Below are 248,988 nucleotides of genomic sequence, written 5' to 3'. Positions count from 1 at the left end.
GAAATTGGTGTGGACTCACTATAAAAATATCTGATTAATAATAAAATCAGTGAAGTTCATTTTAAAATGATACATTTAATTTATCCGACAAACCACTTTATTAAAAAGTACAGACCTGATCTTTCTGATTCCTGTGTATTGTGTAACACTGACACAGAAACAATTGTACATTTATTTTATGAATGTATTTATGTTAAATTCTTTTGGATAGATGTTGAATATGTGTTTGAATCTTTATGTGGGATTAAGATTAATCTGCAAAAAAGGGATGTTTTATTTTATTTTGAGAAAAAGAATATGGACAGAAATCATGTTTTGTTTTGTTTTTTTTTTATACTAAACCTTCTTATCTTATATGGAAAGTTTTATGTACATAAATGCAAATGGACTGAAAGGCTACCCAATATCCACCAGTTTAAGAATGAAATGAAACTGTATTTTGAAACCTCATTTTGAATTGAATGTATGTATGTACCCCTGATTCTGTTTATCTTTGTTTATTTCTGTCAATGTTCAAACTGAAGAATTGAAATAAAGTTTATTGAGAAAAAAAAAGGAGGAGCTTCTACCCTCAGGCCACAAGGTTACTGAATAATGATGCTGCCCCACAGACATCTATTATCATTATTACTGCACTGTTTTAAATATACAGACTAATGGAACTGATGATTGATCATTTAAATAAACTGAGTAAGATAAGATAATTCTTTATTCGTCCCACAGTGAGGGAACTTGCAGCAGCAAAGGGACGGAGAGCAAACAGGAAGCGTCAGTGGAAATAAATAAAATCCAAAATATAAATTCGTAAAGTAAGTAAACTGTACAAAACCAAAGAGCAGCATAACGAGCAAACAGAATAAAAACACAAAGCAATATAATACGGACACATCAAAAGGAGCAGGATGTAATAAAGAGACAGACTGAATGGCTGATTTTACATTATTGACCGATGGAAGTGAAGACACTGCACAGTTTATCAATACTGATATTACTCCTGTACTGTAAGCAGTAGAAAATAAAAGCAGAATATAATAATATAATGCTGATCACTGCATGTATGAGGTGTCCATATTTCACAGTTAGTAAATATATACAATAGATATGGCACATGAGTGAAGGCTGGTTGTCCATAGTGTTCATATGTGTGGTCTGCTGGGAGCAGTGTTGGTGGTACAGGCTGACGGCAGCAGGAAGGAAGGACATGTGGTATGTCAGCTGGTGAAGCAGCCTGTCACTGAAGGAGCTGCTCAGTGCTGTCACAGTGTCCTGCATGGGGTGGGACATGTTGTCCATAAGGGACAATAGCTTGGCTCCACCTCCAGCGGGTCGAGGGAGCGTCCCAGGACAGACCTGGCCTTCTTTATCTAGCTTCGCGTCACCAGGCTCTTCAAGCTAAGAGCCTGGTGACGCGAGTGTCTATTCACTCTGAATTTTGTCTGGATTCTGGTTCCGGTCTAGGGAGCGGATGCGGTATTCACCAAATTCTCCAAACTAAAAGTGTTCACCATAGTAAAACTTTAAATTCTGGCGCACCATCGATTTGGGGTGATGAGGAGTGTAAGAAATTCCATTAACTTAATGGCGTGGGGCTTTTCTTGTAAATTATATTCTTTAAATTAAAAGTTTCACCGCATTTTTATTAGCTTGGTGCTTTTATTTTTACGGAAAGGCACATCCATCAAATTCCGGATCCTGTCTCTCTCACCCTGGTTCAGTTTCCTTACCAAAACAGCCACTAACAGCCCCAGACTATTCTTTATCAGTCTGTTGTTAACGCAGCGTTTGTCTGTGACAGCTGTCTTTTCAGACTGTCATAAGAGCGCTACACTTTTCTACCAGTAGAGGGCGCTAGAGAGGTGCTGTGGATTTCTGACATGATGATGTGAAGGTGACTCTAAATTGTCCGTAGGTGTGAATGTGAGTGTGAATGGTTGTCTGTCTCTATGTGTCAGCCCTGTGATAGTCTGGCGACCTGTCCAGGGTGAACCCAATCACAGCTGGGATAGGCTCCGCCCCCCACAACCCTGAACAGGATAACCAGTTACAGATAACAAATGGATGATGTGAAGAGTTAAGACAAAGCTTCCCCCAAACCTTTTAACGTCAGTCAGTGACTGACAGGTGAACAATGTAATGACAAGAATCTGTTATTTAGAGAATTTCTGCAGAACATTTAACAAACACACACGCTGGAGTTTTGTGAATGAGTTCTTCCTCCCTTCTGTGCAGCCATTAGTTTCAGCTCATCACCATATGAATCAGCTTGTAGAGACACGAACCCTGCATTTAATCTGTCAGTCAACGAGTCTTCATTCACTCTCACACTCTCTGCATTGCCTCAAAGACTGAACCTCTGACAGTGAAGACAGACTGATGCATTATCGTCTCTGCTGCAGGTTCAAGTCTCTGCACGCATGTTGGGGTTTTTTGAAAAGAGACGGAGGATTTCCATCCAACCAGGAAGTTCCTCCTGCGTTCACACCTTTTATGGTCTTTGTGTTGTCACATGTTAATCAGTTTCACAGTGAGTGTGTGGTTTGTCAGACTGACACTCCTCCAGCTGCCTGAACAGGCCTGAACCAGCCGGAGAATGTGGACGATGTCTGTGCTGCCTGGCTGCAGGGCACAGGGCAGTGATCACAGGTAACCAGCAAGCTGAGGCAAACTGGTGCTGTGACTTCACTGCGCTCCAGTCCTACATGTCTGCATCCTGCAGCGGGACGGCAACTTTGAAAATAAGTAAAACTGCTGCGGTCAGATTTTAACTTTGGTAAGAAAAACAAAAACTGGCAGTAAGATTTTGTCATTTTCATTGTGAAGAATTCTAATTTTAGGTACTTTAAATACTTATACTTTGTTTTTTGTGGTGACATTTAAAACCCTGACAGTGCACCCAAGTCCCCAAATCTCCTCCCAGCTCTTAACATATCAGGATGTGGGCTTTGTGTATCCTCAGTGGTGAGAGACGCACTCAGATACTCAGGTAAAAGCAGAGATATCACACTTTACAAATATTTCAGTACAAATAAAAGTTCTGCCTCAAAAATTCAAAGTATTATCACAAAATGTTCTCAAACTATCAAAAGCACACATTTTAATATTAAGGATGCACTAACATGGAGGCAGCATTTTAAGTCTGTAGCAGCTCAAGATGAGGTCATCTGGAAGAATATCTGATAAATTCAACATATTTTTTTGTGTTAAATCTTTAGGCCAGGCATTTGTATCGCAAATTCAATACACCAGGGTGATTCAGTGTTTTACAGAGCAATAAAATATAAAACATAATAAAGAATACAGATTTACAGTAAAAGAGTGGAGTGGGATTTATACTTCTGCATCAAACTGACGCGGTCGCCGGACGCACACCTCCAGAGATGTAACTGCACGTCACAGTGACGCAGACCTCCTGTCTGTCTCTGTAAGCTGAAACCATTTCCCTCAGTGGAAACTTTGATTTACTTTAATTTCACAGATAAGAAACAATAAATTGTGAAGACAATAAAGCCTCCACACACTGTGTGTGATTTATCCTGGCTGAAATATGAGCAGAGCAAATCTCTGCTAGCTGCTAGGCTAATTTATACAATGTAAAATGCCATAGGCTTGTGCTAATAACGTTAGCATGTTGTATTTGTGGGGAAATGTGTCCAGATAAAGACAAGTGTTTGTCTGTGAATGCTGCGAGTTATAGTGAAGCTGATTTGTGTTTGACAGTCTCTATTAAGCCATGTTTAATGTGTGTTTAATGTGTGTTTTTACTGTGTGTTTAACATGTGTTTACTGTGTGTTTAATGTATTTAACGTGTGTTTACTGTAGGTGGGTTTCCATCCACCTATTTTTATTCACATTTTCAACAATTGTGAAAAAAAAAAAAAAAAACTTGAATGGAAACACCAGAAATTCGAAAAAAGGCCGAAATATCGCAATAAAGTTTTTACACTTGGAAGGAGGTGGAAAAGTCAGTGTATCGACATTAGGAAAATGCGAATAAACAATAACGTAGGCTACTGAATCCTACTTCTACTTCACACACACACCTGTGTGAACTTAGAGAGAGGTAATTGCTCCAGTGTCAGGTGAGTGTATTTCACAACTTACCTGAACAGACTGGATGTGTTGAATACCGCTGCATCATGTGCACTGCTTGGTGTACCAACACAGACAACACGGCATTATTACGCTACGCTGACAACGCTGATATAAGTGTGATGAGAGCTCTCGCAATAGCCAAGAAGTTCCAAAGGAATCTCTCCATCTTGTCGTAGTCATGGATGTGCCGGTAATCGTTTACATCAGTTGTGGACATGAGACACTCTCAATGACGTCATCTCACAGCGCCCTCTTCTTCTACGGGTGTTCTTTTGCATTTTTATTTTTCATGAGAAGGAGGAAGCCACCTTCTGCTCGACCTGTTGACTCCCAATACTCGCAAAACAATAATGAATGGAAACGTGCATAAATTCACATTTTCTTTTGCGCATTTTCACAAAATTCGCTTAAAATTTGCGATACATTTGGATGGAAACCCACCTTGTGTGTTTAACATGTGTTTAATGTATTTAACATGTGTTTAACATGTATTTTTTGCCTTTAATTGATAGGATAGTGAAGTGTGAAAGGGAGAGAGAGAGGGAGTGACATGCAGCAAAGGGCCACAGGCTGGAGTCGAACTCGGGCCACTGCGGCAACAGCTTTGTACATGGGGCGCCTGCTCTACCACTAAGCCACCGACGCCCCTTAAAAAATAGTGTTTAACGTATGTTTAACATGTGATTAATGTGTGTTTAACGTGTGTTTTGAATCAACTAAACTTCACAACACTTCAGAGAAACACCACCGCCCACTCATGTTTTGGAGGTGTAACTGCAGAGTCACCACACAAGTACAAACACTCATAACCATGTAGGCTAAGGCGTAGGCTCTGCATAGACGAACAACGAGAAAAGATGTAAAACGTAAAAGTAATTATTAAATTATTTACTTTTTAAAAAAAAAAAAAAAAAAAAAGAATCACCATTAAAAACAGCAAAAGTTCAGAACAGGAGGCTCAAAGATAAAAAGGTTTATTTAAAATGATTTGAATCGAGTTTAAAGATAAGGTTGCAGTCATTATAAAGAGCAGCAGGCAGCGTAAAACGGGAATGTGCTCAGGGCTGTCTAACAACATGTTTAGTTCTGACTCTTGGGACGGTGAGTAGGCCGGCGTCAGATGTCCTCAGGGTCCTGGAAGGTTCATATGTCACAAGCATGTCAGGGATAAATTTGGGCGCTGAGCCACAGAGTGATTTATACACAAGCAGCAGGACTTTGAAATCAGTTCTCTGAGTGACAGGAAACCAGTGTAAGGATTTTAGAACTGGGGTGACATGCAGCAAAGGGCTGCCGCGAGGACACAGCCTTTGTATATGGGGTACCTGCTCTACCAGGTGAGCTGGTGGGCGCCTCATCTTTCTTAGGGTTTGTCAGGATCCTAACAGCGGCAGTCTGAATAAGATGAAGTTGCCGAACTGTGGGGGAAAAAAAATCGATAGACTGGAGCATCACAATATTTTAGTGTGGCAATAATGAATCGTCACACAGACGGCAAATTTGCAACGGCAAATTTTTGTTATAAAAATGATCAATATTACAAATTAAACTTTAGTTGTTGTTTTGGGTTTTTTTTGAGTCCACTAGATACATTTTGCTGCTGCTGCAAAAATGTCTGAAGCGAGATAAACAGACCAAAAACTTAATCTCATTAGATAAGACAGATGTTGACAAAGTTTTCCTTTTGGGACAAAATTTGTAGTTGAAAAAAAGGTAATAAATGACATTTTGTTTCATCACAATACTCAGATTATTGCAACATATTTAAAATCGCAGTAATATTGTTCCGTGACTTAAGAACTGAGAAATCGTATCGTGGATCCTCACGTTATTCCCACCCCTCCCACTGCAGTAATTTAACCTACTGGAAATAAAGGTGTGGGTGATGCATCGTTTGTATCAACATATTTTATGAGTAAAATCAGAACCTAAGAAGAGCTCCTGTCCATGAACCCTTCAGGTAAAAGTCATGGAAATGTTTAAGTTGTCTGTAGGACTGAAGTACAGCCGGACGTCTCTGCAGCAGCAGGTGTGTCATGTGGTGGAGTTTCAGCTGCAGTTCAGTCCATATAAGGACAGCGACAGCAGCAGCAGCGGCAGCGACAGCAGCATGTGTTTGACAAAATACTCAAATACAAGTTCAACTCAGACTTTCAGTTCTCAAAGTGCAAAACAAGAATCTACAGCAAAACTCAGCTCAAATTCAAACATTGAAATATTCATGGCCTCCAGAGTTACTTTAGGTCACTTATGAGCAGCATTTTAATCTTATATACTTTTATATAACTAAAAGCACATTTTGACACGTTCAACGTCCGACAGAGCCTTATAACGTCTCTGCTTCCTGCGTCCTTCAGGTAAATGTTGAATGGAAGGTTAAACTCTCCTGATCTGCAAAGTTCAGCAGGTCCTCAGTGAATCGAACTTCCTGTGCAGCAGCAGGTGTGTCATTTGGTGGAATTTATGCTCAAGTTAAGTCCTTACAAGGACAAGATGGGGAGAAGCTTCAGTCTGATACGCAGGGGGCGTGGTCACACCTGGCGAGGACCACCCCTACAGATAACTGTAAAGTCGACTCAGGCAACACCCTGGAATCCTGCGCTATGTTTGGCTGAGCTGGAAGTCAAATAAGGAAAAAGATTTTGAGGTTCCTGTCTGCAGAATTCAGTGGAAGAGGAGTGTGCGTTCATGTCTGAGCAGGTTCAGGGTGTGGACACAATAACAGGAACGCCTCTGCAACATAAAGCTGCAGCTGACTTTGTTACATTATAAAGCACAGCTGGATGGTAATGGCCCCGTACTGCACTGTGAAAATATATCACCTCTCATACAACTAAACCAGACTGAGGAGATGAGTAGGTCATTATTGAGCAGGAAGATGAGGTCAAAGAAAAGAAGATGGGAGAACATATGACGGCCGGAGAGAGGGTGGAAGAAAAGACAAAACTAAAGGAGGGAAAATAGGTCAGCTCAGGGTTCCCACACATTTCACCACTCTTCAAAAACCCATAATAAAACATGTTTTGTGTTTTCTTTTTTAAACATATCAGATCCAAACTCTATTCTGAAATAACTTCAGTGAGCTGACAAACATGAAGGAGACAGAGCGCAGGGAGGAAATGAAGACACGTACATGATGATGAACAAAATGTATCTACGCATATTAGAGCTACAGAAAATAAATCTGCCGTTATGTTACATCACATGGAGGGTTATCCACCAAATATTACTGTAACAATTTCATTACACAGAATGAAATTCCAAGACTTTTCCAGAACTTTAAATGATTTTTACTAATTCAGTGACTCCTCCAGGCCTGGAAAATGTGCTTGTGAAATTCCAGGACTTCTCCAGGTTTGACTGTGGGAACCAGCTCGATAGAGAGGTTAAAATATAAGAAAGACATGACCAGCACACAGACAAAAAGCTGAAGGCAAGAAGGAGGGCGAAGAACGAAGGAGGCAACAGTTAGATCAGGGGCCCGATGAATCTATCAGGGGCCCGATGAATCTATCAGGGGCCCGATGACCCCCCAGTGATCAGTGTTGCACAGTAGTGTCACTACAAGCAGCGACATCACTAACTTAACTCCATTCTTCAGTAGCATGGTGGAGATCGTCAATACATGATCGTCCCACACTGAAAGATAAAATGTACCGTCTCTTACTGATTCAATGCTGGACACAGTTTGTCCCGTATTTCCGTGCACATCCTGCTCTACTGCAGAAACTATGTCTTCACATGCTTGGAAAGACACAAGAAACATAAAACTAAAAGAATTTCATGAGACATAGCAGAGACATATAAATCGCAACGGACAGTTTTTTCAAATACTTCTCAAATGTTTTAATAATATATTTCTGACATTTTATCAACATTTTGTAGCCATTTTCAAACCATTTTTTCATACAATTTCTAAATATTTTTCAGACATTTTCTTAACATTTTTTTCCTGGACAATTTCTAAATATTTTTCAGACATTTTCTTAACATTTTTTTCCTGGACAATTTATTAATATTTTTCAGACATTTTATTAACATTTTTTTCCTGGACAATTCATTAATATTTTTCAGACATTTTATTAACATTTTGTTTTATTAACATTTTTTCGGACAATTCATTAATATTTTTCTGACATTTTATCAACATTTTTTTTTAACATTTTAATAACATTTTTTTCTGACATTTTAATAATATATTTTGATCATTTTATCAATGTTTTTTGGACATTTCTTTTAACATTTTTTTCCTGAGAATTTATTAATATTTTTCTGAAATTTTAATAATAAAATTCTGACGTTATATCAACATTTTTACAGACATTTTTAAACATTTTTTCGAACATAACATTAACATTTTTTCGGACAATTTAATAATACATGTCTTTCATACATTTTTTTTTTTTTTTTTTTAAATTTCCAGACATTTTATGAATTTCATTAATCTGACGCTCTATGTTGAGCCTCACAGTTGGAGCAGTAATAAGCTGTGCAGCATCCTTGTGCACTCAGTATGTGAAGCTGTTGCATCGTAGGCGCTGTCATCGTACAGTCTGCAGACATCAAACCTGATGTCATACCCAAGATTATCAGATCTGTGTCTCACAGTGTAGCTGCACTAAACTTATAAGATTGCTAACATCTCAGTCTGTAGGAGCGGAGTATTATCACAGTGTGGTATTAGTGCCATTACTGTAAATAGACAGTAGACAGAAGTAGCTGTAGTAAAACTACAATATTAAAAATGTTCTAAAAAATCAAACAGAACAATGTGAGAATGTTTTTAGGGGTCATGAGAACAAAAGGTTCAGAGGATGAAGAAAAGGAGGATGATGAAGGACTGCACCGAGCAGTTAGCTGATGTCTGAGGGGAAGTGGATAAAGTAGAGGCTGCTCGTAAAAAGGTGACAATTAGGCAGCTGCTCTGAATTCCACAGTGACACAACAACAGTCTCATTTCTGCTGAAAACTACTGTTTACATCCAAGACTGGCGACTGAGGCCGAGTTTACCCCCGAGGACGAGAAATCTAAAATCTCGCTGAGTTCTTAAAAAGTTGTCAATCAAAAGACTAAAAGAATTTATTCCATTCATGTTCTCAGCTCTGCTCATCAAGCACTGGAGCTTCATCAGTGGACCTACACGTCAAAACATGATGCTCCAGTTATCTTCCTGTGTCCGTTTGGATGTTCAGGGATGGCGTGTCAATTTACGCTCGTTACTTGCATTTTGTCTTTCCAAATCACACTTGTGTTTTCACAGGAAGTGTGCAGTCTCTGCTCATTAGATTCATGCGGGCTCTATTCAAAACAAACAAACTTTCATTGCTGTTGTGTTTAGGTTTACTGAGGTTTGGCCAACAAAGGCACATGGTCAGGTTGAGAAGAAAAACATCATGGTTTGGCTCAACTTTGTTGTTGGACGCATCCACCACCCCTCCTGCCTGCTCTCCTTGGACTTCCACCCCCTCAACATTCATGGTTATCGCACCGCATTTTCCCCTGACGTCGCCAGGTGCACTTAAACATTACCTGTGACAGGCTGCATGCTGTGCTGTGATGACTTCTTAGGAGACCAGGTTGAATAAGGACAAGGTGAAGACCTGAACACAAGATATGTTCACAGAGCCATCACTCTCTGCTACACAGCCTCCTCCTGATGTAGACAGGTGTACACAGCCAGAGCTGAAGAACAATAGAGAAGAGTCAGGGTGAAGAAAACTGATTTTTTAAGAAGCCTTTTAAGTATGACTGTTAATAATAATAATAATAATAATAATAATAATAATAATACAAACAAAGAATTGTATAAATATCAGTAAACTCATCTTTAATCAACATCCACAGAAAATAACTTGTCATAAATTCATCAAAATCTCAGTCTCTCATTTCACACACACTTTCTGCAGTTATTCAGTTGAATTAAAATATATTTACAAAGCCTAATATCACAAGTCACAGTTTGCCTCAGAGGCTTTACAGCATACAACACCCCTCTGTCCTTTGGAGCCTCACAGTGTAGAAGGAAAAACTCCCCACTGTTTGGGTTAAGTGTGCACTTTGAGTTATTGTGTACTGTTGTTGCTGTGCATTAAACATAATATGAAATATCCAGAAAATGGCGCTTAGTCAGGGGTCTTCAGTTTACTCAGTGAGATAAAAGGAGTCTCTTAAGGTAAAAGGTCGGTCTAGACTAAGAACTCTAGACAGAACTTCCTTGATCTCACTCAGAAGGAAACTATGAAGGAAGAACAGGAAATGACGTCAGTGACTGTGTTTGAATTCCTTATTGGAACTGGACTTTGGCGCCACTCGTATTTATCTAAATGTGAGCGTTTGTTTTCCTCTTGGTCTCCAAACAGGTCACAGATCTGTCTGTCAGCTGCATGTAACTCAGCTCAGGTCCCTGTTTTCTCTGAGCTACGTCACGATATATAAACAGCTGCAGGATCTGGACTTCCTGAATCCTGAACGAGGACACTGACACAGACCGCACCTCTGATGTTACATCATCAGCTCCACCATCTATATTTCATTTCTGCACTATAGTTAATGTCATATCATATTTGCATTTTATCTCATCTTGACATGTCGTTTCTTTTTTATTTGTTCGGCCGAGGAGAGACAATGCAAAAATGGTTTGTTTATTTAAGACATCACAAAAGGGTGAGAGAGATAAAGAGTGAGAGTTTTCCTTTTAGAGTGCACAGATGTCTGAAACAAACACTGATCTCAGCCTGTGAATCTTTTTGTGGCTCTCTGACACAGTCACATTAGTGTGCAGGCGTCTCCTCTGAAACACACACACGACCAAACGCAAGATCCACCCCAGGCTTACCCCATGCACATATAGTATGTAAATTATTAGTAGTAAATTACTCCACTCAAAAGTATTTTGTTACAAATTACATTTGCTTTTTATCGGCCTTATCAAATACAAATTACTCAAATGTAACTGAAATACGTATTTTAAATACAAGTAATAGAAATACTGCCCATCCCTGCTGTTCCTGAGATATGACGTTAAAACATGATGATGTCACAGTCAAGCTGACCTGTTTTGTCATAATTAGTGTATGAATTCTTGAGTTATGGCCAAAAACATGCTTTGTAAGGTCACACTGACCTTTGACCTTCAACCACTACATTCTTCACAGTGTGTTCTTCAGTACAGGAGGGCGGTTGTGCCAAATTTACATTCCCATTAAAGAGTTCTTGAGCTATCACATTCACGAGAATGGGACGGATGGACAGACAACACATAAACATAATGTCTCCAGCTCTATCACCGGCACAGAGGCACAATAAAATCGTTTTAAAAAGTCCAGTTTTGGCCTCAGCTTTTTTAACAGATTTTTTAAAATGCACATTAAAAGAAAGGGTTTTTTTGCCCAATACGTTGGCCCTCGCTAAGCAGCCCTCAGATACAAGTTTTCATTCTTAAAAGAAATGAAATACTCAAAAATAAAATATTCTTGGTAAAAAACATACCAGCATGCTCAAAATGTTATTTAAATTTTCACACCAGGAAGAAACAGCAGCTGTCTTTCTAGTGTCACAAGAATTAGAAGAGAAAATCTGAAGAGAATAAAACCAGGTGAATCCTGCAGAGCGGTTAAAAGCTTCAGTCAGAATGGAAAAACAGAAGAAGCCTCGTGGCTTTGTGCTGGAAAATGATTATGATCACTATTGTTGGACTGACAGTCATCAGGTGGACACATGGATGGATTACTTAACAGGCCTACCAGGCACAGGCCCAGGGGCCCAAAGTTTCAGGGGCCACCCTGGCCCTCACTGGCAACATGCCACTCAAATAAACAAAGAAGTCCCTACCAGGAGGAGACTCAAAATGACCACAGACAGACCACAGAGAGATGCAAAGGAACTGCAAAGAGACACAAAAGTACTTCAATTGGGCACAAAATTAGCTCAAAGGGATTCAAACAATTATATATATATATATATATATATATATATATATATATATATTTATCAAGGATAGACCGATATATCAGGCCGATATTTGAGTTTTTTTTACTTGTATCAGCATTGGCCGATACACGCGTGGGTTCGCGGATTTATTTTTCCCTGGCACTTTTTTTCATTTGAAAGTATGTGGTTAAGTTGAACAAAGCTGTTGAATCCTACTGTGTACAGTAATTGTTGTTTTATTTATGCTTCAGCGTAAATATTTGTTTATTTTATAAAGACATTACTGGAAGATTTAAGAGCAATGAACTCTTTTTTTTATTTGAATGTATAGTAATAATAATAATAATAATAATATTCTACCTGTTCTACCTCAACTTTCCATCTTGTTTTAGTATTTTTTACTGTTCAATAAATGTTTCTTATTTTAAACTTGAGACCTGTAATATTTGTTATCATTGTGTCATTTTTTTGATGTAAATTGAGGGAGCAAAAGCAGTATCGGCCCCAAATATCGGCTCAAGAAAATCGGCAGTCCATAATCGGTCATCGGCTAAGGGTGACGGAAAAAAATCGGTATCGGCATCGGCCCTAAAAAAATCCATATCGGTCTATCCCTACATATATATATATATAAAAAGATACATACTAAGAGACACAGAACCACAAAATGATGCAAAACAACTACAGAGACACAAAATCACCTCCATATGACAAAAAAAGAAGAAATCGCTCAAAGATACTCAAACGATTACAAAAAGACCACAGACAGATGCAACCCAAGTGCAGGGAAACAAAATACCTCCATATGACTCAAACACCACAGAGACACATTCGCTCAAAGACTACAAAAATCACAAAAGACCATAAGAAATGTGAAGCAACTGCAAGAAACAACATAACTACAAAAACAGGGGAAAAAACAAGACAAAATCAACACAGAACAACCACACACAGAGTCTGTGTGTCTTGCTCCCACGTAGGAGAGGTGGTGGGGCCCTTTGTATTTCTGTGCCCGGGGCCCCGTTTCTCCTAACCCGCCAATGGGTGGACACAAAAACACAAAGACTCCTAATGAATCTTCATTTTGCTCTGTGACTGCTGGGTGTGTAGAGCTGAAATACAGTCACTTATTGACGGTTTAATATGAGTACAGACTGAGGAACGCTGACAAGATTTAAATTAGAGATTTAGAAGAAGATGTTACAGAGAGTGTCACAGGTTTTCAGCTGAAATTAAAAGGCTCTCTTTATTTGTGGAGGATTTGTCTAATTACAAGTGGCATATGTGACATGTTGGATCCATTCTGACACCATCTGTAACCTCCACCTTCTCAGAGTCAGTTTGACCCTGTGTGTGAACACAATCCTCCTCAGCATCCACACAGCAGAGCAGGAATCCTCAGCATGATTCAAACAGGTGATGCAACAGAATCAGACATGCAGACGGAGCTCTCTGCAGACCAGCAACTCTCTTTGTGCTTCAACATGTTCTGCCAGCAGCTGGTGTTTGTGTTTCATTTCAATGTGTGTAAAGTGTTTTGGTGTGTGAGCAGCTCGGCCTTCACCTGCACAGAGACGCTCTCAGTCTCTACTCACCCTCCTTCCGGTCCGACGGCCCAATCACAGAGCTGCTCCGGGACAATCCAACTGACCCTGAGGGCTTTTTCTTTTCTTTTGGAAACTTTTTATCCCGCGTGCTCCCACCACCGTGACAGATGCCTGCTCCAGCCAATCACGACACGAGCCGAGGGAACCTGAAAGATCCTGCTCACCTGGACCAATGAGAGCGCCAGCTGAAGGAAAGTTACCTTTTATGGACATCACGTCGAGTCCCGCGAGCGTGGATAAAGCCACTGCGGTTTAGCTCGCGCTGCCGCATCCACGAAGCACAGCTGGGGCAGAGACACATCCGCGAGACTTCCCTGATAGACGCACTCGACACTCACCTGCACAGGTAAGACCCGGCGCTCTGACGGGAAATATCTCAGCTCAGCGGTGCAGAGTTTGATTTATCCTGGAAAACTTTAAATCAGTTTTCAGCCCTTTGAAAGTGAGAGGAACAATCTGACGTCATGCACAGAACATGTGATATCATGTAAAGTTGTTTGTCTAAATATCGATTCGTGCAAAGATGAAACTTTCTGGCGTCACCCTCTTAAAGAGGTTACTGTAATCTGATTGGATCTCTGCAAGTATGAGGATGTTGGCTGTCAGTCATCATCTCCCACCAGCTGAACCTGCAGTTTAAAAGGCAAATTCTAATAAATTACAACCATGTCTCAAGGCAGGAACTGTGGAGACACTGGAGAATGAAATAAATCAGTAATGTTAACAGGAGACAGCAGCAGAGATCAGGGCTGATGAAGAAGACAAATATATAGAAGGAAACGATCTTAATGAAATTCTTTTAAGGATGCTTTTCTTTTGTTTAAATGCTGCAAATCCTTCCATAGTGCTGTTATTGAAGCCTTTTATGTTCTGCAAAGAGCTGCTAAAGACACTAATCAGACCTCCAGGGCTTGTTAATATTTTTAATTTGAGTTGTGTAACTGTTTCAGTGAATGAGCAGATGTGTCAGCTGTGTGTGAATGTCCTGAGGGAAGGGCTGCTCCTCTCTGCATCTCACACTTCCTGTCTCAGACACTCAAGAAAATAAAACCCCATGAATCATCATAACTTTATTATAAATTTTTCGCTCAGTAACAGACCGCAGTAAAATGTGTCTCATCTTACAGTAGGTCATTATAAAGAGTGCAGCTTAAGTGTAAAGACATGTTGCGTCATGAAGAGGCTGCAGAGTCTGCGGGGTTTGCTTAACAGGAGTGGTTTCTGTTCTGCCTCAACTTGTTCTGAAAATGTCCCTGAGGCAACGGCGCTAAAAAAGGTCACAAGTTAAACTCATCAGGTTGGACAATTTGCGCCACGCCCAAACAAACAACTGTCAATTTAGTGAGCGCTGCAGGAAGATGTGCAGACAGTTAGACTAGACTCTGTGCAGCCACAGAAACATGCAGAGTAAATATAGTATGTGCATCCACATATCAAAGTCTTTAAATCACTACTGAGGAGTTCCATACAACTCATCACGCTTGAAAGTGTTGCATATGGAAGCGAATCGTGACTAATATTTAAATTAAAATGTATTTGCAGAAATGCTTTTTCATTTTAAGAATGTGGCTGCATTGTTTGACTCAAAAATAAAATTAATCATCAATCATCCTATTTGCATTTTAATTTTCTTCTTCAAGACAGCTCATTCTTTTACTTAATTAAAATGAAAAAGAAAAAGTCATTTGAGATTTAATTTTCAAAATATGCCCCAGCAAATAGATTCCAAAATTCCAAAATTCCAAAATTCAAAATTCAAGAGCAGCTCCTGACGTCACTCTCCTGCGCCGCTCAGATTGCCAAATCATTTTCGAATTATGGTCACTATTTTGCAGGGCAGACCACGAAAATGAAATAGCAATGTCTTCTTTGTTTTCTTTTTGATTATGGCATAAAATGTGCAGTCTTGAAGAAGAAAATGCAAATGCAATAGGTTGATTGATGATTGATTTTATTCATGAGTGAAATAATGCAGCCACATTCTTAAAATGAAAAAGCATTTCTGTAAATGCATTTTAATTTTCAAATTTTACATTTCATACTGAATTTTGGTATCTATTTGCTGAGGCATATTTTGAAAATTAAATCTCAAATGACTTTTTCTTTTTCATTTTAATTAAGTAAAAGAATGAGCAGTCTTGAAGAAGAAAATTAAAATGCAAATAGGATGATTGATGATTAATTTTATTTATGAGTCAAATAATGCAGCCACATTCTTAAAATGAAAAAGCATTTCTGCAAATACATTTTAATTTAAATATTAGTCACGATTCGCTTCCATAGTTGCATCACTGACGTGCACTCCTGATTCTGTAACAGTGGAATGAGCTGTCAGGGAAAGATTACATAACCTCACTGCTTATTTCTGACTCATTTTCTCTTACTCTAAATAATACTGTTCCAAAGTTGTTGAGGAAAAATTCTTACATTCAGTTTTTAGGTTTTCACAGCCACCACAGGCGTCTGATCAAGGATGACAGAGACTCTTGTGATCTTTTCAAATGTTTATTTCTCTATAAATACTCATAGGAACGAAGTGTGGGAAATAATTTAAAGAGGTAATCAAGTTATAAGAGTAAAAACTAGTCTGCCACATCACAGTACCCTAAAGCCCAACAGAAGGCACGCAGTGACCACAGATGGCAGCCATTACACTTCATTAGTGATAGATGGGGACAGTCATCTATTGCAATACTCTTCTTCTGCACCATAGAATATCTTGACAAGCTATACTTGTGAATAACAAATATCAAGTAACATCTCTGTGTTTAAATGGACAGAGCAAAAGCCATATATTCTTAATGAGACCCGTCTGGTCTGAATAAGCACGGTGCACCATCAGCATCTGAACTTTATTCTTTATTCAGATTCCCATTAGCTGCCACTGAGGCAGCAACTACTCTTCCTGGGGTCCACACACACAACTAAACATAAAAAGATCTGTTTCATAGAACAGTAAGAAAACATTCAAGACCAGTAAATATCAATTACAAAACTAAACATAGCAAATTGCATTTAATCTTCTAGTTAAGTTTGGTTCACGTTGGGATTATTGTGTGTTTTTTAAGTAGCTCATTACAACTCTCCTTACTGGGGGCTTCAGTCTTCATATTTGCTCGATGCAGTACAGATCTGCATACCGCATCTGTTCTGGGTTTTTACTTAATTAAATAACCACTAGTGACCTGGTAGTTTGGAAATATTAAGAATATACATTCAGAGAAATTCACAGTGCGATCTACAGATGGTAGTATATCCTTACAGTTTATACATAAATGAATAAATGAACGATGACTCACTTTGAATCACGCTCACTCTGCACCATCCATCTCAAAAGAACCAAGGAGCCACATTAAGCATCCCTCATGTTTTATTTTTCGCACTAGCACTGTTTTTTCAAATGTTCCCAATGAAGAGAGGGGGCATTTGGCCGAACGCACCAGCCTAGAGATAAAGTGCCGCGCCCAGCATGTTTTTCAGAGCGCTTCAGCTTTTTTTTTTCTCAGCTGCTCCGAGTGCTTTTAGTTGAAATGTTGTCACTGCTGCTCCTTTAGCTACTGTCTATCCTGAGCTGTGCAAAACTATAACAAGCTGCAGTACACATTGTAAGCTTGTTGTTAACTGTGTAGTCAACTCTTTAATGTAGTATTACATTAGCTACGTAGCTAAAATATTGTTGTCATAGAAACAAAACCTAGGCGGAGTGCAGCATATAAAAGAAAAGGGAAAAAAAAGGCACCAGGACCTTTGATATTGGCTCCATCCATTAGCTCTGCAGTTCTCTCCAAGGCCAGCAGGTGGGGTGAAACCTGCTAACACCTGCCAACATCTGGCTTTTTAATGTTGGGAAAGGTTATAATTGGTATTCACACCTTGATTAAATCACTCTACAGTAGTCACAGGTATTTATTAGCTCTGGCTCTGATCAGCATTGATGGAAACACAACACCTGGGTGAACGCGCCAATTTTAGCCCCTTCAATGGTGAGATGCAATGACGGATCACCACCAAATATTGTCCATCACCGCCCAAGCAGCGCTCAAACATCAATCCAGATTAGTTCGCACTTCTCTTTAGCTTCCTTTACATCTCACCCTTCCACTGAAAGTATCTGACTCTGAATCAGAATCAAACCAAAAGGAGAGTTGGTGTATCGACCTTTCTCACTGGTGCAGCTGAGGCAGCGTAAGAGGATGGTTGACCAACTACCTCTGTGAGCTGCAGTATGTTCTCTCAGAGTTGCTGTTGCTTTTGTCTTGTTTGTGTTCAGTTAATGGGAGCCTTCATGCCATCCTGGCAGGGTGTCATCCTGGCAGGTCCCTCATGACTTGGCTGACAGTAACTTGTTGAGGGGTAGTATGTCTCACATGTTCTTATATCCAACTATGTTAGGTGGTTCAGGGGGAAAAGGTGTTCTGCCTTGTTGGTTGGCATATTTCCAACTGAATTCTTCCAGTTAAGATATGTGGCACTAAACCCAAAGAATCCATTCATCATGCAGGACATCTTGCTGCAAATCTGGTTCCAAAAACCATTAAATTGTTATTGCGGAAATTTCTTGAATTTGTTTCTGTTATTCACAGCCACACTTGTAATCCTTTCAGCTCTTTGTTTCTCCATAAATACACTCAGTGTGGTCAAGAATCACAACAATAAAATAAGTTGTATTTGAATAGGACCTTCAGCACAACTCTGCAGTTCACTTTATCTGCAGCCCAACAGAGAGCACTGTATGACCAAATAGTAGCTAAACTTTTGCATGATCTGCCAAATTGATGCTTTACTGAAATTACATGATTTTATTCAGTTTTCGGGGTGTTTAACCAAAAAGATGAATATTACAGAAACAGAGGATGCTAAAAATAAAAAGTGTGAATCTATATTGGGTTATGTAGGAAAAAATAAAGGCAAGTTTATTTATCAAAATGTTTCAGACATGGATGACGACGTCGCTGCCCTCGTTGTTGACAACGGCTCCGGCATGTGCAAAGCCGGTTTCGCCGGAGACGATGCCCCCCGTGCTGTCTTCCCCTCCATCGTCGGTCGCCCCAGACACCAGGTACCAACACCAGCATGAACATCACCTGTGTCACATGACTTATAAAATCTAGCCACCAGGTAAACAAAGGTGTAACAGGTGACTGTAAAGGTGTGACTGTGTGTGTGCAGGGTGTGATGGTGGGAATGGGACAGAAGGACAGCTACGTGGGAGACGAGGCCCAGAGCAAGAGAGGCATCCTGACCCTGAAGTACCCCATCGAGCACGGCATCGTCACCAACTGGGACGACATGGAGAAGGTCAAGATGTTTACATGGTGTACTAGAGTAGAAGTACAATCGAGTAAAAGCAGCTCAGTTGTGCACCTCAAAATTGTACCTTGCACCACAGAAAATATCCCAAAGTAAAAAGCTGCCACCAGCCAGACTTGGATTGTTCTTCATGTATTTGACTACCAGTTCTAAAGCTGCCGCCATTACTGTCAAACTAACGAGCTGTCCTGTCCTGCAGATCTGGCATCACACCTTCTACAACGAGCTCCGTGTTGCACCTGAGGAGCATCCAGTCCTGCTGACTGAGGCTCCACTCAACCCCAAGGCCAACAGGGAGAAGATGACACAGGTGTGTTCACGCTTTGTTCACAATCAGCTGAGACTCTCAACATATTCTGAAACTCATACTGGAGAACAAGCTACAGGGTTTTTGTTTGGTCTCCAGTTGTCCGGGCTTCCACAGTGACACCTGTTGTCTTTTCTCATTGGTCCAGATCATGTTCGAGACCTTCAACACTCCTGCCATGTATGTGGCCATCCAGGCCGTCCTGTCACTGTACGCCTCCGGTCGCACAGGTGGGAACTCAAACATGTCTGAAACATCTTGCAGCATTGAATTTGACAGTTCCTGCTGAAATGTTGGGGTATTCATTCAGTTGTCTGTTCTCCTAGTCTGTGCATCGTCTAGTGGCCATTAGAGGAACTGCAGTCGAACACCTTTCAGTGTTGAATCGTGACGTCTGCTGATCAGAATGACATCAGAAAAGTGTTTTCCTTTTGTAATCTGGTATTTTTTGTCTTCCAGGTATTGTGCTGGACTCTGGTGATGGTGTCAGCCACACTGTGCCCATCTATGAGGGTTACGCACTGCCTCACGCCATCCTCCGTCTGGATCTGGCTGGCAGAGATCTGACCGACTATCTGATGAAGATCCTCACTGAGAGAGCTACAGCTTCACCACCACTGGTACGATTTTTACTCCTAAACTGGTACAGGCCAGAATTATAACCTTGAATCTTGTTTTGTCCATTTTGTAACTCAAATATTTCCACTCTTGAACTCCAGCCGAGCGTGAGATTGTGCGTGACATCAAGGAGAAGCTGTGCTACGTGGCTCTGGACTTTGAGCAGGAGATGCAAACGGCAGCTTCCTCTTCCTCTCTGGAGAAGAGCTACGAGCTTCCTGACGGACAGGTCATCACCATCGGCAACGAGAGGTTCCGCTGCCCTGAGGCGCTCTTCCAGCCTTCATTCCTTGGTGGGTAATGAGTGTTAAAACCGGCTGTATCTATAGACAAACACTGGTGCTGTGGAAACTCCACCCTGTATCACAGTTTCAACGGGTTGAGTTCTTGGTCAGTCCATTGGATGATCTAGTTTTAATTTACTTTTCCTTATTGGAGCAAATTCAGTGAACAGTTTCTACATAGTCAACATCAAGATTCAGAGGGTCCCATCGAACACCAGCCAAATCTTTAATTTTAATCTTAAACATGTCGTTTCGACCCAAATATTTCAATTTTTTGACAAGTTGCTGTCAAGAATTGTTGGATTCTTCTCAGTAAGTGAACAATCCCTGCTGCCATCAGGGTGTCATCACAGCCGTTGCTGGTCTTGTATGAGTTACAAATCCACGCCCAAGTTAAACTGAACACTAAAACCATTGTTCTGTCTGTGTGTTCAGGTATGGAGTCCGCTGGCATCCATGAGACGACCTACAACAGCATCATGAAGTGCGACGTGGACATCCGTAAAGACCTGTACGCCAACACTGTGCTGTCTGGTGGCACCACCATGTACCCCGGCATCGCTGACCGCATGCAGAAGGAGATCACCTCCCTCGCCCCACCCACCATGAAAATCAAGGTAGTTATCTTTTTCATGCTCCACTGCTCCCCTAGTGGACAAACCTGGTCATTCGTTTTTTTAGAGAATCTGATTCATGTTCCACAGAGAAACATTTAGAAACATTCAGTTTCATGTCACATAATCAGCAAAACTTTTCAAAAATTTCTGTTTCAGACAGTAACTTGTACAAATGCTTGAAAGGGTACCCAGCAAGCAATAGTCGTGATTTAAACGTATTGGCTATATTTAGCCGATTTTAATTTTGAAATTGATTAAATGTAATTTTCGCCATTACAGATGGCGTGCGTTATGATATTTAATCATGTATGGAGAGTAAACAGTAATTAAAATATGTTTATCTCCATTTTTTGGACATGGTCTCTACATAGCCGTTTAATTGATGACGTCTACAATTTGGCTATGGTTAGACGTCTATTAAATTTTCACTGACAGCCCAAATTCAGCTGTGATTTAGCCAGGACATCAGGTCTTCATGTAGATGGCTATTAGATGTTTTTTAAACCAAAAAATGCTTGCTGGGTAACGTGTATGAATATGAATGCCTGAAAAAATAATCTGTATGAATGCTGCAAATAGTAACCTTTACAAATGCTTCAAACGGTAAACGGTTTGAATACTTAAAGGTAATCTGTACAAACAATGCAAATGCTAACCTAAACCAATGCTACAAATGCTAACGTGAACGAATGCTAAAAATAGTATCTCGTGGGAAAGCTGAAGATGACAAATTGTGATTCAAGGCTCTTGCTAACTTCAGCTACATAAATGTAAACTTGACACATTTATGAGCCTTTTGCTTCGGTTAGCAGAGGGCACAACTAATAGCAACATTCTTCTCCATTGCAAGCACGTTGCTGATAAAGACTCGTGTTTTATTTTGTTCATTGTCAGACTATTTTAGCCTTCAGACCTTTTGGGGTTGCTTTGCAGTGTAGGCAGTCGTTGCCAATGCTGAAGCAGCTTTTCTGCCATTGAATCAGGCTTTCTCTGAAGGGACGTGCAAGTAAATCTGCATTTCTAGAACAGCACCAACAGTCTTTTTAAAATGACGTGTGATTGGCGAGAATCTCTCATCACAGGCTAGATTTTTCTAAAGCCCAAAAACAGAGCCAAGATGAGGTGCAGGACTCTAGTTTTCTCTCAGTCACTTGAATTGCAATAGGCTCAAAGGTAATTATGGTATTTTTGTCCTATGATGCCAAAAACAAACTGCCTTCTCCAGCATTAAAGACTGTGTCCCAACTTCCATACCACATTCAGTCTAAGCAGGTTGAGTTTGTAGTGTGTCAGTGATAGACACAATGTACCATGTTCAAATATTTCCAATATCTTTCGATGAAACTGGTCACATCTTTATAAAACTCAACATTTAGAAATTGTTTTCAGGATTCAAAAATACTGAATGAGAGGCTTTTGCTGTTCATGTTGAGCATCACTGCTTCCTGTCTTACCTGTTTTTCTCCTCACCTCCAGATCATCGCTCCCCCAGAGAGGAAGTACTCCGTCTGGATCGGCGGCTCCATCCTGGCCTCCCTCTCCACCTTCCAGCAGATGTGGATCAGCAAGCAGGAGTATGACGAATCCGGCCCCTCCATCGTCCACCGCAAGTGCTTCTAGAAAGCTCCTCCTCCTCCTCCTCCTCCTCCTCCTCCTCGTCCTCCTCTGCCCCAGCTGGAAAGTTGACATGCTTTCAATGGTTCCATCCAACTAGAACAGTCTCTGGTTTATTTTGCATGAACGGACTAAAAGATGAACAACACGCAAGATGAATCGAGCGACTGTTTTAATTTAAATGTCTCAGCTCGGCAGATCCACAGCAACTCTCTGAACCTCCTCCAAACACACGTTCCTCTGACTCTGCTCACAGCTTTCTCTCCTTCTGGTGATTAACTACTGATGGTCAAAGAAAACAAACAGTATTATCACTGAACATCTTTTTCTACCTGTGTCTGTCTACCTCTTCAACAATCCAGTGCATCGATATTTGGCTTTTCTCCTCATCTGTTCTGTTGATTGGACTCTAAGAGTCGAGCTGTATCAATACTCCACAGGAGTGTTTACTTATCAATAAAGTGCCAACATTTGATGTTTACAGCGTCTCTCATGTCGTCATTTGCTGCTTGAGTTTCTAAATATATAAAATCTCTTTGAGGTGTTTTGTGTGTGAGTTTTAGAAAATGTTATTTCCTTATCTCTACAGCTGCTTTACATCAAAGCACATAATCACAGACAGTGGGAATGTTTTTAACATGCTGTGCAGAATGTAAAGACCTCCCAAAACTCTAGACCGGCAGTCATCAACTGGATTTGTTTAAGGGCCAATATGTTTCCAAGCAGACACTGTGGGGGCCGAACGTCTAAATTCTGTACTTATATGGCCACCTGATTGTTTTAAAATGTGGGAGAAAATTTGGAAAGATCTTTAGACCTTTCACTAAGCCCCGCCCCTTTGCGATAGTCTGACAAGCTGTTATAATCATTAAAAAGCAACAGCAGCATGTGTATACATTCAGTAGGCTATATCTTCAGTAGTTGTGTTAGCTGGTTAACCCTACACTTTTCAGGGTTTGAGTGTAGAGTTCCACAAACGGTCAGTACTAGGTCCTAAACTGTTTGTTCTGTATATAAATGACATCTAAATTATCAGGAATATTAATGTGTTTTATTTGCAGACAACACCATTGTTTTTTTTGTTTGTGGGAAAACTTGAAACAAAAAATTATAGTTAAATTTGAACAAAACCAAACTTACGTTGTTTGGTAATTATAAAATGAACACACAGTACAAGTTGTAATAGACAGTGTTAATACAGAGCGTAAATGCAAATTTATGGGTGTGATATTAGACCCCAAAATCTGTTGGAAACTCCATATAAAATATGTCCGAGCAAAGTTGGCAAGAAGCATTGCAGTTCTGGGAAAAAAAAGATACACTCTGGATCATAATGCATTGCACACACTCTATTGTTCACTTGTATTATTTTATTTGAATTACTGTGTGGAGGTAAGGCTGACACCTGCATTAGCACCCAACGATCATCATGCACGGGTACTACAAAAAAGAGCCATAAGGATAGTAAACAGTGTTGGCTATCAGGAACATACTAACAGTTTGTTTTTAAAGGGCCAGTGTGTAAAATATGGGGTGCCGTTTGTAAAGTGTCTCACGCTGAAAATAACATCAACATTTTGCCACATTTAGCTTCAAACAATGTTTAAAAAAGTGTTATGAATTTTTTAACGCCTTTTACCACATTTACAGCAATATTTGTTAACTTAGAAATATATTAAATAGTTAAATCTAAATATTAAATATGGCACCTAAATGTTAAATGTTAAATCTAAATATTAAATCTAAATGCTAAATATAAATATAAATATAAATGTTAAATCTAAATATTAAATCTAAATATAAATATAAATGTTAAATCTAAATGCTAAATATAAATATAAATATAAATATAAATGTTAAATCTAAATATTAAATCTAAATCTAAATGTTAAATCTAAATGTTCTGGGTGAAACTAAATATTTAGCTAATATGCAAATTCACACTGCCGGTCACCGGAAGTACCAAAATAAAAGCTCGAGATGGTCAGACTGTTTATAGAATCAAATAACGAATTAAAACCAATTTATCGGGGGAAATGGACACTTCAACATACATTAGCGTGATAATAACTACCTAAAATAACAAGAAACGTGTTTGGAGAAATTTTATTTGATGTGTACTTTGAGTTGTTAGTGTCCCTTCTGAGGGAATCATCTTGTTGTTTACAAATACTTCCGGGTAGAAAACCACCGAGTTTAGCTACATATTTGCATATCTCACATTTTTCACGTCACTATATCACTGTTTAGACTAATCTGGTGTTTTTAAAGTCTATAAACACAATGATTGAACAAACATTACTATCACGTTCTGAAATTAATAACATGGTTATCGTAGATTAGTGGGGCTAACTGTTAGCTGTTAGCCCCATTAGCGGTGTCTGTAATGACTCATTAACTCTAAACGGTCCGTGAAAAAAATATTTTTTCCAGTGGATGTCTTAGTTATTTGATTCTATAAACAGTCTGACCATCTCGAGCTTTTATTTTGGTACTTCCGGTGACCGGCAGTGTGAATTTGCATATTAGCTAAATATTTAGTTTCACCCAGAACATTTAGATTTAACATTTAACATTTAGATTTAGATTTAGCATTTAGCTTTAACATTTAGATTTAGATTTAATATTTAGATTTAACATTTAGATTTAGATTTAGCATTTAGATTAACATTTAGATTTAATATTTAGATTTAACATTTAACATTTAGATTTAGATTAAGCATTTAGATTAACATTTAGATTTAGATTATTTAGATTTAGATTTAGGTTTAATATTTAGATTTAACATTTAGATGCCACATTTAATATTTAGATTTAGATTTAATATTTAGATTTAACATTTAACATTTAGATGCCACATTTAATATTTAGATTTAACTATTTAATATATTTCTAAGTGAACAAATATTGCTGTAAATGTGGTAAAAGGTGATGTTAAAAAATTCACAATACTTTTTTAAACATTGTTTGAAGCTTAATGTGGCAAAATGTTGATGTTATTTTCAGCGTGAGACACTTTACAAATGGCACCCCATAGTAAAATGGGTTGAAAACAGTGACATCAGTGGTCAAATTCTAGATTGCAGGGCTCACTCGCTCACCCCTCCCGTCGGTAAGTTTTTCAGGAGTAGGTCTATCTAGCGACGAGGTGAATGTTTATTTAGAACTCTAAGCCATGTTACGATATTGTAATGAATCCCTCACGAGTAGGAGACCAGAGGAGCATTCGGGAAAAAGGTCCGTTTATTTGAGCACTCCAAAAACTCCGGTAACACTCCACTCCGTCCCAAACTCTGACTCTTCTGGCGTAACACACACACTTCATACACACATACTCGTTTACCATAACCGAGTGGGGACCCCCTCCCCTCTCTGCTCCACCAATCTCCAGCCCGCACACTGACTGACAGCGTAGCCTGTAAACAGAGCTCAGCTGTTTATTTAGCCTAGCAATATCTCCGGACTATAGTCGCTGCAATGGACGACTTTGAACGCGATTTTGAAGAGTTTCTTGTAGCGGACACAGACCCAGAGCCATACCTGTTTGAGCCGGAGCATACAGATGAGGAACTCCATGTGTTTGATGCTGAGCGGGCCAGAAGAGAGGCTGAATGCACAGAATGGGATTCGGTGCTACTGCTGCCATCGTTGGGGAGATATATCATCAGGAGGAAAAGCGCCGCAGAGAGTGCATCACAAGGAGTGAAGTTGCGTCTTCTTTTCTTCGCAGATGACGGTTTGGGTTCATTCTCTCCTGTTGCGTGGTAAGTGTGGTCCATTCGCAAACTTTATAACTAAAAAAACTTTTCACTACTCTCTGTCAACGAACTACTAACACTCTCTGCTGTTTCCTCCTCCTTCTTCCTTCCTTCCGCTGTCTTCGTTGGTTTATTTATACACGCGAAACGCGTTCTCTGGCTGGCTGGATTGTCCGCTCGGTCTGCCGTACATACATGGCGGCGCAAGATGGCGATCTCTCTAAAGCAAGGCCCTTGCTCTATATATATATATATAAAAGCATAATTATAAGACTACGAAAACCAAACAAATTTTATTTTATAGCGATTATACACTTGTATGAACATATTAATGGGTTTGTTCTATTGTACACCATGTGTACTTGTAAGTCTTTGGAAAAACCCTATTGTTGTCGTTTGTGTACTGTGCGTTGTGTGTCATTGAGCCCAAGATGAATTTCCTGTAAAGGACAATAAAGTTTATTTGATTTGATTTGATTTAGAATATTTAGATTCAGATTCAGACTGAGAATAAATCATGCCAAATATTACACACTGGCCCTTTAAGTTTAGACTCTACTTGCCAAATTCAAAAAGGCTGGCATCTTGACTTGGACTTTAACACCAATGACTTGTGACCTCACTTGGACTTCAGCCTTTTGACTCTCTCCGCTCTCTGCAGATCAACAAGTCTTTCAAACTTTTTAGTTTTTACTTCAATATTTTCTGCGAGTTCTCTCTTCAACCAGCAGGAAGTATTTGTATATAAACAATTATTCATTTGTTAGAAGTTGGAATTGTTTTGTTTGTGAGAAGCCCTTTCTTCACCTCCACAGAGACACTTAAAATCTCTACAGAGCTGCTCTGGTGGAATCCAAAAAGCCTGAGGGGTTTTTCTTCCCTCTTTCTTGCCTTCCTTGGAAACTGGTTTTTATCCGGTCTGCCCCACTGCACACCTGGACCAATGAGACTGCCACCTGAGAGAACAATTACCTTTTATGGACATCGTGAGGAGTCCCGCGAACGTTAATAAAACTAATGTGGGTTTGGCTCGTGGTGCTGCATTCACCGCACACAACTGGGGCAGAGACATTCTTGCAAGAACTCCTGACAGACACACCCAACACTCACCTGACCAGGTAAGAAGCAGCGTTTGAATGTGAAATATCTCAAAACTAAATGTTACAGTTACAGGAGTTTGAGTTATCCTGGAAATCTTTAAATCAGCAGATCAGTTTTCAGCCCTTTGAAATAAAGAGAAACAATCTGACCTTATGCACACAACATGTGATGTCCTGTAAAGTTATTTATTGTTGTTTTACGTAAATACTGAACTTTCTGTCAGAAACTACTCAATTTTTCTGGATTAAAACATTGACAGTATCAGCACACCAACAGGTGTAGCTCTCTCAAAGAGTTAACTGTAATCTGAATGAGATCAGCATGTCCGGGTTAAAAACTATCTGACAACATCTCTGCAAGTATGAGGATGTCGGCTCTCAATCATTGTTTCCCACCAGCTGAACCTGCAGTTTAAAAGGCAAATTCTAATAAAATACCATTTATTTCTCAAGTCAGAAACTTGATGGTGGTTTCTGATCTGCCTGAACTTGTTTTGAAATGTCCTGAGGCAATGCCACAAAAAACATCACGAGATTAGAACATCAGGTTAGACGACAAAGTGCCAGGCCTGACATACAACAGTCATTCCAGTCAGGGCTGCAGAAAGTTTGAGTGGTTTCTGTGTCGTCTCAGAGGGAAATTACATCAGGGGTAACCACACAAACATGCAGAGTGCTTCCACATATAATATATTAAAGTGTTCAAATCATTTCTGAGAAGTTGTACGACTCATCACACCTGAAGGTGTTGCATCACTAACGTGCACTCCTGATTTTGTAACAGTGGATGAGTTTAAAAGAGCCAATGAGCTGTCAGGGAAAGATTGCATAACCTCACCGCTTATTTCTGACTCATTTTCTCTCTTATTCTAAATAATACTTAAATCTTACTGTGCCAAAGTTCTCGAGGAAAAATTCTTAAATTCAGTTTTTAGGTATTCACAGCCACCACAGGCATCTGATCAAGGATGAAATGTTAATTTCTCCATTAATACTTTTAGGAACAGAGTGTGGTCCTTAATAAATAAAAGTTGAGTTGTCAAGATATTCTACAGTGCAGAAGAAGAGGATTGCAGTGGATGAATGTCCCCATCTGTCACTAATAAAGTGCTCGGGCTGCTATATGTGGTGATAGAGTGCCCTCTGTTGGGCTTTAGTGTACTGTGATGTTGCTGAGTAGTGCTGAACTTCCTGTTCTAATACAAGTTATATTTGTAAAGAACTGACGCTAAATTAAAGCTGCAAACAGCAATGATTGGACCCTCACACCTTCGCATACCTTGGGGATACTGGTTGGAAGCCAGCTGATGCACCTGTTCATTTCAGTGAATGTCGAGTCTGCACATAAGAGAGAGATGATAGTTTTGAGTGTGGGTGCTGGAATGGACCTATTGCACATTTTGTAGCACTTCATGTGTCCACTGTGTGGCGCTGGAGCACATATTTGTTATGTGTCATGTTGCAGATGTAGACCACACCATTTAAATGTCACGTAAATTGAATGATTATTGTCAGACAGGCTTACTTCCTGTTGCCAGAACGTGGCACAGTGACAAGGACACCTATTTAGCATGCTGATGTCAAATGTGAAATTTGAGGCATATTGGCTTTTGTACACTCAAATTACAACAACTTCCTGTTTCAGGGCAAATAATGTGTCGACATGGCAACGGGGTTGAATGAAAATACCCAAGCTTCACAAGAAGGACTCATCAAGGTCTTAAGGTTTATCTGACTATATTTAGGTGGATCTGTCATGTCATGTCATTTCCTGTTGCCAGTAGGTGGCGCTATAACAATCACTCCATTTCAGCATCTAGATGTCATGAGGCTGGGACTTTTATAGAGCATAGCAAATTTTAGGATTGGACAATGTATGCTCAAGTTACAACAACTTCCTGTTTTATGGTGAAATGTGCAAAATGGCCACCATGCCATGCCAGCGACATTGTTTGACTCACAATTTTCACTAGGAAACATCATCAAGGTCCTGAGGCTTTTCAAGACAAAATTTAAGGTGGATTTGGTCGACTTGTTAAGAGCAGCACATTGAAGTATCAAACGTCATTCCCTGTTGCCAGTTGATGGCGCTATAACTACTTATTAGAATGTAGATGTCTTTAGGCCAGGGCTCTTAACAAATATGTAATGTTTTAGGCAGCTTGGACGATATAGAGTGGAGTACAAACCGTTTCCTGTTTGATGGCAAGACATGGAAATTGGATCCGTTGCCATAGTTACACAGTTCAATGAAAACTCAACCTTAACTTGTTATGTCAAAGGTCTTCACATGGTACAGACAACATTTGATATCAAACGGATTAAATCTCTAGGAGGAGTTTGTTAAAGCACGAATCCCGTAGATGGCCAAAAAGGCAGAAAAATTGCACAGTAAATTTAAAATGGCTGACTTCCTGTTGGGTTTAGGGTAAAACTTTTTTTGTACGTCCGTACATGATACATGTTCGTAATTCAAATCCAAGGGTGGGGAAGGGTGTCATCCTGGCAGGGCCCTCATGACTTTGCTGACAGTAACATGCTGAGGGGTAGTATGTCTCACATGTTCTTATATCCAACTACATGATGCTGTTCAGGGGAAGAAGGTGTTCTACCTTGTTGGTTGGCATATTCACACTAAATTCTTCCAGTTAAGGTGGACAATATATGTGGCACTTCAGCCTAACAACCTCTTCATCATGCTCCATTGCAATGTAAGGACAGGTCCAGGACATCTTGGGCATGGAAGCTGTAAATCTGGCTCAAGAACCATTAAAGTGTTCCAGAGTTCTTGGGGAAATTCCTTAAATTTGTTTGTAAGATATTCACAACCACCACAGGGATCTGATCAAGGGGGAAGGAGACACTTGTAATCCTTTCAAATCTTTTTTTCTCCATAAAAACTCTTTCAGTGTGGTCAAGAATTAATACAAATAATAAAGTTGTATTTGAATAGGAACTCTGCAGTTCACTTGATCCTGAAGCCTGACAGAGGGCGCCGTACAACCAAATAGCAGCGATGAGACTTGAAAAGGGCACAAATGCTTAAACAATGCTTAAAGGTCTTTATTAAATTGGCATTAAGACCAACAATAAAATAACAGCAACATTTCGACTGGAAGGTCTTCACTAGGTTGTATGGAAGGAGAGAGTGTTCACTTACTTGTTTGAAAAGACCAATCTTAAATGTGTTTTCATTGTAGAAGTTATTGTGTCCTGCATTTATTGTCGCAATAGTAAACAAAGGAAATGCTCTTTTACACTACATGAACTACAGTCCCCCTCCTTCTTCCCTAATGCACCCTCTTCTCCAGCCGGCTTCTGAGTTGGTTACTGTTGCGCCACCTATGTACAAATCATAGTCAAACACAAACACAGACCTCTGCCCTTAGGTGCACTCTCGTTGTCAGTGTGTGCAGTTTTGACCTTTACAGTATATCATGGACTTGACCTATGGGGGATGATGCGTTCAACAATTAGGCTTCTCTTCCTGTTTATGTGGCCCGCTGCGTATTGGGGGCGGAGGTATATGGCACGGCAAGTTGGTCTATGCTGTTTTTTTCAGCAGGGATGTTTTGCAGAAATTGTGTGATCCTGCTGACAGACAGGCAGACAGACAGACAGACACAGAGGTGAAAGCATTTCCCTCCAGCCCTGCAGGAATGGCAGAAGTAAAAATGATGCTAATGCAACACTTTCCTCACGTTATGAGCCATTATTACATTATGAGCGCCGCCAGTAAGGCTCATAATGTAATAGGTTATTACATTATTACATTATGCACAAAGCTGTTATTACGTTATATGCTCATGATTTTATTACATTATGAACTTTTATTACATTTAAATTATTACATTATGAGTTGCTACAACGACTATCACAGAGGTTACTAAAAACAAAAAAGTGTTAATGTTTTTAAGGTGTTATGAGAAAAAAAATTAATGGCAAGTTTATTCATCTAAATGTTTCAGACATGGATGAAGACATCGCTGCCCTCGTTGTTGACAACGGCTCCGGCATGTGCAAAGCCGGTTTCGCCGGAGACGATGCCCCCCGTGCTGTCTTCCCCTCCATCGTTGGTCGCCCCAGACACCAGGTACCAACACCAGCATGAACATCATCTGTGTTACAGGATTTATGAACTCTAGCCACCAGGTAAACAAAGGTGTAACAGGTGACTGTAAAGGTGTGATTGTGTGTGTGCAGGGTGTGATGGTGGGAATGGGACAGAAGGACAGCTACGTGGGAGACGAGGCCCAGAGCAAGAGAGGCATCCTGACCCTGAAGTACCCCATCGAGCACGGCATCGTCACCAACTGGGACGACATGGAGAAGGTCAAGATGTTTACATGGTGTACTAGAGTAGAAGTACAATCGAGTAAAAGCAGCTCAGTTGTGCACCTCAAAATTGTACCTTGCACCACAGAAAATATCCCAAAGTAAAAAGCTGCCACCAGCCAGACTTGGATTGTTCTTCATGTATTTGACTACCAGTTCTAAAGCTGCCGCCATTACTGTCAAACTAACGAGCTGTCCTGTCCTGCAGATCTGGCATCACACCTTCTACAACGAGCTCCGTGTTGCACCTGAGGAGCATCCAGTCCTGCTGACTGAGGCTCCACTCAACCCCAAGGCCAACAGGGAGAAGATGACACAGGTGTGTTCACGCTTTGTTGACTCTCAACATATTCTGAAACTCGTACTGGAGAACAAGCTACAGGGTTTTTGTTTGGTCTCCAGTTGTCCGGGCTTCCACAGTGACACCTGTTGTCTTTTCTCATTGGTCCAGATCATGTTCGAGACCTTCAACACTCCTGCCATGTATGTGGCCATCCAGGCCGTCTTGTCACTGTATGCCTCCGGTCGTACCACAGGTGGGAACTCAAACATGTCTGAAACATCTTGCAGCATTGAATTTGAGAGTTCCTGCTGAAATGTTGGGGTATTCATTCAGTTGTCTGTTCTCCTAGTCTGTGCATCGTCTAGTGGCCATTAGAGGAACTGCAGTCGAACACCTTTCAGTGTTGAATCGTGACGTCTGCTGATCAGAATGACATCAGAAAAGTGTTTTTCCTTTTGTAATCTGGTATTTTTTGTCTTCCAGGTATTGTGCTGGACTCTGGTGATGGTGTCAGCCACACTGTGCCCATCTATGAGGGTTACGCTCTGCCTCACGCCATCCTCCGTCTGGATCTGGCTGGCAGAGATCTGACCGACTATCTGATGAAGATCCTCACTGAGAGAGGCTACAGCTTCACCACCACTGGTACGATTTTTACTCCTAAACTGGTACAGGCCAGAATTATAACCTTGAATCTTGTTTTGTCCATTTTGTAACTCAAATATTTCCACTCTTGAACTCCAGCCGAGCGTGAGATTGTGCGTGACATCAAGGAGAAGCTGTGCTACGTGGCTCTGGACTTTGAGCAGGAGATGCAAACGGCAGCTTCCTCTTCCTCTCTGGAGAAGAGCTACGAGCTTCCTGACGGACAGGTCATCACCATCGGCAACGAGAGGTTCCGCTGCCCTGAGGCGCTCTTCCAGCCTTCATTCCTTGGTGGGTAATGAGTGTTAAAACCGGCTGTATCTATAGACAAACACTGGTGCTGTGGAAACTCCACCCTGTATCACAGTTTCAACGGGTTGAGTTCTTGGTCAGTCCATTGGATGATCTAGTTTTAATTTACTTTTCCTTATTGGAGCAAATTCAGTGAACAGTTTCTGCATAGTCAACATCAAGATTCAGAGGGTCCCATCGAACACCAGCCAAATCTTTAATTTTAATCTTAAACATGTCGTTTCGACCCAAATATTTCAATTTTTTGACAAGTTGCTGTCAAGAATTGTTGGATTCTTCTCAGTAAGTGAACAATCTCTGCTGCCATCAGGGTGTCATCACAGCCGTTGCTGGTCTTGTATGAGTTTCAAATCCACGCCCAAGTTAAATTGAACACTAAAACCATTGTTCTGTCCGTGTGTTCAGGTATGGAGTCCGCTGGCATCCATGAGACGACCTTCAACAGCATCATGAAGTGCGACGTGGACATCCGTAAAGACCTGTACGCCAACACTGTGCTGTCTGGTGGCACCACCATGTACCCCGGCATCGCTGACCGCATGCAGAAGGAGATCACCTCCCTCGCCCCACCCACCATGAAAATCAAGGTAGTTATCTTTTTCATGCTCCACTGCTCCCCTAGTGGACAAACCTGGTCATTCGTTTTTTTTAGAGAATCTGATTCATGTTCCACACAGAAACTTTTAGAAACATTCAGTTTCATGTCACATAATCAGCAAAACTTTTCAAAAATTTCTGTTTCAGACAGTAACTTGTACAAATGCTTGAAAGGGTACCCAGCAAGCAATAGTCGTGATTTAAACGTATTGGCTATATTTAGCCGATTTAATTTTGAAATTGATTAAATGTAATTTTCGCCATTACAGATGGCGTGCGTTATGATATTTAATCATGTATGGAGAGTAAACAGTAATTAAAATATGTTTATCTCCATTTTTTGGACATGGTCTCTACATAGCCGTTTAATTGATGACGTCTACAATTTGGCTATGGTTAGACGTCTATTAAATTTTCACTGACAGCCCAAATTCAGCTGTGATTTAGCCAGGACATCAGGTCTTCATGTAGATGGCTATTAGATGTTTTTTAAACCAAAAAATGCTTGCTGGGTAACGTGTATGAATATGAATGCCTGAAAAAATAACCTGTATGAATGCTGCAAATAGTAACCTTTACAAATGCTTCAAACGGTAAACGGTTTGAATACTTAAAGGTAATCTGTACAAACGCTACAAATGCTAACCTAAACGATGCCATAAATGCTAATGTGAACGAATGCTAAAAATAGTATCTCATGGGAAAGCTGAAGATGACAAATTGTGATTCAAGGCTCTTGCTAAACTTCAGCTACATAAATGTAAACTTGACACATTTATGAGCCTTTTGCTTCGGTTAGCAGAGGGCACAACCAATAGCAACATTCTTCTCCATTGCAAGCACGTTGCTGATAAAGACTCGTGTTTTATTTTGTTCATTGTCAGACTATTTTAGCCTTCAGACCTTTTGGGGTTGCTTTGCAGTGTAGGCAGTCGTTGCCAATGCTGAAGCAGCTTTTCTGCCATTGAATCAGGCTTTCTCTGAAGGGACGTGCAAGTAAATCTGCATTTCTAGAACAGCACCAACAGTCTTTTTAAAATGACGTGTGATTGGAGAGAATCTCTCATCACAGGCTAGATTTTTCTAAAGCCCAAAAACAGAGCCAAGATGAGGTGCAGGACTCTAGTTTTCTCTCAGTCACTTGAATTGCAATAGGCTCAAAGGTAATTATGGTATTTTTGTCCTATGATGCCAAAAACAAACTGCCTTCTCCAGCATTAAAGACTGTGTCCCAACTTCCATACCACATTCAGTCTAAGCAGGTTGAGTTTGTAGTGTGTCAGTGATAGACACAATGTACCATGTTCAAATATGTCCAATATCTTTCAATGAAACTGGTCACATCTTTATAAAACTCAACATTTAGAAACTGTTTTCAGTATTCAAAAATACTGAATGAGAGGCTTTTGCTGTTCATGTTGAGCATCACTGCTTCCTGTCTTACCTGTTTTTCTCCTCACCTCCAGATCATCGCTCCCCCAGAGAGGAAGTACTCCGTCTGGATCGGCGGCTCCATCCTGGCCTCCCTCTCCACCTTCCAGCAGATGTGGATCAGCAAGCAGGAGTATGACGAATCCGGCCCCTCCATCGTCCACCGCAAGTGCTTCTAGAAAGCTCCTCATCCTTCTCTGCCCCAGCTGGAAAGTTGACATGCTTTCAATGGTTCCATCCAACTAGAACAGTCTCTGGTTTATTTTGCATGAACGGACTAAAAGATGAACAACACGCAAGATGAATCGAGCGACTGTTTTAATTTAAATGTCTCAGCTCGGCAGATCCACAGCAACTCTCTGAACCTCCTCCAAACACACATTCCTCTGACTCTGCTCACAGCTTTCTCTCCTTCTGGTGATTAACTACTGATGGTCAAAGAAAACAAACAGTATTATCACTGAACATCTTTTTCTACCTGTGTCTGTCTACCTCTTCAACAATCCAGTGCATCAATATTTGGCTTTTCTCCTCATCTGTTCTGTTGATTGGACTCTGTAAGAGTCGAGCTGTATCAATACTCCACAGGAGTGTTTACTTATCAATAAAGTGCCAACATTTGATGTTTACAGCGTCTCTCATGTCATTTGCTGCTTGAGTTTCTAAATATATAAAATCTCTTTGAGGTGTTTTGTGTGTGAGTTTTAGAAAATGTTATTTCCTTATCTCAACAGCTGCTTTACATCAAAGCACATAATCACAGACAGTGGGAATGTTTTTAACATGCTGTGCAGAATGTAAAGACCTCCCAAAACTCTAGACCGGCAGTCATCAACTGGATTTGTCTAAGGGCCAGTATTTTTCCAAGCAGACACTGTGGGGGCCGAACGTCTAAATTCTGTACTTATATGGCCACCTGATTGTTTTAAAATGTGGGAGAAAACTTGGAAAGATCTTTAGACCTTTCACTAAGCCCCGCCCCTTTGCGATAGTCTGACAAGCTGTTATAATCATTAAAAAGCAACAGCAGCATGTGTATACATTCAGTAGGCTATATCTTCAGTAGTTGTGTTAGCTGGTTAACCCTACACTTTTCAGGGTTTGAGTGTAGAGTTCCACAAACGGTCAGTACTAGGTCCTAAACTGTTTGTTCTGTATATAAATGACATCTAAATTATCAGGAATATTAACATGTGTTTTATTTGCAGACAACACCATTGTTTTTTTTGTTTGTGGGAAAACTTGAAACAAAAAATTATAGTTAAATTTGAACAAAACCAAACTTACGTTGTTTGGTAATTGTAAAATGAACACACAGTACAAGTTGTAATAGACAGTGTGAATACAGAGCGTAAATGCAAATTTATGGGTGTGATATTAGACCCCAAAATCTGTTGGAAACTCCATATAAAATATGTCCGAGCAAAGTTGGCAAGAAGCATTGCAGTTCTGGGAAAAACAAGATACACTCTGGATCATAATGCATTGCACACACTCTATTGTTCACTTGTATTATTTTATTTGAATTACTGTGTGGAGGTAAGGCTGACACCTGCATTAGCACCCAACGATCATCATGCACGGGTACTACAAAAAAGAGCCATAAGGATAGTAAACAGTGTTGGCTATCAGGAACATACTAACAGTTTGTTTTTAAAGGGCCAGTGTGTAAAATATGGGGTGCCGTTTGTAAAGTGGCTCACGCTGAAAATAACATCAACATTTTGCCACATTTAGCTTCAAACAATGTTTAAAAAAGTGTTATGAATTTTTTAACGTCACCTTTTACCACATTTACAGCAATATTTGTTAACTTAGAAATATATTAAATAGTTAAATCTAAATATTAAATCTAAATGCTAAATATAAATATAAATATAAATGTTAAATCTAAATGCTAAATATAAATCTAAATGTTAAATGTTAAATCTAAATGTTCTGGGTGAAACTAAATATTTAGCTAATATGCAAATTCACACTGCCGGTCACCGGAAGTACCAAAATAAAAGCTTGAGATGGTCAGACTGTGTTTATAGAATCAAATAACGAATTAAAACCAACTTATCGGGGGAAATGGACACTTCAACATACATTAGCGTGATAATAACTACCTAAAATAACAAGAAATGTGTTTGGAGAAATTTTATTTGATGTGTACTTTGAGTTGTTAGTGTCCCTTCGGAGGGAATCACCTTGTTGTTTACAAATACTTCCGGGTAGAAAACCACCGAGTTTAGCCACATATTTGCATATCTCACATTTTTCACGTCACTGTATCACCGTTTAGACTAATCTGGTGTTTGTGAAGTCTATAAACACTATGACTGAACAAACATTACTATCACGTTCTGAAATTAATAACATGGTTATCGTAGATTAGCGGGGCTAACTGTTAGCTGTTAGCCCCGTTAGCGGTGTCTGTAATGACTCATTAACTCTAAACGGTCCGTGAAAAAAATATTTTTTCCAGTGGATGTCTTAGTTACAACATGATTGAGCTAACTGGAGTAGTTTCATGTCGTATAAGACAACGGGAGGCTTTTAACAGATGACGCCCTGATAGCTTTGCTGCTGTTGCAGCCGCTGATGCTTTCTAGACATCGTGATTTCCCAAAACTGAATAAATACCACACATCGCAACACAAAACTGCTTTGCTAGCTCAATCATGTTGTAACTAAGACATCCGCTGGAAAAAAATATTTTTTTCACGGACCGTTTAAGAGTTAATGAGTCATTATAGACACTGCTAACGGTGCTAAGAGCTAACGGTTGTTAGCTTTCCTTAGGTTGTTAGTCCCTCCGAAGGGACACTAACAACTCAAACTACACGTCAAACAAAATTTCTCCAAACATGTTTCTTGTTATTTTAGGTAGTTATTATCACACTAATGTATGTTCAAGTGTCCATTTCCCCCGATAAGTTGGTTTTAATTCGTTATTTGATTCTATAAACAGTCTGACCATCTCAAGCTTTTATTTTGGTACTTCCGGTGACCGGCAGTGTGAATTTGCATATTAGCTAAATATTTAGTTTCACCCAGAACATTTAGATTTAACATTTAACATTTAGATTTAGATTTAGCATTTAGCTTTAACATTTAGATTTAGATTTAATATTTAGATTTAACATTTAGATTTAGATTTAGCATTTAGATTTAACATTTAGATTTAGATTTAGCATTTAGATTAACATTTAGATTTAGATTTAGGTTTAATATTTAGATTTAACATTTAGATTTAGATTTAATATTTAGATTTAACATTTAACATTTAGATGCCACATTTAATATTTAGATTTAACTATTTAATATATTTCTAAGTTAACAAATATTGCTGTAAATGTGGTAAAAGGTGATGTTAAAAAATTCACAATACTTTTTTAAACATTGTTTGAAGCTAAATGTGGCAAAATGTTGATGTTATTTTCAGCGTGAGACACTTTACAAATGGCACCCCATCGTAAAATGGGTTGAAAACAGTGACATCAGTGGTCAAATTCTAGATTGCAGGGCTCACTCGCTCACCCCTCCCGTCGGTAAGTTTTTCAGGAGTAGGTCTATCTAGCGACGAGGTGAATGTTTATTTAGAAATCTAAGCCATGTTACGATATTGTAATGAATCCCTCATGAGTAGGAGACCAGAGGAGCATTCGGGAAAAAGGTCCGTTTATTTTAGCACTGCAGAAACTCCGGTAACACTCCACTCCGTCCCAAACTCTGACTCTTCTGGCGTAACACACACACTTCATACACACATACTCGTTTACCATAACCGAGTGGGGACCCCCCTCCCCTCTCTGCTCCACCAATCTCCAGCCCGCACACTGACTGACAGCGTAGCCTGTAAACAGAGCTCAGCTGTTTATTTAGCCTAGCAATATCTCCGGACTATAGTAGCTGCAATGGACGACTTTGAACGCGATTTTGAAGAGTTTCTTGTAGCGGACACAGACCCAGAGCCATACCTGTTTGAGCCGGAGTACACAGATGAGGAACTCCATGTGTTGGATGCTGAGCGGGCGAGAAGAGAGGCTGAATGCACAGAATGGGATTCGGTGCTACTGCTGCCATCGTTGGGGAGATATATCATCAGGAGGAAAAGCGCTGCAGAGAGTGCATCACAAGGAGTGAAGTTGCGTCTTCTTTTCCTCGCAGATGACGGTTTGGGTTCATTCTCTCCTGTTGCATGGTAAGTGTGGTCCATTCGCAAACTTTATAACTAAAAAAACTTTTCACTACTCTAAGTCGACGAACTACTAACACTCTCTGCTGTTTCCTCCTCCTTCCTTCCTTCCGCTGTCTTCGTTGGTTTATTTATACATGCGAAACGCGTTCTCTGGCTGGCTGGATTGTCCGCTCGGTCTGCCGTACATACATGGCGGCGCAAGATGGCGATCTCTCTAAAGCAAGGCCCTTGCTCTATATATATATATATATACAGTACAGGCCAAAAGTTTGGACACACCTTCTCATTCAATGCGTTTTCTTTATTTTCATGACTATTTACATTGTAGATTCTCACTGAGGCCATCAAAACTATGAATGAACACATGTGGAGTTATGTACTTAACAAAAAATTAGGTGAAATAACTGAAAACATGTTTTATATTCTAGTTTCTTCAAAATAGCCACCCTTTGCTCTGATTACTGCTTTGCACACTCTTGGCATTCTCTCCATGAGCTTCAAGAGGTAGTCACCTGAAAAGGTTTCATCACAGGTGTGCCTTTTATCAGGTTAATTAGTGGAATTTCTGCTTTATCAATGGGGTTGGGACCATCAGTTGTGTTGTGCAGAAGTCAGGTTAATACACAGCCGACAGCCCTATTGGACAACTGTTAAAATTCATATTATGGCAAGAACCAATCAGCTAACTAAAGAAAAACCAGTGGCCATCATTACTGTAAGAAATGAAGGTCAGTCAGTCTGGAAAATTGCAAAAACTTTAAATGTGTCCCCAAGTGGAGTCGCAAAAACCATCAAGCGCTACAACGAAACTGGCACACATGAGGACCGACCCAGGAAAGGAAGACCAAGAGTCACCTCTGCTTCTGAGGATAAGTTCATCCGAGTCACCAGCCTCAGAAATCGCAAGTTAACAGCAGCTCAGATCAGAGACCAGATGAATGCCACACAGAGTTCTAGCAGCAGACCCATCTCTAGAACAACTGTTAAGAGGAGACTGCGCGAATCAGGCCTTCATGGTCAAATAGCTGCTAGGAAACCACTGCTAAGGAGAGGCAACAAGCAGAAGAGATTTGTTTGGGCCAAGAAACACAAGGAATGGACATTAGACCAGTGGAAATCTGTGCTTTGGTCTGATGAGTCCAAATTTGAGATCTTTGGTTCCAACCGCCGTGTCTTTGTGAGACGCAGAAAAGGTGAACGGATGGATTCCACATGCCTGGTTCCCACTGTGAAGCATGGAGGAGGAGGTGTGATGGTGTGGGGGTGTTTTGCTGGTGACACTGTACTGTATATATATATATATGTATATATATATATATATATATATATATATGTAAAAGCATAATTATAAGACTACGAAAACCAAACAAATTTTATTTTATAGCGATTATACACTTGTATGAACATATTAATGGGTTTGTTCTATTGTACACCATGTGTACTTGTAAGTCTTTGGAAAAACCCTATTGTTGTCGTTTGTGTACTGTGCGTTGTGTGTCATTGAGCCCAAGACGAATTTCCTGTAAAGGACAATAAAGTTTATTTGATTTGATTTGATTTAGAATATTTAGATTCAGATTCAGACTGAGAATAAATCATGCCAAATATTACACACTGGCCCTTTAAGTCACATGCATTGAAATTCATGGATCTGGTGAAATTTAAAAATGCACATAAAATGTCCAGAGCAAGAAATACCTTCTGGCAAAATACAAAAACTCTTCTGGGAAAGAAGTCAGGGTTGTAACTTGAGAGGAAAATTTAATCTGAAGCAGTGTTGTGCTCGCACAACCTTCACACTGTGCATCTATTTGTGGTGTGCATTTGTGGAAAGGACAGGAGGAAGAAATCAAATAAAGTAGAAATATGGGACAGTTTAAAAACATGTTCAAAACAAGAACTCTTGAGAATTACAGAATTAAGGAAGTGGAATGTAAAGCAGGCTAATGGTGATGTTGACTGAATGTGTATATATGAAAGAGTACGAACAGAGTACTTGAGTTATGAGGATGAACACTGGGGTGGAGAGTCAGTTTATGAGAGCAGGACTAGACACACAATTTGCTTCTTCCTGCTCCTTTTGGACATGACATGTACATTTACGCTGCTTATTGAAATTCTGTCATATATGTTCACTGTTATCATTATTTTCTCGTAGACATAGTATTTTATTTGAAGGATATTCACTTCAGTTCAGTTCAATTTAATGTTTCACCCAGATGAATCAAATTAGGTGTGCATGTATCATGTCTTGTGTAGCCATACCCTACACCCAACAAGAAGTCAGCAATTTTATATTCTAGGGCATTTTTTTCGCTGTTTAAAGGGTTGTACTTTAATGAACTTCTCTTAGAGATTTTACCTGATTTACTTCAAATTTTGTCTGTGCAATCTAAAGACCTTTGACATGATAAGCTGTAAAAAACCTGAGTTTTCACTGAATGGTGTGGCTGGGGCAAGGCATCAAATTTCCATGTTTGGCCATGAAACAGGAAGTGGTTTCTAACTCCAGTGTACAGTGTCAAATCTGCCACTGCGGCTATTTCACACATTTTGCCATAAACAGGAAGTTGTAACCTTAGCAGACATCATCCGATCTGCTTCAAACTTCTTATCCTTGATTCCCTCACTGATTGCCTCAGGACATCTCCATCCCAGAATTGAGTTATAGTCATGGCACCACCTACTGGCAACAGGAAATGACACGTTATACTTTGACACAGAGGTGTGGACTCGAGATACATGACTTAGACTCAAGTCACAAATCTGACAACTTTAGACTCTACTTGCCAAATTCAAAAAGGCTGGCATCTTGACTTGGACTTTAACACCAATGACTTGTGACCTCAATTGGACTTCAGCCTTTTGACTCTCTCCGCTCTCTGCAGACCAACAAGTCTTTCAAACTTTTTAGTTTTTACTTCAATATTTTCTGCGAGTTCTCTCTTCAACCAGCAGGAAGTATTTGTATATAAACAATTATTCATTTGTTAGAAGTTGGAATTGTTTTGTTTGTGAGAAGCCCTTTCTTCACCTCCACAGAGACGCTTAAAATCTCTACAGAGCTGCTCTGGTGGAATCCAAAAAGCCTGAGGGGTTTTTCTTCCCTCTTTCTTGCCTTCCTTGGAAACTGGTTTTTATCCGGTCTGCCCCACTGCACACCTGGACCAATGAGACTGCCACCTGAGAGAACAATTACCTTTTATGGACATCGTGAGGAGTCCCGCGAACGTTAATAAAACCAGTGTGGGTTTGGCTCGTGGTGCTGCATTCACCGCACACAACTGGGGCAGAGACATTCTTGCAAGAACTCCTGACAGACACACCCAACACTCACCTGACCAGGTAAGAAGCAGCGTTTGAATGTGAAATATCTCAAAACTAAATGTTACAGTTACAGGAGTTTGAGTTATCCTGGAAATCTTTAAATCAGCAGATCAGTTTTCAGCCCTTTGAAATGAAGAGAAACAATCTGACCTTATGCACACAACATGTGATGTCCTGTAAAGTTATTTATTGTTGTTTTACGTAAATACTGAACTTTCTGTCAGAAACTACTGAATTTTTCTGGATTAAAACATTGACAGTATCAGCACACCAACAGGTGTAGCTCTCTCAAAGAGTTAACTGTAATCTGAATGAGATCAGCATGTCCGGGTTAAAAACTATCTGACAACATCTCTGCAAGTATGAGGATGTCGGCTCTCAATCATTGTTTCCCACCAGCTGAACCTGCAGTTTAAAAGCCAAATTCTAATAAAATACCATTTATTTCTCAAGTCAGAAACTTGATGGTGGTTTCTGATCTGCCTGAACTTGTTTTGAAATGTCCTGAAGCAATGCCACAAAAAACATCACGAGATTAGAACATCAGGTTAGACGACAAAGTGCCAAGCCTGACATACAACAGTCATTCCAGTCAGGGCTGCAGAAAGTTCGAGTGGTTTCTGTGTCGTCTCAGAGGGAAATTACATCAGGGGTAACCACACAAACATGCAGAGTGCTTCCACATATAATATATTAAAGTGTTCAAATCATTTCTGAGAAGTTGTACGACTCATCACGCCTGAAGGTGTTGCATCACTAACGTGCACTCCTGATTTTGTAACAGTGGATGAGTTTAAAAGAGTCAATGAGCTGTCAGGGAAAGATTGCATAACCTCACCACTTATTTCTGACTCATTTTCTCTCTTATTCTAAATAATACTTAAATCTTACTGTGCCAAAGTTCTTGAGGAAAAATTCTTAAATTCAGTTTTTAGGTATTCACAGCCACCACAGGCATCTGATCAAGGATGAAATGTTAATTTCTCCATTAATACTTTTAGGAACAGAGTGTGGTCCTTAATAAATAAAAGTTGAGTTGTCAAGATATTCTACAGTGCAGAAGAAGAGGATTGCAGTGGATGAATGTCCCCATCTGTCACTAATAAAGTGCTCGGCTGCTATATGTGGTGATAGAGTGCCCTCTGTTGGGCTTTAGTGTACTGTGATGTTGCTGAGTAGTGCTGAACTTCCTGTTCTAATACAAGTTATATTTGTAAAGAACTGACGCTAAATTAAAGCTGCAAACAGCAATGATTGGACCTCACACCTTCGCATACCTTGGGGATACTGGTTGGAAGCCAGCTGATGCACCTGTTCATTTCAGTGAATGTCGAGTCTGCACATAAGAGAGATGATAGTTTTGAGTGTGGGTGCTGGAATGGACCTATTGCACATTTTGTAGCACTTCATGTGTCCACTGTGTGGCGCTGGAGCACATATTTGTTATGTGTCATGTTGCAGATGTAGACCGCACCATTTAAATGTCATGTAAATTGAATGATTATTGTCAGACAGGCTTACTTCCTGTTGCCAGAACGTGGCACAGTGACAAGGACACCTATTTAGCATGCTGATGTCGTCACGCCTGGAGTCTATCAAATGTGAAATTTGAGGCATATTGGCTTTTGTACACTCAAGTTACAACAACTTCCTGTATCAGGGCAAATAATGTGTCGACATGGCAACGGGGTTGAATGAAAATACCCAAGCTTCACAAGAAGGACTCATCAAGGTCTTAAGGTTTATCTGATTATATTTAGGTGGATCTGTCATGTCATGTCATTTCCTGTTGCCAGTAGGTGGCGCTATAACAATCACTCCATTTCAGCATCTAGATGTCATGAGGCTGGGACTTTTATAGAGCATAACAAATTTTAGGATTGGACAATGTATGCTCAAGTTACAACAACTTCCTGTTTTATGGCAAAATGTGCAAAATGGCTGCCATGCCAGAGCGACATTGTTTGACGAAAACTCACAATTTTCACTAGGAAACATCATCAAGGTCCTGAGGCTTTTCAAGACAAAATTTAAGGTGGATTTGGTCGACTTGTTAAGAGCAGCACATTGAAGTATCAAACGTCATTCCCTGTTGCCAGTTGATGGCGCTATAACTACTTATTAGAATGTAGATGTCTTTAGATCCGTTGCCATAGTTACACAGTTCAATGAAAACTCAACCTTAACTTTTTATGTCAAAGGTCTTCACATGGTACAGACAACATTTGATATCAAACAGATTAAATCTCTAGGAGGAGTTTGTTAAAGCACGAATCCCGTAGATGGCCAAAAAGGCAGAAAAATTGCACAGTAAATTTAAAATGGCTGACTTCCTGTTGGGTTTAGGGTAAAACTTTTTTTTGTACGTCCGTACATGATACATGTTCGTAATTCAAATCCAAGGGTGGGGAAGGGTGTCATCCTGGCAGGGCCCTCATGACTTTGCTGACAGTAACATGCTGAGGGGTAGTATGTCTCACATGTTCTTATATCCAACTACATGATGCTGTTCAGGGGAAGAAGGTGTTCTACCTTGTTGGTTGGCATATTCCACACTAAATTCTTCCAGTTAAGGTGGACAATATATGTGGCATTTCAGCCTAACAACCTCTTCATCATGCTCCATTGCAATGTAAGGACAGGTCCAGGACATCTTGGGCATGGAAGCTGTAAATCTGGCTCAAGAACCATTAAAGTGTTCCAGAGTTCTTGGGGAAATTCCTTAAATTTGATTGTAAGATATTCACAACCACCACAGGGATCTGATCAAGGGTGAAGGAGACACTTGTAATCCTTTCAAATCTTTCTTTCTCCATAAAAACTCTTTCAGTGTGGTCAAGAATTAATACAAATAATAAAGTTGTATTTGAATAGGAACTCTGCAGTTCACTTTATCCCGAAGCCCGACAGAGGGCGCCGTACAACCAAATAGCAGCGATGAGACTTGAAAAGGGCACAAATGCTTAAACAATGCTTAAAGGTCTTTATTAAATTGGCATTAAGACCAACAATAAAATAACAGCAACATTTCGACTGGAAGGTCTTCACTAGGTTGTATGGAAGGAGAGAGTGTTCACTTACTTGTTTGAAAAGACCAATCTTAAATGTGTTTTCATTGTAGAAGTTATTGTGTCCTGCATTTATTGTCGCAATAGTAAACAAAGGAAATGCTCTTTTACACTACATGAACTACAGTCCCCCTCCTTCTTCCCTAATGCACCCTCTTCTCCAGCCAGCTTCTGAGTTGGTTACTGTTGTGCCACCTATGTACAAATCATAGTCAAACACAAACACAGACCTCTGCCCTTAGGTGCACTCTCGTTGTCAGTGTGTGCAGTTTTGACCTTTACAGTATATCATGGACTTGACCAATGAGGGATGATGCGTTCAACAATTAGGCTTCTCTTCCTGTTTATGTGGCCTCCTGTGTACTGGGGGCGGAGGTATATGGCACGGCAAGTTGGCCATTACTCCACTATGTTTTGCAGAAATTGTGTGATCCTGCTGACAGACAGACAGACAGACAGACAGACAGAGAGGTGAAAGCATTTCCCTCCAGCCCTGCAGGAATGGCAGAAGTAAAAATGATGCTAATGCAACACTTTCCTCACGTTATGAGCCATTATTACATTATGAGCGCCGCCAGTCAGGCTCATAATGTAATAGGTTATTACATTATTACATTATGCACAAAGCTGTTATTACGTTATATGCTCATGATTTTATTACATTATGAACTTTTATTACATTTAAATTATTACATTATGAGTTGCTACAACGACTATCACAGAAACAGAGGTTACTAAAAACAAAAAAGTGTTAATGTTTTTAAGGTGTTATGAGAAAAAAAATTAATGGCAAGTTTATTCATCTAAATGTTTCAGACATGGATGACGAAATCGCTGCCCTCGTTGTTGACAATGGCTCCGGCATGTGCAAAGCCGGTTTCGCCGGAGACGATGCCCCCCGTGCTGTCTTCCCCTCCATCGTCGGTCGCCCCAGACACCAGGTACCAACACCAGCATGAACATCACCTGTGTCACATGACTTTTAAAATCTAGCCACCAGGTAAACAAAGGTGTAACAGGTGACTGTAAAGGTGTGACTGTGTGTGTGCAGGGTGTGATGGTGGGAATGGGACAGAAGGACAGCTACGTGGGAGACGAGGCCCAGAGCAAGAGAGGCATCCTGACCCTGAAGTACCCCATCGAGCACGGCATCGTCACCAACTGGGACGACATGGAGAAGGTCAAGATGTTTACATGGTGTACTAGAGTAGAAGTACAATCGAGTAAAAGCAGCTCAGTTGTGCACCTCAAAACTGTACCTTGCACCACAGAAAATATCCCAAAGTAAAAAGCTGCCACCAGCCAGACTTGAATTGACCCTTCGCGAAGCCTCTCCCTTAAACAGTCACTGTCCAATCCTACGTTAGCAACCGAGAGGTGCGTCAAGCTTTCAGCAGAAGCTAATATGCCGAAGCAGTGTGCATACAGTAGCTACCTGCAAGTCTGACACCTAATACCCAAAAAGTGTCGAAGGTGGTGTTGAATCTTTCCCCTTCCCCAAGCCCAAGACCCAAGGAGAGAGATGCCAGATATGGCTTAAACAGTGTGGAAGACCACACGAACAGCTGAATCCAGCAAAGATCAATAAAAACACCTACGTTTGTTCCAAGTTAAGATGCTAACTAACGTTAACGTTAGCTAACGCTAGCTTTGTGTGCTAGCTGCTCTCCCTCCGCTCTCCGCACCAAGGAGGGAACATAACTCAACATTAACTTAAATTTAAACCATATATTGACTTACCCTGCTGTACAAGAACATTCTTTGTGTCAAGACGTGGGGTGCCTGATGCTTGCATTGCGACTGGTGAGCTTTCCCCTCTATTTTAATGTTCTCGTGATTTATACTCCGCCAGCAGATGATATTGTGAATGTAGCTCTCACATGCACATTGAAGACCTTTCTGTCGTCTTCTCCCTGATATCTCCGAACAGTTTTTCAGAAAATTTGATGTCATTTTCTTTGGAATATCTCTCACTGATATCGCTGAAAACTCCATATTTCTTATCCTAGGAGCGAAAGCTTGACGGACGTGGCAACAGTAACTAAGGGGGGTGGGGCTTAGCGAAGGGTCAGTTGTTCTTCATGTATTTGACTACCAGTCCTAAAGCTACTGCCATTACTGTCAAACTAACGAGCTGTCCTGTCCTGCAGATCTGGCATCACACCTTCTACAACGAGCTCCGTGTTGCACCTGAGGAGCATCCAGTCCTGCTGACTGAGGCTCCACTCAACCCCAAGGCCAACAGGGAGAAGATGACACAGGTGTGTTCACGCTTTGTTCACAATCAGCTGAGACTCTCAACATATTCTGAAACTCATACTGGAGAACAAGCTACAGGGTTTTTGTTTGGTCTCCAGTTGTCCGGGCTTCCACAGTGACACCTGTTGTCTTTTCTCATTGGTCCAGATCATGTTCGAGACCTTCAACACTCCTGCCATGTATGTGGCCATCCAGGCCGTCCTGTCGCTGTACGCCTCCGGTCGTACCACAGGTGGGAACTCAAACATGTCTGAAACATCTTGCAGCATTGAATTTGAGAGTTCCTGCTGAAATGTTGGGGTATTCATTCAGTTGTCTGTTCTCCTAGTCTGTGCATCGTCTAGTGGCCATTAGAGGAACTGCAGTCGAACACCTTTCAGTGTTGAATCGTCTGCTGATCAGAATGACATCAGAAAAGTGTTTTTCCTTTTGTAATCTGGTATTTTTTGTCTTCCAGGTATTGTGATGGACTCTGGTGATGGTGTCAGCCACACTGTGCCCATCTATGAGGGTTACGCTCTGCCTCACGCCATCCTCCGTCTGGATCTGGCTGGCAGAGATCTGACCGACTATCTGATGAAGATCCTCACTGAGAGAGGCTACAGCTTCACCACCACTGGTACGATTTTTACTCCTAAACTGGTACAGGCCAGAATTATAATCTGGATCTTGTTTTGTCCATTTTGTAACTCAAATATTTCCACTCTTGAACTTCAGCCGAGCGTGAGATTGTGCGTGACATCAAGGAGAAGCTGTGCTACGTGGCTCTGGACTTTGAGCAGGAAATGGCTACGGCAGCTTCCTCTTCCTCTCTGGAGAAGAGCTATGAGCTTCCTGACGGACAGGTCATCACCATCGGCAATGAGAGGTTCCGCTGCCCTGAGGCGCTCTTCCAGCCTTCATTCCTTGGTGTGTAATGAGTGTTAACACTGACTGTATCTCTAGACAAACACTGGTGCTGTGGAAACTCCACCCTGTATCATTGTTTTGATGGGTATCTGAATGGGATAATATCAGAATGCATTCTGGTCATGCCTCCTCGCTCTGATGTTGCTTCCCAGAGTTCAATTTCAATTCAATTCAATTTTATTTATAAAGCCCAATATCACAAATCACAATTTGCCTCACAGGGCTTTACAGCATACGACATCCCTCTGTCCTTAAGACCCTCACAGCTGATCAGGAAAAACTCCCAAAAAAACCCTTAAACGGGGAAAAAACGGTAGAAACCTCAGGAAGAGCAACTGAGGAGGGATCCCTCTTCCAGGACGGACAGACGTGCAATAGATGTCGTACAGAACAGATCAGCATGACAAATTAACAGTAATCCGTATGACACAATGAGACAGAGAGAGAGAGAGAGAGAGAGAGAGAGAGAGAGAGAGAGAGAGAGAGAAGGACAGAAGGTGCCCGGTGTATTATAGGGGGGTCCTCCGGCAGACTAGGCCTGAGTCAGCCTAACTAGGGGCTGGTACAGGGCAAGCCTGAGCCAGCCCTAACTATAAGCTTTATCAAAGAGGAAAGTCTTAAGTCTAGTCTTAAATGTGGAGACGGTGTCTGCCTCCCGGACCGTAACAGGAAGATGATTCCACAGGAGAGGAGCCTGATAGCTGAAGGCTCTGGCTCCTGATCTACTTTTGGAGACTTTAGGGACCACGAGTAACCCTGCGTTCTCAGAGCGCAGTGTTCTGGTGGGATAATAAGGCACTATGAGCTCTCTAAGATATGACGGAGCTTGACCATTTAGAGCTTTATAAGTTGACAGTAGGATTTTAAATTCAATTCTGGATTTTACAGGGAGCCAGTGCAGAGAAGCTAAAACAGGAGAAATATGATCTCGTTTCTTAGTTCCTGTTAGTACACGTGCTGCTGCATTCTGCATTAGCTGGAGAGTTTTTAAGGACTTACTAGAGCTACCTGATAATAGTGAGTTACAGTAATCCAGCCTTGAGGTAACAAAAGCGTGGATCAATTTTTCTGCATCTTTTCGGGTCAGGATAGGCCTAATTTTCACAATATTACGCAGATGAAAAAATGCAGTCCGTGAGGTTTGTTTTAAATGAGAATTAAAAGACAAATCTTGATCAAACATTACTCCGAGGTTTCTTACGGTAGTGCTAGAGGCCAGAGCAATGGCATCTAGACAAAATATGTCATCAGATAAAGAGTCTCTGAGTTGTTTGGGGCCAAGAACAATAACTTCAGTTTTGTCTGAATTTAACATCAGGAAATTGGTGCTCATCCAAGTTTTTACGTCTTTAAGGCAGTTATGGAGTTTAGTTAATTGATTACTTTCTTCTGGCGTCATCGATAAATAAAACTGTGTATCATCTGCATAACAATGGAAATTTATAGAGTGATTTCTAATGATGTTACCTACAGGAAGCATATATAGAGTAAATAGGATTGGTCCGAGCACAGAACCTTGCGGAACTCCAAAACAAACTTTGGTACGTAAGGACGATTCATTATGAACGTGAACAAACTGAAAACGATCAGATAAATAAGATTTAAACCAGCTCAGTACAGAACCTTTTAGGCCAATTAAGTGGTCCAGTCTCTGCAGTTCTTTCTTTTCGTTTTGAAAAAAAGTTCTGCATGTAGACGACAACACTTTGATAACAATCGCTGTGCACACGGATCCACAAAAATGACCAAAAACGCTGCAATATAGATGCCAGGCCAGTAGTTGGCGGTGTGACGCTTATGCTTCCTTCTACAGAGCGGTGATGTACAAACAAACAAAATGGCAACCGAACGAACATTTTTCTGGACGGATGACGAGGTGGAGTTGCTACAGTAAATCTACACTTTGATGGGGAAGCGTTGATAAATTCATCAGGGTGAGCAGCACAAACAGAGCTCAGGAGTCCGCCACTGTTGTTGTGATGGTCGACTTTCTCGCACACGCCTAGTGACTGATACCGTAATGAGCATGTGCGAAAAGTGTCTGTTTTCAGAGGAACTGCATATTGCAAGTTTACATGACAACAGAGATGGTGCTGTTTCCAAAAAAATTGCACTCTGGAAACCGTTTTCAAAACGTTGCATTTTCAGGCACCCAAAACGCTGCTGTCGGGGTCCCATCGAACAGCAGCCAAATCTCTCTTGATTTGAATGTGAATCTTTTAAATGTTGTCTCGACCTGAAGACTCAAATTTTTGGATTAGTTGCTCTTTTAATGATTTTATCCAGAGTTTGTGAGTTCTTCCCAGTAAGTGAATGATCTCTGCTGCCATCAGGGTGTCATCACAGTTGTTTGTTGTTTCAGAGCTGTTTTTGGTCACTTAAACTATCATTCTGTCCATGTGTTCAGGTATGGAGTCCGTTGGCATCCATGAGACGACCTACAACAGCATCATGAAGTGTGACGTGGACATCCGAAAGGACCTGTACGCCAACACTGTGCTGTCTGGTGGCACCACCATGTACCCCGGCATCGCTGACCGCATGCAGAAGGAGATCACCGCCCTCGCCCCATCCACCATGAAAATCAAGGTAGTTATATTTTTCATGCAGGTTAATGAAGGATGACTTAAATCATGTCAGCAAAGGCTCCAGTAGAGAAAGAGTACAAGTCCTTCAGTCTGCTGCAGGTCTTAACTCAAGGTGCTGTATAACCCCCGACTTGGTCTTTGAAGGCTCTACTGCCCCCCAGTGGACAAACCTGATTATTAGTTTTCTAGAGGATCTGATTTATGTTCTGCAGAGAACCAACATTTAGAAACAATCAGTTTAATGTCACATTATCAGCTAAACTTTTCAGAACTCTCTCCTGTGTAATTATATTACTAGTATTAATTCTTTAACTTTTGCAGTTATTTGAAAGGTAACCTGGACGAATGCTGCAAAGGGTAACCCGTAGGAAAGCTGATAACGATGACAAACTGTGATTCGAGGCTCTATCTATGGTAGCTACATAAATGTGAACTTGACACAGCTATGAGCCTTTTGCTCCAGTTAGCAGAGGGCCTAACTATTCACAACTTTTCTCCATCTCAAGCACTTTGCCAATACTGACTTGTGTTTTATTTTGTTCATTGGCAGACTCTCTTCTAGACTCTTTTTGATTTTTTTTTTTTTTTCACTGCAGGATCCTCTGCCATTGAATCAGCCTTTCACTGAGATGATGTTCAAGGGCATTTGTAGAACAGCCAGCAGCAACACACTCTCTAAAATGACGTGTGCTTGGAGAGAATCTCTCATCACAGGCTAGATTTTATAAAGCCTAAAAACAGAGCCAAGATGAGATGCACAACTCTAGATTTCTCTCAGTCACTTGCAATACAATATGCTCATGTTATTATGGAGACTTTTGTCCTATGATGCCAAAAACGAACTGCCTTCCCCAGCATTAAAGGTTGTGTCCCAGTTTCCGTATTACATTCAATCTAAGCAAGTTGAGTTTGTAGTGTGTCAGTGATAGACACAATGTACTATGTTTAAACATGTCCAGTATTTTTAGATGAAACTGGTCACATCCTCATAAAACTCAACATTCAAAACAAAAATACTGAATGAGAGGCTTTTGCTGTTCATGTTGAGCATCACTGCTTCCTGTCTTACCTGTTTTTCTCCTCACCTCCAGATCATCGCTCCCCCAGAGAGGAAGTACTCCGTCTGGATCGGCGGCTCCATCCTGGCCTCCCTCTCCACCTTCCAGCAGATGTGGATCAGCAAGCAGGAGTATGACGAATCCGGCCCCTCCATTGTCCACCGCAAGTGCTTCTAGAAAGCTCCTCCTCCTCCTCCTCCTCCTCCTCTTCTGCCCCAGCTGATCCATCCAACTAGAACAGTCTCTGGTTTATTTTGCATGAACAGACTAAAAGATAAACACAACAAAAAAATGAATCGAGCGACTGTTTTAATTTAAATGTCTCAGCTCGGCAGATCCACAGCAACTCTCTGAACCTCCTCCAAACACACGTTCCTCTGACTCTGCTCACAGCTTTCTCTCCTTCTGGTGATTAACTACTGATGGTCAAAGAAAACAAACAGTATTATCACTGAACATCTTTTTCTACCTGTGTGTCCACCTCTTCAACAATCCAGTGCATCAATATTTGGCTTTTCTCCTCATCTGTTCTGTTGATTGGACTCTGTAAGAGTCGAGCTGTATCAATACTCCACAGGAGTGTTTACTTATCAATAAAGTGCCAACATTTGATGTTTACAGCGTCTCTCATGTCGTCATTTGCTGCTTGAGTTTCTAAATATATAAAATCTCTTTGAGGTGTTTTGTGTTTCAGAAAATGTTATTTCCTTATCTCTACAGCTGCTTTACATCAAAGCACATAATCACAGACAGTGACATGCTGTGCAGACTCTAGAGACCTCTGAGGTAAATTTGTGATTTGATTTTGGGCAGTATAAGTAAACAAAATGGCAACCAAAGACCAATCACCAGTTCCTCAAAACTCTAGACCAGCAGTCATCAACTAGATTTGTCCAGGGGCCAGAATTTTTCCAAGCAGACACCGTGGGGGCCGAACTAGGAGCAAATTTGGAAAGATATGTAATTGGCCAGGGGGTCTGGGGGTTCTCATACACCACCTGTTTTTGTCATCACTGATATATGACATGTTTTAGCAATGATGGTGTGCAAGATGGCCGCTGTAAAATTATTGCAATGATATCTATGGATGGATCTAAACATAAGTTTTTGGGGTTGTACATTACAACAAAACCTTTTAGTTTTCTTGTCAGAGAACAATTTAGTAGGTGGAGAAAAGCTTCGTTTAATAGAGTGGATGTCAATGCACAACCAGGGCACAATGGTGACATCACTGCTGTGGAGCTCAGCATGGGGCTCAGTGTCAGCTAGTTGTTGACTAATAGTGATAGTCTAAATTAACTTAGTGTCCCAAATGCTGTCCAACAGCCCCCTTCAATTAGCTATTAAAAATAGTTAGTAGATGTAGTTAGATAGCCGCACCTGAATTGACAGGGTGTGCCAGCACGGGAGAGCCGAGCCAAGGGTAAGCGGGGCTGTACATGACTCATACATGTACACTTATCCGGAAGGTGTACAGATCACACGGGACTTAAATGGCACTGGATGAATGATCGGGCTAGGTGTACGTTACCCGAACCTAGTTGTATCCCATACCTGAATGTGCGGTATTGCTTTGATTAAGGTGGTAAAAGGATAAACCCTCGGCCTTAATCAGAAATCAATCCTCAAAGAATGGCAAATGCAAATCCAGTGTTAGCCAAGAGGCAAACTGATTGGAGTAAATGTCTTTGTCAGAAAGACAAAAGAAATGAAGTCCCTGTATCACCTCCTATCCATCATGTTCCTCAACATGATTATTGTCACATATGTATACTATCAGATATTAATATATACTTTCAACATATTGTACCACAGTAGCCAGAACTATAATTTTAATATTTGAAATTATAACTTTGATTAATGTTGTTGTAAGCTATTAACATTATCGTCTGTCCTGCATCTCTTTCTGTCTCATTGTGTCATACGGATTACCGTTAATGTATCATGCTGATCTGTTCTGTACAACATCTATTGCACGTTTGTCCGTCCTGGAAGAGGGATCCCTCCTCAGTTGCTCTTCCTGAAGTTTCTACCATTTTGTGCCTTTGTTAAAGGGAGTTTTTCCTGATCAGCTGTGAGGGTCCTAAGGACAGAGGGAGAGGGATGTTGTATGCTGTAAAAGCCCTGTGAGGCAAATTGTGATTTGTGATCTTGGGCTTTTTAAATAAAATTGATTGATTGATTGATGTCGTCAGTAGTTTGGTTTTCAGAAGCCATCAAAGTTCTACTACCAAGTCATGGGTTCATTGCCAAAAATGACCTTATGTTCTCTTGACATTGCTTGTTTTATCGACATTTTGACTCTTACAAATAATTCACACTGTCTACATGAGCTGGAGGCCGACAACGAGAGTCCGAGGTCCCGAACAATGCTGCTTGCAGCTTTAATTTAGAAGTTGGAATTGTTTTGTTTGTGAGAAGCCCTTTCTTCACCTCCACAGAGACGCTTAAAATCTCTACAGAGCTGCTCTGGTGGAATCCAAAAAGCCTGAGGAGTTTTTCTTCCCTCTTTCTTGCCTTCCTTGGAAACTGTTTTTATCCGATTTGCCCCACTGCACACCTGGTCCAATGAGACTGCCACCTGAGAGAACAATTACCTTTTATGGACATCGTGAGGAGTCCCGCGAACGTTAATAAAACTAATGTGGGTTTGGCTCGTGGTGCTGCATTCACTGCACACAACTGGGGCAGAGACATTCTTGCAAGAACTCCTGACAGACACACCCAACACTCACCTGACCAGGTAAGAAGCAGCGTTTGAATGTGAAATATCTCAAAACTAAATGTTACAGTTACAGGAGTTTGAGTTATCCTGGAAATCTTTAAATCAGCAGATCAGTTTTCAGCCCTTTGAAATAAAGAGAAACAATCTGACCTTATGCACACAACATGTGATGTCCTGTAAAGTTATTTATTGTTGTTTTACGTAAATACTGAACTTTCTGTCAGAAACTACTGAATTTTTCTGGATTAAAACATTGACAGTATCAGCACACCAACAGGTGTAGCTCTCTCAAAGAGTTAACTGTAATCTGAATGAGATCAGCATGTCCGGGTTAAAAACTATCTGACAACATCTCTGCAAGTATGAGGATGTCGGCTCTCAATCATTGTTTCCCACCAGCTGAACCTGCAGTTTAAAAGGCAAATTCTAATAAAATACCATTTATTTCTCAAGTCAGAAACTTGAGAAACTGAGCGGCAGAGATCAGCACTGTCACCTCACAGTAGGGTCTCAGGTTCGAGCCTGCTGGGGTCCTTCTGTGCAGAGTTTGCATGTTCTCCCTGTGTCAGCGTGGGTTTCCTCCAGGTGCTCCAGCTTCCTCCCACAGTCCAAAGACATGCAGGTTAATTGGTGACTCTAAATTGTCCGTAGGTGTGAATGTGAGTGTGAATGGTTGTCTGTCTCTATGTGTCAGCCCTGTGATAGTCTGGCGACCTGTCCAGGGTGAACCCTGCCTCTCACCCAGTGACAGCTAGGATATGCTTCAGCTCCCTCGCGAGCCTGTTCCAGGATAAACAGTTATGGAAATGAATAAATGAAAGTCAAGAACTGTGGAGACACTGGAGAATGAAATAAATCAGTAATGTTAACAGGAGACAGCAGCAGAGATCTGGGATGAATAAGACAAATATGTACAAGGAAATTATTCTGCCCGTGGATGTTTTTCCTGTGAACTCACTTTGTTTTACGTACTTTTAGTAAAAATGATGAATGAAGTTTTTACTTTATGTTAAGAGCTGCTAAAAGACACTAATCAGACCTCTGGAGCTTGTTAGTGATTTTTAATTTTAGTTGTGTAACTGCTTCAGGGAATGAGAAAATAAAACCTTTAAAGAAATCTTATCACATTGTCGCTCAGTAACAGACAGGACTCTGCAGTTAAAATTAACTTAATTAATTACAAAAGGTACAGTTAAAGTATAAAGACATTTAAGACATGTTGCCTCATAAGCAGAAAGGCTACAGAGTCTGTTGAGTTTGCTAAACAGGAGTGGTTTCTGATCTGCCTGAACTTGTTTTGAAATGTCCTGAGGCAATGCCACAAAAAAACATCACGAGATTAGAACATCAGGTTAGACGACAAAGTGCCAGGCCTGACATACAACAGTCACTCCAGTCAGGGCTGCAGAAAGTTTGAGTGGTTTCTGTGTCGTCTCAGAGGGAAATTACATCAGGGGTAACCACACAAACATGCAGAGTGCTTCCACATATAATATATTAAAGTGTTCAAATCATTTCTGAGAAGTTGTACGACTCATCACACCTGAAGGTGTTGCATCACTAACGTGCACTCCTGATTTTGTAACAGTGGATGAGTTTAAAAGAGCCAATGAGCTGTCAGGGAAAGATTGCATAACCTCACCGCTTATTTCTGACTCATTTTCTCTCTTATTCTAAATAATACTTAAATCTTACTGTGCCAAAGTTCTCGAGGAAAAATTCCTAAATTCAGTTTTTAGGTATTCTGAGTGAGGTCCATAATTAAAATAAAAAGTAAAGTTGTCAAGATATTCTATGGTGCAGAAGAAGAGGATTGCAGTGGATGAATGTCCCCATCTGTCACTAATAAAGTGCTAGGGCTGCTATATGTGGTGATAGAGTGTAGCCTGAGTGTCAGACTGAAGCTCCCAGAACCTTCAGTCTGACATCGCCTCCATTGAAGGCGATTTAAAAGGGGGAGGGAATTTGATTTTTTCCCTAACCAATCAGTAGAGATCAGCGACTCACCCAGAATCTGACGTCATTAGTATCCATGCCTCGGGGGCGCCGAAAACAAGCGAGCATTGCCCGTTTAAAATGTCTCCGTCGTCCTGCACGCCCAGCTGCATCGCTGTTAAATCCAGTTTAGCAGCTTCCTTAATTTGGTCCTCCATTAACGTGAGTAGTGGCGAAATACCTCGATAGCATCATTAATGTGGTCTGTAGGATCTGCAGCGGTCGCCATTAGCGTGGCGCTGATGAGCTAATCGCTAGACCCGCCCCCACCCCCGGTGTTCATTGGTCCGTCCATCGTTTGGACGAGATAAATCGCAAATTCATTGCAGTATGCCAGACCAGAGATGCAAGCCTACTCAGTTGAGTGGGCGGGGTCTATGGTCTGGAACCAGGCTAGATAGAGTGCCCTCTGTTGGGCGTTAGTATACTGTGATGTTGCTGAGTAGTGCTGAACTTCCTGTTCTAATACCAGTTATACTTGTATGGAACTAACGCTAAATTAAAGCAGCGAGCATCAATGAATGGACCCTCATACCTTCGCATACCTTGGGGGTACTGGTTGGAAGCCAGCTGATGCGCCTGCTCGTTCCAGTGAAAGTCGAATCTGCACATAAGAGAGAAATGATAGTTCTGAGCGTGGGTGCTGGAATGGACCTATTGCACATTTTGTAGCACTTTCTGTGGCCACTATGTGGTGCTGGAGCACACCACAAACATCACAGAAACAAAGGCTAGTAAAACATCTTCTAACCGCTTCATCCTCTTGAGGGTCGCGGGGGGGCTGGAGCCTATCCCAGCTGACATCGGGCGAGAGGCAGGGTACACCCTGGACAGGTCGCCAGTCTATCGCAGGGCTGACACATAGAGACAGACAACCATTCACACTCACATTCACACCTACGGACAATTTAGAGTCACCAATTAACCTGCATGTCTTTGGACTGTGGGAGGAAGCTGGAGCACCTGGAGGAAACCCACGCTGACACAGGGAGAACATGCAAACTCCGCATAGAAGGGCTCCCACACCTGATATCGAATCGGCAACCCTGTTGCTGTGAGGCGAGAGTGCTAACCACCACACCACCGTGCCGCCCCGCTAGTAAAACATAAACGTATGAATCTATTTATGGTGTTATGTGTGAAGTTAACTGCATGTTTTTTCATCTAAATGTTTCAGACATGGATGATGAAATCGCTGCCCTCGTTGTTGACAACGGCTCTGGCATGTGCAAAGCCGGTTTTGCCGGAGACGATGCCCCCCGTGCTGTCTTCCCCTCCATCGTCGGTCGCCCCAGACACCAGGTACCAACACCAGCATGAACATCACCTGTGTCACATGACTTATAAAATCTAGCCACCAGGTAAACAAAGGTGTAACAGGTGACTGTAAAGGTGTGACTGTGTGTGTGCAGGGTGTGATGGTGGGAATGGGACAGAAGGACAGCTACGTGGGAGACGAGGCCCAGAGCAAGAGAGGCATCCTGACCCTGAAGTACCCCATCGAGCACGGCATCGTCACCAACTGGGACGACATGGAGAAGGTCAAGATGTTTACATGGTGTACTAGAGTAGAAGTACAATCGAGTAAAAGCAGCTCAGTTGTCAATGGCGGTTTTAGGCGGGGGCCAGCAGGGGCCAGTGCCCCCGTAACTCCGAGTCCGGCCCCCCCTGTGGCCCCCCCGCCGAGGAGTCGGAGGGGGAACGCGGAACTAAATCGTCTCAACAGGTTGCCGGTCGGACCACTTAAAGAGGCGCACCCAGTGAATCATGCAGAATACACCACACAAGAAGGAAAAGGGCCTGAGTTTTCTAGTGTTTAGTGTTTCCCATACATTGACTAATTTGCCCTGCCACAGTCTCCAAAAACTGGCCAGATATAAAATGCCTCCGGTAAATGAACGTTACTCTGTAGCGCACCGGCTGGAGCTCCTACTGGGAATTCTTCGGCTCCCCCCTCCCTCCCCCTCACCCTCCCCGGCCTCACCACAGACGTCGCTCTCCTAGCGCTAATGTGAGCCTGAGTTGATAGAGCAGACCGCATTTCTAAGCGGAATATTGAGGAATACTGACATCCACTTCGTGAGCATTCTTGAAAACACCCAGAAAACATCAGTAGAGAATTGTGTGGCTGTATTTAAGACAACTCTGAGCCTGCACGGCAACATACAGCACCATTGAGGTAAGCTCTGAAAACTTTTTCCTTTTCATTTGACTCATGCCTGTCACATCATGTTTATGCAGTGATGTGAAATACGATCCGGAGTTTTCATGGGTCTTTTATTTTGAAAATCAACTGGATACTCTCGTCTTTTCTGCGCCTGACTTCCTGTTTGACTCATTTGGTCTGTGCAAATTGACGCGCCATCAGAAATAGACCCGGTGCGTAATTTTAGCGGAGCGGAGCGCCGAGCCGCTTCTAGGCCGCGGCTGGTGGAGCAGCTTCTTGAATGGCTGCTATTAGCTCCAGCACCCGCGCCTCGGCCGGATCGCGCACGCCACGGATCCAGTGGGTTGCTATAAATGGGCCTGTCCCAGAGACATTCAACTACCTGAGGGCTTTTGAAATGCTCTGATTCAGGGTGCTGTACTTGCAAATCGAGAGGGGGGGAGGAAAGCAGTAACTTGTGCCTGTTTGTGTGTAATTTATTTGAATCTCACCTTTTGTTTTCCTTTCGTTTTGCGTTTTTTGTATTGTTTTGCGTATCTGGAACTGTACTTGTGAGTGTGAGAATTTTAAAAGAATATTTTGTCTGCACATGATTTTAAATATTAAAATAGCCCTCCAGAGGCAGATCAGTACGTCAGTCATTTTTCTTTTGATTACTGAAATGTTTAACCACTAATCCTTAGCCGTATTTTAAGTGTAACCCTTCACCATAACATACAACTAGTGTTTTTATCAGTAAAAATGGAACATTTTTCACACATAAAAAGCACAAAGATGTTGAAATCTAGGCATATTCTGCCATTATAACTTTGCTCTCAGAATTCACCAGATTGATGCCTTTAAATCAAATACAAAATTTTCTCCCGGGGGAGCATGCCCCCGGACCCCCTTACACATATATATATCTTATTGTTCAGACTTAGATATTTGACCGTACTTGTATGTGCCCCTGTATCAAAAGGACTGGCCCTAGCTTGGCCCCCCCATTGAAACTGGCCTAGAACCGCCACTGTCAGTTGTGCACCTCAAAACTGTACCTTGCACCACACGAAAATATCCCAAAGTAAAAAGCTGCCACCAGCCAGACTTGAATTGACCCTTCGCGAAGCCTCTCCCTTAAACAGTCACTGTCCAATCCTACGTTAGCAACTGAGAGGTCCGTCAAGCTTTCAGCAGAAGCTAATATGCCGAAGCAGTGTGCATACAGTAGCTACCTGCAAGTCTGACACCTAATACCCAAAAAGTGTCGAAGGTGGTGTTGAATTTTTCCCCTTCCCCAAGCCCAAGACCCAAGGAGAGAGATGCCAGATATGGCTTAAACAGTGTGGAAGACCACACGAACAGCTGAATCCAGCAAAGATCAATAAAAACACCTACGTTTGTTCCAAGTTAAGATGCTAACGTTAACTTTACCTAACCCTAGCATTGTGTGCTAGCTGCTCTCCCTCCGCTCTCCACACCAAGGAGGGAACATAACTCAACATTAACTTAAATTTAAACCGTATATTGACTTACCCTGCTGTACAAGAACATTCTTTGTGTCAAGACGTGGGGTGCCTGATGCTTGCATTGCGACTGGTGAGCTTTCCCCTCTATTTTAATGTTCTCGTGATTTATACTCCGCCAGCAGATGATATTGTGAATGTAGCTCTCACATGCACATTGAAGACCTTTCTGTCGTCTTCTCCCTGATATCTCCGAACAGTTTTTCCAGAAATTTGATGTTATTTTCTTTGGAATATCTCTCACTGATATCGCTGAAAACTCCATATTTCTTATCCTAGGAGCGAAAGCTTGACGGACGTGGCAACAGTAACTAAGGGGGGCGGGGCTTAGCGAAGGGTCAGTTGTTCTTCATGTATTTGACTACCAGTTCTAAAGCTGCCACCATTACTGTCAAACTAACGAGCTGTCCTGTCCTGCAGATCTGGCATCACACCTTCTACAACGAGCTCCGTGTTGCACCTGAGGAGCATCCAGTCCTGCTGACTGAGGCTCCACTCAACCCCAAGGCCAACAGGGAGAAGATGACACAGGTGTGTTCACGCTTTGTTCACAATCAGCTGAGACTCTCAACATATTCTGAAACTCATACTGGAGAACAAGCTACAGGGTTTTTGTTTGGTCTCCAGTTGTCTGGGCTTCCACAGTGACACCTGTTGTCTTTTCTCATTGGTCCAGATCATGTTCGAGACCTTCAACACTCCTGCCATGTATGTGGCCATCCAGGCCGTCCTGTCACTGTACGCCTCCGGTCGTACCACAGGTGGGAACTCAAACATGTCTGAAACATCTTGCAGCATTGAATTTGAGAGTTCCTGCTGAAATGTTGGGGTATTCATTCAGTTGTCTGTTCTCCTAGTCTGTGCATCGTCTAGTGGCCATTAGAGGAACTGCAGTCGAACACCTTTCAGTGTTGAATCGTGACATCTGCTGATCAGAATGACATCAGAAAAGTGTTTTTCCTTTTGTAATCTGGTATTTTTTGTCTTCCAGGTATTGTGATGGACTCTGGTGATGGTGTCAGCCACACTGTGCCCATCTATGAGGGTTACGCTCTGCCTCACGCCATCCTCCGTCTGGATCTGGCTGGCAGAGATCTGACCGACTATCTGATGAAGATCCTCACTGAGAGAGGCTACAGCTTCACCACCACTGGTACGATTTTTACTCCTAAACTGGTACAGGCCAGAATTATAATCTGGATCTTGTTTTGTCCATTTTGTAACTCAAATATTTCCACTCTTGAACTCCAGCCGAGCGTGAGATTGTGCGTGACATCAAGGAGAAGCTGTGCTACATGGCTCTGGACTTTGAGCAGGAAATGGCTACGGCAGCTTCCTCTTCCTCTCTGGAGAAGAGCTACGAGCTTCCTGACGGACAGGTCATCACCATCGGCAACGAGAGGTTCCGCTGCCCTGAGGCGCTCTTCCAGCCTTCATTCCTTGGTGGGTAATGAGTGTTAACACCGACTGTATCTCTAGACAAACACTGGTGCTGTAGAAACTCCACCCTGTATCATTGTTTTGACGGGTATCTAAAAGGGATAATATCAGAATGCATTCTGGTCATGCCTCCTCGCTCTGATGTTGCTTCCCAGAGTTCTTGATCAATCCATTGGATGATCTAGGCCATGTTTACACGAAAACGATCCACTGAAAACAGAATCATTTCTCATTTTCATTTTGAAAAAAATTCCACATTTAGACGGCAGCATTTTGATAACAATTGCTGTGCACATGGATCCACAAAAATGACCAAAAACGCTGCAGTATACATGCCAGGCCAGTAGTTGGCGGTGTGACGCTTATGCTTCCTTCTACAGAGCGGTGATGTACAAACAAACAAAATGGCAACTGCACGAACGTTTGTCTGGACAGACGATGAGGTGGAGTTGCTACAGTAAATCTACACTATGATGGCGAAGCGTTGATAAATTCATCAGAGTGAGCAGCACAGACAGAGCTCAGGAGTCCACCACTGTTGTTGTGATGGTCGACTTTCTCGTGCATGTCTAGTGACTGATACCGTAATGAGCATGTGTGAAACGTCTCTGTTTTCAGAGGAACTGCATATTGCAAGTTTCTATGACACCAGAGACTGTGCTGTTTCCAAAAAATTGCACTCTGGAACCTGTTTTCCAAACGTTGCGTTTTCAGGCACCCAAAACGCTGCTGTTGTGTAAACGATCGGTCAAAACGCAACTAAAGTTTACTGTTTTTAGTTAAAATCATTGTCGTATAAACGGGACCCTAGTTTTAATTTACTTTTCCTTACTGGAGCAAATTCAGTGAACTATTTGTGTACAGTCAACATCAAGATTCAAAAGGTCCCATCGAACAGCAGCCAAATCTCTCTTGATTTGAATGTGAATCTTTTAAATGTTGTCTCGGCCTGAAGACTCAAATTTTTGGATTAGTTGCTCTTTTGATGATTTTATCCAGAGTTTCTGAGTTCTTCCCAGTAAGTGAATGATCTCTGCTGCCATCAGGGTGTCATCACAGTTGTTTGTTGTTTCAGAGCCATTGTTGGTCTTGTATGAGCTAGAAATCAACATTAATGTTGAATTGAACACTAAAACTATTGTTCTGTCCGTGTCTACAGGTATGGAGTCTTGTGGCATCCAAGAGACGACCTTCAACAGCATCATGAAGTGCGACGTGGATATCCGAAAGGACCTGTACGCCAACACTGTGCTGTCTGGTGGCACCACCATGTACCCCGGCATCGCTGACCGCATGCAGAAGGAGATCACCGCCCTCGCCCCACCCACCATGAAAATCAAGGTAGTTATCTTTTTCATGCAGGTTAATGAAGGATGACTTAAATCATGTCAGCAATGGCTCCAGTAGAGAAAGAATACAAGTCCTTCAGTCTGCTGCAGGTCTTAATTCAAGGTGCTGTATCACCCCTGACTTGGTCTTTGAAGGCTCTACTGCCCCCCAGTGGACAAACCTGATTATTCATTTTCATGTTGAACATCACTGCTTCCTGTCTTACCTGTTTTTCTCCTCACTTCCAGATCATCGCTCCCCCAGAGAGGAAGTACTCCGTCTGGATCGGCGGCTCCATCCTGGCCTCCCTCTCCACCTTCCAGCAGATGTGGATCAGCAAGCAGGAGTATGACGAATCCGGCCCCTCCATTGTCCACCGCAAGTGCTTCTAGAAAGCTCCTCATCCTCCTCCTCCTCCTCCTCTGCCCCAGCTGGGAGGGTAAACATCCTTTCAGCTGTTCCATCCAGCTTCAACAGTCTCTTATCTCGCGTGAACAGACTAAAAGATGAGAAATCACAAAAAGCGACTGTTTTAATTTAAATGTCTCAGCTCGGCAGATCCATAGCAACTCTCTGAACCTCCTCCAAACACACGTTCCTCTGACTCTGCTCACAGCTTTCTCTCGTTTTGGTGATTAACTACTGATGGTCAAAGAAACAGTATTATCACTGAACATCTTTTTTTTTTTTACCTGTGTCTCTTCAACAATCCAGTGCATCAATATTTGGCTTTTCTCCTCATCTGTTCTGTTGATTGGACTCTGTAAGAGTCGAGCTGTATCAATACTCCACAGGAGTGTTTACTTATCAATAAAGAGCCAACATTTGATGTTTACAGCGTCTCTCATGTCGTCATTTTAATGCTTCACTCTTATACATATTAACAGGTATTAACAGGACAGGTATACCTTTTTTCTCCAAACATACCTTTGCTCATTGTGTCCAAAAAGTTCTGTTTTACCTTCATCAGTCCACAGGACTTGTTTCCAAAAAGCATCAAGTTTGTTTCACTGTTACTTTGCAAACTTCTGATGCTGAATTTTCTGGTGAGGACACAGGAAAGGTTTTCTTCTGATGACTCTTCCATGAAGCTCATATTTGTCCAGGTGTGTCTGCACAGTAGAACAGTGCACCACCAGAGTCTGAGAAATCTTCCTGCAGGTCTTCTGCAGTTCTCTCTGAAAGTTTTCTTGGTCTTCCAGACCTCAACTTCACAGTTCCTATTAACTGACATTTCTCAATGACATTACAAACTGAGGAAGCAGCTACCTGAAAACACATTGCTATCTTCTTCAAGTCTTCTTCTGCTTTGTGAGCATCAGTTATTTTAATTTTTCAGAGTGCTAGGCAGCTGTTTAGAGGAGCCCATGGCTGCTGCTTGTTGGGTTTCAGGAGTCAGAGTATTTATAAAGCTTTGAAATTTCACCTGGCCTTTCTTAACGATGACTGTGAACAAGCCAGAGCCCTAACAAGCTAATTAAGGTCTGAGAACCTGGTAAAAGTTGTCTGAGAGCTCAAATGTCTTGGGGTGCCCAAACTTTTGCTCCTTTCCTGTTTTTTATCCTCAAACTGTACAAAACAAAAATAATACACTGATCTGGTTAAAATGTTGAAAAGCATGTTTCATCTTTAACTTTGTGCCTTTTGGAGATCAGTTCATCTTCTACTTACTCAACTATTCACAGTCAACAAAATTTTGACCAAGGGTGCCCAAACTTTTGCATACCACTGTAGATAGAGCCAAAAGATGGCACTAGAGGGTGGAGTCAAAAGTTTCAAACAACACCAAATGAGGCAACAGTGTAGGAGGTCGTTATATTGAACCTGTAAAGGGGAACTAATCATGCACCACCAGAGGTCAGTCTCTACTGATAAAACAGGCAGCTGAGCTGAGAAAGATGGATAATAATACAGGACAAGCAAAAAATTTTTGAGTGTTGCCATGGATGGATTACTGAATGGGCCAACCAGGCCCAGTGGCCCAAATTGGCAGGGGCTTGTCCCTGACCTTCTCCTACAAATGTTACTCAAATAAACATGTACAGACCATGAAATGAGTCAAAATGACCACAGAAAGACCACAGAGAGATGCAAAGGAGGAGACACTAAATAACTATAAAAATAAGCAAAACCATTACAAAGAGACACAATACCATTAAAAAGACACATAACAATTAAAAAATACAGAGTATATACAACAAAGATATACAACATAACCAGAATGAGAAACAATATCACTACAAAGAGACACAAAACAATCACAAGTTTTTTAAGTTTAAATTTTGAAATTTTAATCTGACTCTTTCTCCTTGACTGCTGTAACACTGGAATTTCTCAATTGTGGGATCAGTAAAGGTGTATCTTATCTTATCTTATCTTATCTTAAAAGATGCACAACGACAACAAACGCAAAACCACCCCAAATTCTTTGTGTCTTGCTCCCATGGGGTGGTGGGGCCCTTTGCATGTCCATGCCCAGGGGCCCATTGTCTCATAATCTGCCAATGAATGTTGCCACATATAATTTTAATCTTGAGATGACTTCTTCAAACAACTTGAACAGTTTATTAGCCACATGATTTCATTCACACATCATCTCCGTTCAGCCCACTGATGTGTCGCTACGCGCTGTGGCAACAAGTGTCATCAGGTCCTCCAGCAAACTGCCGCTGATTTCCCATGAGAAGTAAAACCCATCAAGACTTGTGTAAGTATGGTTAATTGGATATTAGCCACAGAGCACTGAGGGTTAGACAATTCCATGCATGCTACAATAAGTTCTATAATCAGCAGCTCAGCTTTTACTTCTTTGAAATACAAATACAGTCAAATTCCTCCAGATACTGTAAACACCCGTTAAATGTGAGAAAGTTATGAAGGTATGCAAAACAGACACCTCCCATTGTGGTTTAATATGAGAGGAGAGGAGAGCTGCAGTGACTCCACTTCAACCTTAAACTGAGTTTTAGGGGTTTTCAGTTCAAATTAAAAGGCTCTCTTTATTTGTGGAGGATTTGTCTAATTACAAGTGGCATATGTGACATGTTGGATCCATTCTGACACCATCTGTAACCTCCACCTTCTCAGAGTCAGTTTGACCCTGTGTGTGAACACAATCCTCCTCAGCATCCACACAGCAGAGCAGGAATCCTCAGCATGATTCAAACAGGTGATGCAACAGAATCAGACATGCAGACGGAGCTCTCTGCAGACCAGCAACTCTCTTTGTGCTTCAACATGTTCTGCCAGCTCTCTCTTTAACCAGCAGGAAGTATCTATTTCAAGAACTTTAAATGTGGTTTGAAGTGTTTTGGTTTGTGAGCGGCATGGTTTGTGTCTTCACCTGCACAGAGATGCTTCAAATCTCTACTCACCTTTCCGGTCTGACAGGCCAATCACAGCTCTCTGGCTCAGGGGACATTTCTCAGTAAAAACCTTGAGGGTTTTTTCTGCTGTTGTTTGAAAATGGTTATTATGTCGCGTGCCCCCACCACAGTGACAGATGCCTGCTTCAGCCAATCACGACACAGGTTGGAAGAACCTGAAAGATCCCGCTCGCCTGGACCAATGAGAGCGCCAGCTGAAGGAAAGTTACCTTTTATGGACATCGCGTCGAGTCCCGCGAGCGTGGATAAAGTCACTGCGGTTTAGCTCGCGCTGCCGCATCCACGAAGCACAGCTGGGGCAGAGACACATCCGCGAGACTTCCCTGATAGACGCACTCGACACTCACCTGCACAGGTAAGACCCGGCGCTCTGACGGGATATATCTCAGATCTTGTGCAGCTCTATCAGAGCATTCATCGGTCAGACTCACCAACACTGAATAACTGCAGGTGTGTGACAGACAGGTGATGATGGGAACATCAGAACATCAGATCAGTTTTCAGCCCTTTGAAATGAAGAGAAACAGCCTGACTTCATGCACAGAACATATTCTGTCATTGTTTTACGCGAACTGTCTGAATCTTTTCTGGATTAAAACATTTAAAACGTCAGCACATACATTGATGCAGCTTCCTCAAAGAGTTCACTGTAATGTGAAAGAGATCAGCGTTTAAAAAAACAACTGTGTTGGCTGTCAGTCATCATCTCCCACCAGCTGAACCTGCAGTTTAAAAAGGCAAATTCTAATAAATTACAACCATGTCTCAAGGCAGGAACTGTGGAGACACTGGAGAATGAAATAAATCAGTGATGTTAACAGGAGACAGCAGCAGAGATCAGGGCTGATGAAGAAGACAAATATATAGAAGGAAACGATCTTAATGAAATTCTTTTAAGGATGCTTTTCTTTTGTTTAAATGCTGCAAATCCTTCCATAGTGCTGTTGTTGTTAAAGCTTTTTATGTTCTGTAAAGAGCTGCTAAAGACACAATCAGACCTCCTGGGCTTGTTAATATTTTTTTATTTTGAGTTGTGTAACTGTTTCAGGGAATGAGCAGATGTGTCAGCTGTGTGTGAATGTCCTGAGGGAAGGGCTGCTCCTCTCTGCATATCCAGTCCACAAAATAAACCTCCCTGAATTAGAATAACTGCATTAATTGACTGGGTGCTGTCGTAAAATGTGGCTGCAGTTTAAGTGTTGCGTCACAGAGAGGCTGCAGAGTCTGGTGTTTGCTCAACAGGAAGTTTCTGATCTCCCTCAACTTGTTTTCAAAGGTCCTGCAGCTATGGGGCTAAAAGGGTCAGAGAGTTAAGCTCATCAGGTTGGACGACTTGAAGCGCCACACCCGACATACATCTGTCATTCCACTGAGGGCTGCAGGAAATTTAGAATAGTTTCAGTTTAGTCTCCGAGGGAAATTCCATCAAGAAACCTGCAGAGTCCATCCACATTAAAGTGTTAAAGAAGTTGTGCAAGACTCATCACCTGAAGGTGTCCCATCACTAACATGCACTCCTGATTTTATACAGTGGATTAATTCTGAAAAAGTCAGTGAGCTGTCAGTAAAAGATTTAATAACCTCATTGCTTATTTCTGACACATTTTCTTGAGTTAAATTTTACACTTATTTACAGTTTCATAAATTATTATTTTAAATAACGCATAAATCTTTCACTTTATTCAGTGGGCAGTTTACAAAAATAACATTTCATTAACCAAGAGCCGATAAGATAAAGATTTGGAATGGTTAATTTCATATGATGGATTAAGGGTTTGGAGGAAAGGATGAAGGGGTGAGGATCAAGGGATGAAGGGGTGATAGGATGTGCGATGAAGGTTGAGGAATGACGGGTTGAGGGTCAGATGAAGGCTGAAAGGATGAGGGTCGATGGATGAAGGGTGGCTCTTTGGGTCGTGGATGTCAGCGATGACAGATGTGTCGGTCAAAGGCAGGAACGCAGGAGGGAACCGGAGAGTTGAGACTGAGTGGAGCAGGTGTCTCTTTGTAAACTCAGCTTCAGATAGAGATCCTCTGGTTCCTGTGTGTGGAAAGGAGGAGAGGAAAAGATGTAAGAGGCAAAAAGGGATTTGGCAGGTGGGCTGTGAGTGTTGGAGAAAAAGAATGGATCAGGTGCGCTCGAATACTTTTGGGCTGACATGGGATATGTCCGAGACGTGACCTTTGTTCCCAAATCCAGTTTTATAAAACTACATTTTATTAAATAAATTAGTTTTGAATCTGTGTTAAAACTGAATCATCACTGACCCTGAAATCTAAACTCTTGCATGATTTGCCAAATGGGAGCTTTAATGAAAACACTGGCAAACATGGTTTTATTGAGTTTTCAGTTGTTTAACCAGAACAGCAAACATCACAGAAACAAAAGATAATAAAAACAGAAGTGTGAATCTGTTTAAGGTGTTGGGAGAAAAATTAACGGCATGTTTATTTATCAAAATGTTTCAGACATGGATGACGACATCTCTGCCCTCGTTGTTGACAACGGCTCCGGCATGTGCAAAGCCGGTTTCGCCGGAGACGATGCCCCCCGTGCTGTCTTCCCCTCCATTGTCGGTCGCCCCCGACACCAGGTACCAACACCAGCATGAACATCACCTGTGTTACATGACTTATAAAATCTAGCCACCAGGTAAACAAGATGCAACAGGTGACTGTAAAGGTGTGACTGTGTGTGTGCAGGGTGTGATGGTGGGAATGGGACAGAAGGACAGCTACGTGGGAGACGAGGCCCAGAGCAAGAGAGGCATCCTGACCCTGAAGTACCCCATCGAGCACGGCATCGTCACCAACTGGGACGACATGGAGAAGGTCAAGATGTTTACATGGTGTACTAGAGTAGAAGTACAATCGAGTAAAAGCAGCTCAGTTGTGCACCTCAAAATTGTACCTTGCACCACAGAAAATATCCCAAAGTAAAAAGCTGCCACCAGCCAGACTTGGATTGTTCTTCATGTATTTGACTACCAGTTCTAAAGCTGCCGCCATTACTGTCAAACTAACGAGCTGTCCTGTCCTGCAGATCTGGCATCACACCTTCTACAACGAGCTCCGTGTTGCACCTGAGGAGCATCCAGTCCTGCTGACTGAGGCTCCACTCAACCCCAAGGCCAACAGGGAGAAGATGACACAGGTGTGTTCACGCTTTGTTGACTCTCAACATATTCTGAAACTCGTACTGGAGAACAAGCTACAGGGTTTTTGTTTGGTCTCCAGTTGTCTGGGCTTCCACAGTGACACCTGTTGTCTTTTCTCATTGGTCCAGATCATGTTCGAGACCTTCAACACTCCTGCCATGTATGTGGCCATCCAGGCCGTCCTGTCACTGTACGCCTCCGGTCGTACCACAGGTGGGAACTCAAACATGTCTGAAACATCTTGCAGCATTGAATTTGAGAGTTCCTGCTGAAATGTTGGGGTATTCATTCAGTTGTCTGTTCTCCTAGTCTGTGCATCGTCTAGTGGCCATTAGAGGAAGTGCAGTCGAACACATTTTGGTTAAAGTTTCTCTGCATTTGACCCATCCCCTGAGGGAGCGGTGAGCAGCAGCGCTGCCACGCTTGGGAATCATGTGGTGACACTAGAGGACACTCTACCACTAGGCCACTGAGCTTGTCAGTTATGGTGTTAAGCCATGACGCCTGCTGATCAGAATGACATCAGAAAAGTGTTTTTCCTTTTGTAATCTGGTATTTTTTGTCTTCCAGGTATTGTGATGGACTCTGGTGATGGTGTCAGCCACACTGTGCCCATCTATGAGGGTTACGCTCTGCCTCACGCCATCCTCCGTCTGGATCTGGCTGGCAGAGATCTGACCGACTATCTGATGAAGATCCTCACTGAGAGAGGCTACAGCTTCACCACCACTGGTACGATTTTTACTCCTAAACTGGTACAGGCCAGAATTATAATCTGGATCTTGTTTTGTCCATTTTGTAACTCAAATATTTCCACTCTTGAACTCCAGCCGAGCGTGAGATTGTGCGTGACATCAAGGAGAAGCTGTGCTACGTGGCTCTGGACTTTGAGCAGGAGATGCAAACGGCAGCTTCCTCTTCCTCTCTGGAGAAGAGCTACGAGCTTCCTGACGGACAGGTCATCACCATTGGCAACGAGAGGTTCCGCTGCCCTGAGGCGCTCCTTCAGCCTTCATTCCTTGGTGGGTAATGAGTGTTAACACCGACTGTATCTCGAGACAAACACTGGTGCTGTGGAAACTCCACCCTGTATCACAGTATCTAAATGGGATAATATCAGAATGCATTCTGGTCATGCCTCCTCGCTCTGATGTTGCGTTCTTGAGTTCTTGGTCAATCCACAGGGAAGTGTAAAGATGTTTTAGATTTTGTCCATAGTTTGAGTTCTACCAGTAAGTGAATGATCTCTGCTGCCATCAGGGTGTCATCACAGTTGTTTGTTGCTTCAGAGCCATTGTTGGTCTTGTATGAGCTAGAAATCAACATTAAAGTTAAATTGAACACTAAAACCATTGTTCTGTCTGTGTGTTCAGGTATGGAGTCTTGTGGCATCCATGAGACGACCTTCAACAGCATCATGAAGTGCGACGTGGACATCCGAAAGGACCTGTACGCCAACACTGTGCTGTCTGGTGGCACCACCATGTACCCCGGCATCGCTGACCGCATGCAGAAGGAGATCACCGCCCTAGCCCCACCCACCATGAAAATCAAGGTAGTTATCTTTTTCATGCAGGTTAATGAAGGATGACTTAAATCTACGGCTGTCCCCTGAAAGAGATTCGAGTCATCAGTTGGAGACCCTTCAAGTCAGAGGTCAAACAGTTTTTTTGCCAGTCTGCATGCTGTGCATTGTACTTTTGGGGATGTATCGGAACCCGGACTTTGCTGCAGTGTAAATGCTCTTAACTTTCATGATAATCTTTGGTACAGTCAGCTGGAGACGTGATGCACGTTTGATGACTGTTAAATAACAGTGATAAAATTGAAATGAATGAAATGTTTTTGCTGTTCATGTTGAGCATCACTGCTTCCTGTCTTACCTGTTTTTTCTCCTCACTTCTAGATCATCGCTCCCCCAGAGAGGAAGTACTCCGTCTGGATCGGCGGCTCCATCCTGGCCTCCCTCTCCACCTTCCAGCAGATGTGGATCAGCAAGCAGGAGTATGACGAATCCGGCCCCTCCATCGTCCACCGCAAGTGCTTCTAGAAAGCTCCTCATCCTCCTCTGCCCCAGCTGATCCATCCAACTAGAACGGTCTCTGGTTTATTTTGCATGAACAGACTAAAAGATGAAAACAACAAAAAAATGAATCGAGCGACTGTTTTAATTTAAATGTCTCAGCTCGGCAGATCCACAGCAACTCTCTGAACCTCCTCCAAACACACATTCCTCTGACTCTGCTCACAGCTTTCTCTCCTTCTGGTGATTAACTACTGATGGTCAAAGAAAACAAACAGTATTATCACTGAACATCTTTTTCTACCTCTGTAAGAGTTGAGCTGTATCAGTACTCCACAGGAGTGTTTACTTATCAATAAAGTGCCAACATTTGATGTTTACAGCGTCTCTCATGTCGTCATTTGCTGCTTGAGTTTCTAAATATATAAAATCTCTTTGAGGTGTTCTGTGTGTTTCAGAAAATGTTTTTTCCTTATCTCTACAGCTGCTTTACATCAAAGCACATAATCACAGACAGTGGAGATGATATAATATATTCTATAGACTTTAAAGACCTGAGGTAAACTTGTGATTTGATTTTGGGCAGTGTAAGTATACTTGGGTAGGTTGTGTCAATAAAATGTGTCAAAGGGGCAAAAAGGCATACGTTTTCAAAATGGCAACCAGAAAGCCGAACACCAGTTCCCAGTACTCTACACCTATACACAGAAAATTGAGGGTGTTTTCACACTTGGTCCTTTTCACCCCTCTAAACGATCTCAGAGCAGTGACTCAGCATTTTTTTGTACACGTGAACACGAGAACTCTGATCTCGCTGAAGTGAACACGAAGTGCTCCAGGTTCACTTTGCTCTTTGCTGTTGTATTAAGTCCTCCAGATCACATGCTGTTGCGCTGGGACGCTTTGAACAACAGACAAAACCACATCAGCCTGTAACGCTTGGATGTAGGATGAGGAGTAGTTTAGTTCACAGAAGATACTGCACGTCTCCAGCTGTGGAATGTAGAATACATCAAACGGCAACAGTCTTCAGCACAGAAACACTCAGTCTCAGTCTCTAAGGCTTAACTGATATTGTTCAGCAACTCAGACCTTCCTACTGTCCTCTTGACAGCATCCTACCTCGTCTTTTTAGGGACGTTTTCCATATCACTGGGCCCTGTATTATGGATCTGATAACTTTATCTTTGTTGACTGGCTGTGTTCCAGCTGCATTTAAACATGCTGTGGTCCATCCTCATCAAAAAACACAATCTTGACCCCACAGTCTTATCCAACTTTAGGCCCATCTCCAACTTCCTTTTCTGTCTACGGTCTTGGAGAAGGTGGTATATGAACAGCTGCAGTCTTTTATTGATCTAAATGGCATTTCTCAGAAGGTCCAGTCTGGTTTTAAGCTACGCCATAACACAGAAATGGTGCTTTTAAGAACTTTAAATGACCTTTTAACAGTTGACTCTGGTAACTCCGCGGTCCTGGTCCTTCTGGATCTGACAGCTGCTTTTTGATACAGTTGATCACAATATTCTCCTGTCACGCTTAAATACTTGTGTGGGCATTAGGGGTACTGTTCTGAAGTTGTCTCGATCCTACCTCTCAGATAGAGGCTTTTCTGTCCAGCTGGGCCAGTATTCTTTGGCCACTTCCCCCCTGAGCTGTGGGGTGCCTCAGGGTTCCGTTTTGGGTCCTCTCCTTTTTTTAATATACATCCTACCTTTGGGATCTGTTTTTAAAAAGCACAATGTCTCGTTTCATTGCTTTGCAGATGATGTACAAATCTATCTGCCGTTAAAAACAAACGATCAAGCCTCTGTCCAGGTTTTATTAGACTGCCTCAATGACATCCAGTCCTGGATGGAAGTAAACTTTCTCTCCTTGAACAAAAAAATAAATAAATAAATAAAATTATTTGGCCAACAAAACCTCTTGTATGGTTATGACAGTGCCATTGGGACCCTTAAGTCCCACTGTCATCCTTTTACAAGGAACCTTAGTTTTATTTTAGACAGTGATTTTCGATTTGACAAACAAATAAGCTCTATAGTCAAAACAAGCTTTTTCCAGTTGAGACTATTAGCAACAGTAAAGGCATATCTCCCCAGAAATGATTTTGAGAGTTATCCATACCTTTGTTACATCACGGTCAGACTATTGTAATTCTTCGTTTGTTGGTCTCGACCAGTCAGCACTGCGCCGTATACAGATACTCCAAAATGCAGCAGCCCGCCTGCTGACTGGAAAGAAAAAGCGTGATCACATTAGTCCTGTCCTTGCATCTTTGCACTGGCTGCCCGTTAATTTTAGGATCCATTTCAGAGTTTTATTAATTGTTTTTAAATGTTTAAATTGTTTGGTACCATCTTATTTATCAGAGCTTGTTCAGCCTCACACCACTACCAGGGCACTTAGGTCGTCAAACCAGTTGCTCCTGGAAGTATCTCGGTCCAGGCTCTCTACCCGTGGGGACCGAGCCTTCTCAGTGGTGGCCCCAAAACTGTGGAACAGCCTACCTTTCCAGGTTAGAGCTGCACAGTCTGTTGAGCACTTTAAAACTGCTGAAAACCCATCTTTTCTCCGTGGCGTTCAATCCATGATAGGCGAGTATTCTCAGCTCTTTCTTTCTTACTTTCTCTTTTATTCTAACTTTGTTCTAAATTGATTTCCTTTTACTGTTTTATTTATTACTATATTTGTTCTTGATTATTTATATTGTATCTCAGTAACTGTAAAGCACTTTGGTCAACTGAGGTTGTTTTTTAAATGTGCTTTATAAATAAACTTTGACTTGACTTGACTTTGACTTGACGCTGAGGTTTTACTGCGAGCGGGCGAGGGGCTTCATAACCACTCTGCAGGGACACGTCAAAGTAAAAAATAAACTACAAAATATATATAGGCCACAGTGTGAACAAAAAGAAGAGTCCCTTTTCTGTTGGTCCACTTTTTAGTCCACTTTAAGAGGACTGAGTTTGGTTTGCTTAAAAAGGACTATATGTGAAAACATCTTAAGAGTAACCTCCGGATACATGCCTCGAGGATGTTCAGAGCTAACCTTCCCTGCTGATGTAGCTGCTGCTCCACAGAAGTGTTGATCTTCTTTCGCACCAGTCGTCTCACCAGAGGCCACTATGGACACGTGCACCCCAGGAGCTTCTCGGTCATGACCTCAACAAGAGAATGAGCAAAGCGTTGGTAGGTGTCACACTTCATTTGTCAAAGCAAAGTCAAAATGGACACGCTGTCCTCCAAGGACACTACAGGCTACATCCTCCACTTCTCTATGAACAGTTGGCTGATTGTAATTTAGACACGATAGCTAAAGAAAATACTTGTGATTAACTCGTAAATAAATGGTAAATAAAATCATTGTGGTTTAATGGGGGATTTTTTTTGATAATAAAAATATTTTTGAATAACGTCTGCCTCATACTTTTTTTTTAAAGATTATTTTTTGTAGGCTTTTGCCCTTAATGGAGAGGGCAGTGTGTAAAATGGGGAGACAAAGTGACACGCAGGCTGGACTTGAGCCTGTGACCGCTGCAGCGAGGCATTACCTCTGTACATGGGGTGCCGGCACTATCCACTATGCTACCGACGCCCCTAATAAAGTGGACTTAACGTTGCTTAACGTTCAGACATATAAGATGAAGTTCTTTAATACTAAGGTTGAACAGCAGGGGGCAGAGCATTCACCTGAAACTTCATTAAACCATTCTAGGTTCTTGATCCATTCACTGAACAAAAATTTAATGGCAACACTTGTTATTGCTCCCATTTTTCACAGGTTTCCATAAAAGATCTAAGACTTTTTTTCATGCACTCAATAGAGATAGATCTGTTGATACATCTCTATTGAGTTATATCCAGGAGATTTAACAGCTTAAACTCTAAAAACAATAGTTGTTCACAAATGGCCTCATGTGACTCTAACGACTCCAACGACCACCATTGCAGCAGGAATTTCAACGTTGACACACCATTGGAGCACTAACGAACCAATGACATCATTGGCCTTGTGAAGACCTCCTCAGAGGTTAAATACCTGGGTTTTTCCACACCAGTTTGTCAGACTAGTTCCAGCCTAGTCAGACAAGCATGAACTGATGAAGTCTCTTGGATAAGCGGTGAAATGTCTTCTAAGACAAAACTAAGTCGATTCAATTGCCTTGAGATAACTATGACCTGGATAAATGAGAATATCCACAGGCACGCACGAAATGTTGTGCAGCTCAAGAATATCTTGGCGATACTTCTGTAACAGGAGGCACATAAATAAAATCTGGAATAATCAAGTAATATCTACAGAATAATACTGTTGTTAAATTTTCCAAATATTGATTATATGTTCTGAGGGATATGCAATCAATCATCTGTCCACTAAACTTGGCATCATCCATTGCTGGCTATATTTCAGCTACAATTAATACTATTAATGCAACTTTGTTGTTCTTGAAAATACGTCTTTATCTTCTGTGACTTCTTTTGGCTATAAATAATTTGATTTGTGTTATTAGAAGGTAATTAACAGTTTTTGTTACAATACTTTCACAATATTTTGTTATTTGTGCAGAAAATGTTCATTGAAAAAATGATACAGCTCAACAGGAGGAGGTGTAAACATATTTTTATAGTTTCACATGATATATATCATTTTTTGATTGGTCTATATTCTTTTAGTTTAAAAGTTAAACGCATGCTGTCCACCTGAGTGGACATGTGAAAAACACCTTGAAAATGCATGTTTAAAAAAAATTAACTTCATTTATTTTTCCATGCCTAAAGAGGAATAAAACACTTAAGGAAAACTTGACTAAGGTCGTAATAATTCATACATGAAAGAGTTTTAAAATCTTCCATAACATAGCTTCTTTAATAATCTTTAATTAACAGCAGGGGGCAGAGTATTAACTGGAAACTTAATGTTTTATGAGTTCAGGCACTGGATACAGGCCCTATAATAATATATATTTGATACTATATATATTTAATAATATATTCATAAAATAATAAATTAGTTGCTCATTTTGGGACAAGAGCCTACAAATTTCTTAAAAACTGTCTTTCAAGCCGTCGCCCTCAGCTAACTGGTCTGTCCACGTCTTTATCCTCCTCTTCATCATCACCATCACAATGTTTTGCATTTGTTTGAGTGAAACTCACCTTTTGTCACGTAAAGCTGCACAGTGTGAGCCCAGTATACAGAAACATCAGTGAGAACCTGCTGCCAGTCCAGACTGTCCACATTCTGCAGCTGCTTCAGAGACAATCAGACCGCAGCTAAATACTGAGATAAGGGAAAACATTTCATTTAGTTATTTTCACAGGACAACAGCTCTCTGAGTCTCTATTAGCCTCAAATATGTTCTGTTTGAAAATGAAGATTTATTTGATGTAGTCAAGATTTATAATTAATTGTACACATTAAACCTCAAACCTTTTTTTCTTAACTGTAAAGGTGTCAGATGTGATCTGTCGTTACAACATAGTGACACAAGTCAGTGTAAGTGATGGGAGGTCAGCAGCCTCGTAACTAATGAATAACACAGAAAAATAAAGTCAAACACACATTCATCACATTTTTTTTTTTTACTTCTTAGGGGGTCAAAGGTCAACATCTAGAACAGGAATAGTTCCATAAAGCATCATAGTCAGGCCCATGTGGAATCTGTACCCACAGACATTCGCCAGATTTCAGAAATATAGATGCTGCTTGTAAAACTTCAAATGTCATCACTGTCTCCTCGCCTCCTCGTGCATGTGTGGGACATTTGTGTATTCAGTTAGCATTAATTTAATTATTAACTAATTTCCATTTTAATGTCTGTGTCCCACAGTTTGTTGTGATTATTCATCATTAAATCAAATTTCTGATTCAAAGTTTCTACTAAAATCTACCAGATAGTTCTTAAAGTCTGCCTGACGTAATTTTAGGTTTTAATGTGTTGTGTGAGGTTATCATAAATGAATATTGTCTATCACATTACTAATAAAAAATACATAAATTCAGTAGATTTTCATTTGGTCTAATAACTGTCTGTTGAGTTATTCTAAGACACTGGAAGAAAGCAAAGGCCCCAGAACTGAAAGAATAGGTTAATGTTATGGTGGAAATGCCATCTGAAGAATGTATGCTCTGCAAAATAAATGGTGGTCAGGAGAAGGAAGTGTCTCCTTGGGACCAGTTATGGACTCAAATCAAAATGGAAGGTAAGTCAACATAATGATGAACTTGCTCTGTGACCCCGTGACCCCGTGACCCTGACGCATTCATTTAGTGAACTCTGTGCAGCCTCACTTTCCATCAGAAAGAACAGGACACAACCAAAGTGCTGCTTTGATCACTTTTTTTTTATTATCCGCTATATTTTATTCACATTAATGATAATTTCTGTTATGTTTGCATTAAATATTTTTCTTGTGCCGTACAAAACATTTAAGGACAAGTGTTATTTCAAGATACAGGCTAAAGGTAACAGTTTAAAAAAAAATCTTGCTGAAAATACCTTAAAATTGTGGTAAATTATGTTTTTAATTAACCCTTTAAGTGAGAATAAATCTTTACCTACACAGAATAGAAAGCTATGTTACAAAGCTGAGGTGAGCTTGCCCTACATGGTCTGATGTTTCGATATTTTACATACTGTGAACTGTGACTAACTTGGTAGCTCAGTAGCTAAAATTTGAATTACCACCCTGTATTAATTCTTTATTCTTCAGTCCAAGTGGACATTTGTGTCAAATTTAAAGAAATTCCTTGTAGGTGTTCACGAGATATCACATTCATGAGAATAAGACAAACAAGGCCACAGTGACTTTGACCTTTGATCACTGAAATCTAATCAGTTCACTGTTTAGTCCAAGTGAACGTTTGTGCCAAAGAAGAAATTGCCTTGAGTTGGTCTTGAGATATCATGTTCACGAAAATGAGATGGACGCAATGTCACAGCAACCTTTACCTTTGACCACCAAAATCTACTCAGTTCACTCTCCAGTCCAAGTGGACATTTGTGCCAAATTGGAGAAATTCTGGCACTGTGTTCTTGAGATATCATGTTCGGGAGAAGGAGACAGACAAGGTCACAGTGACCTTGACCTTTGACCTATGACCACCAAAATCTGATCAGTTCATGCAAAACACAGTTTGGCAGTGTTTTCTGACTCGTTTGAGCTCGTTCCAGTCTTTCTACTAAGCTCGGCTAAACACGCACAGACACACGCACCTTATAAAACAGGTCACAGATCTTCTGACTATTCTCACAGCAAATAAGTGGCTTTCTGGTCAAGTGTCAGTCACGACTCTGAGTCAGGACTGAAAGTGTCTGTTTAAACGGCAACAGTTATTTTTAGTTAGTATGTGTCCTAATTAATATCACTGTCACAGGAAACTGACTCTAGGAGCCGTGATATTTGTTTGTAGTGTGGTGGGTAGTTCCCATTTCTACACACTTCACCACTCTGTTTATTAGTTACTCTTTCTGTGTGTTCTCTTGTCTCTACGCTGTCAGTAGTGTGTGTGTGTGTGTGTGTGTGTGCCTAACTCAGAAATATATAACACACACAAAATAACAGTAACAGCAGCAGTCCAACTACAGAGTATGTCCATTTTCTTCTTTTACGGTGGTACTCATCTTGGAGCTTTCTGAAGCCTGTTTTCTCCTCCTCCAGGTTCTGTTTATCCTCCTGACGTATTCGTTCCCAGGTGTCCTTTCTTTCCTTATCCCAGGCATCTCGATCTCTCTTCATCTCTTTTCTAAACTGCTCCAGCTTCCTCTCGGCATTTTCCCTTTGCTCTCTTTCTGACTGAACAATTTTCTCAGAAGCTTCCAGTTTTCTTCTCCAATCCTGTCGCTGAGTTTCTTCTTGTTTTTTCCGTCTCCTTTCCTCTTCCTCCCGTTCTCTCTTCCTCTCCTCACGCTCCTTGTTGATGCTTTCGTCTTTGTCCTTCAGCTGTTTTGTTCTCAGGTCAATTTCTCGACGCTGTTCTTCGGTTTTCCTTTTCAGTGATTTCAAATCTTCCTCATGTTTTCTCTGGAGGTCTTTGTTTTTTCTCTTCATCTCTTCTTCCTTCTCTTTCAAAATCCTCTCCACTTGTGTTTGAATGGAGTCCTCTGTGTCCTCAAACATCTCAGTGTTGTAGCAGCCGCCATTTTCCTTCACAACGGTCTCGATGTTGGTCATCAGCTCTCTGACTTGTGTGCGGTTTGTGTCATCTTTGTTATTGAAGACCTGGTATCTTCCTCCACAGTCATTTAGGAGTTTTTTTACAAAGTCATCACAATGTTCAATGTAACTCTCAAATGATGTATCTTCCAGATCATCTCCTCTTGTGAAAATAACAATGATGAAATCTTCCGATTTCTTGCCGAAATATTTCTTGATCAGTTCCACAGAGTCTTTCTCCTCTTGTGTAAAGTTCCCAAGCTGCAGCACCAGTAGGAACACGTGAGGCCCAGGAGACAACATGCTGATGCATTTTTTAATCTCTTGTTGAAATTCAACATCAGTTGTATTGAACAAGCTGGGGGTGACAACCACAACAGCACGCCGTCCATCAATCTCTCCTGAAGCTTTCTGACAAGACTTGTTTGCTGGCTTCGGGGGGATTCTGGGTTTGAAATGCTTTTTGCCCAAAATAGTATTTGCTGTTGCACTCTTTCCACTGCCAGTCTTCCCAATCAGCACCATCCTGAGACACTCTCTGCTCTGAGTTTCATCATCACCTCCCATCGCACTTCTCTGTTTCACATCCTGCAGTTCAGCTTTAAGTCTTGAAACATTCTCCAGCTGAGCCTTGGTGAACGTGTCCTTTGTGAAGCATGTGGATCCTTCAGCCATCAACTTTTCCACAGCATCCAACAGCTCTGGGATCTGCTGCTGGTCCTTGATGTTGAGAACAACATATCTTCCTCCACAGCTCTGACAGAGCTCCTGGATGCCATTGTTTTTACTTATGAACTTCACGATGCCTGGGGCTGTAGGATCTGAGTACACAGTGAACAGGATCATGGTGAAGTCATTGACTCGAGAGCTGAATGTGTTCCTGATGGTCTCTAACTCTCCCTTGTCTTCATCAGTGAGGGGACGCACAGGTAGGACCAGGATGAAGGCATGGACGCCCTCAGGATCACAGAGGGAGATACACCTGAATGATTCCTGCATCACTGCCTCCTGAGGTTTTCCATACAAGGCAGGCAGCTCCACCAGGGAAACCCAACGTCCACACACCTCTCCCTGATGTTTAACACACTCTGATGAGCTGGAGACTGAATGAAGCTCTGTCTGACCTAAAATGGCCTTGGCTGCTGAAGTCTTCCCTGCTCCTCTCCTCCCACACAGGACCAGGTTTAAAGCTGCTCTGATGTGTTCAGACCTTGGTGTCATTATCAGACCTGCATCCTCGTCCTCAAACACATCACAGCTCACATGCTCTCCATTGTTCTCCTTTGCAGTTTGACCCAGTCGTGTTAACAGCTCTGGATGTTCAAGGTTCTTCTGCTTCAGGTATCTGTATCTACACATTCTGATCATGTCTTTTAAGGGCTGGTCTGGTTCATCTTTGAAACCTGAACTCTCCTCTCTGGGTGTTGATATCAGTATCAATGAATGATCAAATGATTGATCACTGAAGAGTTTCAGGACTCTGCAGAGTCTCAGTTTGTGTTCCTCAGTGAAGTCTTCAGGCTGTAGAACCAGCAGGAACACATGAGGTCCAGGATCAGAGAGTCTCACACAGTCTTCTACATGTTCTGACAGTTTGTCTTCAGAGATGTTGAGATGCAGCAGATCTGGAGTGTTGATCAGAACTATTTCTTTGTCCTTTATCTGTCCTCTTTCTGTCAGACAGCAGTCTGGTTCTTCCTCAGTGTTGAACTTAGTCTCTCCCAGTATGAAGTTCCCCACTGAACTCCTCTGAGACCAGCTGTTCCCCAGCAGAACAACCCTCAGCTCAGACACTGGAAAGAAAAACACTGAATTAGAAACCTGAGCTTGACTTGATTTAAGACCAATCTAACAGTACTGTGATGAAACAACTCAAACAGGTGGACCTGTAGAAAAGCTGTTAGTCATACCCAACTTGGACTCACCTTTGAGCTGTGTTGTAAAAAAAGTCTCTACCCTTAAATTTCAGGCCTATCTCCAAGCTGCCTGGTCCAGCAATAGCCAAAGTCTTGAAAGTGATTGCTAAGCAGCTTCCAACTGTATTTGACAGAAATACTTTGACAAATATCAGTCCTGCTTCTGTCTGTCCCACTCGTTAGAAGCAGCTCTCTTCAGAGTTTCAAGAGAGATCTTCATGCATGGTGACCCAGAAGAGCTTTCTGTTTTGGTACTGTTGCATTTCAGTGCAGCTTTTGACACCTTCATAGTATCCTAACTGACAGACTCAAGCAGTCGGTGGGTATCTCTGAGTCATTCCTGTAGTAATTACCTTTCTACCTCTCTGGTAGGATCCACTGTTGGCACTATGCCTCTTTATCTGAAACTCTGTTTTAAACGATTTTAAATAACTGCCTGAATTCTATTAAAAATCAATGGCAGATAATTTCCTGCAGCTCAGTGCTGACAAAACCAAAGAGTGCTGCAGAGATGATGTCTTGGAAGATAGCGTCGCCCTGGTTCCCTCCTCAAAAAGCCAATGGGACATTTCCATTGAATTTTGTATTATAAAATAAAGTCTGTGCTAAACAAACATTTATGATACTTACATGTTTTGTTCAGCAAGATAACCCACACAAATGAACGCCACGTTCATGATTTCTGATGACATAGAGTGTCTCAACTTGCATACTTCTGTTAGTACACTTCAGTGTAGTACACTATATACACTGCACAATTCTTGTGTGGGGCACTAATTTCAACAGGGGAGTGTTGTCTCAAATTATGCACTGCCATTTTGCACTTACTGGAAGTCACAGCCTGGGTGGAATTTATCATGGAAATCTTAATTCAACTGCTGTCGATAATGACAGGAGTCATTTGTATCTGAAAATGATTTAATTTTACAGCGTCAAAGTCTTGGTCATGATCCAGCTAGCTGAGGAATAAGTCACAAAACACCTAAACAGAGTCAGATCGGTTGAACTCACTGGAGGGGGGAAGAATCGGACAGCTGCTGCTGTGGCTCAGAGGCCTCTCCTTGTTTCCCTCTGTAAGAAAACAGAAAAATAACTTTTCAGAAAGCCAAACTTCAGTCAGCTTATCGTTTCAGAGTCCTTTATGGTGCTGACAGTAGAAAAATGACGGACACTGGCAATAAATATTGAGATTCAAATTATTTTCAATTTGAAGACAAAGTGTATTTTGTTTCTCAAATCAAAGTCATGACCTACAGTATACAACACATATTTTAACTTTATCCATCAGGACAGGAGTTGTTCCAAATGATCTTAAATCAGTCAAAGTTATAACGCTATTCAAATCTGGCGATGCTAGTGTATACACAAATTATCCAAAATATCCATTTTACCATTTTTTTCCAAAATTCTTGAGAAATTGGTTTATTCAAGAGTAAAAAAAAAAAACCACGTGGATGAGAATAACATATTATACTGTCACCAATATGGTTTTAGAAAAAAATGTCAACAGAAATGGCTATTACACAACTTGTGCATAATATTTTCACTGCTTTAGATAATAAAAAAAATTCCTCTTGGTATTTTTTTTGGACTTGTCAAAGGCTTTTGACACAGTCAATCACAATATACTTATTACAAAATTACACAAATATGGTTTTCAAGGTGTTGCTTTGAAATGGCTGCTTAATTATTTAAAGGACAGAGAACAGTACGTATCATTAAATGGGCATTCTTCATATAGAGCAAAGATACTTTGTGGTGTTCCCCAAGGCTCTATCCTTGGATCTCTCTTGTTCTTGATTTATATCAATGATTTGCATTTTTTTTTACCTCTTTTACTTGCCGATGACACATGTCTGGTTGCATCACACAAAAATGTTGATACTCTGTTTCGAGAAGCTAATGAGGAATTATCATCTATTTCAAATTGGTTTTGTATGAACAAACTCTCTTAATATAAATAAATCTAATTTTGTGCTCTTTTGTGCTAAAAACAAAAAATACCCAAAAGAAAATACCAAAATTATCTTAGACAACAAGGAAATAACTCAAGTTCCTCATATTAAGGAGTCATTGTTGATGAGAAGTTAACATGGAAACTCCATATAGAGCATGTATGTAAAAAGACTATGAAATCAATTGGTATCTTGAGCAGAGTTCGTTCACTGACCAATCATTCATTTCATTTAACCTTGTACGACAGTCTAATCTTTCCTTATATTATGTATTGTAATTCTGTTTGGGGCGCTACATGCTCTACCTATCTTAATAAGATTCTATTAGTCCAAAAAAAAATTCTGAGAATGATTGGTCTTGTTAATAGATGTTACCCTTCAGCTTCTTTATTAAGAAGATACAAACTTTTATCTATCTATGATGTGAACAAATACCAGATTTGTGTATTTATATATAAATTCATACATTTAACTCACGACTTACCAAGTGTTTTTCAATTTTTTTTCATTTTTTCATCTGATATTCACTCATACTCCACCAGATAGTCCAAAGACATTAATCGCCCTTTTTGTCGGACTTCCCTTGCTCAAAGCAAAATGAACCCCAACATGAAGCACACACATGTGGGTGGTCCAGCAGTGTAAAGTAACTAAGTACATTTACTTATATATATCACTCAAGTCTTAAGTACAATTTCTAAGGTCACTTATACTTGAGTATTTAAATATGATGCTACTTTTTCTACTCACGAGGGAAATATTGTACGTTCTGCTGCTGACAGCAGGAGTTACTTACAGATTAAGATTTTACCAATAAAACAGGATTGATCACGCTTTCCAACAGCATTTAAAGTCGTTAAAATGTACCTGCACCAACTGTAACAAAAAAAATGCTGCTTATGTGACAAAACATCAGGATTAATATTGCAATGATATGATACCTATAATAATACTTTGAAGTACTTTTAGTTTAATACGTTAACTACATTTTGCTGCTAATACTTTTGTACTTTACTCGCCACAGAGAAGTATTGCTACTTTTACTTAAAGTAGATATATGAATATTTCTTCCACTACTGGGGTGATCTGAATAAGTAAAGTGACAAACAGGCCATTTGAACCGGTTCAGACTGGAACTATCTGTATATACAGTTAAGATAGATTCATTATACTGTATACTGTATGTATACTGTACCATTTACATAGATTTGGTCTTACAGCCGAGAAATGAGGAGAAACATTATGTCTGCTCAGAGGGAGACTGGGACACTGCAGCAGGATCCAGTGTCTTTCAGGTAAACAAAACACACAGCACCTCTGAACAAATGAGTTAATGCATATTTCTGCTTTAAATCTTTTAACTTACCAAATGCTGTGGCAGCTGCCATGCTGTCTCTGTGCTGGAAACACCAGAAGAAGCTCAGCTGCAGCCCAACAGTCGGTTTTAAACCCCTTCAACATAAAAGAACAACATGGTTTAAAAAAAAAGACAGAGTTCAGGAAACCCTCAAAACCTGAAGCTGCTTCTCTTCTTGTGCTCGTCTCAGTGAGCACCATGTTACTGTATGACAAGGATGACTGAAGTCTGAAGTTGTTTGAACTTTAAGGCCCAGTACCAGTGTTTGCTGCACAGTCCTGGACACAAATATGTGGCAGACCCGTATTCTGAATTTCTATCTGAATTCTCAGAGTTTTTATCCAGTTTAGTTCTTAAATCAGATAAAGTTATTATTGTAGGCGATTTTAACATTCATGTCGACGTTGATAATGACTCCCTGGCTACCACGTTTATCTCATTATTAGACTCCATTGGCTTCAGTCAGGGTGTACATGAACCTACTCATTGTTTTAACCATACCCTCGATCTAGTTCTGACGTATGGAATTGAAACTGATAACCTAAAAGTCTTTCCACAGAATCCCTCGCTATCGGATCATTATCTGATTACTTTTGATTTCTTTTTACTCAATTACACGCCACTCAGCAACAGTTACTATACTAGATGTTTATCAGATAGTGCTGTCGCAACATTTAAGGAAAAGATTACTTCGTCGTTAAATTCAATACCAATACCTTCAGTAACAGAGGTTTCCCGTGCCGACTTTAACCTCTCCCGAATTGATCATTTTGTTGATAGCACCGTAGGCTCGCTACGAACAACGCTCGACTCTGTAGCTCCTCTTAAAAAGAAGTTAAAAGCAAAGAAAGTTTGCTCCTTGGTATAACTGTCAAACCCGTAAGTTAAAACAAATATCGCGAAAATTTGAAAGGAATTGGCGACAACCAAACTGGAAGAATCTCGTTTAATCTGGACAGACAGTCTCAAAACTTATAAGGGGGCCTCCGCAATGCCAGAGCAAACTATTACTCAGCTCTAATAGAAGACAATAAGAACAACCCCAGGTTTCTTTTCAGCACTGTAGCCAGGCTGACTGAGAGTCAAAGCTCTATTGAGCCTTGTATTCCCTTAGCCCTTAGCAGTAATGATTTTATGAGCTTTTTTAATGACAAAATTCTAACTATTAGAGGCAAAATTCATGACCTCCTGCCCTCAGATAGTACCTATCTAACCTCAAACACAGCTGTAAAACCTAATATATATTTAGATTGCTTCTCCCCAATTTCTCTTCAAGAATTGACCGCATTGATTTCTTCATCCAAATCATCAACGTGTCTCTTAGACCCCATCCCAACTAGGCTACTTAAGGAGGTCTTTCCTTTAGTTAACACTCATATATTAGATATGATCAATATATCCTTATTAACAGGCTATGTACCACAGTCTTTTAAGATAGCTGTAATTAAACCTCTGCTAAAAAAGCCCACCCTGGATCCAGAGGTGTTAGCCAACTATAGACCAATATCTAATCTTCCCTTTATGTCAAAGATCCTTGAGAAAGTAGTCGCAGACCAGCTGTGTGATTTTCTCCAGGATAATAATTTATTTGAGGAATTTCAGTCAGGATTTAGAGTGCATCATAGCACTGAGACAGCTCTAGTTAAAATTACAAATGACCTTCTGATTGCTTCAGACAAAGGACTCATCTCTGTACTTGTTTTATTAGATCTTAGTGCGGCGTTTGACACAATTGACCATCAAATTCTACTGCAGAGACTGGATCACTTAATTGGCTTAAAAGGTTCTGCACTGAGCTGGTTTAAATCTTATTTATCTGATCGTTTTCAATTTGTTGACGTTTACAATGAACCATCCTTACGTACTAAAGTTTGTTTTGGAGTTCCGCAAGGTTCTGTGCTCGGACCAATCCTGTTTACTCTATATATGCTTCCTTTAGGTAACATCATTAGAAATCACTCTATAAATTTCCATTGTTATGCGGATGATACTCAGTTGTATTTATCAATGAAGCCAGAAGAAAGTACTCAATTAACTAAACTCCATAATTGCCTTAAAGACATAAAAACTTGGATGAGCACCAATTTCCTGATGTTAAATTCAGACAAAACTGAAGTTATTGTTCTTGGCCCCAAACAACTCAGAGACTCTTTATCTGATGACATAGTTTCTCTAGATGGCATTGCTCTGGCCCCTGCCACTACCGTAAGAAACCTCGGAGTAATATTTGATCAAGATTTGTCTTTTAATTCTCATTTAAAGCAAACCTCACGGACTGCATTTTTTCATCTGCGTAATATTGTGAAAATTAGGCCTATCCTGACCCGAAAAGATGCAGAAAAATTGGTCCACGCTTTTGTTACCTCAAGGCTGGATTACTGTAACTCTCTGTTATCAGGTAGCTCTAGTAAGTCCTTAAAAACTCTCCAGCTAATTCAGAATGCAGCAGCACGTGTACTAACAGGAACTAAGAAACGCGATCATATCTCTCCTGTTTTAGCTTCTCTGCACTGGCTCCCTGTAAAATCCAGAATTGAATTTAAAATCCTACTGTTAACTTATAAAGCTCTAAATGGTCAAGCTCCGTCATATCTTAGAGAGCTCATAGTGCCATATTATCCCACCAGAACACTGTGCTCTGAGAACGCAGGGTTACTCGTGGTCCCTAAAGTCTCCAAAAGTAGATCAGGAGCCAGAGCCTTCAGCTATCAGGCTCCTCTCCTGTGGAATCATCTTCCTGTTACGGTCCGGGAGGCAGACACCGTCTCCACATTTAAGACTAGACTTAAGACTTTCCTCTTTGATAAAGCTTATAGTTAGGGCTGGCTCAGGCTTGCCCTGTACCAGCCCCTAGTTAGGCTGACTTAGGCCTAGTCTGCCGGAGGACCCCCCTATAATACACCGGATACCTTCTCTCCTTCTCTCTCTCTCTCTCTCTCTCTCTCTCTCGTATTCTATTACTGCATCTTGCTAACTCGGCCATTCTGGATGTCACTAACTCGGCTTCTTCTCCGGAGCCTTTGTGCTCCACTGTCTCTCAGATTAACTCATATCACAGCGGTGCCTGGACAGCGTGACGTGTGTGGTTGTGCTGCTGCCGTGGTCCTGCCAGATGCCTCCTGCTGCTGCTGCTGCCATCATTAGTCATTAGTCATACTTCTACTGTTATTATACACATATGACTATTGTCACACATGTATACTGCCAGATATTAATACATACTTTCAACATATTGTACCGCAGTAACCAGAACTATAACTATAATATTATTACTTCCATTAATGTTGTTGTAAGATACTGTCATTACCTGCATCTCTCTCTCTCTCTCTCTCTCTCTCTCTGTCTCTCTGTGTCATGTGGATTACTGTTAATTTATTATGCTGATCTGTTCTGTACGACATCTATTGCACGTCTGTCCGTCCTGGAAGAGGGATCCCTCCTCAGTTGCTCTTCCTGAGGTTTCTACCGTTTTTTTCCCCGTTAAAGGGTTTTTTGGGGAGTTTTTCCTGATCAGCTGTGAGGGTCTTAAGGACAGAGGGATGTCGTATGCTGTAAAGCCCTGTGAGGCAAATTGTGATTTGTGATATTGGGCTTTATAAATAAAATTGATTGATTGATTGATTGAGACTTTAAATGTTATCAGGCTGCAACATGAACTGAGACTTGACTTCCTCAAAGCACAGCTGTATTCCATGTCAATGTGTTTGTCCCAGCATTTGTGTATTTACATATTTGTGGTATGCAGCGTAGAGCCTGTCTGTGAGGTATTTATCACATGTACATTATTTCTCTGATGTGTTTAAGGCTTTTGAAAATGTGCATGTCAGCTATCATTCATTCGTTCCTTCATTTTAAAGCAGCAGTTTTACAACTGTTTCTCACTCTGACAAACATCCAGCAGCTGAAACACCAAAAATGAAACCTTCACAGACTTCAGCAGCAGTTTAATCCAGTCACGCCGGGCTAAGACGACAAAATACTGACACGTTAAATAAAACAAGCCTAAATGATAACGTATTACGATCTAGTCTCTAAGCTGTCGTCGTTAACCTGGCGAGGAGGCGTTCTGGGGTTTTCAGAGTATCATAAAGCATAAGAGAGGTGACCCCCCTCAGGACTGCACCTTCAGCTCGTCTCTAAACAACAGGGAGGGACATCAGACAATCCTCAACTTGTGCTAATTTTATCGGCATCCTGATTAATATTTTGTTGCAAGTCAAAAGACAGGACAAGGCACCATGTTGGGGGGACAGTTTAGACAATACAGTTATTATTCAGGACAAACTTAAGGATCTGGATGCTGAACATCAGCCACCACTGTGGCTCTTACGAGTCCTGTCATGTCTGAATAAAGCCATCACAAATATTAACAAAACAGACACCTGCGTCTGTGTGACCAAAGCCATAACTCTGACAGATACAGGCAGCAGTGCGACCTTTTCCTGCAAGAGATCAAGACACACATGCACATTAGGGATGCACGATGATATTGGCATGCCAGCTGTAAAATGAACTAGAAGAATCAGCAAACATGCTTTTTCTTATATTGCACAATGAATGAATCTTACATACACTGAAAAGTCTCCATCTGCTGGTGGGCCGTCATGATAAGAGTATGCATGATGTTAACTCCACTACAGAAGAGACTTGATGATCAATATCGTGCATCTCTAATGCATATCAATAAAATCATTTGAAATTATTTAATTATTGGCTCTGAAACACTAAAAGCACACACAAACACACACGCTGCTTGTTAATTCCACGTTCATTTGGGTTTTTTAAAAATTCTATACGAACATGATTGAGAACATTTAAACCAGATGGTCTTCTTCAAGTGAAGGAGTGTGTGTGAGCACACTTGTATAATACACAGACAGATCTCTGATGACACGTCACTCAGTTCAAGCGTATATGCACAGTCCCTGAGTGCTGCAGCAGTCAGATGATTCCCAGAGGACTTATTTATCAGTAACACTGGTAATGTCAGAGGGCTGTCATTGGCTGATTGCAATGTTGGTCCTGGAACCATCCAGCATGTTGATCCAGGACCATGGGTGTTTGTCAGAGTCGAGGAAGGATCCTCAAACAGCCGAATTTCAAGGAAACTATGTCACAGACTTGCCGAATGACTGTTCCAATGTCAAGGATCCTTCTGAGTTTCACGAAGGACTGAGTCCTTCTTTCAGAGAAATTCCAAGGATGCATGATCAGCAGGTATAAAATCCCCACAATGCTTTGCACACGATTTGCTGGAAGTGAAGGCGGGGCCTCTTCAATTAAAACTGCGCCAGTGCCGCTCGGCAGGAATTAGATAAATACGTCTTTTATTTGGATTAATGTCTCCACAAGTTTTAATCATACAAGCGAAAAAAAAATACTGACAGGAACCTTTCTAATGTGTTCACTGCCGAATAACGAGGTTTTTAAAATAACTTCATGTGATAAAACATAAAAGTTTTTACATTAATCATTCACAGCAGAGATGGAGTGCTAAGTGGAAGTTCCTCGGAAGGACTCATCCTACCAAGGAAGGATCCTTGACTCTGAGAAACACTGCGTCCTACTCAGCAAAATCACGTCACGTGGGCAGGAAGAAAACTCTACAGGAAGTCACTGAAACTTGCTGAAGACGTGAGAGCTCTTACACTGTTTTCATTACTTGATATTTTTAAGTTAATCTGAGATGGCCCTGTTTTTGTGTTTGTTTGAATTCAATAAAGATCGTTAAAGTATTACTGAGAGCAGCAGCCATGAGTAGGCCTAACAGATCCTCGTAGACGTCGTCAGTATGGTTTTATTTCCTCCTCCTCCTCTCTGCAGATGAACAGATGGCTTTACAGTAAAAACTGACGGATCTTTCATTTTAACAGATCTATAAACTCATAGCGTGACAAGAGCTACGTGCACACACACACACACACACACACACACACACACACACACACGTCATTTATTTCCGGTGTTTAACAGTTTTATCACGCTGATCCCAAACAGCTGCTGCCAGGCTGCACATTACTGTCAAACTAACACAGGTTTAATGTGACGGATATTTATTCAGTGTTTTTATCATGTTGTTGCCGCGGTGTCTTCCAGGCTGTGAGCGGCCCACTCATCACCTGAGCCCACCTGACAACCCTCAGCGATCACTGTCACCTCTCTACACACTCCTGCTACTAGAACAACACGAGTCTCCATCCATCAGCATCATTCAGAGTTAATTTATGTGTGTGTGTTTAGTTTGATAGAGTTTACTCACCCGCTGATTATTTCTGCGCCATCACTGCCCAACGATGAAAGTGAAAGTAAAATAAAACTATCTCTCACAACTTAGAAAAGTTTAACATCATAGTCAGATGTGTTTCTGTATATTCACAACTTCTCCAAAATATTTATAATTACTTTATAATCGTTGACGTGCTTTAAAAAGGAACAAGAAGAAAAACACTTCTCTCTCAGAAAACAAACCACATCTTGACTTTTTACATTTTTTCCCAACGTTTACTGACACAGACTCGTTTACACAGAGTTCACTTGTGTCAGTGTTAGCGCTCCACCTGCTGGAGACAACAGGACAACACAGCAAAGATTCAACGTGTTAAATAAACCAGTTGTTAACCTGCAACATGTGTCATGTGTTGGACTGTGTCAGTGTTACTGGTTGAGATCAGTGATATTTTGGAGGCTGTGGTTTGTTGTGATGTTTTATTTATTTGTATATTTCTGCTTTAAAGGAAAGTTTACGCTAATATAATCGTCAGAACTCCACAATGGCTGATCCAGACTTCAGAGGCTTCTTATGTGAGTTGAATTATTTTGCATGTAATGATGGGTCTCTGAGTGTTGTGGATAAACTTCTCCTGTTTAAAGTCTTCCTGTTGTTCACAAATGTTCATGTAAAAAGCTGGTTAGAAACCTGGTTAAATGTTGGCCAAGAGAGTGCAGGCAGTCCCCAGCATTATTATAGGATGGTACATTTTCTTTTACTTTTCTGTTTTTTCCTCAAGCTCTCAATTTCTCTCTCCATTTCTTCTTTCTTCTCTCTCTCCTGATTCAGTTCAGAAGTCTGTGCATTTATTTTTTTGTTCAGCTCTTCAATTTCTTGCTCTTGTTGTCTTTGAAGTTCCTCCTTCTCTTTCTGAAACAGTTTTTCTATCAGTTCCTTTTCCATGTAGCAGCAGCCTTTATTTTTTCTCACCATGGTCTCAATCTTTGTCAGCAGCTCTCTGACTTGTGCTCTGTTTGTCTGATCTTTATTACTGAAGACATGGTATCTCCCTCCACACTCTTTAATCAGGTTTTTGACAGAGTCATCACAGTCGTCTTCTATGTAACTTTCAATTGACTGATTGTTCAGATCGTCTCCTCTGGTGAACAGAACCATGATGAAATCTTCTGAATTTTCACCAAAAATCTTCTGGATGGTATTCACAGAGTCTTTTTCCTCAGGTGTGAAGCGACGACCGATCTGCAGCACCAGTAAGATGGCATGAGGTCCAGGAGTCAACATGGTGATGCACTCCAAAAGCTCCTCCTGAATTTCAGCTTCATTACGCTTCTGTTTTTCTTCAGTTTTGGACATTTCATTGGTGTCAAACAAGCCAAGAGTGTCGACCACAACGACAGGCCGTCCATCAACCTTTCCTGTTGCTTTCTTGCATGTCTTGGTCACAGACTTCTGACTGGCTTTAGATTCAAAGACCTCTCTGCCTAAGATGGTGTTTCCACTGGAACTCTTCCCGCTGCCAGTCTTCCCAACCAGCACCATCCTGAGAGGCTCTCTGCTCTGACTTTCTCCACCTGTTTCTTTCCTCACATGCTCTCTATTTTCCTCCTTTGCAGTTTGACCCAGTCGTGTTAACAGCTCTGGACGTTCAAGGTTCTTCTGCTTCAGGTATCTGTATCTACACATTCTGATCATGTCTTTTAAGGGCTGGTCTGGTTCATCTTTGAAACCTGAACTCTCCTCTCTGGGTGTTGATATCAGTATCAATGAATGATCAAATGATTGATCACTGAAGAGTTTCAGGACTCTGCAGAGTCTCAGTTTGTGTTCCTCAGTGAAGTCTTCAGGCTGTAGAACCAGCAGGAACACCTGAGGTCCAGGATCAGAGAGTCTCACACACTTTTCTACATGTTCTGACAGTTTGTCTTCAGAGATGTTGAGATGCAGCAGATCTGGAGTGTTGATCAGAACTATTTCTTTGTCCTTTATCTGTCCTCTTTCTCTCAGACAGCAGTCTGGTTCTTCCTCAGTGTTGAACACAGTCTCTTCCAGTATGAAGTTCCCCACTGAACTCCTCTGAGACCAGCTGTTCCCCAGCAGAACAACCCTCAGCTCACACACTGTGAAAGGAAACAATGATATTTGATTTTATTTATTGTGAACATGTCAAAAAGACATGAACATGCAATCAAGTTACAGCTAATGCAAACAGAAGATTGTACTGCTGTTGCTTTCCATTAAAAGTGTTCAACTGGTGAGCCACAGGATGCCTTTTATTGTGGAGGTGCCACAGAGAAAAAGTCAATTTGAGCTGCTGGAGGAAGAGCTGCAGACAACAGGCTGCACACCTCCAACTCCTCTGCAACATAACAAGAGAAGTTGGAGGTAATTATGTTTCAGTGGAGTTGGAAATCATTATAACCACTTCCAGCTACTCTTACTTTGTCCTGCAATTGTCAGGAAAAATGGGACGATCATGTGAAGCATAAAACCAGACGGTGGTTGCTCATAACATGATGGAAAAAGGCAGATTTTTGAGTGACATCTTTATCTATCTGCTTTCTGCTGTATTTCTACTGTACAAAGTAGCTCCTCAACCACTGTTAGGTGTCCCCAGATTTCTAGCACTCGTATTGCACTGCATTTGCTGTTACCATGGTAACCACGGGTCTCCCGAAATCTTAAGCATTACAACTTTAATTTAGATGTTTCATCATTTTGTCAAATCCCACAGTTTGTGCTATGAGTCACTGTAAATTTAGATGAGGTGAAAACACAGATCAGTCCTGACTCAGTTCAGTTGAACTCACTGTGAGGTGGCAGATATCCCAAGCTTTCGCTGCGCCTCAGAGGTTGAACATCATCCGTCACTGTGAAGATAGATACAGATATGCTCATCTATTCAGTCATGCATACATTATGTGACTGACAGTCATCAGGTGACACAAAGACTCCTAATCATCATGTTGTCATTGCTCCATGTGTAGAAATAACTCCTCTCCAAGGTGACGATATATCAGGGCTGTCTTTCACCCTGTCATGTTGCTCTGTAGTGGCAATCAATTAGTACAGATTAAAAACATCAACGACACTGATGGTTCAGTAATTCTTAAAGTATATTAATATGAATATGATTTAGGAGTTTGATTTATAGATGAAATGATGAATTAATAATCACATACTGTCGTAAAAAACATCAACAACATCAAAACACATAAATAAACATTACATTGGATCAAATATTGAACCTTTAAACAAATGTATCTGTAATAAAGACTATGAAATAACCTCAGTTCTTTGGAACCCTCAGACAAACAGTGAGTACTCACTTGTGTCAGTGTTTCTGTGCTGTGTCCTCTGATCTGTGAAGAGTTCTGCTGAAGTCAAAGAGCTCTGTGTCACCACATATTTTGTAACAGGTCAAAATCACAGTCATCATGTGAAAAAATAATAAACACACCGGAATACAGTTTTAGTTCAGATAGGTTTGGGTTACAGCTCTCCAACAGTTTTTGGTAAAACAACCACAATAAATATTTAAATTAACAAAGGGCAAAAATCTTAATAATGTGGGCCTGATATTAACAAGATTAAATTTGGCAACTTGGGTAGGACCATAAATTTACTGTGTAGGAATTGTAGTAGGATGTATAGATCCTTTTCATTATAAAGTTCTGCTTTAAAACATGTTGCAGGTCAACAATATGCAAAGTGTGTGTGCATGTACGAGCATGCTTGTGTTCTCTGATATAATAATAATAATAATAATAATAATAATATACAAACCCTGTTATGTGGAAAAACAGACATTTGTTCCTTTAAAATGTGATGTTACACCTGGTTAACATGTCATTTAAAGTTTGGCCACTAAAATAATAACTGGCTCCTTTACAGTAAAAGTATATATTGACAATAGCTAATCTAACTGTGTACTGTGTGGGCTTCATTTTAATATGACATTGTTTCTGCTTTCTGCTTCAGTGTGTCTCAGTCTCACCGTAGAAACAGGAACTCTGGGTTAGTGAGAAACATGTTGCTGCAGCCATTTCGGAGGAAGTTGCGCCGTGCAATTTGCAAACTATCACACGCTGGGTGTTTCACAGGCTGAGTCAAATCATTTTAGGTTCAGTATAATAAATCTAACAAATGTTAGAGCCACAGAACTAAGATATAACAGTAGGCATTATTCGACTCACTTCAGATTCATGTGGAAGATCAAAGTAATCGAGAACATTGTTTACAAAATGGAAAATCATGCACACAACCCCCCCATATTAGCTCTCAGAAAATTTCTCTCACTGAGCTGTGGTTTAACATCTAACTGCTCAAACATGAAATGGAAACATACAGTTGCTGCACATGTTGATGATATCAGTTTAATTGTCACATCAGACTGAAATACTTGCATGTAAAAAGGACATAATCTGAGCTCACTTAAAATTAAGGTGAAAACAACAAGCTGTAAATCTGATCTGAACAGACTCAACTGACAATGAGCACTGATCCATCAACATTCAGTTATTGGTGCCAGTTAATCTCCTGGATGATAATCTGTTGTCATGATGTTAACACGTTACAGAGAAACTACATTTTGTTATATCATCATTGTCAGACAGAGGAATACGTTTCAAGAGTTTCCACATATATATTTTAAAAAGGCCAAATATGAGTTTTTACATAAACTGGTCAACTGTAAAACAAGCTGTCGTGATTCAAGTGTTGTGTGCAAACAATATTTGTATGTAGTTTTAAATCTATGGAGATAGATTTGTTTCATAATTATGTGTGTGAACAGATCGACAATCTGTGTGTAAATGTGTAATCTGTAAATACAACATTTACACAATAAATACACATTTCGCAAATACAAAAAAAGATTTGTAAACTCACAAAAATATTTTGCAAGTATAAAACGGATCTGCAAATACACAAACACATTCCACAAATAAAAAATGTACCCTGCTTTCGTCCCCCCAGCCCACAATATGAATGTTTATGAATGTTTACTGCCATGGGCCGTTTCAGTAGCTAATGTTAGCTTAGCGCAATCTACATATTAACAATGAACAATAAAACTACAATACGACATTTCAAAACAAAAAGAGCTACCAACACCAACAGCTGTTCTATCAAAGACCTTAACCAGGGTGTTGCCACTTGTCATATCTCACAACAGTTAACGTAACCTTACTGAAACGATGTAACCTAACTAAACACGGTGCGGTCCGCACAGACATTACAACTACATTAGTAAGAGTACACTAATAATAAGATGTGAAGTGCTTTGTGACTTTGATCCTACTTGAAAGAATGAACGAAAAATATAAAGGATGAGTTGGCTGATAACTGCCAACTGAAGAAGCAGCCACTGTGCCTTTCATACTCACACAGACATGTATACAAAAGTGTGTGCCAGATACATAGAACAAATAAACACACACTAATACTCACTGTATGACATTAACATAAAACAATGAATGCACGTTTCTTATCGCTGATTATTATTAAAAAAACAACAAAAAACAGCTCATAGAAAGACTGCATGCTCTTACTTTGACATGCAGACATGACGCAATCAGCTGGGTGATCACTTGCTATCCGAAGATGGCCGAGTGATACGAGTGCATTTTCATTCGGACCAGTGGAAAATTTGTCTCAAAACTCTGTGTATGCAAAAAGCAAATCCAAACGCGTAGAACTGAGATCCATAAATGTTTTATCGATTCACAAATAAAAACTGAGTTCACAAATGCCTGTTTGAAAGTTGTAAATGTCAGAAAGATATTCACAAATGCTTTTCATTTATTTGCAAATTAATTTAATGTATTCACAGATATTTTTTGTATTTGTGGAATGTATTTTATATTTACAGATTACACATTTACACACAAATTGTTGATCTGTTCACACACATAATTATGAAACGTGTGCAGATCAAGAAATATTTGTAGATCATCCTCTGTGCATTTACAGGTATTAATGAGACAAATCTAACTCCATAGTAGAGGGTCATAGGAGGATGCCAATGAAGCAATATTACATCAATTGGCCAAAGGGGGGCGCTATAGCAACCGACTGAAATGTCAAACTTTGAATGGGCATATCTCATGCCCCGTATGTGGTAGAGACATGAAACTTTGCACAGAGATGCCTCTCCTCATGAGGAACACATTTGCCTCAAGAACCCATAACTTCCACTTATATAGATTTTCCACCATTTTGATTTTTTTGAAAAACACTTCAAATGGATCTCTTCCTAGGAAGTTTGAGCGATCTGCATGAAACTGGGTGAACATAATCTAGGGAGCAATATCTAAAGTTCCCTCTTGGCAAAAGTTGGAAAACTTCCTAAAACTGAGCTTCTATAAGGCAATGAATATTGCGGAGGGCGTGGCTCATCACATAAAGGTGTATAACATCACCACGCAACTTTGTAGGCATATGACCACACATAATCTGAGGGGACCCCTCCATTATTGCCCCCATCAAAATGAGAAACAAACAAACAAAATGGGGGCGCTAGAGAGCTCATTTCTTATCTAGGCCTAACCGCCATATGGATTTTTACTAAACTTGGTAGATATGTAGGACAGGACGCCTCAAGGTGACTGGAGAAATTTAACTCTAATTGGCAACTGGGTGGCGCTATAACAACAGAAAAATGCTTCAAAATGGCTAAAATGTGACCGATCGCTGTGGCTCCCCCTGTGGACCAATGTTGTTCTATCATTACATAAAAATCTTATAATAATTTCTGCTTTTATGGTCCTGACAGTGTATGTCAGTTTAACATGTGATTGGCTCAGTCAGTCAGGTTACTGAGACACAACCTGTCAGAGCTGCTCATCAGATCTGAACAGAAAACACATCTAATAATCAATAATCACTTTACAGATGAGAATTTTCAGCTTCAAACAGTTATATTACCTAAACATCTTTGTTTCTATACAGAACACCAATAATACATAAATCCACTTTTTATATTTTGATTCAGTTGAGTTTACTCACCAGTTGAAGCTGTAACTGCGTCACCGTCTGAGACGATGAGTGAAAGTAACGGTTCACAAAAGAAGAAAGAGGAGGAGGGGGAGTGTCTCATCACATCCACATCACATCCACTTCATAAGTTCAGATGTTTTAAATGATGGAGGGGAAACATAAATAAGACTTAAATTCTTCACAGGAGAAATCAGAGAGATATAAGTGCATAAGAAAAAGCTATTTAGATTCAGTCGGCTGTGTAAAGACTTTTCACAAATGTTTTGTGAAACTCACAAGTCAGCACATTCTTAATAGACTCAAGTTATGCTTTTTAAAAAATCTCTAATGTCAGTTAGGGTTTCTGTTTTGCTACTTACTACTTCGGTTAAGCTGCAAAAAAGTGGTGGAATATTTAGACTGTGTGCAAGTTTTTACTTTATCAAACAAAACAATCCTGACATGCACTATTCACTAATATTCTCAGGTAATGATACATCTCTTTTATCTTTTATTTATAATTATTGTCATTCAAATACTTTGTCATGTTTTTCTTACCCTGTATGTCTCTGCTGTGACGTGAATTTCCACTCAGAGATCAATAAGATCTGATTAAATATATTCACTTACAGGTAAAAGTCCTGCCTTTCACTTGTAGACGTACAGTACAGGCCAAAAGTTTGGACACACCTTCTCATTCAATGCGTTTTCTTTATTTTCATGACTATTTACATTGTAGATTCTCACTGAAGGCATCAAAACTATGAATGAACACATGTGGAGTTATGTACTTAACAAAAAAAGGTGAAATAACTGAAAACATGTTTTATATTCTAGTTTCTTCAAAATAGCCACCCTTTGCTCTGATTACTGCTTTGCACACTCTTGGCATTCTCTCCATGAGCTTCAAGAGGTAGTCACCTGAAATGGTTTTCCAACAGTCTTGAAGGAGTTCCCAGAGGTGTTTAGCACTTGTTGGCCCCTTTGCCTTCACTCTGCGGTCCAGCTCACCCCAAACCATCTCCATTGGGTTCAGGTCCGGTGACTGTGGAGGCCAGGTCATCTGCCGCAGCACTCCATCACTCTCCTTCTTGGTCAAATAGCCCTTACACAGCCTGGAGGTGTGTTTGGGGTCATTGTCCTGTTGAAAAATAAATGATCGTCCAACTAAACGCAAACCGGATGGGATGGCATGTCGCTGCAGGATGCTGTGGTAGCCATGCTGGTTCAGTGTCTTCAATTTTGAATAAATCCCCAACAGTGTCACCAGCAAAACACCCCCACACCATCACACCTCCTCCTCCATGCTTCACAGTGGGAACCAGGCATGTGGAATCCATCCGTTCACCTTTTCTGCGTCTCACAAAGACACGGTTGGAACCAAAGATCTCAAATTTGGACTCATCAGACCAAAGCACAGATTTCCACTGGTCTAATGTCCATTCCTTGTGTTTCTTGGCCCAAACAAATCTCTTCTGCTTGTTGCCTCTCCTTAGCAGTGGTTTCCTAGCAGCTATTTGACCATGAAGGCCTGATTCGCAGTCTCCTCTTAACAGTTGTTCTAGAGATGGGTCTGCTGCTAGAACTCTGTGTGGCATTCATCTGGTCTCTGATCTGAGCTGCTGTTAACTTGCGATTTCTGAGGCTGGTGACTCGGATGAACTTATCCTCAGAAGCAGAGGTGACTCTTGGTCTTCCTTTCCTGGGTCGGTCCTCATTTGTGCCAGTTTCGTTGTAGTGCTTGATGGTTTTTACGACTCCACTTGGGGACACATTTAAAGTTTTTGCAATTTTCCGGACTGACTGACCTTCATTTCTTAAAGTAATGATGGCCACTGGTTTTTCTTTAGTTAGCTGATTGGTTCTTGCCATAATATGAATTTTAACAGTTGTCCAATAGGGCTGTCGGCTGTGTATTAACCTGACTTCTGCACAACACAACTGATGGTCCCAACCCCATTGATAAAGCAAGAAATTCCACTAATTAACCCTGATAAGGCACACCTGTGAAGTGGAAACCATTTCAGGTGACTACCTCTTGAAGCTCATGGAGAGAATGCCAAGAGTGTGCAAAGCAGTAATCAGAGCAAAGGGTGGCTATTTTGAAGAAACTAGAATATAAAACATGTTTTCAGTTATTTCACCTTTTTTTCTTAAGTACATAACTCCACATGTGTTCATTCATAGTTTTGATGCCTTCAGTGAGAATCTACAATGTAAATAGTCATGAAAATAAAGAAAACGCATTGAATGAGAAGGTGTGTCCAAACTTTTGGCCTGTACTGTACATCAGTATTATCAGCTAGACATACTCAAAGTATTAAAAGTACAAGTACTCAGAAAACAGAAAATGAGTTGACAACACATGGTGAAGCCATGAAACAGACATCAGTAGTTGATGTTAGAGCTCCATCTGCTGGACAGCAACGGTACAAATGCAACGAGATGCAGAGAATGTCACTGCAGCATTTTGATCATGTGGGGATTTTTGGACACTGTAAAAGGTGTTGGTGCAGCTCCGTGGCCTTTTTGTGGCTGTGTTTCGTCATGATGTGAATAACTACTGAAGATAACTAACAGCTCTTTGTGCTGATGATAACTTACAGCTCTTTGTGCTGATGATAACTTACAGCTCTTTGTGCTGATGATAACTTACAGCTCATTGTACTGATGATAACTTACAGCTCATTGTACTGATGATAACTGACAGCTCTTTGTGCTGATGATAACTTACAGCTCTTTGTGCTGATGATAACTTACAGCTTTGTGCTGATGATAACTGACAGCTCTTTGTGCTGATGATAACTTACAGCTCTTTGTGCTGATGATAACTGACAGCTCTTTGTGCTGATGATAACTTACAGCTCTTTGTGCTGATGATAACTGACAGCTCTTTGTGCTGATGATAACTGACAGCTCTTTGTGCTGATGATAACTTACAGCTCTTTGTGCTGATGATAACTTAGAGCTTTTTGCTGATGCAGGTTTTCTGTATTTCCTGTATTTGTGACACAGGCTAACTGCACCAGCAAACACAACATTAACACTGGATGAGAATATTTTTGACAGTTTGCTCAGTAACAATAATCCCATGTTGTACTTTATTACAAGTATAGTTACTGGAGTAGTATTGAACACAGTAAAACATGCATATCTTGAATTACGATCGAATGAAAAACAGTCAAACTATCACTTTTTCATTTACAACTCAGCAGTTTAAATGTAACTATAACACAAATTCCTACTGTAATTATTTGTTTTTACTGGGCCTTTAACAACACAAACCTAAACTGGAATTACCACCCTCTACTTGTATGACTCCACCCACCAGTCCAGTGTCTCTGACAGTCTCCATTCATGTCAGTGAAAACATGGATGCTTCACACACAGAAGATCTATACAATCAGCACAGTTTCAAGATTAGAGTCACCAATTCAGTATCTGACCAAATGTCTCCCCTTCTGTTCCTGAGATATGACGTTAAAACATGATGATGTCACAGTCAAGCTGACCTTTGACCTTCTGGATATAAAAGGTCATCACATTCTTATTTTATCCTGTTAGACATTTGAGTAAAGTATTTTCATAATTAGTATAGTATGAATTCTTGAGTTATGGCCTAAAACATATTTTGTTAGCTCACACTGACCTTCATCCTTCAACCACTGAAATCCAATCAGTTCATCAATGAGTCCAACATTTGTGCCAAGTTTGATGAAATTCCCCTGTGGCCTTCTTGAGATATTGTGTTCACAAGCATGTGATGTACAGAAACCCTGAAAACATAATAACTGCGGACACAGCTATCACCAGTGTGGAGGCATCAAAACAAACACTGACCCTGACCCTCTCCAAACTTCACAAAGTTATTTATTACAGGGCAGCTGTATTAAATTCCCTTTAAAGGTTTCTGCTTCATTCAGTTCAAAAATTCAGCAACCCTGATTTTGATAATTGCAGTTGTTAGCAGAGGAATAACCATACTTTTTTAGATGTGCACATTTTACTTTGAAAAAACATTCTAAAATAGTTTATATGTGATTGTATATGTTTATGTCTTATATAAGTTTTCAGCTTAAGATATTCAACAACTGTAAAAATGCAACAGTGCAGCAATGATGACTTATGTCTGTCTCACCCTTCTGTCATTAGAGTGATCACACAAACAATGAAAACTTTTTCAGTCTCATATTATGATGCAGTTCATTTCATTTCCACTGGGTGTCCACATTGTGCAGGCTCACAAAGCCTACATATACAAACATATCTTATGTCTTCGTTTATCTTCGTTTACGAAGACACTGTTGGTCAAGAAAACATTTTGTTGTGGAACTTTTTGTCTCCAGTGACTATAAATCACAAACCATACGTTATACGTAAGAATCAGAATCTCACACTAATATATGAAACAAATGAATATTCTTGTCACTTTATTTTTAATTTAGTTTGTTTAGTTTGAAAATGATAAATTTCCAAGTTAAAACACCAAAAACATGTAAAATCATTTCACTGATTGACAAAAACAAATTTAAAAAAACACCCATATACAACAAAAAAACTAAATATACAAAATACCAACAAACATCTCTAAAAAGAAAAATTAAATGTGTGTGGAAATTATTTATTACTGTTAACACAGTAAGCTGTTAAAATAAATTGTAAACTTAACCCTTTTATGTTTGTATTTAAAAAAAAATCCACATTCAACAAAAAAACCCAAAAACAAATAAAAAACAAACTAAATATACAAAATACTAACAAACAGTCCAAAAAAAAAAAAATTAACATGCGTGTGGAAATAATCTATTACAGTAAACCCAGTACTGGCAAAGGTAACCCCAAAACCCAAGAGACACTACACTAAAGGCCAAAACACCCTGTCAATAAATGCCCCACATCCAAATACGCACATTCTTTTTAATGTACAACCCCACACTGGCGGTGCAAGATGCACGTCGGCGCTCCTGGACGCGCCATCCTGCCGTGCTTTATGCCACAGTCCTATTTCCAGCCTTGCTGCCCCCAGAATTAAATGCATTTTCCCCCACTCGCTCCCTGCTTGTACTTACAAGCTCACTTAGCAGCTCGACTTCTCTCTTTACCATGGATGTATAAATAGAACTCTGTAGCTGTTGCTGTGTCTCGTGTGTGACAAAGATTGGATGAGGAGAGACTCATTGCTGAGGTCAAGAAATGTCCCGAGCTAAACGACCCACAATCCCAACATTATAAAGACAATGGCAAAAAAGACATTGCCTGGTGAGTCATAGCTCAAATCAAGTTTAACTAGAGGCCACACATGATTTTAAGCTACATGCAGAGGTGGAGGAAGCATACATCTTTCAGTAAAAGTAGTAATAACTTTGAGGGAGCTGCAGTGAGATGCAGTCAGTGCATGCTCAGGCCAGCAATTGGTGTGCATCACATGAAGCGCCACACTGTGGCGGCGCCGGTGTGTTTTCAGCTTAAGATATTCAACAACTGTAAAAACGCAACAGTGCAGCAATGATGACTTCAGTCTGTCTCACCTGTCATGAGAGTGATCACACAAACAATGAAAACTTTTTCAGTCTCATATTGTGATGCAGTTCATTTCATTTCCACTGGGTGTCCACATTGTGCAGGCTCACAAAGGGGCAACTAATCATATCTTTTAAAAGAATGTGTCACCCCTCCTCACTAAGGTAAAAGTTTCCATTTCTTTGAATGCAAACAGCTGATACATATCTTTTATCTCAGCAAAGCTCTGTTCCTGGTTTGGCAACTGCAAACTGTACAGATGAAAGTAAATTTAAGAGTGATGGAGAGTTCACAGAGCTGCAAAAACAACAGAACAAATGAGCAGCCAGACTTTGGGAATGAAGACTGGATTTTAACTGTATACACTGTGTGCATGTTAACCATTAGAGGCTTTATCTACCAAGCATTTTTAGTGTTTTCAGCATAGCGCAGTAATTCTTGCAGTGGGAGCACCACATATTTACACTTTAACAAATGGCAGCAGCATGACGAGGTGCTGAGGGTCTTTTCTGCGCTGTGCATTGCACTTTTGGCATTCTTTTTCTGGTCAACGAGAGTTTAGACACAGACCAGCATGTCTGGCTACTCTCTGTACGTGCTTCAGCCTTCCCTTCATTCTTTACAGCAAGGGCCACAGCAGGTACTCTACTTTGTGCTTTAACTTTCCCAGATATTCCATATCATGACAGCCAGATGCAACCATAGCATCTCAGCTGAATAAATGCTGCACATCTGAAGCACTCTATCGCTCCCACCTTCAGAAAAGCGAATGCCATTTTCAGCTGGGGAAAAAAAGTGTTTTGTTGGGTAAACAGCTTTACAGTTTGGTAAAAAAGGTAAAACACTACCTCTTCACTGAACTTGTGATAGATGGCAACAACATCTGTATCCATGGTAACTGTATATATACTGTATACATCAAAGATGATGACAAGTCTCTGACTGCAGGACCCAGGTTGGCATTAGTGTGACATTGAAATAATTACGATTGTTCATGCGATGCTGCAGGACTGTTGCTCCTGTGGGGTCAAAAGTTTCTCTTTCAGCTCATTCATCTCTTTTTTGTGTTTTTTCTGCAGTTCATCCAGCTCTTCCTCCTGATCGTCTTTGTCCGGGCTCTTAACTTGCTTCAGCGCCTCCATTTCTTGTTCATGATTCTTCTGCAGTTCCTCTATTTTTTCTTTCTCATTTCTTTCGTTTTCTTCCAGAAGTTTCTGTTTGAATTCATCCAATTTTTGCTCATGTTCTTTCTTTAATTTGTTCAGCTGTTCCTTCTGGTTTTGTTGCTGTTGCGTCAGAAATTCCATTTTCAGATCAATAATTTGTTGCGCATGTTCGATGGACAGTGTCTCCCGTCTTACGCGCTTATCGTCTTTGGTTTGGGTTGAAACTTCCTTGTCCAGGGCTTTCATTTCTTGATTCTGTTTTTTCCTCAGTTTCTCCATTTGTTCCCTCTCTTTTCTTTTGTTTTGGGCTAAAAGATCTTTTTTAAGGTTCTCCTCCTCTTTTTTGTGTGCTTCCTGCATTGCCCTTATTTTCCTCCTGTTTTCTTTCTTCTGGGACAAAAGTATCAGTATCAAGTCGGCCATTTCTTGTTTGTGTTTGTCCTGTAGTTTATCCATGGCTTGTTTCAGACTTTCTTCTTTGTGGGTTGAGAGATCGTTCAACCTGTCGTATTCCTCTTTTTTCTTTTGCATGTCTCTCTCCTGCTGTTCCTTTAGATGCTCGACATAATTCATGTGGTCTTTGATCATAGCTGCAAAGTCCCTTTCTTTACTCTCTCTGAATTCATTGAACTCTTCAGCTTTATTTCTGGCCTCCTCCTCGTACTTATTCTTCATTTCCTCCAGTTTTGTCTTATAGTCTTCCTCCAACTCTTTCAGCTTCTTCTCCTCCTGCTCCTGTCTGAGTCGGTCCTCTTCATTTCTTTTCTCTTCATACTTTTCTCTCTCCTGATCATACTGATCTTGAAGTTTTTTCAGTTTCGTTTGCTCTTCCTGTCGTCTCTGTTCATTTTCTTGATTTCGTTTGTCCCACCATTCTTTTTGTTTCTTCTCCTCATGTTCTCTTTCTCTTTTCATCACCTCTCTGCTCTCCTCCAGCTTTCTGTCAGTAGTTTCCTTGGATTCTGACTCTGATCTTATTTGTTGCTCCAAAGCTTCAACTTTTTGTTCCCACTCTTGTTGTTGTAATTCTTCCTGTTGTTTCCTCTTCCTGTCTTCTTCTTCTCTCATTTCCTGTTCTTTCTTTCTCTCCTCACGTTCTTTGTTGATGTTTTTCTCCATTTCTTTGAGTTGTTTTCCTCTCAGTTTTCTCTCTTTCTCAATGTCTGCTCTCTGTTCTTCCATTCTTCTTTTCATTGCTTCCATTTCTTCCTTATGTTTTCTTTGAAGTTTCTCCCTCTCTATCCTCATCTCTTCTTCCTTCTCCTTTAGAATTTTCTCCACTTCTTTCTTTATAGCTGCCTCGGCCTCTTTAAAGATCTCATTAGTGTAGCAGCCACCTCCATTTGTCTTCACCATGGTGTCAATCCTCGTTATCAGGTCACTGACTTGCATGCGGTTGCCGTCATCATAGTTATCAAACACATGGTATCTTCCCCCACAGTCAGTAATCATATTCTTAAATGACTGATCACATTTTTTTTCAATGTACTGCTCAATGGTCCGCTTCTCACGCTTCAGTTTATCTCCTCCAGTTAAAAGAATGAAGGTGAACTTCTTAGCATTCTTCCCAAAGACTTCCCTGATGAGTTTTAATGTCTCCTTCTCCTCTGGTGTTAATCTGCCGATTTGTAACACCAACAGGAAGACATGTGGTCCTGGAGCCAGAAGACTGATGCATTTCACCATCTCCTCAGTGACTTCCTCATGAGTTAAACTATTGTCAAACAGACCAGGAGTGTCGACCACAGCAACAGGACGACCGTCCACCTCACCCACTGCTTTCTGACAACGTTTGGTGACTGATGTTTGGCTTGCTTCGGCTTCAAACTCATCTCTTCCTAGGATGGTGTTTCCTGAAGAACTCTTTCCGCTGCCAGTCTTCCCTATCAGCACAATCCTGAGACACTCTGGGCTCTGCTGCTCATCATCACCTGTGACATAAGAAGACCTGGAGTTACCTTAAATGGTGACAGTTTTAATATCCAGTGGATAGATGAGGACACAGAAAAAACGTCATGATTTATTATTGTTCTGATGAAAATATTTAAATCTATATGGTACTTACAGCTGGCCATGCTTTTTGTTTTCAGGTCCTTCAGTTCAGCCTGTAGCGTGCTGATGTGTTTGTCTTGTTTTATGATCTTTTGTATCTGGACATATGCATATGTTTCTCTAGTGTAGCTGCATGCTTCATCTTGATTGGGTCTCAGTTTCATTTCTTCCACAGCATCCAACAGCTCTGGGATCTGCTGCTGGTCCTTGATGTTGACAACAACATATCTTCCTCCACAGCTCTGACAGAGCTCCTGGATGTCTCCGTTTTGCTTTAGAAAGTTAACAAAAGCTGACGCTGTAGGATCTGACTCCACAGTGAACAGGATCAAGGTGAAGTCACTGACTCGAGAGCTGAATGTGTTCCTGATGGTCTCTAACTCTCCCTTGTCTTCATCAGTGAGGGGACGCACAGGTAGGACCAGGATGAAGGCATGGACGCCCTCAGGATCACAGAGGGAGATACACCTGAATGATTCCTCCATCACTGCCTCCTGAGGTTTTCCATACAAGGCAGGCAGCTCCACCAGGGAAACCCAACGTCCACACACCTCTCCCTGATGTTTAACACACTCTGATGAGCTGGAGACTGAATGAAGCTCTGTGTGACCTAAAATGGCCTTGGCTGCTGAAGTCTTCCCTGCTCCTCTCCTCCCACACAGGACCAGGTTTAAAGCTGCTCTGATGGGTTCAGACTTTGGTCTGATGGGTTCAGACTTTGGTCTGATGGGCTCTTCAGTGAAGGTGAGGAAGGCTTCTTTGTTTTCACGCACAATGTTCTCAATCTTCTCCATTAACAGCTGGCGGTCACTTTTAACCATGTTGTAGTGTCTCCCTCCACAGTCTTCAAGGAGCTGACTGACAGCAGAGCTTGCCTTACTCTCCTCGTGTGTCATGATGACCATCGAGTGTTTGAAGACATCTTGACCAAACAAACTCAGGATGAACTTCAGTGTTTTTCTTTTCTTCTCAGTGAACTCAGACAACTTCACTAACAGCAGCAGAACATTTGGTCCAGGATGACAAAGACTGACACAGCTTCTCATCTCTTCTCTAAAGGCTTCCACAGACAGACTGAACATGTTTGGAGTTTTCACGACTTTCAAAGGCTGTCCTCTCCACTCTCCATGGGCGACCTCACATTGCTTGTTTGGGGTTATTTTATGTTGGATTTGTTTGCTTCCAACGATGAAGTTGCAAAGTGTCTTCTTTTTGACCTCCCTTCCAAACATCACAATCCTTAGTTCCTTTGCTATGAAATAACAACGCAAAAAAAAGAGTTAGTTAGACTATAGTGAGCACATTGGTATCCCTCATTAATTAATCACATTTGCAATCTGAGCTTAATTTAACAAAAAGGGATGCAAACACTAATCAGTAATTGCTTATTTTTTTTGTCAAAATCTGTGTGCCTTCCACATTTCAATATATGGCCCTCTACCGCACAAATTCCAACATAACATGCCTGAGGGTTGTTACAGTTTGCACATTAAGGGTCCTTTCAGTCGAAGACACTGACTCACCAAAATGGTTGTTTTCTTGTGAAGCAACATTCTGTAGTTTCTACTAAATCTGACGGATACAACAGATATCAACATCATCATCAGTCAGTATGTTTACAAGCACAGTGAAGCTGAGCTACACTCCCAGCTGGACGAGGACATCTAACTGGCCTACTGTCCTTGTCCCAGTATCCAAGCACGGGAGGGGAATCCATTTATTGAGCCAAGTATGCGCGACTCCTCTACGATAGGTGGAGATATGCCCCCTTTCAGCTTGTTAGTGTTGGACCTTTTTCCTGTTGATCTATTACGTCACAGACCAAACAATGGACAAACAAGTTAGCTACGGTTAGCTAGCAGCTAACTGCTACCATGGTGGACAACTTTACAGCTCTGTACATTTGGTCCATCCAAAAAGTCACGGCTCTGGATGTAGATTTCTCCATGTTGTTACCGGCTTCTTCTTCTCTTACACATTTAATGCTATTGGACTTCCGGGTCAAAGCCCGGGGCGGAAACTGTGGAGCATGCTCAGAGCGCCTCGGCCAGTTTGGTCTGATGGACTGTATACATGCAGGAGGAATTCAAATCCCAATCACATTATCTGAGTGTGTTAGTGCAACTTAAAAATTCACTTCAGTACGATTTCAGTTAGACGAACATTTTTACATGTGTTTTAAGAGTCCAGTTTTAGTCGGACTGATACAATAAATCCATTTTCCCTAATGTCATGTAAACATACTGACTGTTACTTATTGCTCCTGTATGTATCTGAATAATAAAATTTGATTTACTTACACTGGTGGGACAAGGTTGTTTTTCTGGGAACTGTAAAAGACACAGTAATATCAAGTACAGCAGTGTTATTGTACAGTCATTTGTGGTAATGATAAGATTCTCATTATCTGAATTACTGTCCTGCACTTACCAAAAGCTTTTGTAGGATCCAATTTAGAACAGACGTCTTCTGGTTTTTTAAGGCTTTCTTGATCACAAGGTAAACTTTGTGTTACATTCTCAGACACATCACAGCTCACATGCTCTCCATAGTTCTCCTTTGCAGTTTGACCCAATCGTGTTAACAGCTCTGGACGTTCAAGGTTCTTCTGCTTCAGGTATCTGTATCTACACATTCTGATCATGTCTTTTAAGGGCTGGTCTGGTTCATCTTTGAAACCTGAACTCTCCTCTCTGGGTGTTGATATCAGTATCAATGAATGATCAAATGATTGATCACTGAAGAGTTTCAGGACTCTGCAGAGTCTCAGTTTGTGTTCCTCAGTGAAGTCTTCAGGCTGTAGAACCAGCAGGAACACATGAGGTCCAGGATCAGAGAGTCTCACACAGTCTTCTACATGTTCTGACAGTTTGTCTTCAGAGATGTTGAGATGCAGCAGATCTGGAGTGTTGATCAGAACTATTTCTTTGTCCTTTATCTGTCCTCTTTCTGTCAGACAGCAGTCTGGTTCTTCCTCAGTGTTGAACTTAGTCTCTCCCAGTATGATGTTCCCCACTGAACTCCTCTGAGACCAGCTGTTCCCCAGCAGAACAACCCTCAGCTCAGACACTGGAAAGTAAATTTGATCAATCATTTAATCAGAATTATTGCATTAATAATAGAGAAACTTAAGTAGCCTCTTTAAAGGATCACCCATTAAACACTGTAAATTGAAACCTAATAAAACACAAGAATCATTCTGACTGGTTGGTGGTAGCATGTGATAGTAGTTGGCGGTTAAGGATGTTGGAACACTGTGCTACCAAGTTTGACTCACAGTCAGGTGGCAGAAATTCATAGCTCCTGCTGTGCTTCAGTGGCTGATGTTCATCTTTGACTGTAAGAACACAGAAACGTACACATTAATAAGCATGCTTGGGTTACAAACAAGGGGCTCATTTAAATATGCAATTATTCAGAGTTTCTGCATTAAGATACACTCAAAACATTTCATTTACAATGACATCTGAATGTGTAAATTAGCGTAACGAGACAAAAGCAAAGTGGAAGGCAAGTCCTTCTCCTCACAGAGTTCAAGCAGCCTCCCACTGCCACTATGTGGGCCTGGCTCTGTCCAGAGACAAAACATCCTCCTATCAGCTCCTCTTAAGTTCATGCCTGCAGTGAATTTACCTCCTTCTTCACTGACAAAATCCAGAATATTAGACAAGCAGTCAGTGCCTCCATATCAGGTACAGGATATGTGTTGTCCCTGTGTCCACTTAAGACCAATTCAAGTGACATGACACAATTTTACCCGATCAATTTCAAAAACCTGGAGAACATTATACAACATCTGAAATCTTCCTCCTGCTGCCTTGATATTCTGCCAACAGGCTTTTTTCAAATGGTTTCTAACTGCATGGCCTCAGATCTTCTACAGATTATGAACACATCTCTTCTCTCAGGTGTCTTCCCCCACGCCCTGAAATCTGCCGTCATCAAACCACTCTTAAAAAAACCCAGTCTAGACATCTCAGTAATGAACAATTATAGGCCCATATCAAACCTCCCATTTTGGAGTAACATCATTCAAAAAGCTGCTTTTCAACAGCCAAACAACTTCTTGACTCTAAACAACTGTTTTGACGTCTTCCAGTCAGGATTTCGACCACACCACAGCACTGAGACTGCTCTTGTTAAGGTCTTTAATGACATCTGCTGAAACACAGACAGTGGCAGAATTTCAGTTTTAGTGTTACTGGATCTTAGTGCAGCATTCGACACAGTTGACCACACTATATTACTAGACCGACTGAAAAACTGGGTGGGACTTTCTGGAACTGTACTAAACTGGTTTGAATCCTACTTAGGACAGAGACTACTTTGTGTCTATAGGTAATTACACATCTGAGTGGATGAAAATGACGGAGTTCCTCAAGGCTCCATTCTGGGGCCTCTTCTGTTCAACATCTACATGCTCCCACTGGCTCAAATTATGGAAAACAAGAAGATGTCTTACCATAATTATGCAGACGACACACACATTTACATAACCATATCACCAGGGGACTATGGTCCAATACAAGCATTGCGTAAATGCATCTAACAAATCAATGATTGGATGTGCCAGAATGTTCTTCAACTGAACAAAGATAAAACTGAAGTAACTGTTTTTGGAGCCAGAGAAGAACGATTAAAAGTCAGTACTCAGCTTCAGTCTGTAATGTTAAAAAGCACAAACCAAGCCAGAAATCTTGGTGTAGTCAACGCCACATTAAGACAGTTACAAAATCAGCCTACTGTCACCTGAAGAACATATCAAGGGTTAAAGGACTGATGTCTCAGCAGGATTTGGAAAAACTTGCATGCATTTATCTTTACTAGACTCGACTACTGTAACGATGTCTTCACAGGTCTCCCTTAAAAATCCATCAGACAGCTGCAGTTGATTCAGAACGCTGCTGCTCGACTCCTCATAAGACCAAGAAAGTGAATCATATCACTGCAGTTCTCAGATCTTTACACTGGCTTCCTGTCTGTCAAAGAATTTACTTTAAAATACTGTTGTTGGTTTATAAAGCACTGAATGGTTTAGAGCCAAAATATATTTCTGAGCTGCTGCTACATTATGAACCATCCAGACCTCTCAGGTCGTCTGGGACAGGTCTGCTTTCTGTTCCCAGAGTCAAAACCAAACATGGAGAAGCAGCATTCAGTTTTTATGCTCCACATATCTGGAACAAACTCCCAGAAAACTGCAGATCTGCTGCTGCAACTCTCAGTTCTTTTAAAGAGGCAACAGATAGGATTCGTTTTTTTTTTTTAGCTTGGCGCCACCTAGCATCAGTGGTGTTGCGTCACACTGTCGCAACGACTAAATTGAGCGTGGGGATCAGCGATAATCAATAAAATGTAGGTTGTAAAGCCACCAGTATACCTCTATGTATATGTAGAATGAGAAGGTGTGTGGACACTCTACTAAATAAATGAGTAAAGAGACCGAGCAACAATTATCAGATTTATCTGAAGAAAAAACAAATAGTAATGCAAATAATTATAGCAGAATGCACAGTACCAGTACAAACAGCTCACAGTAAATGATACCAATATGTACAGTACCAGTACAAACAGCTCACAGTAAATGACACCAATATGTACAGTACCAGTACAAACAGCTCACAGTAAATGACACCAATATGTACAGTACCAGTACAAACAGCTCACAGTAAATGATACCAATATGTACAGTATCAGTACAAACAACAGTAGACACAGTGGAATTATACCAATATGCACATGTAAACAGTCCCCATTCTAGAATAAACGCTACCGTATGGAAACCATGCGGCCGGTTGGAGCTCAAATTGAATGGGAAACAAATTCCAGTGTTCACTTAGCTGGGTGTAACTTAGCTGGGCGATGTCCGTGGATAGCTGCCTCCGTGAGAAGAGAACAGAAGGAAGGGAGGGGGGTATCACTGTCCGAGGGCTGCCGTAGAATGGCAACCAGGATGTCAGCCGACCAACACTCGCTACCCGCTCCCTGGTTGAGGCGATATGTGATGCTGGCCAGCTAGGAATGAACTAGCAGCCAGTACAGTCCAGTCCTCTCTGGTCTAGCTAACATTTAGCCGTGTTACTTACTGATCCATTAGAAAGAAAGCTAGCTGGACATGGGTTTTGAAGCCTCTTTGGTCACGGAGCTCCCTCCATCTCTTGAACGCCTGCCTGAGGTTTACTCTTGTTTTTCCTCTTCTTTTATCACTCTCCTTTTTGCTCTTCTTTGCCTCCTCACACAGAGGAGCTCCTTTTCTTTTGCTAGGCCGTTTTTCACTTGTCTCCAAACTTTGTCCGTCTGCCATTGTGCTCGTGACTCAACTATCTCATGCCCAACTCCTCATAAGGACCAGCTCCAGTCCCTGATTGGCTGACCGACCAGTTTCACAATACATGACGTGTTTCCTGCCGTAAAGCAAATTTTTTCCGCAAAATTTTGGCACCGGTGGCAGAAGCTTAATGCAAAGATTGCAAAGCCACTAAGTAACCTATGTAAACGCTGATAGTCTGATTTTACTGTGGTCACTACCCTAGGCAACAACTGACAGGTAAAGGTAGCACGCACATCCCAAAAACTTAATGCTGGGTGCTGGACCAAAAGGTAAGTTATGAAATAAAAGATAAAGTCCACACACCAGAAGCTGCTGCTTGAAAATTTATTTAGACATAACGTTTCGGGCCTTTATCAGACATGAAGGGCAGGAGCCCAAAATGTTACGTCTAATTAAATTTTCAAGGAGCAACTTCTGGTGTGCGGACTTTATCTTTTATTTCACTACCCTGTGTAACCCACATTATTTTCATAATGATATATTTAAGAAAAGATGCTGTCTGTTGCCTCTTTAAATCAGAGCTCAAGACTTTTATGTTTGCCGCTGCCTATTAATAAACCAAACTTGAGGCTTCTGATTATTATCTCACACTGCACTGTAACTCATTCTGTTTTAGCTTTTTTCTTTCTAACTAAACTCTTTTTAATTAATTGTACTATTTTATTTCCAATGTAACTCTTTCTGATTGTATTTAATGTCTTTCTATGTTGCCTTTATTGCTTTTCCTTGATGTATGTTTTATGTGAAGCACTTTGAATTGCCTCGTTGCTGAAATGTGCTATACAAATAAACTTGCCTTGCCTTACTATTTTCATGAGAAATAAAATGTTGAACACTTAAGTTTGACTCACAGAGAGGACGCTCAGAGTCAGGGCTGCTGCATGTCGGGGGATCCAAATCATTCTCATCATCTACAAAAATACAAAACAGTAACTTTATCATTGTAAGACACACTTCATTCAAAGTCAACAGGAACAGCTCTACCAGGTGAACTACTTGGGGCCCCTTTGCTCATTGTCTTTGTGTTGCCACACACCTCACGATCCTGCAACACACTCTCACTGCGACCTTGTCACATATTGACGTTTTGGTCATGGACTTTCCACGTCCACATACCACATGCAAGGTTCCCTGGGTGTGTTGGCTGTTCACGTTCTGCGACTCTGTGTCAAGTTCTTTTCTTTCAAAATACGCTTCTGTTTTCACAGGAAATGTAACTTTTACATACAGTCTTTTTCAAAATAAAAGCACAATGCAATTTCATTTTTTTTTCCCTTCAACAACAAAAACACATGGTTGGGTTTACGAAAAAAGAACAGAGTTTGGCTTTAGAATCTTAAGGGACACAAACATTGCTCTCTCAGGTGAAAGTCGGTGGTTGTTGGACCCATCCACCACCTCTACCGCCTGCCCCACAGACTTTTGCTGCCTTCACTTTCATTCTTGTCCCATTGTGATTCCCCATGACGCTGCTGGGCACCATTAAACTAGAACGGCGACCGGCTGCGTATCATTCAACATTAAAGGACGCCTTTTTATTGGTTTCTGGTGCTGCAAGTCACCACCCAAGAGTCGGATTTTGACGACTTCGGAGTGAGATCGTGTTCGATCCTGCGCTCCAGACGCCTGTCGTTTTTGCCAGAGTGCGAACCCTTTGAGTTGAAAAAACTTAAACTCAGAGCAGAAAAGTGCCCCATGCCATCTTTGCTTTTTTTCCCCTTGTCCAATAAGATGATTTAAGAGGCGGTCCTTCTGTGGTGGTCACGACAACAAAAGGTAAACAGTGGAGGAGAAACTGGTGGTAGCGGTTGCTGGATACCGCAGTTAGCACCATCTCAACAGAAAACTCAATTAGAAAATAGTCACCTCCAGCTTTCTGTGTGATCAAGCCAAAGATCATCCTAATGGCATGAGCTCAACATTCAGTTTCACTCATTCAGTCTGGACTCAGTGCCGCCCAAATTTTTTTTCCAGAAATTAAAATCCAGTTGGGGCCAATCAGGGATCTGTACTGCAGTTAACAACAAAAACAGCCAGTCAGGGACTGCGCTGTAGTTGATGACGTAAAATGCAGGCCGTTGCTTGCAGACCAGTAATGGCGGCTCCCATAGCAACAGGCACTAACTCTAATGTTAGTAAAGACAGCAATAAGTGAAGTTACTGCAGGAATAGAGTCAATGACAACAATTAAGAGTTTCTCAGAGGAAAAGACGTTGTCACTGTTCTTCTGACAAATCTGTGTTTCTGTCAAAGGAGTCTGGTGACTGTGGACGGAGGGAGCAGCAAAACATAGTCTCATAAAAATATGATCACTTAAAGCAAACTTACATCATTTTAAGTATAGGCTATATTTAGCATATTTTCACAGCTTCACCCTGCCATCAGACGGCCCTCTACGATGGGAGACTGACACCACAATGTTATGCTCTCTTCAAAGTCACCAGATTTTGCTCTCTTGTCCGTCTTTCCAAACTGGGAGTGTAAGATTGATAACAACCAATTCTCAATAAAGGCTCAGTCACAGAGGGCGCTCAGTGATGTCCTCCGTGCCGCTCGCCCTGCACCTGCCCCAGGCCTAGTCTGTGCCTGCACAGTGCTGCTGAGCATCCCTTTGCGCAGCAGCACTGTGCAGGCACAGCATGCAGGGGAATGAAATATATTTGAATACATTTCTTGCTTTTTTCCAACACATCCTCACTGTGACCTCGTCACATGTCCACGTTTGGTCATGGACTTTCACGTCCACATATGACGTCCAAGGTACCCTGGGTGTGTTGGTTGTTGACGTTCTGGGACGCCGTGTCAACTTCAGCCTGTTACATGCATTGTCTGTTTTCAAAATACACTTCTGTTTTCACAGGAAATGTACAGTTTGCACACAGTCTCTTTCAAAATAAAAGCACTACGTCGGTACAACACCACCAACTGATGTTTTTTTTCTTCAACAACAAACATCCCCAAGAATCTTACAGGACGCGAACACCGCTCTCTCGGGTGAAAGTCTGTGTTTGTTTAGCCCTCTTAACTTTCATACTTGTCCTGTTAACCCCGTTTCCCCCTGAGGTCGCTGGGCGCCATTAAACCATGACGGCAATCGCCCGCCAATCGTGCCGTTATTACAGGGCGTTTTTTTTGTTGGTTTCTGACACCAAAAGTCACTGCCCAACTGCCAGATTTTGACGACTTCAGAGTGAGACCGGGCTCAAACAGAATGTCAAGCTAATGTCATCTGGATGGTCTTACCAGGCTAACTGATCGGTGCTTTCATTCAAGAATGACTGTCAGTTTAACAATAGGCAGCCTTCTTATGAAAAAATAAGATGCAGTACTAATTATAATAGTTATAACATAATAATAATAATAATAATAATAACATTGTTTATTAATAATAATATACACATAGTTTTAATTCATAACCTGCTGGAGAAGGTACTGTTTTAATTGAATTTTTGTTCTCCTATTCAGCGCTGGGAAATGAGGCCGTCCAATCAGACGAGCTCCTCTCAGGAGTCACAGTCCTGATTTACGCTGAGGACAAAGTTCTTTTTTATGAGGGTAATATGTGAACAGTGAGAAAAGACAGTGTGTTACTGAGCTAATAAAGTCTGACTGGACTCACCTGATGCTGCAGTCGCCATGCTGTACTCCAGTGAAAACATCAGAGGCTAATTCACCTGGAGGGAAGAATAGAAAACAAATGTAGGTTCTCTTCCGTCCTTTTCATGCACACACACAGAAAACCACAATAAACTAATGAATGTGTGTTAAGTTAAAGTCACTGAGCAATCCAGGCACATGTACAGACAGACCTCAGGTGGTGCTCACACACCTGCCCTTTTGCCCTCTATATAAGTGCCTGTTTTGCAAGACGTGTTTTTCTATTTCTTTTAATTATTTTGTATTTCAGTTTTTAAATTTGGCCCATGGCATCAGTTCTTAGTTAAAAGTGTGTTGTGCCGACAACTGCATTTGAGTCGAGCCCCTGCCCCTCCCTCTTCAACTTCCCTGGTGTCAGCTGCATGCAAATCGAGCGCCCTGCAGAGCAGCATCACGTCACCATTACCTGCCAACATGGACAGCCAGATAACGATACTGAGCCTCAGCTTTGTTTGTCTCTGCTGTGCAACATTAAACCACTATTAAACCATCTCAACACAGCCAGTCTAATTTAGGCAACAACCCACCATTAACAACCAGGAACACAGTCTGGTATAAAACCACACTGTCTCCCTCCAACTCTCTGTCAGATTCAGGTTCACCAGCTGCCCAGTGTGAGCTGACACAGACGCTGGATTGCTTTCCCACTTCTGTGTGTCTTTTTAGAGCAAAACTTAACTTGAAATAAAGTTTGCGTCTCCCACATCTCCTCTCTGATAATTAATTGAAACAAAAATGACATGCAGTTTGGGGCTGTGCTGCATAAAGAGCACAGACAAGGAAGAGGAGGAGTGTGCAGCTGCACGTCTGTTCTCTGGGATTCTTAAACAATATTTAAAGTTTATTTATAAGATAATTATACTGTGCACAGTTTTGTATGTGTGCAAAATAAAAAAGATGGAGGAAGCGATGCCCTATTCACTGGGACAATCAGAGAATACTTACATGTGTCAGTGTTGCTTCACTGAGGGTCTCTGCTGACGTCACAAGGCTCTGTGTCTCCGTCTGTCCTGTAACATGTCAACATCACTGTCAGCATCAGATCAGAGTAAAAACACAAGGTGACAACTGTAAAGTCTGACACATGATTTAAAATATGTTCTCAGGTGAAGCAGCTCGCAGGTTGGACTTTGACACTGTGACTAACATGTGGGCCGCTCCTAAAAAAAATCTCAGCAAGGCAGTTTCCTCTTCCTTTATCTGGTACACTTTGCCCAACGACCCTTGACCCTAAGGACATGTGACTCCACAGGTAGGGTCCACAGGTAGGGTCCTTTGGTCTAACACCTCTGCCAGGAGTCAATGACGTAAAAAGAACACACTACCTTGATAAACACTGCAGACACATGCACCAACATGACACTGACGTACAGAGAGTCCGTCAGCCAGTGAACCAGTCCCTACATGCCCACAGTGTTCTTCTTGAGAAACCTGAAAGTATCGACCCTTTCCTAAATGTCCGTGAATGTAGCATGAAGGAGTTTTAATTTCTCTTGTTCCTCTTTCTGCAGAGACACCGGTCAAACATGGCGGAATCCCCTCTGATATTAATCTGCCAGAGATAAAACGCTGAAAGCTTGATCCTGAGCTGCACATACACATTTAGAGAAAATGTTTTTTAGAGTTTCATCTGTGAAACGACTTCCTCTGAATCCTCAGCTCCGCTGAAACACAAACTGTCGCAGTTTCCTTGCAGACACTTTGACAGGATCTCTGAGCGGATGTTTGTCTTGACAGACCCGAGTTCAGACAGACCTCACTTACCTCCTTTATTTATTCCTTCACTGTTACTCATCTGGTTTGAACTCTTTCCTCGCCAGCTGAAGGCCACATGCTGCGCCATCAGTGCAGGACAAAAGCGAAAGTTCCAAGTCAGAAAGGCGGGACTCCTCGTCATCAGGTGACGGAAAAAACAACAACAACAAAACCTGTGATCAAATCAGTGAAGAAGAACTACAGCCTGTGTTTATGGTTAAACTTTATAAAGGAAACATCTGGAAATGATCATTTACTTCTCAAACGATTTGATTCCTCTGATGTGCATTTGGACATGTTTGTTTCATGTCATATTTCCTGTGTGAACTTGGGTTTTAAATCAAGAGATATGATTCATATTGTCCCAGTGATGTTGCATACATGATCTTCCTGTCATCCAAAATGAACAGAGTGTGTGCAGAAAAGCAGATTGCTATAAAAGCTGCAGAGCTGTTGCTTTTTCACTCTTTATTCATAAAACCTTCATTTTATATCAGTCAAGTCCAAATGCTGGTTAGGCTGTTTATTCCAGCTGCTCTGGTTCAGCCTGTCAAGTGTCACACATCTTCCTTCAGTGTGTGATGTTACAGCGCCACCTGCTGGACGCACACACAGGTCATGTCAGGATGTGGGGAAACTATTTAAGAAGCACTCGGACCTCCACCTGTTTCTGACACATTTGAAAGAGTATTAAAACACTGGGAGGAGGTTGGTGAGTGTGTGTGTTGAGAGATTATATGAAGCACGTTTAATACAGATATTTGACTGATCTGATCACAGCAACAACACGTGTCTGCCCACTTCATGTGTCTCCTTCTCTGTGTTATCATATGCTCTGTAGAGTGACCTTGGGTGTTTTGGAAGGAGGCACGTTTTAAATAAAATGTATTATTATTATTAGATACATGTTGCTCTTACCTTCATGAGCATCAGTGTACCCTTGGTGACCAGAAAATTAGGAACCCAGCAGGCTGAAATGTGCTGCGGTCCTGTACAGGCCTGTTACAGAGCCTGCAGAGGAGATGCATCTTTGTGGTCGTGCTGTGCTCTTTGTATTAGACAGGGTTTTTATCAAACTGTGTGGTGGACAGGTGGAACTAATGTCTGCGTCTCCTCTTCTCTGCTCACTGAGAGTTTTACAGTCTCCACTTCCTGACTGACCCCAGAGCTCTCACATCTCTCCATGAAAACATCAAATATCACCTCTCTCACCTCGAGGTCTCTGCAGGAGCTTTCTACCATGTCATATGACTTCTTCAGCAGCACAGTTGCCCAGTTGTCATCAGTAGATTTCCATTTTTTTCCTGATCACTTTAAAGGGCCAGTGTGTAATATTTGGCATGGTTTATTGTCAATCTGAATCTGAATCTGAATCTTCTACTCATTAATATGTTTATACAAGTGTATAATCGCTATAATCGCATTTCGTGTGTATAAATGAACCAACGAAGACAGCAGAAGGAAGGAAGAAGGAGGAGGAAACAGCAGAGAGTGTTAGTAGTTCGTCGATAGAGAGTAGTGAAAAGTTTTTTTAGTTATAAAGTTTGCAAATGGACCACACTTACCACGCAACAGGAGAGAATGAACCCAAACCGTCATCTGCGAGGAAAAGAAGACACAACTTCACTCCTTGTGATGCACTCTCTGCGGCGCTTTTCCTCCTGATGATATATCTCCCCAACGATGGCAGCAGTAGCACCGAATCCCATTCTGTGCATTCAGCCTCTCTTCTCGCCCCCTCAGCATCCAACACATGGAGTTCCTCATCTGTATGCTCCGGCTCAAACAGGTTTGGCTCTGGGTCTGTGTCCGCTACAAGAAACTCTTCAAAATCGCGTTCAAAGTTGTCCATTGCAGCTACTATAGTCCGGAGATATTGCTAGGCTAAATAAACAGCTGAGCTCTGTTTACAGGCTACGCTGTCAGTCAGTGTGCGGGCTGGAGATTGGTGGAGCAGAGAGGGGAGGGGAGTCCCCACTCGGTTATGGTAAACGAGTATGTGTGTATGAAGTGTGTGTGTTACGTTAGAAGAGTCAAAGTTTGGGACGGAGTCTTTTACCCCCTGGAGTGTTACCAGAGTTTTTGGAGTGCTCAAATAAACGGGCCTTTTTCCCGAACGCTCCTCTGGTCTCCTGCTCGTGAGGAATTCATTACAATATCGTAACATGGTTTAGATTTCTAAATAAATATTCACCTCGTCGCTAGATAGACCTACTCCTGAAAAACTCGTGCGCAAGGCTTTTTGTCTCTACGAGGCCACCGTCATTTACCCGACGGGAGGGGTGAGTGAATGAGCCCAGCAATCTAGAATTTGACCACTGATGTCACTGTTTTCAACCCATTTTACACACTGGCCCTTTAAGGACGCTGATTAAAAGCTGGGATTAAATCTTAAGCTTGGAAACAGCACTTTACAAAACAATCTCACCTCAGGGTCCATGACATCTGGAAAACTGCTCCTAACCACTGGTTCAGATATGTGGATGGCACCTGGATCAAAATCAAAACTGAGGAAGTGGAAACCTTCACAGAACACATTAATGCAGTGGACCCCAACATCCAGTTCACATGGGACGATGCCAGAGCAGACAGTCTACCCTTCTTAGACTGTGCAGTACACATTGAAGAGGACAGAAACCTGAACATCGGGGTGTACAGAAAACCTACACACAGACCAATTCCTGCTGTTTGACTCTCACCACCCACTGGAGCACAAGCTGGGAGTCACCAGGACCCTGAATCACCGGGCTGAAAACGTGCCCACCAGGACAGAGGGGAAGGTGAAGGAACAGAAACACATCAGCGACCCCAACTGGGCCAAAACCTCAGACAGACCCAGAGCAGACAGAGAGGGAGAGACACAAGAACCAGACAACACTGTCATTCCTCATGTCGCAGGAGTGTCTGAGAAACTCAGGAGGATCTTCAACAAACACCACATCCCTGTAACACTTCACACCCAGTAACACACTGAGACAGAAGCAGAGTCATGTAGTGTGAGCAGTTCAGTGCAGCCAGGAGAGCACAGATTTATACACTGGGGAAACAGAGCAACCACTCCACACGCTCATGGCACAACACAGGAGAGCCAGCTCCTCAGGTCAAGACTCAGCTGTCCACTCACACCTACAGGAGAAGGGACACACTTTGAGGACAGCAATGTGCACATCTTGGCCAGAGAAGAAAGATGGGTTGAAAGAGGTGTGAAAGAAGCCATCTACGTCAAACTGGACCGAACATCTTTAAACAGAGGAGGTGGCCTACGACACCACTTATCCCTCACCTACAGTGCTTGTCTTGGGATCCCTCCCCAGACGATTTCACACCTGGTCCCATCTGACCCTAACAACATACATGAAGGCATGATGGGTCAATGACTCACATGTGACCTCAACAACTCTGCAGGGGTTCACACCCACACAGAGTTTAAAGCCTGCAAGTCCAAACCAGTCATTAAGAACTGAAGAAGCTTCTTGGATGAAAGGTGAAACGTCTTCAAGAAACACAAGCAAGTCCAGTTGCCTGCGATACAGCACTTATGATTACCATGATCTGGACGACTGAGAATCTCCACCGACATCTGGAAAACTCTGCTGAGGAAGATCAGTGATAGAAACTCTGGTTGCACCAGTTGTTTCTGTCTCAAACAGGGATTTCAGGCAACTAAAGTGAAAACAAGGAGAGAAAGGAAGAAGAGTCAAACAAATCCAAGAGGGGCACGACAGGTGAGCAGGTCAGGAACAGGCAGCAGGTCAGAATACAGGGATTGTTAACAAGAGAGCAGGAAGAGAAGAAATCAGGTTCAGATGGCTGGAGAGAAGAGGCAGAGAGAGACTCTGACTCTGTCTGGCAGGGAAGAAATGTACAAGGGTTGGTTATGATCTGCAGGGCTGATGAGGGGAAGTGGAAACAGGTGGGCAGGTGGGAGTCAGGTGACTGGGACAGGTGGGAAAGTGTGAGGACACCTGGTGGACAGGTAGAGAATGAGATGAAGGGTCCTGGGGACGCAGAGATGCAGCTGCAGGGAGGGACACAGAGGCAGGAAGTTCAAACTTCATCCACACTGACATCACAGATTTACACGCCACTACATTAAAACAGGCTGCACATCACAAACTAGTTCCTACACACACACGAGTTGTGACTGTTGACACACACTGTCCGCCAGGTGGAGCTGTTACACTGTTAGGTCACTGAATCAGCTAACTGACAGAGCTAACGTTAGCATGGGGTCTTTAGACACAATATCTGACCTGACTCTTCCAGCGTGCTCTCATAACTATGGAACTTTAAATGACATGAAACAGAAACACACATTATAGCTCAGATTATAAAGCATGAGCCTGATAATAAAGGCTACATGAACACATGTCGTCTATTAGCTTGGTTACAGATGATAGGAGCATCATGTAGCTACACATATAATGTGTTTCATGTGTTTTAGACACAGAGCTTAACAACAGTCCACACTGAACTACACAGACACACTTTATTCATCTTTTATAATGAGAGAAAGAAAAAGATCAAATACAGAACATGTGATTACAGATTGGTCTGAATTATGATCTAAATGAATGAAATCAGTAAAGCATCCACTCATATTTGGCATGTAGCAAAGCACAGGAACATCAAAGCTTCATCAACGTCATGTTCTCATGTTCATTTGTTTATAATGACACAGATAAGTTGTGACAATACTCAACATATTTAAGGTTCAATAGTAAAAACGTATAAAATATGATTCTTATTTTAACAAACTTGACAGAAAACACAGTGAAACACCACAAGTTTTAAACATGTTATTGTACAGAGTCAGAGAGTTACTGAGGTTTTAAAGCTTGCTTTGTCACTGGACAGACATTTTGTTCATTTAAAGAGTTCAACTCAAAGATACAGAAGAATCTAGACCTGTGATATATCAGCAGGGATAATCTGACTGCATTTCATCTGATCACTGATGTATCTGTATTGATCTCTTTGCAAGAAGGAACATTTATTGATGTCAATAATTTGGCAGCACCTCTGATGATTTTTCTATCTCCTTTTTCTAAAGGCCTGTTTTTTAGGGAATGTTTGTTTGGGGCTTTTTGATGTCATGTTTTTGAAGGTAACAGTCAGCCAAAGCAGTTCATAGATTAACCCTGCAACTCTCAGCACATCACTCAGGTCAAACAACTCTTGAACCAACCTGGATTATCAGACAGCGAGTTGCTAACCAAAGACAAGTTGATCATGTCTAACGTCAGAGCATCCACAGGCGGCTATATTGAACCTGTTTTTCATTGAGTATCATCATCGTACACTTCACTCGTGAACGCTGTAATCAGTAACACCTCATCTAAGATCCGCTGTGTCATCAGTGCACCTCCACGTCAACGTGTTCACAGCCTGGGACAAAAGCTGCGCAACAACTCTGTCTCTTACAAAGTCTTGTATTCTGCACCAGGCTTTAGTTTCACCAGTCAGAAAACTGAGCTGTCAGTACTGTTGCTATAGTTACCTGCACTTTAAAGCCACAGTTCACTGAATATCTCCTCCCCTCTGTGCTGATGTGAGGATGGGTGAAGATCTCCAGTTCACAAAACACTCCTGGAGTTTCAGCAGAAAACAGCGTTGCAGCCAAATCCAGTGTAACTGAAGTGAACAGTGACCAGTTTTAAATGTAAAAAAGAAGAACACACACAATCCAAGTGTCAGCAGGCTGCAACGTTCAAAGTTCAACCCCAAAAGATGCCACTGACACCATGTGTTGAGCCTAAATGTCAACTGTAGCCTCTCAGACCGGAGCCGCGTGCATGTTCGTGAGCACACGCCTGAAGCACGAACACAAGCGACATCACAACATGAGATCTGGCGATACCTGCACACCTGTGTTTCCATGCTACCTGGAAGCCACTCACACAACAGAGAGAGATCTGCGTGGTTTTCAGTAAGCAACACGTGTCAGATCTAAGATAACATTTCAGATGACAAGAAGCCGTTTTAGCTTCTGTTATTGGCACAAATATTTAAACTGATGGTTCCAGTATGTTCTTTGTCTGGATGCTTGATCCAAGAGCAGCGTGTAAGAACGGTACATTTCCACAGACTACCGCTACATGAGCCATACAGACCATGGCTGTGGCTAACGGCTCTTTGTCTGGATCTCTACTCCTCTGTTGAATCACTCAGATCAGCCCTGGTGTGTAGTGAACATTTTTCACCAGAGGATTATTGTCGTCCTCGTGTTTGTGTACGTGCTTCAGGCGTGTGCTCACCAACAGTTGACATTTAGGCAAAAAACATGGTGTAAATGGCGTCTTTTGGGATCAAATTTGAATGTCGCAGCTTTCGGACACTTGGATTACACCACACAAGACATTTTGTTTTGTTTTTTTACATTTAAAACTGGTCACCGTTCACTTCAGTTACACTGGATTTGGCTGCAACGCTGTTTTCTGCTGAAACTCCAGGAGTGTTTTGTGAACTGGAGATCTTCACCCATCCTCACATCAGCACAGAGGGGAGGAGATATTGAGTGAACTGTCATTTCTGAGAGAACTATCCCTTTAATATTGTCTCCAGTGAGGACGCATTTAAGTCCCGCCCCCACCAGTGGAGTATGACGCTGCTGAGACACCTGGCAGCCACTGAAAACCATTTTCTGTTGCCATGACAAATAATCACAGTGACGTCTCTGCTTCTTTAAAGTTCCAGATATTGAAACCAAATAACAGCAGAATAAAATCATCTGAACCTGCTCTGCTGTCACATTTACATGAGACAAGTCCTCATAAAATGTGACACCATGATGTGTCCTCTTGTATCAGAAGTGTCTGTATCAGGTCACTCATCTCTCTGTCATGTGTTTTCTGCAGATCCTTCTTCTTCTCCTCATTTCTCACCTGTTTCATTTCTTGTTCCTGTTTTCTCAGTAAGCGAGTGATTATTCCCACATTTTCTCTCCTTCTGGTCACACATTTGACTAAGTCAGAAATGTCTTCCTGCTTTTTCTTCAGTTGTTCTTCAGTGTGAGCTGAAAGAGCCTTTAAGAGGTCATACTGCTGCTCTTTGTCTTTCAGTTGTTCTTCATTGCTGTCTGAAAGAGCCTTTAAGAGGTCATACTGCTGCTCTTTGTCTTTCAGTTGTTCTTCATTTCTGTCTGAAGCAGGCCTTTAAGAGGTCATACTGCTGCTCTTTGTCTTTCAGTTGTCTCTCATGCTCCTGCTTTAGAGCTGCACATTCCTTCTTGTATTTCTCTTTGAATTCATTGAACTCTTCAGCTTTCTCTCTGGCCTCCTCTTCATGTCTCTTCATCAGATTCTCCATTTTCTTCTTATAGTTCTCCTCCATGTCTTTTCTCTCTTTTTCCTCTTGTTCTCTTCTGAGTTGCTCCTCTTCTTTTCTCTTCTTTTCATATCTCTCTCTCTCCTGATCATATTCTTCTTGAAGCTTTTTCAGTCTTGTTTGCTCTGCTTGTCGTCTTTGTTCATCTTCTTCATATCGTTTCTCCCACCATTCTTTTTGTTTTCTCTCCCAGTTCTCTCGTTCTTTCCTCATCTCTTCTCTGCTCTCCTCCAGCCTTCTGTCAGTAGTTTCCTTTAATTCTAACTCTAACTTTAATTTTTGCTCCAAAGCTTCAAATTTTTGTTTCCACTCCTGTCGTTGAATTTTCTCCCGACGTTTTCTCTTCCTGTCTTCTTCTTCTCTCATTTCCTGTTCTTTCTTTCTCTCCTCACGTTCCTTGTTGATCCTCTCCTCCTTTTCTTGAAGTAGTTTTTCTCTCAGTTTTCTCTCTTTCTCAGTCTCTTCTCTCTGTTCTTCCATTCTTCTTTTCATCTCTTGCATTTCTTCCTCATGTTTTCTTCTCAGCTCCTCCCTCTCTCTCTCCATCTCTTCTTCCTTCTCCTTCAGGATCCTCTCCATCTCTTTCTTTATAGCTGTCTCGGCCTCTTGCAGCATCTCATTAGTGTAGCAGCTGCCTCCATTTGTCTTCACCATGGTGTCAATCTTGGTCATCAGCTCACTGACTTGTGTGTGGTTGTGTTCATCATGGTTATTGAACACATGGTATCTTCCTCCACAGTCAGCAATCAGCTTCTTAAAGGAGTCATCACATGTTTCTTCAATGTATTCTTCAATCGTGATCTCATCATGTTCCAGTTCATCTCCTCTGGTGAAAAGAATGAAGGTGAACTGTTCAGCATTCTTCCCAAAGCCTTCCTTGATGAGTTTTAATGTCTCCTTCTCCTCTGGTGTTAATCTGCCGATTTGTAACACCAACAGGAAGACATGTGGTCCTGGAGCCAGAAGACTGATGCATTTCACCATCTCCTCATGAACCTCTTCATGGGACAAAGTTGTGTCAAACAGACCAGGAGTGTCGACCACAGCAACAGGACGACCGTCCACCTCACCCACTGCTTTCTGACAGTGTTTGGTGACTGATGTTTGGCTTGATTTGGCTTTAAACTCCTTCCTTCCTAGGATGGTGTTTCCTGAAGAACTCTTCCCGCTGCCAGTCTTCCCTAGCAGCACAATCCTGAGACACTCTGGGCTCTGCTCCTCATCATCACCTGTGACATAAGAAGACCTGGAGTTACTTTAGAGACATTTTCAAGTATTTTCTTTTATTTTTCTAATGTCAAATGTTAAAATGTTAAAAATATTTCTGATGAATCTTGAACACAGGGCAGAAACCTCATATCTTCATATGTATTCTTACATAAATCAGTGCTATTGGTCCCCCTTTACGTCTGTCTGGGTTTTACAAATATTTAACCAGTAAAAATAATTAAAAGAGGTTGCAGGTAATCATAATAACTCCATTGGATCCTCAAACTGTTGACAGAAACTCATACCTCCACCTATGGATATAGAAACATAGATGCTTTAATGACCGCTGGATCGTATGTCAGTGGTGCCACCATATGGCAGAGCGCAAGACTTGCTTGTAAGTAAATGCAAGTATTGAGAGAACTGCGTCTTCAGTTAAGTAAAATCACTGCTGGACGATCAGTACATAAGTGTGTTTGGCCAACATGAACTGAATTATTTATGGTGTGAATAATTCATTGTCAAATGAAACTGTAAAAACACCTGGATGTGTCTTATTCTCTGAGGTTAATTATTGTGGACACCTCCCTATATATTATAATTTAATGTGGAGGTAAACAACTTTTCAACCAGCTAGCCTGCTAGCTAGCCAACATTGTCTGCTTATCATCAACTCCTTGATCAGAACTGAATTTAGTTACTTTCACCTCTGCTCATTTTAGAAGGAACACCACAAGAAAACGTGTTTTTTGTTTTTATTAGATTAGTTCCCATCTGCATGATTGATTGATTTACCCTGGGAAAATAAAGGCACACTAGCACTAGCGTGCTAGCTACATTAGCTGTTGCTGATCACTGCCAGCCAGAAACAGATCTCTATCCATGGTATGAAGAGGGAGGTTTTCTACTTTGGAGAAGAGAGAAAATGGCAGAATTACAGTGAATGTGAGGCATTTATTGTATTAGCACAAGTTTGCTGTTTGTGTCCTGAGATTTGTTTGGAAATCTAAAACAACTCTAATCATTTTGCTTGTAAGGAGTCTGTGAGTTTGTAATGGGTCTGGTGAGTCAGGCTTCACCTCTGGGGCACTGACTATTAAATTATGATTGTCTTTTTATCACTAAAAGTTCAATCAAACAGTTCACATCTGTCTATTACTAATTATTGTGTTGTTTTATTTTGTGGAGCCATTTTAATGAAAGAGCTCGCCTCCTCATGTGCTAATGTTCCACCAAAATAATGTATTTTTTTTAACCACCGAAAAATTAACTGTTATTTGGCAGGCAATCAAAAATGTCTACATTTCATGCCAAAGTTTGGCATCAGTTAGTTGAGGTAATTGAGAAAATTGGCAACATTTGCTGCTGTCACTGTTAGCAGCAGATACTAAGACTTGACACTGTAGTGATGGAGGAGGAAACACACAAAGTGGTGGCTAATTCGTGTACGCTTTACTGTAGGAATGATGGTTAAGAATGAAAACATTCTTTTTCTATTAAATTACTTACAAGTGACTGTGCTCTTTGTCTTCAGTTCATTCAGCTCATCTTGCAATGTGGTGATGTGTTTCTGTTGTTGGAGGATTGTTTCCATCTTGCCATGTGCAAAGATGCCTGTTGTATAACAGTGTGGTTTATCCTCGTAGGCTCTCATCTTTTCCACAGCATCCAACAGCTCTGGGATCTGCTGCTGGTCCTTGATGTTGAGAACAACATATCTTCCTCCACAGCTCTGACAGAGCTCCTGGATGTCTCTGTTCTCCTTTAGAAAGTTAACAACAGGTGGAGCTGTAGGATCTGACTCCACAGTGAACAGGATCAAGGTGAAGTCATTGACTCGAGAGCTGAATGTGTTCCTGATGGTCTCTAACTCTCCCTTGTCTTCATCAGTGAGGGGACCCACAGGTAGGACCAGGATGAAGGCATGGACGCCCTCAGGATCACAGAGGGAGATACACCTGAATGATTCCTCCATCACTGCCTCCTGAGGTTTTCCATACAAGGCAGGCAGCTCCACCAGGGAAACCCAACGTCCACACACCTCTCCCTGATGTTTAACACACTCTGATGAGCTGGAGACTGAATGAAGCTCTGTCTGACCTAAAATGGCCTTGGCTGCTGAAGTCTTCCCTGCTCCTCTCCTCCCACACAGGACCAGGTTTAAAGCTGCTCTGATGGGTTCAGACTTTGATGCATCCTCAGACACATCACAGCTCACATGCTCTCCATTGTTCTCCTTTGCAGTTTGACCCAGTCGTGTTAACAGCTCTGGACATTCAAGGTTCTTCTGCTTCAGGTATCTGTATCTACACATTCTGATCATGTCTTTTAAGGGCTGGTCTGGTTCATCTTTGAAACCTGAGCTCTCCTCTCTGGGTGTTGATAACAGTATGAATGAATGATCAAATGATTGATCACTGAAGAGTTTCAGGACTCTGCAGAGTCTCAGTTTGTGTTCCTCAGTGAAGTCTTCAGGCTGTAGAACCAGCAGGAACACATGAGGTCCAGGATCAGAGAGTCTCACACACTTTTCTACATGTTCTGACAGTTTGTCTTCAGAGATGTTGAGATGCAGCACATCTGGAGTGTTGATCAGAACTATTTCTTTGTCCTTTATCTGTTTTCTGACTGTCAGGAAGTCTGGTTCTTCCTCAGTGTTGAACTTAGTCTCTCCCAGTATGACGTTCCCCACTGAACTCCTCTGAGACCAGCTGTTCCCCAGCAGAACAACCCTCAGCTCAGACACTGTGGAAACAGAACAAAAACACTGAATTACAAAAATCTACTCAGTATTGACTTTGTAAAAAACAAATACCATTGGGTTTATAACTGATGAGGAAGTCACAGATTTTTAAGATAGTCTTCAGTGAATGCAACATTTCCAAGTAGAGATAGTGATTGATTCTTTTTTACAGCAGCACTGCTGCTAAAACCATCCAGGGGAAACACTGGACACTGTTGGCTGTTGTCCTGACACTTGACAAATTCACCAGTTAGTTTGCAAATATTCAAACAAAATGTGTTTAAAACCACCACATATAAACACTGTAATTAGATATTAACATACAGAAGAATAATTTTGAGTCAGTTCAGTTTAACTCACTGGTCGGTGGCAGCAATCCATAGCTGCTGCTCCGCTTCAGTGGTTGCAGATCATCTGTTTCTGTAAAAACACACAACAATGATTCACTCACATGTGAATTCATTCACAACCTCAATGAACGAGACACTGCTGCTGTTGATTTATGTTGGTTCTTGTTAATGCTGTCCTGAATACCATCTTTAAAATCTTTGGCCAGGTGTGTGTGTGTGTGTGTGTGTGTGTGTTGGTTTCTCCGGATTGTGAGGACTTTTTATCGGTTTACATACCAGCATTATCAGGACACCACAGTATTATGAGGACAGTTCCAGTGTCCCCATAATTCAAACACTGTAGCAGCACTCAGGAGGCTGCCATTTAGCTGCTCCCGCTTTTTCTTGAAGTGTCCCCATAAGTCCATAAATCTGACATTTTTTGTGTGTGTGTGTCTCGCCAATTACGCGCCAAATCAATGCCAGCTTTACACAAAATCCCGCCACTCACACACAAAATGAGCGCAGTTCATTGGCTGAAAACCCCTGGTCAGTGATTGGCTGCAGCCGATGTCAATCAGGCAGATCTGATCTGTGATTGGCTGCAGCCGATGTCAATCAGCAGATGTCCGCTCAGTACCGGAAATCTATGGCTGACGGTGAAACAGGCTTCATAAACAGGCATTTTGGACCGAAACCAACAAATGAGCAGGTAAGACTAACACTGTTTGATATTTTACTTTAAAAAATAGTGGTGCAATGTATCACGCACGCGACGGCAAAGCAAAATGAGCTGCAAAGAGCCAAGAAGAACGCCTTTTATTATTAGCGTTAGCTGCCAGCGTTAGCTCATAGATAACGTAACACATAGATATATAAGCGTAACGGACTACTAATGTGGCTATCGGCTAATTGATAACAGTTAAGCGGCTAACGTGAGCGTGCGTCACCGACTCGCCGGCCAGGTCCACGTTTATTATAATAGTGGGCCCCAACGAGCATAGTGCGTCGAATTCACACCTGTTCTTCTCTATTGATTTTCTCCGTGACCCTTCATTATAGTGAGAAGCCACGCATATCACGTGAAACAGCAGAACTGTAGCTTTCCGACAAGACGAAGCACTGGTCAGTAGTGCAATGTTTTCACAGCGAAAAAATTGATAAAGTTACACTAAAATTATGTATAATAGAGCTTTCATACAGCTCTGCACACACATTACTCTTGGATGGATTACTCGCGAACGCAGGGTCGCACAGAAATGCCACGCATATCACATGAAAGCGCAGGAGCAGAGCTTTCCGATGATACCACACACATCATTGTGCTGTCATCCCATCACGCTATAAATCCAGATCAAGTGTCTACAAAATAAAAACCTGACGAATTTCTTTACAATCCATTATACAGATCTTGTTATCAGTCACTTCATACAGTGAGGAATATCGTATCTTACCATGTCTTAGGCTTGCGTGTGTTTCTCCCTGTCTATCCACATTTGTAGTCCGGCTTTCAAGATGCAAATATCTCCATATTGTCCAGCTGACACTCCATCAAACTTTGTATGACAAGACCAGCCACTTCACCTTTGCGCAGCCAGACAACTGTAGCCTAATTATGCATGCTGACAGGGCCGTAGTCACCATATACATTGAGGGGGACATGTGTGTCCCCAATGCCCAAAATGCCCCCCCAATATATAACTGAAACTGAGAAACAATGGCAAACTTCGTTTACTGGAAACAAAGTGGCAAATATTATCTCGGAGGACATCATTGCACTTGGTTGACTACTTTTCTATGATCTTAGATATAAATATTGCATGTTTCTTTCAGATAAAACAAATTTTCACTTGTGAATGAGTCAATGGAATTTCTTGCAATAATGAAAAAATACTGGCAATCATGTCCGCCTGGCACAAACCACATGTTTTGGACAGCTGTGAAGTGACAGAATGTCCCACCATCATGGTTCTTATAATGCCAGATTCCAGAGAGTCTCCCCTCTTCATATATGGCAGAATATGTCAACTTCCAACTTGCTATGGTGAGATACATGTAAAAATGTAAGAATTTAGTAACACAGATTTTTTTTTCATTGATATAAAAATTAATATAAAATACAGGCACATAGAAGGACATGAAATGATGGCAAATCTGGTTAGCCCACATTGTCCTGAAAAAAACAAGATATAGCATTTGTATGTAGCCTTTATAATGACTGTGATATGAGCTTAAAAGTAAAGGCAGTAAAAATACCCCAAAAACCCCTAGGGCCCATAGGGTTAATATCATTTAATATTTCAAAAGAACGCTTTATTATTAGCGTTAGCTACTAGCCGTTAGCTCATCGATAACGTAACAGATAGATATATAAACGTAACGGACTACAAATGTGGCTATCGGCTAATTGATAATAGTTAAATGCCTAACGTAGACGTGCGTCACCGACTCGCCAGCCAGGTAAACGCGTTTATTCTAACAGTTTAATACCGTTTAATACTTCAGGAGCTTTGTCTTGTCAACAACGGCAGCACCACTCGCCATGTCTGGGTGGAGATATTTTGCATTTAAGGCAGATGAAAGTGGAGTTATGTAAGATTATGTGTAAAAATAAATACACAGTAAACCTTGATATGATCCAAACTGAGTTTTGTGATCCCTTGCACCCCTGTTGAATATTGACACAGAATATCTGATGTGATTTGGCATGAAATATAGCTTAACTTAACAGTTTCAGTGTTCAAAGGACAGCCATGTGACATGACATTTATTAAAGCTTGTAATGTCTGGGCATTATTACAGCAAAGATGACTGAGAGAGGAGGAGAAAGACTCCTGATAAGGATGCTGTAGAGCACATTATTGCGGAGAAGACAAACCCTTCCTAGAAGGAAGATTTATTAACACATTTAAAGGTAAGTTTTTCATCCAGTATACCATTGTTTGTTTCTATTAGTGTAGTCACCTTACAGTTGTAGTTAAAGATACTCTGTTATGTATTTGTTAATGAAAGTGTTAAATAGCTCTATATTCTGACAGTGATCACAGTGAGCCCATTTACATGCACACTAATAAACTGATCATTATCTGATTTCTGGAGTTAACTGAATACTCAAGTCGTGTAAACAGCATAATGCAGTATGTTTTATCAGATAACAGGCATTATCAGATTATGAAAAATCAGACACTCTTTGATTTTTGCCCAATAATCCATTTATTCAGTGCATGTATACCGTTTAACCCTCATCCTACCGACATATTTTATATACATGGACTACCGACTGGGGTCCCTGGGGACCCCAAGAATAAACTACTTTAAGAAACAACTATCATAGCAAATTGTTAACTTGTTTCTTCTCAAAACTTTACTAGTGATGTAGTACATGTCATCTGAGGGGGAAAAAACAAAGATTATTATTATTATTTTAGGAAAGTTAGTTAATTTGCATTTGGTTTCTTTAAACCATTAATGTCCACAATGGAATTTTATAATTTCCTTTACAGCACATAAAGTACTAACTAAACTGAGTACAAGTCCATTGAAATTTTTCAAATTGGTCAAAGAATGAGGCTACAGTGCAAGTTTTTAACACTGTGCAGAGCTTATAGACATATTATATTGTATTCCTGTGGGCTAAAATGAGTGACTAGTGACTAAATACAGTATGATACAGAAATGTCTGTATCTCAAAATCTACATTAGTTATATCAAATGCTTGGTACCAATGGATTCAGAACAACTACATTTTCAACAACATTTGCTTTGATCCTGGCTAAATCTGATATTTAGCATGTTAAATGAATGTCAAACTTATTTTAGTGTTTTTTTTTCATCAAGTCAGCTTTGTCTACCAATTAAGGCATGGTAAATATGTGAAATCAAAAATTTTGATTTTGTCATGTGTAGCCACATGTCTTGACAGTTTCCACAGCAAATTTTGTTTTCACCTTTAACAGAAAACATTCTGTAGGGCCTTTTCTTAACATACTAAATATAATTAAATATAGTCATAGTTGTTAACAGGTTAAAAAAGACAGATTCTGTGTCTGAGTCTAAATTAGGACTCATGGCAACCATGAACTCAGTAAATAGTTCCATCTATTAGAAGTACATTGGCAGAATTACAGTACAGGCCAAAAGTTTGGACACACCTTCTCATTCAATGCGTTTTCTTTATTTTCATGACTATTTACATTGTAGATTCTCACTGAAGGCATCAAAACTATGAATGAACACATGTGGAGTTATGTACTTAACAAAAACAGGTGAAATAACTGAAAACATGTTTTATATTCTAGTTTCTTCAAAATAGCCACCCTTTGCTCTGATTACTGCTTTGCACACTCTTGGCATTCTCTCCATGAGCTTCATGAGGTAGTCACCTGAAATGGTTTTCCAACAGTCTTGAAGGAGTTCCCAGAGGTGTTTAGCACTTGTTGGCCCCTTTGCCTTCACTCTGCGGTCCAGCTCACCCCAAACCATCTCGATTGGGTTCAGGTCCGGTGACTGTGGAGGCCAGGTCATCTGCCGCAGCACTCCATCACTCTCCTTCTTGGTCAAATAGCCCTTACACAGCCTGGAGGTGTGTTTGGGGTCATTGTCCTGTTGAAAAATAAATGATCGTCAACTAAACGCAAACCGGATGGGATGGCATGTCGCTGCAGGATGCTGTGGTAGCCATGCTGGTTCAGTGTGCCTTCAATTTTGAATAAATCCCCAACAGTGTCACCAGCAAAACACCCCCACACCATCACACCTCCTCCTCCATGCTTCACACTGGGAACCAGGCATGTGGAATCCATCCGTTCACCTTTTCTGCGTCTCACAAAGACACGGCGGTTGGAACCAAAGATCTCAAATTTGGACTCATCAGACCAAGGCACAGATTTCCACTGGTCTAATGTCCATTCCTTGTGTTTCTTGGCCCAAACAAATCTCTTCTGCTTGTTGCCTCTCCTTAGCAGTGGTTTCCTAGCAGCTATTTGACCATGAGGGCCTGATTGCAGTCTCCTCTTAACAGTTGTTCTAGAGATGGGTCTGCTGCTAGAACTCTGTGTGGCATTTATCTGGTCTCTGATCTGAGCTGCTGTTAACTTGTGATTTCTGAGGCTGGTGACTCGGATGAACTTATCCTCAGAAGCAGAGGTGACTCTTGGTCTTCCTTTCCTGGGTCGGTCCTCATGTGTGCCAGTTTCGTTGTAGCGCTTGATGGTTTTGCGACTCCACTTGGGGACACATTTAAAGTTTTTGCAATTTTCCGGACTGACTGACCTTCATTTCTTAAAGTAATGATGGCCACTCGTTTTTCTTTAGTTAGCTGATTGGTTCTTGCCATAATATGAATTTTAACAGTTGTCCAATAGGGCTGTCGGCTGTGTATTAACCTGACTTCTGCACAACACAACTGATGGTCCCAACCCCATTGATAAAGCAAGAAATTCCACTAATTAACCTGATAAGGCACACCTGTGAAGTGGAAACCATTTCAGGTGACTACCTCTTGAAGCTCATGGAGAGAATGCCAAGAGTGTGCAAAGCAGTAATCAGAGCAAAGGGTGGCTATTTTGAAGAAACTAGAATATAAAACATGTTTTCAGTTATTTCACCTTTTTTGTTAAGTACATAACTCCACATGTGTTCATTCATAGTTTTGATGCCTTCAGTGAGAATCTACAATGTAAATAGTCATGAAAATAAAGAAAACGCATTGAATGAGAAGGTGTGTCCAAACTTTTGGCCTGTACTGTACGTGCTTTTGACTGGGGTCCCCTGGGACCCCAATACCCCAGTATTTTTAAAAATCACTAATCACAACAGAAACAGTAAACAATCATGACATCATTAGGAACAAGTTGACTGACAAAGTGAGATATGACAAAAAGTATACCTCTGGGGAGGGTTAATCTGGTTTCTCTTGTTTTATAAATCTGTGCATAAGCAAAATGCAAAAGCGTATGTAGATAAAACGCGAGAAGAACGCGAGCAGAAGCAATTAGTTGAAATTTTTCTATGCGATATGCAGTGTCATCGTATCATTAAAGAATAGACAACTAAGTGTTTTGCTAGTTAAGATAGTTTTAGTGATTAAAAATAGATCAACAATATATTTGCAAGGATAAAGTACCAGGCAGACGTCGTTTCGATGGTTACCATGCGTAGAGAGCCTAGCGGAGCTGTCATGAACAGCACAGTGAGTCCCCACACTGATACTGTAAGTTATACGCGGAAGGTAGCATCTACGTTCATGCAACTATGCCCGGCACAAGCAGAATGTTTCTCCCCATCCCCTTGCCTCTTTTTTGCACATGCTCTGAAATGAACAACACACACAGACCATCATCTGCTTGTGGAAAGAAATCCACTATTGACTAAATCATGTAAACGTTTTTTTCTGTTAACACCATACAGAAGTACATGCAAACGTGTTGAATCAGATTATTAACATTACTAGAATATTCACAGATATCAGATTATTGTGTGCATGTAAATGGGCTCACTGATAGTGTTTGGTCTGTGACACAGATCCCTCAGTCACACTGCTTTGCAGTAAACAGAGTTTTAGATTCTCCTTCTCCCCTACTGCGTCTATCTAATCAGGTGAGAAAAAGAGTAGTGCTGCACGATTTGATAAAAATGTGCGATTGCGATTATGGTGGACAATATCGCGATTGCGATTACAATATAATTACAATAAAATGTAATGAATAAATGGTATCATGAGTCTTTTTGCTTGATTCAGTGTTTCCTTCCTACATTATATTAGGGGGGCACTGACCTGACCTGACATACAGTACAGGCCAAAAGTTTGGACACACCTTCTCATTCAATGCGTTTTCTTTATTTTCATGACTATTTACATTGTAGATTCTCACTGAAGGCATCAAAACTATGAATGAACACATGTGGAGTTATGTACTTAACAACAAAAGGTGAAATAACTGAAAACATGTTTTATATTCTAGTTTCTTCAAAATAGCCACCCTTTGCTCTGATTACTGCTTTGCACACTCTTGGCATTCTCTCCATGAGCTTCAAGAGGTAGTCACCTGAAATGGTTTTCCAACAGTCTTGAAGGAGTTCCCAGAGGTGTTTAGCACTTGTTGGCCCCTTTGCCTTCACTCTGCAGTCCAGCTCACCCCAAACCATCTCGATTGGGTTCAGGTCCGGTGACTGTGGAGGCCAGGTCATCTGCCGCAGCACTCCATCACTCTCCTTCTTGGTCAAATAGCCCTTACACAGCCTGGAGGTGTGTTTGGGGTCATTGTCCTGTTGAAAAATAAATGATCGTCCAACTAAACGCAAACCGGATGGGATGGCATGTCGCTGCAGGATGCTGTGGTAGCCATGCTGGTTCAGTGTGCCTTCAATTTTGAATAAATCCCCAACAGTGTCACCAGCAAAACACCCCCACACCATCACACCTCCTCCTCCATGCTTCACACTGGGAACCAGGCATGTGGAATCCATCCGTTCACCTTTTCTGCGTCTCACAAAGACACGGCAGTTGGAACCAAAGACCTCAAATTTGGACTCATCAGACCAAAGCACAGATTTCCACTGGTCTAATGTCCATTCCTTGTGTTTCTTGGCCCAAACAAATCTCTTCTGCTTGTTGCCTCTCCTTAGCAGTGGTTTCCTAGCAGCTGTTTGACCATGAAGGCCTGATTCGCGCAGTGTCCTCTTAACAGTTGTTCTAGAGATGGGTCTGCTGCTAGAACTCTGTGTGGCATTCATCTGGTCTCTGATCTGAGCTGCTGTTAACTTGTGATTTCTGAGGCTGGTGACTCGGATGAACTTATCCTCAGAAGCAGAGGTGACTCTTGGTCTTCCTTTCCTGGGTCGGTCCTCACGTGTGCCAGTTTCGTTGTAGCGCTTGATGGTTTTTGCGACTCCACTTGGGGACACATTTAAAGTTTTTGCAATTTTCCGGACTGACTGACCTTCATTTCTTAAAGTAATGATGGCCACTCGTTTTTCTTTAGTTAGCTGATTGGTTCTTGCCATAATATGAATTTTAACAGTTGTCCAATAGGGCTGTCGGCTGTGTATTAACCTGACTTCTGCACAACACAACTGATGGTCCCAACCCCATTGATAAAGCAAGAAATTCCACTAATTAACCTGATAAGGCACACCTGTGAAGTGGAAACCATTTCAGGTGACTACCTCTTGAAGCTCATGGAGAGAATGCCAAGAGTGTGCAAAGCAGTAATCAGAGCAAAGGGTGGCTATTTTGAAGAAACTAGAATATAAAACATGTTTTCAGTTATTTCACCTTTTTTGTTAAGTACATAACTCCACATGTGTTCATTCATAGTTTTGATGCCTTCAGTGAGAATCTACAATGTAAATAGTCATGAAAATAAAGAAAATGCATTGAATGAGAAGGTGTGTCCAAACTTTTGGCCTGTACTGTAGTTATTGTTATGGACAGACAGTGTGTCAATGACCATCAACAGACTGAGCACAGTCAAACATGCTGCTCACACAGCAGCGCAGCACGGCACTGTACACACAGTGGAGCGAGCCTGTGTTGCGTTCAGGCGTTGTCACGTAAATGACAAATTCCAGCACGCCATAGCACAACACAGCAGCATGTCAAGTGGGCCGAACCCGATCAAAATTGCTCAATATTTCATTTGTTATGAAGTCCATGATTTCCCTGTGACACTTACAGATGTTTGCTTAACTGTGCTTGGATGTTGTTTTATGAGGCTCTGGCAGCTTTCAGTTGTCTCTTTGTCTTTAACGTTACACGGCTCGGCTTTCTCTCGCATGCTTTTTCCTCCTTTTCCCTGTGCTGTCTCGAGTGTTGATATAGATTGGTCATGTTGCGCGGGCGTGGCGATTTTAACTTTTAAACTTTTACACAGCATGTCTTTCGATGCACGGCGACGTTGGACAGAAAGACGTGCTGTGTAAAAATTTAAAAGTTAAAGTCGCCACGTCCCGTCTCGAGTGCTGATATAGATTGGTCGTGTTGCCGCGGGATGTGGCGATTTTAACTTTTAAACTTTTACACAGCATGTCTTTCAGGTACGGCGACGTTGGACAGAAAGACGTGCTGTGTAAAAATTTAAAAGTTAAAGTCGCCACGTCCTGTCTCGAGTGGCGACTTTAACTTTTACACTTACACAGCATGTCTGTTCAACGTCGCCATACCTGAATCCAAAGTTTCGCCATGTAACAGACATTTTTTTTGCCACCAACTCAGGCTGTTCATGGTCGAGCTCATGCTCTTTTTCAGCGTCTGTGTTGGTCACTGCTGCACGCCGGCTGCACGCGCCAGGATAGCTTGTGGGCGTGATGTCAATAAACTCCACACACTACAGGAGAGGCAGTCACGTTCACAGGCACACGTTAACATTTATTTAGCCTACATTAAATTGCAAATCGCAGCCTTTTATGCGGTTATGTAATCGCACAGCCTGACATCGCGATTGCGATTAGATCAATCGTGCAGCACTATAAGAGAGCGGGCAAAATTATAGAAAGTTATCCCAAACCATCAAACCACTTACAGCTGCTTTAACTAATCCTTTAAATCATCTTCAAGTTAAAAAGTGTCATGTTACTATTAATTAACACATTAACATGCAAGTGTAGAGTTTATTATAGATAGGATTCAATGTTGATTGTGCAAATAAAAAAATGTTCACCAGATGTACTGCTTGTAATATACAGTATCTCACATAAGTGAGTACACCTCTCTCATTTTGAAAATGTTTCATCATATCTTGTCATGGGACAACACTATAGAAATGACACTGTGATATAACTTAAAGTAGTCAGTGTACAGCTTGTATAGTAGTATAGATTTACCTTCCTCTGAAAATTATGTAAAACACAGCCATCAACATCTAAACAGCTGGCAACATAAGTGAGTACACCCCACAGTGAACATGTCCAAATTGTGCCTAAAGTGTCAATATTTTGTGTGCCAACCATTATTATCTAGCACTGCCTTAACCCTTTTGGGCATGGGACAGCTGTCTTGGTGCTCTTCACCAAGGTGCCACACATGCTGAAAGAGCACCAAGACAACTGTCCCTTGCCTACAGTCAAGTATAGTGGTGGCAGCATCATGGTTTGGGGCTGCATGAGTGCTGCCGGCTCTAGGGAGCTGGGTTCATTTAGGAAACATGAAGTCCAAGCAGAGCATGATCGTCCCTCTTCAGAAACTGAGCTGCAATGCAGTTTTCCAACATGATAATGACCCAAAACACACCTAGTAGATGACAACTGCCTTGCTGAGGAAGCTGAAGGTGAAGGTGATGGACTGGTGATGGACAAGTATGTATCCAGCCCTAAACTCACCTGTGCACCTGTGGGCCATCCTCAAGCTGAAGGTGGGGTAGCGCAAAGTGTCTTCACATCCATCTGCTCCATGATGTCATCATGGAGGAGTGGGATAGGATTCCTGAAGCAACCTGTGAGCTCTGGTGAACTCCATGCCCAAAAGGGTTAAGGCAGTGCTAGATAATAATGGTTGGCACACAAAATATTGACACTTTAGGCACAATTTGGACATGTTCACTGTGGGGTGTACTCACTTACGTTGCCAGCTGTTTAGATGTTGATGGCTGTGTTCTGAGTAATTTTCAGAGGAAGGTAAATCTATGCTACTATACAAGCTGTCACTGACTACTTTAAGTTATATCAAAGTGTCATTTCTATAGTGTTGTTCCATGAAAAGATATAATGAAACATTTGCAAAAATGGGAGGTGTACTCACTTATGTGAGATACTGTATGTGGGCACCCCATCCAGATAAAACCCACATTTATTTAATAATGTAAACCAATTTGCTACCTACATGCCATATACCCATACATTGTCTTCCTTTACCTCTTAAAATAAGATTTGCTTTCATTGTATGGCTTATATGAACTGATTGTAATTGTAAGTCTTTTTCATTTTTTCATTTTATTCTGGATTGTAGTCATTAACATTTTGTTTTATTACTTATATTATTGATGGCTAAATGAAGCCTAATGAAGCATGTTCTTTATTTTCTGAGCCCACTAGTTGGCACTCATTGCTTAAAGAAAGAGGCTCAAAGAATGGCAATTCAGTGTGCTTTCAACCTTTTGATGAAAAAAGCGCCATCTAGTGGGCTCAGAAAATGCTTCACGAGGCTTCATTTGGCCATCACTAATTTTTATTAACAGCACTTACTAACTCTGTTTTTTTTTAAGGCGCTTATAAATTGTTGTTGTCGGTCTTCCTCTCTGTCTTAATGTCTCTTTGAAAAGAAGCCATAAATGAGGTTGGTGGTCTTAGAAGTAGCAGCTTATGTTAATGTTTTCTTTCTTTCTTTTCTTCAGGGAGAGGTGTGTTTACACAGGAATACATCGAACCAAAAGTTTTGTGGTGGAGTACAGGGGAGTTTTGTCCCTGAGTGTAGGAGCAGATGACAAAAGCAAATATATATTCGATTTCATGTGGAATGGGAAGCGCTACTGGTAAGTTTGCTGCTTGTTCATTTACTCATATGTATTTTTTTTTTTTCAAAGTGTTACTCCTCTTATTTGAAGTTGTAGTTTTATTTGTGGGTACATTTAAAAACAAATGCTGGACCAAAGTGCTTTACAGAGAGATTGAAATTGTAGGACTATTTGATTGATGGGTTGGCATCTGGTTGTCAGTGTTTCCCCTAAAAAAAAAAAAAAAAAAAAAAAATTGGCACAGGCCAGCGTGACCCGTTGGTTTTCAAATTTACGGCCACATGTTTGAAATTACGGTCAAATATTATCTGAATTTATTGAGCCTAAAAATAATTGATATGCAATTGATAGGCATGTCAGTATATAATCTTTTTTATTGAAAAGTCAGTAATTTCAAATAAAATGAGTCCTGTCAATTAACTCAGTGCACTTGAATAAATAAATAAATATTGCAGAAGCCTGCACTCTTCTAACATGAACATAAAGAAACTGAAGGCCTATACATACAGATAAAACAATTTGCAAACAAATAAACACATCTAGACTGGCTCATACCATTTAAATACACAGCATGCTGCCAATTTGAAATCAAATCATGTCCGTTAGCTATATGCGATTGAAATATAATGGAAAAAAAACTCTTTGAAAACAAACAGGGAAAATCCCTTAATCTATTTCTGGCTCATGACAATTTACTTTTTACGCATTTTTGCAGCAGTTTAGTCTGCAGCTGCTGATTTAAAAGAAAATGTGCGAGTGTCTCTTCACAACTTGCAATATGCATTTAATGCAATCTTTGCAACAACTTATATAATCTTTGATTATATAGAGAGATTATTTTGTTGTAACTGAATTTTCTATCCATACAGAGGAGGCATACTTTATATCAGAATCCTGCACGGGTCCAATTTTCAAGATCCGCCCCGCCCCGACCCGGGGACGTACAAAACCGCACCCGAACCGCAAACCCGCGCATCAGGCCAATTAGTACTGCAACCCGGTCCAACCCGTTGAAACACGACCCGCAGCCCAACCCGTAACCCGGATTTAAAGTAATCATTTTGGGTCATATTGACTGAATATTGAACAGCATATCGCCACAGTTAAGGTGCCAGTAAGTAAACAACGACCTGAATGAAGCAGCTCTCACAATAAAAACATGACTTCAGCTCCATCATCAACCCTCTGTGTTCTTCTCCCATACGAGTGTAAAAGCACTTGTTTGTTACGTTTAACGCTTTTAAACTTTTAATCTATGTAAAGGAACTTTACATGTGTAATAATAGACTTACTTTCTGTCCAGAGCAACGTTCAGCGATTCGAGCCGTCACGTGTTTTTAGAATCCATCAAGGAGAGAAGTAATGTAAAGTGATAGTTGTACGTTTTATCCACTTACTTCTCAAATACCTAAATAATTATTTACTGTTTTGGAAGCGGCGCTTGTTAGACGGTGGCAGCCATGTGTCGTCCAATCACAAATTGTGTTATTAGATGGTGAAACGCGTGTAAACAGCTGAACCAATGACCGTTGCGAAATAGCGGAAGCGATCCTCAGAGAGTAAATAATGACCGAGATATCTGTAGCAGACTAACTAACAAGATTAGTTTTTAGCTCAATTATTATTTTTTATATTAATTTTGATGTGTTTATCTAAAACCGCGATCCGACCTGCATATTATTTGTTCCACCCAGATCCGAACCCGGGAAAACATTTTTTAAAAAAAACATGCGCAAATCAGCGGGTACCTGACCCAGTGCAGGACTCTGCTTTATATATAGTTAAAGTTATAAGGCATCTTTGAGTATCATTTAAGTATGTCGAGGCGGAGCCGAAAAATAGTGTTCCATTTCTAAAATAAAAAATGTGAACACAAATCTGTGTTAAATGTTTGTCAGGTACAAATGCTCTTGTAATGGGGTCCTGTGGGCAGAAGGTCCTAGGATCACCCCCCGACCACCCTCACCCACCCCCCCACCCCCCCGCGCCAAAGCAAAAAAAAAACTAGGGGAAACACTGACAAATGAGAGGGTGTTAAATCATATGATGAAGTAACCAACTGTTTTGGAAGAGAAAATGACAAGACTGCAGCTGTCTAACAAAAAAAGGGCTTTTGTTGCACAATATGCTAGTGAGAAAAGTGTAATAGTATACGTATGTGTTTTTAAAAAGTTTGTGTTTTACATGAAAGCCAAGGCTGGGCTGAAGGTCTTTTTTCTCTCATGACAATTTAAGAATTTAACCCCAAGCAAAGTTTAAAGTTTTTTTTTTTCTGGTCTATTTGTCTCACAGCATAGATGCTTCAAAAGAGGATGGAACACTGGGACGACTAGTGAATGATGATCACATACAGCCCAACTGTAAAGTCAAAAGAATAATGGTCCAAGGAAAGCCACACTTGTGTCTTTTTGCTGTCAAGGAAATCTTTCCAGGCGAGGAGATCACATATAACTATGGCGATTCCTCTTGGCCATGGCGCTCAATGGTGAGATAAGGGTCTCATGTTCTGTTAATGACAGTGTTAACTATAATTTATTTTATACAACAGTTATTTTTGAGTAATTTGATTGGTCAAGAGTGGGGCTGGGCGGTACCTTTTGAGGTGAATATGAACATAATTATCGCCTGTCTTTCTTTCTTAAAGACCACTAAGTGATAGTGCTGCCAGTCAAGTGATTAAACAGTACATTTCCTCTTTACAATTTCAGGCACCCGGTGAAGAACAATCTCACCCGAAGTTGAGAGGAAGTGAGCCAGGCTCAGAAAAGGCAAGTTGTAGTTTGTGCCATCATAGTTAGTTTGCTTTATGTGTCACCTTCAATACAGTAGAATTGGTTTTGGTCTTTAGAATTTTATAGTACAAGTTCATTATTCCGGTCTTCCTTCTTCCCTGCTGACTATTAACTGACATTTCTGCCATACTCATGGCCAGTGTTGTAACACAGTGTTTGCAGAATGAAAATGAATTATTTTAGCTTAAAATAAACTCACATTTGTGCCTGTCATTGACTCAGTCACAGGAGGTGTGCAGCGGTCGTGATTTGATGACAGAGGTCAGGGCAGCTCCGTCAACATTAAAGGATGACATTGTAAGTTGACAGTATTCTTGTAATATCATGATTTTACTTCTAGACATAATACTGTTTTGTTTGATCTTATGACTGTGCTCAGAAGTCTTCACACTTTTGAATGTTGTACACTACATGTACCTGCCACAGCACAGGACTGTCAGGACAAAGTGTCCTGTAAGGACAGTAGGAATTGGGTGTGTGTGTGTGTGGTTATGTCAGAATGTACTTAAGAGGACATTTTCCTAATCAGGCATTCATGTATTGGGTTTGTGGTGGGGGTGTGTATCAGGCCTTCATGCATTTCTTTATATAATGGGTGTCAGAAGTTGGTGATGTATGTTCAGGGTTTCCATGGTCATATTAAACCTGAAAAAGTTGAAGAACATCAAATGATATTCTAGACCAGGAAAGTCCTGAAGGTATTGAGGTCTTATGTCAGGGTTCCCACGGTCATGGAAAACCTGGAAAAGTCCTGGAATTTTGTTGTCTGCAGTGTAATTAATTAGGCTATCTTACTGTAATCATTGGCACATGAGCTCCCTATTTCCTGAAACTTCCTCCAGGACCGCTTAAATCTTCTCCAGGTCATGGAAATTATATTATGGGTCCTTGAAAAGTCATGGAAAGGTTTTGAAATTGTGTCTGTGAAAATGTGTGGGAACCCTGTTATTTGAAAGTAATGGAATTTTTGTTGTGTATAATGACATTGTTACAGTAATCTTTCATCTTTTGAGGTGAATATGAACATAATTATCGCCTGTCTTTCTTTCTTAAAGACCACTAAGTGATAGTGCTGCCAGTCAAGTGATTAAACAGTACATTTCCTCTTTACAATTTCAGGCACCCGGTGAAGAACAATCTCACCCGAAGTTGAGAGGAAGTGAGCCAGGCTCAGAAAAGGCAAGTTGTAGTTTGTGCCATCATAGTTAGTTTGCTTTATGTGTCACCTTCAATACAGTAGAATTGGTTTTGGTCTTTAGAATTTTATAGTACAAGCTCATTATTCCGGTCTTCCTTCTTCCCTGCTGACTATTAACTGACATTTCTGCCATACTCATGGCCAGTGTTGTAACACAGTGTTTGCAGAATGAAAATGAATTATTTTAGCTTAAAATAAACTCACATTTGTGCCTGTCATTGACTCAGTCACAGGAGGTGTGCAGCGGTCGTGATTTGATGACAGAGGTCAGGGCAGCTCCGTCAACATTAAAGGATGACATTGTAAGTTGACAGTATTCTTGTAATATCATGATTTTACTTCTAGACATAATACTGTTTTGTTTGATCTTATGACTGTGCTCAGAAGTCTTCACACTTTTGAATGTTGTACACTACATGTACCTGCCACAGCACAGGACTGTCAGGACAAAGTGTCCTGTAAGGACAGTAGGAATTGGGTGTGTGTGTGTGGTTATGTCAGAATGTACTTAAGAGGACATTTTCCTAATCAGGCGTTCATGTATTGGGTTTGTGGTGGGGGTGTGTATTAGGCCTTCATGCATTTCTTTATATAATGGGTGTCAGAAGTTGGTGATGTATGTTCAGGGTTTCCATGGTCATATTAAACCTGAAAAACCTGAAGAATATCAAATGATATTCTAGACCAGGAAAGTCCTGAAGGTATTGAGGTCTTATGTCAGGGTTCCCACGGTCATGGAAAACCTGGAAAAGTCCTGGAATTTTGTTGTCTGCAGTGTAATTAATTAGGCTATCTTACTGTAATCATTGGCACACGAGCTCCCTATTTCCTGAAACTTCCTCCAGGACCTCTAAAATCTTCTCCAGGTCATGGAAATTATATTATGGGTCCTTGAAAAGTCATGGAAAGGTTTTGAAATTGTGTCTGTGAAAATGTGTGGGAACCCTGTTATTTGAAAGTAATGGAATTTTTGTTGTGTATAATGACATTGTTACAGTAATCTTTCATCTTTTGAGGTGAATATGAACATAATTATCGCCTGTCTTTCTTTCTTAAAGACCACTAAGTGATAGTGCTGCCAGTCAAGTGATTAAACAGTACATTTCCTCTTTACAATTTCAGGCACCCGGTGAAGAACAATCTCACCCGAAGTTGAGAGAAAGTGAGCCAGGCTCAGAAAAGGCAAGTTGTAGTTTGTGCCATCATAGTTAGTTTGCTTTATGTGTCACCTTCAATACAGTAGAATTGGTTTTGGTCTTTAGAATTTTATAGTACAAGTTCATTATTCCGGTCTTCCTTCTTCCCTGCTGACTATTAACTGACATTTCTGCCATACTCATGGCCAGTGTTGTAACACAGTGTTTGCAGAATGAAAATGAATTATTTTAGCTTAAAATAAACTCACATTTGTGCCTGTCATTGACTCAGTCACAGGAGGTGTGCAGCGGTCGTGATTTGATGACAGAGGTCAGGGCAGCTCCGTCAACATTAAAGGATGATATTGTAAGTTGACAGTATTCTTGTAATATCATGATTTTACTTCTAGACATAATACTGTTTTGTTTGATCTTATGACTGTGCTCAGAAGTCTTCACACTTTTGAATGTTGTACACTACATGTACCTGCCACAGCACAGGACTGTCAGGACAAAGTGTCCTGTAAGGACAGTAGGAATTGGGTGTGTGTGTGTGGTTATGTCAGAATGTACTTAAGAGGACATTTTCCTAATCAGGCATTCATGTATTGGGTTTGTGGTGGGGTGTGTATCAGGCCTTCATGCATTTCTTTATATAATGGGTGTCAAAAGTTGGTGATGTATGTTCAGGGTTTCCATGGTCATATTAAACCTGAAAAAGTTGAAGAACATCAAATGATATTCTAGACCAGGAAAGTCCTGAAGGTATTGAGGTCTTATGTCAGGGTTCCCACGGTCATGGAAAACCTGGAAAAGTCCTGGAATTTTGTTGTCTGCAGTGTAATTAATTAGGCTATCTTACTGTAATCATAGGCACACTAGCTCCCTATTTCCTTAAACTTCCTCCAGGACCTCTTAAATCTTCTCCAGGTCATGGAAATTATATTATGGGTCCTTGAAAAGTCATGGAAAGTTTTGAAATTGTGTCTGTGAAAATGTGTGGGAACCCTGTTATTTGAAAGTTATTGGAATTTTGTTGTGTATAATGACATTGTTACAGTAATCTTTCATCTTTTGAGGTGAATATGAACATAATTATCGCCTGTCTTTCTTTCTTAAAGACCACTAAGTGATAGTGCTGCCAGTCAAGTGATTAAACAGTACATTTCCTCTTTACAATTTCAGGCACCCGGTGAAGAACAATCTCACCCGAAGTTGAGAGGAAGTGAGCCAGGCTCAGAAAAGGCAAGTTGTAGTTTGTGCCATCATAGTTAGTTTGCTTTATGTGTCACCTTCAATACAGTAGAATTGGTTTTGGTCTTTAGAATTTTATAGTACAAGCTCATTATTCGGTCTTCCTTCTTCCTGCTGACTATTAACTGACATTTCTGCCATACTCATGGCCAGTGTTGTAACACAGTGTTTGCAGAATGAAAATGAATTATTTTAGCTTAAAATAAACTCACATTTGTGCCTGTCATTGACTCAGTCACAGGAGGTGTGCAGCGTCGTGATTTGATGACAGAGGTCAGGGCAGCTCCGTCAACATTAAAGGATGACATTGTAAGTTGACAGTATTCTTGTAATATCATGATTTTACTTCTAGACATAATACTGTTTTGTTTGATCTTATGACTGTGCTCAGAAGTCTTCACACTTTTGAATGTTGTACACTACATGTACCTGCCACAGCACAGGACTGTCAGGACAAAGTGTCCTGTAAGGACAGTAGGAATTGGGTGTGTGTGTGTGGTTATGTCAGAATGTACTTAAGAGGACATTTTCCTAATCAGGCGTTCATGTATTGGGTTTGTGGTGGGGGTGTGTATTAGGCCTTCATGCATTTCTTTATATAATGGGTGTCAGAAGTTGGTGATGTACAGTACAGGCCAAAAGTTTGGACACACCTTCTCATTCAATGCGTTTTCTTTATTTTCATGACTATTTACATTGTAGATTCTCACTGAAGGCATCAAAACTATGAATGAACACATGTGGAGTTATGTACTTAACAAAAAAAGGTGAAATAACTGAAAACATGTTTTATATTCTACTTTCTTCAAAATAGCCACCCTTTGCTCTGATTACTGCTTTGCACACTCTTGGCATTCTCTCCATGAGCTTCAAGAGGTAGTCACCTGAAATGGTTTCCACTTCACAGGTGTGCCTTATCAGGCTAATTAGTGGAATTTCTGCTTTATCAATGGGTTGGGACCATCAGTTGTGTTGTGCAGAAGTCAGGTTAATACACAGCCGACAGCCCTATTGGACAACTGTTAAAATTCATATTATGGCAAGAACCAATCAGCTAACTAAAGAAAACGAGTGGCCATCATTACTTTAAGAAATGAAGGTCAGTCAGTCCGAAAAGTGCAAAAACTTAAAATGTGTCCCCAAGTGGAGTCGCAAAAACCATCAAGCGCTACAACGAAACTGGCACACATGAGGACCGACCCAGGAAAGGAAGACCAAGAGTCACCTCTGCTTCTGAGGATAAGTTCATCCGAGTCACCAGCCTCAGAAATGGCAAGTTAACAGCAGCTCAGATCAGAGACCAGATGAATGCCACACAGAGTTCTAGCAGCAGACCCATCTCTAGAACAACTGTTAAGAGGAGACTGCGCGAATCAGGCCTTCATGGTCAAATAGCTGCTAGGAAACCACTGCTAAGGAGAGGCAACAAGCAGAAGAGATTTGTTTGGGCCAAGAAACACAAGGAATGGACATTAGACCAGTGGAAATCTGTGCTTTGGTCTGATGAGTCCAAATTTGAGATCTTTGGTTCCAACCGCCGTGTCTTTGTGAGACGAAAAGGTGAACGGATGGATTCCACATGCCTGGTTCCCTGTGTGAAGCATGGAGGAGGAGGTGTGATGGTGTGGGGTGTTTTGCTGGTGACACTGTTGGGGATTTATTCAAAATTGAAGGCACACTGAACCAGCATGGCTACCACAGCATCCTGCAGCGACATGCCATCCCATCCGGTTTGGCGCTTAGTTGGACGATCATTTATTTTTCAACAGGACACGACCCCAAACACACCTCCAGGCTGTGTAAGGGCTATTTGACCAAGAAGGAGAGTGATGGAGTGCTGCGCAGATGACCTGGCCTCCACAGTCACCGGACCTGAACCCAATCGAGATGGTTTGGGGTGAGCTGGACCGCAGAATGAAGGCAAAGGGCCAACAAGTGCTAAACACCTCTGGGAACTCCTTCAAGACTGTTGGAAAACCATTTCAGGTGACTACCTCTTGAAGCTCATGGAGAGAATGCCAAGAGTGTGCAAAGCAGTAATCAGAGCAAAGGGTGGCTATTTTGAAGAAACTAGAATATAAAACATGTTTTCAGTTATTTCACCTTTTTTGTTAAGTACATAACTCCACATGTGTTCATTCATAGTTTTGATGCCTTCAGTGAGAATCTACAATGTAAATAGTCATGAAAATAAAGAAAACGCATTGAATGAGAAGGTGTGTCCAAACTTTTGGCCCGTACTGTATGTTCAGGGTTTCCATGGTCATATTAAACCTGAAAAAGTTGAAGAATATCAAATGATATTCTACAGTCCCTGACAAAAGTCTTGTCGCTTATCCAAGTTGTAGGAACAACAAATAATCACTTGACTTGTAGTTGATCAATTGGAATCAGAAATAGCTTATATGAAAGGCAAAGGCCTCTAGATTATGCTTATTATACCAAAATAAAGTTGTGTGCCATTCACTGAGTTCTATCATTTAATTAGGACAGAAAGGTCAGATCTTGCTTGGACAAAAGTCTTGTCGCATACAAAAATAATGTACTGTAGAAATGATACTTTCTGTTGAATACACAAACATGCTCCAATAACATCAGAACATAAAGTCATGGTGCCTTGGGAAAAAGAATTAATATCGTGTATGACTCCATGAGCTTGGAGGACTGCATCCATACGTCCAATGGCTCAAATAACTTATTGATGAAGTCATCTGGAATGGCAAAGAAAGCAGTCTTGCAGGACTCCCAGAGTTCATCAAGATTCTTTGGTTTCATCTTCCAAGCCTCCTCCTTCATCTTACCCCAGACATGCTCAATAATGTTCATGTCTGGTGATTTGGCTGGACAATCCTGGAGCACCTTGACCTTCTTCACTTTCAGGAACTTTGATGTGGAGGCTGAAGTATGAGAAGGAGCACCATCCTGCTGAAGAATTTGCCCTCTCTTGTGGTTTGGAATGCAATGGGCAGCGAGAACCTCTTGATACTTCAGGCTGTTGATGTTGCCATCCACTCTGCAGATCTCTTGCACACCCCATACTGGATGTAACCTAAACCATGATTTTTCCTCCACCAAACTTGACTGCTTTCTGGGTGAATCTTGGGTCCATGCAGGTTCCAACAGGTCTTCTGCAGTATTTGTGGCAATTGGGATGCAGTTCAATGGATGATTCATCAGAAAAATCAACCTTCTGCCACTTTTCCACTGTCCATCCTTTCTGCAAGCTGTGGGCCTTGGCAAATGCAACACGATTCTTTTGTTGTCTTCTGTTTAATGCTGGTTTGTGAGCAGTAATTCGGCCATGGAGACCATTGCGTGAGAGAATTCGACAAACTGTTCTGGTAGATACAGGGGTTTCTGGTGACCAGTTCTGATGTAGCTCTGCTGCAGTTGAAAAAGGGCTGGCCCTGGACTGCCGAAGCAACAAACGGTCCTCTCTAACAGTTGTCTAACGGGGTCTGCCTGACCTGGGCTTGTCATGAACGTCACCAGTTTCTTCAAATCTTTTTTTATCCTCTCCACTTGACGTTTGGATACACTGAAGATGTCTGCCACCTCAGCAGCAGACTTGGTCTTCAGGCTCTTGATGATCAGCACTTTGGTCTGTGGTTGAATCTTTGGCATGTTGTCAGCGGTCAGGTTGCACTTCACATGAAGGTCTGGTGTGCTGGGGTTCTTTTAGACACACCAGGGAATGTGTTAATTACAGTATTTGTCACAGGTGGAGCTCTAATCTGTGATTGGTTGAATCGTTTAAAGACACGACAAGACTTTTGTCCAAGCAAAATCTGACCTTTCTGTCCTAATTAAATGATAAAACTCAATGAATGACACTCAACTTTATTTTGGTATAATAAGCATAATCTAAAGGTCTTTGCCTTTCATATAAGCTATTTCTGAACCCAATTGATCAACTACAAGTCAGGTTATTATTTGTTGTTCCTACAACTAGGATAAGCGACAAGACTTTTGTCAGGGACTGTAGACCAGGAAAGTCCTGAAAGTATTGAGGTCTTATGTCAGGGTTCCCACGGTCATGGAAAACCTGGAAAAGTCATGGAATTTTGTTGTTGAGAGAAAGTGAGCCAGGCTCAGAAAAGGCAAGTTGTAGTTTGTGCCATCATAGTTAGTTTGCTTTATGTGTCACCTTCAATACAGTAGAATTGGTCTTGGTCTTTAGAATTTTATAGTACAAATTCATTATTCCGGTCTTCCTTCTTCCCTGCTGACTATTAACTGACATTTCTGCCATACTCATGGCCAGTGTTGTAACACAGTGTTTGCAGAATGAAAATGAATTATTTTAGCTTAAAATAAACTCACATTTGTGCCTGTCATTGACTCAGTCACAGGAGGTGTGCAGCGTCGTGATTTGATGACAGAGGTCAGGGCAGCTCCGTCAACATTAAAGGATGACATTGTAAGTTGACAGTATTCTTGTAATATCATGATTTTACTTCTAGACATAATACTGTTTTGTTTGATCTTATGACTGTGCTCAGAAGTCTTCACACTTTTGAATGTTGTACACTACATGTACCTGCCACAGCACAGGACTGTCAGGACAAAGTGTCCTGTAAGGACAGTAGGAATTGGGTGTGTGTGTGTGGTTATGTCAGAATGTACTTAAGAGGACATTTTCCTAATCAGGCATTCATGTATTGGGTTTGTGGTGGGGTGTGTATCAGGCCTTCATGCATTTCTTTATATAATGGGTGTCAAAAGTTGGTGATGTATGTTCAGGGTTTCCATGGTCATATTAAACCTGAAAAAGTTGAAGAACATCAAATGATATTCTAGACCAGGAAAGTCCTGAAGGTATTGAGGTCTTATGTCAGGGTTCCCACGGTCATGGAAAACCTGGAAAAGTCCTGGAATTTTGTTGTCTGCAGTGTAATTAATTAGGCTATCTTACTGTAATCATTGGCACACGAGCTCCCTATTTCCTGAAACTTCCTCCAGGACCTCTTAAATCTTCTCCAGGTCATGGAAATTATATTATGGGTCCTTGAAAAGTCATGGAAAGTTTTGAAATTGTGTCTGTGAAAATGTGTGGGAACCCTGTTATTTGAAAGTAATGGAATTTTTGTTGTGTATAATGACATTGTTACAGTAATCTTTCATCTTTTGAGGTGAATATGAACATAATTATCGCCTGTCTTTCTTTCTTAAAGACCACTAAGTGATAGTGCTGCCAGTCAAGTGATTAAACAGTACATTTCCTCTTTACAATTTCAGGCACCGGTGAAGAACAATCTCACCCGAGTTGAGAGGAAGTGAGCCAGGCTCAGAAAAGGCAAGTTGTAGTTTGTGCCATCATAGTTAGTTTGCTTTATGTGTCACCTTCAATACAGTAGAATTGGTTTTGGTCTTTAGAATTTTATAGTACAAGCTCATTATTCCGGTCTTCCTTCTTCCCTGCTGACTATTAACTGACATTTCTGCCATACCCATGGCCAGTGTTGTAACACAGTGTTTGCAGAATGAAAATGAATTATTTTAGCTTAAAATAAACTCACATTTGTGCCTGTCATTGACTCAGTCACAGGAGGTGTGCAGCGGTCGTGATTTGATGACAGAGGTCAGGGCAGCTCCGTCAACATTAAAGGATGACATTGTAAGTTGACAGTATTCTTGTAATATCATGATTTTACTTCTAGACATAATACTGTTTTGTTTGATCTTATGACTGTGCGAAGTCTTCACACTTTTGAATGTTGTACACTACATGTACCTGCCACAGCACAGGACTGTCAGGACAAAGTGTCCTGTAAGGACAGTAGGAATTGGGTGTGTGTGTGTGGTTATGTCAGAATGTACTTAAGAGGACATTTTCCTAATCAGGCATTCATGGATTGGGTTTGTGGTGGGGTGTGTATCAGGCCTTCATGCATTTCTTTATATAATGGGTGTCAAAAGTTGGTGATGTATGTTCAGGAGTTTCCATGGTCATATTAAACCTGAAAAAGTTGAAGAACATCAAATGATATTCTAGACCAGGAAAGTCCTGAAGGTATTGAGGTCTTATGTCAGGGTTCCCACGGTCATGGAAAACCTGGAAAAGTCCTGGAATTTTGTTGTCTGCAGTGTAATTAATTAGGCTATCTTACTGTAATCATTGGCACACGAGCTCCCTATTTCCTGAAACTTCCTCCAGGACCTCTTAAATCTTCTCCAGGTCATGGAAATTATATTATGGGTCCTTGAAAAGTCATGGAAAGTTTTGAAATTGTGTCTGTGAAAATGTGTGGGAACCCTGTTATTTGAAAGTAATGGAATTTTTGTTGTGTATAATGACATTGTTACAGTAATCTTTCATCTTTTGAGGTGAATATGAACATAATTATCGCCTGTCTTTCTTTCTTAAAGACCACTAAGTGATAGTGCTGCCAGTCAAGTGATTAAACAGTACATTTCCTCTTTACAATTTCAGGCACCCGGTGAAGAACAATCTCACCCGAAGTTGAGAGAAAGTGAGCCAGGCTCAGAAAAGGCAAGTTGTAGTTTGTGCCATCATAGTTAGTTTGCTTTATGTGTCACCTTCAATACAGTAGAATTGGTTTTGGTCTTTAGAATTTTATAGTACAAGTTCATTATTCCGGTCTTCCTTCTTCCCTGCTGACTATTAACTGACATTTCTGCCATACTCATGGCCAGTGTTGTAACACAGTGTTTGCAGAATGAAAATGAATTATTTTAGCTTAAAATAAACTCACATTTGTGCCTGTCATTGACTCAGTCACAGGAGGTGTGCAGCGGTCGTGATTTGATGACAGAGGTCAGGGCAGCTCCGTCAACATTAAAGGATGACATTGTAAGTTGACAGTATTCTTGTAATATCATGATTTTACTTCTAGACATAATACTGTTTTGTTTGATCTTATGACTGTGCTCAGAAGTCTTCACACTTTTGAATGTTGTACACTACATGTACCTGCCACAGCACAGGACTGTCAGGACAAAGTGTCCTGTAAGGACAGTAGGAATTGGGTGTGTGTGTGTGGTTATGTCAGAATGTACTTAAGAGGACATTTTAATCAGGCGTTCATGGTTTGTAGTGGGGTGTGTATTAGGCCTTCATGCATTTCTTTATATAATGGGTGTCAGAAGTTGGTACTGCTCAGAAGTCTTCAGAAGTGTTTTTACCCTATGTTAAGGGTTTCCAACACTGATCATTACTGATATATACCTTATTGGTTCCTCAGTGCCACCATAGTGTTACCTGCTCACTTGTCAGCTGTTTGGACCATTGTGAAGATTGCACAGGACCTGTCTCCAGTCTAAAATGGCTTGGTCTCACATGCAAATGTTCGTATTCATGTCACTCAAACAGTTTTTGTTGTTGTTGTCTTTAGTGTAGCGCTGCACGATATGAGGAGAATCTGCAATGTACTGTAACACTGTTCAGTATTGCGATGACAATAAGGTTGTATATAAGCTCTACAGTTCCTATGTCGTTTCTCTTTTAATAGGTATACTGCTAGACCCCAAAAATCGAATAGTCCATGCCCACTGAATAATGAAATAAATGATTTCAAACGTGTTTTATTAAACTCCAACTCCATTTGACATGAATTCTCCTGTAAATCAGCATCATATCAGTTTGACCTGTCGCCTCAGCTACACAGGCTAAATAAACAGTGCTTGACTATAAGGTTCATATTTTATACAAGACAACAGCTTTCATTAAAGATCAGTCAGATACAGTCAGGGCTTCACATCTGATGTTATTTTAAGAATCCTCACATCCCACTGACCACAAGTCTTTGTGTTGCTAAATACTTCAATAATTAAACCGTCCAATATTAATATACAGTAGACTCTGTATAGTTTATGATGAATATATTCAGTCTCTGAAAACTAAACTTCACCATCAGTCACACAACATGTTTCTGTTCACAGAATAAACCTTCAGATCAGACAAATACAATCTTAATCTCTAAAATTCATCAAAAATTAAAAGTTTATCTAAAACGTCATCTTGTTGAGTTGACATCTGAACCAGTCAGCTGTTAGATCAGGTGAGAGCCAGGCGGTGCAGTCGGTGGAGAGCAACTGCAGCGCCTGGCTCTAAAAACTGCGGCGCCGAGGACTTTTGTAATACATCAGAGCAAGTCGGGATGAAGTTGGACACAAAACTAACCGGCATGCATTGTGCGCCGATCGCGGTGATCGAATCTGCACAGGCCTGGCTCATCTCGAATGAACCTAGTGTTTGGGTGCACACCTAGCTAAAAGCAAAGGTACTGTGGTGTCTGAACACCATGACAAAACACCAATCATACAAATCAAATGAGGGAGTTGGATTTATTCATTTATTTCATTTGTGTTGATTGTGTCGTTGGTCTTAAATTTCATTTCAAGTGGCATTAAAAAAGTCTTAAAAAGTCTTAAATTTAACTTGCCTTAAGCTCTAGGAACCCTGTAAAGTATCTTAGCCCTTAAGAGAGCTCCTAAAGTGAAACAGTGTTAGGAGGAGGAGGAGGAGGCTTCAGAGTTTCACAGAGGAGAAAATGGCAGAAATACAAAGAGGAAGGAGAAATATCCTCCAAATGTCCTCAGCATTATCGACTTGCGACAGTGCACGTCCATAAAACGTCTCTCCTGAATCCAAAATAATTCCAAGTAGCAAAAGTACTGTGCTTGTTCACAACAACTTCTTCATATTTTCCTTGCTCCTCTCTCCTTCCTACTTGTTCACCTCCAGCAAATGACACATGACCTGACAGGGTAGCTGAGGCTTCATCTAATTAGCCAAACGGTGTCTAGGGCTTCCCAAATGCTCACATGCTGAGTGTAAATGCATGGCACGAGTATTAACACTGATTTTTCATTCATCGCGGTTCAGGCGGGCTGTAGGATGCGTTTATCTTGCATGTTCATATCATGATGATGAAAATGCGATTTATCGTGCAGCCCTACTTTAGTGCAGTTTTTATGTTAAATTAAAACAAAAGCATTAGCACAACTTGCTAACTTTTCATTTCAATGTGCTTTTAGTGTGTTCAAGATCCTGGCACAAATCCTGCTTTTTCAAGAAGAATCAGTCGCTGGTATGTTCATTTTCCTTGGTTCCATTTTAAATTTGATTTTAAAGTGTTCTTGGTGTCGGATTGTGACTTACACAGTAGTAGATTTTGGGGTTAATATAAGCTCTTTTTTCTGCATAGGATGTTATACCCGATGAGATTGTTTCTGACTCTGCAAGTAGTGATGGCTGTTCCTCTGGTGATCTCTACATAGCTGACACTGCACCAAGGTCTGATGGATCCAACTCTGATGAAGATGTTGTAACTGACACTGAACTATTTAGTGATAGTGAGGATCTAAACTACCACATCGCAAGAGTGGACCAGTTGACTCACTTTCTTCCCAGGAAAGGACAAAGACAGTCCTGCAACCTATATCCTGCATGGAACAGGAGGACAAGGATGCTTCCAACTCTGGCAGAGTTGGCATTGATGATGACTTCATACCTGATAGTGAACCCTGTTCTGATGTTGATGATCCTACTACAAGTAATACCCAGACTCTTCCAAGAAGTACAACAGAGTCTTTTTCTACTGAGACTGCAGCAGCACCACAAGTCTCTTCTTGCACATCAAAAAATTACTGCTATGTTTGCAAAACACCTCAGTCTAAAATATCTTCACCTTAAAAAGCATGAGAAAGTAGAGCCTGATATTGCAGAAGCATTCTCATTCCCTAAGAACTCAAAAGAGAGAAAGAGTTTACTTGAGAAGTTGAGGAACAAAGGTAATTATGAACATAATCAAGAAGAAATGCGTAAAAAAGATGGACAATTGAAACTGAAAAGAAGACCAGGACCATCAAAATCTCGGTGAATGCCAAAACGCATGTGCACTGTGCATATTGTAAAGGCCTGTTTATCCGTAAAGAGCTGTGGCGCCACTCGCATAGATGCCACAAAGATGGTCTCAGAAACTGAAGCTATTTCTAAGACCAAAGCCTTAGTTCTGGCAGATATTGCAGAGTCAACATACAGCCAAGCAGTGTCCCCTGGAGTGTGGAAGATCCTTGGAAAGATGAGGGACGATGAGGTAGCATCTGTAGTCCGTAATGACTTCCTCATATTGCAACTGGGCCAGTCTCTCTACAACAAGCATGGGAATGATCCAACAAAATTTGAGTACATCAGAACAAAGGCTCGGGAAATGGGCAGACTGTTGTTAACCTTAAGGAAAAAATATTCTATATTTAGCTTGAAGATGCTGTAAAACCAAACAATTTTACAAAATCGTTGGAGCTGTCAGAGAAGTTGCTGGATATGATGAAGAGAAGCACTCCTATTGTACACCCAGTCTTGCCCTGAAATTGGGACACTCGCTGAAGAAGATTGGTGACATTATTCTCTGCAGGGCCATCGCAGCAGAGAATGAAAATTTGATTAAAGCAGCGGAACGATTTACACAACTCTGCACAAAAGAATGGGCAGGACAAGTCTCCCACACTGCACTGGCTACTTTGAGCAAGTCAAAGTACAATAAACCATCCACCATACCATTCACAGAGGATGTGCAGCTTTTGCACAAGCACCTGGAGGAAAAATCGGCTGCCGCCATTGCAGACCTGAAAGAGCATGAGTCTCCACAGGCGTATGCAGAAGTTGCTAGGGTGACACTTGCTCAGATCATCCTCTTTAACAGACGTCGTGCAGGAGAAGTCTCAAAATGTCACTTGAGTCATTCAAGAAAAGAGACCAGACTGAGCTCCATAGTGATGTAGCTGCTAGCCTGTCACCGCTTGGAACAAAAGTTAGCCCAGCACTTCAGCAGGGTAGAAATTATCGGCAAAAGAGATAGGAAAGTTGCTGTTTTGTTAAACCCTGAGGCTGTCAGTGCAACAACACTTCTTGTAGAGAAAAGAGATGCATGTAATGTGCATAAGGATAATCCCTTCCTATTTGGACGACCACAGTGCCCCTCCATGAGCTACTACAGGGGACAGGACTGCATAAGAAAGTTTGCAAGTATGTGTGGTGCAAAGAATCCTGATAATCTGAGGTCTACATATCTTCGCAAGCACATTGCAACAGTGTCCCAAATACTCAACCTCAAGAACAATGAGCTGGACCAACTGGCCAACTTTTTGGGCCACGATATACGAGTCCACAGAGACTTTTATCGTCTGCCGGAGGCAACTATAGAAATGGCAAAAATCACAAAGCTTCTACTTGCAATGGAGAAAGGAACTCTTGCAAAATTCCAGGGAAAGTCTCTTGACGAGATTGAGCTTGAAGGTATGTGGTGGTAACAACACTCTTAATGGCTCTTCTCAAAAGAATAATATTTTACTACAGGATCAATTACAAAACAAAGTAGTGAGACTAAAGAAATACAACGGTATTTTGGACATTTTTTAAATTGGGAAGATGTAAATTCAGACTTTTAGAATATAAAAGTAAATATGCCTCAATGTTTTGGTACATGATACAGAAACATGTCAGGTGTACAAACTTGCAGCAACAATTATTTTTATTTTTGCATCAATCATTTCTTTAGACTAATTGGACCCAGAGCTGGGTGATGGTGATGGTGATGGTGATGACGATGGCGATGGCGATGGTGACAACGATGACTACGATGGTGGTGTTGGTGACGATGCCGGTGGTGATGGCGGTGGTGATGACGATGGCGGTGGAGGCAGTGAAGGCAGTGGAGGCAGTGAAGGCAGTAGAGATGACGGAGATGGAGTTGATGGGTCCGGACTAAGTGGTATGTACTGAATATCTTCCAGTATACATTCATGGTATATTTTGGAGTAAGGACCATATTCAGATTCCCTTATGTTGCTTTAATACTACCACAAAGTCAGCAAGGTACACAGTCAATAAATCAACAATGATAAGAGTCAAGTCACGTGGCATGGTTTCCGCATTTAAGCTATCAGTGTATGAATGTGGTGTGAATGGGTGAATGATAGACCAGTATTGTAAAGTGCTTTGAGTAGTTGATAAGACTAGAAAAGGGCTATATAAGTACAGTCCATTTACCATTGATCACTTAACTTCAATTGATGCTGAAGGCCTTTTTTGTATTCTTTCACCAGAAAATCAAGAAATGAAGACGCCTGAAGAGGTCACCAGCTCCTCTGGTAATGTGTGGAAAGCCTTATGGAACCGGGCACGCCACGTCAGCGACGCGACACGTCTGCAGCACGAGTCCCGTAGCAGCTCGCCCCCCTGTTAATCAATTACAGTGGCTCCACCGGCAACGGGAGCAGCGCGACAACCCCCGTCTGTTGCGCGACAACTCTCTATTTTACGCGGTTCTTCTATTTTTGTCGCGCTAGCTGCCCTACGCGACCCTCCAGCAGATAAAAACTACATGAAATAGTGTGCTAAACGAGCACAATGTGTTTTTAAATGAATAAACCATCATCAGAGGTGATATGTGATGATTTTTTTTTTCATGCATTTACTCATGTTTATCCGTGACATTGTGTAAATGTCCGTATGACATTTGAAAGCGAGTAGATGACAAACAGTAGCCTACAGTAAACTTGTAGATAACTCAAATATATGTAATTACTTAGGTGGGAAATGCTTTAACATTTCATGCAGCCTCTCGGCTCGGCAAACGGTAAACAACCCCGTTGGCTTCTACGCGCCGCCTGTGACGGTCAGTGGAGCCCAAATGAATACGCCGCGACGCTACGCTGACGGACGCTTACGCTTGCAGCCGGTGGAGCCCGCCGTTACATTGCCCTTTGCTATATTGCAGGCAGCGTTACTGTGCTGTATGTATTCTAAAAGGGGGGAGAAATCAGATTTAAGTTTTGCTTTTAAACTACCTTTAGCTCTCATAATGGGTGTAAATTATATAAAATGCTGTCAGGGGCCTGTACTACAAAGGGACTTTAATATACTTAGAATATGTTCAGTGTTATTTGTTAAATTTGCCTCTAATGTTCACTGTTCATATGGATCCAGATTGTAGTATTATAGTATAAGTTATTAATTGGATATATCATTACTTGTTACTTTGCAGTTAGAATGGAATCAAACTTAAGGAACATAAATATGTTGCTTGTAATGGATGTTAAAAAAGTTCAGATTGAAGAAGTTTACAATTTTAATTTTTTCCTTAGAGAAAAGAAAAAGAATGGAATCTATCCAGGATGTGGCCAAGAGTTACAAAGGTACAGTTTTTATTTGTTTAAAGTTGTAGTAATGATTCAGGGGTATTCTAGAAATCGGGTTTAGTGAACAGTCTTGAATTTGTTAACCTTATGATGAGGTAAACTGCATTTTCAGGACCATAGAGGGTGACGACTTAAGCTTTGGATCACTTACTATGTTTGGTGTCTTTCAGACCACATTAGCAACTTTTTTCTTCAAATAAGCGGCTTACAACATATCAAGTTACTTTTTGGACAGACCTTGCTTCGTCTCCTTGAAGGCAGCCTCTGGTATTTCTCAGTGAATGAGAGCTGATGTGGCCCTCTAACTGTTTGGTGAGACAGACCCAGACAGATACGTGAACATAATGACCAAACTCTGATTCGTTTTACTCTAAATTAATTACCTTTACTATCTAAGTTTGATTTTATGCTATCAACATAGACAGTTAATAATAGTGAATTTATTCCAGTGCATGATCATTCCTCCAATTCCAGTACATGATCATCTCTATTTTGTAACAGATTTAACCACCTCACCTAGCTATGAGGCGGTGATTGGATTACATGCATTTCTATATTCTTCTTTTTTTTTTTTTTTTTTTTAAATATTTGTTGGTTAGGTGGCCTTTATTACAGTGGAGAAAAATAGGAAATGCAGGGAAGAGAGTAGGGGAATGACATGAAGTAAATGGTCCGTCTGGTCAGGAATTAAATCGGGACCTGCTCTTCAGAGCGCTAGCACCCATGTGGTACGCGACTTAACCACTGACTACCGGTCACCCCGCATTTCTGTATTCTAAAAGCTGTCACAGTTGACCATCAGCTGTGCCTGTTGACAATGCTGTAACTTTTCCCTTCAAACATTCCACAACAGCTAAGTCCAATCATGAATGCTTACTCTTGACAGAGTCATGTCATGTCCTCATAAAGTCAGTCCATATCAAAGTTAACACCAAAGCACTACTACCAAATCTTGATTGGATAGAAGTTTTTTTTTTTTTTTTTAATCTGGATGGGGGTGGGATTCATATTGAGTGCATGCATAGTGACGTGCAATTTCATCTAGTCCTTCAAAATTGTAGAGTTGTCTCTCTTCACATCTTCATATAATTTTAGGGATCAAGTTCAAGTTACAGATTATGTTCAATAAATAGCATTGTTTCGTTTGGAAAATAAACTTCTCCACAAATGGTTTGTACTAGCTATTCTAACAAAATCATGTATTGGTTCTCCAGGGCAAAAGAAACTGTGTACAACCCAGAGTGTGGTAACCAGCTCCAAAGGTAGGACTCCATCCATCCTTGCAGCTACATTTGGGGACCAAAATTTCCCCAGCAGTACACTGCACACTGACTGATAAAACAACAACAACAAAAAAACGAATACTCGACTAAAGAAATCTCAGTCGACTACGGGATCTCCAACTATTGATTCGAATATTCGACTATCAGGGGACAACCCTAAACATTTGTAACCTACATTTCAGTGGCTCCGAAGTTATTTCAAGAAAATATAAATTAAATTGTAACAGTTATTGTCTTCCTATCTTAACATATACAATTTTCTTTTGATTGACAGAGGTCAAATCGTCAAGAAGATGTGTGAAAAGGCCATGGAGCAAGGTTGAAGTCAGTGCTGTTATGAAACACTTCAAAATACATATCGCTAAAGGACACCTTGCATCAAAGTTGGAGTGTGAGCAGTGCAAGCGCGCTGAGCACCCTGTTTTGACAGACAGAACTATTCAAAACATTCGCGATTTTGTGAGGAACAGGGGTGTTATGTTCAAACGAAATGGGGGTGAAATAGCCTGAGGTTGTGGGTGGGTTTTTCCCCGCACTTTATTCTTGTGCAATGGACCTCCTGTCCCACTCAATTTTTGTTTACATCGTCAATGTTTTACAGTTTGCTCAGGGCAGTAATTGTTGCTTTAAGTTGCTCTGCACTTTATGTTAATATTACTTGGCACTTAAATTTGTTTTGTTAACAATGTCAGTTAAACATTTGTACAAGTTGTAAAAACTGTCTAAAACTAACACTGTTAGAGTGGGTAGTGAGGGGAAATAAAGAAAGACATTACCTTTTCAAGTTCAATGTGTTTTCAGTATGTTCAAAATTTGGTTATCGTAGAAACTTGTATATCGGCCATAACAGCAATGTTAATATTGGTTATCGGTGTCGGCCAGAATTTTCATATCGGTGTATATTAAGGCAGCCTTATACCTATTCTTTGTTCTACACTTTATTTTACTTGGCACTGTAATTTGTATGTTTTACTTGGCCCTTCAAAGGGGTAGTTCAAATTTTATGATGTTGGGTTTTGTGAGACCCTTATAACAGAAATATTTATTTAAAAAAAGCTGCTGAGTGTTACATTTTATTTGAGAAATGCCCATTTTATTCAATAAAATAAATTCCACTGATGAGGCAAAACATTGAGCACCATTGTGTAGGGTGCGGGTGCTTACACCAGTGTAGTTCTTTACAGTCATTCTTGGTGTAGATGTCCCTTACAGGTTTAAAAAGATGTGAATTATGCCCATTAATACCAGTGTGTCTCATAACTGATTCAAGGATAATTTATCATCATTCTAGGACATGAGGGTGAGGGTACATGAAAAGAACGAAATTTAGTAGTCAAGGTCCCAAAAAAGCAGCAGACAATATAAAAATTAGATCAAAGTTGAACAGTAAAGATTAAGCAGAGGAAGACAATTGATTGAAAGTGCATTCGGTGCCAATAAATATTGTGATATATAAAATATGATGATGCACATCCTTCCTCCTGAGGAGGAGGTTGAACAGTCCATGGGTGGGATGAGAGGGTCCATCAGAATGCTGGCAGCTATGTTCCTACATCTGCTGATGTAAATGTCTGTCGCTGATGGGAGGCAGTTGATGGTGATCCTCTGTGCTGATATCACTACCTGCTGCAGAGCCTTTCTTTCTACAGCAGAGCAGTTTCCATACCACACAGTGGTGCATGATGTCAGGATGTTCTCCACTGCATATCTGTGAGAAAGTTGTCCAGCCTCTCTACTGATAGTCATGACTCACTTTGTGCTAGCTGTGGCTTATGACAGAAATTCAGTCAGGAATATTTTTTTTGCAGTGTCACTCATACACCTGGCCCAACATTATTGCCAGCATTGTGTTTAATAGTCAGATTCAATTATCCATATAAAATGCTCAATTGATTTAACCTTTCAAAATGCAGGTAGTTTACCTTTCTCAAAACTCTTGCAGTGAGGTACTTTTTCAGTGATGGATTGCCATATAACACTTGTGTGTGTAATTTAAACCAGTGTTGTCCTCATAATCAAGGGTTTTGCTCTGATTGTGTATGTGTGTGTGTGTGGGTAATGTACAGTTAAACCAGTGTTGTCCTCATAATCCAGGGTTTTGCTCTGATTGTGTATGTGTGTGTGTGGGTAATGTACAGTTAAACCAGTGTTGTCCTCATAATCCAGGTTTTTTTCTGATTGTGTGTGTGTGTGTGTGTGTGTGTCATGTACAGTTAAACCAGTGTTGTCCTCATAATTCAGGGTTTTGCTCTGATTGTGTATGTGTGCGTGGGTCATGTACAGTTAAACCAGTGTTGTCCTCATAATCCAGCGTTTTGCTCTGATTGTGTATGTGTGTGTGGTCATGGACAGTTTAACCAGTGTTGTCCTCATAATCAAGGGTTTTGCTCTGATTGTGTGTGTGTGTGGGGGGGTCATGTACAGTTAAACCAGTGTTGTCCTCATAATCAAGGGTTTTGCTCTGATTGTGTGTGGGTGTGTGTGGGTCATGTACAGTTAAACCAGTGTTGTCCTCATAATCAAGGGTTTTGCTCTGATTGTGTGTGTGTGTGTGTGGGTCATGTACAGTTAAACCAGTGTTGTCCTCATAATCCAGGGTTTTGCTCTGATTGTGTGTGTGTGGATAATGTACAGTTAAACCAGTGTTGTCCTCATAATCAAGGGTTTTGCTCTGATTGTGTGTGTGTGTGGGTAATGTCCCAACAAACAAGTGTGGGGTCAGGAAACGCCTTCTCCCGCCCCGTCCTCATAGTCCGTAAAATGTCAGGTTTTCATATCTTCAGATTCTTTGACAATAATTTAATTCTAAGTAGACAGAAACATTTCTAAATTTTTTTGGACCATTTTAATCTTTCTTGCATCTCTCTGGGACAAAGGGAAAGGTGGGTCCCCATAAACCATGACTGAGCTGGTATGGGAAAAGTGTCCTCATAATCCGCCCATACCTGTATGTGTGTGTGTGTGTGTGTGTGTGTGTGTGTGTGTGTGTGTGGTGGGGGGGGGGGGCTGCTGAACATAAATTCATGCTCATAATAACAGGCTCAGAATCTGGGACCACTCCTGACAAAGCGCCGTTAAATCACAAGTGCAGAAACAGAACACCAGAGTCACTTTCTACATTAGCTGCGCTGGTTGCCTCAGTTTTTCATTTACGTGGGTGCACCCAGAATTTTCATCATGCCTTTTGCCACCTCAACAATATATCTTAAATGTTACCTTTATTGGTTCCCATACACATTGGTAATTTCTAAGCACGTTATGGAAATGATTGTACAGCTATGGATTTTTTTGCACAAAGCAGTGGTGCTACAGATGTTTAAAGTTTTGTAGCACAAGCCACAGAAGTGTAGTACAAATATTAAAGTATCAAGTAGTCTCTTGTAGCTTGATACTATGAGATTAACTGGACTGCAGACTGGAGTCTCACTGACAAACTCACAGCTGACTCATATGAACAGGTCGAGCGTGTTCATTTTAAACTGGTAAAAAGGTTTCTGCCATGTTCTTCTGGAGCAGACTCAACAACAGCGTGGCACATCTCTGAGGAACATCTGAATATTTAATCCCAGAATGCAGACACCTCAGGGCATGACTAAAAACTGATTATACAAGGTGTCAGCTTGAGTCTAATACAGAAAGTGTAAAACTGCTAGTGTCTTCTTGTTAGCCTGGACCAAGGAACACAACACTTTATTCTGATGTTAACTCAACACTGCTGAGTTTGGAAAGATGACACATACAGCAAAATAAAAAATGTACAATCTTTTGCACAATGTCAGGTTTAGTCAACGAGGCCTTGATTCATATTTGCACACAAAGTGCCCATTTAAAGAGGGTGATGGGAACTTTAGTTACAGATGTTTGATGAAATGATGTTTTTGCCTTGGAACATACAGTAAGACACATTTCAGAACAATGTTCTGATAATACAATGAAGCCATATCCCAGTCAACACTGGATACTGGTTATACTGGATTTTGCTGAATTTGGCACCCTCCTGAAAATGACTTATGTTGTGTAACCCATCACAGTGAACAGTAAGTCCACAGGAATGCTACTGTAGGTACAACAGTTATAATAATACATCCACAACAACATTTATCAGAAGAAGTGGACATGACGCTGTAGAAACCCAGTGACTGTTCATGCAGGAAGAAGGAAGAGGATGCTGTTGTGACGCAGATGATGAGAGCAGACAGTGTGTTATCCAGAATAATAAAGTGTGGCTGAACTCACCAGGTGCTGCAGTCGCCATGATGTCAGGCAGTCAGTCAGAGACTGATTCAACTGGAAACCAACAGCAGGATTGTAGAACCTAAAGAGAGAATATAAAATGTTCAAGTGACCTGTCTAACCTCGTCTGCTGCTTCCTCGTGTTACACACCATGAAAATAATAATATTTTACAGGACTGGTCAAGCCCCGTCCAGGAGTCTCTCATCTGGACACTTCCCATAGAACAGCTGATCCTCAGTGCAGGTGGTAAAGTTACCAGACACACACTTAACAAAAACAACCACTGAGCTCACACTGAATATTTCACAGGTAACATTGTGACACATTTAACTGTAAAGCAGGGAGACTGTCTGTCTGTCTGTCTGTCTGTCTGTCAATTGAATATCTTGAGAACTGTTCATCCAACCTTCTTCACGCTTGACGGCTGTACAGCTGGGGTCCAAAGAATCAAGCCTCCACAGACTGTGAGTGGAGTGTGACGTGTCTCCTGTGTGTATTTCACAGTGTTTCTGACAGAGAGTAGATCTTTGGTAGTGATGGGATACTTGATTCCTTTTACTGACTCTAATTTGTATGAGTCACTCACTAAAGTGAATCGTTTTTTCAAGTCACTTGAGTCAGTCACCCAGAGTGAGCACACTGCTCAGGTAAGGGAGGGGCTCACCGAGCAGGGAGAGAGCGTGAGTGAGCTTGGTGCTGCCGGTGAGCTGGGAATTGGAGCCACTGAGTGAATCGTTCATGTTCTGTAGCCTCAGCCTGAGATACAGCTCAGCTCAGGGCAGGGAGGAGACGGAGAGTTGAGTTGAAATAAGGACCAGAGCTGCATCTTCTCCCTCAGGGCTAATACAGCCATTAGCTTAATATATTTACACAACTGCAGTTAGAATAAAGTTGTGTGGCATGTTGCCTGGGGCCTGTATCACGAAGCAGGATTAATGTCTCAGCGAGGTAACTTCAGGGTTAACCCTGGGTTTTCGGTCTCACAAAGCCGGTTCAGTTCTTATCGGGGTAGATCACCATGGTAACTTACTCTGAACGGCTATCCTGCTCCGGAGCAGGGTAAGTTCAGGGTTGAATCTGATCCTATAAAAAGCACCACCCACTGGCCAATCAGCTGTTGATGGCTGACAGAAATGCAGCCCAGTCATGATGAGAAGTTTAATTCATTTGATTGATTTTGATTTGAAAGTTTATTTTGAACATTACAAAAGAAAAGAAAGCAACAACAACAGACAATGAAAAGATTGTTCAAAAAGGAGTGGAAAGAAGTGGAACTTTCATCCCAGCCCTTCATAAGAAAGAAACTGATCATTAGCGGACACTTAATAGCACCATTAATTAGTGCCAACATTTTGTTTTGTTGGAGGAAATGATCCTGTTAAAGATAATGGGCCTAACTGACAGCTTTGCTGCTGGAAATGTGGAAAGTAGCCTATCATGTCTACACTTCATGGTGTTTGAGGATTTTCCTTTTTGTGTTTTAAAGAGGGACACTAGGTATATTTCTGCACAGCTGTTAATTTCTAACACAGCTCAATATCAGGATGATTTTATTCAGACTATCAGTTTGGTGTTGATATGATTTAACTGTGGCGTCAGCTTTAAGCTTTATTGTAGCATATATAACGTTATGACAAAGAAGACCAGTTTATCAGGCGCAATGATGTTAGACGATAATTGTAATACACGCAATTCATCTGCGCAGCATTGATTTCATGGGATTCAAGGGTGTGATCAGTGTCAGATGTACAGGTACAGGTACTGTAGCTACTTGAACCAGTGATGAGTCATTTAACCTACACATCATTTTATTTGCTGCCTTGTGTTGTCTTGATTTTTCCCTCTCTCCTCCTCTATTTCTTCTTTCCTCACCTGTTTCTTTTTCTTCTCTATTTTGTGATTTCATTGATGTTTTGACAGGAGAATTTCTTTGATAAGCTTTTAGTGGCTTCTGACCTCTCCAGCACTTTTCTTTTTTTAATCTTTTAAATTTTATAGCCTACTGTCTGTTTTTAACATAATGTGCAAATAATAATGTTTCCTCCTCCTGCAGCTGCCACGGTGTTGGCCTTTTCTCTAATGTTGCTTTTCTCCTCCTCATATTTTAGTAGAATTAATCTCTGATCCTCACGTGAGAAATACTTTTTCCCTCACATACGGCGCTCTGTGAGGACGCTCAGTGACGCTCAGTGACGCTGCGCTTCTCTCATGATTGTGATTGGTCCGCTGCGTGCGCGTTCACGGCTCTTGATAAAGCAACACTGGGTTCAGTTACCGAATTGATATCCAGCGTCGTGATACCGATTATCCTGATTGCCATTGTTAGGGTTAGTCAACCTCGGATAGGTCTGGGTAACCCAGGAAAGGTTGATCTCGCTTCGTGATACAGGCCCCTGGTCTCCTCTTTCCTCAGGCTATGATGGTACATGTTGCAGAATGCAAGAGCTTGTAGACTTGATGTGAAATCTTGCAGAACAAAAACGTAACAGGAGAGAGCTTGCAGAAGATAAACGTGCACGTATATAAAATACCCATACATGTGTGTTCTGAATGTGAAGTCACAGAACAAACATATTCACAGGTGTGTAGACTGACAGTTTGATTTCATTTGGTTGCTCTTGATACGTCCTCACATAAAGCAGCTCATTTTGCTCTGCTCTGTTTTTAAAGAACAGATGTTATGACACTAATCAGTGGAAAACCTGAGGAGTATCATATTTACACACATTTACATATCATATTTTCAGCCATTACATTTACTGTGTGTGTGAGCAGGGTTGTCTGTGAAAACATTTTTATAACACATGTTTAAAGATGTGAAGAAAGAATTCATGTCCGTTAATGAAACTGGAATGAGTTCTGAGTCCCGCTCCTGCAGAGGCACGAGTCATCTGGAACGGCGGATATCCTCTGCTGTTAATCTGCAGAAATTTAACGGTTTAAACGTTGAAAAGTTGAATACAAACAATTTGAGATTTTCAGTTTAATTCCGGTCTGAAACGACGTCCCCTGACTCCTCAGTTCCAACAAACAAACAAACAAACAAACAAACAAACCAACAACACAAACAAACAAACCAACAACACAAACAAACAAACAAACCAACAACACAAACAAACAAACAAACAACACAAACAACACAAACTGTCGCAGTTTCCTTGCAGAAACTTTGACAGGATCTCTGAGCGGATGTTTGTCTTGACAGACCCGAGTTCAGACAGACCTCACTTACCTCCTTTATTTATTCCTTCACTGTTACTCATCTGGTTTGAACTCTTTCCTCGCCAGCTGAAGGCCACATGCTGCGCCATCAGTGCAGGACAAAAGCGAAAGTTCCAAGTCAGAAAGGCGGGACTCCTCGTCATCAGGTGATGTAAAAAAACGAATTTTGATCAAATCAGTGAAGAAGAACTACAGCCTGTGTTTATGGTTAAATAAAATAATTTTGACTTTATAAAGGAAACATATGATTATGATTCATATTGTCCCAGTGATGTTGCATACATGATCTTCCTGTCATCCAAAATGAACAGAGTGTGTGCAGAAAAGCAGATTGCTATAAAAGCTGCAGAGCTGTTGCTTTTTCACTCTTTATTCATAAGACCTTCATTTTATATCAGTCAAGTCCAAATGCTGGTTAGGCTGTTTATTCCAGCTGCTCTGGTTCAGCCTGTCAAGTGTCACGCATCTTCCTTCAGCTGTAGATGTGTGTTTGTCCCATCATAAATGATTTAGAGATCAACTTGCACAGGTATCGATACTGAAAGTGCTGTCCTTTGATCTTGTAGGCCCAAATACACAGGCACCGCTGCAGGCAGGCAGCCTCTCACCTCACAGCAGCAGCAGCCCGGACCTGGACGCGCCCGAGGAAAATTTAATCAAGACGTGACACTCGTAAGCTCTGACGTCATCAGCTCTTATCGTTACTTTTTTAAAGTTTGGGTTTCATGTATCAGCATTCTGCAGCCTCTCTGCTGCTCTCTGCATGTCAGGGCTTACAACAGCACACACACACAAACACACACACACGCCCAGGAATTGTATATATATATATTATATATTATATATATATATATATATATATATATATATATATAATATATATATATATACATATATATGCCTGTAGTTTTGGTAATTTTGGTATTTCTTTTTCTCTCTTTTTCTCGAATAATAGAGTACCAGCCTTAGTATCAGTATTGAGTTTGATATTTTAGTATCGTGACAGCACTAGCATTTAGAGGCCATCACTCACTGTCACATGAATATATGAACCTGTGTATTATCTTAAGAGCTTAGTACTGAATGCACAATAACAAGGTACGTTCATGGTACTAGGCCCAGTTTAATATAAAACACAATTTAATATACAGTATATATAGTAGGGGGTCCCTGCTCCATCTCTCCATCAGTTCAGGGGTCCTTGGCCTGAAAAACATTGAAGACCTCTGCTTTAGAGGCATGATGAGAACCCCGATAGCAAACAAGAGCACAATGAACTGAAAAATAACACCGTTATAGAAAACTACTTGAACTACTAAATGCAGGGAACTAAAGGGGGTGCTGTACTAAGACATAAGAGTTTTATTTTCATTTAAAATGTTTATTTTGCATTCTTTGTTATCTATTAACAGAATGAATTTTACTGTTCACTTTACACATTTTGCTTTATTGCACAATCTTTATTGTTTCTATGCAAAATTTCTCAATTAATTTGATGGCCTGAACTGTACCTGTAATTAACTGAACCTTTAATTACAGTAAAAGTAGCTTTAAAAAGGTGTCTGTGAAATTTCTGTCTATGACAACTTTGTATTTAAAAAGCCTCTAGGCTGTAGTTTTATACATATTTTGAACTTCATATTGCTTTGAGGTGTAGGGCAGATGTTCATTAATTCAAGCTTTATTTTAACTCGAAATTACACTGGAGGACACCCCTTATTTCCAGTATCGTCAAGTAATATTAGGGCACTGTTCAAGCAGGACAGATTACAGGAGCATCATGCAGCTACACATATAATGTGTTTCATGTGTTTTAGACACAGAGCTTAACAACAGTCCACACTGAACTACACAGACACACTTTATTCATCTTTTATAATGAGAGAAAGAAAAAGATCAAATACAGAACATGTGATTACAGATTGGTCTGAATTATGATCTAAATGAATGAAATCAGTAAAGCATCCACTCATATTTGGCATGTAGCAAAGCACAGGAACATCAAAGCTTCATCAACGTCATGTTCTCATGTTCATTTGTTTATAATGACACAGATAAGTTGTGACAATACTCAACATATTTAAGGTTCAATAGTAAAAACATATAAAATATGATTCTTATTTTAACAAACTTGACAGAAAACACAGTGAAACACCACAAGTTTTAAACATGTTATTGTACAGAGTCAGAGAGTTACTGAGGTTTTAAAGCTTGCTTTGTCACTGGACAGACATTTTGTTCATTTAAAGAGTTCAACTCAAAGATACAGAAGAATCTAGACCTGGGATATATCAGCAGGGATAATCTGACTGCATTTCATCTGATCACTGATGTATCTGTATTGATCTCTTTGCAAGAAGGAACATTTATTGATGTCAATAATTTGGCAGCACCTCTGATGATTTTTGTATCTCCTTTTTCTAAAGGCCTGTTTTTTAGGGAATGTTTGTTTGGGGCTTTTGATGTCATGTTTTTGAAGGTAACAGTCAGCCAAAGCAGTTCATAGATTAACCCTGCAACTCTCAGCACATCACTCAGGTCAAACAACTCTTGAACCGACCTGGATTATCAGACAGCGAGTTGCTAACCAAAGACAAGTTGATCATGTCTAACATCAGAGCATCCACAGGCGGCTATATTGAACCTGTTTTTCATTGAGTATCATCATCGTACACTTCACTCGTGAACGCTGTAATCAGTAACACCTCATCTAAGATCTGCTGTGTCATCAGTGCGCCTCCACGTCAACGTGTTCACAGCCTGGGACAAAAGCTGCGCAACAACTCTGTCTCTTACAAAGTCTTGTATTCTGCACCAGGCTTTAGTTTCACCAGTCAGAAAACTGAGCTGTCAGTACTGTTGCTATAGTTACCTGCACTTCAAAGCCACAGTTCACTGAATATCTCCTCCCCTCTGTGCTGATGTGAGGATGGGTGAAGATCTCCAGTTCACAAAACGCTCCTTGAGTTTCAGCAGAAAACAGCGTTGCAGCCAAATCCAGTGTAACTGAAGTGAACAGTGACCAGTTTTAAATGTAAAAAAGAAGAACACACACAATCCAAGTGTCAGCAGGCTGCAACGTTCAAAGTTCAACCCCAAAAGATGCCACTGACACCATGTTTTGAGCCTAAATGTCAACTGTAGCCTCTCAGACCGGAGCCGCATGCATGTTTGTGAGCACACGCCTAAAGCACGAACACAAGCGACGTTGCGACATGAGATCTGGCGATACCTGCACACCTGTGTTTCCATGCTACCTGGAAGCCACTCACACAACAGAGAGAGATCTGCGTAGTTTTCAGTAAGCAACACGTGTCAGATCTAAGATAACATTTCAGATGACAAGAAGCCGTTTTAGCTTCTGTTATTGGCACAAATATTTAAACTGATGGTTCCAGTATGTTCTTTGTCTGGATGCTTGATCCAAGAGCAGCGTGTAAGAACGGTACATTTCCACAGACTACGCTACATGAGCCATACAGACCATGGCTGTGGCTAACGGCTCTTTGTCTGGATCTCTACTCCTCTGTTGAATCACTCAGATCAGCCCTGGTGTGTAGTGAACATTTTTCACCAGAGGATTATTGTCGTCCTCGTGTTTGTGTACGTGCTTCAGGCGTGTGCTCACCAACAGTTGACATTTAGGCAAAAAACATGGTGTAAATGGCGTCTTTTGGGATCAAATTTGAATGTCGCAGCTTTCGGACACTTGGATTACACCACACGAGACATTTTGTTTTGTTTTTTTACATTTTAAAACTGGTCACCGTTCACTTCAGTTACACTGGATTTGGCTGCAACGCTGTTTTCTGCTGAAACTCCAGGAGTGTTTTGTGAACTGGAGATCTTCACCCATCCTCACATCAGCACAGAGGGGAGATATTGAGTGAACTGTCATTTCTGAGAGAACTATCCCTTTAATATTGTCTCCAGTGAGGACGCATTTAAGTCCCGCCCCCACCAGTGGAGTATGATGCTGCTGAGACACCTGGCAGCCACTGAAAACCATTTTCTGTTGCCATGACAAATAATCACAGTGACGTCTCTGCTTCTTTAAAGTTCCAGATATTGAAACCAAATAACAGCAGAATAAAATCATCTGAACCTGCTCTGCTGTCACATTTACATGAGACAAGTCCTCATGAAATGTGACACCTTGATGTGTCCTCTTGTGTCAGAAGTGTCTGTATCAGGTCACTCATCTCTCTGTCATGTGTTTTCTGCAGATCCTTCTTCTCCTCCTCATTTCTCACCTGTTTCATTTCTTGTTCCTGTTTTCTCATTAAGCGAGTGATTTTTCGCACATTTTCTCTCCTTCTGGTCACACATTTGACTAAGTCAGAAATGTCTTCCTGTTTTTTCTTCAGTTGTTCTTCATTGCTGTCTGAACAAGCCTTTAAGAGGTCATACTGCTGCTCTTTGTCTTTCAGTTGTTCTTCATTGCTGTCTGAACGAGCCTTTAAGAGGTCATACTGCTGCTCTTTGTCTTTCAGTTGTTTCTCATGCTCCTGCTTTAGAGCTGCACATTCCTTCTTGTATTTCTCTTTGAATTCACTGAACTCTTCATCTTTCTCTCTGGCCTCCTCTTCATGTCTCTTCATCAGATTCTCCATTTTCTTCTTATAGTTCTCCTCCATGTCTTTTCTCTCTTTCTCCTCTTGTTCTCTTCTGAGTCGCTCCTCTTCTTTTCTCTTCTTTTCATATCTCTCTCTCTCCTGATCATATTCTTCTTGAAGCTTTTTCAGTCTTGTTTGTTCCTCCTGTCGTCTCTGTTCATCTTCTTCATATCGTTTCTCCCACCATTCTTTTTGTTTTCTCTCCCAGTTCTCTCTTTCTTTCCTCATCTTTTCTCTGCTCTCCTCCAGCTTTCTGTCAATAGTTTCCTTTGATTCTGACTCAAACTTAAATTTTTGCTCCAAAGCTTCAACTTTTTGTTCCCACTCCTGTCGTTCAATTTCTTCCTGTCGTTTTCTCTTCCTGTCTTCTTCTTCTCTCATTTCCTGTTCTTTCTTTCTCTCCTCACGTTCCTTGTTGATCCTCTCCTCCTTTTCTTGAAGCAGTTTTTCTCTCAGTTTTCTCTCTTTTTCAATTTCTGCTCTCCGTTGTTCTTCAGTTTCTTTTCTCTCTTTTTCCTCTTGTTCTCCTCTGAGTCGCTCCTCTTCTTTTCTCTTCTTTTCATATCTCTCTCTCTCCTGATCATATTCTTCTTGAAGCTTTTTCAGTCTTGTTTGTTCCTCCCTTTGTCTCTGTTCATCTTCTTCATATCGTTTCTCCCACCACTCTTTTTGTTTTCTCTCCCAGTTCTCTCGTTCTTTTCTTATCTCTTCTCTGCTCTCCTCCAGTTTTCTGACAATAGTTTCCTTTAATTCTAACTCTAACTTTAATTTTTGCTCCAAAGCTTCAAATTTTTGTTCCATCTCCTGACGTTCAATTTCTTCCTCTTGTTTTCTCTTCCTGTCTTCTTCTTCTCTCATTTCCTGTTCTTTCTTTCTCTTCTCACGTTCCTTGTTGATCTCCTCCTCCTTTTCTTTGAGTTGTTTTTCTCTCAGTTTTCTCTCCTTTTCAATTTTTGCACTTTGTTCGTCCTCAACTTCTTTTTTCTCTTTTTCCTCTTGTTCTCTTCTGAGTCGCTCCTCTTCTTTTCTCTTCTTTTCATATCTCTCTCTCTCCTGATCATATTCTTCTTGAAGCTTTTTCAGTCTTGTCTGTTCCTCCTGTCGTCTCTGTTCATCTTCTTCATATCGTTTCTCCCACCATTCTTTTTGTTTTCTCTCCCAGTTCTCTCGTTCTTTCCTCATCTCTTCTCTGCTCTCCTCCAGCCTTCTGTCAGTAGTTTCCTTTAATTCTAACTCTAACTTTAATTTTTGCTCCAAAGCTTCAAATTTTTGTTTCCACTCCTGTCGTTGAATTTTCTCCCGACGTTTTCTCTTCCTGTCTTCTTCTTCTCTCATTTCCTGTTCTTTCTTTCTCTCCTCACATTCCTTGTTGATCCTCTCCTCCTTTTCTTGAAGTAGTTTTTCTCTCAGTTTTCTCTCTTTCTCAGTCTCTTCTCTCTGTTCTTCCATTCTTCTTTTCATCTCTTGCATTTCTTCCTCATGTTTTCTTCTCAGCTCCTCCCTCTCTCTCTCCATCTCTTCTTCCTTCTCCTTCAGGATCCTCTCCATCTCTTTCTTTATAGCTGTCTCGGCCTCTTGCAGCATCTCATTAGTGGCAGCTGCCTCCATTTGTCTTCACCATGGTGTCAATCTTGGTCATCAGCTCACTGACTTGTGTGTGGTTGTGTTTATCATAGTTATTGAACACATGGTATCTTCCTCCACAGTCAGCAATCAGCTTCTTAAAGGAGTCATCACATTTTTCTTCAATGTATTCTTCAATCGTGATCTCATCCTGTTTCAGTTTATCTCCTCTGGTGAAAAGAATGATGGTGAACTGTTCAGCATTCTTCCCAAAGCCTTCCTTGATGAGTTTTAATGTCTCCTTCTCCTCTGGTGTTAATCTGCCGATTTGTAACACCAACAGGAAGACATGTGGTCCTGGAGCCAGAAGACTGATGCATTTCACCATCTCCTCATTAACCTCTTCATGGGACAAAGTTGTGTCAAACAGACCAGGAGTGTCGACCACAGCAACAGGACGACCGTTCACCTCACCCACTGCTTTCTGACAGTGTTTGGTGACTGATGTTTGGCTTGATTTGGCTTTAAACTTCTTCCTTCCTAGGATGGTGTTTCCTGAAGAACTCTTCCGCTGCCATTCTTCCCTAGCAGCACAATCCTGAGACACTCTGGGCTCTGCTCCTCATCATCACCTGTGACATAAGAAGACCTGGAGTTACTTTAGAGACATTTTCAAGTATTTTCTTTTATTTTTCTAATGTCAAATGTTAAAATGTTAAAAATATTTCTGATGAATCTTGAACACAGGGCAGAAACCTCATATCTTCATATGTATTCTTACATAAATCAGTGCTATTGGTCCCCCTTTACATCTGTCTGGGTTTTACAAATATTTAACCAGTAAAAATAATTAAAAGAGGTTGCAGGTAATCATAATAACTCCATTGGATCCTCAAACTGTTGACAGAAACTCATACCTCCACCTATGGATATAGAAACATAGATGCTTTAATGACCGCTGGATCGTATGTCAGTGGTGCCACCATATGGCAGAGCGCAAGACTTGCTTGTAAGTAAATGCAAGTATTGAGAGAACTGCGTCTTCAGTTAAGTAAAATCACTGCTGGACGATCAGTACATAAGTGTGTTTGGCCAACATGAACTGAATTATTTATGGTGTGAATAATTCATTGTCAAATGAAACTGTAAAAACACCTGGATGTGTCTTATTCTCTGAGGTTAATTATTGTGGTCACCTCCCTATATATTATAATTTAATGTGGAGGTAAACAACTTTTCAACCAGCTAGCCTGCTAGCTAGCCAACATTGTCTGCTTATCATCAACTCCTTGATCAGAACTGAATTTAGTTACTTTCACCTCTGCTCATTTTAGAAGGAACACCACAAGAAAACGTGTTTTTTGTTTTTATTAGATTAGTTCCCATCTGCATGATTGATTGATTTACCCTGGGAAAATAAAGGCACACTAGCACTAGCGTGCTAGCTACATTAGCTGTTGCTGATCACTGCCAGCCAGAAACAGATCTCTATCCATGGTATGAAGAGGAGGTTTTCTACTTTGGAGAAGAGAGAAAATGGCAGAATTACAGTGAATGTGAGGCATTTATTGTATTAGCACAAGTTTGCTGTTTGTGTCCTGAGATTTGTTTGGAAATCTAAAACAACTCTAATCATTTTGCTTGTAAGGAGTCTGTGAGTTTGTAATGGGTCTGGTGAGTCAGGCTTCACCTCTGGGGCACTGACTATTAAATTATGATTGTCTTTTTATCACTAAAAGTTCAATCAAACAGTTCACATCTGTCTATTACTAATTATTGTGTTGTTTTATTTTGTGGAGCCATTTTAATGAAAGAGCTCGCCTCCTCATGTGCTAATGTTCCACCAAAATAATGTATTTTTTTTAACCACCGAAAAATTAACTGTTATTTGGCAGGCAATCAAAAATGTCTACATTTCATGCCAAAGTTTGGCATCAGTTAGTTGAGGTAATTGAGAAAATTGGCAACATTTGCTGCTGTCACTGTTAGCAGCAGATACTAAGACTTGACACTGTAGTGATGGAGGAGGAAACACACAAAGCGGTGGCTAATTCGTGTACGCTTTACTGTAGGAATGATGGTTAAGAATGAAAACATTCTTTTTCTATTAAATTACTTACAAGTGACTGTGCTCTTTGTCTTCAGTTCATTCAGCTCATCTTGCAATGTGGTGATGTGTTTCTGTTGTTGGAGGATTGTTTCCATCTTGCCATGTGCAAAGATGCCTGTTGTATAACAGTGTGGTTTATCCTCGTAGGCTCTCATCTTTCCCACAGCATCCAACAGCTCTGGGATCTGCTGCTGGTCCTTGATGTTGAGAACAACATATCTTCCTCCACAGCTCTGACAGAGCTCCTGGATGGCATTATTTTTACTTAGAAAGTTGACAACATCTGGAGCTGTAGGATCTGACTCCACAGTGAACAGGATCAAGGTGAAGTCATTGACTCGAGAGCTGAATGTGTTCCTGATGGTCTCTAACTCTCCCTTGTCTTCATCAGTGAGGGGACCCACAGGTAGGACCAGGATGAAGGCATGGACGCCTCAGGATCACAGAGGAGATACACCTGAATGATTCCTCCATCACTGCCTCCTGAGGTTTTCCATACAAGGCAGGCAGCTCCACCAGAAACCCAACGTCCACACACCTCTCCTGATGTTTAACACACTCTGATGAGCTGGAGACTGAATGAAGCTCTGTCTGACCTAAAATGGCCTTGGCTGCTGAAGTCTTCCCTGCTCCTCTCCTCCCACACAGGACCAGGTTTAAAGCTGCTCTGATGGGTTCAGACTTTGATGCATCCTCAAACACATCACGGCTCACATGCTCTCCACTGTTCTCCTTTGCAGTTTGACCCAATCGTGTTAACAGCTCTGGAAGTTCAAGGTTCTTCTGCTTCAGGTATCTGTATCTACACATTCTGATCATGTCTTTTAAGGGCTGGTCTGGTTCATCTTTGAAACCTGAACTCTCCTCTCTGGGTGTTGATATCAGTATGAATGAATGATCAAATGATTGATCACTGAAGAGTTTCAGGACTCTGCAGAGTCTCAGTTTGTGTTCCTCAGTGAAGTCTTCAGGCTGTAGAACCAGCAGGAACACATGAGGTCCAGGATCAGAGAGTCTCACACACTTTTCTACATGTTCTGACAGTTTGTCTTCAGAGATGTTGAGATGCAGCAGATCTGGAGTGTTGATCAGAACTATTTCTTTGTCTTTGATCTGTCCTCTTTCTGTCAGACAGCAGCCTGGTTCTTCCTCAGGGTTGAACTTAGTCTCTCCCAGTATGATGTTCCCCACTGAACTCCTCTGAGACCAGCTGTTCCCCAGCAGAACAACCCTCAGCTCACACACTGTGAAAGAAAAACAAAAACACTGAATTAGAAAAATCTATTCAGTGTTTAATTTGTAAAAAACAAATACCATTGGGTTTATAACCAATGAGAAAGTCCCAGATTTAAGATGGACTTCAGTGAATGCAACATTTCCAAGTAGAGATAGTGATCTAATCTTTTTTACATGATTAATTCAGCAGCACTGCTGCTAAAACCATCCAGGGGAAACACTGGACACTGTTGGCTGTTGTCCTGACACTTGACAAATTCACCAGTTAGTTTGCAAATATTCAAACAAAATGTGTTTAAAACCACCACATACAAACACTGTAATTAGATATTAACATACAGAAGAATAATTCTGAGTCAGTTCAGTTTAACTCACTGGATGGTGGCAGCCATTCATAGCTGCTGCTCCACTTCAGTGGTTGCAGATCATCTGTTTCTGTAAAAACACACAACAATGATTCACTCACATGTGAATTCATTCACAACCTCAATGAAAGAGACACTGCTGCTGTTGATTTATGTTGGTTCTTATTAATGCTGTCCTGAATACCATCTTTAAAATCTTTGGCCAGGTGTGTGTGTGTGTGTGTGTGTGTGTGTGGTGGGGGGGGGGCTGCTGAATATAAATTCATGCTCATAATAACAGGCTCAGAATCTGGGACCACTCCTGACAAAGCGCTGTTAAATCACAAGTGCAGAAACAGAACACCAGAGTCACTTTCTACATTAGCTGCGCTGGTTTCCTCAGTTTTTCATTTACGTGGGTGCACCCAGAATTTTCATCATGCCTTTTGCCACCTCAACAATATATCTTAAATGTTACCTTTATTGGTTCCCATACACATTGGTAATTTCTAAGCACGTTATGGAAATGATTGTACAGGGCTGGACGGTGACCTTTTTTGCACAAAGCAGTGGTGCTACAGATGTTTAAAGTTTTGTAGCACAAGCCACAGAAGTGTAGTACAAATATTAAAGTATCAAGTAAGTCTGTTGTAGCTTGAGACTATGAGATTAACTGGACTGCAGACTGGAGTCTCACTGACAAACTCACAGCTGACTCATATGAACAGGTCGAGCATGTTTATTTTAAACTGGTAAAAAGGTTTCTGCCATGTTCTTCTGGAGCAGACTCAACAACAGCGTGGCACATCTCTGAGGAACATCTGAATATTTAATCCCAGAATGCAGACACCTCAGGGCATGACTAAAAACTGATTATACAAGGTGTCAGCTTGAGTCTAATACAGAAAGTGTAAAACTGCTAGTGTCTTCTTGTTAGCCTGGACCAAGGAACACAACACTTTATTCTGATGTTAACTCAACACTGCTGAGTTTGGAAAGATGACACATACAGCAAAATAAAAAATATACAATCTTTTGCACAATGTCAGGTTTAGTCAACGAGGCCTTGATTCATATTTGCACACAAAGTGCCCATTTAAAGAGGGTGATGGGAACTTTAGTTACAGATGTTTGATGAAATGATGTTTTTGCCTTGGAACATACAGTAAGACACATTTCAGAACAATGTTCTGATAATACAATGAAGCCATATCCCAGTCAACACTGGATACTGGTTATACTGGATTTTGCTGAATTTGGCACCCTCCTGAAAATGACTTATGTTGTGTAACCCATCACAGTGAACAGTAAGTCCACAGGAATGCTACTGTAGGTACAACAGTTATAATAATACATCCACAACAACATTTATCAGCAGAAGTGGACATGACGCTGTAGAAACCCAGTGACTGTTCATGCAGGAAGAAGGAAGAGGATGCTGTTGTGACGCAGATGACGAGAGCAGACAGTGTGTTATCCAGAATAATAAAGTGTGACTGAACTCACCAGGTGCTGCAGTCGCCATGATGTCAGGCAGTCAGTCAGAGACTGATTCAACTGGAAACCAACAGCAGGATTGTAGAACCTAAAGAGAGAATATAAAATGTTCAAGTGTCTGGGTGACCTGTCTAACCTCGTCTGCTGCTTCCTCGTGTTACACACCATGAAAATAATAATATTTTACAGGACTGGTCAAGCCCCGTCCAGGAGTCTCTCATCTGGACACTTCCCATAGAACAGCTGATCCTCAGTGCAGGTGGTAAAGTTACCAGACACACACTTAACAAAAACAACCACTGAGCTCACACTGAATATTTCACAGGTAACATTGTGACACATTTAACTGTAGAGCAGGGAGACTGTCTGTCTGTCTGTCTGTCTGTCTGTCTGTCAATTGAATATCTTGAGAACTGTTCATCCAACCTTCTTCACGCTTGACGGCTGTACAGCTGGGGTCCAAAGAATCAAGCCTCCACAGACTGTGAGTGGAGTGTGACGTGTCTCCTGTGTGTATTTCACAGTGTTTCTGACAGAGAGTAGATCTTTGGTAGTGATGGGATACTTGATTCCTTTTACTGACTCTAATTTGTATGAGTCACTCACTAAAGTGAATCGTTTTTTCAAGTCACTTGAGTCAGTCACCCAGAGTGAGCACACTGCTCAGGTAAGGGAGGGGCTCACCAAGCAGGGAGAGTGAATGATTCACTGAGTGAATCGTTCATGTTCTGTAGCCTCAGCCTGAGATACAGCTCAGCTCAGGGCAGGGAGGAGACGGAGAGTTGAGTTGAAATAAGGACCAGAGCTGCATCTTCTCCCTCAGGGCTAATACAGCCATTAGCTTAATATATTTACACAACTGCAGTTAGAATAAAGTTGTGTGGCATGTTGCCTGGGTCCTGGATCACGAAGCAGGATTAATGTCTTAGCGAGGTAACTTCAGGGTTAACCCTGGGTTTTCGGTCTCACGAAGCCGGTTCAGTTCTTATCGGGGTAGATCACCATGGTAACTTACTCTGAACGGCTATCCTGCTCCGGAGCAGGGTAAGTTCAGGGTTGAATCTGATCCTATAAAAAGCACCACCCACTGGCCAATCAGCTGTTGATGGCTGACAGAAATGCAGCCCAGTCATGACGGGAAGTTTAATTCATTTGATCGATTTTGATTTGAAAGTTTATTTTGAACATTACAAAAGAAAAGAAAGCAACAACAACAGACAATGAAAAGATTGTTCAAAAAGGAGTGGAAAGAAGTGGAACTTTCATCCCAGCCCTTCATAAGAAAGAAACTGATCATCAGCGGACACTTAATAGCACCATTAAGGAAATGATCCCTGTTAAAGATAATGGGCCTAACTGACAGCTTTGCTGCTGGAAATGTGGAAAGTAGCCTATCATGTCTACACTTCATGGTGTTTGAGGGATTTTCCTTTTTGTGTTTTAAAGAGGGACACTAGGTATATTTCTGCACAGCTGTTAATTTCTAACACAGCTCAATATCAGGATGATTTTATTCAGACTATCAGTTTGGTGTTGATATGATTTAACTGTGGCGTCAGCTTTAAGCTTTATTGTAGCATATATAACGTTATGACAAAGAAGACCAATTTATCAGACGCAATGATGTTAGACGATAATTGTAATACACGCAGTTCATCTGCGCAGCATTGATTTCATGGGATTCAAGGGTGTGATCAGTGTCAGATGTACAGGTACAGGTACTGTAGCTACTTGAACCAGTGATGAGTCATTTAACCTACACATCATTTTATTTGCTGCCTTGTGTTGTCTTGATTTTTCCCTCTCTCCTCCTCTATTTCTTCTTTCCTCACCCGTTTCTTTTTCTTCTCTATTTTGTGATTTCATTGATGTTTTGACAGGGGAATTTCTTTGATAAGCTTTTAGTGGCTTCTAACCTCTCTGGCACTTTTCTTTTTTTAATCTTTTAAATTTTATAGCCTACTGTCTGTTTTTAACATAATGTGCAAATAATAATGTTTCCTCCTCCTGCAGCTGCCACGGTGTTGGCCTTTTCTCTAATGTTGCTTTTCTCCTCCTCATATTTTAGTAGAATTAATCTCTGATCCTCACGTGAGAAATACTTTTTCCCTCACATACGGCGCTCTGTGAGGACGCTCAGTGACGCTCAGTGACGCTGCGCTTCTCTCATGATTGTGATTGGTCCGCTGCGTGCGCGTTCACGGCTCTTGATAAAGCAACACTGGGTTCAGTTACCGAATTGATATCCAGCGTCGTGATACCGATTATCCTGATTGCCATTGTTAGGGTTAGTCAACCTCGGATAGGTCTGGGTAACCCAGGAAAGGTTGATCTCGCTTCGTGATACAGGCCCCTGGTCTCCTCTTTCCTCAGGCTATGATGGTACATGTTGCAGAATGCAAGAGCTTGTAGACTTGATGTGAAATCTTGCAGAACAAAAATCTGAACACGTACGTTTAAATATTCTCATAAAATAATCCCACATGAGCTGAATTTAAAGTCACAGAAAACAAAACGTAACAGGAGAGAGCTTGCAGAAGATAAACGTGCACGTATATAAAATACCCATACATGTGTGTTCTGAATGTGAAGTCACAGAACAAACATATTCACAGGTGTGTAGACTGACAGTTTGATTTCATTTGGTTGCTCTTGATACGTCCTCACATAAAGCAGCTCATTTTGCTCTGCTCTGTTTTTAAAGAACAGATGTTATGACACTAATCAGTGGAAAACCTGAGGAGTATCATATTTACACACATTTACATATCATATTTTCAGCCATTACATTTACTGTGTGTGTGCGGGCGAGCAGGGTTGTCTGTAAAAACATTTTTATAACACATGTTTAAAGATGTGAAGAAAGAATTCATGTCCGTTAATGAAACTGGAATGAGTTCTAAGTCCCGCTCCTGCAGAGGCACGAGTCATCTGGAACGGCGGATATCCTCTGCTGTTAATCTGCAGAAATTTAACGGTTTAAACGTTGAAAAGTTGAATACAAACAATTTGAGATTTTCAGTTTAATTCCGGTCTGAAACGACGTCCTCTGACTCCTCAGTTCCAACAAACAAACTTACAAACAAACAAACAAACCAACAACACAAACAAACAAACAAACAAACAAACCAACAACACAAACAAACAAACCAACAACACAAACCGTCGCAGTTTCCTTGCAGAAACTTTGTCAGGATCTCTGAGCGGATGTTTGTCTTGACAGACCCGAGTTCAGACAGACCTCACTTACCTCCTTTATTTATTCCTTCACTGTTACTCATCTGGTTTGAACTCTTTCCTCGCCAGCTGAAGGCCACATGCTGCGCCATCAGTGCAGGACAAAAGCGAAAGTTCCAAGTCAGAAAGGCGGACTCCTCGTCATCAGGTGATGTAAAAAAACGAATTTTGATCAAATCAGTGAAGAAGAACTACAGCCTGTGTTTATGGTTAAATAAAATAATTTTGACTTTATAAAGGAAACATATGATTATGATTCATATTGTCCCAGTGATGTTGCATACATGATCTTCCTGTCATCCAAAATGAACAGAGTGTGTGCAGAAAAGCAGATTGCTATAAAAGCTGCAGAGCTGTTGCTTTTTCACTCTTTATTCATAAAACCTTCATTTTATATCAGTCAAGTCCAAATGCTGGTTAGGCTGTTTATTCCAGCTGCTCTGGTTCAGCCTGTCAAGTGTCACCCATCTTCCTTCAGCTGTAGATGTGTGTTTGTCCCATCACAAATGATTTAGAGATCAACTTGCACAGGTATCGATACTGAAAGTGCTGTCCTTTGATCTTGTAGGCCCAAATACACAGGCACCGCTGCAGGCAGGCAGCCTCTCACCTCACAGCAGCAGCAGCCCGGACCTGGACGCGCCCGAGGAAAATTTAATCAAGACGTGACACTCGTAAGCTCTGACGTCATCAGCTCTTATCGTTACTTTTTTAAAGTTTGGGTTTCATGTATCAGCATTCTGCAGCCTCTCTGCTGCTCTCTGCATGTCAGGGCTTACAACAGCACACACACAAACACACACACACACGCCCAGGAATTGTAATTGAATGGCCCTGACCTAACCTGACCTTGTGTTGTTGCTCTTATTTTTGTGATGTTCTGACTTAGAAATACCAAAATACCAAAATTACCAAAACTACAGGCATATATATATATATATATATATATATATATATATATATATATATATATATATATATATACATACATATATATATACATACATATATATGCCTGTAGTTTTGGTAATTTTGGTATTTCTTTTTCTCTCTTTTTCTCGAATAATAGAGTACCAGCCTTAGTATCAGTATCGAGTTTGATATTTTAGTATCGTGACAGCACTAGCATTTAGAGGCCATCACTCACTGTCACATGAATATATGAACCTGTGTATTATCTTAAGAGCTTAGTACTGAATGCACAATAACAAGGTACGTTCATGGTACTAGGCCCAGTTTAATATAAAACACAATTTAATATACAGTATATATAGTAGGGGGTCCCTGCTCCATCTCTCCATCAGTTCAGGGGTCCTTGGCCTGAAAAACATTGAAGACCTCTGCTTTAGAGGGCATGATGAGAACCCCGATAGCAAACAAGAGCACAATGAACTGAAAAATAACACCGTTATAGAAAACTACTTGAACTACTAAATGCAGGGAACTAAAGGGGGTGCTGTACTAAGACATAAGAGTTTTATTTTCATTTAAAATGTTTATTTTTGCATTCTTTGTTATCTATTAACAGAATAAATTTTACTGTTCACTTTACACATTTTGCTTTATTGCACAATCTTTATTGTTTCTATGCAAAATTTCTCAATTAATTTGATGGCCTGAACTGTACCTGTAATTAACTGAACCTTTAATTACAGTAAAAGTAGCTTTAAAAAGGTGTCTGTGAAATTTCTGTCTATGACAACTTTGTATTTAAAAAGCCTCTAGGCTGTAGTTTTATACATATTTTGAACTTCATATTGCTTTGAGGTGTAGGGCAGATGTTCATTAATTCAAGCTTTATTTTAACTCGAAATTACACTGGAGGACACCCCTTATTTCCAGTATCGTCAAGTAATATTAGGGCACTGTTCAAGCAGGACAGATTACAGGAGCATCATGCAGCTACACATATAATGTGTTTCATGTGTTTTAGACACAGAGCTTAACAACAGTCCACACTGAACTACACAGACACACTTTATTCATCTTTTATAATGAGAGAAAGAAAAAGATCAAATACAGAACATGTGATTACAGATTGGTCTGAATTATGATCTAAATGAATGAAATCAGTAAAGCATCCACTCATATTTGGCATGTAGCAAAGCACAGGAACATCAAAGCTTCATCAACGTCATGTTCTCATGTTCATTTGTTTATAATGACACAGATAAGTTGTGACAATACTCAACATATTTAAGGTTCAATAGTAAAAACGTATAAAATATGATTCTTAATTTAACAAACTTGACAGAAAACACAGTGAAACACCACAAGTTTTAAACATGTTATTGTACAGAGTCAGAGAGTTACTGAGGTTTTAAAGCTTGCTTTGTCACTGGACAGACATTTTGTTCATTTAAAGAGTTCAACTCAAAGATACAGAAGAATCTAGACCTGGGATATATCAGCAGGGATAATCTGACTGCATTTCATCTGATCACTGATGTATCTGTATTGATCTCTTTGCAAGAAGGAACATTTATTGATGTCAATAATTTGGCAGCACCTCTGATGATTTTTGTATCTCCTTTTTCTAAAGGCCTGTTTTTTAGGGAATGTTTGTTTGGGGCTTTTTGATGTCATGTTTTTGAAGGTAACAGTCAGCCAAAGCAGTTCATAGATTAACCCTGCAACTCTCAGCACATCACTCAGGTCAAACAACTCTTGAACCGACCTGGATTATCAGACAGCGAGTTGCTAACCAAAGACAAGTTGATCATGTCTAACATCAGAGCATCCACAGGCGGCTATATTGAACCTGTTTTTCATTGAGTATCATCATCGTACACTTCACTCGTGAACGCTGTAATCAGTAACACCTCATCTAAGATCCGCTGTGTCATCAGTGCACCTCCACGTCAACGTGTTCACAGCCTGGGACAAAAGCTGCACAACAACTCTGTCTCTTACAAAGTCTTGTATTCTGCACCAGGCTTTAGTTTCACCAGTCAGAAAACTGAGCTGTCAGTACTGTTGCTATAGTTACCTGCACTTTAAAGCCACAGTTCACTGAATATCTCCTCCCCTCTGTGCTGATGTGAGGATGGGTGAAGATCTCCAGTTCACAAAACGCTCCTTGAGTTTCAGCAGAAAACAGCGTTGCAGCCAAATCCAGTGTAACTGAAGTGAACAGTGACCAGTTTTAAATGTAAAAAAGAAGAACACACACAATCCAAGTGTCAGCAGGCTGCAACGTTCAAAGTTCAACCCCAAAAGATGCCACTGACACCATGTTTTGAGCCTAAATGTCAACTGTAGCCTCTCAGACCGGAGCCGCATGCATGTTTGTGAGCACACGCCTGAAGCACGAACACAAGCGACGTTGCGACATGAGATCTGGCGATACCTGCACACCTGTGTTTCCATGCTACCTGGAAGCCACTCACACAACAGAGAGAGATCTGCGTGGTTTTCAGTAAGCAACACGTGTCAGATCTAAGATAACATTTCAGATGACAAGAAGCCGTTTTAGCTTCTGTTATTGGCACAAATATTTAAACTGATGGTTCCAGTATGTTCTTTGTCTGGATGCTTCATCCAAGAGCAGTGTAAGAACGGTACATTTCCACAGACTACCGCTACATGAGCCATACAGACCATGGCTGTGGCTAACGGCTCTTTGTCTGGATCTCTACTCCTCTGTTGAATCACTCAGATCAGCCCTGGTGTGTAGTGAACATTTTTCACCAGAGGATTATTGTCGTCCTCGTGTTTGTGTACACGCTTCAGGCGTGTGCTCACCAACAGTTGACATTTAGGCAAAAAACATGGTGTAAATGGCGTCTTTCAAGTCAAATTTGAATGTCGCAGCTTTCGGACACTTGGATTACACCACACAAGACATTTTGTTTTGTTTTTTTACATTTTAAAACTGGTCACCGTTCACTTCAGTTACACTGGATTTGGCTGCAACGCTGTTTTCTGCTGAAACTCCAGGAGTGTTTTGTGAACTGGAGATCTTCACCCATCCTCACATCAGCACAGAGGGGAGGAGATATTGAGTGAACTGTCATTTCTGAGAGAACTATCCCTTTAATATTGTCTCCAGTGAGGACGCATTTAAGTCCCGCCCCCACCAGTGGAGTATGATGCTGCTGAGACACCTGGCAGCCACTGAAAACCATTTTCTGTTGCCATGACAAATAATCACAGTGACGTCTCTGCTTCTTTAAAGTTCCAGATATTGAAACCAAATAACAGCAGAATAAAATCATCTGAACCTGCTCTGCTGTCACATTTACATGAGACAAGTCCTCATAAAATGTGACACCATGATGTGTCCTCTTGTGTCAGAAGTGTCTGTATCAGGTCACTCATCTCTCTGTCATGTGTTTTCTGCAGATCCTTCTTCTCCTCCTCATTTCTCACCTGTGTCATTTCTTGTTCCTGTTTTTTCAGTAACTCAGTGATTATTCTCTCATTTTCTCTCCTTCTGGTCACACATTTGACTAAGTCAGAAATGTCTTCCTGCTTTTTCTTCAGTTGTTCTTCATTGCTGTCTGAACGAGCCTTTAAGAGGTCATACTGCTGCTCTTTGTCTTTCAGTTGTCTCTCATGCTCCTGCTTTAGAGCTGCACATTCCTTCTTGTATTTCTCTTTCAATTCATTGAACTCTTCAGCTTTCTCTCTGGCCTCCTCTTCATGTCTCTTCATCAGATTCTCCATTTTCTTCTTATAGTTCTCCTCCATGTCTTCCTCTTGTTCTCTTCTGAGTCGCTCCTCTTCTTTTCTCTTCTTTTCATATCTCTCTCTCTCCTGATCGTATTCCTCTCGAAGCCTTCTAAGTCTTCTTTGTTCCTCCTGTCGTCTCTGTTCATCTTCTTGATCTCGTTTCACCCACCATTCTTTTTGTTTTCTCTCCCAGTTCTCTCGTTCTTTCCTCATCACCTCTCTGCTCTCCTCCAGCTTTCTGACAATAGTTTCCTTTGATTCTGACTCTGATCTTTTTTTTTGCTCCAAAGCTTCAAATTTTTGTTCCCACTCCTGTCGTTGAATTTCCTCCCGTCGTTTTCTCTTCCTGTCTTCTTCTTCTCTCATTTCCTGTTCTTTCTTTCTCTCCTCACGTTCCTTGTTGATCCTCTCCTCCTTTTCCTGAAGTAGTTTTTCTCTCAGTTTTCTCTCTTTTTCAATTTCTGCTCTCCGTTGTTCTTCGATTTCCTGTCTCTCTTTTTCCTCTTGTTCTCTTCTGAGTCGCTCCTCTTCTTTTCTCTTCTTTTCATATCTCTCTCTCTCCTGATCATATTCTTCTTCAAGCTTTTTCAGTCTTGTTTGTTCTTCCTGTCGTCTCTGTTCATCTTCTTCATATCGTTTCACCCACCATTCTTTTTGTTTTCTCTCCCAGTTCTCTCGTTCTTTCCTCATCTCTTCTCTGCTCTCCTCCAGCTTTCTGTCAATAGTTTCCTTTGATTCTAACTCTAACTTTATTTTTTGCTCCAAAGCTTCAACTTTTTGTTCCCACTCCTGTCGTTGAATTTCTTCCTGTCGTTTTCTCTTCCTGTCTTCTTCTTCTCTCATTTCCTGTTCTTTCTTTCTCTCCTCACGTTCCTTGTTGATCCTCTCCTCCTTTTCTTGAAGTAGTTTTTCTATCAGTTTTCTCTCTTTTTCAATTTCTGCTCTCCGTTGTTCTTCGATTTCCTGTCTCTCTTTTTCCTCTTGTTCTCTTCTGAGTCGCTCCTCTTCTTTTCTCTTCTTTTCATATCTCTCTCTCTCCTGATCATATTCTTCTTCAAGCTTTTTCAGTCTTGTTTGTTCTTCCTGTCGTCTCTGTTCATCTTCTTCATATCGTTTCTCCCACCATTCTTTTCGTTTTCTGTCCCAGTTCTCTCTTTCTTTTGTCATCTCTTCTCTGCTCTCCTCCAGCTTTCTGTCAGTGATTTCCTTTAACTTTTCCACTGATCTTATTTGTTGTTCCAAAGCTTCAACTTTTTGTTCCCACTCTTGTTGTTGATTTTCTTCCTTGTGTTTTCTCTTCCTGTCTTCTTCTTCTCTCATTTCCTGTTCTTTCTTTCTCTCCTCAAGTTCCTTGTTGATCCTCTCCTCCTTTTCTTTGAGTTGTTTTTCTCTCAGTTTTCTCTCTTTTTCAGTTTCTGCTCTCTGTTCTTCTATTCTTCTTTTCATCTCTTGCATTTCTTCCTCATATTTTCTTCTCAGCTCCTCCTTCTCCATCTCTTCTTCCTTCTCCTTCAGGATCCTCTCCATCTCTTTCTTTATAGCTGCCTCGGCCTCTTGCAGCATCTCATTAGTGTAGCAGCTCCCTCCATTTGTCTTCACCATGGTGTCAATCTTGGTCATCAGCTCACTGACGTGTTTGTGGTTGTGTTTATCATAGTTATTGAACACATGGTATCTTCCTCCACAGTCAGCAATCAGCTTCCTAAAGGAGTCATCACATTCTTTTCCAATGTATTCCTCAATAGATATCTCATCATGTTCCAGTTTATCTCCTCCAGTTAAAAGAATGATGGTGAACTGTTCAGCATTCTTCCCAAAGCCTTCCTTGATGAGTTTTAATGTCTCCTTCTCCTCTGGTGTTAATCTGTCAATTTGTAACACCAACAGGAAGACATGTGGTCCTGGAGCCAGAAGACTGATGCATTTCACCATCTCCTCATGAACCTCTTCATGGGACAAAGTTGTGTCAAACAGACCAGGAGTGTCGACCACAGCAACAGGACGACCGTCCACCTCACCCACTGCTTTCTGACAGTGTTTGGTGACTGATGTTTGGCTTGATTCAGCTTCAAACTCATCTCTTCCTAGGATGGTGTTTCCTGAAGAACTCTTTCCACTGCCAGTCTTCCCTAGCAGCACAATCCTGAGACACTCTGGGCTCTGCTCCTCATCATCACCTGTAACATCAGAAGACCTGGAGTTACTTTAGAGACATTTTCAAGTATTTTCTTTTATTTTTCTAATGTCAAATGTTAAAATGATAAAAATATTTTTGATGAATCTTGAACACAGGGCAGAAACCTCGTATCTTCATCTGTATTCTTACATATATCAGTGCTATTGGTCCCCCTTTACGTCTGTCTGGGTTTTACAAATATTCATATAATAATACCATATATATTCCCATCTGCATGATTGATTGATTTACCCTGGGAAAATAAAGGCTAACTAGCACTAGCGTGCTAGCTACATTAGCTGTTGCTGATCACTGCCAGCCAGAAACAGATATCTATCCATGGTAAGGAGAGGGAGGTTTTCTACTTTGGAGAAGAGAGAAAATGGCAGAATTACAGTGAATGTGAGGCATTTATTGTATTCGCACTAGGGATGCACCGATCCGATATTAGGATCAGATATCAGCTGCGATATCAACATTATAGCTGGATCAGGTATCTGTAAAAGCAGCCAAGACCGATCATTCCCCTTTAAATCTTTGCAACACTGGCTATGTCATACGGCACGTGTGCAATATGTCATGAGAGTTGTGTGCCGTTGGCCGCGAGAGTTTTGTGCCGCATGCTGTGAGAGTTTTGTGCCGCATGCTGTGAGAGTTGTGTGCCGCATGCTGTGAGAGTTGTGTGCCGCATGCTGTGAGAGTTGTGTGCTGCATGCTGTGAGAGTTGTGTGCTACATGCTGTGAGAGTTGTGTGCCGCATGCAGTAGTGGATCCTGATAAGGGCTAAGTGGGCAATTGCTCGGGGCGGCACACACTGTTACACACTATCCTTAACAATAACTATATCAGGTAACAAACTGCGTTGGAGTCGGGTTGGGTTCTGTCAGGAAAATGTGTCCCAAGCCATGCACTAGTGTGCTCACCTGTAAGTGTGTTAATACACACACTACATTTGTTTTCTGTGTGCGAGTCCTTTTCCATTTTTTGACTTTCACCTGTAAGTGTGCACACGTGTCTGTGTGTGTGTGTGTGTGTACGTGCGCTTGTGTGTGCGTACACATTGATGCGGAACCGCCGTGTGAGATGCAGAGAGCAGAGGAGATTTGTAAATGGCGACCATGTAGAGACAGATGACATGCTGTGGTGTAAATAAGTTAAATAACATAAGGCTGTTTAGTTTGTTTAATAAAAGGACAAGGTGTAGACCTGTTCTATAGGAAAGGTAACTTTAAATGACTTCTGTTGTGATCTGGCGCTATATAGAAAATAAAATTAAATAAAATTAACTTGACCTTCAAGAGGGGGCGGGGGTGCTGTTGAGGGGGGCGGGGTGCCCCCCTAATATAATGGTTGGGGAAATGTTGCTTGTGATTCTCAGTTCACACAGTTTTAGTGAGGTGTCGCCCAGGGCCCCATTTAAGCTAGAACCGTTATTGGCCACATGCCGCGAGAGTTGATTAGAGAGTGGCAAACACAAGCAACAATGAGCGAACAAAAGGGTCTGCTATATGGAGGTATTTCAGCCGTAGCATGCCAGCTAGCTCGACGGCAGTTTGCAATGTCTTGTGTTCATGTGTAAACCCCCCTCTGGCAGTGTAATAGACTGCAGACTGAATCAAAAGAAGAGGAGCTGCACATCAGAGGACTGTGTTGCTCTGTGCTGGCTTAAAGAAGAAACACAAAGATGGACAGTGGGATAGATGAGTTTTTGGCTCAGAATGCATGCATCGTTTGATGCAACTTGTCCTATTTTGTTATAACTGTTATATTCTCTTTTTATAGAAAAAAATCAAACTGCAAAAATCAAATAGAATCTATCTTTAATAGATAAACCTCAGAAATAAGTCACTAAACCAACTGGCACACACAGGAAGGAAGATTTCCTCTCCATCTCTGCCTTTCTAGTGTACTACTATTTGTTTTAATATTTGGTTACTGTGTGTATGTTGTTTCTATGTTTGCCCAATTGAGTTTCAGCTGCAACATTTGTATTTCTTTCTAAGAAGATTGTATTTACCTGAATCTAAATGCTGATGTATAAGCTATTGCTGCTTTTGCACAACTGTTTACTTTTGTAACAAATGGTTCATTGCATTAAGTTGTTTAATCTTGTTGTATTTTGTCTCACGAAAGAAAGGTGGAGTCACACCTGATGCCTTTAGTGTGTTCGTCTTGTTAAGGTTTATAGATTCTTAAATCAACAATGATATGAGATTGGTATCGGGTATCGACCGATACGTAAGGCATCAGCATCGGAACTGAAAAAGTCGGATCGTCGCATCCCTAATTAGCACCCCCTCCAAAAGGCACAAGATTGCTGTATGTTGTAAGATTGTAATGTTGAGATGGGATGTGTTTAAATTACTTACAAGTGACTGTGCTCTTTGTCTTCAGTTCATTCAGCTCATCTTGCAATGTGGTGATGTGTTTCTGTTGTTGGAGGATTGTATCCATCTTGCCATGTGCAAAGATGCCTGTTGTATAACAGTGTGGTTTATCCTCGTAGGCTCTCATCTTTTCCAGATGCTGAGAACAACATATCTTCCTCCACAGCTCTGACAGAGCTCCTGGATGTCTCTGTTCTCCTTTATAAAGTTAACAACAGCTGGAGCTGTAGGATCTGACTCCACAGTGAACAGGATCAAGGTGAAGTCATTGACTCGAGAGCTGAATGTGTTCCTGATGGTCTCTAACTCTCCCTTGTCTTCATCAGTGAGGGGACCCACAGGTAGGACCAGGATGAAGGCATGGACGCCCTCAGGATCACAGAGGGAGATACACCTGAATGATTCCTCCAGCACTGCCTCCTGAGGTTTTCCATACAAGGCAGGCAGCTCCACCAGGGAAACCCAACGTCCACACACCTCTCCCTGATGTTTAACACACTCTGATGAGCTGGAGACTGAATGAAGCTCTGTATGACCTAAAATGGCCTTGGCTGCTGAAGTCTTCCCTGCTCCTCTCCTCCCACACAGGACCAGGTTTAAAGCTGCTCTGATGTGTTCAGACTTTGGTCTGATGGGCTCTTCAGTGAAGGTGAGGAAGGCTTCTTTGTTTTCACTCACAATGTTCTCAATCTTCTTCATTAACAGTCTGTGGTCATCTTCCAACATGTTGTAGTGTCTCCCTCCACAGTCTTTAAGGAGCTGACTGAGAGGAAGGCTTGCTTTACTCCCCTCATGTGTGCTGATGACCATCGAGTGTTTGAAGGCATCTTGATCAAACAGACTCAGGATGAACTTCAGTGTTTGTCTGTTCTCCTCAGTGAACTCAGAAGGTTTCACTAACAGCAGCAGAACATTTGGTCCAGGATGACAAAGACTGAAGCACCTCCTCATCTCTTCTTTCACTGCTTCCTCAGATAGACTGAAGATGTCTGGAGTTTTCACTGCTGTTAGAAAGTTTCCTCTCCACTCTCCACAGGCGGCCACACACAGTTTGTCATGTTTTGGAGAATGAAAACTTTGATTGTTTAGGATGGAGTTACCAAGCATTGCCATTTTTTCCTTACTTTTCCCCACCAGTAAAATCCTGGGTGCAGACACTGCAATAAGACAGAGAGAGGAGAGGACAAATAGAGAGGGAATTAAGACAGTTTAGAGTTGGTGGCAACAGAGGAGTGGACCCAAATTTAGATATTAGGAAAAAGTTTGATGTAAAATTGTCTGGACTTCTTTTTTAGCCCCCTGGCATAGACTTTTCCTGGAAGACGATGTCTCATAATTGAAGGTTTGCAATCAATAATTAAACTTGCAGTCCCCTTTCTTAAGATGAGAACCACCACTGTAGTATGCCTGTACACATGCACTGCCTGCACCCTAAACATGACACTGTGGGTGTGTGAATTAAGACAATCCAACATCGTCCACTCCTGGCACCTTGCCACTGTGGAACTTTTTAACTACTCCAGTTAATGTCACTTCTGAAATCACATAAGCCACAGTCCCTGTAGCCTCCTGATAAATATCTCCTGCCTCAGGAGCTTCCTGAGTTCACTGAACCTGAGAGCCCTCCATTTTTAACTTGACTGCCCTCATTGCTGGCATCTCCCAGCAGGTTCCTTGGTTGCTATCTAGACACGCACAAATGGCCTTCAGGCAACAAGTACTTTGTCAGCACAAGTACAGCACTGAAGATGGTCCACTCTGGTTCCATGTCCCCAGCGTGCATAAATCTACCTCACTACCTGATCAAACTTAACACCAAGTGATGATCAGTTGAAAGCTCAGCTGCTCTGTGTTTGACAAAGTCAATCATAGGGCTTTTGGCTGAAGGTCTTCTTGTATCAGATACAGCTGAACACTGAACCGCCATATGATTTAGAATAGTGTTCATTACCAACAGTCAATAAGTAGTACAAAGTTCAATAGCAAAGCATCATTGAAGCTCTAATCGGGAAGGCCGTTCCCCTCATTCACCCCTCTGGGTTTTTTCAGCCATTACCCACCTGGGGCATTAACGTTCCTGAGCAGAAATACAAAGTCGCCTCGGGGGGTACCCTGTCTAGGACTCATACCAGCAGTGGTTGAATTGAGGGGGGATGTCATCCCCTTTGTTAGAAAATTGCCCAAAAGCATCCCCCTTATTAATCTAGCATCTGTGTGCAGGCACGGATGTAACTAGAGGGGAGGACACAGGTGACATGTCCCACGCACTTCCCGTATCTGTGCCCTCTGTCCCCCGCACTTTTTACAGCTGTTATCACCATTCAATTCATTTTTAACATGTGGTAACGCATTTTTCTGAGCCGTCTTTACACGCACCATGAGTAGGCAGCACCAGGCAGCATGCACACGCTGTCATGTTGTGATCAGAATCAATCGCACACAGACAGAAGTGTGCTGCTGTGTGTTAACTATGTTCATTAAACCAGCCAGCAAGAAGCAAAAAACCTTGCACAGTTTGTTCCGAACAAACCGTGTAAGTTGAGTAATGCTTTTTCATGTAGATAATGTTAGTTAAATGATGACTAATTACTAGAAGCCAATAAGTTAAGCTAGTTATCAAGGATACTAATGTTATTGTTACTTATGTTAAATACCTTGCTAGCTAGTTTCATGCTAGGAATAAACCCACTCCTCCTTAACAAGAACTTGTGCTCACTATTGCTTTGCACATATTTTTTTAATCTTTATTGCCACAATAGAAAGAGCAGGGTCAGGGAAGAGACAGTGGACCAGAGGCCAGCAAGGATGATCATGCAGGGTCTTCACAGGTGAGGAGAGATTATAACTGGCTGACAGAAATTATCTAGAGCATAAAAGTGACTGTGCGATTAATTTCCACAGCTATGTCACCACTACGATTCTTAATTCTATTTCTAAATTTTGCTTTGCACATTTATTATCTATATTATTGCAATAGATAGACAAGGGACAGGGAGAAACCAGGCAGGTATCAGGACAGGGACCTGACAGCAGCACCAATTATCAGCCCAAGGCTTCACAGGTAAGGAGAAATTATAACTGGCTAAGGAAATGTCTACAGGATAAGAGTGACTCTAAGATTAATTTTCACAGCTATTTCAGAACTACTTTTATTTATACTCTAAAATGTTTTTTTTGTCTGTATTGCAATAGCAATACTACTGCATTATTTGTGTTTTTAAAGGCAGCAGGTATAGGTCATGCCATTTTTCTTTTCTTGATTAATTTGCACATCTGTGCTGTCATGTTTGATGATGTGTGCACGCAAAAAAAATCAAAGCTACATTGCATCCCCCTTGTTAAAAATTAACAATTCGACCACAGCATACCAGAGACTCTAATTTACACATGTGAGGGCTTATGATTATCACTCCACCTCTGCAACACCTCTCATCCTGGGCAACTGTGGAAAGGCAGGAGAATAGGGACGAGGAGGCTGTTTCCCCCGTTTTGGAGAGCCAAGCCCATTTCTGTTGTTCATGCTAGCTAGCCTGAAGGATCAGAGCATTTTTGGAACAAATCAACATCTCAAGACCGCCATTGCAAACAAAATCTTCTCCATCAATGATTAAATACACTTCACTTAGTGTGTTCAATACTTTTCCCCTGTATTATTCAACTTTATTGCACTTCTTATGGACTGAAATGTCACTTTTAGTATTTATAGTTTAATTGGGTTGATACCAACATCTAAATGTGTGTAAATGAAAGAAATGTTGATGCGTTGAATACTTATTTCCACCACTGTCATTATGAATATTAGATTTCATTTTTGCCAATAGATCTAAATCCTACTCCCTTTAAAAAATAACTAATTCATTGTTAACAAGTAACCAGCCTACAGTATGGAGGAATTTACTGATAAACAGCTGCTAGTTCAGCCCCGGGTCTGTTGTCACAGTAGCTGCAGGGTTCATACACCCTTTCACTTTAGACAAAATCCTAATTCTAGACACTTAAGTAAACTTCAGCAATCCAGCTAAGAAGTCAAAATGCAATTAACAGAACCTCGAGTTACCAGGAGTCTTATTTCTATTTTGAATGAGACTGGCTGCAGCCCCCCACCTAATTAAGCTGTGCTGCGATTAGTGACTGTAATGTGATTATTTACTTGTGAATTGTAAAACTGTACACCAGGGGTTCTCAACCTTTTGTAACTTAAGGCCCACTCCTGATTGTTAAGAAATATCCGAGGACCACCTTCCCACATAGATGATGAAAAGAAAAAAAAAAAACACTACATGACCGAAAGGGAGAAAAATAAATGTGGCTGTAAATATGTGTAATGCCACTGTCACTTTTTTTTATTTTTTACACTGGTAGCTTGTGTTTTCTCCTGGCGATGAAGTGTGTGATGTAGGTCTAGATTTAATCCCTGCTATAAGATGAAACCATAAATATTAACTACAGCATATCAACTTCCTATTAGATCTGTATAAATAAATAATAAATATTAACTAAGGTACTCACAGTTGGTGAAATCCTTTGTTGCTGAATACAGGGTGCTTGACATATATATTATTACTTGTATTATGTATATTACTATATAAGATATTTTTGCCCCATAAAGAAGACAACACCATCAGCTGAAAAAACCCTTAACTTAATATGCAAACTTGATCATGGATCAGTTGTATTCATAAAATGATAAAAGTTACTCCTGCACTCTGTGGTACCTTGAGCAGGATCCAAGTTGAAATGATCTCCTTCCCCTTGTTCCGAGCTCTGATGACCACCAGGTAATTCAGATGCTGCATCTTTGAAAACATCACAGCTCACATGCTCTCCATTGTTCTCCTTTACCATTTCGTCCAGGAGTGTTAGCAACTGCTGACGTCCAAGGTTTTGGTGCCACAACAAACTGGATCTACATTTTTTGATCATGTCGCCTAACAGTGGATTTTGCAAATATTTTTCCATGAAACCTGAACTCTCCTCTCTGGGTGTTGATATCAGTATCAATGAATGATCAAATGATTGATCACTGAAGAGTTTCAGGACTCTGCAGAGTCTCAGTTTGTGTTCCTCAGTGAAGTCTTCAGGCTGTAGACCCAGCAGGAACACATGAGGTCCAGGATCAGAGAGTCTCACACAGTCTTCTACATGTTCTGACAGTTTGTCTTCAGAGATGTTGAGATGCAGAAGATCTGGAGTGTTGATCAGAACTATTTCTTTGTCCTTTATCTGTCCTCTTTCTGTCAGACAGCAGTCTGGTTCTTCCTCAGTGTTGAACTTAGTCTCTCCCAGTATGATGTTCCCCACTGAACTCCTCTGAGACCAGCTGTTCCCCAGCAGAACAACCCTCAGCTCAGACACTGGAAAGAAAAACACTGTATTAGAAAAACCCTCTTGGTGTAGACATCTACCAACATGAATTACAATAAAATTGGGTTTACAACCAGTGAGGAAGTCACAAACTTTTCTTAGGAGGACTTCATCATCTTGAAAACAATCACAAATGAACTTGCAAATATTACAATAAAATTAAATGTGAGTATGTACTCACCAACTACAAACGATGTCATTTTAGATATACTATACATTCTGACTCAGTTTAACTCACTATCAGGTGGCAGCCATTCATAGCTGCTGCTCCTTCAATGGTTTCAGATCTTCTGTCACTGTAAGGATGCAGAAAACTGATTTAAGAGGGCACTTGCTGTTGGCGTTTGTGTATTCATATGTTATGTGACTGTGTTGTCACTTGCTCAAGTTAAAACTATATAAATAAAGCTTCTGCCTTTGATCCAGACAAAAACAGTCTCCAGACAAAACTCAGATCAGGACTGAAGAACAACATGGTGCATCTCTGAGAAACATTTGAGTATTTTCTTCCAGAATTCAGACACCTTAATGCATGATTACACTAGGTAGGAGATTCAATCAAGTATTTAATCAGAAACAGCTTTAATGGTCAAGTATGTGTGCACATGAATGGGATCTGACTCCATTTGTTTTGTTGCTCTCATTGTACATATGCAGAAACAGACAAAGCTAAACACGCTAAACAAATGTTTGAGTTCTACATACAGGTAAAGCTATCTATCTATCTATCTATCTATCTATGACATTGAAATCACTACTGAAACCTCTACTGGAAACCAAAAAAAATATCACGGGATGCATACGACCATTTAATACCCACAGCTAACGCCACCCCCCAGATATATATGGAACACCAAAAATACACAAGAAAGACACCACTGCGCCCCATTGTTGACAGCATCGGATCAGTCATATACAACCTCTCAAAAGCTCTGGTTGAAATAACCAAACCCTCCTCGGTACAACAGAACACCATTGCAAGAACTCAAACAACTGGCACAAGAACTCAACAATATAACAGTAGAAAAAGACAAAATCCTCATTTCACACGACGTTGTGTCACTATTCACAAAAACCCCGTTAACGTCACTCCACACATTGTACAAGAACGCCTCAAGGAAGATAGGACCCTCAAAAAACGCACAAATCCAACAGTTGAAGACATCTACGCACTTTTACACTTCGTTGCAAAATCCACCTATTTTCAGTTCAAAGGCAGAATTTACAGACAGAAAGAAGGCTTTGCAATGGGAGATCCACTATCCGCAATAATGAGCAGTTTTTTCATGGAGGACCTGGAAACCAAAGCCATCCATACAGCACCCACACACTGTAAACCCACACTCTGGAAAAGATACGTTGATGACATCCTGGAACAAATAAAAGCTCACAGATCATCTGAACACCATGGACAACACCGGCAACATACACTTCACACATGAAGAGGAAATAAACCAGACCGTATCATTTCTGGACATGAACATTCACCACAGAGAAGACGGCAGCATTAAAATCACAGTTTACTTGTGATTTGCTGCTGTTGTGCACACCCTCCATCTATCATTCATTTGCTAGTCTTTGCAGATTCATCAGCCTGTCAGTCTCAGTGGGGATTTCTCTTGCTGCTGCTGCTCAGGGCAGACACCATGTAGAGTCTAAGCACCAAAGTTAAATCATCACATTTGTTGTAACCTGTATTAAACAACTGTCTTTACTTCATTTACCTCTGTCTCTCCTGGTTAAACATGAATTTGCCACGATATTTACAAGCCAATCACATATTGTCTTCAAACTTTAAATCTAAGTCTCCTCTCCGCTACTGTCAGTTGTCATTTCAAGCGAAACATACAACCCTCCTCAACCCAGTTCATCTCCAGTTCTCATCATTCCAGCACACAGGGTTCCTTCCCTCAGAAGTCCTGCTTCACATCACATCCATCCAGATTTTCAGGCTTTTCCCTGCAACCCATCCTCCACCACTACTTGTGTCTAAACTCCATCTAAGGGACACTCCTGTCTACTCACTGAATCTCTACCCCCTAAAATTTTGATGACATGGCAATGGAGTCACCAAAGACTCATATTTCCACCATCTGTGCACGAGGTCAATATTTGATTTCAAATTTAGATTAAGCCTCTCCCGATTAAAATAAAGTGTGACTGAACTCACCTGTTTCTGAAGTTGCCATAATGTCTCTGATGTCACTCTGCTGGAAACATCAGAGACTGACTCAACTGGAAACCAACTGCTGGGTTTAGAAACCTAAAAAGAAGAACATTAAATGTTTAGCTTTCTTGTTTGTTAAATTGTCTTATTTGATCTGCTGTTGGCCCGTGTAAACATCCCAACACACACACACACACACACACACACACACACACACACACACACACACACACACACACACAAAGCTTCACAAAAATAATCATAATACTGATGATTAGAAATTTGCCAAGACAACCTCAACAATCTATCTCGCACTAATTCAGGCATATTTTAAAGGATCAGTACGACACCGTTTAGGACTCTCTTATTCAGATGACTCTGATACAAAAGTTAAGGGAGGAAGTTGTACACTTTTCTTTCACCCGTTAAAATGACAAACGTCGTCAACAGCATGTTATGAACTTGAGGGAAACCCAGGTGCAGGATACAGGATGGGGATGCTGAAAAGGCTTATTGTCACAAGAAATGAGAATGATCATGATCTGGGGTCCGGGGCCTGTGGAATGGAGTGGAGGAGGCTGAGATGAAGATGGTGTGGTGTGCAGGTGCAACTAGACAGTAGGAGAGGGATGATCCTGAACACGGGAAAAACACATAAGGAATAAAGTTAGGAAGAATGTCTTAGTTGAGGTTATCTACCACTCAGCTGAACAACGATCTGGCAGAGAGTTGTTAAAGAGCTGGAGGACAACTATTGCATGGTAATGAGAAGATGGCAAGTAAGTGAATATGGTGAGCAGAGGCAGGAACCAGGGAAACCAGGAAGGGAGACCACGCCCACGCAACAACACACAGATTAAAAAAAAAAACAAAAAAAAAACCTTCCAACACTAGAATTAAGATAAAAATATTCACACAAAACACTAATGGTCAGTGATAAGTAGTGTTTAACTTTTGATTGAACACTAAATTATAACCTTCAGCGCACACTGCAGCACAATCAAACCGATGCGCAACTCAGAGCATCAGAAGTGTCTCTGACACCAGACTCAGAGCGGACCGGTGGAACTGGAAAATGCACATTAGGCCTACTAGTTACTACTTACGTTTTTCAAGTGATTTCCCAAATTTGTTGTTGAGTAGTGATATGCCAATTGCTTTTGGCAAATCTGGCGCTCTGCTTTCTGGGAGTTGTCGGGGCATATTTTAAAGTGAAACCACACATCTGATGACTTCCTGGACATGTCTGCAGCTCTGAGTGCGCTCGTTGTCAGTATCGGACTAGTGGAGGTTAGTGTTGTGTTTAAAGGTATAATATGTAGTTTTTCCACATAAAAATGTCTAAAAACAACTAAACCAATATTATATATTTTGTTTAGTTGTGTACTTTGATTATCAGAAATGTTTCCCACAATTTTTCAAACCCAGATAAATATGAAATATTAATAAAAGTTACGGACCGTGTCATTAGGTCGCATGTCAATGTAACTCGTAACTCCAGTTACCATAGCCATTAAATGAAGGAGAAAAAGAAGAAGCAGACTGGATGAGACGTCAGAGAATGAATGTTACTGTTGCTAGGCTAAGCTAACTCGTCATGGATCATGATTATGCATTGACGGTTGCTGCACCTTCTGACACCGAAGCTGTCGGTAAACAAGCCGGTAAAGCGAAACGTATGGGTCAACCAAGCGATCCCAGAAGAATTTGGGATAAGAAGAGAGCTAAATCAAGGATAAATATTGGTGTGGCCTTTCCGAGATGGAGAGAGCTTCGTGAAAATCTAGGACTACAATTCGAGGCCGACCTCGCGTGTGTTCTACTAGACAGGTAAGCAAACATCTGGCTGATGTTATTGAAATATTAATCGTTTCCACCAGTGTATTGCAAGCACTGCTGCCCGCCGGGGCACCAGCGCTCTGGCCAGCAGCCTCCACTGCGGAGCGGAGGCTGGCTAACCACAACATCTAACGATAGGTTTCTATAATGCTGAGCTGATGCCGGTAAATAAACTGCATTTATAAAAGAGGGAGAGGAATAGCTAAACATAAGACGCACTGAGCAAGAGAGAGCAGCAGAGAGGGAGAAGCCATCGCTAACTGTAAAGCTAAGTAACTAGCATTTTGCTCAAATAACTAGCAGACTGCTAACCGCTCAGCTAAAGTAAGTAGCTTGCTCTGCCAAAAAAACCTGCCACTGTCGGTTTCGGTTTCACGGAGTGAGGAATGTCAGATCTGTATCTGTTATATGACTACAACTCCCATGATCCCACGCTACTTTGTGACGTCATCCAACTCCGTCTTCTGTTCCTGTTTTGGTTTGAGACCCCTAGCAACAGAAAATTATATATTACACGTTTAAGCCCCCCCCCCCCCCCAAAAAAAACAGAAAAAAGCACCAAAGCTTCAATTTTTTTTTTTCACAATCGAATCGCGTGCCATCAAATGAGGCTTCGATTTTTTTGGGTCAGCCCTAACTACTATAAGCATTGCTGTCCCCCATGTTGTTGTCTATTTGCACATACTATATTCACTTTGCACTAAATATGTTCACTTTTTATCCACTGCTCATCATTACTACTACTATTATTATTATTATTATTATTTATTGCTGTTTCTTGTATTTTTTTGTACTTTTTTTGCATGCCTAGTTTTTTTTAAATCTTTAAATACTTTAATGTGACTCTTTCCACTTGACTGCTGTAACACTGGAATTTCTCAATCGAGGGATCAATAAAGGTGTATCTCATCTTATTTTATATACACACACACACACACGTACATACAGCTGCTGCCGTCATCACAAATGGACGTCGCTTCACATCACACTTCAGAGGAAAATTTGTTTAATTTTCTTTAGTTCAGGGGCTGCAGCCCAATTTGACCTCAAGTGCTCTGGACCAGTAAAATCACTACATAATACCCTATATATAAACACCTTTAGAAGATTATTCTGAAAATGTTCATCCATTTACAAAATAAATGATGATCAGCCTGCGATATCCTCCGAAAGATACATTCAACAGTATGTCTCAGTTTTTTCACATTCAGTCAGTCCACTACTCACTTTCATTACATGTGATTTTTTCCATAACTTCCCACTAGCTGTTGAAGATGCAGGTTATGTCACTCCTGCCTTGCAAACTATCTACAGTCTGAAGTTTTGTCAGTGCCTCAGGGGCACGGTTCCTCTTATATTGTCTTATAGGATTAAAGTCTGATACTGATTATTTTGTACTGAAGCTGCTGGTTGACAATATTTAGCTCAATGTCCAATATATTTAAATCTGACCACAGGAAATATTGATTGTTATTTCAGAGAGCTGTATTCTGGTCAACAGGCAGCATTTTACATGAAGTATGTTCTCACTGTTGAAATCCCTCCTGACACCTCTTAGCCTTTACATGTGCATCAACATCTAGTGGGCCGGATTGGACCCTTTGGCGGCCCGTTCTGGCCCTCGGGCCGCATGTTTGACAGCCCTCCGCTACAGGCATGTTTCCTTGTTTCTTCTCTCCCCCGTGTCTTACAGAGGCGAAGAAGAGACGCGATTGCGACATCAGTTATTAGGATGAACCCCAGGCCTGCACGAACACGTCAGATCACTGACTCCTCCTCTCTTAGATCTGAAATGGCGTCTCAGCAATTCACTTGCGCCTTATGTTGACACAAGCATCTGTCGCAGTCGTCTCATTTCAGATAATTCAAGAGTTTATACACCGGCTGAAAACATTCAGTTCAGACCGAGACACAGAAAATCAGTTCTAACTCGGTGACGTGTCTGCTCACAACCGACGTACAAAAACGTTATAGAGGAAAGTGTTCATGCTGTAAACCTACACTGCTCTGTTATAAACTCCACACCAACACTATCGACTTACTTTAATTACTCTGATAGTTTTCTTTATCCAGTTATAGTCGAGTTCACTCACCTGCAGCAATTCCTGCCCATACAGTCTATGTTCCTGCCGCGACACAAGCAGCTCTGAAAGCGAAAGTAAAAAACGGTCACGTGGGAGGATGAAAAAACCCAAAAAACAGTTTCCCAGCAGCCACAAAATATTTATTACAAACTGGTATAATGCCATTTATAACTTTACACATGTATTTCTGATATTTAGTATTAACTGTTAATTAGAATACATGTCTTTAAATATGTAGTTTTATATTTATAAATTGTATGTCGCAACAAGATGCTCAACATCGGTGTAAATATTTAATCGCACATATTGTCGTTGATGTAATTCAGAACAGGCCTGATGACGATTACAATATAAATATTCTGTGGTAAACTGTGGTGTGGCTGGAATATTAAACATCATCATGCAATATTAAGTTTACTGTAAACCACCTTTAAGCTGTTCAGTGTTCACATGTCAAAGCCATTCATAAAAGTAAATGAATGAGAGTTAAATAAATACACCAGAAGAAGAAACGTCATGTCAGTAGTTAGTGTTAGAGCGCCACCTGCTGGACAAACCAGTGAGGACACACAGAGGATCTGTCTTCTATCGAACCATTCATGAGCTGATGGTGACTGTGGTTATACAGGGGGTGGACACAATAACAGGAACACTGTCACTCTAATGCAGATGATGACAGTGTGCAACATGTTGGAGCTTCATGAGACTCATCATGTTATTATTTTGTGACGCTGTCAGAGGTGTTGATTCAGCTCAGTGCTCTTTTTGGAGGCTGGAGTTTGTTGTTGTGTTCAGAGTCTTTCAGTCAATGTTGCTGAGGACCTGCTGTGATCTTTGCTGACAGGTTTCCTGTGTTTGGACCAACATGTGGACTCATGTTTAGTCTGTTCCTCTCACATCCTCTCACTGTGTCTCACACTGATGCAGAAGCTCTTCAGACAGCAGCTCTCTGACACTGTGCTGCTTTCCTACAGCAGCACTAACTTCATCCTCCACAAAGACCAGAAGGTTGAATCAACACGTCTCACAAACTGTTTCAACACAGACCAAACATTATAACCTTCATGATGGATGGTTTATTGCATAGGCTGCATTGGTTTTAGTGTACCTAATAAACTGGAAACTAAATGTATATTGTGCATGTGTAGAAAGTTTAGCAAATGTTTAAACTGGAAATGATTTCTCAGGTGTTTTCACTGTGAGTTTAGCTCTTCACTGAGCAGCAAAGTGTTTCATTGGGTAACTTATTAATTATCGTGATGTTTGAACCTCCAATCACGACGCAGTTTGTTGACACATAACAGACAGACTGTGGAGACCAACGTCGTGCTCTGCTCTGTATATTTCCAGTTTATCTGTGTCCATATTGTGTCCTGAGCTGTGACAGAGATCAGCCTGCTGACTCTGAGGCTTCAGCAGTGAAGACTCAATATGAAAAACAAATTTACTGTCTCTGTAACACTGTGGCGTGATGACAGCCTTCATGACAGATATGTGAGTATTAAAATAATAAGCAGTGACAGATGTGACAAGTAGGGAGACCACACAAAAGTCAGGTGTGCTGTGGTGTTGGAGGTGCAAACCAAAAGCAGTGATGCCAGGTGGGTGTCTGCTGCAGGAAGGGAGAACAGGTGAACACATGAGGCAGCTTTTATCGCCTGGAAGGCCCAGGTGAGCTCAATCAAGGCAACGGCCCTCCCATATCAGCCAACTGCAGACAGCGGGAGGGGCGTCACACAGACTTCACCATGCTGTGCTGTGTTACAAGCAAAATAAGTTCAACCATGTCGTCATTCAGCCATGATATTCATTTCATTTATAGGCAGATGATCTCCAGCTACATTTCACCTTTAAATCTACTGAGTCTTTTAGGTTACCTCGGCTCCTTGACTGCCTTAATGCTGTTAGAGTCTGGACAGCAGAAAACTCTCTACAGCTCAGGGCTGATACGACGAAGGTTCTGGTTGTTGCTCCAGAAAGGTTGCCCCCCCCGATTATGCAGAGTGCTGGGCCTCTGTCCTCTGCTGCTCACTCACACCTGCATAATTTAGTGGTCATATTTGATCAATCTTCGTCATCTGACACCCACCAAATCTTGTTTTTTTTCCATTTGAACAATTAGTAGTAAACTGAGATCTGTTGTTTCAGCTGCTGAGTCTGAAATGATTAGACATGCCTTTACCTCATCTCACACTGACTACTGTCGTGCACTTTTCCCATCACCCTGTGTGTCTGTCCAGAATGTTGCTGCAAGACTTCTTACAAGGTCAAACAGATGATGTCATATTAACCCTGTGCTAAAATCTCTTCACTGGCTCCCTGTCACATTGAGGATCCAGCTCAAAATTCTCAGTCTTACCCACAGAGCGTTACACAGTCAGGATCCTGCTCATGTGGCTGAACTACTTCACCTGTATTCTTCAGCTCGCTCTGTTTGATCAGATGTACTAAATGATCTGTCTGTCCCTTGCACTCACCTTAAGACACGAGGTGATCGAGCTTTGAGCCCATAGCACCTACATCTTTGAACACTCTACCTGCTCCCTCACAGTCTGCTGAGTTTCTGGTTTCTTTTAAAAGCTGGTTAAAGACGCACCTGTTTAGACAGACATTTGGGGAACCTGTGTGCACCAGCTCTGTGTTTTCTTTATTTTTTGTGTATTCTTGTTGTGTATCGCACTTTTTTTCCACTATGTATTGTGCAAACAATTTTGCACAGTATATAAAGCAATCACTTTATCATCTATGTTTTATTCTTGTATGTTGTATATTGCCTTTGTAAAGCACCTTGTGACCTCTGTCTGTGAAATACATTTGACTTACTTAGCCTGGCTAAAGGCGACAGGAGCATCAGGCTGCACACGTAGCTTCAGATGTTATGAGTTAAAGGTGTTTTATAGACATATGGCATTAAAGACCGTCCACACTGAACTACAGGGAAACACTTTATTCATCTTTTATAATGATAAACAGACAAAATCAAAGATTAAACACAGAACCTGATTAATGATTGACCTGAATTATGACTTTAATTGATATCATCAGATATAAAGCATCCATTCTGATTTGACATGTAGTGAAACAATGGAACTTCTGCACGTTTCATTTCACTTCCATCTTAAACATGTTCCTACATGTCAGAGCCACTTAAGCACATACTTATATTTGGTAAAGACGTCTGTGTTGATATGACATATTATACAGGTTATGGTGATATTCAAGATCACACAACAGCTTCTGTTTATGTTTAACAGTGTATAGTAGTAGTAAAAAGGAGATTAAGTCGTCAAGGTGACATGAAGTTTGTGTAGGTTTGGATTGTAATACGTTTTTGACTGTGTTATGGTTATATAATACACCTCACGGTGCAGCCTGGACACATCATCAGTGAAGGACCTGGCATCATTGGGTGTTTCGGGTCTTATCTTCAGACACCCTCTTCCTTGTGTCCAGGTAGCTAACTGTGCCATTCGTCACCCCTCTTACTCCAGAGCCACCGGAAGCCTTCTCAGCGGCTTCCTGGATGTTTTACTCTAGTTAGTGAATTATTTAGCATTAAAAGCCTGATTTATCATTAAATAGACAAGACTTCAACATTTAGTCACTGTGTCTCTTAGCGCCCTCGTGCAGATGTTGAGTACATGAAATAAAAACAAAACAAAGGTACTGATACGTAATCAAGGAAGCAAACCTTCATTGTTTGGTTATTTTCATATGTTGAGTCCTTTATAACCACGTTAAACCAAAGTCCACGGACGAAAGGAGAAACTAGGCCGTGGTCATGAACCAAGTATTGGACACATTCAAATGTTGACCCGATGATGGCGCTAGATGAAACGTCAGAGGAACACTAAAGTTATTAGGATTCATCCTGGAGGGACACGATGATGATGATGATGATGATGATGATGATGATGAATCCATCCAGTAGAAATATTTAACTAAAAAACAGAAAATGTCAACCTGCTGATGGTGCTGAAGGAAAAGTCAGAGGATCATTAAAGTCAGTAGGATTCATCTTCTGGGGATCGTGAATGTCATGGATGATTTTTTGGCAAGCCACCCAATCGTTGTTAAAATCTTTCAGTCTGGACCGTGGTGGTGGACAGACTGACACTGCCATCCATAGAGCCAAGTCTTGAGCATGGCTACAAATTAAAATCTGTTACGAGGTGCGGCACCAAGCTGGTCTGTCCAGGTCTTTCAGAAGTTCCTGTATCAAGTCACTTATTTGTTTTTCATGGGCTCTCAGCAGATCTTCCTCTTCCTTTAGACTCCTCGCACTCTTCATTTCTTGTTCCTGTTTTTTCAGCAAGTCACTGACTTTTTTCATATTTTGTCTTTTCTTGGTGACACACTTCACTAAGTCATTTATCTCTCTTAGTTTTTTCTTCAGTTGTTCTTCACTCTGAGCTGAAAGTGCCTTTAGGATGTCATACTGTTCATCTTTGGCTTTCATTTGTTCCTCACGCTCTTTCAACTCCTTCGTGCATTGCTCTCTGAATTTATTCATTTCCTCCGCTTTCTTTCTGGCCATTTCTTCAGATGTCTCCTTCATATCCATCAGGGATCTCTCATAGTCTTCCTTCAATTTATTTCGCTCTTTTTCCTCCTGCTCTCTTCTGATTCGATCCTCTTCTTTTCTTTCGTTTTCAAATTTTTCCTTTAGCTTTTCAATCATGTTGTGGTCTTCCTCTTGCCTCTGCTTATTTTCCTCTTCTCTTTTCTTCCACCACTCTTTTCGTTCTTTTTCCGCAGCATCTTCTTTTGCTTTCATCTCCTCCATTTTCTGCCTCAGCTTTCTGTCAATCAATTCCTTTGACTCAGATTCTTGTTTTTCTATTTTCATCTGCAAAGCTTTAAGTTGTTTTTCCCAATCTTCTCGCAGTAATTCTTCGTGTCTTTTCATCACCCGCTCTTCTTTTTCTCTTCTTTCTTGTTCCTTCTTTCTTCTGTCAAGCTCCTTACTGATGTATTCCTCAAGTTGTTTTTCTCTCTTTTTTCTCTCAAGTTCAATCTCTTCTCTCTGTTTTTTCATTCTTCTTTTAATTTCCTGCATTTCCTCTTCATATTTTCTTCTCAGCTCCTCCCTCTCCTTCTTCATCTCTTCTTCCTTGTCCTTCAGGATCCTCTGCACTTCTTTCTTTATAGCTGCCTCGGCCTCTTGCAGCATCTCATTAGTGTAGCAGCTCCCTCCATTTGTCTTCACCATGGTGTCAATCTTGGTTATCAGCTCACTGACGTGTTTGTGGTTGTGTTTATCATAGTTATTGAACACATGGTATCTTCCTCCACAGTCAGCAATCAGCTTCTTAAAGGAGTCATCACATCTTTCTTCAATGTATTCCTCAATCGTCATCTCCTCATGTTTCAGTTTATCTCCTCCAGTTAAAAGAATGATGGTGAACTGTTCAGCATTCTTCCCAAAGCCTTCCCTGATGAGTTTTAATGTCTCCTTCTCCTCTGGTGTTAATCTGCCGATATGTAACACCAACAGGAAGACATGTGGTCCTGGAGCCAGAAGACTGATGCATTTCACCATCTCCTCATTAACCTCTTCATGGGACAAAGTTGTGTCAAACAGACCAGGAGTGTCGACCACAGCAACAGGACGACCGTCCACCTCACCCACTGCTTTCTGACAACGTTTGGTGACTGATTTTCCACTTAATTCAGCTTTAAACTTCTTCCTTCCTAGGATGGTGTTTCCTGAAGAACTCTTTCCACAGCCAGTCTTCCCTATCAGCACAATCCTGAGACACTCTGGGCTCTGCTTCTCTTCATCACCTGTGAAATAAGAACTGAAGTTACTAATCTTAACAGTGTCACACCACAGAAAGTGCCTAAAGGGATACGCCAACATTTGTTTTGTTTGCAACTGTTGGCTTTTTTTTGTTGACCTACTTACAAGCACGTCCGCGGTGGTTTGCGCATGCGCAAAAACTGCAGTTTAGTTTTGTATGTATTTCTTTAGAAAATTACATAAAGTGCTAATCTTAGTCTAAAAATAGATAACCTAACATAACGCGGTAAAAAAACGAGTCACAACAAGCACACAGGACTGTTTAGAGTTGCTGAAGAGTTTATCTGATGACTGTGGCAGAGGCAGGCTAGTGCTTCCCGTTGACTCCCAGCATTTGAGCTAAGCTAATTAGCGGTGGCGAGCTCTGCCTGCCTCTCCCTTGTTACTGCACGTACAGTCGAAAGAATGGTATCTATCTGCTTGTCATGGACTCGGGAGTGAGGCAAGACATGCAAACAAAACAATTGCTGGCGTATCCCTTTAAGAAATGGTTTGTGGTTATGTCTTTGGGAATTTACACAAAGCCTTGGAACTAAACCAGCTACTAGTACATCATATACAGAGTTGCATCAGTTGCTGATGCCTTAGAAAGGATTTGGATCTTACTTAATCCCCAGTGAGCTCAAGCCTGTGGTCCAAAATCCTAGAGCTTTGTTTGTCTGTTAGAGCTCGATTGGGCCCGACCCATCAGATTGGGACTGGGCCAGACTGCGCCAAAATCCGGGTTGGGGAGATGACCATGATAGAGTTAAGCAGTTGAAACTGGTTAAAAATATGCTCCTGACCATGTTACGGTGAGCGAATGTGAGTTCAGCCTGTGCAGACACCTGGATTGTTTTATAAAGATTCTAACAGTATCTGCCCCGTCAGATGCACAGACAACTGAAAATAATAACTGCTGAAATGATTCCTGTGCAGACACACCATAAGCAAATAAGCAGGACAAATATTTTTTTATTGATGCCAGAGAGCAGAGTCTAATCCAGAAACAGCATAAATGAAGGCATGCAGAAAATGGTCTGATCTTTGAGATGTTTCTGTGATGTAGGAGACAGGACTGAACTGTTTATTTGACATGTTGGTTTAAACTGAGGCTGCAGTAAAAAATGACAACAAGATTCCTGCAATGGTGACTCACTGAAAAGGACAATGAACCAAGACTGTTACAGATTTGGGTAACTGCATTTTTTTAATCTATCATCAGTAGTTCTGTCTCATCAGCATTTGGCTGAAGGAATTTGAAGACAATTTAATGCTTTAGGTTATCAATATTCTGATGATTGTTTGCAGGATCACAGCTCAGATAGATCTGTGCATCATCTGCATAAAAGTGGAAGATCGAATAGCACACATGGAAAGCAGAAACAGACTGAGCACTGAGCCTTGAGGCACTCCACAGGACATACCTTTCGCAACTGACCTGGGATCATTAATACCAATCAAGAAAAGCTGCCTTCACCCCAGAAATACTTCAGCTGAGAGTTATCAGTCACTGTCCATCACAGTCTCAACAAAAGGAGATTCTCACTTCTCCACAGCATGCTAACTTTCTTGTGTTGATGTCCGACCCCTCTCATTTATTCTGCTTTCTGCCTCAGACAGGCTCATATTAGATAAGACCCACCTTCTTGACACTGAATCTTGGCAACCAATCAATAGATCAAATGAAACAGTAAATAAGGAGAAAGCCATCAGAGTACTTACAAGTGATGTTGCTCTTTTTCAGCATTTGAAGTTCATCTTGTTGCATGTTGATACATTTCTCCTGTTGAATGATCTTCTCTATTTGGGCATGCGCAAATGTCTCTGTTGTGTAGCTGCATGGTTTGTCCACAATGTCCAACATCTCAGCGATATGCTGCTTGTTCTTCATGTTGACAACATATCTTCCACAGCTCTGACAGAGCTCCTGGATCTCTCTGTTCTGTCTTACATAATCAATATCTGGAGCTGTAGGATCTGACTCCACAGTGAACAGGATCAAGGTGAAGTCATTGACTCGAGAGCTGAATGTGTTCCTGATGGTCTCTAACTCTTTCTTGTCTTCATCAGTGAGGAGACGCACAGGTAGGACCAGGATGAAGGCATGGACGCCCTCAGGATCACAGAGGGAGATACACCTGAATGATTCCTCCATCACTGCCTCCTGAGGTTTTCCATACAAGGCAGGCAGCTCCACCAGGGAAACCCAACGTCCACACACCTCTCCCTGATGTTTAACACACTCTGATGAGCTGGAGACTGAATGAAGCTCTGTGTGACCTAAAATGGCCTTGGCTGCTGAAGTCTTCCCTGCTCCTCTCCTCCCACACAGGACCAGGTTTAAAGCTGCTCTGATGGGCTCTTCAGTGAAGGTGAGGAAGGCTTCTTTGTTGTCATGCACAATGTTCTCAATCTTCTCCATTAACTGTCTGCGGTCATTTTTAACCATGTTGTAGTGTTGTCCTCCACAATCTTTACAGAGCTTCCAGATAGAGAAATTTGTTTCTTCCCCCTCATGTGTGCTGATGACCATGGAGTATTTAAAGGCATCTTGATCAAACAGACTCAGGATGAACTTCAGTGTTTTTCTGTTCCTCTCAGTGAAATCTGAAGGTTCCAATAACAGCAGCAGAACATTTGGTCCAGGATGACAAAGAGTCACACAGTTCTTCAGCTCTTCTCTGAATGCTTCTACAGACAGACTAAAGATGTCTGGCGTTTTCACCACTGTTAGAGAATTTCCTCTCCACTCTCTACAGATGGCCACACAGTCTTTGACTGGGTTACATTTCTGGGAATCAAAGTCTTGGTTACCGAGGATAAAGTTGCCGAGTGTTGTCTTTGGATCATCACTTTTCCCAAACAGCACAATCCTGAGATTTTGAGATGCTGTAATACAACATGGACATTCAGTGGTTGTCAAAGTATTGGAAATAAACTCAGTTTCAAAGTGCAAGGACTTTAACTATACAACAATAGGACGTATGACTAAACAACTTAAAAACAGCAGTTGTTTACAACTATCTAATGAGCATCCACCTGCTGGGGGGAAATATTTAATCATCATCCCCCAATATCTCATGTAAACATATCTGTGGGAAGCGATGAGGCTGGAGTTTAGATGCTGACTGTCTAGTTGTCTGACTGAACTGTTTAATTCCAGCTTGCTATCATTAATCTTGCGACAGAATTTGTAAAATGATGATATTATAATTACATCATCACATTGTTTTGCTGAAATCCTGTCCAGCTCTATGAGAATTCTTGCTACTGTTTGCTCAAGACTAGTTTATTATGGTATTATTATGGTTATCAGGTTGATAGATTTTGTTTAACATTTGCTAAACATTAACCCCATTCTGAGTGATTGAGGACCTCAAACACATATTGAGAATGTTTACATGCAGCGTGTATGGATGAAACAGTCTTTACTTTGGTTCCTTGTGCTGCAACACATTCTTACTCTGATCTTGTCACATATTGACATTTGGTCAAGTACTTTTCAGGTTGAGATGCAATATGCAAGGGTGTGTTGGTTGTTGATATTCTGGAATGCCGTGTCAACTTTAGCCTGTTACACAAACTTTATGTCTTCTGCCCTCATAGGAAATGTACAGTCTCATTCAAATTAAACGTACTACACCTGTACGACACTGCGAACTGATGTATTTTTTCTTCAACAACAAATGCATGTGGTTACTTTTTGCCAACACATGCACATGGCTGGGTTTAGGAAAAAAGAACAGAGATTGGCTTTACAGTCATACATGAAGCAAACACCTGCCTCCCAGTTGAAAATTGATGGTTTTGTACCTATCCGCCACCACTCCCACACTACTCAGACTTCCACTATCTTAACTTTCGTTGTGGTCTCGCCACGTTTCTCCATGAAGCTGAGTGCTGTTCAACAATAACGGTGACAGACCAGGGGTCCGTTTCAGAAAGGAGGTTCAACAAACTCTGAGCCTAACCCTGAACTCTGAGTTGAGTAACTCTGAGATGGGAAACTCTGTGTTACGGGTTTCAGAACAGGTGATTTCAATCCGTTCAATCAACACAGAGTTTGTTCACTCTGAGTTAGCGTGTACCACGACTTTAAAAAGCCGTCATCAATGGAGCCCCGATACCACGATTGACCATGGCAACAAGCTACAAGAAAAGGTCTGCATTTTTTACTACTCTGGGGTTGGATATTTTCATGCGCTCATTCAGTGAATTTGAAGCTGTTTTCAGGGAGAAGAGTAACACGGCTGCAGCAGCGAAGGATCGGGAGTCGGTGTGGGAGAAAATTACTGCTCGAGTCAAGGCATATGTTTAAATTTGTTTTATACATTTATGCAATCACAATAATATTAGGCTACAGATGCAAACAGGTGGAATGGTGTTAAAGCTAAAATTTAGTTCACTTAGATGCAATCCCACCGGCAAAAAAAGAACGTGAAAGCAGCTCAAGATGAAATATAAAGACATCTTTCAAACAGGTAAGACTTCAGCATAATAATCGGGGTACCGACCCAGGCCACTTGGCCTCCACATTAGTGATGGGCTGCATCACATATGATCTTGACAGTGCAGAGAATGACAGATGTTAGTTGTTGGTCTACATTTCTCATTTCTAATCAAATCAAATGTCTTTACACTTATGACACATCACCTAAAAAGTAACTTGTTTTTAGACAATTTTCACTTCTTTCAAGCTTCTTTCAATTGAAATAAGTAGAAATAACAAACTTGCTCCACTGACAGATTTTTCTAATTATTTTTGAAAATGGTGAAAATGGTCTAAAAACAAGTTACTTTTAGGTGTGATTTGTTTTGACTAGAAATAAGACACATATTCTTGGTATGATTTTGAGTTTTTGCAGTGTGATGCAGTCTGACATTTTGAGACAATCAATCTACCTGCACATTAATGCTGTGACTGGACTTCATATTCACATTGTCTCCTTCATTTTGTGAGGGAGCAATGATGGGAATATGGGTTCCATCAGTGCATCCTATCACACCGGGAAATCCTAAAAGAAATTAAAATGACTAATCCCAGTCTGAGGATGTCATTAACTGAATATGTCATATAATCATAAATTTTAACTTATTTCTACATCATTCACCTGCAATCCTGTGGAACTCCTCCTTGATGACCCTCACGGGTTTATGTCCAGGGAACACAACAAAAGAGTTTAATAGATGTTTCAGAGCTAGGGACACTTTTCTCACGGCTCTGCAGACAGTGGCCTTACTGATATATTCTGCATCTCCGATTTTATACAGAAAACTCCCATTTGCAAAAAAACAAAGAGCAACACAAAGAATCAGGGTAGATGAAAGTGCACGTCCATGGTTGGTGACGTTGGTTATGTCACGACGGATGAGGTTATGGATATAAATGATGGACTGTGATGTGAAACGGTACCGTTCAAAAAGAAAATGTTCTGGAAATGATAATACGTCAGTTCTGGGCCTGTGAATAATCTCCCGACGAATGCGTAACTCCCTCCTCAGTAACACTGCCTCTTCGTCCACAGGGTCCTCCAAGAACAAACATGCCATGGTCGAAAAAAGTAGATTTAGAACTAGAACACACTTTAGGAACCGACTTTACCTTAAGGATAGATGATCAAACTCACTGAAACCCACGCGACACTAAACGAATGAATGAATGAATGAATGAATCATGCTGCGTGTGTGGCGTAAGAGGAAGGAGACAGCTAGAAACTCGAGGTTCATTGAAGAAAATCTGCTCCCGACCAGGTTAGGTTCACAGAGTCAGTTGCCATAGTAACTAACGCCGAGCTTCAGTTACCTCTCTCTCTGAAACGGGCTGGAGTTACTCCGCTTTCTCTGGTTTAAGTTACCACCCTTTCTGAAATGGAAAACCAAGAGTTTCCCTCATTTCAGGGTTAACAGACTCAGAGTTTTCACTAAACCTGCTTTGTGAAACAGACCCCAGGTGTCATGTCGATGTGAAAGGACAGCTTTTTTATTGGTGTCTGACACCGGAAGTCACTGCCCAAGTGCTGGATTTCAATGACTTTGGAGTGACTGACTGACTGACTGACTGGGTTGTTATGTTCCAAGTTAGTGGAGCTGTCACATTTGAAGGACCCATGTAAGCACAGTTTTCATGGGAACACAGCTGTTGAGGCTTTTGTCTCACAGAACTGTCTGTGGTGTAATCTAAAGTAGAACAGGCTGATATCTCAGCCTCTATCATTCCGATGTCGGTTGCAGCATCCTGGAACGTCAAAAGCACATGCAGAGGGATGCCTCGAGTGTAATATGTAGATGAGAACTTGTTGACATTTGAGCTTTAATGCCCATCTGGAGATGTTTGGCAGCTGGAGCATGACCAGAGCCAGATCTGCTCATAAAAGTAAGTAGCATGCAGTAATTTGTGTAAATACTTGCAACATACAAATAAAAGTGGCCAACAGCTGTTTCTCAGGTAAAATATATGCACGAGTTAATGTGAACCAAAATAATAAACAAATAATCTTGTGTGTACTTTGTGCAGTGAAAGATAACAGTGTTTTATCCAGACTAATAAATCTGACTAGACTCACCGCGTGACGCCATGATGTCACTCTGCTGGAGAACTTTAACTTCAGAACCTAAAAAAAGAAAAAATAGCTTCACTTACTGAGAATTTCACGTTAAACAGGCTCAGTTGTCATTTATCTGGTCACATGTGCAGGTAAACCCAAATTTCTTCACATCTTTTCTCTGAAAAACACAACAAAACAATCACGCACACATATGTGATGTAATATTTTAGCTGAGTGTGCTGTTGCTCTTCTTAATGGTATTTCTGAGCTCCCTCAGTTCATACACAAACTAGAAAAGTGTCAAGGGTGTGGTTTGAACCCAATTGCGGTACCAAAGGCAGACAGGACAGTCTGTAACGACCTTTAATGAACCACTTCCGACACATAGAACAAACAGGCAAGTGAGACAGTGAGCGAGATCATCTCCTAGGCTTGAGTTTTCCAGGGCACAGGTTTAGTCCAGAAGCTTCAGTGAGCCACACTGTAGCAGAGAGCAGGGGAGTCTCTGGTATCCGCTGGAGATCAACAGTGTGCAGCAGTACCGTGAGGGAGCAGACAGGAGGTGATGTCAGACGAGCAGAGGATCTGATACCAGGTGTACACACGAGGAAAACCAACACACCTGTGAGGAGTCAACTGTAGGTTGGTTGGAACCGGCGAGGAGTCGAGGAACCAGGGGACGCCGCAACGCGCACACAATGGCAGAATGTGCAGCCACATGGAGAGTTAATCCACAGCACAGGTAATCACAGGCAGCAGAACAGGTAAACTCACAATATAGAACTGACCCGCAGTCTCTCCACACAGCCACAGGGTGAACAGGTGAAAAAAAAAACAGAAACGTGGAAGCAGAGCTCTTGGTTGGGGTCAGAAGGCTGAGTGGCTTACCAGGAAGCAGATGAAATGGGAGAGTCAGAGCCATGCATACGACAAAAAAAAAAGATGTTGGCCATGAGAGTCTGTGAAGCAGGAGTCTTTATGTTAGCAGGAAGTAATGAGCCACAGGTGAGCAGAGTTGGCTTGATGAGGTGGATGTGGTGGAACATCAGGAGCGGCAGATGTGTGGACAGGTGAAAGACTGGCAGGTAGGTGTGGTGCAGAGGCGGGGTGAGAAATTCACTGGGTTAACTAAGACAATGGCCTTACATATTGACATTTTGGTCATGGACTTTCGACATCCACATACAATGTGCAAGGTACCCTGGGTGTGTTGGTTGTTGACGTTCTGGGACGCCGTCTCAAGCTCTCTTCTTTCAAAATACACTTCTGTTTTCACAGAAAATTTAACGTTTAGATACAGTCTCTTTCAAAATAAAAGCACTATGTCGGTACAACACTGAAAATTGACATTTTTTTACTTCAACATCAAAGGCACATGGTTGGGTTTAGGCAACAAAAGGAAGTGGTTACGTGTATGAAAAAAGAACAGGGATTGGCTTAAGAATCTCACGGGATGCAAACATCACTTTCTCAGGTGAAAGTCAGTGTCTGTTGGACCCATCCACCAGCCCCGCTCACCCCACTTGGACTTTCACCGCCTTAACTTTCAGTCTTGTCCTGCCACATTTCCCTATAATGCTGCCAAGTGCTGTTAAACTATAATGGCAAAAGGCTGCATTTCATGCCGATCCTGATGGATACCATTTTTCATGGGTTTCTGACGCTGCAAGTCACTGACCAAGCACTGGATTTCGATGAGTTAGAGCGTGCTCCTACCGAACACTTAAGAGTCAATAAAAGTTTTTTTTGTCAACAATTATGAATCACTGCAACCATGAGAGGTCTTTGAGCATAGAGTCATACATGTGTGAACAAAATATTAGGCCAATTGGTCCAGTAGTTTGCGAGACTAGATGCAGACAGACGAATGCACATGCACAGATGCAAGCATGCATGAGACCAAATGCATGATTCCCTCCAGGCATAGCCTGCCAGAGATAATTACGTAGTACACAGTTTCACCTGAAAGAAGACTGTGAGGTATTTGTAACAATAAAACCCATCCTTTGTCTAAGCAGGTTTTTCCCATTGGTACCTGAGGTGTGGTTCAGGTAACATTTAAACATTCATACCAGTACTTTGGCAGTTTGCCTTCAGCTCAGAGTTGTATTTGTTCAAAGTGACGATTGATGATTTTTAATTTTTAATTTTGATGGTACATTCTGAGAAAAATTATGGACCCTCACTTGATAATACAAATCATCTCTAATGGCCAAAACATTTTTTCAACCTGTAGCTGCTTTCACACCCCCACGCGGTAACTTGCTCCCTGCAATCATTTCTAGAGGGGGAGGCAGCAGAGGGGAAGCACTTTCCAACACGGAGGTAGGTAAGCAGTTGCTGCCAGTGTGAATGTGCACAGACTTTACTTTGCTGTGCAGCGTTCACCATGTTAAACTTCTGGTGGTTGCAGCCTGGATTTGAGAGATCAAATAGTGGGCGTCGCTTAGGAAAGAGGACAAGATGGAGGAGCTGATAGTGCTGGCCTGAAGTTATGACAATGGCAACCTGTATGGACAACCAGAGGAAAAACTGAGCCTGGCGGGACATTTCCACCAAACTGCAGATGACTGGTAACTTATCTAAATATGCAAAAATATTTGGCAGGGCTAATATCAGCAATTTCTGTTGTCTTGCTACAGCATTCAGCCACAAGCTAGCTTGCACTTCTGCCAGTGTTTACTGATGCACATGTCTGTCATCATAGCTGTGGACCACAGCAGCAGCAGCAGTTTTTAAAAATGCTTTGCTTTTTAGTGGACACTCTTTTGCAGGTAGGTGGTTGACACGGTGGTTACCACACAATGTTTGTATTACAGTTTGGTTGTTTGAAATAAAATCAGTTTGAGGAAAAGGCAGAGTCAGGTAATTAAAGTAATTGAGGCACTACTAAAAATAAGATGAGAGTAGAGGCACAGCCAGTCAAACAGGCTCCAATCAGTTTCTTGTTCTGTCAGACAAACATAAGAACACTCCCACCTGAAACATTCACATGTGAAAGAGTGAAAGTATCAAACTGAAACAATCGCATACAGGTGTGGGAAATCATTTGACATTTGTTCATTAACCCAAGCTCAAGGTAACTGATGTAACTTTATGACACTAACAGCAGCTCTATCTCCTCATCGTTCTGTTTATTTAAATCTTAGAGTGCTGGCTTTGAACCAAATGTAGACGATCACAACTAGAACAGGTGAGACACATTTTGATGCACAATTATGTGAAGAGGTTGAAGGAAGAATCTAGTTTCAGACCAAAAGACAGAAAAGCATCAGTTTACTTTCAGATGGTTTGAAAGCAGCATTTCAACCAGCTGCACTCAGCACACAGTGTTTCAAGTTATCTTTGTCTGCTGATGTTCTAACTGGATATTTTCAGACGACACGGCCATTCTCAGTCTCCTGCACAAAGGTAAAAGTCCTTCAGTATAATCCACAGGTGTGTGCAGTGGTGTGATGCCTGGTTACTACCTGGTTTTAAACACCAAAAAAACTGAGGAGATGGTTTTGAACCCCAGGTCAGTGGGAGATCACGACCCAGTCATCATACATGATGAACAAATAAATCAGGTGTGCTCCCCTTAGCGTCCACCTGCACAGCACATCCTCACTGTGACCTCATCACATGTCCATGTGTGGTCATGGACTTTTCACGTCCACATATGACGTCCAAGGTACCCTGGGTGTGTTGGTTGTTGACGTTCTGGGACGCCGTGTCAACTTCAGCCTGTTACATGCATTGTCTGTTTTCAAAATACACTTCTGTTTTCACAGGAAATGTACAGTTTGCATACAGTCTCTTGCAAAATAAAAGCACTATGTTGGTACAACACCATGAATTGATGTTGGTATTTCTTTCAACAACAAAAATGTGGTTGGGCTTTAGAAGAAAAAAACAGGGTTTGGCTTTATAATCTTACGGGACGCGAAGACCGCTATCTCAGGTGAAAGTTGGTGTTTGTTGGTCCCGTTGGCCACCCTCATGCCTGCCCCAGTTGGACATTCGCCGCCTTAACTTTCGGTCTTGTCCCACAGCCTTTCCCCCTGATGCCGCTGGGTGCCGTTAAACTGTAACACTAACCGGCCACGTATCATGCCGACATTAAAGGACGCCCTATTTCATTGTTTCAGTCACTGCCCAAGCACTGGATTTTGATGACTTTGGACTGAGTCACCTGGACAGTAGCCTTAGCTGGAGGGTCCACGTTGACAGTGTGTGCTCTCGGCTACAGCAAAGGCTTTATTTCTTGAGAAGACTTTGGGTGTTTGGGGTGGATCAAAGGATCATGTTTTTATTTTATCAGGCTGTTCTGGAGAGTGTGTCAGGTATGGTATGTCAGCTTGGTTTGGGAATCTGACTGTAGAGTTAAAATCAAAACTTGCTGGTCTGCCATGAAGGTCATGGGGAGGAGGGAACACCAGTCCCTCCAGACACTGTATGAGCAGTCTGTTCTCAGACAAGCACAGAGAATACTGTCTGACACTTCCAACACTCTCCACAATGAGTAGGAGCTTTTACCTTCAGGCAGACGCTACAGGATGCACAAATTTAAACTTAATTGTTTTAAAAATTCATTTGTTATTATTCAGATTTTAAATAATGTTGCTTGATGCTTCAGAGGTTGTTATGTGTGTACTAAACAAATGGCTCATGTGCAATGCTGTTATGTGTAGTGCATGTTTTTTTTTTTTATGGTGTATGCTTTTCTTTTCTTCTGGACTACTATGGAAGGCAGCAAAACTTGTGCAGCTCCTGAGTCCAAGATGGGGACAATAAAGTACATCATATCGTATCATATCAATTTACATCAGTAATGCTGCACTGAGTTCCCAGCAGTAAATGGTTGCTGCACTTTTAAAAAATACAGTACTTTTTAATACGTTATAACAAAGGTAAAATAAAACACCTCAGAGCGAATGTTTCATGAATACAGAAGTTATAATTAAAACCCCCTAGTCCAGACACAGCAAGTCCAAATCCATCCAGACAACACAAACACACAATACATTCAGAAAATAACGTATTGAAAACCATATTAGGATTACAGTTCAAGAAGCAACCAACTACAAACACAGTTTCTCTGTACTGCTGCTTGTCTGTGGATTTCTCATTGTGGGACAAAGAGAAATCTTTTTACATTTGAACCTTCTCAAGTCACCGATGTCATCAGGCTGCTGAGTGTCCCCAGAATGCAAACTAAACATGGAGGCAGTGTTCACTTACTGAGCACCACAGAGCTGGAACAAACTAGCGTATGGAAGACAAGAGAATTCCCACACACTGTCACATTACTTGCAGAAAACTATAAATTTTCTATGAATTCATTTTTTGCAAGTAATCAGATGGTATGTGGGAATTGTCCTAACTGTGGTCTTTGGCCTCCTGTGCACCTGTCCACAAGTTTTTTAATGTGCATGAGCCTCTATATTACATTTCTTAGAGCATGTAAGCCCACCTTGTCCAGGCTCCAAACTTTGAAACCTAAATACTCATCATTAACTATCTCACCCTCCTGTATCTGTATCTCTGTGTCTCAAGTTTTTAATTTGTTTCTTAAAATGTCAATAGCTTAATTTTTGTAAAGCACTCACAATTGCCTTTGTGTATGAAATTGTCTCTCTTACCTGGTGCAGTTCCCTCTATGTCTTCTGTCCAGCCAGGATTGGTCTAATCAGGCACCAGTCTCAGCAGCTCTGGGCACGTTTCTTCATTTATTCACACCCTTTAAGCAGTCGCTGAATAAAAAAAAAATCCTCCCATCTTGTCTCATGCTGACAGTCGTACTGAGAGAGGCACTAAAATATCAAACCACTTCCCTGTTGATCTCTGGGGAATTCTTCAGGACAAAACAGCAGAGCAGGAGGCAGGACATCAATCAGTCAGTTAATCTATTAACCCTTCTCCTGCCAACATATTGAACATACAAATATTAACACCTGGGTCCCTGAAACCAAAATAAACTGCTGTAGCAAAATGTTAACTTGTCCATTCTTAGTCATTATTAGTTATGTAATGATGTCATCTTCAAAGAACAAATTATAATTATTTTTAGGATAGTTTAGGGTAGTCACTTAAGTCACGCTTAGCTGACTCTGAATATCATTTTTCCCGAGGAGGAGCTGTATTTAGGGTCGTCATCAGAGCACATGAGGAAAACTGTGTCTTTCACCTGCAAAATGACAGAGTGAATCTTATCTGCATCTTATCTGATCAGCTCACATTCACCTGAGCTCACCTGACACTCATCAGTGGGCAGTGTCCAATTAATGATATCAGTGTACAGACTCATATGGTCATGAACTTGTGTCCATGAACTTTGCTTCATGCACCATTTGGGTTTTGGTGTCACAGTACTTAATTTTAGTTTCCTCAGCTGCTGAATGTTGTGCTGTGTCATCAGTCCAAGAAGATGAAAGTGAAACTAAAGAACATGTTCAGACGTGTTTCAAAATACGAGACACAAAGAAAATACTGTGAATGTATCTCAACATGTCTATTATTAATGGCACAGCGCAGCCTCTGTTGGTGGATTGCAAACAGTTTAACACTTTAATTTTTCATACATACATTATGATCATTTCTGATGATTTATGTTTTATTTATATTTAATATTTCCTGCCATATCTATGAATTGAGTGTGGCAGGAAAAACACATTTAATTGTTCTAATATTTAAACATGTATTTAAGTCAGAGGAGGTTTCACACAGGATTAAAATGTTAATAGGTACAGGCACGTGAATCATTAAGTCTGTACAGAAAATCCATTCAAACTCAGTTAAACATGTTTTGTTATTCTTTATATTTCACCCTGTTTGATGCCTCCTTAATTAAATAACATATAAAACCATATCTTTTTATTCAGCCAGTTATTTTGGGGCTGCTGTTGTTAATGCAAAGCTGGTACCACACACTGAACCAAATAAAGGGATCTAATAAAGATAGGCGTGTCCATATTTTACAACATTTTGAAACAATACATTAATTCACAACTTGTATAAAATGATACAAACAAAACAACTTAAAAAAAATGGCCTCATCTCCAATAACCACAAACTGCTTTCCAAACTTCTGCTGACTGTTAGAATCTTTATAGCTTCTGAAAGTCAGGTTTTCAGAAACTGAATGGAGATGCTGGAGACTGGACCATTCTGGTTTTTATTAGACTTAGGTGCAGTTTTGATTCAGTGTGGCATCATGATAAAAAAGACTTCAGCAGTGAGCTGATATGTCTGATACAGCTTTGCAGTGGTTTTCATCATATCAGTCTCTTTGTATGTGTTTTATGTCTGTTGGTGACAGTGTCTTCTCTATCTTTGATAACGTGGAGTGCTCCAGGGTTCAACTTTAGGACCACTCCTATTTTCTTTGTATACGATTTATATGTACAGTACAGGCCAAAAGTTTGGACACACCTTCTCATTCAATGCGTTTTCTTTATTTTCATGACTATTTACATTGTAGATTCTCACTGAAGGCATCAAAACTATGAATGAACACATGTGGAGTTATGTACTTAACAAAAAACGGTGAAATAACTGAAAACATGTTTTATATTCTAGTTTCTTCAAAATAGCCACCCTTTGCTCTGATTACTGCTTTGCACACTCTTGGCATTCTCTCCATGAGCTTCAAGAGGTAGTCACCTGAAATGGTTTCCACTTCACAGGTGTGCCTTATCAGGGTTAATTAGTGGAATTTCTTGCTTTATCAATGGGGTTGGGACCATCAGTTGTGTTGTGCAGAAGTCAGGTTAATACACAGCCGACAGCCCTATTGGACAACTGTTAAAATTCATATTATGGCAAGAACCAATCAGCTAACTAAAGAAAAACGAGTGGCCGTCATTACTTTAAGAAATTAAGGTCATTCAGTCCGGAAAATTGCAAAAACTTTAAATTTGTCCCCAAGTGGAGTCGCAAAACCATCAAGCGCTACAACGAAACTGGCACACATGAGGACCGACCAGGAAAGGAAGACCAGCAGGTGGCGCTGGACAAACCAGTGAGGACACACAGAGGATCTGTCTTCTATCGAACCATTCATGAGCTGATGGTGACTGTGGTTATACAGGGGGTGGACACAATAACAGGAACACTGTCACTCTAATGCAGATGATGACAGTGTGCAACATGTTGGAGCTTCATGAGACTCATCATGTTATTATTTTGTGACGCTGTCAGAGGTGTTGATTCAGCTCAGTGCTCTTTTGGAGGCTGGAGTTTGTTGTTGTGTTCAGAGTCTTTCAGTCAATGTTGCTGAGGACCTGCTGTGATCTTTGCTGACAGGTTTCCTGTGTTTGGACCAACATGTGGACTCATGTTTAGTCTGTTCCTCACATCCTCTCACTGTGTCTCACACTGATGCAGAAGCTCTTCAGACAGCAGCTCTCTGACACTGTGCTGCTTTCCATACAGCAGCACTAACTTCATCCTCCACAAAGACCAGAAGGTTGAATCAACACGTCTCAGAAACTGTTTCAACACAGACCAAACATTATAACCTTCATGATGGACGGTTTATTACAGGACGGTTTATTACATAGGCTGCATTGGTTTTAGTGTACCTAATAAACTGGAAACTAAATGTATATTGTGCATGTGTAGAAAGTTTAGCAAATGTTTAAACTGGAAATGATTTCTCAGGTGTTTTCACTGTGAGTTTAGGTCATTGTTTAATAGTTTAGCTCTTCACTGAGCAGCAAAGTGTTTCATTGGGTAACTTATTAATTATCGTGATGTTTGAACCTCCAATCACGACAGTTTGTTGACACATAACAAACAGACTGTGGAGACCAACTTTGTGCTCTGCTCTGTATATTTCCAGTTTATCTGTGTCCATGTTGTGTCCTGAGCTGTGACAGAGATCAGCCTGCTGACTCTGAGGCTTCAGCAGTGAAGACTCAATATGAAAAACAACTTTACCGTTTTTAATGCTTTGCTGCAGTTCCTGAAGTTTCCATCAAGTGTCACTATAGAGCTATGTAAGTATTAAAATAATGAGTAGTGACAGACTTTAGGGAAGTCAGGAGGATTTGACCATGCTGTGCTGTGTTACAGTTTGAGTAAAGAACAAAAAAAGTTGTCGTCATTCAGCTTAAACAGTGCGGTTTCATTTATTTGAAGGAACAAGATTTTATAGATTTGTCCAGTTAAGAAAAGCTGGAAAAGCCCTACACCTTCAGAAGTGAGACACTGTGAAAGGAGTAAGAATTAATCTTCAACAAGTATATACATCAATAAACACATACAGGACATGTCATTTGATTAAAATCCATCACTACAGTAACAATAAAATAATTAAAGAGGTTGGTTTGACAGTAATAAGTGAGAAGGTCTTCTTCAAAGTTTTCTTTTCATCACAACTATAATTTCTCCATGTACACAATCTAAACTGAAAAAATATACAACAATGTTTCTTTAAAGTTAGTGACAGGTTCAGTGTCTGACTCTTAACTGTCTCAGAGCTGTCACAGCTGCAGGGAATCAACGTTATAAACTGAACAAACAAATACAGTTAAAAAAAAATACTTAAACATGATATGGAAAAAAAAAGATCGTTCATACTCAAGCTGTGCTTGTTCTATCCCAGCAGGACAGGACAGGCAGCGTTGGAGGCGAGGCTCAGTGAATTAGAAGCAGGCTCCACACCATGGAAAATTACTCAGTAGCTGCAGTAGTTAGCCAGCCCCCCTGCAGCTGGCGTGTAGCCACTTAGCATAGCCTTTGCTAGCGGTCCCCCAGTAACCCCCCTGCAGCCGGGGGAAGCGTAGTACCAAGCCGAAGCCCACTGTTCACCACCAGCCTGTTCATGTTTCCAACCCTTTTCCCCCACTCAGCAACACACCCGCTGAGGAGAAAACTCTGATCACTGGCAGCTCTATTCTGAGGAACGTGAAGTTAGCAACACCAGCGGCCATAGTCAAATGTATCCCTGGGGCCAGAGCGGGCGACATTGTGTCATATTTAAAACTGCTTGCTAAAGCTAAACGTAGATTTAGTAAGATCGGTATTCACATTGGCGGCAATGACACCCAGTTACGCCAATCGGAGGTCACTAAAATTGATGTTACCTCGGTGTGTGAATACCCTAAAACTATGTCGGACTCCGAACTTTTCTCTGGACCCCTCCCAAATCTGACCAGTGATGACATGTTTAGCCACATGTCATCATTTAATCGCTGGCTGTCCAGCAAACAATGTGGGTTTCGTTAACCACTGGCAAACTTTCTGGGGAAAACCTGGTCTTATTAGGAGAGACGGCATTCATCCCACTTTGGATGGAGCTGCTCTCATATCCAGAAACTTGGCAAAGTTTATTAGTAATTCAAAACCCTGACAACCCAGAGATGAGATCAGGACTCAGAGTCGCAGTCTTACACGCTTCTCTGAGCTTCTAATGCAGTTACCCACCCATAGTTTTATACAAACGGTGTCTGTCCCCCGACCACCTAAATTATCTAAATCTAAAATTAAACAAAGAGGAGTTGTGCATAACAACCTCATAAAAATTAAAACCTCTTCTGTGACAGAAAGACAAAACAGGAGAATTAAATGTGGACTGTTAAATATCAGGTCTCTATCGTCTAAAGCAGTGTTAGTAAACAAATTAATATCAGATAATCATATTGATTTACTCAGTCTCACTGAAACCTGGCTGTGTCCAGATGAATATGTTAGTCTAAATGAATCCATTCCTCCCAGTCATAATAATAGGCACATTCCTCGAGGCAGTGGCCGAGGAGGGGGAGTTGCAGCCATTTTTAACTCTAGTCTGTTAATCAGCCCTAAACCTAAACTAGATTAGAATTCATTTGAAAGCCTTATTCTTATTCTTATACATCCAACCTGGAATACCTCACAGCCACTTTTATTTGTTATAGTGTACTGTGCTCCTGGCCCGTATTCTGAATTTGTATCTGAATTCTCAGAGTTTTTATCCAGTTTAGTTCTTAAATCAGATAAAGTTATTTCTAAGAAACGAGATCATATTTCTCCTGTTTTAGCTTCTCTGCACTGGCTCCCTGTAAAATCCAGAATTGAATTTAAAATCCTACTGTTAACTTATAAAGCTCTAAATGGTCAAGCTCTGTCATATCTTAGAGAGCTCATAGTGCCATATTATCCCACCAGAACACTGCGCTCTGAGAACGCAGGGTTACTCGTGGTCCCTAAAGTCTCCAAAAGGGAGGGAGGGCTCCTCTCCTGTGGAATCATCTTCCTGTTACGGTCCAGGAGGCAGACACCGTCTCCACATTTAAGACTAGACTTAAGACTTTCCTCTTTGATAAAGCTTATAGTTAGGGCTGGCTCAGGCTTGCCCTGTACCAGCCCCTAGTTAGGCTGACTTAGGCCTAGTCTGCCAGAGGACCCCCCTATAATACACCAGGCACCTTCTCTCCTTCTCTCTCTCTCTCTCTCTCTCTCTCTCTCTCTCCTTTGCTAACACTCATGTCCTGTTACTGCATCTCGCTAACTCGGCTGTACTGCATGTCACAATTGTGATTTGTGATACTGGGCTTTATAAATAAAATTGACTGATTGATTGATTATTGAAACCAAATAACAGCAGAATAAAATCATCTGAACCTGCTCTGCTGTCACATTTACATGAGACAAGTCCTCATGAAGTCCAACAGATTGACGGGTTGTCTTGTGTCAGAAGTGTCTGTATCAGGTCACTCATCTCTCTGTCATGTGTTTTCTGCAGATCCTTCTTCTCCTCCTCGTTTCTCACCTGTTTCATTTCTTGTTCCTGTTTATTCAGTAAGTCAGTGATTATTCCCACATTTTCTCTCCTTTTGGTCACACATTTGACTAAGTCAGAAATTTCACCTTGATGTTTTTTCTTTAGTTGTTCTTCATTGTGAGCTGAAAGAGCCTTTAAGAGGTCATACTGCTGCTCTTTGTCTTTCAGTTGTTCTTCATTGCTGTCTGAAAGAGCCTTTAAGAGGTCATACTGCTGCTCTTTGTCTTTCAGTTGTTCTTCATTGCTGTCTGAACGAGCCTTTAAGAGGTCATACTGCTGCTCTTTGTCTTTCAGTTGTCTCTCATGCTCCTGCTTTAGAGCTGCACATTCCTTCTTGTATTTCTCTTTCAATTCATTGAACTCTTCAGCTTTCTCTCTGGCCTCCTCTTCATGTGTCTTCATCAGATTCTCCATTTTCTTCTTATAGTTCTCCTCCATGTCTTCCTCTTGTTCTCTTCTGAGTCGCTCCTCTTCTTTTCTCTTCTTTTCATATCTCTCTCTCCTGATCGTATTCTTCTCGAAGCCTTCTAAGTCTTCTTTGCTCCTCCTTTTGTCTTTGTTCATCTTCTTCATATCGTTTCTCCCACCATTCTTTTTGTTTTCTCTCCCAGTTCTCTCGTTCTTTCCTCATCACCTCTCTGCTCTCCTCCAGCTTTCTGACAATAGTTTCCTTTGATTCTGACTCTGATCTTTTTTTTTGCTCCAAAGCTTCAAATTTTTGTTCCCACTCCTGTCGTTGAATTTCTTCCTGTCGTTTTCTCTTCCTGTCTTCTTCTTCCCTCATTTCCTGTTCTTTCTTTCTCTCCTCACGTTCCTTGTTGATCCTCTCCTCCTTTTCCTGAAGTACTTTTTCTCTCAGTTTTCTCTCTTTTTCAATTTCTGCTTTCCGTTGTTCTTCAATTTCCTTTCTCTCTTTTTCCTCTTGTTCTCGTCTGAGTCGCTCCTCTTCTTTTCTCTTCTTTTCCAATGTCTCTCTCTCTTGGTCGTATTCGTCTTGAAGTTTTCGAAGTTTTGTTTGCTCCGCTTGTCGTCTCTGTTCATCTTCCTCATATCGTGTCTCCCACCATTCTTTTCGTTTTCTCTCCCAGTCATCTCTTTGTTTCCTCATCTCTTCTCTGCTCTCCTCCAGCTTTCTGTCCTTTGATTCTGACTCTGATCTTATTTTTTGCTCCAAAGCTTCAAATTTTTGTTCCCACTCCTGTTGTTGAATTTCTTCCTGTCGTTTTCTCTTCCTGTCTTCTTCTTCTCTCATTTCCTGTTCTTTCTTTCTCTCCTCACGTTCCTTGTTGATCCTCTCCTCCTTTTCTTGAAGTAGTTTTTCTCTCAGTTTTCTCTCTTTTTCAATTTCTGCTCTCCGTTGTTCTTCGATTTCCTGTCTCTCTTTGTCCTCTTGTTCTCTTCTGAGTCGCTCCTCTTCTTTTCTCTTCTTTTCATATCTCTCTCTCTCCTGATCATATTCTTCTTGAAACTTTTTCAGTCTTGTTTGTTCTTCCTGTCGTCTCTGTTCATCTTCTTCATATCGTTTCTCCCACCATTGTTTTCGTTTTCTCTCCCAGTTCTCTCTTTCTTTTGTCATCTCTTCTCTGCTCTCCTCCAGTTTTCTGTCAGTGGTTTCCTTTAACTTTTCCACTGATCTTATTTGTTGCTCCAAAGCTTCAACTTTTTGTTTCCACTCCTGTTGTTGATTTTCTTCCTGTCGTTTTCTCTTCCTGTCTTCTTCTTCTCTCATTTCCTGTTCTTTCTCTCTCTCCTCACGTTCCTTGTTGATCCTCTCCTCCTTTTCTTTGAGTTGTTTTTCTCTCAGTTTCGCTCCTTTTCAGTTTCTGCTCTCTGTTCTTCCATTCTTATTTTCATCTCTTGCATTTCTTCCTCATATTTTCTTCTCAGCTCCTCCTTCTTCATCTCTTCTTCCTTCTCCTTCAGGATCCTCTGCACTTCTTTCTTTATAGCTGTCTCGGCCTCTTGCAGCATCTCATTAGTGTAGCAGCTGCCTCCATTTGTCTTCACCATGGTGTCAATCTTGGTCATCAGCTCACTGACTTGTTTGTGGTTGTGTTTATCATAGTTATTGAACACATGGCATCTTCCTCCACAGTCAGCAATCAGCTTCTTAAAGGAGTCATCACATTCTTTTCCAATGTATTCCTCAATAGATATCTCATCATGCTCCAGTTTATCTCCTCCGGTTAAAAGAATGATGGTGAACTGTTCAGCATTCTTCCCAAAGCCTTCCTTGATGAGTTTTAATGTCTCCTTCTCCTCTGATGTTAATCTGCCGATTTGTAACACCAACAGGAAGACATGTGGTCCTGGAGCCAGAAGACTGATGCATTTCACCATCTCCTCATTAACCTCTTCATGGGACAAAGTTGTGTCAAACAGACCAGGAGTGCCACAGCAACAGGACGACCGTCCACCTCACCCACTGCTTTCTGACAGTGTTTGGTGACTGATGTTTGGCTTGATTCAGCTTCAAACTCATCTCTTCCTAGGATGGTGTTTCCTGAAGAACTCTTTCCACTGCCAGTCTTCCCTATCAGCACAATCCTGAGACACTCTGGGCTCTGCTCCTCTTCATCACCTGTGAAATAAGAAGACCTGGAGTTACTTTAGAGACATTTTCAAGTTTTTTTTTTTAAATTTTTCTAATGTAAAATGTTAAAATGTTAAAAATATTTTTGATGGTCAATCTTGAACACAGGGCAGAAACCTCGTATCTTCATCTGTATTCTTACATATATCAGTGCTATTGGTCCCCCTTTACATCTGTCTGGGTTTTACAAATATTCATATAATAATACCATATATATTCCCATCTGCATGATTGATTGATTTACCCTGGGAAAATAAAGGCTCACTAGCACTAGCGTGCTAGCTACATTAGCTGTTGCTGATCACTGCCAGCCAGAAACAGATATCTATCCATGGTAAGGAGAGGGAGGTTTTCTACTTTGGAGAAGAGAGAAAATGGCAGAATTACAGTGAATGTGAGGCATTTATTGTATTCGCACTAGGGATGCACCGATCCGATATTAGGATCAGATATCAGCTGCGATATCAACATTATAGCTGGATCAGGTATCTGTAAAAGCAGCCAAGACCGATCATTCCCCTTTAAATCTTTGCAACACTGGCTATGTCATACGCGTGTGCAATATGTCGTGAGAGTTGTGTGCCGGATGCTGGGAGAGTCATGTGCATACCGTGAGAGTTGTGTGCGCATGCCGTGAGAGTTGTGTGCTGCATGCCGTGAGAGTTGTGTGCCACATGCCGCAAGAGTTGTGTGCCATATGCCGCAAGAGTTGTGTGCCGCTTGCCGCAAGAGTTGTGTGCCGCATACCGCAAGAGTTGTGTGCGGGATGCCGTAAGAGTTGTGTGCGGGATACCGCGAGAGTTTTGTTCCGCATGCCGTGAGAGTTGTGTACCACATGACGTGAGAGTTATGTGCTGCATGCTGTGAGAGATTTGTGCTGCATGCTGCGAGAGCTGTGTGCCACATGCCGTGAGAGTTTTGTGCCGCATGCCACAAGAGTTGTGTGCCATATGCCGCGAGAGTTGTGCACCGCATGCCGTGAGAGTTTTGTGCCGTATGCCACAAGAGTTGTGTGCCGCATGCTGTGAGAGTTGTGTACCGCATGCCGTGAGAGTTATGTGCTGCATGCTGTGAGAGATTTGTGCTGCATGCTGCGAGAGCTGTGTGCCACGTGCCGTGAGAGTTTTGTGCCGCATGCCACAAGAGTTGTGTGCCGTATGCTGCGAGAGTTGTGTGCCGCATGCCGTGAGAGTTTTGTGCCGTATGCCACAAGAGTTGTGTGCCGCATGCTGTGACAGTTTTGTGCTGCATTCCGCGAGAGCTGTGTGCTGCACGCTGTGAGAGTTTTGTGCTGCATGCTGTGAGAGTTTTGTGCCGCATGCCGTGAGAGTTTTGTGCCGTATGCCACAAGAGTTGTGTGCCGCATGCTGTGAGAGTTATGTGCCACATGCCGTGAGAGTTTTGTGCCGTATGCCACAAGAGTTGTGTGCCGCATGCCGTGAGAGTTGTGTGCCGCATGCTGCAAGAGTTTTATGCTGCATGTCGCAAGAGTTTTGTTCCGCATGCCGCGAGAGTCGGGTGCCATATGCCGCGAGAGTTGTGTGGCGCGTGCAGTAGTGGATCCTGATCAGGCCTGAGTGAGCGTTTGCTCAGGGCGGCACACACTTGTGTGTGTCCAGTGCTGTGCTGCGCTGCTGTGCAAGCAGTGTGTTACACACTGTCCATAACAATAACTTTGTCAGGTAACAAACTACGTCGGAGTCGGGTTGGGTTCTGACAGGAAAATGCATCCCGAGTTGCGCAGCGTGCTCACCTGTAAGTGTGTGCACGTGTCTAATAGAATGGTTGGGGAAACGCTGTTTGTGGTTCTCATTTCACAGGCCAAATAATAAAATCTTGTAATTGTTGCCTAATGTTTTTTTAGTGGGGTGTTGCCCAGGGCGCCATTTAGGCTAGAACCGCTACTGGCCGCATGCCGCGAGAGTTGATTAGAGAGTGGCAAACACAAGCAACAGTGAGCGAACAAAAGGGTCTGCTATATCGAGGTATTTCACCCGTAGCATGCCAGCTAGCTCGACAGCGGTTTGCAATGTCTTGTGTTCATGTGTAAACCCCCTCTGGCAGTGCAATAGACTGCAGACTGAATCAAAGAAGAGGAGCTGCACATCAGAGGACTGTGTTGCTCTGTGCTGGCTTAAAGAAGAAACACAAAGATGGACAGTGGGATAGATGAGTTTTTGGCTCAGAATGCATGCATCGTTTGATGCAACTCGTCCTGTTTTGTTATAACTGTTATATTCTCTTTTTATAGAAAAAAATCAAACTGCAAAAATCAAATAGAATCTATCTTTAATAGATAAACCTCAGAAATAAGTCATTAAACCAACAATTTCCTCTCCATCTCTGCCTTTCTAGTGTACTACTATTTGTTTTAATATTTGGTTACTGTGTGTATGTTGTTTCTATGTTTGCCCAATTGAGTTTCAGCTGCAACATTTGTATTTCTTTCTAAGAAGATTGTATTTACCTGAATCTAAATGCTGATGTATAAGCTATTGCAGCTTTTGCACAACTGTTTACTTTTGTAACAAATGGTTCATTGCATTAAGTTGTTTAATCTTGTTGTATTTTGTCTCAGGAAAGAAAGGTGGAGTCACACCTGATGCCTTTAGTGTGTTCGTCTTGTTAAGGTTTGTAGCTTCTTAAATCAACAATATCGGATCGGTATCAGGTATCAACCGATACGTAAGATATCATCATCGGATCTGAAAAAGTCAGATCGGTGCATCCCTAATTAGCACCCCCTCCAAAAGGCACAAGATTGCTGTATGTTGTAAGATTGTAATGTTGAGATGGGATGTGTTTAAATTACTTACAAGTGACTGTGCTCTTTGTCTTCAGTTCATTCAGCTCATCTTGCAATGTGGTGATGTGTTTCTGTTGTTGGAGGATTGTATCCATCTTGCCATGTGCAAAGATGCCTGTTGTATAACAGTGTGGTTTATCCTCGTAGGCTCTCATCTTTTCCACCGCATCCAACAGCTCTGGGATCTGCTGCTGGTCCTTGATGTTGAGAACAACATATCTTCCTCCACAGCTCTGACAGAGCTCCTGGATGTCTCTGTTCTCCTTTATAAAGTTAACAACAGCTGGAGCTGTAGGATCTGACTCCACAGTGAACAGGATCAAGGTGAAGTCATTGACTCGAGAGCTGAATGTGTTCCTGATGGTCTCTAACTCTCCCTTGTCTTCATCAGTGAGGGGACCCACAGGTAGGACCAGGATGAAGGCATGGACGCCCTCAGGATCACAGAGGGAGATACACCTGAATGATTCCTCCAGCACTGCCTCCTGAGGTTTTCCATACAAGGCAGGCAGCTCCACCAGGGAAACCCAACGTCCACACACCTCTCCCTGATGTTTAACACACTCTGATGAGCTGGAGACTGAATGAAGCTCTGTATGACCTAAAATGGCCTTGGCTGCTGAAGTCTTCCCTGCTCCTCTCCTCCCACACAGGACCAGGTTTAAAGCTGCTCTGATGTGTTCAGACTTTGGTCTGATGGGCTCTTCAGTGAAGGTGAGGAAGGCTTCTTTGTTTTCACTCACAATGTTCTCAATCTTCTTCATTAACAGTCTGTGGTCATCTTCCAACATGTTGTAGTGTCTCCCTCCACAGTCTTTAAGGAGCTGACTGAGAGGAAGGCTTGCTTTACTCCCCTCATGTGTGCTGATGACCATCGAGTGTTTGAAGGCATCTTGATCAAACAGACTCAGGATGAACTTCAGTGTTTGTCTGTTCTCCTCAGTGAACTCAGAAGGTTTCACTAACAGCAGCAGAACATTTGGTCCAGGATGACAAAGACTGAAGCACCTCCTCATCTCTTCTTTCACTGCTTCCTCAGATAGACTGAAGATGTCTGGAGTTTTCACTGCTGTTAGAAAGTTTCCTCTCCACTCTCCACAGGCGGCCACACACAGTTTGTCATGTTTTGGAGAATGAAAACTTTGATTGTTTAGGATGGAGTTACCAAGCATTGCCATTTTTTCCTTACTTTTCCCCACCAGTAAAATCCTGGGTGCAGACACTGCAATAAGACAGAGAGAGGAGAGAGGACAAATAGAGAGGGAATTAAGACAGTTTAGAGTTGGTGGCAACAGAGGAGTGGACCCAAATTTAGATATTAGGAAAAAGTTTGATGTAAAATTGTCTGGACTTCTTTTTTAGCCCCCTGGCATAGACTTTTCCTGGAAGACGATGTCTCATAATTGAAGGTTTGCAATCAATAATTAAACTTGCAGTCCCCTTTCTTAAGATGAGAACCACCACTGTAGTATGCCTGTACACATGCACTGCCTGCACCCTAAACATGACACTGTGGGTGTGTGAATTAAGACAATCCAACATCGTCCACTCCTGGCACCTTGCCACTGTGGAACTTTTTAACTACTCCAGTTAATGTCACTTCTGAAATCACATAAGCCACAGTCCCTGTAGCCTCCTGATAAATATCTCCTGCCTCAGGAGCTTCCTGAGTTCACTGAACCTGAGAGCCCTCCATTTTTAACTTGACTGCCCTCATTGCTGGCATCTCCCAGCAGGTTCCTTGGTTGCTATCTAGACACGCACAAATGGCCTTCAGGCAACAAGTACTTTGTCAGCACAAGTACAGCACTGAAGATGGTCCACTCTGGTTCCATGTCCCCAGCGTGCATAAATCTACCTCACTACCTGATCAAACTTAACACCAAGTGATGATCAGTTGAAAGCTCAGCTGCTCTGTGTTTGACAAAGTCAATCATAGGGCTTTTGGCTGAAGGTCTTCTTGTATCAGATACAGCTGAACACTGAACCGCCATATGATTTAGAATAGTGTTCATTACCAACAGTCAATAAGTAGTACAAAGTTCAATAGCAAAGCATCATTGAAGCTCTAATCGGGAAGGCCGTTCCCCTCATTCACCCCTCTGGGTTTTTCAGCCATTACCCACCTGGGGCATTAACGTTCCTGAGCAGAAATACAAAGTCGCCTCGGGGGGTACCCTGTCTAGGACTCATACCAGCAGTGGTTGAATTGAGGGGGGATGTCATCCCCTTTGTTAGAAAATTGCCCAAAAAGCATCCCCCTTTTTAATCTAGAATCTGTGTGCAGGCACGGATGTAACTTGAGGGGAGGACACAGGGGACATGTCCCCCGCACTTCCCGTATCTGTGCCCTCTGTCCCCCGCACTTTTTACAGCTGTTATCACCATTCAATTCATTTTTAACATGTGGTAACGCATTTTTCTGAGCCGTCTTTACACGCACCATGAGTAGGCAGCACCAGGCAGCATGCACACGCTGTCATGTTGTGATCAGAATCAATCGCACACAGACAGAAGTCTGCTGCTGAGTGTTAACTATGAACATTAAACCCGCCAGCAAGAAGCAAAACACCTCGCACAGTTAGTTCCGAACAAACCGTGTAAGTTGATTACTGCTTTTTCATGTAGATAATGTTAGTTAAATGATGACTAATTACTAGAAGCCAATAAGTTAAGCTAGTTATCAAGGATACTAATGTTATTGTTACCTATATTGAATTGCTTGCTAGCTAGTTTCATGCTAGGAATAAACCCACTCGTCCTTAATAAGAACTTGTGCTTACTATTGCTTTGCACATATTTTTTTTAATTTTTATTGCCGCAATAGAAAGAGCAGGGTCAGGTGTGGACCAGAGGCCAGCAAGGATGATCATGCAGGGTCTTCACAGGTGAGAAGAGATTATGACTGGCTGACAGAAAATATCTATAGCATAAAAGTGACTTTGCGGTTAATTTCCACAGCAATTTCACTACTACTATTGCTAATTCTATTTCTAAATTTTGCTTTGCACATTTATTATCTATATTATTGCAATAGATAGACAAGGGACAGGGAGAAACCAGGCAGGTATCAGGACAGGGACCTGACAGCAGCACCAATTATCAGCCCAAGGCTTCACAGGTAAGGAGAAATTATAACTGGCTAAGGAAATGTCTACAGGATAAGAGTGACTCTAAGATTAATTTTCACAGCTATTTCAGAACTACTTTTATTTATACTCTAAAATGTTTTTTTTGTCTGTATTGCAATAGCAATACTACTGCATTATTTGTGTTTTTAAAGGCAGCAGGTATAGGTCATGCCATTTTTCTTTTCTTGATTAATTTGCACATCTGTGCTGTCATGTTTGATGATGTGTGCACGCAAAAAAAATCAAAGCTACATTGCATCCCCCTTGTTAAAAATTAACAATTCGACCACAGCATACCAGAGACTCTAATTTACACATGTGAGGGCTTATGATTATCACTCCACCTCTGCAACACCTCTCATCCTGGGCAACTGTGGAAAGGCAGGAGAATAGGGACGAGGAGGCTGTTTCCCCCGTTTTGGAGAGCCAAGCCCATTTCTGTTGTTCATGCTAGCTAGCCTGAAGGATCAGAGCATTTTTGGAACAAATCAACATCTCAAGACCGCCATTGCAAACAAAATCTTCTCCATCAATGATTAAATACACTTCACTTAGTGTGTTCAATACTTTTCCCCTGTATTATTCAACTTTATTGCACTTCTTATGGACTGAAATGTCACTTTTAGTATTTATAGTTTAATTGGGTTGATACCAACATCTAAATGTGTGTAAATGAAAGAAATGTTGATGCGTTGAATACTTATTTCCACCACTGTCATTATGAATATTAGATTTCATTTTTGCCAATAGATCTAAATCCTACTCCCTTTAAAAAATAACTAATTCATTGTTAACAAGTAACCAGCCTACAGTATGGAGGAATTTACTGATAAACAGCTGCTAGTTCAGCCCCGGGTCTGTTGTCACAGTAGCTGCAGGGTTCATACACCCTTTCACTTTAGACAAAATCCCCTAATTCTAGACACTTAAGTAAACTTCAGCAATCCAGCTAAGAAGTCAAAATGCAATTAACAGAACCTCGAGTTACCAGGAGTCTTATTTCTATTTTGAATGAGACTGGCTGCAGCCCCCCACCTAATTAAGCTGTGCTGCGATTAGTGACTGTAATGTGATTATTTACTTGTGAATTGTAAAACTGTACACCAGGGTTCTCAACCTTTTGTAACTTAAGGCCCACTCCTGATTGTTAAGAAATATCCGAGGACCACCTTCCCACATAGATGATGAAAAGAAAAAAAAACACTACATGACCGAAAGGAGAAAAATAAATGTGGCTGTAAATATGTGTAATGCCACTGTCACTTTTTTTTATTTTTTACACTGGTAGCTTGTGTTTTCTCCTGGCGATGAAGTGTGTGATGTAGGTCTAGATTTAATCCCTGCTATAAGATGAAACCATAAATATTAACTACAGCATATCAACTTCCTATTAGATCTGTATAAATAAATAATAAATATTAACTAAGGTACTCACAGTTGGTGAAATCCTTTGTTGCTGAATACAGGGTGCTTGACATATATATTATTACTTGTATTATGTACTATATAAGATATTTTTGCCCCATAAAGAAGACAACACCATCAGCTGAAACAACCCTTAACTTAATATGCAAACTTGATCATGGATCAGTTGTATTCATAAAATGATAAAAGTTACTCCTGCACTCTGTGGTACCTTGAGCAGGATCCAAGTTGAAATGATCTCCTTCCCCTTGTTCCGAGCTCTGATGACCACCAGGTAATTCAGATGCTGCATCTTTGAAAACATCACAGCTCACATGCTCTCCATTGTTCTCCTTTACCATTTCGTCCAGGAGTGTTAGCAACTGCTGACGTCCAAGGTTTTGGTGCCACAACAAACTGGATCTACATTTTTTGATCATGTCGCCTAACAGTGGATTTTGCAAATATTTTTCCATGAAACCTGAACTCTCCTCTCTGGGTGTTGATATCAGTATCAATGAATGATCAAATGATTGATCACTGAAGAGTTTCAGGACTCTGCAGAGTCTCAGTTTGTGTTCCTCAGTGAAGTCTTCAGGCTGTAGACCCAGCAGGAACACATGAGGTCCAGGATCAGAGAGTCTCACACAGTCTTCTACATGTTCTGACAGTTTGTCTTCAGAGATGTTGAGATGCAGCAGATCTGGAGTGTTGATCAGAACTATTTCTTTGTCCTTTATCTGTCCTCTTTCTGTCAGACAGCAGTCTGGTTCTTCCTCAGTGTTGAACTTAGTCTCTCCCAGTATGATGTTCCCCACTGAACTCCTCTGAGACCAGCTGTTCCCCAGCAGAACAACCCTCAGCTCAGACACTGGAAAGAAAAACACTGTATTAGAAAAACCCTCTTGGTGTAGACATCTACCAACATGAATTACAATAAAATTGGGTTTACAACCAGTGAGGAAGTCACAAACTTTTCTTAGGAGGACTTCATCATCTTGAAAACAATCACAAATGAACTTGCAAATATTACAATAAAATTAAATGTGAGTATGTACTCACCAACTACAAACGATGTCATTTTAGATATACTATACATTCTGACTCAGTTTAACTCACTATCAGGTGGCAGCCATTCATAGCTGCTGCTCCGCTTCAATGGTTTCAGATCTTCTGTCACTGTAAGGATGCAGAAAACTGATTTAAGAGGGCACTTGCTGTTGACGTTTGTGTATTCATATGTTATGTGACTGTGTTGTCACTTGCTCAAGTTAAAACTATATAAATAAAGCTTCTGCCTTTGATCCAGACAAAAACAGTCTCCAGACAAAACTCAGATCAGGACTGAAGAACAACATGGTGCATCTCTGAGAAACATTTGAGTATTTTCTTCCAGAATTCAGACACCTTAATGCATGATTACACTAGGTAGGAGATTCAATCAAGTATTTAATCAGAAACAGCTTTAATGGTCAAGTATGTGTGCACATGAATGGGATCTGACTCCATTTGTTTTGTTGCTCTCATTGTACATATGCAGAAACAGACAAAGCTAAACACGCTAAACAAATGTTTGAGTTCTACATACAGGTAAAGCTATCTATCTATCTATCTATCTATCTATGACATTGAAATCACTACTGAAACCTCTACTGGAAACCAAAAAAAATATCACGGGATGCATACGACCATTTAATACCCACAGCTAACGCCACCCCCCAGATATATATGGAACACCAAAAATACACAAGAAAGACACCCCACTGCGCCCCATTGTTGACAGCATCGGATCAGTCATATACAACCTCTCAAAAGCTCTGGTTGAAATAACCAAACCCCTCCTCGGTACAACAGAACACCATTGCAAGAACTCGAAACAACTGGCACAAGAACTCAACAATATAACAGTAGAAAAAGACAAAATCCTCATTTCACACGACGTTGTGTCACTATTCACAAAAACCCCGTTAACGTCACTCCACACATTGTACAAGAACGCCTCAAGGAAGATAGGACCCTCAAAAAACGCACAAATCCAACAGTTGAAGACATCTACGCACTTTTACACTTCGTTGCAAAATCCACCTATTTTCAGTTCAAAGGCAGAATTTACAGACAGAAAGAAGGCTTTGCAATGGGAGATCCACTATCCGCAATAATGAGCAGTTTTTCATGGAGGACCTGGAAACCAAAGCCATCCATACAGCACCCACACACTGTAAACCCACACTCTGGAAAAGATACGTTGATGACATCCTGGAACAAATAAAAGCTCACAGATCATCTGAACACCATGGACAACACCGGCAACATACACTTCACACATGAAGAGGAAATAAACCAGACCGTATCATTTCTGGACATGAACATTCACCACAGAGAAGACGGCAGCATTAAAATCACAGTTTACTTGTGATTTGCTGCTGTTGTGCACACCCTCCATCTATCATTCATTTGCTAGTCTTTGCAGATTCATCAGCCTGTCAGTCTCAGTGGGGATTTCTCTTGCTGCTGCTGCTCAGGGCAGACACCATGTAGAGTCTAAGCACCAAAGTTAAATCATCACATTTGTTGTAACCTGTATTAAACAACTGTCTTTACTTCATTTACCTCTGTCTCTCCTGGTTAAACATGAATTTGCCACGATATTTACAAGCCAATCACATATTGTCTTCAAACTTTAAATCTAAGTCTCCTCTCCGCTACTGTCAGTTGTCATTTCCAAACATACAACCCTCCTCAACCCAGTTCATCTCCAGTTCTCATCATTCCAGCACACAGGGTTCCTTCCCTCAGAAGTCCTGCTTCACATCACATCCATCCAGATTTTCAGGCTTTTCCCTGCAACCCATCCTCCACCACTACTTGTGTCTAAACTCCATCTAAGGGACACTCCTGTCTACTCACTGAATCTCTACCCCCTAAAATTTTGATGACATGGCAATGGAGTCACCAAAGACTCATATTTCCACCATCTGTGCACGAGGTCAATATTTGATTTCAAATTTAGATTAAGCCTCTCCCGATTAAAATAAAGTGTGACTGAACTCACCTGTTTCTGAAGTTGCCATAATGTCTCTGATGTCACTCTGCTGGAAACATCAGAGACTGACTCAACTGGAAACCAACTGCTGGGTTTAGAAACCTAAAAAGAAGAACATTAAATGTTTAGCTTTCTTGTTTGTTAAATTGTCTTATTTGATCTGCTGTTGGCCCGTGTAAACATCCCAACACACACACACACACACACACACACACACACACACACACACACAAAGCTTCACAAAAATAATCATAATACTGATGATTAGAAATTTGCCAAGACAACCTCAACAATCTATCTCGCACTAATTCAGGCATATTTTAAAGGATCAGTACGACACCGTTTAGGACTCTCTTATTCAGATGACTCTGATACAAAAGTTAAGGGAGGAAGTTGTACGCTTTTCTTTCACCTGTTAAAATGACAAACGTCGTCAACAGCATGTTATGAACTTGAGGGAAACCCAGGTGCAGGATACAGGATGGGGATGCTGAAAAGGCTTATTGTCACAAGAAATGAGAATGATCATGATCTGGGGTCCGGGGCCTGTGGAATGGAGTGGAGGAGGCTGAGATGAAGATGGTGTGGTGTGCAGGTGCAACTAGACGGTAGGAGAGGGATGATCCTGAACACGGGAAAAACACATAAGGAATAAAGTTAGGAAGAATGTCTTAGTTGACGTTATCTACCACTCAGCTGAACAACGATCTGGCAGAGAGTGGTTAAAGAGCTGGAGGACAACTATTGCATGGTAATGAGAAGATGGCAGGTAGGTGAATATGGTGAGCAGAGGCAGGAACCAGGGAAACCAGGAAGGGAGACCACGCCCACGCAACAACACACAGATTAAAAAAACAAACAAAAAAAAAAACCTTCCAACACTAGAATTAAGATAAAAATATTCACACAAAACACTAATGGTCAGTGATAAGTAGTGTTTAACTTTTGATTGAACACTAAATTATAACCTTCAGCGCACACTACAGCACAATCAAACCGATGCGCAACTCAGAGCATCAGAAGTGTCTCTGACACCAGACTCAGAGTGGACCGGTGGAACTGGAAAATGCACATTAGGCCTACTAGTTACTACTTACGTTTTTCAAGTGATTTCCCAAATTTGTTGTTGAGTTGTGATATGCCAATTGCTTTTGGCAAATCTGGCACTCTGCTTTCTGGGAGTTGTCGGGGCATATTTTAAAGTGAAACCACACATCTGATGACTTCCTGGACATGTCTGCAGCTCTGAGTGCGCTCGTTGTCAGTATCGGACTGGTGGAGGTTAGTGTTGCGTTTAAAGGTATAATATGTAGTTTTTCCACATAAAAATGTCTAAAAACAACTAAACCAATATTATATATTTTGTTTAGTTGTGTACTTTGATTATCAGAAATGTTTCCCACAATTTTTCAAACCCAGATAAATATGAAATATTAATAAAAGTTACGGACCGTGTCATTAGGTCGCATGTCAATGTAACTCGTAACTCCAGTTACCATAGCCATTAAATGAAGGAGAAAAAGAAGAAGCAGACTGGATGAGACGTCAGAGAATGAATGTTACTGTTGCTAGGCTAAGCTAACTCGTCATGGATCATGATTATGCATTGACGGTTGCTGCACCTTCTGACACCGAAGCTGTCCCGGTAAACAAGCCGGTAAAACGGAAACGTACGGGTCAACCAAGCGATCCCAGAAGAATTTGGGATAAGAAGAGAGCTAAATCAAGGATAAATATTGGTGTGGCCTTTCCGAGATGGAGAGAGCTTCGTGAAAATCTAGGACTACAATTCGAGGCCGACCTCGCGTGTGTTCTACTAGACAGGTAAGCAAACATCTGGCTGATGTTATTGAAATATTAATCGTTTCCACCAGTGTATTGCAAGCACTGCTGCCCGCCGGGGCACCAGCGCTCCGGCCAGCAGCCTCCGCTGTGGAGCGGAGGCTGGCTAACCACAACATCTAACGATAGGTTTCTATAATGCTGAGCTGATGCCGGTAAATAAACTGCATTTATAAAAGAGGGAGAGGAATAGCTAAACATAAGACGCACTGAGCAAGAGAGAGCAGCAGAGAGGGAGAAGCCATCGCTAACTGTAAAGCTAAGTAACTAGCATTTTGCTCAAATAACTAGCAGACTGCTAACCGCTCAGCTAAAGTAAGTAGCTTGCTCTGCCAAAAAAACCTGCCACTGTCGGTTTCGGTTTCACAGAGTGAGGAATGTCAGATCTGTATCTGTTATATGACTACAACTCCCATGATCCCACACTACTTTGAGACGTCATCCAACTCCGTCTGCTGTTATCGTTTTGGTTTGAGACCCCTAGCAACAGAAAATTATATATTGCACATTTAAGCCCCCCCCCCCCAAAAAATGGAAAAAAAGCGCCAAAGCTTCGAATTTTTTTTTTCCACAATCAAATCGCGTGCCATCGAATGAGGCGTCGAATTTTTTGGGTCAGCCCTAACTACTATAAGCATTGCTGTCCCCCATGTTGTTGTCTATTTGCACATACTATATTCACTTTGCACTAAATATGTTCACTTTTTATCCACTGCTCATCATTACTATTATTATTATTATTATTATTTATTGCTGTTTCTTGTATTTTTTTGTACTTTTTTTTGCACGCCTAGTTTTTTAACTCTTTAAATATTGAAATCTTTAATCTGACTCTTTCCCCTTGACTGCTGTAACACTGGAATTTCTCAATCGAGGGATCAATAAAGGTGTATCTCATCTTATTTTATATACACACACACACACACGTATATACAGCTGCTGCCGTCATCACAAATGGACGTCGCTTCACATCACACTTCAGAGGAAAATTTGTTTAATTTTCTTTAGTTCAGGGGCTGCAGCCCAATTTGACCTCAAGTGCTCTGGACCAGTAAAATCACTACATAATACCCTATATATAAACACCTTTAGAAGATTATTCTGAAAATGTTCATCCATTTACAAAATAAATGATGATCAGCCTGCGATATCCTCCGAAAGATACATTCAACAGTATGTCTCAGTTTTTTCACATTCAGTCAGTCCACTACTCACTTTCATTACATGTGATTTTTTCCATAACTTCCCACTAGCTGTTGAAGATGCAGGTTATGTCACTCCTGCCTTGCAAACTATCTACAGTCTGAAGTTTTGTCAGTGCCTCAGGCACGGTTCCTCTTATATTGTCTTATAGGATTAAAGTCTGATACTGATTATTTTGTACTGAAGCTGCTGGTTGACAATATTTAGCTCAATGTCCAATATATTTAAATCTGACCACAGGAAATATTGATTGTTATTTCAGAGAGCTGTATTCTGGTCAACAGGCAGCATTTTACATGAAGTATGTTCTCACTGTTGAAATCCCTCCTGACACCTCTTAGCCTTTACATGTGCATCAACATCTAGTGGGCCGGATTGGACCCTTTGGCGGCCCGTTCTGGCCCTCGGGCCGCATGTTTGACAGCCCTCCGCTACAGGCATGTTTCCTTGTTTCTTCTCTCCCCCGTGTCTTACAGAGGCGAAGAAGAGACGCGATTGCGACATCAGTTATTAGGATGAACCCCAGGCCTGCACGAACACGTCAGATCACTGACTCCTCCTCTCTTAGATCTGAAATGGCGTCTCAGCAATTCACTTGCGCCTTATGTTGACACAAGCATCTGTCGCAGTCGTCTCATTTCAGATAATTCAAGAGTTTATACACCGGCTGAAAACATTCAGTTCAGACCGAGACACAGAAAATCAGTTCTAACTCGGTGACGTGTCTGCTCACAACCGACGTACAAAAACGTTATAGAGGAAAGTGTTCATGCTGTAAACCTACACTGCTCTGTTATAAACTCCACACCAACACTATCGACTTACTTTAATTACTCTGATAGTTTTCTTTATCCAGTTATAGTCGAGTTCACTCACCTGCTGCAATTCCTGCCCATACAGTCTATGTTCCTGCCGCGACACAAGCAGCTCTGAAAGCGAAAGTAAAAAACGGTCACGTGGGAGGATGAAAAAACCCAAAAAACAGTTTCCCAGCAGCCACAAAATATTTATTACAAACTGGTATAATGCCATTTATAACTTTACACATGTATTTCTGATATTTAGTATTAACTGTTAATTAGAATACATGTCTTTAAATATGTAGTTTTATATTTATAAATTGTATGTCGCAACAAGATGCTCAACATCGGTGTAAATATTTAATCGCACATATTGTCGTTGATGTAATTCAGAACAGGCCTGATGACGATTACAATATAAATATTCTGTGGTAAACTGTGGTGTGGCTGGAATATTAAACATCATCATGCAATATTAAGTTTACTGTAAACCACCTTTAAGCTGTTCAGTGTTCACATGTCAAAGCCATTCATAAAAGTAAATGAATGAGAGTTAAATAAATACACCAGAAGAAGAAACGTCATGTCAGTAGTTAGTGTTAGAGCGCCACCTGCTGGACAAACCAGTGAGGACACACAGAGGATCTGTCTTCTATCGAACCATTCATGAGCTGATGGTGACTGTGGTTATACAGGGGGTGGACAATAACAGGAACACTGTCACTCTAATGCAGATGATGACAGTGTGCAACATGTTGGAGCTTCATGAGACTCATCATGTTATTATTTTGTGACGCTGTCAGAGGTGTTGATTCAGCTCAGTGCTCTTTTTGGAGGCTGGAGTTTGTTGTTGTGTTCAGAGTCTTTCAGTCAATGTTGCTGAGGACCTGCTGTGATCTTTGCTGACAGGTTTCCTGTGTTTGGACCAACATGTGGACTCATGTTTAGTCTGTTCCTCTCACATCCTCTCACTGTGTCTCACACTGATGCAGAAGCTCTTCAGACAGCAGCTCTCTGACACTGTGCTGCTTTCCTACAGCAGCACTAACTTCATCCTCCACAAAGACCAGAAGGTTGAATCAACACGTCTCACAAACTGTTTCAACACAGACCAAACATTATAACCTTCATGATGGATGGTTTATTGCATAGGCTGCATTGGTTTTAGTGTACCTAATAAACTGGAAACTAAATGTATATTGTGCATGTGTAGAAAGTTTAGCAAATGTTTAAACTGGAAATGATTTCTCAGGTGTTTTCACTGTGAGTTTAGCTCTTCACTGAGCAGCAAAGTGTTTCATTGGGTAACTTATTAATTATCGTGATGTTTGAACCTCCAATCACGACGCAGTTTGTTGACACATAACAGACAGACTGTGGAGACCAACGTCGTGCTCTGCTCTGTATATTTCCAGTTTATCTGTGTCCATATTGTGTCCTGAGCTGTGACAGAGATCAGCCTGCTGACTCTGAGGCTTCAGCAGTGAAGACTCAATATGAAAAACAAATTTACTGTCTCTGTAACACTGTGGCGTGATGACAGCCTTCATGACAGATATGTGAGTATTAAAATAATAAGCAGTGACAGATGTGACAAGTAGGGAGACCACACAAAAGTCAGGTGTGCTGTGGTGTTGGAGGTGCAAACCAAAAGCAGTGATGCCAGGTGGGTGTCTGCTGCAGGAAGGGAGAGAACAGGTGAACACATGAGGCAGCTTTTATCGCCTGGAAGGCCCAGGTGAGCTCAATCAAGGCAACGGCCCTCCCATATCAGCCAACTGCAGACAGCGGGAGGGGCGTCACACAGACTTCACCATGCTGTGCTGTGTTACAAGCAAAATAAGTTCAACCATGTCGTCATTCAGCCATGATATTCATTTCATTTATAGGCAGATGATCTCCAGCTACATTTCACCTTTAAATCTACTGAGTCTTTTAGGTTACCTCGGCTCCTTGACTGCCTTAATGCTGTTAGAGTCTGGACAGCAGAAAACTCTCTACAGCTCAGGGCTGATACGACGAAGGTTCTGGTTGTTGCTCCAGAAAAGGTTGCCCCCCCCGATTATGCAGAGTGCTGGGCCTCTGTCCTCTGCTGCTCACTCACACCTGCATAATTTAGTGGTCATATTTGATCAATCTTCGTCATCTGACACCCACCAAATCTTGTTTTTTTTCCATTTGAACAATTAGTAGTAAACTGAGATCTGTTGTTTCAGCTGCTGAGTCTGAAATGATTAGACATGCCTTTACCTCATCTCACACTGACTACTGTCGTGCACTTTTCCCATCACTCTGTGTGTCTGTCCAGAATGTTGCTGCAAGACTTCTTACAAGGTCAAACAGATGATGTCATATTAACCCTGTGCTAAAATCTCTTCACTGGCTCCCTGTCACATTGAGGATCCAGCTCAAAATTCTCAG

The 248,988-nt window shown here is 41.1% G+C and overlaps 8 protein-coding genes, 2 long non-coding RNA genes and 1 pseudogene across 19 annotated transcripts; 5 read left to right on the top strand and 6 right to left on the bottom strand.

Annotated features, from left to right (window-relative positions):
- The first annotated feature begins 13,851 nt into the window (after positions 1-13,851).
- Positions 13,852-52,854, top strand: LOC125890739 (actin, cytoplasmic 1). 8 transcript variants are annotated; one of them, XM_049579527.1, is made up of 9 exons: positions 13,852-13,976; positions 18,565-18,689; positions 46,474-46,602; positions 47,573-47,683; positions 47,829-47,913; positions 48,139-48,300; positions 48,399-48,590; positions 50,998-51,179; positions 52,270-52,854. In XM_049579527.1, exons 2-9 carry the CDS (start codon positions 18,567-18,569, stop codon positions 52,411-52,413), a joined length of 1,128 nt encoding a protein of 375 aa, XP_049435484.1. In that variant the 5' UTR covers positions 13,852-13,976; positions 18,565-18,566; the 3' UTR covers positions 52,414-52,854. The 8 variants fall into 8 exon arrangements, with proteins under 8 accessions (XP_049435484.1, XP_049435485.1, XP_049435481.1 ...); XM_049579528.1 differs by lacking the exon at positions 46,474-46,602 and adding an exon at positions 18,800-18,928; XM_049579524.1 differs by lacking the exons at positions 46,474-46,602; positions 47,573-47,683; positions 47,829-47,913; ... (2 more) ...; positions 50,998-51,179; positions 52,270-52,854 and adding exons at positions 18,800-18,928; positions 31,782-31,892; positions 32,025-32,109; ... (2 more) ...; positions 33,219-33,400; positions 34,877-35,470.
- On the top strand, positions 42,353-72,344 carry LOC125890740 (actin, cytoplasmic 1-like). 3 transcript variants are annotated; one of them, XM_049579531.1, is made up of 9 exons: positions 42,353-42,372; positions 69,253-69,377; positions 69,487-69,615; positions 69,827-69,937; positions 70,070-70,154; positions 70,512-70,673; positions 70,772-70,963; positions 71,315-71,496; positions 71,848-72,344. In XM_049579531.1, exons 2-9 carry the CDS (start codon positions 69,255-69,257, stop codon positions 71,989-71,991), a joined length of 1,128 nt encoding a protein of 375 aa, XP_049435488.1. In that variant the 5' UTR covers positions 42,353-42,372; positions 69,253-69,254; the 3' UTR covers positions 71,992-72,344. The 3 variants fall into 3 exon arrangements, with proteins under 3 accessions (XP_049435488.1, XP_049435487.1, XP_049435486.1); XM_049579530.1 differs by lacking the exon at positions 42,353-42,372 and adding an exon at positions 54,907-54,979; XM_049579529.1 differs by lacking the exon at positions 42,353-42,372 and adding an exon at positions 66,994-67,138.
- On the top strand, positions 58,134-64,232 carry LOC125890738 (actin, cytoplasmic 2-like). The gene is made up of 8 exons (XM_049579519.1): positions 58,134-58,258; positions 58,369-58,497; positions 61,049-61,159; positions 61,305-61,389; positions 61,620-61,781; positions 61,880-62,071; positions 63,228-63,409; positions 63,646-64,232. Exons 1-8 carry the CDS (start codon positions 58,136-58,138, stop codon positions 63,787-63,789), a joined length of 1,128 nt encoding a protein of 375 aa, XP_049435476.1. The 5' UTR covers positions 58,134-58,135; the 3' UTR covers positions 63,790-64,232.
- A 126-nt stretch (positions 72,345-72,470) lies between the features above and the next one.
- Positions 72,471-91,856, bottom strand: LOC125890736 (GTPase IMAP family member 8-like). The gene is made up of 5 exons (XM_049579518.1): positions 91,612-91,856; positions 85,362-85,447; positions 83,052-83,111; positions 77,125-81,917; positions 72,471-75,129 (listed from the first exon to the last, which is right to left on the bottom strand). Exons 2-4 carry the CDS (start codon positions 85,381-85,383, stop codon positions 79,498-79,500), a joined length of 2,502 nt encoding a protein of 833 aa, XP_049435475.1. The 5' UTR covers positions 85,384-85,447; positions 91,612-91,856; the 3' UTR covers positions 72,471-75,129; positions 77,125-79,497.
- Positions 88,267-94,476, bottom strand: LOC125889696 (GTPase IMAP family member 9-like; the record flags this gene model as incomplete). The annotated part of the gene is made up of 3 exons (XM_049577739.1): positions 94,389-94,476; positions 92,340-93,698; positions 88,267-88,292 (listed from the first exon to the last, which is right to left on the bottom strand). Coding segments are annotated over exons 1-3 (1,473 nt in total), but the record flags the coding sequence as incomplete, so codon positions are not given.
- An 8,482-nt stretch (positions 94,477-102,958) lies between these two features.
- Positions 102,959-246,717, bottom strand: LOC125889695 (uncharacterized). Its single transcript, XM_049577738.1, has 16 exons — positions 246,644-246,717; positions 242,732-242,824; positions 240,799-240,858; positions 199,180-199,569; positions 129,082-129,930; positions 126,190-127,592; positions 123,291-123,324; positions 122,904-123,002; positions 121,466-121,527; positions 117,245-117,290; positions 114,477-114,536; positions 110,572-110,631; positions 109,725-110,363; positions 109,595-109,624; positions 107,308-108,546; positions 102,959-107,173 (listed from the first exon to the last, which is right to left on the bottom strand). Exons 2-16 carry the CDS (start codon positions 242,748-242,750, stop codon positions 105,069-105,071), a joined length of 7,095 nt encoding a protein of 2,364 aa, XP_049433695.1. The 5' UTR covers positions 242,751-242,824; positions 246,644-246,717; the 3' UTR covers positions 102,959-105,068.
- Positions 142,028-157,797, top strand: LOC125890741 (uncharacterized). The gene is made up of 15 exons (XM_049579532.1): positions 142,028-142,109; positions 144,384-144,576; positions 144,800-144,859; positions 145,106-145,180; positions 146,003-146,062; positions 146,309-146,383; positions 147,204-147,263; positions 147,510-147,584; positions 148,403-148,462; positions 154,014-154,088; positions 154,905-154,964; positions 155,211-155,285; positions 155,677-155,779; positions 157,472-157,524; positions 157,715-157,797. Exons 1-15 carry the CDS (start codon positions 142,087-142,089, stop codon positions 157,763-157,765), a joined length of 1,098 nt encoding a protein of 365 aa, XP_049435489.1. The 5' UTR covers positions 142,028-142,086; the 3' UTR covers positions 157,766-157,797.
- On the top strand, positions 159,265-164,368 carry LOC125890750 (uncharacterized). The gene is made up of 6 exons (XR_007449575.1): positions 159,265-159,731; positions 159,994-160,206; positions 160,541-160,585; positions 161,582-161,632; positions 162,850-162,897; positions 163,193-164,368. It is a non-coding gene; the product is annotated as an uncharacterized LOC125890750 (long non-coding RNA).
- Positions 172,219-188,014, bottom strand: LOC125890749 (uncharacterized). The gene is made up of 2 exons (XR_007449574.1): positions 187,968-188,014; positions 172,219-173,247 (listed from the first exon to the last, which is right to left on the bottom strand). It is a non-coding gene; the product is annotated as an uncharacterized LOC125890749 (long non-coding RNA).
- On the bottom strand, positions 174,257-185,586 carry LOC125890747 (GTPase IMAP family member 8-like; annotated as a pseudogene).
- On the bottom strand, positions 208,602-223,703 carry LOC125890748 (GTPase IMAP family member 8-like). The gene is made up of 4 exons (XM_049579546.1): positions 223,624-223,703; positions 218,018-218,065; positions 213,189-214,343; positions 208,602-211,456 (listed from the first exon to the last, which is right to left on the bottom strand). Exons 2-4 carry the CDS (start codon positions 218,028-218,030, stop codon positions 209,835-209,837), a joined length of 2,790 nt encoding a protein of 929 aa, XP_049435503.1. The 5' UTR covers positions 218,031-218,065; positions 223,624-223,703; the 3' UTR covers positions 208,602-209,834.
- Positions 246,718-248,988: the final 2,271 nt, after the last annotated feature.

Source organism: Epinephelus fuscoguttatus, linkage group LG6, assembly GCF_011397635.1.
Source record: "Epinephelus fuscoguttatus linkage group LG6, E.fuscoguttatus.final_Chr_v1".
Lineage (NCBI taxonomy): Eukaryota > Metazoa > Chordata > Actinopteri > Perciformes > Serranidae > Epinephelus > Epinephelus fuscoguttatus.
The sequence above is the reverse complement of the archived record's forward strand: the minus strand, read 5'-3'. Positions and strand labels throughout refer to the sequence as shown.

Excerpts from the sequence above, each read along its gene's own strand:
- LOC125890739 (XM_049579527.1), top strand. The coding sequence starts at position 18,567 with ATGGATGACGACGTCGCTGCCCTCGTTGTTGACAACGGCTCCGGCATG. Across the intron at positions 48,591-50,997 it reads CTTCCAGCCTTCATTCCTTG|GTATGGAGTCCGTTGGCATC; the intron begins GTGTGTAATGAG and ends CCATGTGTTCAG. Across the intron at positions 51,180-52,269 it reads CATCCACCATGAAAATCAAG|ATCATCGCTCCCCCAGAGAG; the intron begins GTAGTTATATTT and ends CCTCACCTCCAG.
- LOC125890738 (XM_049579519.1), top strand. The coding sequence starts at position 58,136 with ATGGATGATGAAATCGCTGCCCTCGTTGTTGACAACGGCTCTGGCATG. Across the intron at positions 58,498-61,048 it reads ACTGGGACGACATGGAGAAG|ATCTGGCATCACACCTTCTA; the intron begins GTCAAGATGTTT and ends CCTGTCCTGCAG. Across the intron at positions 61,390-61,619 it reads CGCCTCCGGTCGTACCACAG|GTATTGTGATGGACTCTGGT; the intron begins GTGGGAACTCAA and ends TTTGTCTTCCAG.
- LOC125890740 (XM_049579531.1), top strand. The coding sequence starts at position 69,255 with ATGGATGACGACATCTCTGCCCTCGTTGTTGACAACGGCTCCGGCATG. Across the intron at positions 69,378-69,486 it reads TCGGTCGCCCCCGACACCAG|GGTGTGATGGTGGGAATGGG; the intron begins GTACCAACACCA and ends GTGTGTGTGCAG. Across the intron at positions 69,616-69,826 it reads ACTGGGACGACATGGAGAAG|ATCTGGCATCACACCTTCTA; the intron begins GTCAAGATGTTT and ends CCTGTCCTGCAG.
- LOC125890736 (XM_049579518.1), bottom strand. The coding sequence starts at position 85,383 with ATGGCAGCTGCCACAGCATTTG. Across the intron at positions 83,112-85,361 it reads GGCAGCTGCCACAGCATTTG|AGGGAAACAAGGAGAGGCCT; the intron begins GTAAGTTAAAAG and ends GTTTTCTTACAG. Across the intron at positions 81,918-83,051 it reads TCCGATTCTTCCCCCCTCCA|TGTCTGAGCTGAGGGTTGTT; the intron begins GTGAGTTCAACC and ends TTTTCTTTCCAG.
- LOC125890741 (XM_049579532.1), top strand. The coding sequence starts at position 142,087 with ATGTGGAATGGGAAGCGCTACTG. Across the intron at positions 154,965-155,210 it reads GTGAGCCAGGCTCAGAAAAG|TCACAGGAGGTGTGCAGCGG; the intron begins GCAAGTTGTAGT and ends TCATTGACTCAG. Across the intron at positions 157,525-157,714 it reads TCAAGAAGAATCAGTCGCTG|CTGACACTGCACCAAGGTCT; the intron begins GTATGTTCATTT and ends ATCTCTACATAG.
- LOC125890748 (XM_049579546.1), bottom strand. Across the intron at positions 211,457-213,188 it reads ACTTCAAATGCTGAAAAAGA|GTGATGAAGAGAAGCAGAGC; the intron begins GCAACATCACTT and ends CTTATTTCACAG.
- LOC125889695 (XM_049577738.1), bottom strand. Across the intron at positions 199,570-240,798 it reads TGAATGGCTGCCACCTGATA|TGTCTGAGCTGAGGGTTGTT; the intron begins GTGAGTTAAACT and ends TTTTCTTTCCAG. Across the intron at positions 121,528-122,903 it reads GCAGATCATAACCAACCCTT|GTGCCATCCACATATCTGAA; the intron begins GTACATTTCTTC and ends ATTTTGATCCAG.